The sequence below is a fragment of the Cyrtonyx montezumae genome, unplaced genomic scaffold, assembly GCF_038088225.1.
Source record: "Cyrtonyx montezumae isolate F1298 unplaced genomic scaffold, pur_monq_1.0 scaffold_1, whole genome shotgun sequence".
Taxonomy (NCBI): Eukaryota; Metazoa; Chordata; class Aves; order Galliformes; family Odontophoridae; genus Cyrtonyx; species Cyrtonyx montezumae.
The window spans coordinates 25,065,960-25,272,611 of record NW_027071825.1 but is presented as its reverse complement, the minus strand read 5'-3'; the positions used below and the strand labels follow the sequence as shown (position 1 = coordinate 25,272,611).

The 206,652-nt window shown below is 46.8% G+C and overlaps 2 protein-coding genes and 1 non-coding gene across 6 annotated transcripts; all 3 read right to left on the bottom strand.

Moving 5' to 3' along the window:
* Positions 1-5,925: 5,925 nt before the first annotated feature.
* On the bottom strand, positions 5,926-54,523 carry TNR (tenascin R). The gene is made up of 22 exons (XM_065746826.1): positions 54,179-54,523; positions 31,239-31,794; positions 28,869-29,345; positions 28,207-28,470; positions 27,245-27,360; positions 24,778-24,928; positions 22,314-22,583; positions 20,640-20,825; positions 18,536-18,625; positions 18,143-18,406; positions 17,255-17,521; positions 17,040-17,159; positions 16,417-16,560; positions 15,665-15,784; positions 15,250-15,393; positions 14,416-14,546; positions 13,389-13,521; positions 10,648-10,799; positions 9,479-9,575; positions 8,580-8,741; positions 7,141-7,304; positions 5,926-6,784 (listed from the first exon to the last, which is right to left on the bottom strand). The coding sequence occupies exons 2-22, from the start codon at positions 31,732-31,734 to the stop codon at positions 6,665-6,667; spliced, it is 4,068 nt and encodes a 1,355-aa protein (XP_065602898.1). The 5' UTR covers positions 31,735-31,794; positions 54,179-54,523; the 3' UTR covers positions 5,926-6,664.
* Positions 54,524-63,568: 9,045 nt separating this feature from the next.
* COP1 (COP1 E3 ubiquitin ligase) lies at positions 63,569-186,920 on the bottom strand. 4 transcript variants are annotated; one of them, XM_065745379.1, is made up of 20 exons: positions 186,385-186,918; positions 180,036-180,095; positions 178,530-178,627; positions 177,159-177,235; positions 174,430-174,549; positions 172,877-172,945; positions 163,491-163,550; positions 161,490-161,566; positions 156,482-156,539; positions 152,737-152,851; positions 149,148-149,283; positions 132,446-132,589; positions 123,788-123,896; positions 121,984-122,065; positions 115,425-115,541; positions 97,455-97,572; positions 93,680-93,804; positions 92,490-92,650; positions 65,825-65,869; positions 63,569-63,928 (listed from the first exon to the last, which is right to left on the bottom strand). In XM_065745379.1, the coding sequence occupies exons 1-20, from the start codon at positions 186,723-186,725 to the stop codon at positions 63,911-63,913; spliced, it is 2,130 nt and encodes a 709-aa protein (XP_065601451.1). In that variant the 5' UTR covers positions 186,726-186,918; the 3' UTR covers positions 63,569-63,910. The 4 variants fall into 4 exon arrangements, with proteins under 4 accessions (XP_065601451.1, XP_065601443.1, XP_065601466.1 ...); XM_065745371.1 differs by lacking the exon at positions 63,569-63,928 and having other exon boundaries at positions 63,935-65,869; positions 186,385-186,920; XM_065745394.1 differs by lacking the exon at positions 63,569-63,928 and having other exon boundaries at positions 63,935-65,869; positions 177,171-177,235; positions 186,385-186,467.
* LOC136055365 (small Cajal body-specific RNA 3) lies at positions 79,724-79,856 on the bottom strand. The gene has a single exon (XR_010622847.1). It is a non-coding gene; the product is annotated as a small Cajal body-specific RNA 3 (non-coding RNA).
* Positions 186,921-206,652: the final 19,732 nt, after the last annotated feature.

Genomic DNA, 206,652 nt, shown 5'->3' with positions numbered 1-206,652 from the left:
AGCCCCTGGTATTTATTTGAGCAGCAGCAGTCGCCTTTCCGGCTTTGGAGCAGAACTCAGGAGGAGGATGGGGAGATGCTTGGGGCCAGGTGATGGGCACAGAGCTGCCTTGGGTTTGGGGCTGGAGGGCTTGAGGTCAGGCCTTCCTCCCCCTGGGGCAGTTCTCTAGGGGCAGAATGGGTCCCAGTGCTCTGGGTCTCATCTGGCTGCCAGAGAGCTGTGCTCCCAGAAGTGTCTGTGCCTCCGTTCTGCACCCGCAGCCCTGGGGATGCTGCTCCTGCGCTGCACGGGGCTGCCAGGCTGAGCAACCCCCAGAAAAAAGGAGGAATTGTTTGGGACGCTCCAAACAATTGGTGGTTGCTTTGTGCATGTGAACAGCAGCTCCTTCCTGAGGAAATCCCACGGCGGAGGGAGGTGGGGAGAGAGGAACCGCCCGCGGGAGCTGTGCGGGGAGGGGCCCGGGGACGGGGTGTTGCCCCAGCATGGAGATGGGACAGTGGGGTGCCCCTTCCCCAGCACCAAAATGGGGCTCCCAGCATCCCTCAGGGCTGGGCATCTTGGGGGTGTCAACCATGTGCATGGGACCGAGCGATGCTGGGACATGGGGCTTCCCACCCAAGGGCTGCATCCAACCTGGCAGGGAGCGGAGTCCCAGGGGTTAACGGCTCTGAGCGGAGGTGTGGTCGGGCTGGTTGGATTCTGTTGTGTTGTTGTTTGGTGTGTTTTTAGTCTCATGCTGCTCTGAACACCTGGTTTCTGCTGAGAGCTGCCAAGATTGCTTTTCTCGGGTAAAAATGTCCTTGTAACGGTGGCACATCCCACAGCATTGCACTCTGTCCCTCTGCTGCAGCTGAGCATTGGGCACCCCTTGGTGCCAGCACCCCAAACCCGAGCGCAGCAGAGCAGCAGCAGGGCAGGCCAGTGCCATTCCTATAACAAAAAGCAGGCACCATCTTTAATGCATGTTTTTATTATCCCACATTCAGCACAAAGCTTTGGGGCAAACAGCGTAGGACCTCAGTGCCTGGGGCCCTGATGCCGCCCCACAGCTCTGCTCTTTGGGGACCTTGCAGCTGGGGTAGGGAGGGAAATGAAAGCAAGATGCAAATTGTTGGAGGGGAGAGGGGACAGCCAGCCAGAGGCCTTTCTCCTGTGGGTGTTTCACCTCTCCCTGACCCCCTCGAGGGACAGCAGGTGCCTTTCTTCGGTGTTGCTCAAAGCTTTGCATGGTGCTGTTGGGCAGGCAGGAGGATGCAGCTTCGATATTTCTGCCTCGGTCACCATGGATATCCCCTATATCCTATATCCTTCTGAAATGGGTTGGAAGTGGCACAGTATGTGTATGTGGGAAAGGGAACGGACCATGGGCTGCCCTCACCTCTCTCCCAGTCCCACGGAGTGGATAATGGATCAATGAAATGTAAAAGCTGTGCGTTGGGATATCAAAAGAGATTGGAAGCTGGAAGGCAGAGAAGGGGGATGGCAGTGAGGGTTTGGGATTTGGGGTTAAAGCTGCTGCTTCTTGAGTGCTGGGTTTGGGGCCAGTGCCTGCAGTCTGGCTGAGAATCCTTGTGTGCCCTCCTGATGTTTGCAAGTGGGACAAAGTTCCCAAGCATCACTCATGCAAGAAGGGGACTTTGGTAAGAGGGCTCTGATGAAATATTTGGGTACAAAGTGCAGATAGGGTGGCGGGCAGCACAGCACAGCGCTTGGCTGGAGCTCTGCCCCAGGAGGAGAGGGGCTGCCGTATGCTCCTTGGAGAGGTTGGGTACGAGACACCTCACCACATGTGACCCCATCTGCAATGTGCTGGACTTAGTGTCACCGGTGTGTGCAAGAAGTCCATGCATAGTGCAAAAAAGGTGCTGTGCAGGGGCAGCAGTGGGCTGATGGGCCAGGTAGGCACCAATGGTGGGTGATGGGGTTGGTGTGGTGGGATTCAGGACTGCCCTGGGCTGAAGGAGGAGTGTGGATCATGTGGGAAAGGGCTTTTGGCAGCCTGGCCCCTTCCTCATCCAGTCTGAAACGTGTTGGAGGAGCACTGGCCTCACGTAGGGGTCGTGCATGGCACCCACCAGGTTGGACTGCTGCTTGGCAGGGCAGTGCCACGCAAAGCAGGGGTGGCTTCAGCAGCACAAGTGGTGTGACACCTCTGCATGTCACCCACAGCAGTCACTGCCGTCCCCACTGGATGGGCACCGTGATGGGGACTGAGATGTCCTCCACCTCCTACATCTCCAGAAGACCTTGTGAGCATTGGTACAAACTGGAGCTGGGGTTATTCATTGACACAGGGGTCATTCGGTGCCAATGGCTGAGCTCCAGGCTTTGCTATTTGCTATTAGTGGGGCTGCAGATGGTGCCCTGCGCTCTGCAGTTCCTTTTTTTTCTCTTGAATCAGAGTGAGAAACAGAAGCGTAGAAAGCACCACAAAGCAAATTCCCCTGTTTTTTGTCTCTGCTGAATTAAATTTAGCAAATACCGTCGCAGTCTGGCAGAAGAGCTTCTTTGGGGCTTTCTCATTCTGGCTGGCTGCATGGTGAACATGAAAATTTAAGAGGTGAGATCTAAATAAAGTCTGGAAGGAAGGGAGGCTTCCCATGCTCTCTGAAATTCGCACTTGTCCGAGAGGTTTTGCTAAACCCGTGTTGTGTTTTGTTTTAGCGGGAGCACGTTCTGCCAGGAAGACGCTGGTGGGAGGAAGGGGGCCCCGCAGTGGGGCTTCAGTGGGGTCCTCTGTGCTGAGATCAGGTTCCCACTTAACTCAGGAGCTGGCTTCAGGTGAAGGCTTTGGGGCCTTCAGCTCTGTGACAATGTCAGGGCACTGTGCTTCAATCATAGAACCATTCAGGTGGGAGAAGACCTCCCAGATCCCCAAGTCCAACCCCAGCCCACCCCACCATGCCCACTGCCCATGTCCCTCAGTGCCGCTGTTTTGTACAGCCACAGGGATGATGACCCCGCCATCCCAGGGCAGCCTGTGCCGACGCATTCCCCGATATCCAACCTGAGCCTTCCCTGGAATGACTTAAGGCCATGATCTCTCGCTCCTCCCTTTTTGTTTTCTTCCTGGACAGGCACGCAGCTCACTCGTTTGGTATCTTTTATTAATGTATAGAAAATGCATTAAAAAAAGGAACTATACATAGCCTAAGAGCGGTCAAGACTAAAAATACTAGTTAACAATGGTTAACAAGCGTCGATCCCATTCTCCCAGCTACGTTTTCATTACGGGGTGGGGGGTGGGGGTTGTTTAATATATTATTTATTTATATTATTTCTTTTCTCTCTTTATGCATTTATCGCTTTCCTCTTCCCCTCGTTCGGCGGCACTGGTTCATCAAAACCACTGCAAAGGGTTTCGTTGCCTCTGTTCTTCTGTTGTCTTTCAGTGTTGTTTCGTGTCTAGTTTTCGATGGATTAAACACAATGGCAGTGTAATGGCTGTGCACGAGGTGCTGCTTTTCACTCGGGTGGTTCTGTCCTCGTGTCACCATCCCTCTGGCAAACCTTTGACACCTGCAGAGCGCTGGGCTGGGCAAGGAGATGCCACTCATCGTTGGGGGCTCGGTTGGGTTTGGTGACCCAACTCCGGGGGGTTGGCTGGTGGCAGTGGGGCTGGGCTTGGTCCCAGGGCAGAGCCTTTGGTCGGGGGGAGGGGGTGTAAGCATGGATTAAAGTTTTCTGGGCAGTATCTGACAGGGTGAAGGCTACTGGGTGTTGCTTGGAGGTGTGTGGTCACCCCAGGGCACGGTGTGCTGGGGTCTGGAAAAGCTGCTGGTGTGGAGGCGAGGTGCTGGGTGGGTGCTGGGGCTCCTGCTGCACTTCTGCTGGCTGCCTGAACCTCAGCCTCAGACGAGGTGAATATCGCTTTGGGAAGGAGCTGAGAGCACTTTTGGGCTTGCACTGTGCTGTGTGATGCCCACAGTAAAGCAGCACAAAGAGGAGGAGCAGCGGTGAAGGCTTCTCCTCAGCCTTTGTGTGGCTCTGACACTCTTGCAGCATCCTCCTTCCAAAGCCCAGCTACATTTGGAGAAGCCCCCACTCCATTATTTCTCCATAAATGCTTCCTTAAGGGTCACTTAACTGAATGCAGCTGTTCGTTTCAGGCCTTCTTTTCTTTGGTCATGCATTAAAGCAGCGTGAGGTGGAAAGGTGGAGATCAGGCGGGAGCAGAAACAGTGGGGTAACCGCATAGAGAAAGAAGAGAGAGTCCCTTGGTGTTTCCTTCTGGTATTTGGGGTTTAGAAACAAGACGTGGCCTTGGAAGGCTGTGGAGGTGCTGGGTGCATGTGGTCTTCTGCGGGGTGAAGGACTGACATGCTGCTGGTCCTGTGGGCTTTGGGATGTGACAGCAGCAGTGCCCAGGCAAAGGGGCCCTGACCCATCAGGACGGTGGTGGAAGGAAACGGAGCAGGTGACATTTGAAGGAGAATTGGGAAGAAGCCAGGTTTTCTCACTTGTGACAAACCCTTTTGCTTTCCTGGAAGAACGTGTTTTGTTTCACAGCAACACTGGAAGGTTGAATCTTGTCTCCAGGGGCGTCCTTCAGACTTGATGATGGAGCTGCCCCAACTTCAGGACCATGGTATGACGGATGCGAGCAGAGAGGGGGGGATACGTGTCAGGACATCTACTGGAGAATAATCATCCTCTTTGAGGATCTTCTTTTGAGCGTCCTGGAAAAGCAAGGCAGGATTTGTTTTTCTGTTTGTTTTGTGCTTATGAAAACAGGTTTCTTGCTTTCCCCTTGATAGCCGATGCTGTTACCATTTTTTCACTGCTGTCTCTTTGTTAAACCTGGGTGGAAAAGCAAACAGCCCCATCCTGAACAGGAGATGAATGACCAAATACCAATCTCTGCTCCTAGTTATAACCACCGCACTACAGCACCTCAGTTAGGGCACTTCTTACCCATAAACTCTTGGTGATGGGGGAAATGTTACTGTGCTGGTCTGGCAGGAAACCTCTTCAGTTTTAATCAGTTCTACCTGTTGCTTCTGGGGATCTTTAACTCAGGTGGAGTGAGATCCTGCCATCAGTGACACTGCAGAGATCTCAACACGTGCAGCCTCCTTGCCTGACCTGTGCCTCAGCTGCTGGACTCACGTGGTGCCTGACTTGTGCTGGCTCTGGCAGCAGGCTATGAGGTGCACCCCTGGGTGCTGGACCCCACGTCTACTCCCGACCTCGGGGCCAGCTGAGGTTGTGTGCCTGAGCCCAGCATGGACAAAGGGGCTGGATTCCTGCTTAATGCCCTCCTTCAGCTCCGCAGCGGTGCTGAGTAACGTCATCAAATCAAGAAGCATGACCATGAAGGAGACACTGGCCTGAATTATCAGCTACTGTAAAGATGCCTTTATGTTGCCATCTGGATGATGTTTCCTGAGACAAAGCAGCTTCAGTGTGGTAAAATCAAAAAGCAGTGTTTAGCATTTGTAATTCTGCCCTGGCTGTGCATCCAGCGATGGGCTGCATTGTCCTGGGACATGTGGGTGACAAAGCACAGCATTGAGCAGAGGTTCTGTGGAGCTGTGGGTCCATGGTGATGGCCATTGGGGCTCTGTGCAGGTGGCAGCAATGACAACAGAGCAAAACAAAGGCTACCTGAAGTGTCTGTTCATCTTCCTTAAGATTAAGAGATATTAAGAATGTGAAGAGCGAACACATCTGTTCTTTCTATGGTCTCCAAGCACTCCAAAATTTAATGGGCCAAGTCTTCTTTTGAGGAGGGAAGCAGCTGATTTCCTGTGAGAAAAATGGTGATACCAAGGCACTGAGATTTGTGTCCCCCTTGTGATGGAAGCATGGAGGGATGGTGTAGAGGGAAGGCAATGGGACTTTCTCAGCATGCACTTGTCTTCCCCTGGCTGTGCTGTCATCATCTTCTGTGTGTGGGTCTCCGGACATGGCACAACACTGGCTTCATGCTGAGCTCTGGCTGTGTGATGGCTTTTTGGTTGCCAGTCCTTCTCTGTGGCTCTTTGGTTTGGGACCAGCAGCCTCTGTGAATGACATCATGGTGGCATAAAGAAATAGCAGAGGAAACAGACTCTAACGATGACTTCAAGACTTGAAAGGATTGATCTTTTTTTCTCCTCAGTCTCCTTTCTCTTTTTCTCTCTCTCAAGCTCAGCGTAACCCAAATGGATTGCCATGGGCTTGTAGTGTGACAAATGTTTGCCTGCTGAAGGATGGTATCTATGGGGGCTCGAGGCCTCCCTGCTGAGAAAGGACAGGGATGGGGAAGAGGTCAGGTGTCCCTTGCTGTGACTTGGGGTAGAAATGATGGCACCAAGGTCCCTGCTGGGGACGTTTCTGCCACGAGCCCTGTAACAAAAGTGTCAGACAGGGTTTGCTGGGGATTTCTAGGTCTTTTAACAAAAATATCAAAAAATCTGTCTGTCTCTTTCTCTTTCTTTTCATGTTAAGGGCTAGAGTATGGGGGCAGGGAGACTGGAAATTTGGTATTTCTCTGGGACAGATGCAAAGCAATGAGGTCTTTCCTTCCCCACAGCCTTTGCTTGTGCTGTGGTTCCCTCCAGGACTCGTGAGGGGCAGGTTGCTATCTCAGAGGAAGAGTAATTTTTTTTCCCCTTTTCATATTATAAAATACAAACAAATGACAGAAAAGGTCAGGTGGTGGGAGGGGAGTTCTGCTGGCTCAAAGCTGTAGGGACCGTCGCTTCCTCCCAGAGATGTTACGGTGGTTGTAAGGTCGCATCTTCATTTCCACAAAGGGGATGGAGAACTCGTGGCCTTTCCAATGGTACCAGTTAATTCCCTAGAAGGAGGACGAGGTAAAGGGTAAACGGTTAGGGTTTGGGGTAAAGAAAGACACGCACACACAAAGTGGAAGTGGGAGAGGAAGGAAACAAGCTTGGTTGCATAGAGAAACAAGAGGGAAAAACATGCTACAGAAAGAGCAAGAAACCCTTCTACTGCACTGGCTTGCTTGTTTTGTTTTGTTTATTCCCCCACTGCTCAAAGGCTCCTGGTGATACATTTTGTAGTGTAACCTAAGAGAACTCCATGGCAAATGACAATGTCAGTGACCCCCCGGGCCCCAGTGTGTGCTGTTGGTGTTGGTGACATGTCCAGAAGAAATGCTGCAGGGTCTCAGCCCAGCTCTGCCCTTACCTGACTGTGCCGGGACTCTCCGTACTTGCCATTGAGGTTGGTCCGGTGGCAGTTCTTATACCACCAGGCCCCCTTGTAGGACATGGCACAGTTGGTCACTGCCACGTCGTTGTCCCTGTCCTTGGTGGAGAAGGGGCGGCCCTGGTGATAGGTGAGGGAGTCCCCTGTGGAGAGAGATGCTGTTAAGGGGGATGGACAAATAAGCCTGCTTCTGGCTTGCGTGCCTCAGTGTTCGAGCCATCTGATCTTTCACGAGGAAATTTGGGTATTCTGTCAATCAACAGCTCGAACAGCTGAAGGCTGGTGGGATGGCGTGGGAATAGTGTTAGTTGGGATTACTCATGGTGGATTCATCTGAGGTCCTCTGCTTTGTTTTGGATCAGTGCAGACCATAGGAGATCATAGGGTTTGGAAGATGAAGCAGACCACATGTGTTTGGATCCCAATTTCTGTGTTTTGGAGATGAGTTAAAGCCCTGATTTCTTGGAGCCTGGATCTGCTGTGTACCTTCACGATTTTCGCACCCTCCTTCCCACCTGCTAACCAAAGGGACCTTCCCCTTCTAGGGGGGAAGGTCTAAACATTTTTCCCTTGAACCAAGATGCTTGCCCTTCTTTTTTCCCTCTGGATAAGAGGGAAAACCGGCCTTTCTGACCCCTTTTGGAAGGCATGTGATGTCTTATTCCACCAAACCCATGAGCCTGCTCTCCCCTCCCTACTAAGGGGAGAGAAACTCCCTTTGGAAGAAAGAGGAGTGCTGCATCAGTGCAGCTACGAAAATGGAAGGCAGAGAACTATGAAATTTGGGACTGCTCTTCTTCCCAAAGTGTGTAGTGAATGCTTTAAGCCATTTCAACACTCACAGGGGTGTTCATGGAGGCTTGCAGTCACTGGACTCTTCTATCCCAGCTTGAGGGGCTGTAGCTTTACCCCATCCCCTTCTTGGGTTAGAGACACCCATGTTCTCCTTCCTTCCTTACATGGTGGGCAAAGCTGAACGCTGCTGTGTCACAGGTGTGCCTGTGTCCTTACAAAAGTGGCTACCTTTGGCTCTGTGTGGGACAAAGATCTGCAGAGGATTTCAGATTTTTCCATTGCTGTAGGAGGGTGATAAACACACCCTGCAGCACAGCATCAATGGTGAGCTGCAATGATGTTCACTGAGATGACACCTCTGGTGGTTGACCTGATTATCTGAACACCAATGACTGTGATATTTAGTATATTATCCCTCATGGAAAATTCCCTCAGTCCCTAGTGGAACTTATCAGCCTGATTTACACACTGAACTGCAGGAAGGCAAAAAAAACTACGGGCTTGCATCCTGCCACTCCAGAAATGTAAGCTTTGATATTAGGATTTCCTTTACACCTTCAGACTGACCAGTCCCAGCATTTCCCTACTGCACCCCGAGGTGCCAGCTAGCCCTGAGACTGTACCAGAAGTGCCATTGTAGTCTCCTATCCGGAGCTTGTAGAGGCTTCGGGAGTCGCCGACGGAGAACTTGTCGTAGTAGGCATACGCTGCTTCCTGCCCATCCCTCATGTCTATGCGCAGCTCGTAGCGTCCCTGTGATGTGATCTTGTGGATGTTGTCCAAGCCTGGGGACACAAGCAACAAGACATGCAGTGACATGCAACACCTGGATCCACTACATCAGACAACCAAAAAACTCGGGGCAAGTAAAGTGTTTCTGGGAAATGAAAGCAAGATGAGACAGTAGAGGGCAGCTTCTGGTTAAGCCTTATCTCTGCTGCCACTGGTGGTATCTAAGCTCTCGATCTCCACTCAAGTTTCACATCCCCTGTGGCTCTGAGAGGTGAGTTTGTGTCCCAGACTCATATTCTGAGCACTGCCAAAGCTGGGAATGATCATCTGTGGAGCTCTGGTTCTTCCCATGTAGCGTACCCATCACTGATTTCTGCTGTCAAGCTGTTTAAGAGCCAGAACATCCTTATGCTGCAGGGCTGGCCTCGGTTCTCTCTCAGAGAATGCTCTGTTTCAGAGCTCTGACAGATCTACCTCCACTCCTTTCCTGCTTTGGGCAACTGGCTTACTGGCTACGGCTAGCAGAGGTTCTTGAGAAGTTGTGCTGGTAACTGTATTGTTCACCAACACCTCTAGTCATCCAAAAGAAGGTGCTGACCCATGAAGGTGCCTGGCCTGGGAACAGCAAACTGGGAATCTTCATGACATGCTTTTATGTCACCCAAAAGTGTGACTTCCAAGTGCAAAGTGCAGGGAATGAACAAGGGAAGGAAAACAGCCTGGAGAGATTGCAGAGGAGAGGAGCTCAAGTTTGACTCTTTGGTGCAAGACCAACGGTGAAAGATCTTACCCAGCCAAAACTCGTCCTCCAAATTCCCAAAGCCAACCCTGTAGTCTGCCCATTTTCGGAAGAAATCGGTCAGCCCATTCTGCCGCCTTTGGAAGACCTGCAGGGGGGAAACCAGGGAAAACTGTGAGAGGTGGGATGACCTGGTCAGGCTTTGGGACACGTGGCCTGGAGAATACTCTGCTCTGTCATAGTGCCTTTCAGTGGAGAAAATGGCGATATCCATCTGGTTAATGTTAATTGCAGTTGTGCCACTGATTCACATGCAAATGGATCAGCTGAAGACAAGTTAAAAGAGGTGGGCAGCAATGTTATAATAGACCTAGGAGGAAAGATTCAGCCTTCAGTCTTCATGCTGTACCCAGTGTGTGGTTTCTCTGGTTTTCTAGCATTTCTAGATTTGGTGTTGGCTTGGCTCTTTTGTGATACCCAACGGGACGCTTTGAAGCAGAGTGAGATGGAGGGAAAATTCTTGGCTAAAAAAATAGCCGTGCTAGAACTCAGCATTTAAGAAACCCCTTTTTAATTTTTTTATTTTTTCTTGTTTGGACTATACATCCATTGGGGTTTTATGTAATACATGCAAGTGAGTGTTAGAGACAAAAACAAACATCCAAGTGCCAGAGCACTGCTTCCCTAAGTGGCCAGTCCATCTAAGTAACGACAAGTGGCAGTGGTGCAATTCAATAGCAAAACAGGGATTTGCCTCTAAAATGCTCCAGTGCAGATTCAATCTGGGTGATGCCTGACACCCTCCTATTGCAGACAGTGTGAATCATTCCCTATGAAAGCTAGTAGACATTAATTTCATTTCTACAACAATAAATCAGCTTCAAATTTACTCTCAGATTTTTCTCTCCAAAAGCACTGCAAACATGTCAAATAAATCAAAGGCCATTTCTCCAAGTGTAACTATTATTACTGGAGTGTGAGCCATTCCCTGTGGTGTGGGAAATGAGGCATGCAATATTAAGCTGGTGTGGAGCTTGGCTTTGCTGGCAGGATGGGATGGGGCTCCTCAGTGATGGGGACAGAGTGCAGGGGGTCTACACTAGGTGAGCTGGGCAAGGAGATACATGTCTCAAGGGGCTGCTGTCCCCTTGAGGAGGGTCTCAATACTGTGGGGCTACTCTAGGAGCTTTGTTGGGGCCAGGGGTGTCACAGCAACTCACAATCCAGCCACCGCCATCCGTGCTCATGTCACAGAACACCTGCACCCTCTGGCTGAGCTCCCCATTGATGGAGATGGTGTAGACACCACTCAGCGTGTCTCCGTTCATCAAGTGCTGGGCACAGTCCTGAGGGTTGGCAAAGACACGGCCACCTACAAAAGGAAACAAAAAAAAAATCCAAATTTTGGCAGGCAAACAACTTTTCCATGTGGTTGCCATCTGTATGGGAACTGCTGAATCACAGCCTGAACCACTGATTGGTCACCTGAGGTGAGCACCGAGTCAGCCATGGGGCCACAGGTGAAGGTGATATACCTGTGTGAGTGGAAGGGGTGGAGCCTGGCTCCACCTCTCCCAAACCCCATTTAAGGGCTGACCACCACCAGGGAAGGATCTCTTCTTGGAGATCCTTCCCATGTGGAGTCCCCTGTGAGCCTTGTCATCATAAAGGTGAGCCATCTTCTCTTTTGTATTATCTGTATACTGTTTATATAGAACTACTTAAAATATACCATCCTCTATACTATCTCCTTGTGGAGTACCATCATTGGGAGTTATTTACCTTACACCATCCAACAAGGGTCTAGCTTAGCTCGTGTGTCCTGAGTTTTTCTACAATGCAGCCGTGCCTGTGCATCCATCAGCAGCATCAGAGAATGCAATGAAGTCAATCTGTGTGTGCAGTAATAAATTTCCACACATCCTACACTGGAAAGATGCGTGGTAGTATTGTGGTGAGTGATGAGGAATGTCACGCCTTTGATCTTCTTTCCTCACCATCTCTGAAACCCTGGGGTTTAAGCTGTTACTGGCATATTTGGACAGCTGTGAAAACACCTAAACCTGTTCTCCTCTTTGGACTGCCAACTCTAAAGTAAGTTTTATGACTTTACTGATTCCAGGGGAGTTCTCCTGATAGTTCTCCTGATCCATGTCCTTGTAAATGATGTCAGACTTGTGCTGCAGTGATGGTCGAGCAAATGGAGCAGGAATTGAGTCGCATGAGACGTTGGAGATGGGGCAGTGTGAGGCCTGTGGCCATGCTCCACGTGTCTTACAGTGAAGACACCTCTCATTTGGAGGCTGGAGTTCGAGAGAGCCCCAACTTTGGGGTCTCAGCAGCATGGGGGTTCATTTTCTTTCTCATTTAGCAGAAGGGAGAATAGCACTTTTATTCCCCGTTGCTCAAATGGCTGAATGCAAAGAAGTCCAAGTGCACGTTGGCTTTCAAGAGTGGTTTGAAAGAAGACCTTGAGGGAGTGTGAAGGATGTGCCATGTTCTTCTATCCCAACTGCACAGCCCCATTGGAGAGGCAGGACAGGCAGTTCCAACTGCCTTTGCCAAACCCTTTTGGCCTGAAGACCCAAAGTTGTCAAGTTGTCACTTTTTATAAATACTGAAGCTCCCCTATTTCTTCCTCTCTCCGCAGAGCGTAGCACAAGTTCTGGTGAGACAGTGTTTACATTTTATAGCATTCAACAATGTAAATTACTTCAAAGGCATCCACTCCATGCTCCCCTGGGCTCTGTGGAGATTAGTTGTTTCTTAATTCATATTCATATCTTAAAGAACCAAGCAGACCTTGACAGACATTTCAAACCACTATAAATTATGAATACCGTATCTGTTTCTTCCTTTTGTCCCATCTGTATACAACTCCCTGAGAACCTTATGCAAACATGAAACAAAGAAATGGAGCTATTAATATGTCAGAGGGAGCAGAAGAACCCTGGGATGTGTACTGTGAACATAAAAAAGCAAAACATTTTAAATTAAGCTTGATATATATATTTTTTTCCTTCTTTTTCTTTCTCCTCTTCCTTAGGTGGGATAGGTTGGGAGAAATATTGGTGTAAGTAGTTTCTATTCTTTTTTGAAAGCAGGTGAAGGGATCTTTGCATGTAACCAGGATGGGGAAGCGTATCCTCAGCAAACTGAGAACTCTCTTCATTGAACAGGCAGTGCAGATGGAGTGAATTTCTGTGCCAGGATATGGGCTTCATCTTTGGGACTGTGAGTGCTTCTGAAGCTCGGTGGAAATGGAATTACATTCAGCCCCAAACAAAATGCACGCTGGCCACTAAGTGTGCGGCTCTAATGCGAATGCCTGCCAAGGGTGGGGGCAGTAGGGATGTTTTCATTTTGCAAGCCTAACTCTGGGAGGGTTGCGGTGGCCATGGGCATCTACCAACCACTTGGTTTAGGAATAAAACCATTCTCATTGCCTCAGGAGACTGTGACTCATCTGGAAATAGATGGGGAAGGAATAATGCAGTCCTGCAGGCGTGTTGGCTGTGACTGTGCGGGTGGTTGGGGGGATGCACCCACTTGATTTTTATATGTGAAGTTGGGTCCTGTCTACAATGTGCAGGGCCCAGATGGGTCTTTCTCAGGTCACTCTAAGACTATATCTGTCGGTGCACTTTGTTAGCTTTTGTGTTCTTTCCTCTAATTATCCATTTGTGGGGTGGCAGGTACAAGGCAAAGGGCCTGTTAGAAATGCGAGGCTGTGGGGCCTAGTCTGAAGTTCAAAATCCCTCACCCTGCCCTGGAGATTGGTCAATCAGCAATTACCTTCTTCTAGCAAAGCAGCACCATGGGGCATCCACCTGTAGATCTTGGTGAAATGCTGCCTGAGGAAGAAAGCCCGTAAAAAAGGTGGTCCCTGCCTAGCAGCACAATGTATCCCTTATCACAATAATCCCCTGCCTGGCCTAGCAGATGTGGTATGGGTCCTCACCTGTGGTGAAGGTGGTGGAGATGAAGCCGCTCCGCATGGCGTTTTGGGCAGCCTGCAGGCGCACGGTGTACTCGGTGGTCTCTGAAAGACCCTCCAGGCGGATCCACGTGTCCTCAGCATCCACAATCAGCTCCTGAACATGGGTAGACAACAGATGAGAAAAACAATTGGGAGCCCAAAGAGCAAGCAAGGAGGGAAGGGAAGCCACAAGCTACTGCAGCCCTTGGCTGAGTCAGCATGGTGTCCAGCTTTGGGATGGTGCAGGTGAGAGCTCACTGCTTTGGACGCTGGAGGTTTAAATGCAGTCTGTGTGCTCTATTTACTGACATTGCTGGGATCTGCACGCCTTCAGCATGGGGCATGACGAATATCACGAGCATTGTAAGGAGCAGAGCTGGCCAAGACTGGTTATCAGCCAGCTTTGGCTCCATCAATCCCTGTCATGTTAATTTTTCTGGTCATCAGCTAATGCCACAGAGCATTAAGTGAACACCTCTGCAAAGCTGTTATCCTCTGGCTGCTGCAAGCCATTTGCACCAGGAAATGAGATGATTTGCAGTGACATAGTTCTGATAGTGTTTGTAGCAGTTTCTCCAGACAGACAGGTATGGACACACTGGTTAAATAATCAAATATATTGTATCGCAGGATTAATTAGCTGTCTGGACCTACCTTCCTCTTTGCAAGAAGGGCAAATCACCTTTCTAACATCTCCACTTGCTGGAAAATTTTCTCCTGCCTCGACTTGCGTGTGTGTTTCCCAAGTTGTGAACTTTGTCTGTTCCTTCAGACTTCCCAGATATATTGTCTTTGCCCAGACTTGCATATTTTGCCCTAGACAATCCTTTTCTGCTTTTTCCAATTGTTTAGTTGTGTAAGGCGAGTTTACTCCAGAGTGTAGTATGCCCTTCTGGTCTCCCTGGCCAAATGAGTATCGTTCTATTGGTTTTATGGGTTTCTTCTGCTCATTCCTCCATGGTTGAGTTGTTCCTGGACTCAACGAGCCCCTTTTCCCACGAGGACTCACCTTGCGACTTCCATCAGTTGATCTGTAGTTGAGGACGTAGTTCTCGATGTCTCCCACGGGAGGCACCCAGGAGAGCAGTGCACTCCGTCTGGTGACCTCGCTTGCAGTCAGGTTTGTTGGAGGATCCAAAACTGCAAGGTGGATAGGCACGAGGGAAGGACATGTCCTCACACTCAGCCATCCCACCTGCTCTAAGCTGATCCCTGAATATCTGGACTGGTATCCAACCCCACAGCCCCATGCTGCAGCCCGAAGACCATGCTCATCCCCAGTTTCCAGCCCTGACTTCCCATCTCCAGACTTGGACAGAGCTATGCAGACACTCCAAGTTCTCTGAAATGCATGTGATATGGGGTCTATCATGCTCCTTGCCATCGCAGAATGGTGGAGTTGGAAAGGACCACTGCAGATCACCTAGTTCAACCCTGTGCTAATGCAGTTTCCCTGGAGTAGGTCACACAGGGAAGTGTCTGGGTGGGTTTGAATATCTCCAGAGAAGAAGACTCTACAACCCACCTTGGTGGCCTGACCAGAGCCAGACTACGGCCTTGGGAAAAAAGACCTGGTCAAGGATCTTCTCAGGAAACTGAATCCAAGGGATATCAAGGAAAGATGTTGATAGGTGTTGGAAGAGAGAAAATGATGGTTGATGAGTACAGCAGTGGTAGTCTTGCCCTCATGTTGTGCCTAGCACTGGTATTTGGGTGGCCCTTTTAACACTTGGCCACTTCTATGTGGTCGTGTTTGTTACAAGAGCTTAGCATCAGCCTTTCTGATTTCTCTTCCTGGGGTGGATGACTGGTAAGGAGCAGGTAGGAGTGGGACTGTACGTACGGGTTGTGAAGTTGGTGCTGATGGTCTGGCTGGTGAGGGGCCCGTTGGTGGCATACATGGCGACCGTGTAGGTGGTGCTGGGCAGAAGGTTGCTCAGCTGGTACTCCTGGTTGATTCCATCCACCAGAATTGTTTCTCCTGCAACTGTAAGTCAAAAGAGATGTGTTAGGGTAGATGCCACAAGGCTGGGTAGTGGTACATGCCATGGGGTCTGTGGGATGAACTGGTGCCTGGGGGTGGGGCACAGCTCCGCCACCCACCAGCTACTCTCCTCCCAAGGCATGGGCTCCTCCACTGCTCCTTCCATGAAGGAAAACCAAGATCCCAGGTTTGGGGTGGGGGGGGGAAGATGGAAGTGAGCTTAGGTGGAGCCCTAGCAAATCTTGCTGCAGAAGGCTGTGGGGTTTCAGCACACCTGTGTGGTGGGTGAGGACGACAATGTAGCTCTCCACATCCATCAGCGGCGGGTTCCACTGCAGCAGTGCCTCGGTGGGGGTGATGTTGGTGGCAGTGACACCCAGCGGGGCATCCATAGCTGCACAGGGGACAGATTTGGAGAGTCAGGTGTGTTAAGGGGCTCCGGTCTAGGAGCTGGAAGGTCTTCCTGTGGCCCTGCCTCTCTTCACATTTACCTACAGATGAGATATTGCTGCCATAGCTGGAGAGCAGAGTGTTGTAGCTTGCTCTGCTCTTCTATCTGGGTTTGCTTTCCACCGTATTTCTGATACACAGTCTGGGGAGCTGAAGTTTTTTAGGTTTTGAGGAATCTGGGGATAGCAGAGGGTTTCATTCTTTCAACAGATGCTGTTCGTTTCAGGGCTTTGACACATATTTCCCTAGGGATTATTTTTGGAAGCCTGAACTTCCTTTAGGAAAGGTTGTTATGGTTGCCCTGCATCACATCTCTGCCCTCTCAGTGACTGGTACACAGATTTGTCACTCCCTCCGTGACAAGCCATGCATGTACAGGAAAAAGCTTTGCTTAGGCATACTTTGAAAGTCCCCAGTGGGTCCTTGTGAGTCTCACTCATCGTCTTAAGCTCACATCAGCATGCCATTAGGTTCCGCTTGCTCTTGGCTGCCTGATTGCCAAAAAGAGCAAGGGCTGCCAGCCCTTCCTCTGGACAGGACATGACTCACTGCCTGCCACCAGGAACCCCTTCCCACCTGTGTACGTGGTGATGGAGGCCACCTCACTCTCCTCCCGGCCCCGCACACTCTTCACTCCGATCTCGTACTTGGTGGCAGGCTGCAGAAGGCGGAGGGTGTACTCGGTGGCGTCATTGCCGATGGCCGTGCTGTCTGTCCTCCCTGCAGGGACAGAGCCAAGAGCTTTGGTGGCATGGCTGGCCCTGGCCCTACGTGCAGTGTTTGCCTAGGAGGGGATGGCAGTGCCACAGCTCAGGGCTGACATTGCAAACAAGTGTGTTTTGTGTCCATGAGTTGACACACATGTGCCCATCATTCTACTCGGCCTTTTCAGCATCATAGTCAAAAACTGGGCTCAAGGGTTGGAGAGGAGGGTGCAGGAGAAGAGCAGGTCGAGAGCTTGCTGTGCTGGCTGTGGTTTGGGTCACATTGTGGTGTAGGACTGACCTCTGCCCCCACTCCCCAGCACCAGCAGCTGCTGGTGCACCACATTTTCCCAAAGAGAAAAGAAAAGTAGGAGCAAAATGGGCTGAAGATGCTGGGACACTATTGAAGTCCTCTGCTTAACTTAGGACCAGCCCCATGTGCACCCTGGGGTATAGCATGGCAGGAGAGACTCTCCACAATGTCTAACTCCATACCTTCAGCGGCACGGTAGGATATTCTGTAGTGATCAAAGGCAGCAACAGGAGGGCTCCAGTAGATGACCATGGAGTCCTGGGTGATGTTGCCCACTCTGAGGTCCTTTGGTGCATCCATCCCTGATGGGACGGAGCAGAAAGCACAGCTGTGGGAGGCAGATCCACACGCCCTCCCTCCATCCACCTTCTTGATGGGTTCTCAGCCCAGTGGGTACCTGTGGTGATGGAGCCTGTGACAGGCTCAGAGCTGACTGCACCATGGACAGCCACCAGGGACACCAGGTACTCGGTGGATGGCCGCAGACCCGTCAGGCTGGCATGCCTGCGGGTGCCATCAAGTGCCAGCTGCTGTGCTGCCTCCTCATCCCGGGGGCTGTAGGTGAGGACCAGGCGGTCCGCAGGTGGGGAAGGATCGCTCCACGTGATGTTCACACTTGAGGATGTCAGCTGGGAGAAGTGCAGCTGAGTGATGGGCCGGACTCCTGTAGGCCAGAGAGGGGAGATGCAGCCCCCCACACACAGTCAGAAGCTCACAACCTCTTGCTCGTACCCCACGTTGTGCACTGGTGCTCATATGGGATATAAGGGAGGTGGCAAAGCCCTACATCTGGGTGCTCCAGTGGTCTGAATCTGTGCTGGGGTCAAGAGGCAGAACTGGAAAGGGGAAATGGTGTTTTCCTCAGTTCTAACATCTACAACCCCAGCCCCATGCTGTGGGTGGAGGGGACATTCTGCTACCATTGGGATGAGCTGTCTGCACTTGTCAACCATGATTTTTTTCACCCCAGAGGTACTCCTGAGGCCCCTCAAGGTCTGGATTCTCCTTTCTGCCCACTCAGACCACAGAGGACAGCACGTGCTGGCTTCCCTAACTCCTCCTTACGGGAACCTCCAGCCAAACATGTTCAGTGCCACCATCCAGAGAGTCAGGATTCCCACACTGGTAAGGCCATCATCCTTCACAGGTCCATGGACCTGCTCTGATATGGACGGATTACCCTGGATCTCTCATACCCATCCCTGTCTTGTGAGTTTAGGTACTGGGGAAGCGGTAATGGGGTAGTGTCCTGTGCCTGGCCCCATCTCCACTTTATTTTCTTTACCTGTGAAAGCATCCACGGTGGCCTCCAGGCTCTGCTGACGTCCCCTTTCAGCGATGATGGAGATGGTATACTCTGTCCCTGGCTCCAGCTCAGAGAGGGTGAGCTGCGACTCGTCACGGGGCACTGTCACCTCAGAGGCCATCCCCGAGGCAGGAGTGAAGGTGACACGGTAGTGGTCAATGGGACCCATGGCTTTGGTCCAGGACAGTGAGATGGATGTCTCCGTGGAAGCTGTCACCAGGAGGTCCCGGGGACTATCAAGCTCTGTGGGTTGGGTATTACAGATATTTGTCCCCATGCATGGGTTGACCCATGGAGGCTGTAGGAGCTGGGGGTGGGGGGGCATGGGATGAGGCTGTGTTTGGAGGCCAAATGCAATGGGGCTAGACTCACCAGTCCTGGCATTCATGGTTGCTGGCACGCTCTGCTGGCTGTCCATCACGGCCGAAATCCCAATGCCGTATTCTGTCCCTGGCACCAGATCTGCCAGATGGAGTAAAAGACACAGAGGTTCGTGAGGGTAGCGCCCAGCTTGGTGGTCTTGGAGAACGATCTCACTGCAGCTGGAGGAAGGGACACTCCTGAGTACCTCTAGAATCACCAACCCCCCTGCAGCTCAGCCACTCCACTGGATGCTGTAGAAAGCCTTTTTAAAAGGTCCCCAAATACCTTTGGACAGGGAAATGGGATTACTCTAGCTCAGAAATAACCAATTTTTAAAAGCTGTTACTGAGGCCTGCTGTAATTGCTGGCATCAAGACAGAAATTGTGTGTGAGCGAGAGGAAGCAAAATGAGATGGCAATGATAAAGTAGCTGTATTTGTTTCCGGAATGATTCAGCTTCAACTATTGTCGCAGGGTTGGTGTCTCGAAAAGCAATAAATTATGCAGAGTATATGAAATGGACATTAATTAGTAAATGCACAACCTAGCTGGGAGCTGACTCAAGCACGTTCCTCGAGGAGGATGTGTCCTTTGGTTCCTCCCACCCAGGAAGTGGGAAATGAGCTAATTGAGCTCATTTTGTCTGCACCTATTGCTGGTGGCTGCTCTATCTCTGTGGAGCATCTCCTGGGTCTGTCACTCCTGCTTGGCTTTTGACAACTTCATTTCTCTACTCCTCATGCTCAGTTGATCTTTCCCAATTGGGTCAGAGAAAGCCATAAACCTGAAGCCCAGCCTCTTCTCTCCCATCTTTTGGATAGGGAAAAATCACCAGTATTTCTGACAGCTCTGCAGATTCTCATCTTTGAAAAGAGACCTATGGGGCAGGGCAAGATTTGCTGTCTTTTTAACCTTAAATATTTGATAAGCTCTGCTTAGCACCTTTCCTCAACGCTATTCTTGGAGGCAGATGAAGGCTTTTATGTCATGGACCCCACCAGTTCCTCAGCAGCTGCAAATTTGCCCCAGCAGGCTGCTGGTGATGAAACCCTAGAGGAGAGGGCTACAGTGTGTGTGACAAATATTCAGAGAGGCTGTTTGCAGCAACCATGCCATCAGAAGAGGCTGTCCTCTCATCTGTCCCCTCCATCTCATCCTGAAAGGCAGCGAATTTCCTAGTGGACAGAGGACCAGCACCAGAACCCCTATCTCCTGCTGTCCTCTTCCATCTCCGTTCTATTTCCCCACTCAGGAGTGCAGCAGAAACTAACCCTACTGAATTCTTTCTTGCACAGCACATTTTTCAAGCTAACTGCACTAAATGTTCTCCTGCCCTCCAGCCTTTCTCATGACTCAATGCCTGTAACTTTGCATTAGACTTTCCCTCTGAACATGTTTGTTCCTATAGGCCCATATGGCAGAGTTGTCTGAGCCTGACACAACACGGGAGGACTTGGTGCCGTGCCATACTGAAGATCTAGATAAGTCTCAAGCTCAACGAATGATATCTTTTTGGTATGTAATTGGTTTTTTTTTTGTTTGCTTTTTGGTTTTTTGCCCCCAAAATGCCACCTGAGCTGCAGATCTGGCAGGCAACCAGCTGCAGCTGAAAAAGGAAAATAGATCTTGGATGGCTCCCCGTGGTGCTAATGCAAAGTGTGTTTGGGGACATTCCTGGTGAGGCTGGCAGGGGGGTGTGGTGGTGCTTGCAGAGCACGGTGGCATCCAAGAGCCAGACTGGACCATGCAATGTTGGAGAAACTTGCTTGCTATCCCTGGTTTTGCCTTTGCTTTGTGCTGATGAGGAAAAAGACAAAGAACTTGGGTAGAATACCATGTAGAGTATGAGTGTCCCAACAGGGGGGGAAAAAGTAAAAAGAGAAACAGTGTTTTTCTCTAGATCAACCTGAAGTTTCTTCCTCTCCCCAGTTCTCACTCCACCCCTTGCTAGCTCTGCTTTGGACTCTTGGGACAGCCTCACCAAAGGGCATCACTTGGCTCCCAGCTGAGCATCACCCAGACTCACAGAAGGAAAACCAGGGCAAGCTGGTTTGGGCTTGCAGGAAGAATGAGGATGAGTGTGAGGATAAAGATGAAGGTAGTGCAGACATACCTGAAAGAGTAGCCCGGGTGGTAGGGCCGGCATCCCGTGGCACCAGAACCTCGTGGTAGTGCTCTCCAGCGAGGGTGCTGTAGACCACCCTATAGCTGTGTGCCTCTGCCTCACTGTTGTCCCAGGTGAGCTCGAGGCTGGCGGGTGTCCGCGAGCCCACCCGTAGGTTCTTGGGGGCATCGATCTCTATGCAACACAAGGAAGAGTGGCATGGTCTCTCTGTGGTTGAACTAGATCTCAGAGATTTTAATTTTTGTATGATGCTATGGTCTCACCAGTTGGCTCTGGGAGCTGTGGCATGGCTGAGAGGTGTTGAGGGGACACAGGTGGCACATCCCCATCACTGGGACAACTGCTCTCCCCTCCCTTCTCGGCACAGACCTGGAGGTGCCACTCATTAACTCGACAAGACCAGTGCTATAAAGCCATCAAGCACTGGCCTGAACTTCTCCTAGAAGACTTTGAGCGTCTCTGCAGGCTCATTCATGCTCAGACACTGTCTGGACTGATCAAACATTTTATTAGTGCTGCAGAGGCTGCATGCCAAACCTGCTCAGATCTGCACCATAGCCTCCTGTGAGCAATGGGTTTGAGCAGGGTGGGCTCTGGCTGTGCAGGAGGCGGGCATTAATTCCTGCTCTGAGTTTGGGCTTAGGAGGGATTTTTATGTCATCTTTTAGAAACAGAGCAAGGAAGGCCAACTCAGCGAATAAATTGCAGTGAACATCTCATCCTATATATATATCTGCATAGATAGATACACACAATTCACACGCTGTGGTTATTGTAATAGGAGCCTAGTATCCACCAGTGATGTACATGACAAGTAATTTAGATGGCATAAAACAGCACTGATATACGCTCTCTACCTCCTCCTTTATGGCACGGTAAATTAAACCCGTTAGCTATCTGCAGGCTTAGCATTAATTAAAATTTTACTGACCAGTTAGGCTATTCATATAAGATATAAAATAAGATATCCATGTTTTTAACTGTGCTGCTTGATTGCTGAGTTTTCAGGCTCTCAGTGCTGAGCAGGTATGGGAACACTGCCTTAAACTCAGACCTCCCTGGTGCACACTGGTCTGTGGATGGCATTAAGGGTGAAAATTGCTGTTTTGGGGGTGGAATTGTTTAACCAGGAGAAGAGGAGGCTGAAGGGGGATCCCTTCACTCTCTGCAGCAATCCGACAAGAGATTGGTTGGACAGGGCCCTGGGCATCTGATCTGATGACTGATTTAGTGGTTGGCAACCCTGCCCATGGCAGGGGGCTGGAACTATATGATCTTTGGGTTCCCTTCCAGCCCAAGCCATTCTGCGATTCTATGATTCTGGGACAATTGCAGTGAAGTGGATGTTCATCACGTTTTGTGCTTGCCAAGGAAGAAATGGCCTCATGTTGCACCAGGGAAGGTTTAAGTTGGGCATTAGGAGCAATTTCTTCACAGTGAGGGTAGGCAAGCACTAGAACAGGCTTCCCGGGTCAGTGCAGAAGTCTCCATCCCCAGAGATACTCAAGAGACACATAGACACGGCGCTAAGGAGCACGTGTTAGCATAGGTGACTCGGTAGGTCAGGTTGACGGCTGGACCTGATCCTTCTAGAGGGTCTTTCCCACCCACCCACCACACCACTCTGCCGCATTCAGCCCCCTCGCCGGCTCCTCCAGCTACCTGTGGTGAACTGGGTGAGGGCCGGCTGGCTCTCGTTGGCGCCCCGTAGGGCGCTGACAGCAAGGTGGTAGCGGGCGCCGGGCCGCAGGGCCTGCAGGGAGTACTGGCTGAGGGGGGGCTGCAGGCGGAAGGTGGTCCTCCCGCCCTCCCCATCCGCCAGCCCGTACTTCAGCAGGATGGCGTCCACCCGGGCACGAGGCGGTGTCCACTCCACAAAGGCCACCGTGTCGGAGACGTCCCGCACCAGGATCTGCGTCGGGCCGTCGATGACTGCAGAGGGTGGGGGAAACGAGGGGTGGTTAATTTGGGAGAGTTGGATGGGGGAGGGTAGCAGGTATGGGGACACCAAGCTGCGAGTCAGCCCTCAGAGCAGTGGAAATTAGGAGTGGAGTGGCTGAGAGGCTCAACTCTTCCAACCTAAAGCACTCACAGGTCATGGTGGGTTCCAGTGCCTTATTCCAGACCCTCTACTTTCCTGACATCTGTCTTGAGCAGGGCATTGCGGATACACGCAATTTCTGCCCCTCTCAAGCTGAGTGTTGGTAACAATTCTTCTCTGTCTTATTTAGGAGCTATCTCCTAGAATAAAACTTCCTACATTTCTCTCTGGTCCGTTTTCTTTGCCCCTAGAGAACTCCTCGTACTTGGTGATGCATAGAAAAATGCAGTTTTCCTTTGTGCCCAGCTCTTCAAGCCATTCAAAATGCTTTTATCGATGGTCTCCTTCTTTCCACTCAATTTACTCTTTTCTGAGCCTTTCTATCATTGACAAAATTTATCAGCAATGATACTCTGTCTATTACGGCTCTTGAAAGGTGTTGACAACGTGTTAAATAACACAGGGCCAAGGACTGATCCAACCATCAAGAGCTGAAGAAGTTCTTCAGGCATGTTCCAGCACCAGTGCCAACTCCTGCTTTGTAGCTAAGCTGCAGGATCAGCTCTTGGAGCTGCCAACGTGTTAGCACTGGGGAGGGAGGAGAAAATGCAACTGCTCTGATGAAGCTTCATATCCAGCTGGGAGTGGGGCTATGAAGGCTGTCCACCACCAAACCTTCTCAGATAAAGGGGTTGTAGCTAAAGCATTCATACCAAGCATCTCCTGAGAGGTTGTTTAGGACATTTTTACTCTATTTTGCAGACAATTGGGCTCTCCTTCTCTGCATCCTCCAGTGCTCAGTCAAGGGAAATCACAGGCTCAGCCCAAGTGAGGGATGCTTTGAGTCCAGAGGGACCATCAGCATGGACAGGGGCTCCTGTGCTATGGCACTGCTGATGCACTGGCTGCCTGATTTATCTCTTCTGTGACCAAAAGGTGGTGAAAAAAAACACACTAGTCTTGTAATTTGAGCTGTGCTACTTGTCCTTTACACTACATATACTGGAAATGTCATGATGTAATAAGGATGTGGTGAAGGCTGTGCCCCAGGGTGGGAAATTCTGGGGGCTATGTGCAGGGGTGGGAAGGACGAAGAAGGTTAGAATAGACATGTGGGGGAATTGGGAGTAGTGGGGTGAGGTCTGAGGACAGAAGGGCAACAGAGGAGGAAAGGATTTCTGGGAAGAAGGGTATTTAGGTCGGAGCTGGGTGTCCAGCTTGGCCAAGGCTCATTCAAACCGTGCATCTCATGTTGGTGATGGAGAGAACAGCCCTGCTGAGCTTCCTTGCTAAAGTCAACAGCCTAGTTTGATGTACCAGCCTCTCTTTTTAAACTCTGACTTCCTAGGAAAAGGGAAAGGTTTTCCTTGACCAGGAGATGTCTCTGTTAAGCCGTGTCAAGCTGAGCAGGACTGTACTGAGGAAGCTCAGATCTGCAGCCAGAGAGGGGCTGCCTGGTGGAGGGACCATCCTGGCACCACCCCTTCCTCCCCAAAGCCCCTGATTAGCATCTCCCCGTGCTCTGCCCATTACCACATCCTCTTGGCGAGGAGGGGACTGCGTACTTCTACGCATGCCGAATTTCATCGCGCTGCTTCTGGCTCCCTGCCCCACTGCCTGATTTGCCTGAATGGGTGGGAGGACAGGGTGTTCAGCGGCACAAAAGCAGGTGGGAGCTTTAATGTGGAGGAGGTGAGTAGGCAGTGCACTTTCAGAGCTGTTTCTTGGGCACGTCCAACCTCCCAAATGTGCCTCGGGTGAGATTAACAGAGAAGAGGAATTCATGCAGCGATAGCATACAAACTGATCAGAGCCATGGCTCCCAACCCCATTAAACTCACAGTGCTTTCTGTGCTCGCAGCAGTATGTGAGGGAGAGGGGCAGAGTGTTGCAGGAAAACCCAGTGCACCTGTAGCTTGGGCATTTGGGTTGTGCTAAGCATCAAATAGTGATTGAAGAAAACCACTGTTGTGTATTTGATGCCCCAGCACCTTTCTAGCCCCAGCAGAAGTTGTGTTTGGAGCTGATTTTGCTATGGGGTGCTGAGGTTCTTGGGATGCGCTGCCCGGTGCCGGGCTCACTCACGGGTGGAGATGCTGTCGGAGGCTGGGGGGCTCCTGGCTTGGTCCTTCAGAGCCACCACGGTGACAGTGTACTCCTCACCTGGCTTCAGCCCTGTCTGGTTGAAGGTGGTGACGGTGCTGGGGAGCTGGGCGATCACACCGCCCTCGTTGTTCTGCCAGGGAGGGAGGAGAAAAGGCATCAGGAAGGAGGAATGGATTTAATGAAAAAACATAGAAAAAGCTTTTTTCTGGGGGTGTAGAGGCACTGCTGCATGGAAAAGTAATGACCCAGCCCTGTACCCCCCCATATCCTCGATGCATCATGTCTCATCATGGAGATGCAGGAGCCTGAGGCAAAGTCACCCACCAGATGTGGACTACCTGAGCTGTAGAGCTGGGAAGTGCTCCCGTTCCCTCTCCTGTCTCATACCTTGCTGTATTTTGCCATCTGCATATTTTCCAGAATAGAAAAGATAAAACCAAAGCCTCCTTTTGCCTGCACGGCTGCTACCCAGGTGCCAGGAGCTGTCTGTTTCATGCAGGGGTGAAACCATCATGTCTTTATTTTGGAACCCCCTCCTTTTAAAACATCCTGATTGAATTCATTATGCTTTCTGTTTTGTGCTCTGAAAAACAGGTAAGTCTTTTGAGCAACTGCAAATGTCACCTTCCCTGCCAGTGTTTGGACAATGGATCTTTTCTTGCTGCTGTCTTAACTAATAACGCACTAAACAAATCTGTGCACATAGCTCTCAATCCATATTCATCTCTTTTCCTCATTAAACAGGAAATCTTCCATTTTACCCATAAATTGCCATCTCACCATGCCTAATTTTCTTTTCCATGTCTGCCATCCCTCCAGCCTTTCCCCGATTGCCACGCAGAGCCATGCTCATTGCCCCACATACCCCTGCATTGCTTTCTCTTTCCTTTTTGCCTCTCCCCCAACGTGAGCAGATGTGCAGTAACTCCTGTACCTGGGGAGCAACTTGGGGGGTCAGGGGGCAGCTTGCACAAGAGGGAAGGTGTGCACTCCCCCTGAGGACACGGAGGACAAAATTAGTGTCCCCACACCCAGCTTTTGGAAAGGCTGCTTGACCTCGATTTGCAAGCCCACAGTGCAGGGGTTATTTGCTGTAACACTATATATTTTTTTCATGTCACTTCCTCTTGGGTTTTGCTTTTAATTGGGGTGCAGCAATGGTTTCGTGTCTGTCCGAGTGAGTGCAAGCACGGCTGCCAGGGGGACAGCACCCTCTGTCTTGTTTCAGGGGAAAAGCTGATGACACAGACTTGAGAAAGCCTAATTTCGGCAGCAGGAGCACAACTGCATCTTCACAACGCAAGACCGCTCGCTCGATGGACGGTACAAAAATATGAGCTGCAACTATTCCCATCCCTGAAAGCCTGCCCGAGGAACAGCCTTCCTTTTGTACTTCATCTCTTTGTTTCATTTCCAACATGTTTCTTGCTGGTTTTAAGCTTAAAAAAGGGAAACGGGAGCCAGCAGCTAGCTTCAGTGGGCTGGCTTGAGGAAAACCTATTGCTGATGTCCTTGTGGGAGAGACGCTTACTTCTGTACCACAGATTCCTCACCCCAAAACGTATCTATACCCATTTGTTTGCTTCGGGGTGGGGTTGCTGAGATTGATTCATGAGTATCAGTGAAATGCTTGAATGATGCACTATTTGTTTGCCACTGGACTGAAAGCTCCGGTGGTCTTTTCCTGGCATCTCCCTGTTTAGCAGCATTGTCTGTAATCTGTGTCATCTTTAAAGCCCCTTCCAACCTAAGCCATTCCATGATTCTATTACCCCATTTCATCCTGAAATACCACATTTTTGCATTCCATCCTCATGCCCTTGGTTTTGTAACCGCGGTACCCAAACTTTGTCTTCTGACACAATCTGTGGAGCAAAAATGGCACCAAGAGGCTTCCAGCCTTTTTTGGAAGTGAGTTATCTCAGGCCCCCAGCCCCCTCTTTTGTGCTTTGTCTCATGACACTTTGCCATTGAGAGCTGTTAAAACTCTGGGGCCAACTTCTACAGTTCCTACTGCCCAGAGCTGCCTGACTCCAGCGAGGATTTTGTACAAGGGAAAATGGCATAATTGAGCCCTTAATCAGCATTTCTTTTACTGCTGGGGATTGAAAGCCTCTTGTAAAGAGGCTCCATATACAATTGAAGCTATACTTATGGCTAAATGGTGTAGAAATTATGAATATAGATGAAATACTTGATGTACAATTTTTGTTACCGCATATGGAAAAGATGCGATATTTAGGGCAACACTTCCATCTCTTTCATCTTTTCTGGCACCGGTTCTACCTGTTCATCAATGTGATTAAAATGTCATGGCAGGAACTATCTGAGCACGTGGTTGGGCAAACTGGAGCCCTGACAGCTAATGGCTGGTCATTCGGATCTGGGCTTCTTGGGGTGCCATTGGGTGTACCCCCTGTGATGCCGTGCTGCGAGGTAACGGTACCTTAGGGATGAAGCTGATCTCCCAGCCATCGAAAGGGAAGGAGAAGGGCTCCCACTGCACCTCCACGGTCGTCTCTGTGATGGTCTTGAACTTCAGCCCCTGCGGCGTGGCCAAGTCTAGAAGGGACCAGGAGGTGGTGAGGGCTGGAGTGACCTCCCTGCAGCTATCGTGTTACTGGAGTGATGGAAATGGGGCTCTGCTGCTCTCTGTTATTGCCCTTTTGGGCTGGAGGGAGAGGAAGGGGATGCCCTCTGCTGTAATATCCCACTTCATTGCACCCAGTGACACTGCACCAACAGGGTGAGTGATGGGGTTGCAAGAGGGGTACTGGCATCACTTGTTTTCCTTGTGCTCTCTCCGCCTTTGATTTCCCAAGTGCTCTTTTTGGAGGCTGCTGTCACAGCCTGCTGTTCCCTTTTTCCTCAGGAACCAAGACCCTCATGGTGCACAGCAACATCCACTTGGGGAGCCCATCCAGAAACAGGAGCAGTACGTGTGACTGGTATGATGTATCACCAGAACCTACAATATTTTGGGCCTTGTCCTGGGGGCTTCAAGCAACCACTGAAATTTTCCTTGATTTTCAGCCTTTAAGGTTTCAATTCCAAACAGAGACTTCCTGGAGAGAGTGGAGTGATTTCCAGCTCTCTTTTATCCCCGTACAGATGTACTTATGGGTAAACATATCTCCAGTATTTTTTTCTGAAGGCTCAGTTTTCTGCAGACAGAAGATCTTACAGAAAATGTGAGCTAGCTTCAGAAAGCTGCACGACACTGTGGCAAGACAGTGTGTTATGTCAGGAAAGCCATCATAGGATAGGTCAAATATCAGATGGATGCACCACTACAGACTGCTGTGAATGTTCCTCGTTATTTGGGCCAGTGCTGTCTTCTGCAGCCATCTGAAGAGCCTCACTTCTGGTTATTGGGATGCCAAGCGACAAGTGCAGGCAGATACTTACTGGTTGTCACCTTGGTGGTGACAGGGCTGCTCAAGACATCGCTGATGACTGAGTAGACGCTGACGTTGTAGGCAATGCCTGGCTCCAGCTCTGTGATGGTGATGGTGCTCCAGTCCCCAGGCACTCGCTGCTGGAGCTGGGATCCCCCTGGCCCCGCTGGCTGGTATGATACCACGTACTCAGTGGCTGCTCCGGGGCTGTCCCACGCTAGCTCAATGGAGCCATCACTGATCCCTGTCACACGCAGGTTTTCGGGAGGAGCCACTGATGGGAAGAGAGAGTGAGAGTGTCAGGTTGTGCATTGCTTATCCTCTGGCTGTGGGTGAGGGAGTGTAGATCTGCTGGTAGGACATGGGTAAGGGCTCTTGACTGGGGGCCATGTGCTCACATGTTTTATTCTCCTGGCAAAGGAGGACCTGTTTGTATTGCCATTGTAACAATGGTTCACCACCATAATTTGGACAAAACTCAAGGGCTTTTTGCTTGCCTCCCAAACCTTTATGCATCTCTGGGGGACAGGAACATAGGGGAGGCAGTCAAACTATGGGACTCCACCAGCTATGGGTTCCTCCCAAGCTGTGTGGAGCTCCTGTGAGACTCTGGGGACTTCGTGTCCCTTCCTCATGCAATCAGGTCTGACTCCCCCCACACACCCCTGCTACCTGCAGAGCAGTCCTGCCCTCCGTAGCCATCCTCGCACACACAGAGGCCATCCTGGCAGACACCTCGACCACTGCAGGCGTTGGGACACCGCAGCCACCCGCAGTCCTCTCCGGCGTAGCCCTCCTCGCACACGCAGGTACCATTGTCACAGTGTCCCCTTCCTGAGCAATCACGGGGGCAGCGGGGCTGAGAGCAGTCCTCCCCACCGAAGCCCTCCTCGCAGATGCACTCTCCATCCACGCAGAGCCCACGGGAGCCGCAGCCGTTGGGGCAGCGGAGCTGGGAGCAGTCCTCGCCGCCATAGTCATTGTCGCAGACACACTGACCCTCCAGGCAGACCCCTCGGCTGGAGCAGCCCCGAGGGCAGCGTGGCTCCGAGCAGTTGCTCCCTGCCCAGCCCTCGCTGCAGACGCAGCGGCACGACTCCAGGCTGAAGTTCCCGTGGCCGCTGCACGGTAAGGTGTAATCCAGGCGTCCTGCAAAACGACGTGGGATGGGCGGTCAGAGCCCGGTGTGGGGTCTGTGAATGGAGGGCCAAGTGGGAGGGATGGTCCTCCCTATGGCTGAGCTCTCCTGCCTTGTGGGAGTTGGTGGCTTTGGGGCTGGCTGAGGCACAGTTTCAGTATGGGTCATACTGGGGCTCAGAGTAGGTGCACTCCTGGCTGTGGACCTGCTGGATGCCAGAGCTCCCTTTAGTTTCTCTGTGGTTCCCATGGGAAAAAGCCCTCCTTGGCCAGCCCCTCTGCACTAACCCCAACTCAGTGGGCACTGCTGTCTCCTCTCCACGCATAGTTTCATTGTACAGTTGAGTGATCCCAATATTATGTCCCAGTATTACAGCCAAAGGCATAATATTCATCCCTATCCCGGTGACTCCAGCTGAGATGGGGCCATTGGTTTGCAGATGAGATTGGGCACACTAGGGCTGTGGGAAGGCAGGGAGAAACTGCCACTTCTTGTGATGTCCCCACTTTGCTCAGCAGGGCTCCCCTGGGGTGAGGAGGGGCTCATGGGGATGAGCACACCCATTGCTCTGATGCTGCCAATCCTTCCATATTTTGCCCCATGACATGGACCTGCTGCTTCAGCTTTGGGTTTACACCAGCCTGTCTAATTCTTTCCTTGCTGACTTTGCCTGCTCTTCCTCATAGGAAACAAGGGGGGAGTGGAACACTTCCACAGTGCTGCCTCCAACCCTTAGGAAGCCTCTGCACCAGGAAGACTTTCTTCCCCCCTAACTGAACCTCTCATCCCAGGTGAGTCATCTGGATGATAGATGCTCCTGTAGCAAGGCTTAGTTGCATGCTAAGCCAGACAGACTGGTTTGGGCTCCTTTGCAGGATGCTTCCCCCAGAAACCGCAAGCATTGGGAATGGTGATCGGGTTCTCTTCAGATCTCAGCCTCTAGTTAAGTTATCAAACGAGGAGAGAGGATGCTTGTAGGTGAGCTGTAAAACAGCTCTTTCCTTGGGGAAGTGCCTCAGGCTGTGGGGTAGGGATCCTGCTCTCATTTGAAGTGCACTGAATTGAAAGCATCTTGGGTAAAATGAATGTAATTACTCCAGTTTTACCTCAGCACGCATCTGCGGTCCGAGTGAAGAATCCAACTAGTGATAAATGTTTAATGGGACCAGCTACATATGTTGCAAGCAACCCAAATTGTTCCATCAGTGTTTCAAATGAATTCCTTTAAATCAGGTTTTTCCCACTGCTCTTCCTACTCGATTTTAACCCTTTCCACGCACACAGTCGTGGAAAACAGCCTCTAACCCAAACCTTTCAGAGCCCACATTTTTATCACATTATCTCACTATCATGGAGGGACTGAGCTGTACCTTTACTGGAGAAACCCTGATGGAGGCTCTGAGAACTTCACCAGTGTCTTAGTTTCAGCTGATAAGAACTGTTTTCTTCAGAGTGTCTGCGATGATGCTGTGTTTTGTTTCTGGGAGAATGCTGATAACACACTGATGTTTATAGCTGCTGCTAAGCAGTGCTGTGCGGAGCCGTGGCCATTCTCAGCAAAGGGCCCAAGGAGCTGGGAGGGAACAGAATGGGAAGTTCACCCTGCTCACCCCTTACCAGCCACAGTTTAAATGGGATTTTAGCTCTGCCTGATGGATACACTTCCGTTTATGGGGTTTTCAAAACAAGTGGGCTTTGGGAGCTCAAGTTACTGAATCCCTTCCAGGGAGTTCCCTGCTTCGGAGGCCCTAAGCTGGGCTTTTCTGTAATGGCACAGCTGTGACAGCATGGCTGAACAGAGATTTTCCTCTGTGACTACTCTGAGTGGCATTACCAGCTCTGTATTTATTTCACCTGCTTGAGCCCTGAGTCCCCAACAAGAGCTAACAGCATGGCATTACTACCTGTGGCTGCATTTTCTTGGCAGCAATTGGAGTTGCATTGGTCCCGGAGCATGGAGACCTCCCTCTCCAGCATCTCAATCCTGCTCAGCAGCTCCTGCAGGGACGGGAGGGAGGTGGAGCACTTACAGGCCTGCTTGGGCAAGTTTATCCTGTGGGTGAAGGTGACCTGGCTCTCGCTGTCGGAGGTCTGCTCCGTGTACTCCGCCAGCCTGTCGTCTTCTGAACTCACCTCCTCAGCTGAAGACCTGAGCATGGAGGAGCAGCAGCTGTCCAAGGGGACGTTGATGTTGTAGATGTGGTGGAAGACCATGGGCTGCTCTTTGGTGGGTGGGCTGCAGTTGGCTAGGCCCCCCTCCCCATCCACTGCTGGCCTCTCGGCTGGCTCTGTTGTCACCTCCAGCCGGCACTCGAACGGCTTCAGGACAGCACCCAGCAGCAGCAAGTTGAAGCTGATGAGCACGTTTCTCAGGACAGGGTTTTCACTGTCAGTCCCCATTTTCTTGGGAGAAAGAAGAGCCTTCTAAGCCAACCTTGGTTGGCCAAGTGCAAGGAGGACCTGTGGACAAAGAGGAAACAGAGTCAGTGTTAGACCTGACGCTGCACTCAGGTTAGTGAGGCGAGTTGTCCAGAGAGATGTGGGGCCATCTTGATACATGCACAGTCCCGTTGGCCTCAGTAGAGCCCAAAGCAGCCCCAGGAGGGGACCAGGGCTGGGGCCAGAAGATGGGCCTTCTCCAGAGCATGCTCCAAGCATTCTGTCTCCAGCCATCAAACAATGACAGGAGCAGATTCTCATTCCTATAGTATTTTTAAAGGTTACAGCTGATTTGGTACTAACAAAACCCCACGTGCCTGTGTTTCCAGCAGAAATACCCCATATGGCAACTTCATTCAGTGCAACATCAGCACAGGGCATAGAGCATAAGGGGTTAAAGCATGGGTGCCAGCAATGTGAGGGTGATGACAACGCATGGGTGAAAATGCCACATCCCTACTCTCCTCTGGACACCTCCACAGGCACACATGGTGCCCCAGAGGCTGAGCCTGAGGTTGCTAAGCTTCTTCCAGTAGCTATAGGAACAGCAGCCTCAGCGCAAAACACGGTTAAATTACACCATGCAGGCTTGAGCTCCTTTAGGTTTGTGCTCCAAGCAGACAAATCCCTTGTGATCAAGTGGCTTCACCTCCTACCCATGCTCTGGATTGCAGGTTAAAGTTGCTTTGATCTGAAAATAAATAACTTCTCATTTCTGTATCAATTGCAAGTCCCCAGGTACCAATCTGGACTCCAAGGACACGATTATCTTCAGCCAGAAACCACCAGTGTCAGCTCACTTGTGCTGGGGATGGATTTGATCCCACTCATCTTGCTGGGACTACTGTGTGCTGACCAGTGCTGGAAACCAACTGGTTTCCAATGAGGAGTCACTGCCTGATTGGTGTCAGGATAGAGCCACTGGACAGGCAAGCCTGGGACTGCAATTGCATTGCTCCCATCATTTGGAGGTCAGTGGTCCCCAGTATGGATGGGATCAGCCACTGGGACTCTCATAGTATCTTGTTTGTCCAGGACTGCCCTGGGAGAGGGATGGACAAGATCTGCTCCCACTAGGATGAGACCTGTCTCGAGGAGCCAATGTCCTTGTGCAGGGTCAGTCTGGTCTCCTCCAAGCCAGGGAGTGTGGGTTTTTGGAGACAGGAGAGGATAGTGGTGTGCTGCTCGGCCGTGGTCTGACTGTACTGCTGTCTGCAAGGGCCATCATCTTGAGCTGTTCCCCTCTCTCACTGCTACCACCCCTGCTCTAAAGCTCCTCTTTGAGGGGCAACTGTGCCTCCCCCTCTTCCCCCGCTTCTCAGTGAAAATATTTGTTTACTGGTTTTTCTCTTACAATACCACAGTACTCCAGAAAATACAGCTATTCAGCCGCCTCTCAGTCTTTGCAGGGTTATTATCCCATATTACTGCAGTGTTCTTCCTGCACGTTTCCTCCTGGCTCCGTGCTGCCTGCCTCTCTTGTGAGCAGGCACGTGGAGCTTAGGTAGGCTTTCTCTCTCTCCCTGCCTTTGTGATTTCGGGCAAAGCAGATAAAGTGAAATTGCTCCAAGGTGGAGTGAGAAGGAAGAGACAGAAACTGTCCGATTCCTAACGTTGACTGTGCTGCTACCTGGATGCTCTGCCGCTGGGATGGTGGGACCAGTAGTCTGCTCTTAGTGGGCAGTGAAGCCAAGCAGCTGGGATCTCTTTCTATGGAAAGTGGCATTGACAAAGCAATTGGAAAAGGGACACAGCCTTTCACCCTATGGCAATGGCTCTGGTCAGCTATGAGGGAAAGATATCCTTTTAAAGCATGATATTTCATCCAGGTAAATGGACCACCATGGAGAAAGATATCTTAAGGGAACTAGCTGTGGTAGAAATGATATATGGAATTAACTTGGATGATAGCACCAACCCCCAGGATCCAGATGACATGATATGTGAGCAACCGATATCCCAGGAAGTCCAACAACTTAAAGACAATACATCTTGCTCCTCACCTGTACAAACTAGTATCTGAGCTATTAGAAGTAAGTGTTCCTCTGCTCAAGAGAGGATATAGTGGGTACACACCACGAGCCACCCAGTGGTTTTACCTGCATGCCCTCATGATGACTCTGGCCTCAGTTCTGAGAATCCTCAGAAGACAACAGGAGGAAGCGATGGAGGAGGGATGGGTGCACCTTCAATAGTAATTCAGAGCTAGCTGCCTGAAGCTAACCACAGCTAAGCACAAAGGAGAATATCAAAAGCCAAGTCCTTTGCAGCATTTGAGTGCTTTCACCCTGATGGTGCCCTGTCCTGATGGGGTCCACCCAAGGGTTTCTCCCCCTTTGGTAGCACCAGGCTCAGTGCAACACCCCAAGACCCAGCCTGGCTCAGAGGGGCTGCATGCAGTGCCCATCAGCATCCCCCAGTCTTTGTCCACCCCAAGCTCCTCCGCAGCTCCTTGGTGGCCCTGGCTGACTCCTCTTGTGCCCAGCTGATGGAGAGGCCAGGCACAGGGGGAAGCACGGGGACTAATTAGCACTGCCTGCCTTTGATTGACTCACTGGCGTGCAAGGCTCAGCGCGAGCTCCTTGGCCTCTCTCCCTGCTTCTATTTTTTTGTGCATGTTCAATGAGGAAGGAATCGTGGCTGCAAGCCAGCAGCATGGAGCTGGGCCAGAGCTTCAAAGCAGGATTGTCGCAGAGAAGCATAGGTGGTAGGAATGAAGTAAAGTCCTCCCCTAGATCTCCATGGGGTGCTGCCCAGCACTCATTTCTTGGGCATTGAATGGTGGCATCACCACTCTGCCCACCCCACGCAGTGGCTTTGGGCAGTGCTGATGCTGCAGGAGGGTTGCATCCCCACGGCACAGTGCTAAGGGAGCTCTCTCTTTGTTTTCTTTTGTTATTCTAAACAGGACCACGGGAGCATTTTGGAGTTGCAGGTATGTCTGAAAGCTTGTCTACCAAGGGAGAGAGATGGCATTAACAGCAGGTTTGTGGGTGAATCTGGGGCCTGGCCAGTGTGAATTCAAGTTCAAACTCAAGTTTGGCAGGAACCAAGCGTTTAAACTTCGTGAGATGATCAATCTGCTGCCGTTTACGTGCACGGGGCTCAATAAAAAGGAAACAATCTAAAACTGAGAAAAACACTGGAGAGCTGTTTCCAGAAGCAGCAAAGCTCTCTGCCTCCCAGATGTCCTCCCCTCACCCAGGATTTGTGTCCTGGGGGCCTACAAAGGGAGGAAGTAAAAAGCCAAGATAGGTCCTGCAGTGCATCCACCTGAATTATAGATTTCTGTGTCCCTGAGCAGCATCTGCAGCCCTTTGTTTATTGCTTGTAAATATGGCCTTGACAAGCCCAAACCACGACGTGCGATGGATGTGGGTATGGCACAGCTGCAAAACCACTTGTTTTTGGGGAGCATATTGCTGGAGATGATTTCACGTTTAAAAAACCCAGCAGCATCCCTGCTCAAAAACAGACTGAATGTGTCAGGTGTCCCCAGGACCCACAGGACTGATACAGGTTGGCTCTCGTGACATGGGTACCTGGAGAGCAAGCTCTTTTCCCTCACTGACTAATTGCATGGTTAAGGATGAAATACTCTGCTGCTTTAAACAGCATTCCCTAACTATACTTGGAGGAAGAAATCTATAGTTCCCCAAGCTGCCTGTAAATTCGGCAGGCTTAATAATTCATGTATGCCTTTGTGATCGCAGCCTACATTATATCTTTCTTTCATTACACGCTTCTTTATTGAATTTTTGCAGCATATATCAGTAGCCTCTATACGATCCCATGGGAAAGGTTGAGTGCAAAGTTTTGGGACAAGCTCGTTTCCTTTACACATGGGCAGGCTCAGCGTGGTGGCTTGTAGTGCTGTATGCAGACCCTTTTCCCCCAGAAATGCCCACGTTTACAAAAAAAGGGTTTCTGGGGATCCCACCCTACATGTCACAGCCACCATCCCTGCCTCTCACCACCCTCATGCAGCTCTACTGGCCCCAGAGCTGCACTGGTGATGCTCTGAAGCCATAAAGGAGGAATTAACTGTAATTAACTGTAACTACAGAGCATCGTGGGGCACAAACACCCTCTAAACAAACCCTCTCCAATTATGTGGTAGTACTTAATCTACAAGGAAACTGTAGCTTAAGAGCAAAAATGAATAAGAGGTTATTTTTGCCTTCGGCACGGACACTGGTCATTAATTTTGGAGGGTGATGAATGACCTGCAGGCATAGCATGCTAGGGGCTGTCAGATGGGGCTGTGTCCCACAGGGGTTTGTTGTGAACTGCTGCTAGGCCCAACCATACCAATGGCCTTTCAACCGCTCCCGTACTCAGGCCCGCCCAGTTTGGCTTTTTCTTTGCTCCTCTGCTTTTTTGCCCATCCTAAATGGACTTCAGGTGCAAACGACTGCAAGATTGCTTTCTAATTACTGCTACATTTAGCACCTGCATGGCAGGAGCTCGGTGTGGGGCCGTGGGGACCTGGTGAAACTTCACACAAGCAGGGAGTTTATATCCTTCTCCTTCCCTCTCCATCAACAGTGGCTTTTCCCACCCCCGTTCCTGGCATTTCTCTCTTTGCCCATCCTTGCACAGGACTCACGGATGTAAGGTGCAGCACCACATGGACATCCTCCAGGCAAGGAGAAAATCCATCCTGAGAGCCTGGCTCTCTAGCGAATTCACCCCACCTGAACAGCACTGGCTTGGGTCCCTCTCAGCCACGTGCACAGTTTTTTTTTCCCCTGTTTGCTCTCAGCACACAGCTCCTGAAAAGGCAGCAAAGCCTCGTGCTCATGTATCTGCTGCTTGCTGTCATGTTTCATTAGTGTGTGAGCCGTCCTGCTCCTCCTCGGAGCTGTGTGCATATCTGCGGTGGATGCGAATTACCCAGCACGGGATGCTCTCATCCCAGCTCCTCCACAGCACTGCCAACCACTGCCCCATGGTAACGATGCAAATTCATGTGTGCAACACATCTGTGTGTGCATCCGGAAGCCAAATGCATGTCCAGGAGGCAATGCAAAAAGCAGAGGCATTTCCTACTAAATGCCACTTCTGCTGAGCTCCCCCTATGCATTCAGGGCAGCAGCAGTGCTTGTGCAAGACTTTGCTGCCCCGGGCAGAGCACACAGCCCACTGCAGTGATGCATGTCAGCAGCATGCTGCTCGGACACAACGCGTTCCCTCCACAGAGCCAGGAGAGCAGTGAGATGCTCACTCCCAGCCCCACTGCAGGGTTTCTGCCATTGAGAAGACAACGAGAGCAGGGAAACAAATTGTGGACCTGCTGCAGAGACTTCATTTGATAAATAATGTATATAGAGTTTGCAGTAATAACCACTTTTTTTTTTCCGAGCCAGCCAGCCAGGCTGGCTTTGACACATCCTGGCTGTACTGTCAGATAGGTTAATCTGTTCTATTTATTTATTTTTTTTCCCACCTCAGATGAGCTGTGTGCATGTGTACAGGGAGAAGGTAGCAGCCCTGGCTCGGTGCTGGGACACTCATGGGTGCCCCAGGTCTGGGGTTGCTCCCCTATTCTTTGGCCTGACACAGTCTCCCATCCCTTGCTGTCTGCCCACATGGGCTCTCTGGTTCAGACCTAACACCACACCAAGGGAGGGTGAGAAACCCCACTTTCTACATCACTCTGAAGAAACCAGAAACAATCTCAGTGCTTTGCACTGCAGGGAAAACCAAGATGCTCGGGAAACAGCAGTGCCCCAGCGTGGACTGGCACTGAGGACCTAACCCAGGCTGGGGTTTTATTGCCCTATAATAAGCAAGTACCTCGTTAAGGAGTGGATATAAATGCATAATGTAATTTTGCTGAGCTTGGAGCCAGTGCAGGGCATGGGAGCTTGGAAGCATGCCTGCTGATCTGTCAGGGTTTGTGGGCTACAGCTCGTTCCTGCTCACTTAAATTCTCCCACTAGCACCATGACTGTTGGGTTGGACTGTATACAAGCCAGCACTTAAAATCAATTTTAAGGTTATATTTTTGGCTGAAGAGCTGCGTGGAGACGCAGGACTTGGGCTGAAGAAGACCCTTTGGTCATGTGGCAATGATGTGCCATACTCCTCGTGGTGTGTCACAGCCCATCACTGTGCTGGCTCAGTTCCCTCCCCTCCCTCAGTCCCCCAGCACCCACACACACATATGTGCAGTTGCCCTTTCCTGCTCAGAGAAGGCTGGTTCAGCACCTCTTGTTTCTCTGAATTTGCGTGTCTTATCATTTCCAAACCCAAATTAACCACAGCCATCTGAAGCACGCTTTCTTGCTGCCCTCCTCCCCTTTTGTTCCAGTGGATGGATAAATAGTGGTAAACGATGCGCTGTGGTCTACCACGTAGGCCTTGCTGAAGTGAGCAACGACTTCGCTTGGACAGCAATTACAGCACTGTGGGAAGAGCCAAAAATATGTACAGAGCTGGAGTGCGGCAGTGTGAAAGGCAGGGATTTTTGGTTGCAGGAACTTGGGAGCAAACACCCCTTTTCCTGCAGGAAAACAGGATCTTGGATACGGACGGGACCCAAGGGAGCAGATATGCTCCCATCCCCTATGACCCAGAGCTGCATTTGCAGCCTCCTGGATGCTGGGATGGAGAGGAGATGACCTTGTCCTCCATGGGGCTCAGGGACAGGTTGTGTTTGACAGAGATGCCAAAGAGAGGACCAAACACGTGCACAGCCGTGCACACACGGGCTGAGGGTTGCTCATCCCTCTGCGGGGGCTGAGCACACCTCCTCTGAGCTCAAAGGAGACAGTTTCTGATTTCTGCAAGGTCAGCAATGAATCAGCATGGGGGCAGCAGCATCATGGATGCCTTTGGCAATATCATTCCCAAAGGTGAGAAGTGCACTGGGGCTGACAGCGGCCCGTGCCCAAAGGAGACGTTCAGCTTCCTATTTTTTGAATGGATGCTGATAAGTTTTCCCCACTGCTTATCCACGGCCTGGAACCACGAAAAACCCCTCTGCTGTTTTGCCTGAGAAGCACTGGGCTGAAACACTGGGGTCCAGCCTGAAGCTGGCTTCCCTGACACACCTGGAGCCTCTGAGCTGAGCTGTGGGGCTGCGACACATCCCAGCATTGCTCCAAGCCAAACGACCACAGATGCCCAAGGTGGAGAGTCCGACTCACAGATCCTCGCAAGATTTACACTAAGAAGTTAAAGAAAAAGAAAAAAAACTTTGGGAAAATGTAACTTTGGTTGCATTCCTTCGCTTTTTTTTTTTCCCCCTTGAAAGCAATAAAAAGCTTAATAGAAAATGACTTTTTGTGGATCGCCCGCAATGAAATTGAGAGAGTTATTCACCCTGACATAAAAAAATGTATTGGCTAGTTAAAACTACTCTTAGAAAGAGCATCCCAAGCTGTTAAATCCTACAGGTTTCAGGGCAACGCTGCTAGCTGCATTGCCATTACATCTTGCGAGACCTGCCCACAGGGCACAGTTTCTCACAAAACTTGAAGCATGTTCGCTGGTACTCGGGCACCTACAGGAGCCAAGATAACACCAGCAACATCTCGTGCATACTGGGGATTTGAGGTCCTGCTTGGAATCTCACTGCCCCAGCAGCAGGTCCGCTGAGGTTTTTCTTTTCCTCCAACTTCACTTCTGCTCTTACTTTCCATCCTGGCATTCTGAAAAGGAAATCACAGCCACTCATTTGCAAGTGGGGCTGGTCTTGGTGGAAGACCACAGGCATTTGTCAGTCCACACAACCTTGTCACTGTGCTTAAGGCTTAATTAAGCCACCTCCAAACTGCTGAAAGTGTGCTACATTTAGGGTGCTGGCACAAGGCATGGATCCTTTCAGCCCCATGTCCCCGGTGCCTCCCCAAGCGCTGGCGTGAGTGTTACATCTTTCTCCTTTATTTCTTTTTATTATTCTTCCCCTCCTTCAAGCAGCTCTTTTCCACAACAACCAGCAGACAACCTGAACTCATGCATCTCCAAGGAGCTCTGAGCATCCTGGCCATGCCCATACTGGAGACGTGGGACATCCTAATCCCACTACAAACCTCTCAAGCAGTGGCAGTACCTCAGGTGTGAGAGCTGGGTACTGCAACTCCTCTTGAAGGCACTATTTCCCTCCTTGATTTTTCACTGCATGACACCGCTCACCATTTATCATTATTTATCAGGACTTGAGCCTCTGGTGATGACACCAATGGGAGTTTTTCACCAACTTTTTCCCAGGGCGGCTGCTACCAGTTGGCTATTCAGGGATCTGCACACTAGTTGGTCCTGGAGCCAGACCAACTTTCTCTTCCAATTTCCCCTCCTATTCTTCACCCTCGCTGCCTGTTTTCCCTCTGGGAGACCTGTTACAGTGTATTGCTTCTTCTTCTTTTATTTTTCCTTTTTTTTTTTCTGGTTTTTTTTTCCCCTTTATTTTTGTTACTGTATATAGCAGAGTTTGATCTGGCAACAAGCCAGGGGACCTGCAATTGCTTTGTCCTTTGGTGCGCTTGGTTATTTCGACTTGAAGTTTTTCTATTGAGAAACCGATTAAGACAGAAAAAGAAAACTCACATCTTTAAGTGGAAGCAAACCTTCAGGTTATCTCGGAGGCAATCTCCTTAGCTCTTTTCTTTCTAGCTCTTCACCTTGGCTTTTTTTTTTTTTTATTTGTTAGCTCTTTCATTTGCTTCACAGGTGCTTGAGGCATTTAAAGGATGTTTCTCCCTTGCCCAGGCAGATGCCACCTGGAACCCATCAAATCCTACCTCTAAAAACAGAGGCAGAACTGCAAAGGTTATAGCACTGTGGCCCTTGCTGATGAAGGGAGAAGGTATTGCCCAGAAAATGCCAACAAACAGCAAGGAAAGATGTGACTTTCCTCTTGAAGTTCAGCAAGGAACTGGGAGCAGCTGACTTGGATGTGGGCCACGTTGGTGGACAACATTGGTGGACCAGCACTCATGGGAGTCAGCGTGGGGAGATGGGTGAATGCAAGAGACTCTTCAAACCCCGGGTTTCTCATTACCCAGTGGTAATGGAGCCTTCAACTCCGCCAACACCTCATGGGAAAGTGATACAGGAGGACGGAGTCGTTCTGTTCTTGGGGTGTTAGGGCAACAACTCGTTTCCAATGACAGAAAAAGCTACTGGAGAAGCTGCTACCTGGCTTTGATTTGGGCTAATAGAGTAGAACTGCTTGAAAAAAAAAGTGGGAGGTGATTTCAGGAAATAAATCACAAAATAATGGAGTGCACAGTGCAAAGAGAAAGGGAGCGAGAACAGCAGAATGGGGATAATGGTCTGCAAAAAAAGAAAACAAAAAACAACCTCCAGGAACCTGTAGGTGACATCTCCAGGGAAGATAATCTGAGGGATAAAGAGAGCAGGGAAGCTGGCAATTACCTAAAGTGATTGCATTAGGGGAACCAAAACAAGCCATCTCGATGCGGAGGGATGAGAGGAAGGTGGCTCAGAGGCTTGGAGGACGTGAGACCCTAAAGGAGTTGCAGAGAAAGTGAAATGAAAACAGGGACACAGTGATGAGGAGTGCAGAGCAGATGCACAGAAGCAAGCAGAGCAAGCTCCAACAGGCCATCAGTGTAATGGCTGTGGAAAAACTCTTTTGTAAGTGCAGGGGAAGGAGAATGAGTGCTTAAGAAAGCCCAGGCTTTTCGCCTCTTGAAAAGAGGAGAGCCAGGAGTCACAGTGCAGGAACCCAGTGAGGGCTGCACTTCACCCTCCCTGCCATCCAGCTCATCAGGACAAGATGATCACACCGGGCTCCAATCCAGCCCCGAGGAGTACATCCTCCAGAGCATTTGGGGTCGTGTGTGCTCGTGTCAGCAGGGCATACCCCGAGCTGCCTTCACAGAGCTAACCCAACCTCTGGGGCGTGCAGGGTCTCTTCAAGTTCTGCAGGAGCACAGTGATCTGGGAGCACCGTGGTGGGGCTGCACAAGGAAATCACTTGCAGGAACTCAGAAATGGCCATTAACGGGACTGAAGGAAGGGCTGGGGACCTTGTGCTTCAGGAGGAGGTGAGGAGCAGGCACAAGATGTGTGGGTGAATCAGCTGCTCTCCCTCGTCCCCCACGGCTGTGAGCTGATGAGCTCACTTGTGTGTCTGTCCCAGTCAGTCACTGCCACCCAGGGCAGCCCTCAGGGGCCAACCCTGTCCTGCAGCCGTGCTGCAGCCACCAGCTCGTCCCTGTCACCGTCATCGCCGCTACCGGCGCTCCTCATCTTCATCCACGCCATGGGCATGTCCCTTGGGTTCAGAGAGCTGAAGAAATCCTCAGGGCTTGCTCAGGGCTTGTTTTCCATCTCTTCTACCCTGCTCCTCATGCCGCAGAGCGGCATTCCCGCTGCTCATCACCTCCGAGCTGCGTCCCCGGGGACCACGGTTCTGCCGTGCTCTTTGCATGTCCGCGTTTGTCTTAGTGGTTGACCCCTTCAGTTGATATTAGCCTCCCAGTCACCTCCACCACTGCCTGTCACAGCCAATTAGAAATATAGTCCTCTCTGCATCACGGTCCTCGTTAAACCAACCATCCCTTCCACCTGCCGCAGTCGTCACCTCATTATAACTCCATTACCTTTAACAACAACTCCATTACCATCCATTATCTTTCTTATCATCTCCTTTACAAGGCTGTTATCTGCACCTCCTCCTCTCCAGCTATCCCCTCCTCAATTACGGTGCCATTATCTTTATTACCACCCCATTAGAGTCATAATTATTCCCATTACAATTCCAAGATCCGCGCCTCCATCCAGACACCCCGTTGTCTCCAGCAGCCCCATTACCACCAGCAGCACGGCTCCTCGTTGCCTCCGTTGGGTAGCATGGTAATCACCACCCTCCCTGCATTCCCAATCATCCCCACGCCGACGGCCGTCTTTTAATTATTTTTCATTACAGTTTTATCGTGTTTTGCTGTTATTACTTCCTTTAGCAGCCGTTCTGCTGGAGTGCTGCGATTGGGAATTGGTACCTGTGTGGGAGCTGGTGCTCAGGTGCACGGCGTTACGGTGCCACACTGACTTGCACTGTCCCTCAGTGGGTATCTTCACCCCATCCTCCATCGTAAGTCCAGCATTTCCACCTCTGCTGCAGCCTCGTTGCTGACATTTTCCTTCCACCGTCCTCCTGCTCATCCCCATTGCAGCTCCCACAGCCCCCCTCCTCCTGCCCCAACCCTCTCTTATTTTCCATCCCTACAGCCGGCAATGGCTGCAGGCACGGTTTAATCTCTTCATCAACCCCATTGTTTTAGGGGAAGATGTGCTTTATCTGCAGAAGTACCAACCTTCCCAAACTCACAACTTTCCCAAATTCCCATGGTGCAGCCCTGAGCGCTGCATCCCATTGGTGCTCCTCTCTGTGTGGACACTGTTTTGGGCACTGCCAAAACCACCTGCCTTTGTCCACAGCACCAACACCTTCCCATTTGGGAATGATGTTGGAAGGCTCTTTCATCAGCACGGGGAGGTGGGAGAGTTTCTTGCTCAGCATCAGCACTGCACCTGTGGTTTTTGGGGTCTGGCAGCACTGTTATCTCTGAATCTCATGGGAACTGTTCGGAGTAGAGCAGAGTTTCTTAAGAAGTCTTTATCCAGCGTGATCAGAGCACTGTAACATGGGTCTTACTGCCTCATTGCAGCCCTTACTCAGCACAGGACAGCACCTAAACCTGGCACTGGGGGTTCACCCGGGGAGAAGGGATTAGAGGAAGGAATGTGGGGAGCTGGGCAGGGGCAGGGAGATGGAGCACCGTGCCTGTGGGTGCCTCAGCAAGGGAAGATGAGGAGTCAGAACGGCTGCAGAGAGTCACAAAATCATCAGAGGACGGGGAGGTTGCCTCGCTGGAGAGATGCAGAGAGCTGAGCCTGCTCAGTCTGCCAGAGAGGTGGCTTCATTTGTTCCTGTAAAGGACTGTCAAGGCAGGGAAACACTATGGAAAGCACTGAAGAGCTCCCGAGTGCTGAGAGGAGAGCAGAGCGACGCGGCAGGGAGCGAAGGCAGCAGGGCTGGGGGGTGGATGTGAGGATACCCACCTGCATGTGTGGCCTGCAGACCCACCCCGCTGGGATCGTGGGCGCTGGGAAGGGACGGGGGGTAATTAACGCTGCGGTGTGAGCCGCGATTTCGATCAGGTTGCAATGCCCTGGGGTTATTTCCCACGATCGATGTGCGTCATAAATAATGCATCCTGCGGTGGGGCGGGGGGGGGGGGGGGGAGTGGGATGGGGTGGGGGGAACGCTGCCTTTCGTTATCAGATGCAGAGCTCTGCGTGGATCGGCGGTGCTGGGAGGGAGCACGGCTCAGAGCGAAGGGTGAAAAAGGGGAATAAACACGTCCAAGAGGTTTTGCTAATTCCTGCTCTGCCGAAGCAGACCAAAGGGAGGTGGTGCAGCTCTTATTTCTGGGTTGTGATAGGGTGGATAGAATGGAGGGTGAAAGGGGGTTTAGGAGCCAGACGAAGGATTTAGATGGATGGGGCAGCATCAGGAAGGAGCTCAGCTCCCCAGCTTTCAACTTCCATCCGGAGCCACGGGTCGCCTCTCACCAAGCTTGCCCAAGACTGGCTGCCACCACGGCCACTGCCCTCCCCATCTCAAAATTAAATTCATTATTGCTGTTATCCTAAACAAAAAGCAAGGAAGTGTCAGGAAGCGGGCAGTACGGTGCCAGACGATTTTAAGTTTCAAATAACACAGCCACCAGAGTCTGTGCCACTAGCGCTCATGGGGAGGGAATGCATGGGGGACTTTTAAAATGAAATGAAAACTCTTTGGCCAGACCGGACCATAACTCGAGGTGTGAGCCCACGTTGCTCCATTTTCCATCTCCTGCTGTGAGTTTGCTGCCAACCCATCATCAACACTCCAAGTGCTCTGTGAACTGGGACCCATTGCATCTCAGTGCAGTCGTAGTGCCTTTGTAGTGCCTTTCCCTGTCTTTCTATTTCCAAAACATCAGGAATCTAGAGCTGGCCTGGGGGGGACAGGGCTTTCCAGCCCCCCTGGGCTGCAGCCCAGATGGTCTGTGCAGATTACTGCAGCCTCCAGGGCCACCAATCCCAGGCATTCTGGCAGGACTGAATTCCCTCCAAATGACAAAAATAAATAAAATCTCTCTGCATTAAATGCCGGGAAGACCATGAAAGAGCTGTGTACACAATGAAAACAAATACATGGTTAAATAACCTCTCCAACAGTATTTCTCCAAAATGCCTCTCTAAATAACGCAAAGTGAAGGGCTTGCTCAGCAGTGATTAACTTCAGTTCAGGAAGATGGTCTGTATCAAATCGTTACCGTCAGCTGATTAAAAATGAATTAAACCGAACAGAGAACAATTCCCAAAACGTCATCTCCCCTTTCAAATGCAATTCCCAAGTACAAATAATAGCAGACCCTACGGAAGGAGGCACCTGGAGAGCCCAAGGATGGAGCTGCTGATGGGACCAGGCATAGGGGTTGTGGGGGCAACTCAACCTGGAGACAGCTTTGCCTTGGGGGGGAGGGGGAGGCATTTATTTCCAAGCTGCTGGTTTTGAAAAATAAAATAAATGAAACAAGGGGGAAGGACCACAGCTAATTTAGCATCATTTGTCTGCTTGGCATCTGGTAAAGGTCTGAAGGATCAGGAAGGACAAGCAGGTGGGAGAGACCTGCTCTTGTGCCAGGCTTTGGCATGGTTTCTAATTCCTGCCAATCAAGCGTAGCCAGCTTTTAATTGCCACACTCCATGTGAGTCCACTAAATGGCAATGCTTCAAACATCGCTTCTCACGGCAGATTTCTTTCTCAAGTAGTTCCAGTTTTCTTCGTTTTTTTCATCAGCAATTTCATATTAGTTGTTGGGTCCCATCATCACTCAGTGAGCAAGAGGCATCTCTCTTGTGGGGTCGTGACAGGGGAGGATCAGGTTGGACAGTAGGAAGAACTCCTTCATGGGGTGGGTGGCCAAGCATTGGAACAGGCTGCCCAGGGTGGGCTCCCCATCCCTGGAGGTGTTTACAAGATGTATGGACACAGAACTAGGGGTTAGTGGTGGGACTTGGTAGAGCAGGCTGATGGTTGGACCCTGAAGGTCTTCTCCATCACCTAAGTGAGAGCAAGAAAGGAAAAATGCCTCCACATTCTTTGGGGTGGTGCATTCTCTGCTGTGATCCAGCTGTGATGTCCCTACAGGTCCCCCATGTGAGCTCAGTGGAGGGTCTTGAGGTCGGGCTGGGAGAAATTCTGCTTCTTGGACACTGATCTGCAGTGCTACAAAGCAGAACCTAATTACCAAATCTAATTACAAAGGGGAGTAAATCACCTGGATTTTATTTTTTTCTTTTGTGCTTTTGGAGAGTGCTTTTGGAGAATGCTTTGGGAGGTATCACAAAAAGGGATAATTGACAATCAAAGGGAGCCCATCATTTTGACACATTAATAACAGCCTACTTTAAGCCACCAAGAACACGACTCAGCAGGTTGGGAAGTTGTAAAACCGTCACACAGTGCTCTGCCTCTCTCCCCATTTGTGCCCCCTGACAGCATCAGAAAACCCAAACAGTAGTGCTAACAGCAGCACGTATGTGTGCATATCTATGCACACCCAGATCTTACACGTCTATGCACTGGCACAGGGCTTAGGGTATGCCAACGATGACTTTCTCCTGTGTCACCCCATGGTGCATCCCAGCTGGTACCACTGTTCTTGCCCCACAGAAGCATCCGGGCCATGGGTCTTGCTGCACCCTCTGCTTCTCTTCCCACCAGCAAAGGAAGCACTGCTCTGAGCTTTCAGTGGGGCAGGGCAATGCCATTGCTAGCCCAGCCCAGCCTGCAGAGCCGTTGGGGTGTCATTAAAGGGAGTTGTGCTGTTGTTGGTCCGTGGTGCAGTGAATTAACACCTATGTGTGTCTCGCTCTGTTCCTGATAGCTTCTTCGGCTCGGGCTGTAAAATTAATGTTTGAGCAGATAGCTGTGAAAATAGAAGGCTGTATAAAGTAACTCGGGGCTTAGCAGGGGAATTCTGATGAGCTGTGTTTGGGAGATGCAGCTCTGGTTCTTTCTCTTTCCCCTCTGCCTGCATTCCCCAGCACAGGTTGAGAGAGGTGCCGGTGTTTGGGGACAATGGGGACCCTGTCCCTCTGTCCTCTGCCTCTTTGATCTGCAGTCTTGTCTGCCGCCTCTGTCACACCCAACCCCACATCCCCATCACAGCACACTCCATCAGAGCTGTGCCCATTTCCCCATGCGGCAGAGTGTGGTGGGAGATGAAGGCACAGGACCTCAGCATCCCGAAGGGGATGGGCTGGGGATATCCTGCTTTGCCCAAGTTCCTTTATCCCTGTGCACCAGCAAGCTCAGAATCTTGGCTGGAGCGTTTTTGGGTGCTTGCCCTGGGGCCTGGACCCCTTCCAGCCACACATGGTGAGCACAGACATAAAAAAAACAGGTCTTTTTTTTTTGTTAGAGTGTTACCAACAGACAAGAGGTGCCTGCAAAGGGGACATGGTGCCAGGGAGGATAACAGCAGTAGGAACAGGTCCCACAGTGCTCCCATTCCTCATGTCTGGGATAGGAGCTGAGGCATTTCGGAAAGCAGCTGCAGATGTGACGGGGAAGGGAGAAAGCAAAGCAGAGCTTCCCCAGAGCCTCACCGGGTGCATCATAAGGATGGGAAGAGAAAGCATCATTAGGGACCCGCTGTCTGCAGCAGGGATTTACTCACAGCCACAGGTAGTTAATGGCTTGATTTGTACCACAAAGCCCTGGAGGTGTATCTCTTTTCATTCCCTGGGTGTCCTGTTTAACACAGCCTCGTGAATTATTAATCCTGCCGTTCATGCTCCTTGCTCCGGTGCTGGGGTGTTCCCCAGCATCACGGGGTTAAAATAAATAACACCATGGTCCTGAATGCACGTTGGAGCACTATGAGCATCACCGTCACTCCCGACCCAACCACCCCGTGCATCCCTCTGCCCATCACAGTGGTGGCACCTCGCCTGAAAACTGCTCTGAAATCTGTCTGTCTGACCAGGTGGCCCAGGCTGCCATATGGGACCTACCTCAAAACCGCTGGTGCCAACCTGGGGTGCAGGACAGAGCCATGTGGGAAGAGGAAGCCCACGTGAGCTTGAATCCCTCATTGCTTCCAACCTGGGTCAGCTGTGTTGCTGGACATGAGACCATGAGACCCAGCAGCCAGCATCTAATTAAATCCTCTAATGGAGGCCTCTTTAATACAGTGATCTCGTGCCTGGTGCTAGCTTAAGGGAACAGCTGCCTTCCCATCCCATTCCTCCTCTCTGCACTTCCATCGCTCTCCCATCAGCCCTTCCCCACACAGCCCTCCCCTTCGTTCCCTCTCCTTATCTCAGCCCCTCTCATCTCCCAGTCTTTGTGCTGCTGCCTGTCTCTGCTCCAAACCCTCCTTATCTCCACTTCTCCCTGCTCCAGCTCTGTTTACATCACTAAAACACTTGTCCAGGTCAAACACGTTTTCCTGATAAACACATTTCCATTGATTGCTGGGAAGAAAATCCTCCAGAGCAGCAGATTCTGCACTCTGGGGATCGATAACGAAAATCCCCTTTCCCCTAGCCCTCTCCATCCCACAACCTGGGGACTTGGGACCTGCAGGGAGATTTGGAGGGACCCAAAAGGAGAGGGTGGTGGGGACCTAGCTGCTGTGGGGTCACTCCGGCCACCACCGAGCGGAGGTGATGAGTCCCCCAGCTGAGCCCTGGGGCTCACGAGCAGCCCTTGGTATGGTCAGCTAATGCACTTGTGAGGGGGAAGCTCATGCATTTCCACAGCAAGTGGTTTAGCTGTAAATCCGCAATCGATGAGGAGAAATTTAACAGGATTAAGCCTTCTGCTTCTGCTGCAGAGGAGACACTCCCCACCAGGGTTCCCTCTCCCAGCCCACCGCCGTGGGACGAGACGCAGCCATGGGCACCACTGGGACCCCTGCCACCTCCCAGGGGCCGCAGGGAAAAGCGGGAGCAAAACCACGCAGGTGTAATGCACTGATTGAACCCTTCCTGAGGGCAAACCCATCCCATGGGTGTCCAAGGGACTGGGGGGGCTCCTCTCCGTGCCCCCCACCCGGCTGCACGCCCGTGGGGCTGCCCAACCGGTGCCCTGCTGGGATGGCTTTTTTAATTGGATTGTGACAAACATGTAATGCCTAATAGAGCTCACACTGGCACAGTTAATTAAGGATGTGACTAATCCAATTCACTCGTGGGAGCACGGGAGGAGACGAGAAGGAGTGAGCACATGCATGGGGGGCAGCGGAGGGGAGGGATCCGCGTGGGGTACGATCAGCTCAGCCACGACCGCTGTTCCTTTTACACATTATCAATGATGAAGAGGGGCTTTTCTTTTTTAGTTTCCCCCTTCCTCTTGGGTGGAAGCCGAACACCGTGGACTCTGCGTGAGCATCCCTGCTGCGGGTGGGATGCCGAGACCCCGGAGCATCCCCGCACCCAGGCACGTCGTGCCGGCCCAGCCAGCTGTGCCAACATCTGTATGCCACTCACTCCTTGTGCCCCCGGAGTTTATAAATAAAACAAACAGAGTTATTTTGGCCCCGTGGACAGGGCTGTCTCCCGCAGCACAGAGCTGCTCTTTCTCCAACCCGAGTTCATTGTTATTCCCCAGCTGAGAACAGGACACGGATTGAGAGAGGCCCCCATCTGCAGTGGGCAGCCAGAGAGAGACTCTCTTCATATTAGTGCCTAATGCAATAAATAGCGCTTTTCAATGAAGCTGGGAGGGAAAGAAAAGCCCGGAGTGAGGAAGAGAGCACGGCGAGGCTGGGGAGGGAGAGGGACAGGGCTGGAGCAGGAAGATGGGGATGGATGGAGGATAGAGGATGGAGATGGAGATGGACTGAGGATAGAGGGTGGAGGGGGAGATGGAGGGTGAAGGTTGGGGATGGAAGATGGAGAGGGAAAATGGAGGATGGAGGGGAACAGAGGGCTGTGAAGCTCTATGACCCACTACTGGAAAGCCCTCTCACTCAGTCCAGCTTTTCCATTTGATGGACCAGCCCAGGCTGGATGAATGAGGCAATGCCAATCCTGAGTGGGACACCGGCACCTGTCCCTCCCTCCAGCAGCCTTGCCTTGAGCATCTTCAAAGCCACCTGTTCCTTCACATGAAGCTGGGTTCAGAGGTTGGATCCAGCAAGCACCTGAAGCCCTGCAGAAGGCAGCAGTGAGGGAAAGGCAAGGAGCAGGGCTACAGGGCTACAGTCCTGCACCCTGGGAACTCCTTCAGCATCATCCCACAGTAGGACACAACCCTTGCAGGTAGGACACTGTGGGAACCCACCTCCAGCATTGCCCTGCAGCTGGTGCCACTGCAGCTGGGTGCCGGGGACACCGGCTGTGCCACTTGCATCCAGGAAGCGTGCCATACACTAATCTTTGTTCCCCACCATTAATCTTCATTAACACAAAGCTAACACAGGAAAATAGCACTCGAGCAAAACGATGAATTCACACCCAATTTACTGTCTCTGCCCCCCGTGGGGCCAGGGTGCCGCCATGCACACAGAACCCGTCCCAGCCTCCACTGGTGTGGGGATGCTGCGTCCCCAGGCAGCACCAAAGATGCTGCCCATGGAGGCAATGCCACCAAAACCACACCAGCCATCCTGGTTTAGCTTCTGGGAGGGGTGCTCATCAGTTATTAATGAGGAATTACACAGGGGGCTCATCCCTTCTGTGGTGTCCCCTGAGGCACTCCTGCCCTGTCCCCGTGTAGGAAATAATTACCGATGTTAAAATTATTTACTGAATGAAGCAATTCTTTGAGTTATCTTAGAACTGTTTGTCTGGTTTGCTCTGCTCCTAGTGCTACATAATAGATTAGCTGGGTAATTACAGCTGAGTTGAAGGCTTGTGCTTTGCAATGGGATTTTCTTGGATATCTTGGGGCAAGGGGGTCCCGTTATTGCCAGCTCGAGCTGTTCTCGTGGACACCCCACTGCACCCAAAGGGAAAACAGCCCAATCGATCCCAATCAATCCATGCTTAATTAGCAGCCGGGAGCCCTGGCTGGCTAACTTGAAGGCAGAGAGCCTCTGTTGCTTCTGCTCAGGGTTGCGCTTCAGTAGTCGTGCTTGTTTTCAGATATTTCTGCTGATGATCATGATTTCAACAGGGAAAAAAAAAAAAAAAAAGGGAAGAGGTTCGCTGTGTGGTGTTTCCATTTTGGAATGGGACTGAAATAGGCTGACAAGGATTGCAAGACCCTGGGCGTCCTTGCCCTTCTTGCTTGCTCACCCATTCCCTTCCATCCCCTGCTCCACACACTTGTCCCTCCCCAGATGCACCCCACTGACTCAGCAGATTGCCTCCACCGAAGGACATCTCTTCACTTGGAGGTCCATACATGACACTTTCCAACAGTGGAGGTAATTCTGAGGTCTCCTTTGTCGATGAGCACAGGATCTACGTACGCTCCTAAGAGACAGAAGTCTCAGAGAGCACATACAACCTCTGCTAGCTTTTTTTTGCTGAGAATTCTTGGAGTCTGGGCCCCTTCATGCCCCCCATCTGCCTGTAGAACATGGGGAGTTTGAGAATTCAGGTCCCCCACAGCAGCAAAACCAGAAGCAACCATCCACGGGATATCAAGATGAGCACTGCCAGGCACACACCAGGAGAAAAAGACCAAAACCCAGCTGAAGAGCAAGGATATTTCTGTAAACATCCTTTAAGCAAGAGATGAACAGCATCTCACAGCAGGACCTTGGTTCTGCTCACCACCCAAAGGCAGCAAGCATCACTTGGACCTATCCGTAGTGGGAGACACCCAATCAGGTCCTTTTGGGTCTAATGATAGGGACCCAGCAGAGCCAGGGTAGCTTTGGGATAACTCAAGTGATGGCCCAACCATCCCCCAGAGCAGGGTTGGGTGTCATCCTGGCCGTGCCTCCATCCCCTGCTTGGTTTTGGAAGCAGGGCAGCTCCTGGCTGTGCTCTGGCACCTCCAGCCCTGCCATTTTCAGCTCCCCCTGCATTACTGGAGAGGAGGAACTTCGGTGCTTGTGGAAGTGCAAGGCTTTGACATTGCAAAGTGACAAGCAGCAAAGTGTGTGTGTGGGGGGGAGATCAAACAATTACCTGAGGCTCATCAGGAAGCTGCTGTAAGAGATTGCGAGGGGTAATTATGAAGGTAAAGTGAAGAATTTTGATATCAAGCTCTGAGATGAGCACAAGGAGGCAGGGGGACCTGGAAGGGGCAGGAGAGCAGGGAACGGTACGGCCCGGCACCAGGCTTGGCTCTGCCCTGTCCTCTGCACCCAGGCCAGCACACTCAGGAGCACTTCAGGCTGCTTTTGTGGCCCTTGCCACTAAAGGGCTCCATGTCTCCTGTCCTGGGGAGCCCAACTCCAGATCCAGCAGTGCAGGTATCACCTCAGAAGGGATGGCTCACCCCTCTGTCCTGCTGGCAGCACTAAGGCAGCTCAGGGCACCACCACATTTTTTGCAGCTGGGTCATGTCCATGGTGGTGTTTGCTACAACCACCAGGCTCAGCTCTCTATATGACACCTGGGAAGGCTCAGTCAGAGCTTCCCATGTGCTCCACAGAATCATAGAACCATGGGATCCTTTGAGTTGGAGTGGACCTTAAAGGTCATCTTGTCCAACTCCCCTGCAGTGAACAAAGACAGTGGTGGGGCAGGGACATAGACTGTGGGAAGATGGTGCTGATTTTACAGCTAATGCTTTTGGAATGGCTGAAAGTCCCACTGCCAGAACTCCAGCATGAACCCAGCAGGGCTCTGCCACCAGGATGGGACTCAACGTCCTCATCCTTCAGCTCCACTGCGAGGCTGGGAACTGTGCAGGCAGACACAGCCTCCTCCCCTGTTTTTCCTTTTCCTTTTCTCCCACCCGTGTTTATTCCTTCACATCCCAGCCTGCTGCTCTCTGGGCAGAGGGGTTGGAATAGCTCGTAACAGAGCTGGGGGCACCCGACCCTGCACGGCCCCTGTGCCACACCGGCAGGGACAGCGAGAGGCGGCATCTAATGACATTGACATTTCATGTCTCATTATAGACACAATTAAAAGCAGAGCGGATTATAAGCGGCCGCCACGCCATGTCACCCTGCTGCCAGCTTTATCCCTTCTGCTTGGGCAGCTCCGTCAATGAATCGACTCCTTCCCCCGCCGCGTTGATGGCTCCTTTCTGTTTGTTTATATAACATGCTCAAACGTCCACTTCGCACCCGCGCGCCTGTACTCGCTAATGAGTGTTTGCTCGGCGCCCATCGCATTCGCCACGCACCCCGGGAGGATGCAGGGTGCTTTGGGAACCCAAGGCTCCCCTGCTCCCCCTGCCCACCCTACGTTGCCGCTCCCTGCCTGGCACACCCCTGCACGAGCTGGGGACAGCCACGCCGCTCCCAGGCAGTGCACAGACCCGGCTAAAGGCGCGATGCTCTGCTGGGCAGCATCCCCCGCTGGGCTCAGCATCCTCCTCCTCCCAGGGCAGATGCTTTCAGCCAGGAGCTCTAACAGGTACCCGTTAACGGAGCGTGCCTAATTAATCCGTGCCTCGGCAGCTCCCACACATCGCTCTCCCCGCCGGTTCGGCAGCAGTAACCTCGCCAACAGTGCTCGCTCCCCGCTCCGGTGCCGCTGCTCAGCGCGCATCCCGCAGCTCCCAACCGGCACCCGGCAGCGCACCCGCGGGCAGGAGAAGGGCACCGGGGGGAGGGACACGGAGGAAAAAGCCTTCTGGATCTCTTTTTCCTCTGTTTCGTATTCTCCGGCTCCACGAAGCGTTGGGGTTGCTGTTCAAACCTCCGGTTTTCGCTTTGGAGCGCTACAGGAGCCGCTCCAAACCCGCAGATTTGCCCCCCAAAACCTGACGGGTTGTCGTCGGGGTGTTCCCGAACGAGCAAGAGGGGAGACAAAAATCTCCTTCAAACTTTAAGCAGAACGCGGGGATGCGGGCAGCTCGGCGGGGCGGGCGGCAGCGCTGCGCAGGGGATGCTCTCTGCTCGCCCGGGGACGGCTGCGGCTGGCACGGCCCCGCCGGTACGGGCACGAAGATGCTCGGGGCTGCGCCCGGAGCTGAGGAAAGGGGAAACAGGAGCTGGAATTTTGGAAGGAGCACGAAGCGGAGATGCGGGGATGCAATCCCCTTCCCCTCCCCACACGACGCGGGGGCTAAGAGCCCGGTTTCTTTTAGCCCCACACCACCAACAAAGGGAACTTGGCGGAAAGTGCGGGCACCTTCCATCCCGAAAGCGCAGCCCTTCCCCCGAAAGCGCAGCCCCGCGGACGGGGCCGCCTCCCTCCGCTCCCATCCCCGCGCCCGCCCGCATCGCCCCGCGGTTCGGAGAACCGCAGCGCGGAGCGCGGAGCTGTCCGCGGTGCTGAGCGCACTCACCGGGCCGGGCCGGCTCCTCCTGCCGCCTCCTCCTGCCGTCGGGGTGGAACTGGGGCGTCCCCGCTCCGGGATGGGGCGGGGGGTCCCCGGGCTCGGCCTGGCGCCGGCAGCCCGCTGCCTGCTGTGGCAGAGCGGAGAGACCCCGAGTGTGCCTGGCAGCCGCTCCCTCCTCTGCTTAAATTTCAGTGGCTTGGGTTTTTTTTTTTTTTTTTTTTAATTCTTCTTCTTATTATTTTTATTTCCTGCTCTCCCCTCTTTTCCCCTCTCTCCCCGCTCCGGGCTCTCCCAGCACGCAGCCACCTAGTGGGCAGAAGTGGGAGGAAAATCCCGCCCGAACACCCAGGCGGCACCGCTGCGGCTGCACCGCCTCCCCCCGCCGGCCCTGATGCGAGGAGGCTGCCCCGGGGTGCGGGCAGGGGGGCGTGGAAGGGGCAACAGGGGATGGGGCCAGAAGGGGGAGGGGTTGAACAGAAAAGGAAGAGATGCAAGGAATGATCCCGCTGAGTTCCGCTGGGAACGTGAAGCAGAGGGGCAAACCCGCCCAACAAGGTTTGGGTCTTGCTGCCCCTCCTTAACAGTGGTGGAAGTACTGTTGTTGTGGCTTCCTGCCCTGCAGATCATAGAATCACGGGATGGTTTGGGTTAGGAGAGATCTTAACAGTCATCCAGTTCTAATCGTGCTAGATCCTTCCAACCTGACACCTTCCACTAGACCAGGTTGCCTTGAGCACCTGCAAGGATGGAGCACCCACACCTTTTCTGGACAACCCGTTCCAGTACCTCATCACCCACATAGTGAAGAGTTTTTTCCTAATCTTAGAATCACAGAATATCCCAAGTTGGAAGGGATATTCCAGCTCCCTTTCCAAGCAGGATGGACAAGGTGATGTATCGATACCATGCCCTGCCTCAGACCAGCTGCCAGACCTCAGGGAAGTGGAAGGATACAAGGCCAGGCTGGAACAAGGGATTTTTGCACCCATCCTTGCTTAACAAAGTGAAAAATCCCTGAGTTCAGCAGCCCACACTGCTCCTATAGACACCGTTGCTGGTGTCACCAAGAAAATGAGAAACAAGCTTGCTTCCCCAGTGCCTGCTGCCTCAAACACAACCAGGGGAAAGTTCCAATTGAATTCTCTCTTGTCAGGTTTGGAGCTGTTTGTGTATTCCTGACAAATCCTCCCAATTACCATCACTCAGCCCCCAATACGCAGGAAAGATAAGGAAGAGATTGTGATGCTGTATTTTAACATATTCAGAGCGCTCTGATTCCTTTTGACTTCAGAACTTGGCTGAATATTCCTCGTAATGAGCCTCCCAATGCTTTTTTGCCCAACGAGGAATAGCACTGCTGTGGCTTGATGCTTTTTTTTTATCCCGGTTGAACTGGTGAGCCAAGGTCAAAAAGAGCAAATCGATCTCATTACGTCTACAGCTTTGGACACAGCTTCCACAGATGGGCTCTGTGCTGCCCTCTTGGGTCCAGCCAGATCTTGGCATGGTGCTGAGGTGGCCCTAAAGGTGTCTGTGAGTCCGGAGGTGTGATTTCACTTTCCAGTTTCCTCATGCCACGTTGGGTGGTTGGCTATCTGTTTGCAAGCAGAGTGACTGAGAGCCTTACGGTCCATCAATTGCTGCCCCGTGCCTTCAAATCTAAAACGTTTCCCCGCTGAGCTGAGAGGAACAACATCCCAAAGCACTTTGTTTCATCTTCCCCTGGGGAAGGACGGATCGATTCCAAGAAGCCTCTTTGAAACGTACACCACTGAATGTGGGCTTCAGGCTTATGCATTACAAAGAGGGCAAATTTGAAACGAGGAGTTTCATCTTAAAGGTGTCTCACTTTTTTGTTTAAGAAACTCTCGAGCAAGGCAAAAATGTATATATGTTCCTTGGAACAGTCTAATGGAATAAAAAAAAGGAGCTGAATAAAAGCTGTAGATAGGCACTGCTGGCCAGCTGCACTCAGCATCCCAGGACAGCCCAAAGGGTCACTGGATCCCTCTGGGATCCTGCAATCCTCGCAGCTGGAGCAGTGGAGGCCACCGCTCTCCTTAACAAAACCAGGAGTGAAGCTGAGAAGCAGCACACAAAAGCCCCAACTGTTGTGCAAAATACACCCAAAAAAACCAAAGAACCCCACTTGTGTGGCCAACAGGAGCAGCTTGAGGGCTGCTGGTCACTGTGTGCTGAGGACAGCAAGAGGCAGACAGCAGGAGCAATATTAAAGCAGCTCGACTGCAGTCACGGAAGCAGTAAACCCAAATCTCTAAACCCACATAATGCCCCGTGATCAAATCCCAAGCTCCCGTGGAGCAGCTGCAGAGGCAGAGCCTGGTGGGGAGAAGCAAACTCTGAGACACGAGGAGAGTCTGTCTCCCCTGGACGGCACGTGCAGTGCGTCCCATTGACATAAAAATATGAACACCATTGCCCGGCCTCACGCTGCGGGTTGCAGCCAGCACCGCCGTCTCTGAAACTCTTATTACGAGCAGATAGCTCTCTGAAAACATCCAATAAAGCCGTGTTTATAGATCATAGGCAGCGCACGAGAAACCAAATGGATTTCTCATTTCGTGTTTGAGGGAAACGACCCAGCGCTGCTGCTGACTGCACGGAGACCTGTTGCTCCTTGGGAGAGGTGGCTTTGCAAGGGAAAAGAGAAGTAAAAATAAAAGCCAAAAGGATCCCCAAAGGGTCGGGTTTTGAGAAAAGCCAGTGGGCAGTGCCCCCAGGCACTCTGCTCTGGTCCCTCTCCCTCATCGCTTTCACACTGCCCTGGGTAAACGATGCTGATGTTGGCACTTCATCATCATTAAAGCGGCTGCTACGAGCCCTTGATTTCTCATCTGCCCACACCGAGAGCATCTCCATCGACAGAATAAATGACTCCTAAAAGGGGAGGCTCCGTGATAATGGTCCCGGTCCCAGGGAGGGGCAGGTTGAATGCGGGGTTATCTCTTGCTCAGCCTGGGCAGCCCCACCTGCTGCAGGGCAGCAGCAAGCTTCCCTTCCACACCCGCATTTCCCCACGTCTTTGATTTAAATGAGCCCAAGTGAGTGGGACTACCCGGCCCCGGTGCTCTCGGTGCCTAGATAAACCTGCAGTGATGTAAAGCGAGGGCAGGCGACCTGTTGTTCCCCATGCTGTCCATGGTTGTCTTCCTGGATAATATTCTCTCGCCAATCTTTTTGCTTTCCTGAAGCTCCTTCCTAAGAAACCTTTCCCCCAGCCCCAGCCCACACCCCGGCCCGGCACTGCTGAATCTGACGGCTTTGCATCAGCACAACGAGCGGCTTCGCAGGCTCGCAGACAGACAAATAGCTCTGTAAACAGCTACAGGAAAAATTGGCACCCGGGGGACATTGTTCCAAGGACCGTGCTAAACGCAGGGATTTTAAACCATGATTTTTATGGCAAACGAGCCCGACACGCTTGCAGTGGGAGCACTCGCACGCTGCCTTCTGCATCTCCATCCCCTTCCTCAGGCAGAGGGACGTGCAGGTGGGGGTGCAGCATCCCTGGGATGCTGCAGCGTGCAACAGGTTCCTGGGGTTGTTAAAAATGCAAAATGCCCTTCGGTGCCGCTCTTACCGAGACAATTCATTCCGATGTTACAGCGTGTTAAGGAGTGTATTAAAGCAATTAAGCTCTCGGGTTTAATATCTGGAATCAGAGGAGGCTCTGGCAGCTCTGGGAGCTGTGGGGAGGGCTCCAGCAGTAGCTGGTGGCTCTGGGGAATGAGGTGGCCATAATGGGGCCCACTCGTTGGCCCCTGCCCACCATCGCCTTGTGGACAAGAGGGAGCCTGGAGCAGATGGGTAAAAACGAGTCCTGGAAGGGACATGGGTTGGGATCACCACCCTTGGGTCCTACAGACTCAAGCCCTGTTCATCACTGCACGGCCCTCTGTTGAAGCAGGCAGCACCGAGTGCTGGTGTTTCCATCGCTGGGCTGTGCACAGGTTATTAGGGAAAAAGGATGATAAATAAAGATAAATGGAAGAAAGGGGAGCGTGCTGGCAGTCCTTCTCCATCATCCCTTCCCTTCCTTAAGCAGATCAAATTATGACCTGAAATCACTGAATACATATTTTATTACGTGGATAATTTAAAGGACGAGGGTGAGAGAGAGAATCTGTAAGGCGCTGTGGTGTTAGAAGACAAAGAGTTACCATTAATCTCCGATGGGAGAAAAAAAGAATAGGAGGAAACGAACAGAAGGAGGGAAGAGAGGTGAGCAGTGTCCGTGGTTCACAAGCATTGAGTTGGTGTGTGTGCTGCTCCTGAACAACTCCTGAACCTTGTGGCCCCTGCTCGCCCTTGCCAGGGCTGTGCCCAGGGCGATACCCTTGCGGTCTGCTGGGCTTTGGCTCAACGTAGGAGCAGCTGGAGCGTGATGCTGCCATGAGTTGGAGGGGTTGCCCCTCCTCGTCGCCCCTCTGCCCCTGCAGATCGATAGTGGCTTCGGGATGTTTGTCTGTTGGCTCAGGACCGGGAGGAGATGCTGTTTGTGATCTGATACAAATAACCCACAGGATTGTGTATAGGGCGTGGGAGGCAAGGGCTGGAAAGGAGGGGGCCACAAAGGCCTGATTAAAGAGGGTACCTCCACCCTGGAGGCCCAGGGAAGGTCTGAGAGATGCTGGGATGGTGGGGGCCTGAGCACAATATAGAGGCACTGAAATCTGTCTTCAGCAAGGGACTGCAATTAACATCCCACATTCCCAAGTTGTCTTAAATGGGATTTGGTCTTCACTGCCAGCAAAGACAGCTACCAGGTTGAAGGGAGCTTTTGGGATGATAAACATTTATACAACATGTGTATGTTTCTAGGGGTAGCTGGAATTTGGATTGCTTGTTTCAATGAAGCTGAGTGAGCTTCTCCCTACCCAACCGGCACCTCCCTGGGTGGAAGGACATTGGGATGGGGTCACACCTACAGCCTCCGCTCCCTTCCTCGCTGCTCAAGTGCACAAATACAAACCACTGGGGAAGAGTGGTCCCCGTAAGAAGTAAAGGAGGGGCAATTCTGTAAGAAAACCAACCCCTCAAAGCTTGTTCACCCACGGTGAGGCACCTGCTGGAGGAACAGAAGCATCTTTAGGCACAGGCCTGCTGCAGCACTTGGGTTGAAGTGAGCCCAGCGGCGTCCACCGGCCTCAGGGAACACCAAATTTGCTCCTTCCCTGCACACCTGGATCCCGTGTAGCAACCCTCTGTGAGCCTGTGAGCAAAGCAAAGGTCGGAGGGATGCATAAGCCAGCAGGACTGCGTGCAAGCTGCTAGCTCACGTTCTGCAAACCGCATTACCACTGCAGCAATCCCCACAAAAAAAACATCCCAGGTGCAGCAAACAGGAATAAAAACTCTACCCAAGGCCCCCAGGCTGCATGAGCACATCCAGTTTGGGATTCGCATTCGGCTTGCACCGCTGACTTGATTTCAGCTGTCACATGCTATTACTCACGCCTCCTAAGGATGGCCTGTACGTTCTTTTAATTTCAATGTCTCCAAATAATGTTCCTGGGCTGCCTGAAAGGATTTTAGGGATGAGGTGGCAGGGCCGTCCAGCTGCAGCTGCCAGCAGCCTCCAGCCCCACGGTGGGAGCACGGAGGGATTTCAAGGAGAACGCTGGGGCTGGAGGTGTTTGTGCCCCACAGCTACTTGTGCAAGTCTTCAAGAAGTCACAGCATGCCTTCCTGCTCTTTCCCACTGCTCGATGTTATAGGCTGAGTGCTCATTCTGCCTCTGCTGAGTAGCAATGGTGAATCATCACGCAGACCCAGATTTAAGGGGGTGAAAGTTAAAGTAGGAAGGTATAAAATTCCTGATCTTGGAGCTAAGCTAGAAAGATTAAAAACCACCATTTTTGGAGGAGCTGACTCAACTCAAATGGCTCGTCAGTGTGGAGCAGGGAAGGCAGACTTGCTTTAACCCAACGCAATTTCATTTCACTAACACAGAGTGAAGACACAGAACAAACAGCCCAGCACCGAGCTGAGAGCAGGTTGGGAAGACTCAACACCAGAACACGCTCTCAGAGCAGAACTAAAACAAAGTGATGCTCACCATAAGGCTGCGGGGATGGGCTCTGGTCTTCGTGTCACAGATCCTGCCACACCACGGCTTCAGGTCCTTGGCTTCCTATGTCAAGGCAGGCAATGGGCTGACGGGGTGCATTCTTCCAGCCAAACACTGGGGTTTGGCTGCCACGTTTTGCCCTCTGTCCTCCTCCAACAAGGAGGATGGAAGGATGACTTTTGAGCAGGGAAGGATTTGCTTTGCCTTTCCAATTATCTGCTGGTGTCTTTGCAACCTTCTGGACTTCGACCAAATTAAACAAACGAGGATCCAGCACGAGGGCTGCACGTTGGCATTAGCAGCCCGCCTGCACTTGCCACTGAAGAGCCCTGACATATTGATGTTAATTTAAACTTCCCCTTGACCATCACTTTCGATTCCCTCCAGCGATGAACTTCTTTTAAGCACTGAAGCGTGTTCCTCCCACTCTTCTATTAAATGCTTTAAGATTAATTAAAGAGGCTGGCTTGCTGTGTAGGATTCCAAATTCCCTTTCTCGCAGAAAAAACCCTTCCTCAGCCAACACCTCTCCCAGGGACACAAGCACTGGAGGCAAAACCAGCCACAGGCTTTGCCACCTTGGTCTCCCAAAGGAAGAAACTGCAGACAAGGACTGCATGCACCTACCAACTGCAATTAATTTTCACAATGAGAGCAGTTAAGCACTGGAACAAGTTTCCCAGAGAGGCTTATGAATCTCTCGTCCTTGCTTGGTTGAGCTTTTGAGCATCTCCAAGCCCTGGAGCAACCCTAAACAGCTTTGAAGCTCCGAACTGGGGGTGGAGCAGAGACTTCTAGACATGCCTCATGAACTCATACTCCCCAACTCTAAAAAAGGCTGAAAACCTCAGTGGGGCCACGGGCTGAGGATGGAAAGGAGGCTGTTGAAGGCTAGCACGCTGCTGAAGGCACACAGCAGCACACCAAGTGTGCGAACTGGGAACTCACCAGCCGTCAAACAGCCTGCCTGGGGATGGCTTCTCCTCAGAACAGCAGACAAGCTCCTTCTGCAGGTCTGTGCAAGAGCTGTTCGGAAAGGGAAAAGCACTGCCTCTTCCACAGGCATCTGGACCTGCTCCTTCCACGTGGGTCGTTTGTAGGATCCTCCCTTCTCCAGGCAAACTTGCCACGCACACAGCAAACCAGTGGTGCTTGGATGGAGAGCGGCTCGTACGGGGGACAGGGGAAGACAACTAATTCAAAAGACCCCAACCAAACGCCGTTAGAAGATTACACTAATTATATGCAACTCAATAGACGTCAGCAGCAGAGAGTTACCTGAAGGAAAGAAAATTAAGGGGATTAAAATAAGGAGCATATCACTCGTGACAAAAAAGACAAAGACAAAAAATGCCATCAACCCATGTTTATGAGCTGCTGTGTTTCTAATTAGGGCCAGACTCCAAATTTGCATTTTATCTTGATTGAAGCAGAATGAAAACCTGAAAAATAAAGGAGGCTAATGTTAAGCTGTTTTCACTGCTTAATTCAAGGAGTAACCTTACAACATTCAAAATAGCTGGTTGGGTTTTTTTCCCTTCTGTTTTCAACGTCTCGTCTTCATCAGAGCCATTTCAATTTGAAGTCCAGAGGACACTCAAGTGGGGAGCAGAGGAAGAATGAAGGCAGCTGGCTGCTCACGGCATGGAGCAGGGGGACAAGAGATGTGCCCAAGGGCCCCTGTCACAGCACCAGACAACAGCAGCAGCTTGCAAAACAAATCAATAGGCACCGATAAATGAGGCAGGCTGAGGGAAACCCAGCACTGAAGGCAGGGAGCTTGGCAGGTCTCAGGCACGGGCACCCACCAGCAGCCCCTGGAAATGCAGTGAAAATGGAGACGGGCTGCTCGGCACGAGGCCCATCCTGATTCCTTCTGACACTGCCACCCCGGTGACTCACAGGGCTGAGACCTGCAGCTAGAGCCCTGCAGCAAGACAGTATGATCTCATGCTCTGCTCTTCTCCCTCCCTGCTCTCACACCAGCAACCACGAAGATAGTGCAGTGCACACAGTGGGTTGTCCTGCCCTTGTAGCTCTTGGAGCTGAGCACCCCCAGCTATCCCCCAGCTGGACACAGCTCTCCAGAAGCCAGCAGGGATTTGTGTCCCACTCCCTTCTAGCTGAGAGCTGCAGCACGCCTGTCTGCTGCAGGAAACAAGCACGAGCACTGGGTCAGGACAGGATCCGTCCTCAGCTCTGATGTAAAACATCAGTTCCAGGCATTTCCCACCTCTCACACCCAGCAGGCACAGCTGCATGACTGCAACAAGAGCAAAACCCTGCGCAGCAACACCAAGCCTTGGAGGCACAAGGGAGAATGAATGAACCCCAGGAGGCTCTCTGCTTGTGAACTGAAACGCTGCCTACAGGTATCGCTGTGTGCATCGCACCTTCACCACACGCACTGAGAAGAAGCTGCTCCACCCACCCACTCCACTTCCAGGCTTAACAAGTGCTGGCAGCTCCGTGTCACTGCTGCTCCTGGGGACCATCTGCATCTTCCTCCCCCTGCTCTTCCGACAACAAAGCAACACAGCTCTGAGCATCATGGTTTATTCCCCCTCCGTATGTACAATTAAGTGTATGCACGACCATTAAAAATAAGGCTACTTATATCATGGCTCTGAAAGACATTACAAACCAACTCCATCCCCTCTCTCATTACAGCATTCAGAACACTCAGCTTCCACCGATGGTTTGCAGAGGGGCAAACGTAAGCGGACCACACGGGAGATGAGTGGTGCAGGGCTTTGGTAACTGGATGGAGATACTTCCTCCTCTAGCTGATGTAGTCAAAGGCAGGCAGCTCAGTATCAACGAGGTCACTCTCCACGAGGTCTCAGTGAGGGCAGTCCAGGTCCCAGACAGCTCACATCACTCCTGCACGGTTGGTGGCAGGCAGCAGAGGACCGGGCTCGTGTGGGTGAAAGGCTGACTTCCTCCTCTCCTTTGGAGCAGCCCCTTAGGGCCAGAGCAGGGGCATAAAGGGAAGAAGAAGGGGAAGCTGCCCTTCTCTTCTGGGTAAGCGAAGGACTTGAGTCTCCAGCGGTGTCAACCTGGGTGACATTTCTCAACATTTAGTGCATCTAAAAAATAAAATCAAAGGAACAACTCAACCATATCTGAAAGCGAATTGCTTGCACGTCCAGGTAAGGCTCAGAGACTTTACGCCAACAGGGATGAAGGAATAGTCCAGGTAAAGATGAGTGGAGATGTGCAACTGAGGACAGCCCTGTGTGGTCTGGCAAGCTCCCTTCCCCAGTAAATCTGTTCCCATATGCAACAAGAGAGAATCTTCCCGCTTCAGCTTGTGGCTCAATAAATTTTATTATTCCTTTTTTTTTGTTTGTTTTTTTTATTTAAAAGAATTTGTTTTCCTATCATAAAAATTAGACAACCATACCACCACCAGCAGCAGCAAAGTCTGTGGAGTTAATGTTGATGGCAGACAGTTCACCGGTGCTCCCAGCATCTCAAAACATGTCCTTGAAAGTCCATACATGGGGAAAACAAACAAACAAACAAACATGGTGGTTTTGGGGAGGAACATCAAGGTGGTTTCGGTTTCTTGTCCCACTGAAGATCCCAGATGAACACCGCAGCGTATCAGCAGGACCAAGTACCTCAAGCCTTGAGAAAACCCTTCATACCAGCTCCAGTACCTGATTAATAGGGAAGACAAGGCATACAGAATAGGAATTTATGACATTCATTATCTCCTACATCAGCATATAGATCACTAGGACAGGTCTGACCCTTCTTGTCTCCACCTCTTACCCTTTATTCACCAGCATGCAATAATATCACACAAATGAGGTGAGTGCTATGAGGGCTGTCACCTGCTGTGTGATTTGTACAGTGTGTAACAACCCAGGCTGGTTTTAGTGGGGACAGCTGAGGGCTGCAGCCCGTGAACGTGGGCTGGCACGGTGGAGAGGGGTGGGCACGCAGCGCAACTGCAAATCTTGCCCTTTCTTGGGCACTGCCAGACCATCACACCTTCCCCACTGCCTGCTAACAAAGCTCAAATAGAAATATCAGAATCCAAATAACCTTGGCTGTTTACACGTTTCTCTCTCCACCTTCTCTCATTAACAAGCAAAGTGCATGAGCAGAACCTCTCCTGTTGGTGCTGAATTCACTTAAAGGTATCAGAAGCGTCTGTGTGCTTTGCCCATTTAACTAGGAAGGAAGTGACCAAAGTAATGAACAACCAATTCCAAGGACTGATAAATAAATCACCTGCAAATGAAAGGCTACACTGCACTAACAGGACTAACCAGGCCAATTGTGGCCTAAAAAGGAGGAAAAACACAAACCCAGTCACACAAACACAGATGACTTGGGATTTATTTTTGCTTTTTCAGTGATTTTTTCCAGGTTCGTTCTGGTCTAGCTCCAGAAAACTGCTGTCACATAATGGCACGAGGGAGAAGTGGGGGGGGGAGTTCAGATTCACAAAGGTGACCACACAGCATGGAACTTTGCAGACAGCAAGTAAATTCCTTTATCAGCAGCCACTGAAAGCGTCAGAGCTCTGGGCTACGAGCCTGCAGCTTGAGCACTAAGCCTCCAAAGCACGGTGGAGGTGAATGCTGCTGGGTTCAATCCAGGACAATGCCAGAACTCGGGCTCTCCAGAGGAGCAGCACCTGGGTTTGGGCAATATTTCTGCTTGGCTCTGTGCTTGTGATAGAGACACGGAGTGGGGGCAAAGTCTTCTGCACATTATTTGACATTGTGTGGACAGAATTACGTTGAACTCCGGAAAGGCTTTTATTCAAGTGGTGGAAACCTGGCAAAACATTAGCCCCCGTGTGCATAGGGAGGGCTGTTGTAAACCTCTACGTTGGCAGCTGCTGTCTGTTAAAGTCAGTCCACATGCTCGGAGTAAGCAAAGCGAGGGAGCAGCCCTGCTCATTTCAAGCACCGCTCTAGCTGGCTGCACATCAGGAGCTCAGCTTTCAGCTCTGCTGCACCAGCCAGAAGATGGGGTCTGGCTAATGCCAGCGAGCAAACGCAGAGCCTCCTCTGCTGTCACAGAAATCAACACGAGCGCGTGGAGACGTTTGTGCCAGACAGTGCTTATTGAAAAACCTCTCCATTCAAAGCAACGCCACGCAGCTGCTTTCGAACCAGTGTGGAAACGCAGCGGCTGCTGTGGCAACTGAGACGTGGCACCTATTATCAGTCAGGAAAAATATTGCATACATAACACCCGGTGCCAGGCCTGTGTTTAATTTAAGCAGCACATCACTGCAGAGCATCACGCTCTCTCGATGCAGCCTGGTTTCCCTTCTGCACTGCCGAGAGCCAAGGAGCAGCAGTGGGTGCAGGGCAGTGCTGGCAGCTTTTTGCACCCTGCTCCTACCTCTGTTTCCTTGCTCTTCTTGCTCGCTCCTCCGCGTGCCAGAGGCAAATACATCATTTGAACTTCAAACTTCCACGCCTGGGAAGACCTCCCTTATTGGTTTCTCCTGGCTGTACCACGTTTGTGGCCTTGCTCTTCACTAACGACAGATTCAAACGCTTCAAGAGAAGATGCACAAAATAACTTACCTTAATTGTACCCTGACTGTTAGCAGCAATTAGCACGTTGGACTCCTGGAAAAAAAGAAGAGGCACTGTCACCCACTGCCACTGCTTTTCCTTTTTTTCCCTTTTTTGAAGAAACAGCTGTGAAGTAGTTGCTTTTTTTTTTAACCTTAAACACTGTAAGTATGTCTAACTGCAAAAGGAACTTAACTCTTCCCACCTCCAGGATGCTTTCGAGGCTAGAAGTCTTCATAAAAGTTACATTACCTTAAAGAGTCAGAAAGCAATAATCCCTAGTGCTCGTGCGCAGCTTTAAATCTCAAAAGCAATTTACAAACATGAATTAATCCTCACAGCCCCCATGCGAAGTGAGCAAATAATAACAATCATTTCATCTTTTGGCAGCGTATGGACGAAGGTCTCCGGTGCCCTACCTAACTAAACCAACTCATCAATGTGACAAAAGCTCTCCTGCTCAGCCAAGGGGTTTCCAACCAGCAAAACAAAGAGGGAGAAGAGTAGCTTTGTGTCAGCCCACTGTTAGAAAGCAATGGCAAACACACCAAATTTGGAAGGGAAGGAAGAGAGGACTTCAGCTTTGCTGAGATTCAGAAAGCCACCATCTGCTTACCCTCGTGAACCACTGGAATTTCCTTCGGAGATACTTTGGTTGTCTGCAAATCAACACCTGCCACACGACCAGGCAACCTCAGGCAGACACTGGGTGCCAGCCACGGGCAGGAGGAGCTGTGCCCTGCTGCCTGAATGCCTGATGTGACCAGCAGTGCAAACACACGCTCCCAACCGCAATCAGTCAGGGCAGGGAAATCCCAAATGAAATGATGCGTTGCCAAGAAACGTGAATAAAAACTGAGCACCGAGGTGATGGCAGCAGCACTGGAAACGACCCCTCGGTGTCCTGCATCTGTCCTTTTCCAGCCACGCAGCAGCACTACACACTGCCAAACCACCTGCCACAAACTGTTGTGTCTAACGACAGCCGATATCTTTCCTCCGACATCTTTCCATTACTCTTGCTGCTGCTATCCGTCCTCTGACAAAGTTGCTTTAATTATCCCGTCACTTAACGCATGCATTTTTAACGAAGCCGGTGACTGGAACAGACCTGCTGGTGTTCATGTGGGCTGGAGGTGGCCACGCAGTAGGCACATCGCTCCCTGGGGCACAGGGAGATGGATGGGGCTGCATGCAGGATGGATGGAGCTCTGGGAGCCCGCACAGCCACCAGCTCCGAAGCAAAGGGAGAGAAATCTCTTTGGATGTGAAAGTTCACCCATGAGGTAAGAGCAGCCTTCCGGTGGCCCACTGGGTTAATTGTCAGAAACAGAATTGTTCACCCCCAGTTCTACCCATTAGGGGATTAGTTACTACTCCTGGTATTATCTCAGCAATGATCCTCCAAAGTCAAAGCTCCCGAGAAGAAAATACATCCTGAAAGGAAACATATACTCCAGTTTCCATTCATTTGGAAGCTAGCAGAGTCTAATCCTGTGAGCTCCCCAGCTTCTGGTTAACAACTACAATCCAAAAACTGCAGGAAGGATGCAGATCTAGTGTGATCTGGTGACCAGAACAGGGAGCGGATCGCTCTGGGATGCCCGATAGGATTTTGGGGGAGAGGCACGGGTAGCAACCCACTGAACAGCACCAAAGAGTGAACTCCTGGGTACACATGATCTGGGGCTTGAGTGACTCCTGTCTGCACTGCGAGCGATTGGTAATTCATCCTGTGGCTGCAGTCTGTTGGGGTACCACTGTAAATGAACTGTGGTTCAATGAACAGCTTTACCTTGCTAAATAAAATAAAAACGCCAGAGGGTAATATACTCTCACTCTCCAGTTCTTCAGAAGCCACCGTTTCTTCAGCAGGGCTTGAGCTAATCGCTGCTCCGCCGCTTTCATCCACAACCACAACACACAAATGAGAGCAGACAGCAGCAAAATTAGCACCAGATCTGTCACTGAGCAAACAGGGACTCGTGTGTTAGGCACACCAACACTGCTTCTCAGGGAACACAGCAAGGGAACTCTTTAATCCTCTAGAGGAACAACACTCTTCCTTCTGTGCTGCCTGCAAAACACCAATGCATGCCGTGCACCCCAAGCAAGTCGGGCAGTTGCTCAGACAGCAGCACGAGCCCTGCTGATTTCTAACTCCCAGCAGCCAATCTGCTTGCCAGGGTGGGTAGATCAGAGTTATTTCAAAGGACAACTACCACAACCACCTGAAGTGGCAGACCTATGGCACCACTGCGAGCAGTCAGGCATGAAAAAACAGGCTTCTGCTGCATGTCCTACTCGATCCCTTTGTAACCACGCATGGCAGGACGGATGCAAGGTTGCCCTTCAATCCCTCTTTAATTTACTGCCTGCAGGAGCCCAAAGATCCCAAAGCAGAGGTAGGAGGATGTGGAAGACCCACCGCAACTGAATGCTCGTGCCCTGGAGTAACCAAGCTTCAAACTGACTCTGCAAGGCATGCACCCTGCTGGGTCCTGCTGTGGGTGTCGAGCAGCTGCAGCCCATCCTGCAGCAGAAGCTGGAGGTGCCAGCTGCCTTGGCTAAAAGAAGATTGAAGGGGAAAACAAACAAAAGAAGAACAAACACGATAAAAATCAAGTGAAGGTTTTACTGCCTGGCAAACAGGAGCGTTTTTCCATCCTGCAAGTATTACTGCACCCTGATGAAATGTGGCAACCCCTCCCATGCACATCAAGGCAGATAAGGGCTGAGGGGTGGAGATGTGATGCAGCATGCACACGTACCCTGCCATGAGACAACACAGCATCTCCACAAGCCGGGGACAGCCCCAGAACTGACGAGAGACTGTTGGAAGATTTTTGGTCCCGTTAAATCGACAGAAAAGAGCATGGCTCTGGGCAACATCAGAACTATGCACTTGGAGTTATGCACAGATTACAAATTCATTGACAAATGTAGGTGCACCTCAGGATTTGCATCAAGATGAACACAGGCTGCGGGTCCGCAGCTGCTCCAGGACTGAAACCCTGAGCTGAAACCACTCAAGAAAAGCTTTCCACACATGCTGTCTTTTTCCCTCAGTTGCCCTGATGTAATTACGGCAAGTCTGAAAGACAGGTGCTCGACATTGGCCCACCATCAATCCCTTCCTTCCTACAGACTGGAGGTGCATCTACACAGAGATAGCCACTAATGCAAAACGGATTTGTAGATCAGCCCTGAGAGCAAAAGTTGCCCAGACAGAAGCACCTCTGACCTGAACCCGGCATCCCCATCACCTGGAGCCAGTGCTGGAGGAACGAGACTCGCTCACCTCCAGCAACTGGAAAGCACTCACCCTTGGGATTGGACGGGACTTTCACTGATTGCGCCAGAAGAAGAAATTGCTACAGCGCATTCTTGAAGGGAAAGAAAAACAAAATCAAATCTGGGACCTTCCTGAGTAGATGAGATACCTGCTACATTCATCATTCAAAGGAGTTATTCACCTGGTGACAGCTGGGTTTTGAAGCACTCTGATTTCCTTCCCTCCTAGATGAGCCCTGTGTTTGGATGGCCCTGGGGAGGCAATTTGTACAGGGGAGGGAGGGAGGGGAAGGCAAGCCCGGCTGGCTGCTGGTATTCATGCAAGAGCAGTCAGAGAATCAGAATTGCTCTGGAAGTTTCCTGAAGCTTGAGGTAACTCAGCTGAACAACTGAAGCCCTGAAAACTGACAGAGCTGCTTCAGCACGATACGGAGTAAGGGCTGTAGCTCTGTGCAAGGAAACATCCATGGGGGTGGCTGGATGATGGTCACCCCAGATGGACAGCTGTTAGAACCACAGTGAGGGCACAGCTACTTGGATGGGCACGCACCTGTAACTCAAGCATACAGCTCTACAGTGCAATTGCATAACCTGTCTCTGCCAGCCACCCTTGTTAACAAAGAGGTGAGCAAGAGGACCCCCCTGCGCGCTCACCTGCAGCCTCCACATGTTGTGCATCCCTGATCAGTGGGCTCACGTGAAATCACAGGCAAGTGGCTTCTGGTTTTTCTCTCCTGACACAAAACAGAGGGCCTGTCCCAGAAGGATCTGATATGGGCAAGATGAACATAAATCACTTCTCTTTTTTCCCTTTAATCCTCTCTGTGAGACCACTCACCCACGGTTAACCCTCATACACCAATCCAAACAAACTTGGCCAACTCCTTCTTCCCACGAGGACCGTGCTGAGGAAGGGGTCTGCTCAACAGAGAAGTGAGACAGCGTGGACTAATTTCCTTCTTTTGCAGTCTCCCCTACCTTCTACAAATAGCAGTGAGAATGCAACGGGCTGAAGAAATTGCTTGTTAGGAAGATTAATGTACCGATGGTGGAGCAAGATGTTTCTCCAAATTATACGTGCACGTGTTCACACAACAGACTCAAAATCCTATTTGGGACTTTGGCTGTCTTATAAATAATTACAGAAGATGAACTCGTGCCTCTCTTATCCCTACACTTCTGCATAAATAAACCACGTTCCCTTCAAAACCTCCGGCCCCACAGCCATTGAGGCAAGCATGAGTTTTCTGCATTTTCAGCTAGATTTGTTCTATAGATTCACAGTTAGGATTCTTGAAGAACTTCTAAATTAACAACTTCTCACCTTCCCGCCCCAGCAGACGTTTCTGCTAACAAAAGCCTGGTTTGTCAGCAATTCTCTTTCAAGCAGCTCAACCCCGAACACGTATTCAAAGGAGCTAGAGCCCTAATTAAGAAAAGCTGTTGATACAATAGCAAGATATACTGGGTGAGAAAGCTCGTGCTCGAATGGCCATTGTTTTATGTTATTTATAGGCGGAATTAAAGTGCACAGTTGGACTAAATCTAGTGCAGCTTGCACAGGAAGCCATTTCTTTAACAGCAGAGCTACTTGGTCCTTACAGGAGGAGATGGCTGTTATTCAGGACATGTTCCACTGAAGGTTCTCACACTGACACCACGCACGAAGCCTTTTCATGTATCGAGATGCGCGAAAGTGGTTCCCCAGCAGAACACCGATGCTCGACTGCTCTTCATCTTGTAATTAGCAGATTATAATGGCTCTTCCCTCTAAATCCCCTGAGATTCAGTTATTTTCTTGTTGCACGGCTCGAGTTGGCTTTTGTTTTTGAAAGAAAATTACAAATTCTAACCTGTGATGAGCCTCCAGCGTACAAAATCAAGCGTTTCTCGTAATAAACAAAACAAGCCCAACCAATAAATTACATCTCTCCCCAGCAGGGCAGCACTTCCAACGTGGAGCTTTCTTGTTTCCACTGACACGATCCAGTCGCTCCCAATGAACCAACCTGTTATCTCCCTGTGTTCCAGAGCCTACTCCACGTGCCATCACACCTGCCTGACACTAATCCCTTCGGAACAAATTTAACTGAATACTATCTACACTGGGAACATCAGGCCTGAGCAGAAATTAATTAATTCTTTCAACTGAGCAGGCTTTTTTTTTCTTTTTAAAGGAAGAGGTCTTCCATACAAATGATGTCCAGCACTGTCCAGGTCTCCAGCTTTTCAGCCTGGAACAGAACGTGCGTCCAAACAGCGCTTTTTAATCCTTAGAAACTATTTTTTTTTATCTCGTTCTGAAAGTAATTCCTTTGTACATTGAGATAAAGCCTCCTTAGGCTTATCTGGCAGGGGAAAAAAAAAATGCAACAACTCAATCTAAAAAGGCCTCATCTGTGCCTCTGTCTAGCTCCAGCTGCAGAGAAACCATTTCCCCCCCCCCTCTGTGTTTATGAACGCTGCACGACCACACCCGCAAAGCATAATGAAGGCATTTTCTTAACACGTTAACCTGGGGGTTTACAGATGACAACACTCAGTCCCTCTCTTTAGAAAGGGTTGCCCACAAACATATGCGCGTGCACGCGCTTTCCTCTCACGCAGGAATTTGCGAGTACTCTATAAAGGAGAAAAAGCTTTCAAACAAATTAGTTTTCATCATTCCACCTCATGCAGAGCTTGCAGCTTCTGCACAAGATGAATCTAGCCTCGCTGGGAAATGTGCACAGGTAGAAAGTCAGCATCTTGTTCAATGCCTGCTCTCATTTTTCTGCAATCCCATCCTTTAACCTCTTTACGGCGGATGCTTTTATTAAAAGTTCCCTGACACATCCACCACTGGTATTTTCCAACCACAACTCCCAGTACATGAATACATCCCTCTTTCCTGCCTTACGAAAGCCTCCCTGAAGGAGCGGTCTTCTCATTTATGGATTTTACACTTAATGTATTTTTCTACTTCTGTTCAGACAGAGCTCAGCATAAGAAGATACCGTATAACTGGAGGCTGATTTGCTATCATATAGACAGGTCTCTGTATTCACAGCCCACGGGCGCTTGGAGGCAAGCAGTCCAAGACTTGCTCCAATGACATACTCAAATAAATAGTAAGCCATCTCTCAGCCAAGTGAGAAATCACTTTTTCATAGCGTGACCTTTCTTTTCAGCATGTAGCTCTCAAGAAAACAAGATCAACTCGGCAACTGAAGACCAGGCTCAAAGAAAACAGGCACACATGTACCGAGCAGCACGCAGACGGGGCACCAATTTGCTCCTTCCTACACCGCCTTCTGAATTCAAGATGGAAACAGAGGCCAATGAGGATGATTGAAGAGGGCAAAGCAAGCTGTGCAAAGGCAAGAGTCAGCCAGCAAAGCCCACCCCAGGAGCTGCTGATAGGTTATGGGCAACCGCTTCTGTCATTTAGATGTTTTGGAACAAAACCGTTTTTGACGAGCACCCAATTTATTTAGAATTCAAACTGAGAATAACTTGTCAGAGCCTTATTACTTTGCATCTAATGCAGACTGAACGCCACGTCTCTAACAGCTGTTGCACATTCCCCATCAGGCAAGGTAGACAGACATACGTTAAAAACAAATTATGTTGGTGTTAACATACACACCCAGCCAGTCCTTATTCTTCCCAAAGGGGCAAGTCTTCTCATCCTGTGTGCGTGTGGGACTACTGAGCCCTGGTGCCCATTATATGTGGCAAGATCTCTAAAGCTGCTTGTTTCTATCATCCTATATCCTGGGATTTCAGACACTTGCCATAAACAAACAGCTCAAGGCCTTGAACAAAGCATCAGCAGTACATAAATACAGCTTGCATTAAGCCTACAAAAAATATATACATAAACATGCAACACATTAGCATCAATATTGTAAAACTACAGGAAGCCGTTAGGCATCAGTTTAGGGAAAACAGCTTTTAGCATCTATTCTGCTTGTTCTGAAGCCCCCAAACATTCATTTGGCAATTCTACATATTGCGACGCAGCGCCGCTTCACAACCGCACCGTCCAAGAACCACATCCTCACCGCCCATACATTCTCCTCCTTCCCTCCCTCCCCCTGTTTGTTGTGTTCAGTCATTACCTCACGCTGGAGGTGATGAATTTAATCTCTTCCCCACCAAGGTCATGCTGCCCTGCCCATCAGAGCTGTGTGTGGCAAAGGGAAGCCCCGGGGTGCTGGCGCTTACGATAGCTATCGTGGTACGTTTCTCTCCCAAATGCTCATTTCATCAGAAACAAAATGCGTGATCCCAGAAACGGCCACAAAGTCTGTGTAAGAGTACTCAGAAATGTGATCTAAATCCAGTAGTTTAGATTTTTCATCTTCTGCACACCAACTGCAAGCCATCGGGGATCAGAGGCCGTAAATAGAAGTCAGTAGAACGTGAAAAGCCTTTTCAGATCAAGCTACCCTGAAGTGCACAAGCAGCACACTCTATAAATGCAGCCTACTGTGGGTGCTGAAGGGTCCTGGTGCGTGGCGAAGAGCCCTGCTTCCACCTGGGCTGGGCTGGGGCAAACCCACTAAAGCCATCTTTATCTGCATTTCCCAGCCACTTGGTCCTCCTCCTCCACTTACAACATGCCCCTTGCCCTGCTGCTAAGGGCTAACTGCAATTAGTCTAAGCTCTTCTTTGTGTTTAGTTAGCTCTCATATGCTTCGTTCTTTCACGCTCCTGTGTTCTCCCATCCCTCTCCACGGTCTCTTCTCATTTTCAACAAACCAGGGCTTTCTCTTCCAGCAACTCTACCCAGCACTCCTCAGCTGCTCAGTTCCCTCTTTCAAATCTTCACACACCAGACTGTGCAAGAGCACTTTGATCTCTCCCAGACCATCTGTCCATAGCCTCGGGAAGCTTTATATCTGAGATCATTCTCCCCAGCATGGGATCTCTCAACACACCCCTCCATTCCATGCTCTTTTCTGAAGCTTCAGGTGCCCGTTCGATGCCAGCTTTGTAAATCCTGCCTCCCTTCCTTTCCAACCCTTTTGCCTCCAACATGCAATCTTAGCTCCCACGCCAGCACACACATCTTTGCTCAGGTTCTGAAAGGGAACGGATGCTGGCTAACCCTCCCCTCCAGTCCCTGCATCCCGTTCTTTGACCAAGTGCATCTGCTCCCACCCGCTTTCTCAGCTCTCCATCCTTCGAGGTCCCTGAGCTCACTAGTGCACTCTGACAACATATCTGCGCTCCTCTGGTCCCTGCTCTGGCTTGCAGCCACAGCTCACTCCCACTTTCACCTCAAACATCTGCCCAGATAGGAAAACAGAGAAGACTACATAGAGGCAGAAGCCTTGTGGATAGAGACTGAAACTCCATGCTACTTGGTGGGGAAAATAACTGTTGCTGGGCCAGGAGTGTTCAGCAGGCAGTGATCCGTGTCAGCAGCCTGACAGATACACATTCCCCCAGCTATACTTTCTTTTGTGTTGTTTTTTTTTATTTTCCCTGCTTCACAAAAGCAAATTTTGCATGTCATCTGCTGTGCCAAACTGAAGCTCTCTCTTCTGCACACTGACAAATGGTTTCCAAGTTGGGCCAAGACGACGTGTCATGTTCCCTGCTCTCTGGAGCTCAGCACACTGCTGATGGCATCCCTGGAGCAGGCTCTACAGTGTGGGTCCTGCTGTTAAACCAGTCCCCGTGAAGAGATACCACCAAATAAGACAACAGCTGGTCAAGCTCCTGCTTGACCCCGGTACCAATCTCCTACAATTTCAGTCCCGGGTTTATACCCCTATATAGGTGGATGATACAGGCTTAAAACTGACCCTACCCCCTTGATGTTAACATTTTAAATTATTAAGGCTTAGTTTTTCTAATGCCCATAAATCATTTATATGTGCACATTTAATTAACAATCCAATCAGTAAAAACAACTTAGCATTCACATAGCACGTTTTATCAGAGGAACCGAAGGCATATTACAACATTAATTAAGTGTAACAAATGTCCTGGCGAGGCAGCTAACTATTATCCTACTTTGGCACGTGGGGAAACCGAGGCAACACACCCTCTGGATTTGCCCCAGGTTAATCCTGATGTTCACAACGAGGAACTGAAGACAAAAAGCGGGGAGCAATACACCACTGAGATTTAGCTCTTTTAATAAGCATTCGTTTTCTGAGCTCTGGTATTTACTTATTTGCCAATGAGAAATCTGTTCCACCTGCATTTCCCTCCCCTGCAGTCTAGGGGCACGGATCACTGCTGTCAAGCACACTAACCCACAACAGTCTGCCAGGTGAGGCTGAACACACCGCATCCAACACGCTCTCTACTTGTGGGTTTTGAAGAACGTGTCATGGCCTTCCCTACCCCACAGCTCACACCTATGCACACCTGGGATGCAGGATACTTGCTCTCTAGGACACAGACCTACATCAGTGCCTGCCGCCTCCCGTGCACTTTAACCAGTTCTTCAAGGTATCCCCTCAAAGCAAAAGCAGAACAATTAATGCATTACAAACATAGATGGTGGCAATCAGTGCAGGAGAACGGGTTAACACTAAAAGATGTCAGGAATGATGAAGAGATCCACGCTGAGTCAGGCTGGCTGGGTCAGCAAGAGGAGAACATTTTGGCAAAAAACTCACAGAATGGCTGATGGACTGAGGAAATCAATTTATTTAAAACTGATAACGGATTCATCCTCTGCTTCCGTTCATTTTGTACAGTTTGGCTGTCAAACCTTCAGGGGCAATAGGCTGTCACTTGCTGTCTGTTTGGACAACACCCAGCCAATTGGGTCTCATACCAATCATAGCTTTTTTGCACTGTCCTAATGAAAGTCACCGCCACCTTCGCCTGACGCAGATGGGGAAAAAAAAGCTCACATTAAGACAACCACATTCTGACAGTTAATTTGCAAGCTTTAACTGTAATAACGACCCTTTTGAAGCAAAATCCCACCACCAAACCCTGATGCTACAGCAACAGTGCAGGACCTGAGACAGCGCAAGGCACTGGCCCCATCAGCTTTCTGCTGATTGAACAATGCAATCTGGAGCACCTGAATCCTGCTACGTGGAGGTCTAGGGGCAATGGTGACTCAAAACACACATTTCAGCATCTCACTCCACAGCCAAGACAACTCTGAGGGTTTGGAACGTATCCTGACCTTATGGGTCTTGGAATAGCACTGCACAGGGACCCAAGGGCTCTGGTACCTGTGAAACTCACTAACTAACTGAATGAAGAAATATAATGGTTTCAGCACAGCGATGAAAATCAAAGCCTTCACTTCGTAAGCCAGGAGTAGGGTTTTTAACAGCAACAGGAAAGAAAAACCAATGATGATGCTGTCTGTGGGGGGAAATGAGAGTGTGTCTAAGATGCTATACCTCTGGCTAACACTGCAAGCAGAGAAGATGCAGGTTTAGGCATCTGTGATAAGTAGAAGCTACAGCAAGGGTCGGGAAAGCGAGACACAACAGGAGAACAAAAGCATCTGACCCCCATAGGCTGTTTCCACCCAAAGGGCTGCAGCTGTGTGGTGGTAAGAACAGAAGAGGGAAGGGTACTGCCTGTAAGACAGCTTGACTTGTAGTTGTATATACCACTGTAGGAAATATAAAAACATATACACACAACTGAGTTTTGTTGTTTTTTTTTTAAAGCAGGAGTCTGATCACAAATAACAGTTTTCAGCAGAGTGGAAAGAGATGTGTCAGAAAAAGCTAGGGGACATCTCAGAGAAAGGCACAAGGCCAAAGCCCTGCGAAGCACCCCAGAACATGGCACGGCTTTGGTGTGCCACCAATGAAATCACCAGAGCCTGGTGAGAGAAAAGGAACTAAGTGTTTCTCGCAGAGACAAAGGTAACATTAGCATGCATATAAGCTTCATGAAGTTACCCCTGAACCAATGCTATTTATAACATACACCTATTTGAGGAAGAGGACTTTGATTCAGTGAACACGTTTAATTAAAGTAAAACAATGGTTTCCATTAATCTTGAAACAATTCACAACCTGCTGCTCTCCTTCAACATTCAATCTAGCTAATGGTATAAACAGGATCAAGTGCAGTGCTACATACCTGCAGCCTCCTGCGATGCAGACAAGGCAGTGCAAGTTTTACCATATCACATGGTCCTCTCTAGTCTCCAGAAACAGGAAGCTTTCTCTCCTGAGAACACTGTTTCTTCAAGTGCTTCAGATTGTATGAACACATCAGAAAATTACACAAGAGATAACACGTCGATAAACTTAGGATTGGCAATGAAAATGGCTACAGCCTCTGTTTTATTCTTGTCTTCTGTTCTGGTGCTACAGGGCTACACGGATACCCTACACGGATAGGGCTGGAGCAGCTGTGCAGGGAGTTCTCCCCCAGCCAACAGAGGCATTTCTTTGCTCACTTGTGGCCAAGAGCAGGGCCAGAGCCAGACTAGCTTGGTGTCAGTTTGGTCTCTAAATCCTTATCAGTACGAGCATGTGCAAAGATGGCTCAGCTGGACCCTGAGCTGGGTCACATTAGCAAGGCTGGGAGGCAAGGTGTTATCTTTCACTTGGAAACTAAAAGAAATCTTGGAATTGCTGAAGGAAGGTATGTTGCAGCCCACACAGCATTTCTGCAAGCAAGTTTTCAAAGGCAGGCCATGCTGCAAAATATCAGCGTTGATTACCAAACGGTACTGCCAGTCCTGAAAGACAGCACAGTAAATTGAATTTTAATAAGGAGTAAAGCCCTGACACAAAAGGTGAAGAACTTCATTAAACAAAACCATACGTTGTACAGATGATACAGAGGAGCTTGTTTCTCTAATATCCTTCTGCTGATGCTTTCTCTATTGTATTCATCTGAGGGAGGAGTGAGCAGGAAGAGGTGATGGCTGTGCCTCAGGTATTGAGAATGATGAGAGCTCAGCTTTATAGCTTTAGTGCAGTAAGTGCAAAGCATGACATCTTCCCTACTTAGTCCTGCAGAATGAACTATTCAAAAGGTAATAATGAACTGCACATCATCTAAAGGACTCAATTGCACTCTGCTGCTTGCTTCCCTGATCCCATCCGTCTAAAACGCCCCAGAATCCAGAAGGACAGGTGAAACCAGCAACAGAAATGCACCCGAGAAATCACAAATCACTGGCTCATTCAACCGTAGAAAAGCAGCTCAGATTTAAAAACTACAAGAAGGCAACATTAACAACCTACCAAAAACTGAGATTGAAGTCAGAAGAAAAAAGGCAGGACGTCTTTAGACAAGTTCATTGATTGTGAGAAGAAAAAAAGAAACAACCCAATCTCTACACACAATCCTTACAGCTAGAGAGAAAACTCCCATTCTTTCTTTCAGCTCCCTGTAACTCACTCCCTCACCTCTGGAGGAATACCAGGAGGTGGCCCCTGAATTCTAATTGCATTTGCTATTATACCAATCATGTGGATTTCAATGGGTAAAATCAGTGGGACTCACATACCAGGTATTCTCCACAATACTGGATGAGAAGTCATCCGAAAATCTTGATGCGCTTTTCTTTTTTATTTATTTTTTAACTAAGGCCTTTAAATAATTCAGAGAGGAGTTGTCAAGCTGAATCTGCAAAGCTTCCTTGACTTTGTACTTCCACTATTAGCCTGAATGCCTATTGTTTACAAAGGCAAAAGGGAAAACATTACGGGATCGTACGCCCAGAAAGTGGAGTCAAGGACTACAAGGACAAGGGCTACCAGTAGGGAATCATAAAACCCAGATGGCAAAGCAAAGCATGCAATAGGTGAAACCCAGATGCACCAGCAGAACAGCAAGAGAAAAGTTCCCGCTTCAGTCGTGCTCTAAATAAGCAGTGCTAGCAGTTTCGTGTATAACAACACGTCGTTCCTTAAAAAGGAAGACCCCAAATGCAAATGGTAACTTTAATTAGTCAGCAATTAAAAGCACAACTTTTCAGCTGTACAGCTGCAGCCACCTCTTCCAGATCTGTCTCACTTCTGCGGAGCAGTGACAGGAACCAGGCAGTAGGCCAGCACTTAATAATCATCCGAAACCCCGGAGAGAGCAATTTCATCCTACTCACTTTTCCTTTCAGTCTGTGGGCTCTCTGGGCAGACAAACACGGTGAGCTCTGCTGAAGATTCCCTTGGTCCCATCTAGGGACGCCAGCAATGACTGCAATGGCCCCTGGCATCCCAGGGAACTCTCGTGCTCTCTGAAGTGCCTTTTAGGTATAGATATCCATATATATTTTAAATGATTCTGGGACATGAACAGCTTTGATGGGGTTTTGCACAGTCATTTCCAATCACAACTGAAAGCCTGGCTTGCAGCAAATTACTGCCTCACAAAGCAGCAGGAAGAACTGAAAGGGGAGAGAAGCCCAGGAACCCTGTTCCAGCCCCATGCACCTCTCCAGAGGGAATTTAATCACTCCCACCTAAAAACCTAATTAGGACTTAAAAAAAAAAAAAAGCCATTTTAATACAAAATGCAACAGCTGTGATTATAGTCTTGCTTTAAACTACAGGGCTAGCCTACCTCTAAGCAATCACACACAGCTCTGGGCTGCTCAATGGCCCTCCCCACGCTGTGGGACCACTGCAGCTGGCAGCAGAACAAGCTATCCCGGCACATTTTGGCATCAAACATGTATGGAGGGGAACGATCCAGTTTAGTTGGCTCTCCTAAAGCAGACAGAGACCTCCACTTCACTCTAGGAAGACTGCAACAGAGGACAAAACACTTGTTTTGCCCACGATTGGTCCCAGCTGGTCCCAGCAGCTTCCGGTCCTCCAACATTCTGTGATTAAAACAGACTTTTGTTAGAGTTTTTTATCCCAAGCTTCTGACTGTACCCAATCCTAAATGAAAGGTGAAATAACACATGCAAATAAGCTGTAGGAAAAAGCATTCAAATACTAAAAAGCTACCACAAAGTGGGAAAGTTTAACTCGGAAAATCAAAATCATTCCTGCCACGAGAATGACGCTGCACAAAGCACAGGAATAACAGCACTCAGCAACACCCCAAAGACTCTTTCTCAGTCTTTCTTACTCGCTAGGTGACTGCTAGCTAGGAGGAGTGCCTGAAGCTGCAGTGCCTTTAATAAGCCCCTAAATCTCCTGGCCTTGACTACTCTCCTAAACTACAGGGAGCAGCGTGCCAGCAGCGTGCTGGCTGCCAGCATCCTTACAGCAAGGCCATTAAACAACAAGCTGCTTTTATTTATTTTTTTATGTTGGATGTGGTACATGCATCTGAAATGAGTATTACCAAACGTTGCTGATCACAGACCATTCTCAGATGGGACTCCTGAAATGAAGTGGTGGACTCCTGGAAATGAAGAGCTCGTGTGTTCCTGTGAGAATGAGATGCTTCTCCCCGTTCTTGGTCCTCCAAAAGGGGGAAATAACCTCCCAGAAATCATTACTGTGTTCTGTAACTGGAGATTTAGGGCAACCTACACGCTCTACATGCTTCTTGCTGAAAAAGAGGAGCTTAATTCTTAACAGTTACAACGACTGTAGTCCAAAAACACTCAGGAAACATTTGTCTTTCCCAAGAGCCAGCAAATGAAGCAGCAGTGCCCTTCCTCGTACTGTGCACATCACAGGCAGCTCACAGGCCCGTGATTTCTTAGCACTGCAAGACTGTAAAAGGATTTCGATAAAGTGGGTAATGTTCTACATCACTGTTTAAGGACAATTCAATCACCTTCTGGACTAAGCCTTGCTCCCGATTAATCTCGACAGAGAGCAATGAATAGGAAATCCAGGTCCCAGGAACGAGGAAGATTTTATCTTTAAACCCAATTCACAAGCAAAATCACCTCTTACAATGGATAATTCTACTACTGTTCAAGTTATTTTCACACAGTGGGTATAAAAATTATCTCCAGATATCTCAAATTGAAAGGAGTGATTTTTACGCACTGTCTTTCTGAGCAGACGCACAGATTAACAGAACTGTATCAAAAAGAGGAGCTCAACTATCAAGAAATCCATTAAGCCACCACTGACACTAACAGCAAAAAGGACATTTAAAAAGATTCGAGTATATAAAGAAAAAATGGTGTTACATGCTACTGGAATTATAGGACTGAATGAGCTCCTTGTGCTGAGATGCAGAGTACCTCTGATTTTATATCCTTCAGCAACATAAATGGGGATACACACCTGAGCTATGCTGATGAGGGGAGACAGCAAACACTTCTGGCATCTGATCATTTTTATTTTACTTTTTTAACCTAATCTGCTTCCTCCTCCCTCGATTACTTCCTTTTCAACACTCCTTCTGCAGAGATGCTGCTGTCTGCTCATTCCTCCATGCACATCACAGCTCTGGAGCGGGTACCTGCTGCTTCCTCTGGAGCCCAAGAGCATCTCGGAGCAGGGATGAGAAGAAATATAGGACAAAGTACAGCCAATCTGAAGATAACAACAACTGTTCACTGCCAGGACTAAGCACAACTTATTTCCTGTCACAGCAAACCTACGTGCTCTGCTACATCATCAGCAGAAAGACAGCTCCTGCAAAGAGTTCATGATCATCTACTGCCCTCGCTAAGGCATCCAGGGAGGAAATAAATGATACAGGAAGAAACGGCCTCCAAAAAGCCACATGCAGCACACACACAGGGTAAGGGGAGGCAGAGACAATGTGGCTCAGCGTGCGACAGTTTCATTACTTCATCCCCTTTTATTTACAGTGAGTGGGACTCCAATTCTGCACATGAAACAAATACAGAAGCCCCCACCTGGCTGAGAACACACTTGCCTACATCATAAAACCACTTTCAACCTGCTCAGCAAGGAGAATGGAAGCTTTAAGAGCCTGCCCAAACACTTAGGAGGAGGCAGCCCCTGTCCCACCTGCACGCTCAGCCTGCTCTGCTCCTGGGGAAAGCAAGGAGCATTGTTCTCAGAGCCTCAAAATGACTGCAGAGGTCCATTGCAGGATACTGGCAAAGCTGCTGCCAGCCAACTGCGTCTCCTCGCCCCGTCACCGTACGCCTAACCAAACATTTATCTAAAAGAAATCTTTAAAGCAGTATTTTTCTTATACAAACATCTGAGCAGCGGCAGAGCGATTTTCACAGTGTGACTCTGCTTACACTTGGTAAGGTAAACACATCCCCTCGCATCCTGAAACAAAGCCACCTCGTGCATTCCCACTGCAGGCTGCAGCACCAGAACAAAAGTTCCACAAGCTGCTATCTCCTGCTTTCCCCTTCCCGTTTTCAAAGAGTTTCCAAGAGTTTGAGTTTCTTCTTTTGCACTGTGTCAAGTCAAGCAAGAGCCTAATGAAAACAGAATGCCTACAGAGGGATGAATTCTTCTGTTCTAAGTAAGGACATTTGTATTTCACTTCCAGCTCATTTTCTCTTTCTTTTCTTTTCTTTCTTTTTTTTTTTTTGTCTTTTTCTGCTGGCTCAAGTGCATCCCTTCAAATGCTGGAGCTAACGTGCAAGTTCTAAACCGAGGCACACACAGAAGCACCATTAACCTCCTACTTTAATCAAGGATATTTCGCTCTAAATGATCACGGCTTTCCACGAGCACATACTTCCCAGATGAGACAGGCTTTCCATCATGCCGTGGTCAGGAGAACAAACTTGGCTGCAGGAGCCTGCTTGGGAGAAGATTTTTTTCCTGGAAGAACAGGGGCTCAGACAATCAAATTGATCAACCAGGAAACGAGGAAGAAAAAAGTAATCACGTATGCTGCTTTATGCTGGAGCCCTGGCTAAGGATGTGGAGTCCCCCTTAGTGGGGTAGTGAAAAGGGATGCAGCTTCTCCTCCTCCCACTGCAATTAATTTATAATGCTATCTGCAGATTACAGGTAAAAGGAATTATTTTTATTACTTTTTTTTTTTCTTTAAGTAGATCTGAACCAATCTTTCCTCCTTGTACAAGCAATATTGCTTATCTTCCCTCCAGTATCTCTCATTATTAGAAGTAAGTGGAAAACAATGCAGTTCTGTCTGCCTGCTCCCCAGGCTGCACCTCTTCATATTCATTTCAGAAGTGCTAAATGAATCTAGAAAATCCAATGCTGCAGCAAACAGCTGACTTTTCTACAGCTTTAGCAACTAGATACGGGTTTAGAAGTGATGGTGATGGGCACTAACGTATGAGAGGTACAGCTGTTTGAAGCCCTCCTCCCATGCAGAATTCAGAGTGCCTCGTGTGGGTGAGCACAGCTCTGCTGAGCTGCACAACCCTCACTAACAGCACCACTCCCTTCTACAAGGTACCCATTAACTTACTAAGTGTAATTTTCCAGCTGTACTGGATTCTCTTCCTCAGGCAGGGCTGATTAGTATAATTCTGTACGTACTCCATATAAAATAATTACACGTCCTAATTACACAGCCAGGCAGTTGGATTCTTGGATGGGGGTGATCACTGCACGCAGACAGCTTGCTTGTCTGCCCTTGGTGAGAACCAGGCCGGGACAACAGCAGAAAGAAAAGAAGTCTTATTTCAGTAGGTTAGAAATTAATTCCTTCCTGAGTTGGTAGGAACCCATAAGGATGACTGAGCCCAACTCCTGGCTCCACACCAAAACTCAGACCCTACGTCTGAGAGAGATGCATCAATGCTTTTTGCTGGGGGAAGACCAGCACCACAAAAGCCTTAATTCTTCCTCTACCAGCAGGCAACGCAATCGACGTCGAACTGGTCACAAGTTGCAGGGTTTTTCAATGCTCTGTGTCTTTGATAATGGAAGTGCAGAAAGCATAAGGAAACCTTCAGAACAGTTGTCCCAAAGCCAAGCAGTAAGTGCTACTGTAGAGACCTACATAAAGCAAAGCTTTTTCAGACAAAACCACCTGTGCATAAATGCTTCTACTTCCCTTTCACCCAGAGATTAAATCATCTGATCAAAATCTTGGGCCAGGAAGGAAAAAAAAAAAATCATTTCATATTTTTTCCACTTCATTGAGACTCCGTAAAACATTAAACCCTTGCCAGTGCAAGTGCTTAATTGGGAGCACCAGAGCAAAAGGTTGGTGCAGCTCGTGAACTGCGACAACGGACCGGCGGTGACCTGGCAGAACTCAGCGTCAGCAGGTGTGCCAGAGAATGAAAACAAGAGTACCCTGAGGTTGCTTTGACTGCAGCTGAAGCAGCAGCACTTGTTAAAGGGGATGAGGTTATAAAACCACCTTCAAGCGGCAGTGAGGTTTCGGATGCCCTTGCTGAGGGAATTGTGCTGCTCCAACGAAGCTGGCTTCAAAGGCAGTGGTGAGCCCGGTGCCAACGGCTGCTCACAACCTGCTCTGCTCTTACTGCTCTGAAACCAGGCTCCTCCATTAGTGCTGAGATGGGAGCTTGACCCCTGCAGTTCCTATTGTAAATGGGAGACGCTTCACTAGACACAGACTGACTGCTGCCTAGGCTGCTGAGAATTGGCTAAAGGAGTCGCATCTCACTTTGTGCCAATCAGAGACTTCAAAACAGATGGCACTTCAGTAACAAAAGCCAGATGAACTGAACAGTGGAAAGGGCAGCAGTGGTCACTCGTGTAGTCTTCCTGACAAATCTGGAGATTAGCTTTTGTTGGAGCTTGAGATCAGTTAATACATGCCAGCTCTATCTACACAACTCCTCTGTTTTGTTCCAACAGTGCTATCTGAAGGCTTTGAGTTCAGAAAGCAAGCCTAACAACTCTAAACCCTAGTGCTATAGAGGGTGAAAACCTCACAAGGCTCAGCTCTCCCACAGAGACAAGAAGAACAAGCCTGGCAAAAGAGAAGCTTACAACTCATAAGAAGCAGGTTTCTAGGCACCATCTGACCAACCAACCAAACCAAACCTCCATCAATCATTGGATTTGGTGTCTTTACGGCTCAGCAGGACACCTATCAGAGTTCAGATCAGGGATCCAACAGCAGCACTGCAGATGACTGGTGAAGAAGAAAAGAAGTCATACAAATGTTTGATTTGAAAAGCAAATGCTCTCTGAGTGGGAATCCGCTTTTATTTTCCCTTTGCAGAACACACAAGGGTACCCCCGAGCAATGCTGTTGTATAGGGAATCTTCTATCACGTGGCACTGTTTGGGGTACAGCTTATGTGAAGAGCCACACAAATCCCTACTGCTACATCTCAGCTTGTGCCTTGCAGCAGTGTGGTACAGCAGGGAACTAAGGATGGAGTTGGGAATGAAGTCAAGGTGACAGCTGAACTCCTGACTTTGGCTCATCTGTTATAAAACTCAGACCTGAATAAAGAACTGTTGTTTACAAAAGCAGCAGAGGCCCGACAGGAGAGAAACAGCCACTTACAAGTTTAATGACAGCTGCACAGAGACTCTTTTGCATCCTCAGCTCGCGGTGTGTACCATACCAATGCAATTTCTGATTGCATTGGGATGCTCTTGTTCTTTAAAAACCCAGGAAACAACAAGAGCCTGCTCAGACCTCTGCTCACACCGACAGCGAACTGCAATCCGTTATCCGTGCAGCTGCACCACTGGGATCAGCTCCTGGGCTGTAGTGCCAACAGAGTTACGCTGTGTCATTCACTGCTCTAGGAAACAGATGACTGTAATAAGGAGGACCTCGGTCCCACCCGCATCGTGCTTCTGGTGGAGGAGATGCATAGGTAAGCAAATATCAGCTGCAGACGTTTGAGTGCACGGGCAGCCTTCATTCGGGAAACACGAGCAACTTTGATCTGCCTTCACTTCCAAAAAAAGCCACCATCAGCCCTGTGGCAGCATTCTGTGATTATGCAGGGGAAAAGATGCACGCCTCACCTTGCGGAAGGAGAGGGAAATTGAGTTTGCAAATGTAAACGTAAAGCTAACAAAGGAAAACCAAGCCACCTACACTTCTTGGAGAGGCTATTCTTAAAATAGAAGCTCGAATGATATCAGAGTGCTGCAGTACCACAGGGGACCTGAACTTCCAGGGTTGAACAAAAGCGACAGGCTCATCCCCTCTGCTCACGCTGGCTGTACCAACAGCAGCTCTGCATCTAGAAAAGGAAGAGTTAACATATGCATTCTGCACCTGCTGGCGTGCTGCTCTGAGCCCTGAGACAGCAAAATGAAAGGTGCAACGCATCTTTTTTTTTCCTCCCAAATGCCCCTCACCAGATAACAAGGAGCAGAGCCAAGTGCCTGAAACCCTCCACCCCTGCCCACATCGTGGGGGCAGCCCTGGGGGCATCCCACAGCAAGGGACAGGTAATAAGGGAAAGCACTTCCCAATATTTGGCTTCTTGTACTAAAGATTCCAACTTGAATGCTCTCTCCTGAAGCCTATCATTTACATAATTGCCATGGTCTTTCACACGGAGCGAAGTGTCAAAATACTGCAATTTCAATATAGTGCATGAAACATTAATAACAGAGTACGATGTCTTTCCCCCACGAAGTTCTCTGCGGTTGGACTTCAAGGCTTCAGATAAGGAGTAAAATATTGTTACAGTAGCCTGAGCAGTCTTTTAGGATTGATTCTCTTTAGTCAGACAAAAAACAGAGCCCAAAAATGAGCATTTGAAGCGATGCACGTATGAGAGAATATGAGCACGCCAGCTGAACTTGTGACATTTTTTTGGTCTGCAAGGTTGAAATTATTCTGCACTCAAAAAGAGTTTTCAAGCAGCATGCAAAACAATATATACTGCGTGTGTTGGCATGCATAAGTAATGTGCTAAGGTTTAGAGAAAAAAAAATGAAGCATGCATGATGTACAGTGTTATCTTGCAATATTCCGGGTTCCACTTCTTTTCTTTAATGAAAATCAGAGATTTCCAAGCAAGGAAAGTCACGAAAAAGATAGAAGAGAAATAAAACATGTTTACAATCTAAGCCTGGAAAGCGTGAAGCAGCTAAGTAAAGAAGTCAAAAACTTCTTGTTGAAAGTATTGCCAAAGGCCAGAGAGAAGAAGAGGACATGCAGAGAGGAAGGGGAAGCCATCACGCAGCTCCCAGCTTCACAGCACACATGCTGCAGGGCTTAGGCAAGTTCCACTGATGGAAGGGAAATCTTTGAAGATTTTTTTGGGTGGGGAGGGGAGGGAAAGAAAAAAAAGAAATCTGATCAAAGCCTTATCTCCTTGCTTTTCTTAAAAGCTGATGGTTCTCAGCTTGCCGTAAACTGCTGTGCATTTCAATCACGAGGGAGAACAGGAAGAATGCATCCCCAGGATACTGCATCTCCAGCACACTGCAATGCTACAGCACAGAATGACCTGCCAGAACACCAGTTTGGAGGTGCTGCAAGGCAATGATGGAGGCCAGCTTCTGTGCCCAGGTTTGGGAAAGAAAGGATGAGCCAGAAAACATCCCTCCATGGCCACCCCCACCCAGGCGTGGGGAAGCAGGGACGGTTTGGGTCTGAGCACTTGCGACAGGCATTTTGCCCCTAAGCTTTAGTTGGATTCCTGCTTACATCGTAACTATCACCTGAGCAACAAGATGAGGATGCTGCAAAAAGAAGCAAACCTCAGTGAAAGCATTAGGACAAAACTGTCAGCAATTCTGAGACTTTTAAACTTTTCAAAAAGCAAAGCAGAACAGCAACAACGACGACAAAATGAAGTCTTACTCTTCTCCCCCTCCCAGTAAATCCCACCAAAATTAGTACCCCAAGTTACAAGTGCTGTAGTCGCAGTCAATACAAGTTACTCAAGAATGATACTCAATAAGCTTTGGGTTATTTGGAAATGACAAAGGAGGTTTCACTTCTAATGTTCATAAGTCATCCAAATTAATTAGTGCTTTAAAATGGCAATGAATCACTTCCCAAAATAATTTGTATTGGCTAAATTAAATCCAGTGAAGGGAGCCAATTTGCTGATTGTAAATTATCAGAGGCCCTGACTAGTTTGTGTGTACACTGAGCACTGTTTATTAGGCTACTGGGAAACAAAGGATGGCTACTTTTCATCACTGAACAAGATTACAGCCCTATTAAATGACCAGCTTATTGTGAAATAATTATGGGTTTCTATTTACAGAATTCAAGTCAGACATCATTAGAAACAAAGCTGATCATTGAGAGGAACAAAGGAACAGAGGAGTAACTTGCTTTCTGAAGAGCTGCACCAAAATCCACCTGAAGGGAATATTTCCATCTTCACAGATTAATGAAAAGAAGTTCAGAGATGCAAAACTAATTATGTAAATGCTTCTGTCATATAACAGTGCCTAAAGGCAGCTTGAAGCCCAAAGCCCCTCAGCCTGCTGCTCTGTGTTGCTGCTGGACACTTGCTTCCAACACACACTGCCCTTAAATCCAGATGCCTTCCAAAGAGTGCCAACAAGGTGAGAAGATGCACACCAGCTCCTCCCACGTCATGCAGAGGAGATGGATTCACAGTGCTGCTGTTCTTCCACCTGCTGTGGTGCTCCCAAGCCACCCAGCACACACACACATACATAAGTAAAGCTTTACCTAAGCTAATTTACATGACATTTTCCTGCTCATATCTTTATCTCCTTCTCGGTATCAAAACCTCAACGTTTCTGCTTGAGAAACCTTTCCCCAGCTAACCTGCTTATCAGCAGTAATGAATACTCATGCAAACAGGTACAAAATTAAATGGCTTCTTTACAGTGATTATGATAGATTGAGCCATGCTTAATCTACATAATCAAATTGCTTCTGTGTTCAGCAGTAATACCTTTTTGCTGTCCTGGGAGCAGGTTCAGCACTGGTTTCTCTTCTGACAGCTTCTGAGAAATGCTAACTGCAGATGGGAAAGGGGCTAGCTGAGAAGCAATCGTTTGACACAGATGTGTGAGGCACACCCTGAGCTCTGCAATATAGGAAACCAGGTCCAAATGAAAGGTGCCCCTTTTAGGGAAGGAGAAAACATCACGTCTTTAGTCTGCTTGGATGCTACTGAAATAAAAGAATGTATTTAGCTATTTCAAGACCAGATCTGGGTTTCAAATAAAGTAAGGTGCCAGAAATAAAGGGTATAGTATAAAAAGTAGAAGAGGTTCAGGTTGGATAATAGGAAAGACTACTCCAAAAGAGTGGTGGGGCACTGGCACAGCTGCCCAGGAGGTGTTGGGGTCACTGACCCTGGAGGTGTTACTGAACCATGCAGATGTGGCATTGAAGGACATAGGCAGTGGGCCCTTGGGGGTGGGGGGGGTGGGCTTGGCAATCTTAGAACTCTTTTCAGCCTTTATTATTCTGATTCACCAACACATCATCTGGGACAAGAATTTCCCGAAGCCTTCTCTGTCCTCACCTGGTACTAAAAAATGCCTTAAAAAGGAAAAAAAAACACAAAAACCCACAACAAAACCCATTTACTTATATCGAAAATGCAGCATTAAGAGAAGCATGAAGGCTCCCTTCCTCAAGTACACGCTGAAACATTTGTTCTCTCTGAACAGCCTAACAAAAACATTAGCCTACGAGCTAGTACTCATTTCTAAACATTACCTAAAAGCTGAACAAGTGAATAAGCCTTATGCAAAATGCTAATAAGCACTTACAGAGGACAATTTCTCTAACTCGTTACCGCTTTGACACACGTGGAGAAAACACATTGCTTGGACCTGTGCAGCTGGAGAAGCAACAGCTGTAGCAAACAGACCTCTGCATCATCTGAAGCAAGGGAGGACCAAGGAAGGGGGGAGGAAAACACAAAGATGGGTTCTGGCAAGGGCTGCTGGCACAGCTTGACTCTGGCTCAGGAGGAAAGAGAAGCTCGAGTTACACAAAAATAGATTTAGGAAAGAATCAATGACATTTCATCTGAAAGTTTTAGTTTAAGTTTTAATTAGGATCCAAGATTTTGCACTTAACTGCATGAAGCAAAGGAATACACGTACTGATGCTTCCCGAGATAACTGACAGATCTGAAACTTACTCATCTCATTTCGAAAGGTTAATTAAAGAACAATCCTTGAGAGCAACACCATAGGGAAACAGAAAAGAGCCCGCTCCACCTGGGAGTCCTGGGGAAAAGCTGGCAGGCAGCGCCTGCACCCCCTACCTGCAAGCTCCACTTTGCAGACTGAAATCACTGCACAGTGACCACTGCCACAGAGACCCCAAATGATTTTGAACTGGCTCAGCAAGACATCATGAAGAGCACAGAGCTTGCCCACAGCGCTCGCTACGGCTCCTGGGCAAGCTCTGCAGTCTGGGCTGTGCTCTGTGCTTTAAGTTCCTTAGCAGAGCGATCACCAGCAGCAGCCAAAGGCAGGGGTGGTAACTCTTCTAATTAGGAAACTAAGGCAGAGTGAGTCACCCTAGGATCAAAGCCTGCAATTAACCTAGAAACAGGCAGTAGGTTCCCCAGTGCCCATACGCACTGACTGCGCTGCAAAGCAAAGGACTTGTCTCATCCCAGCATCATTAAGAAACACGACAGCTTTTAGGGAGCCGATATACAAAGCTCATTTGAAAATTTCATGCCAATTTAAGAGGCATTATCAAAAAGGAGAATAAAAGTTTCATCATTTGAAGGAGACTTTGTGGAGGTAAGTGACCTTTGGGCTGTGCAGTAATTTAATTTACTAGGAACAAGAGCAAAGTCTCAATTAGGTCTGAGAGGACCACTGTGCCACTACAAGAGGAAGAGAAGCGTGCGGATGCAGGGCTGGAGAGCACTTCACCTCCTGGGGAGGCTGCAGGGATGGTACAAGGCAGCAGTGAGGCTTTGTGGCCAAAGACAGCACGGTTGCTTGCCTGGCACGTAAAGCACGGCAGCAAGTGCTGCTAACAGAAGCGAAACAGTGAAGCAAAATGCTTAGCCCTCAGACCACAGGCAGTTTTCTGCTGTGTTCTTTGCAAACTGAAGCCAGGTGCTGTGGCTGTCATGGGAGACGTGGAAATTTGGGAGAAGCCCAAGAAAAAGCAGAGGGATGATGGAAAATAAAATCAGGATGGTGACAGATTCTGAAGGCTGCTTAACAAAGGAAAGCTTCAGTGTTGCTTGGTGCAGCCTTTAAGGGCCCAATTTAACTGCTACATTTTAAAATTCTTACATTTTCTCACTTCATTGCACAGAATTTTTCGTCCCTGTTGTGAAGAATTGTTTGATGTCCCTCAGTGACCACTCAGAAGTTTCTCAGTTGTTTAAAGAGAAGGTTTGCCAGAATAAAACACAACACATCAGAGACAGAAAAGGCCGATAAGGATGGACAGCAACAGAAATAATCCAAGAGGTGGGACCACTGTTAGGGTGCTGCCTGCAGGAAAGCTGCACAGCAGGTCAGTGGGCAGAGAAACACTGCAGTAAAGGAAGTCAAGGAAGGGATGTCCACAGACACAGAGGTTTCTGCAGCATGTTTTAATCCAGCAGAAACACAGAACTACGTAACTTCCCACGGTAACTCTTCCTCTGAGACATGACAACTGTGTATACCAAACACCCCTAAACTCCCCAGCCAGAAAAGTGTTAGTGACCCTCCACCATTCAGTCCCATGTCCACTCCTCAAACTGCAGCCCCCCACTTTTCGCTTTTGAACTGAAAGGCAAGCTTTCATTTCGGATACATGTGGTGTTATTTTTCCCCCCCCGTTTTGTTTTTTTGACTTAAAAGCATTCATCTGAAATAAATTTATGCCAGTGACAATTGAATCACGTTTGTGGGGGCAGTTTCTTCACTCTGAAACAAAATTGGTAGATGCTATTCTTCTAAAACGTTATCTTTGTAAATGCAACGTCTAGAGACATCAATTAGGCAACATTCCACTTCAGCTCCTTGATTGACCGCATTTAGGATGAGATCCTTTCCTCCTTCTTCTCCCCAAAAACCAGTTAAGTATCTGATCTGCAAACACTTGCACAGAAGAGATTCACTCAAGTTTTTTTATGCAAGGTTTTCAAGGACACTCAGAATTTAAAAGCAGCATTCTCGGTCTCCAAAGCTTCCCCACACCTAAAAGATGCTCTGAAACACAGATTTGGGGCTGCATGCTGCATTAGTACACACTTTACCTACATGAGTTGCCTGTCACTGACATATTCATTGAAGTAACTGCAGCCAGGGCTCACCTCTTTTACATATTTACACATGGGGCACACATTTCAAACAGCAAGCCACGTATACAGGGTAACACTTAAATCAGAGTCCACAGTGAGTTTCTGTGAGTGCCTACATCAAAGCAATACTTCCTCTAATGCACACACATGCACAAAACCGGATACTTGAAGTACAGTGCTGCTTTCAGGATTTCAGATACAAAAGTTAGACCCATGGGTGGAAAACATCAGGCCACAGCAGCTCCTTGTCCCCCACCATCCCCTCCCTGCAGCTCACAGCGCTTCAGTGATCCTGCAGCTCTTCACTTTCTTACACAGGCCTACAACACCCATGAACAGGGAAATTCTGAGCACAACCAAACCCTCAGCAATGCCACTCGCTGTGAAATCAGGAGGCATCCTTTCAGCACCCTGCTGTGTGAGTGAGCAGAAGCTTACCCCATCTGGTAGTGCCCTCCAGCAGACAGCACTCACAAATTCATTTGTGTCATCTTCCTTCCGGTCCTTGTCCAGGACACTCTTGACTGTATCAAACTTGAATGTCAGAAGTGTCTTTGAGAGGCCCTTATAGTACAGGTAAAGGGAATTATTTTCGCTTCCTAGAAATAAAAAAAAAAATACAGAAGATTACGTTCTGGAAGCAGGCAAAGAAATACAGTTTCTCAGCTCTTTTATTCTTTCGAGAGATGACACTTCCTCCCTGTAGCTGTCATCATGCTTGTGGTGCCCTGGCAACTGGGCATGCCCCACAGCAAACTTTCACAGTGCTTGAAAAAGGCTTTATTACGAAACAACTGCAGCATGCAGTGCACTTGAAAAATAAACTGGATACCAACTTTCCTCCAGAACTTCCTTAGGGTCAAGCCCTTAGAGTACAGCATCCACACTAGCACGTGGAATGCTTGCTCAGTGTCACAGCTGTGAGGCAGGTAGCACTGTCACACATTTGCTTGCAGTAATCGAAGAGGACAGTAGGGTCCGTGGAGGTTTAAGTGAGAGAAACTAGACAGCGAGTAGGCTTTATTTAGAAATCCATCCCAATTTCTGCCTTACAAGCTACAGAGAGATCAGAGAACACATGCTAAGGTCCCTGCAGTGTCTGCCCACTGCCAATGCTTTTCCACCAAGACCTGAGGATTTGCAGAGGTTCAGCAGTCCAAAAGCAGCAAAAAGACAGAAAAGACCCAAGGAGTAATTGCTTAAGGATGAGTTAGTCCTGACAGAAGCTGTTCATGATGAGGGAGTCACAGCTTCACCATGCAGAACGCTGGGCTAAGTGACAGGTCTGTGACCCACCTACGTGGTCTAGCTGCTACCCTTTCCCAAGAAAGATGCAGGAAGATGCATCAGCTGATAAATTTGAAGGGCATACGTCATATCAACACCGACTATGTTAATAAGCAGTTTTTGGTGGCAACAAGTCTCAACTGTCGTACACAAAGACCTCAAATGAAAGGAAACCAAGTATGTAGTCCCTTAGGTCAAGCTGCTTACATTATTCCCATGGAAGCTCAGCACAACCCTTTATTAAGAAGTCCACGCAGCATCATGGCACGTTGCTGGTGTGCTTTGCAAAGGGGAAGGCAGGGAAGTCCTAGAGCACTGTTCAGGGCAGCTGCTCTACTCACCACAGGCGATGTAGTCTCCGTTGGATGCCAGCCCTACAAAATTCTTCTCATTGATGTGGCCCTTGAAGGAGCGCAAGCAGTGAGGTTTCCCTACGTTCCACAGCTTCAGCTGGCTGTCTGTTGACCTGAAAACAACACTTGAAGTTAAGAGTGCTGCCATAAAGCAGGTAATCCTTGCTTGAAACACTGCTCCTGAACACCCTACTTGCAGTGTTAATGTGGGACGTCTTAGTGCGCTTCCGGAGATTTATCCCACTTTCAATCACGTGCAACCCAGCTTGAGCCTGGGAAAATATCTGTTCCTTTAAAAAGCCTGTCAAAATGTTTGAATAAAATATTTCCTCGCAGTGTTACTCTTCCTCTCTCCTATCAGCTGCAGAGTCCTCCACTGAATTGTATGGCCTGTGGGACATCACTGCCTCCTCCAAATCCTCGCCAACTTGGGACATGATTTTTTTTTCAACTTCCACAGCATAGAGGAGGTCTGCTCCTTCCTGCCTGCTCGCTGAAATTCTCACTCATGCCTTGACAGAGTTCAAGGCAGTCTCCTCCCCTCCAGCTGCCCTGAAAGCACGATGTTCTCCTCCTGCCCAATACCAAGCAGCAGCACATAAAAATCTATGGGGGTTCAGAGTTACTGCCTGCATTAATTTCACATGGATTTCTCTTGTGTAATTGAGACTGCCTGGATATACATCTCAAACTTTTGCCGTTCTCACCATGACAGCAAAGCTAAATATTACTTTTCAAAATATACAATTCCGTAGGGATAAAATCAAAATCGATGTTTTGCATTGTTCCCCCATGTGCAAACATACCTGTCTTCAAAATGTTTTTCTATTTACTGAGAGCAAACCTCCCTTTCGGCAAGAACAAGCAGCTGCAGGCAGACTTCTCTGGCTGGCAGAGCTCAACCAAACTAGGAAGATCCCAGATCTCAGGGCTAATTCATTTCCTCAGAGATGAGGGGACTCGAGCCTCTCTCACCTGCCAGGATTTATTCTCTAGCAGTAGCCAGGCTCTGATGTCCCAGCACTCCCTGACTTATGGCTGTGAGCATGTCAACAGCTGCTGATGTGGAAGGGGCTGGAGCTCAGTTAGCCCACCCTCGAGAAAACAGATAGAGCTGTTCCGACCTTAAATCTGAAAGAGAATGGGAGTTGGACCTGTCATCTGACTGAGATGGAAGAGAGGAGAGGCAGGTACAGTCTGTGTCTGCCAAACTTACTGCTTCTCAAATACTGGAAGTTGGAAGGAAAAAAACCCAACACTAACAATATCCATCAAATATTCCCAACGTAACACATTAGTCCAATGTCACATTTGCCTAAAAATATAGCACGAGAGAGATGCACCTCGTGCTGCACTGCAAAAACCTTATCTCAGCCCTCAATGACAGCTGGAATGACAAAGGAGAGATAAGGGAGCTGCAGCAAGATTTGTTAGTCATATATAATAACAGCGTGAGGTCAGATCCCAGTGAGGGTATGAACTTTATCTCTAATACCATGACTTGAGCAGAAGTGCTATCCTAGTCCCAGGTCTTGACCAGGGAGAGCTAAAAGGATGCATTCAGTTTCCCTAGCTACACTGCAGCTCACTCTCTCTTCCATTCTATTCACCATCACAGCAATGCAAAGAAAAGGGAAAAACCTCTCTACTACTGCTGTGGTTTGTTTTTTTGTTTTTGTATGTTTGTTGTGTTTTGGTGTTGTTGTTTGGTTTTGCCTTTTTTTTTTTTTGTTTTGCCCAGAAGCACAAGGACATTGCCTTCTTTGCTATCAGGATAGCAATATTATTTTTAAAATGGTGCTTTTTAAAGCTAGAGAGTTGCCTGGAAACTAAAAATTTCAGAAGGCAGAGTGAAGCAACAGAAGAATAATCCCTGGTCTACAAGCTGTCAGGTTCCTGTGACAGCTTCTGCTATTAGCTAACCCAACAAGATGACCTCATGTATATAGGCACTTAACCTCCCTGTTTTAGTAATGTACATTCTAGATCTCTTCATTAAAGTAAAAACACTGCACATTAAAAGCATTTAATTAGTAATAGCTTAACAATATTCCATCACATTCTAGCCATTTTTTCACTCTCTAGGACAAGTGTGCCATACAAGATGATGGTTACCTGCCACTGTGCCACAAGGATAGGAACAGGCCATTAACCCTTCTGCTGTGACACTTCTCTTCTGGTTTCATACCCTCTCCAAAAAATATCATGGACGTGCTGCTCTGTTAAATCTGCCTCTCTGTAAATCAGCACTGCAATCAATGTGTTGTGCTAAATACCAGGCAGTGCTGAACATTCTCGAGGTCAAAACCTAACTCTACAGGGCACAGTAAATCAATGCAATCTATAAAACAACTTTAGAGAAAAATCTAAACAATCTGAATATACAAATATTCTTTTTTTCTTTAAAGGAATCGGTGCTTGGCTTTTGGGAGTTGCTACTGCTGACTCCCCAGTTCGCAAAATTAAGACATCTATTCTCTCAGATGCTTCCTTTTGTTCACACAGAAAGATAGGTGAACCCTAGAGTTAGCTCCCTTGTCCTGTTATTGCCTGTCCAGTTCTGACAACTCTATTGATATTCCTCTCAGGGCTCAGGGAAAACCACTTTCAATATGGACAGCTCAAGTAGGACAGCATCGTTGCGTCCCACGACATCCTATGTGTGATGCTCCACTTGATCATGGCTGTAAAACATTCTCAGCCTCCTTATGCTTCTAGTAAATGCTTTCTTCTTAGTCAGATCTGGTTCAAAGCATTCAATTTAATATGATCTATGTTCTAGGTATGAATTTGCACCCTTACAAAGAGCTATAATGCTAATGGAAATAAGAAGAGGAGCTGATTAAATATAAACAGCGCTGGAAGTCACTGGGGAATCTTCCATCATGCTGCTCAGATCAGCATAATTCACCAGCAGCCTGAGTACTCAGATGTATGCCTCAAGAAGCTCTGCTTTGGCTCCAGGCAGCTAGAGCAAGCTGTGAGAAAACATGGGAGAGAACTGAGATAGACAGTCACCTACTCAGCTCAAGGAAGCAAGATGGGACTAGATCTAACCCTGTGATTGCCTCCTGCTGCCCTCTATGCCAACCCACTTGTGTACAGCACTTAAGATCCCCCCCCAGCAGCCTGCAGCCCCCAAAAGTTATTTGCCTTTTCCCCATTGTTTAGCAGGAGTTCATCTCTGTTTTATTCACGTACCCACTCCTACAAATCTTTCCACACATCATCTGACAGACACGCTCACCCGTACGTGATTGAAAACGTATCTAGAATGGGGGCAGCCACATTTGGTTTTAAGGTGGTCCCACTTGAATTGCTCTCACGTTGTGGCTAAACACCCTCTTCAGCTGCAGCAATAGCATTTGATCACTTCTGTCACCCACCAGATGCCCTTCTGCTGCAGATTACTATCCTTAAGCTGCCAGCAGCCTTCTCTGCAGCAGGGCTGACACCCTTAGCATATAGGCTCTTCTGAAGAGGACCATCCACTTGCAGCTTCCCTTAGCTGGGGCTTAAGGTCAGAAAATGAATCTGTTCGTCTTCGTGTTCCTCAAGCTTCTTAGCTCCATAAGACAGAGTAGAGCTAAGTAACACGAGGAACGAATTGCTATTTTTGCCTTGGAAAAAGCAAAGATCTGCTTCCTAAAAGCACAGCTAGTGTGTGCATCCACCCACACCGGCCACCTTGCAAAGCACCCGCAATGGCTGCCAGAAACCAAGGGCTACCAAGTTCTTACCCTACATAAAAATAAATACTTACGCAGAGACAATCTCCTCCCCACTCACAAATTTGGCATAGGAGACCGCCTTGCGATGCCCTTTGAACACCATGATGGGTTGCTTAGTGTTGCGAAGATCGTAATAGTGGACACAGTGATCTGTGAACGAGAAAGAAGAGGAAACATTTATCAGCTGGGAAGGATCAACAAGACCTCTCACAGGTAAGTAGCTCACAATGAAAGTGCTGTCTACGCCTTCTACATCTCACTCCATGCCACAACTAGGGTAAATAATCTGCACAGCGGGAAGGGAGTGTTTAAAACAGGTTGCTTCAAACGGCTCCAGAATTCAGTTCTACAAACCCCACTTAGCCCATGTGCGAGGCAGCAGCTAAAAGGACTCTCACTGCTCCTGCCTTCCTTCTTGGCATTGCGCCTGGGCAGCCTAGTTGCAGCTTCCAAGGCACCCCCCCTCTCTCCTTCCTCAATCTGTCCCCTTCTTGGAAAACTGCTGAAGAACCTTAGGCTACAAACTCAGTCTGTCTGCTACTTAAACTGCGCCATGGAAAACACGGACTGAATTTCTCATACTTACCCTGTATGGGTAACCTCTATACTTCTGTTTTTGCTTCTCTCCTTGGGCTTTATTACCAATCAAGAGAGAGAATAAGCATTTCTACTTGTGAAAGAACAGAGACTAAATCTCAGTTCTTTACATTTAATTCTCAGATGCGTTGCAGTGCCGCAACCTCACAAAAAGGATTGCGACAGAATTAGCAATACGTTTTATTTCCTGCACAACTAAATGCCAATTCCCAGGAAAACAGAAAAAGAAAAGCAAGAATGGAAGCCCTCATGAGATCCAAGCCCTAAGGCCACCCAGTGCTCTTCCTAGCCTAATGAGGTTAATCAGCTTCGCCCTCCCTGACCTTCCATTGTCAATGCTGAACTTCATTTAATTATCTCCTGCTGCTCTGGGCACCCTGGGAGGGCAGGCAACACCGTGAGCATGGAAGCAGAGCAGGAAGCCTCCCTTAGAATTACAGAATCATTAAGGTTGGAAAAGACCTAGATAAGAGCATCTAGTCCAATCCTTGACTTATCCCCATCATGACTGCTAAACCGTGTCCCTCAGTGCCACATCTCCACAGTTCTTGAACACCTGCAGGGACAGTGACTCCATCACCATCCTGCACAGCCTATGCCAAAGCCCAGCCACTCTTCTGGAGAAGAAATCGTCCCAAGTGTCCAACCTGAACCTCCCTTGCTGCAACTTGATTCCATCACCTCCTGTCCCATCACTGTTAGCTGGGAGCAGAAACCAACCCCTAGCTCACCACAGCCTCCCTTCAGGCAGTTGGAGAGAGCGATGAGGTCTCCCTAGGCTCTTCTTCTCCACACTGACCCATCCCATTTCCTCATCGCTCCCCATCACACTGTGCTCCAGACCCCACACAGCTCTGTGCCCTCAACCTTCTTACCCAGCAATTCAAAGTACCCAGGCATCACCTACCACTGCTCCGATCTTCCTTCTGCTGAAACAACACATTGCTAGCAGAAGATTATCACCGAGATTAACCAGAAATGAATTTAAATGCCAATAGCTGCAGCCAACTCTGTATTTGCATGGTTTTGAAGCAGGGCTCTCAGACTCACAGTGTCCAGTCTCAGCATCCCAAGTGCTTTGGGAGATAACTGGATTCCCATCGATCAGCCCACCGCAGCTCCTGGAGCAGAAGCAGCTTTTCACTCGTACAAAGGGGCTAATGGCAAGACACAGAGGGTCAGGGCCCTATGAAGGAGCCCCAGTCAGATGTGGCAAGCAGGCAAGTTGTCCCCTCTGCTTTAAGGGCCTCACTTCACCACATATCAATATGGGACTAGTGGCCTTCCTGCTGAGCACTTCTAGCTGTCTCCCTTTCCAACCCCATGCCCTTTACTCAGGGCAGAAGAGGACACTCTGAGTCTCCTCCATTCCTGGCAGAGGGACTCAAGCAGGCAGGACCTAGCCTGCCTGCAGCTCTGCAGCTGCTGCATCCCCTCCTGCTAGCACCAGGACACTGGGAAGTGCCAAGCTCCCAAGCACTCATTCACTTGCTCCTGTTCCTTCTACCTCTAAAACAGGAGCCTCAGAATTGCCAATGCTACAGACCCAAATCCTAGAGCTTTCCAACAATTCAGGTATTTAGAACAGCATGGTGATGTAACACGCATACTCAACAGAGGGGATCATCTTCAAGGAGACATCAGATTAAGCATTAACTTCAGTAAGACCTGAGCACCTTGCTCCCTTCTATCCCCCTGAAAGCTTGCAAACCAGACACATTTGCAAACTCGGCCAGCATACACCTCCTAGAGCTATAAAACAGTTAACTGGCAATTGTTATTTTAATGAGCAGAAATGATTCTAGCAAGGCTTCCCATTAGGAGCCAGTCAGTGGATAAGCCTTTCAAGCCTACATTTGCTCCCAGTTTCAGCCTCCTCTCCAGCTGGCCTGTCATTAGGATGCCTCTGGATCACCACATTTTCTCCTTCAGAGGGTGACAGGGAAAGGGGGATCTGCGGATGGGCTGAATGAGAATGTGTGGAAGCATCTGGACAACGGTCCATTGCAGCGAAGGGACACGGAGTTGCACTTGCCTCCAAAACATAGCAACAAGCAGCTGGAGGTCTGCGGGCACCCGACGCGACGTGCCTCCCCATGGCAGCAGGGCAATCAATCACTGTCTGCTCTCATCACTGCAGGGCCGGGGGAAAAGCAAGGCCAGTGGGCTCTAAAATTAGCCACTTAATTATTAATTGATTATTTCAGCGGCCCAAGTGTTGGCGCGCAATTGAGGGTTTTTTATTCAACTGAAGCAGCTATTTTTAAAGTAGTTATGTGAAGACGAACGCATGCTGCATTCATTAAAACCAGAACAGGTGGTCATGTTTTACAATTAAAGAGATACTCTCTCTTTTAGGCCATATGGACTTTCCGCAAACAAGATAAAAACGCCATCTGCTGAGGAAGAGCAGAGCCTGAAAATGAAGCTAAATGAGAGGAATCCAGCTCCCAGGTAGCCCAGTAGGAGCCCCACCGGGTGGACTGGGATGAGGCCATGGCAGCATTGAGCACTGTGCAGCTCAGCAATAAGAGGTCCTGGGAGCCAGCTGGTGGGCAGGAGAGTGCAGTGGGCATTGAGGGGATGCAGCCCCTAAGCTCTGCAATTGTCCTCGAACCTTTTAAGCAGCCTGCAAATTCCTAGAAGCCACAAGTGTGTTTGTTTCATCGCCAGCCATGAATAGTATATTTCCTTGTTTTGTTGAGGGTTAAAATAATCATTGAGCAAGTTTTATTTCTTAAGCTCTACAGTTTCCACCCTTGACCCAAAAAAGCTCACTTAAAACAATTTCACCTTCCAAATGATGCTTCCACCAGTTAAAAGCCTCACACCTAACCCTCGGGCAGCAGCAGCTCCCTGCTTCACTTCTGCTTCTGTGTTCTGGCTTAATTGAAATATATATGAGATAATGGAAAGGAGTACGTATACACACCATAACAAATTAAACACTCCGAAGCACTTCTCATCTAATTCAATGTCACTGCAGACACTGAGCATGACAGAATTCTGTTGCTGCTCCTCCTGAATTCAGATTTTCTCTGTCAGGTCCTGTTATATCTGTTTTTTCTTTGATTTCTTTAAATAAAATGGTCTCAGAAGGCCAAAAGGGCAGCTCAGCTCTGTGACCACTGCCGGGAGGTCGCAGACCACAGGGCTGAGTTTTTAAATAGAGCTTCCAGAAGTGCTTGCTTCCCAAATGAAGATGTGCTTTCACCTCCGAGCCGTGCAGTGACAACTCATCAGGAATTCAGACTTTCTACTGACAAGTTCAGCAACACTTCCCAGAGATGTCCCACCCTCCCCCCCCCCAGAAAATACAGCCCGTGCCAGTAGAGGCTGCCATCACTCACTGGTTGGCTCATAAATTAGCAGGGCAAGCAGGAGGGCTGGAGCAGGTTGAGGAGATGAGCATCTCCATCTCAGCTTGGTCACTGAGGAGTGGGTGCGGGGAACAAACTGATGATGTGGTTATAGGAGAGCAGGGAATCAGGTGAAATACTTCCGAAGAGAGAGCTGGGAATTGCTAATGGAGCAGGCAGCAGCTCCGATAATTTTACAAGCATTCAAAAAAAGGATGTAATTGCTCTTGGATTTTTGGTGGTTTAAACAATAAAAAAGAGCAAAGTCTGTGCTTTTTTGCCAAGAGTGCTTTTCCTTACACGTAGGGAGATTTGCTGCTAAAGTTCACCAAACAGCAGCTACTAGCAGGCTCTAAATTCACATCACCTATCGGAAAGCTCCTAAAATATACTGAGGAGCAGCAACTCTGGATCAAGGTTAGGAAAGAGCATCGCAGGGCAGTGGATTTCTTCTTCCCCTAATGTTTCACTGAGTAGCTGTGCACTGGGGCAGTGATGCACACAGACCAATTCAATTCTCCAGGTAGCAGCAGTTCCAAGCCACATCCATCTTCCACGTCACGTCCTTCACCAGGAGCATTAACTACCCTACAGCTCGAGGTACCTCACAGCCCTCCAAGGCTTTTTTTCTGACCGAGAACAACTTCCTAGAAGGAATATCAAGCCAAGGACAGCAAAACAACGATTTACCTGCAATGCAACAGCTTTGCATTCAATGGATGTAATGACTAGAAAGCCCCAAGAGCTGCACGAAAGGTTCTGTAGCTCTCCTCTGGAAAACTGAATTGCTGACAAACTGGCGACCATTTTTCTTGCTTCATTCAGAAATGCATATTTCTCAACTGTTCAATATTTATGCTATCGATCGACCACAAATATAAGCAATTTAAGTTGTTCTCATTTTTCAAGGGCTTATATGCCACAGAATGCCAGCGGTGCTGGCTGCTGCACATCAGATGGATTTTCTAGCCAGGAAGATGCCAGTAACCAAAACTGAAGTAGGAAAGCAGCAAATCAGATGCTACTTAAGGTCTGTTAGAAGCCTTTAGTAATCCAAGCACATTTGAAATTATTATTTTTTTTCTTTTTTTTTCAATAAACAAAAGGTCAAGCTCATTTTCTGTGTCAGTGCTCCAGCCCACAGTCCAGCATGCCTTGTGCTGCATCTTTTCCACTGCAACAGAGGCCCAGGCTACAGCACAGCCCTCAAATGTATTTCTCTTGTGTTTCTTTGATCACAACAGCCTTATCTGTTTATCTAGTACCTCATGTCAGTGGTTGCTAATTCCCCCCGATTTGTCCATTTCTTTTTTTGTCTGTAATATTCAAGTTTGGATCAAAGCTGCTGGTCATTGCCACGGTGAAAATCTGTACAATAGGCACTTAATTATAAAGATATTTATATAAATCCGATTGAGGAGTGGAAGAGAGTATTTATATGACTTGCCCAGTAATGTTCAATCTGAATCCAGGAGAAACTGGTGCAAGATACTCCCGCTCTCCTCCATTTAGGTTATCCAGAAGAAAGCAATACAAAAAAACAAAGAAACAAAAGGGCACAAAAAAGACCAAAAAAAGCACAAAAAAGTGAAAGAATAGAGGCATGATTTTGGGGAGAATGAAGCCTTCAAAGCTACCCAGAATTATACTTCGGCAACGTGCTCACAAAGAAAAGAGTTAAGCACACAGTCATACCCCAATGCCTTCCGTGGGTTCGAGCCCAGAGGTTCAAATGAAAGCTTGTATTTCAAGTGGCTGGATGAACAGAAAGAGCACGTGTTATCACTCCCACGAGTGCTATGCCATAAAGGGAAGGGCAAGCCACCCTAATGAATTTTTCCTCACTATACACAAACAAGCAACAGAAAAAACAGAACTCTGCCATCAAGATGAGTTAACCAAAAGTTTCTTTTTCTGTCAGGCTCAGTACAGCTCCGTCCTACGAAAAGGAAGCTTCCATCCTTAAAGGCCCTGTCTAGGCTAAAAGTGGAAACAGAATCAGGAGGCTTAAGTACAACCTCAGCCTTCCCTGATGAAAACTCTTCTTCTGTTAGCGCAGAGAAAGAAGGAGATGAAAAGGGACAACATCCTGATTTTAAAATAAGCTCACATCAACTGTGGTACACTGTCATATGACATAGCATATTGCATTACACTGAAGATGACTTTGCATGTGAAGTGCCCTGGTCCTTACAGAAAGCTGAGTAAGGGCCAGATAAACAAGTGTAGCTCTTTCTCAGACATCCGAGATAAGAGAGAGAGCTGCTATCAGAGCTCAAGCCTTGAAAATGAAAGACTTTAAAATAGATTTCCTTTAATTTGAGAGGATTCTTACAAAAGCCTCAGTGCTTCCACTTGACCTCAAAGCCATCAAACAAACTTCACACAGAGGAACTTGAAAGCTATTATGAAGAAAGTAGAACCTCCTCAGCAGATCTTCTACCTGCCTCCACACCAGGGACAGAGCATCCCCAAAAGGCAGGGACTTCTCCAAAGGCTGGTCAAAAAACAATACAGGATTTAATTATGAGGAAGTCAAAACTAAACCTTAATCCTTATGCAGAGTGCAATTTCTGTTTAAACCTGTTAATTTTTTTTTGCACAAGCGCCCTTAAAGTCACAGAACAATGTAGAATGCATTTCAGAGGTTTCTTCCAATTCACTGTAGTTGTTGCTTGGAGAACCACCTGCAAAGCCAGCTTCAGGCCAGGTCCCATAGTTGTGCCAAGTGTCCTACTCAGTTCAGCTCTGGGCATCTCCAAACATGGAGAATCTGCAAACACTTCCCCATCATCTTCGTTGCCTTGAGAAGAACTCTTATGTCAAAGGATAAGGGTGAATTCTTCTTTAAATCCAATTTTGCTTAAACTATTTGTTGTTATTATTCCGGCTTCTCAGATCTTTCACATTTTGTCTACTTCCTCCCACATACTGGAGGAGGCACGAGGTGCTGCCATGCAACCTTTGTTATCACGTAATTAACTTTATTCTTACTAGTTAGAAGAGGAAAATGAAGAACGATGGAACTTTAACTTCTGCAGAGTCTGTAATACAAACAACAGCACTTTGAGGTCTTCAAGGCAGTGAGGTGGCTTTGCTCAGAAAAAGCATTAGGATGGAAAGTTAGCTTCCCCTACAACAGAGAGGTAGACTGGAGTTTGAGCATCCATACGTGGGTCTTACTCTGGAGACGTAGGAGGGTTGAGTGCTCCAGCTTTGGGAATAAGTCAGTGCACTAGGGCATGTGAAGACTGGTCTTTTCCAGGGTAGAAGGGAGAGCATGGGGGGAACAGAAAAAAAAAGCAATATAAAGGAGCTATGTCAGCTGTCATTTGAGCTTTGAAGAAAGAACAATAAGGAAGCCTTCCAGCCAAAGAAGCTCTAGAGAAGATTCATTTCACTCTATAGAATAAGACTGGAATGGGGTAGGATCAGCACAGACTTTGGTTTATCACAGGCCATCGCAAGGAGAGAAGACAACATGAGAGTTTCCACTACATAAAGGAAATAGATGCTTTGGGAAAAACAGAGAAGACAGCAATGCATTAAGCACGGGAAAGAAAGTGGACCTGAATTCAAGAAAACAAAGCCCTACAACAAAAATTAACACAATTTTCTGAAGAAATTAGATAATATCAACAGCAGTGAGTTGACACCGGCGCCCTCTTTACGAACGATTTCCTTTACTGTAAGCGAAGAGATTAAATACGAGTTAGATGCAGTTTGAAGCAGAGCCTTTGGCAGACTAAACAACCCAGAGCATTTTGCTGAAGAATGCAGCGTTCTGCACTTGCAGCATGACAAATCGCACGGCAAGGAGAGAACAGAGATAAAACCATTTCATCCCAGCGTTTCCTTGCTAGAAGATCATCACAGCACAGGCTGTGATAACTGATATTTATTTTTCCTGTCCGTAGCTTCCCTTCAAAAGAGCTCACAAAGAAAATTCTATCGCAGTACAGTCAGCGTTACGGGCGCAATTACAATGTTTGCTGGGTATAGCTTTATATTCACAATGTTCTGTTGCAGAAGTTAAACGTACTCTGTTTATGCAACTAAAACCAAATTACCCATTGGATGCGTTTGCTATACCTCTTCTTTTTACGTGTACCCTTTGCAGGAGAACTGTTTTCCTGAATACCCATTTTCTTTGAACCTGGGGGGAACCTCAGCAACGTGTTCAAGGAACGGTGCCCTGCTCTGCAGCAAACTGGAACCACGTCCTCATTTTGTATTTCATGTGTGCACCCGACGTGATTTGGGATGCAGTGCTTCATTCATATTTGCTCTCCGAGTTCTGTCTAGACAAGTGGTCTCAAACACCTCCGTACAGCACTCCCAGGGAGCTCATACACATCACAAGCATTTAACAGCCACCCACCAAGGGCCCAAGGTTGGAAAAGCATTCAATAGATTTTTCCCTGTGGGTTGAAGCCCCCTGACGTTCTCTTCCCTTACATCCTGCTCTGAAGACTATGCAGCAGTAAGCAAGGTCTGTGTGAATTATTTTGCTGGTGGCAAAATCTGAAATGTATCTGTTAAGTAAGCCACGTAGCCAGTGATGCTAGTAGGGCTACTAATGTGGAGTTTCTCAAGCAGGGGAAGGCATGCAGGTATTTGGGGATGAATCTCATTTTTTCACGCTGCAATAAAGATGATTGTTGGAGGCAACTGCCCATCGTATTCAAAGGATGCAACGCAAATCCAGTCCTGATCTCCATGTCAACAAAGGCAGAATGCAGCTCTGAGAAGGAAATGCCTGACAGTGTTGTGTTTGGCAGACTGGATGACGCAGAAAGCAATACGGGAAAGGCTCACCCCATGCAAACTGAATTCAAGGGAGCTGCAGTTGTACTGAGCACAACTGGTAGCCTCAGCTTTTATCTCTGGCAAAACCAGCAGCTCAATAAGCACTATTCCAAGGAAAGGCTCAGGGAGGTGACAGCAGCAGGGCTACAGGTTAGCATCTGATATATTCTGACAGAGCTCTGCAGGGAAGACGATACCCTGCTTCAGCCAGTGACTGTAATCTCTAACACCAAATTCCCTTTTTTTTTTTTAATGTATATCAACACTAGCATTTCACTGAAGATCTATATCTCCCTCTGCTGAACAGAAGAAGGGAACAGCAGCCTTGATGGGATCTGCCAACAGGGTTTTTAACCTTTGCATTCAACGGATTTCCCCATGGCTTGAAGTTACAGATGACATTTGCCAGGGTGTGGATAATGGTCTATATGCACTGGGGACATTTTTTTATTGACTTGTCTGAAGCTTCTGACACGGCAGCCCATAAAGCCTCCACTAAGTAACTCGTCTCACATTAAGAAGAGGAGGAGGAGACATAAAGCATTAGAGATCTTAATCTGTTGAGAAAAAGAGCTGGGATGGGAAGGGGAGCAAAACAGATTTCTCTTGAACTCCTTTGTAACTTTGACCTTTATATGGCTTTAAAGAACTGCAGAGATTTCTCATAGGAATAAGGGATAGATGGTCTGAGTGCGATTCAAAGTTTTTCATCTATCAGACTGCTGGAAAAAAAAACCCCAAATATTCAGTACAGATAAGGCAGATGTACCAATGTTACAAAACTAGTGAAGACAATAGCATTAAAAACCTGCAGAAAAGCCACTGTTCAGACTCCTGATCCAACTCCCCTTCTTGACAATGAAGATGTATGAGTATACTTGCTAATGCATATACTTCAATGCTCATAAATGACTTTTATGACACCCAGAATATGTGAAGTCATTTAAGGTGCCCCAATCCACACTATCTAAATGGACTACATGTCCAAAGATCTGAACCTTCTCATGAGCACCAGAAGTCATATTTGTACAAAGACTGCTGGCTACATAAATCAGAGCCATCAGTACCACCTCATTCGCTGAGCAGATCGCTCCTGTTTCAAGATACTTGCTGCACACAACATTTGATCTTAGTGCAAACCAAAGGTCATGCATCAAAACACTGCAGATCATGGAGCTGTGATGGAGGGAAAGGGTAGTAGGTAGGCTCCCAGAGACCACAGATTCCAAGTTCATGCAGGTAAGGACCTGAGACATTAAGAGAGAGATACTTCAAGGAACATCCTCCCTAAGATTTTATGAGTTGCTTCAGAGCACCCAAACTGGTCTAGGAAAAGCACAGTCTGCTGCAGTAGGCATTACAATGAGCAACTGAGGACACAGGTTTGACAGTTCTCAGTCAAACCTGATGTGGGCCCTGGCACTATACTGTGCCTGATTAGCCTGAGGAGATTCAATCCTCCTCACACTAGGTTTGGGAGGTGGTGATCTGACCCATCACCTAAATGCCCATCAAAGTAGATGCTACTGTTGTTAGAGGAGACGATGAACGTTAAAGATATTACCACTATCACTAACACTCAAGCTTCAGATAAGAGTGTTTCAATTAAAACCCTGAAGATATGGTAGATAATGCAGATGAGAAAATAAGTATGGAAAAAATACACGATGATAAATAGGTATCCAATGTGGAAAAGAGGAAACCTACTATTAAGCTAGGCAATGAAATGGCCCATGAGAAGGATAACTAGATTTGTGCATACATTGACAGCCTCTCTTTCTGCCACCAGCTTGAGATGCAAGTGGCTAACCATTCCTCTTTAGACAAACTCCTCTCACAGAATTGTAGGGGTTGGAAGGGGGAGACCATAGAGTCCAACCCCCAGCCTCTCAATCTAGCCCAAGCATTTAGAAACTCTCTTCTTAAAAAGCATGTGCAACCTTCAGATGCTCAGATACTATGAAATGAAGCCTTCTACAAAACAGATCACACTGCATTTGTAGATAGCAGATTTTTTTCCTGAGCAACGAGACAATTTTCACCAGTTTGTATGGAAAAAGTACTCGATGTTGTCTAAGTCTAAATGCACACGGTACCCAAATAAAAGCCCATAAGCAGTTTGAGAAAGGAGACAAAAGAGTAAGGCACTAGAGAAATGTCATGCTAATGAGTAATTCCTTTAAACTGAGCTATCAGAAAAACTGCAGCTTTGAAAACTCTGAAGTTGAAGTGGATTCAACTCATAGGAACACAGCAAAAAGTCCTACAAGAGCAATTTGGCATATGGAGGAAAAGATGAAACTCGGCGTTGCTTATTCTGCTCCTAAATTTCAAGGCTTCTTTCAATTTTAATTTGAATTTTGTAGTGTTGACTAAATGACTTCTGCACCAGTTACAAGACAAAATGGTGAGGAAAAGAATATTTAAGCAAACAATTAAGAGTGCTCATTTCTGCTAACATCAGATTTATTCTCTTCTTCAGAGAATCAAATGGAGCTTTTCAAATTCATTTTATTCGTTCACTCGTCACTGAAGTGTGACAATCTCTTGGATAGTTTGGTACCTCCTGATAGCAGGTAGCAGGTACACTACAACAGGTCTCACAGACAGGGGTCCAGCCAGGCCTTGAGTATCTCCGTAGCTAAAGACTCCACAACCTCTCTGGGCAATCCGTTCCAGTGCTCCGTCACCCTGACTGAGACCCCTATCTTTTTTGAACTGGGGAGCCCAGAACTGGACACAGTAGTCTAAACGTGATCTCTCCAAGGCAGAGTAGAGGTGGATGATCACCTCCCTCAACCTGCTGGCTATATTCTTAATGCACCCTAGGATCCCATTGCCCTTCTTGGCCACCAGGGCACACTGCTCATGGCTAACCTGTCATCCACCAGGACATCCAGGTCCCTCTCCTCAGAGCTCCTCTCCAGCAGCTCATCCCCTATCGTGCACTGATGCATGTGGTTATTCCTCCCCAGGTGCAAGAGTCTACACTTGCTCTTGTTAAACCTCCCTGCCCAACAGTCCAGCCTGTCCAAGTCTCGTTGAATGGCAGCACAGCCTTCAGATGTGACAGCCAAACCTCTCTTCTAGCTTTGTATTGTCAGCAAACCGGCTGAGGGTAGACTCTACCCCTTCAATCCAACTTGCTATCCAATCATCTATCCCACATTTTCTGTTTCATAACAAGGATGCTGTGGGAGATGGTGTCAAACACAGATTCCTTCTTTCAAATGACCCTTAGCAGACTGAAGAAGGGCTGTAACATTTCCCTGGGTTGTGAAATGAAACACATGCCTTGGTTACTGGAATTAGTTTAAGCCATACGAGGTCAAGCATGTGCTTCCAAAGCACGGCCTTGTGCCCATCTTTCCCTGCCAACAGCCTCAGAGACTATGGACTAGAGGAAACTCACTGAATACCCTACAGGTCCAGCCCAACAGAATTGACAGGCAAGTCCTGGACTGCTGCATGCTGCACCAGTTCCACAGAGGCCGAATTGTGAGTGCTGCTGTGAACTTTATCCACATGCTTCAAGGAAATGCTTAACCTCTGCCTATGCCTTTGAACATGGGGCTCGATTCACAAGCTAGAGGCAATCTTGCAGCTTAAGCTCAAAGAAGTTGCCTAACCCCACCCTAAACATATCACATTTTCACACAGATAGATCCTTTCTGAGTCACTGCTGGTTTTCAATAGAGTGAAGTACTTACCCAAGAGAATCTATTAAGGTAAGACCTTGCTTTCAGCTGGAAAACATTAATTCTCTTCCAAAAAGGCACGCTGCCTTCTCGCTCATTAATATCACATCACTCCTCTGAGATGAGTGACAAGGTAGGCAAGTCACCTAGATCCCAGGCAGCATGAAAGGCTGGCTCTACAGAAAGATATCTGGAAGAGAGAAATCACTCCTCCAGTTACCACAGCAAGAAAATCACTATTTCACTGGACAAAGATGGCCTTCGATGCTGTCCTGCTTGGGCACCAGGTACATTAACAAAATTGAATGATGCTGACTAAAAAGCCACACATGACCTTGAACTCTAAGTGCATCAGGGCTGTGCAGAGAATTTAAGGGGTGGGGATACAGTTGAAAAATCAAAACAAAGCTGTTGACATAGCAACAGAAGTCCTTTTTCAAGTTGTACACTGTGAATCAGAATCATTTGTTTTGTGGCCTTTCAGCAAGGAACGAAAGGCTATGGCATTCAAAGCCAAAGCATGATGCCATCCGGTAATGCTGAAGACTATGCAAGGACAAGATTTATACGTAGCATGCAAAAGCTGCTGGATGCGGGCAATGTCATCTGGAAAGGACAAGCAGTTTCTTGGGAAGTGCTCTCGCTCAGCAGCACTGTACAAGTGGAGAAGGGAATAAAGAAAAAAGAATGGGCAAGGAATGCATGGACAGGAGCAAGTGGAGAAGCCTCAGCATGAGGGAGAGACTCCCCCAGTGTAGGCAACGTGGACCTCTGAGGATATAGGTTTATGTAAGCATCAATGCCAACGCAACGAGTGCTGCCCTATGCTTTTCTGGGTCAGCTCACCTGAATCCACACTGTCAACAGTTTGTGCCGACACAGTGAGATCTGACCGAGGTTGAAACCAACCCACCAAAATGCGAAGCTCGAAACATGATGTAGCTGTCCTGCTGCACTTCTCTGTCTATGTGCACTCATCAGCTGCTTCCACGTGTTTGTACAATGCCTGGGAAGCAGGTAGTTGGTCTTGGAGCTGGGCAGCACTAAGGAACTCTTCTCACTCCCATCTCAACCTGCCACACTTATGGGCCCAGCATGGAGAAAAACCACGTGAAAGAAGGTGATGAATCTAGTGCAAGAACTCAGGAATTTGAAGTTTTGATGATGTGATCTTCGTATAATATATGGGAAATTAAAGGTCAACAGTAGCTGCTGACGGTGTTACAGCGTGCTGGGAATAAAGCACTGCTGCTATCAATAGCTATGCTTAGCTCACTGGAGGTAGGAGACAATCTGATCTCACCCAGACTGCACAACTTGGACTTTCAAGCTGCCAACTGCATGCATTTGCAGTCCACATTTTTTTTTCCCCCTCTGAAAGCAGGGAAAGAGGACTGTTAGAAAATATATAGGTGCTATTGCTGAAGTAGAACGATAACAACTTAGGCCATGATTTATATAGCTAATTTCAGGATAAAGACCCATCTATTTTTAAAAAGACGAAAGACCACAAAATTACCTGATTTTGTATTTGTCAGTGATTACAATTTATACTGCACAATGTTTCAACTCAGTAAGCATGCAAATAGAATATTTTATTAAAGTAACAGACAAGAGGGATCTTTTCTTCTTTATGTGTCCTCTCCACTGCAATGGACTTTATCAGGTTGCAATCTGATGTGATGGCTTCTTCTCACCTGAAATGCCTGTAGGGTTTTAAGACAATTATTTCCTAAAACAAACACCTGCTTCTCTGTTTTAGGCCCTACTTCTAGTTTATTGCTTGCTTGTTTCATTTTAAGCCACAAAAATGATCTTTTGGTCATCTGAAAGCTTTTGGAGTCAAGAGCTCAGGAAAGAAACATCTATCACCTATTTAAGATGGGAATCCTGGGATTTGCTTCTGCAATAGCAACTAAAGCAGTTTTCTGCAGCATCTACTTGTAGCCAAGCCAGTACTTCACCCTAAAAGAGGATGCTTAATATGGAGATAAACATGAGCACGGCTACACCTAACCAAAACATCACAGCTACTGCTTGCACTGCCACTATTCCCATTTACCTGTGGGTATACTGAAGCACAGGAAAAATCCACAGATATAATAAATCTCAATCCTAGCCCTTCTCAGATGATGCTGTTCAAGGCTGAAGCAACTTCTCCTGCCACCAATAAAGGGCAGGGACCTGCTGAGGAACTCAGCATGGGGAAATGGATGACAATGTCCACAGGCTGCTGCCTCGGCTCACATCATTTGTACCACAAAAAAATAGCAAGCATTCAGAAATGTTAGAGAAACAGGAAGGGAGATGCTTCCACTATTGGAGAAAGTCTGCAATTACAAAGCAAATCTCTCTCTGAACGTTTTACCCAAGAGCAATAATATAGCATTGCAGATAGAGGTAAGCAAAGAGTCAACATTTTACTAACAAGTGAGAAGGGATACATAAATTGGAGATAAGGCAGAGAGGATCTTAAGACAACTATTCTGCTTTTGTGAAGAACACAAAGTGGGGACCAGCACTAAGATTCAAGGAGATGCAAATTTATCTGAAGTACCTGATGAGGAAAAACAGCTTCAAAGAGGCATTCTGAATAGATGGATGCAAGCAGACATGATGCTTTTGACAAAGGCAGAAGAAAACATTTCATTAATCAAGATGCAGAAGAACAAGGCCTTACGAAAAAGGATTTCAGCTGCAGGGAGGGTTGGAGATTGACCCTCAAGAGAAAATAAAGGGAAATAATAATTGGAAAAAGAAAATTTGTGACAGCCTAAAGACTAACACTGAAGCCCTAGACTTGCAGTCAAAACTGCATTACTAAAGCAAGGCTACCAATTCGCAACCTATCCCATGTACAGAGAAAGGTGGACTGGAAGATGTATATTTACTAATTTAATACTAGCATAATTAAATCAATCTACAACACCCTTCTATATCTCAAATATTACATACTTTCCTCACCAAACGTTTCATCGATTGCTCCTCTTCATGTTTTAAGCTGTAAGGATACATACATACACATGAACACCATTGGATAAATCACTGGAGAAGTAGTTGACATGAAGTCCCACAGCTGAAACTCCACTAAGAACAAGCAGACACAGAGACAAGCCCACTTCCTAAAATCTCCCATTACACTGCTTCATGAATTAGTGTTTTGTACTACTCATCTTTATTCCTATGACAGCAAACAGGAACCTCCACATCCCCACGCCTTTTCTTTTTAAATACCATTTAAAGAAACCAACTTTCCTCTTCCTTTATTAATTTTACAGCCCATGTGACAAACACACTATTCACAAGTTATGCTGGTTTTTTTTTCTGCCATGTACTCAATGAAATTAGTAAACAAGATCAGTTGAAAGTGACGGAGAAGAAACAGACTTTGTCATAACACATTAAACAGGAGAGTGCCTACTTTCATACTCACTATGGAGTAAAATAAACTAATTTCTTTGCTCTGAATTTTTAACTTGAGAAATAAAACCAGCTTTTAAGATCCCTCTTTTTTGGTTAATTTCACACGGCATTTTTTCGCTCATATTTACTGCTGAAAGATCAATTAAAATTCCTTTGTGGGAAATCATTCCCATCAGTACAATTAGTCCACATAATTGCTCCAGCAACCACGGTTAAACATCCGTTTTGCTTTTTATTTAGACTTAATTACCAAGCACCAAGAAGATGCCTTCCTCCTATGTATTCTTCCCTATCACGAATACTCGTTTACCCTCAGCTATCTCAAGCTCAAAGATGCACACAGAATCACAGAACCACTCAGGTTGGAAAAGACCTTAAAGATCACTGAGTCCAACCACGATCCAAACACACTGCCCTAACAACCCTCTGCTAAATCACGTCCCTGAGCACCACATCCAAACAGTTTTTAAACACATTAAGGGATGGTGACTCCACCACCTCCCTGGGAGCCTATTCCAGCGCTTAACAACCTTTTCTGTAAAGAAGTGTTTCCTGATATCTAACCTAAACTTACCCTGGTGCAACTGAAGGCCATTTCCCCTCGTCCTGCCGCTGTCACCAGTGAGAAGAGACCAAACTTGCTCTCGCTGTAAGCACCTTTTAGACATTGGAAGAGGGCAATAAGGTCTCCCCCCTCAGCCCCAGTTCCTTCAGTCTCTCCTCGTAGGGCACATTCTCCAAGCCCTTCACAGCCTTGTTGCCCTTCTTAGGGCATGTAGTCACCTGAAGCTTCCAGTCAACTCCCAGTGTCCACTAATGCCTCTTTCCCCAACTAACTTACTGAAGACAAGATTAACTGTGGTTCATTAGGCATAAGCGTGGCCTGATGGACACAGACACACAATTTGCTTTCATCCTCTGTGTCCTACAGCTCCGAAAACCTTCACAGATTTATCTGTGTCTTATCTGCTCCCGTCTTTCAGGTGGAAAAGAATCCCACTCACTGATTTATCAGGAAGAATTCTGCTTCATGGTGCTGTTACGTATCTATTTTAATCAGCAGCTGATCCATTTGGAGCTAGCGCTCTCATCGTTCCCTAGAGCCTTTCACAGATAGCCCCTTTCATTCAAATGCTGCTAGTAGGTATTGTAATTCAATTCTATTCTTGCATGTAATTCACTAACCTTCAGCAAGATGCCTGTCAAGCAAGTCAATATTTTACACTCCAACTTGAATCCATTTTTTGCAGTGTATCAAAATGCAAATGTATTTTTTCCTCCTATGAGTCAATCTAAGTAGAACCACTCTGGGAATTGGAGCACCTCAAGAAAATGGCAAACTAGCTGTTGCAAGAATGCGATCAACATATCTCCCAAAATCCAGAGATAACAAGTCTCATCAGAACATCTAGTTACAAGCACATTAAAACTCCCTGAGGAGAGAGGAAATGCAGAGTTGGTTAAACATTTACAGGTACCTCTAAGTTTCAATTGCTGCATGCATAGCACAATTGAGTTTCCTCCTGAAGTGATACCCACTCTGCTTTCCAGTCTTCGTACAAACACCAAAACCTATTTAACCTAAGAAAATAGAAGTCTCACTGTGCCTTTCCCAGTGACATCAATAAATCCACAACCATTAACAGACATGCTTTATTCAACCTAGGAAAACACCAGCCCATGCACAGGGATCGTAGCTGCAGCTAGGGGAAACACACACGGCCACTGTTTTACAGCATGCCTCGGGTAAAACCAGTTAAAACTCCCAGTATGGCTTTCTACTATTTATAAGCAATGCTGTAAACTGGAAAGAACAACTATCACCACGTTAACCTTCCTTCAAGACTTGCAAAGCTGAGATTTGCTTGGTTGCCTCAGCTATCTCAATAAACACGTCGCTATACACGCACAAATTAAAAAGTCAGGCTGCAGGAAGGAGTTGACACTCGGGTATCATGGTGCCTTCTGGGTGAATGCACACTTGAAAAGCCTTATCAGGGGCATTTTATAACAGCAAAGACACTATACTTTTAAGAACAGCAGGCAACCTCAAGAAATAAGAAGCTTGAAGGAAGAAAGAAACAATATCTCTTTGCCCAAAGATCCTTTCACCTACCTGCACAGCCAAAAGCTAGGTGATACCTAGAGGAGGGGCTGAATTTGACACAACACACGTTCGCCTTGGCTTCAATGCTTGCTACGGAGTTGTCCAAATTGGTAGACCACAGCTTCACTAGGGAAACAGAAAAAGAAGTTAGTAAGCAAAAACACCCAACTGAATCTGAAAAGAATAGAATCTCATTTATAATTAAGATTATGAACAAGCTCCTTTACTAAGATGTGTTAACAGTTAGAAATGGTCAGACTGTAACCAATGGCTAGTGAGCCCGACGACTTTCCCAGGCACATCAACGCTCCACTCATCCCTATATACTCAGGAGATGCTGAAGGTCCACATCCCACACAGGTGATGGGTGTGGATCAGACGACTCCCTGTATGTTATAATCTCAGCATTTAAGATCACACGACTGCAGATCCATATAACCATGAGCAGGAAGGTTTCTATCCCTTTTGTTCTTTGTTCCCTCGCTGAGAAGTACAGAACTCCATGCTCCAAGGCAGAATTGCTTTGCACTTAATAAATGCACCTAATTGTATGCTTAAACACAAGCGAGTAAGAACAACTTGTTTTATTCTCAAGAAACTGGCACAGACAGAAAAGAAATCAGTATGCTAGCTTCCTACGATGATATATTTCCTTGGTACAAAGAACTCTACTGTTTCTCAACACTGCTGTGTGAACACTGATTAAACTATGTTGTACAGAACAAGCTCTTCCCCGAAAGTATGACAGTGCTTCACAGGAAGATCAACAGAAAACACCAGTGGCTTTTCAAAATTTAGCTTTCCCCACTCTCCACAAAAACATCAAGCATTAACCTTAAAGAAGAAGTGTTAGGTGCTCCCCACGTCATCACTCTTAGTCTTAAAAAACAGAATTGCAGAACAGCTTGAGTTTGGAGGGATCTTAAAGATCTTTTAGTTGCAATGCCCCTGTAGGGCTGCCACCCATCAGATTTGGGTTGCCCAGCACCCCATCTGTCCCTGCCTTGAGCACCATCAGGGATGGGACACCCACAGCTTCTCTGGGCAGCCTATGCCAGCACCCTACCATCATCCTGTGAAAGTATTTCTTCCTTGTATCTAACCGAAACCCACCCTTTTTTAGCTTAAAGCCCATTTAAAGCCCCACTGCCTTGTTCCTACATGCCCTCACAAAAGGTCCCTCCCTAGACTTCCCATGGGCCCCCCTTTACATACTGGAAGGTCACAATGAGGTATCCCTGGAGCACTCTTCTGGTCTTGCTCCAACAGCTCTGCATCCTTGTGCTGGGGGCCCTAGACACGGACGCAGTACTCCAGATGGAATACCACAAGGGCAAAGCAAAAGGGAACGGTCACCTCCCTCACACTGACTGATGACCACACTGCATTTGGTGGAGTTGAAGATGCAGTTGGCAAATGTACACCACTGGCAAAGGTACAGATGCTCTTGGTGAAGCATACCAGCGTCAGCAAGGTTCAGACTTGAATGTTCTCCCTTTCCCCTTCTCTTGAGCAAGTTGGGCTGTACTTAAGCATCACAAACAGTGTCCTAAGGCAGAGCAAGCTAAAGCCAAGAGCTGAGCACGCAGGAGCCATGCAAAGGCTTAATCTCTTTAACAGCTTCAAGAGCTGGTTTGGCTTCTTCAGATCTGTGGCCATCTCTGCCATCTTTTAACAGAAAGCTTGCTTTGGAGGTGAAGGAGCGAGTAAAAATGGCAAAGAATAGGAATCTTGTTTCCCATTACAGACAATAAATTAATGAAATAGTCTTGTGGTATGTCCCTCCCACCTGCACATCACTCCTCTTTACTTTCCCCTGGTCATTCATTCCCTGGAGCTCTGAAGGAAAAGCAAGGTTGCTGTGTGAATTATCCTAAGGAGTCAAGGAAAAGAAGGACTCCTGGCAGGTCCTTTTCAGTGCAGTACCTACTTTTTAATAGTACTGCTATTAATGAAAAGCTGATCATACCTCGGAGAACGGCTTCTGGAATAGAGGAAATACATGACTGCTCAGAGCACATCAACAAATCATTTCCAAATACAGCACTATGCTGGCATCTGACAGCTGCCTGGAACCATTACAAGGCAGTGTGAAGACACCAAAAACACAAACACTGATGCATACTGAATTTACGTAAAGCCATTACATTAAATTCAATGAAAACAGCACCCACACTGTTGTTGGTTTTCAGAAATAAAATCTATCCTTCTTTACCTCAGTTATAATCTTCACCTTAAACATTTAACCACATTTACAAATAAGGCAAACAGCCTTCCAAGCACGACTTAAGATGCTCCTTTATCCCCAAAATCAGACTGGAAGATATACCTCCTCCACTGTGTTTCATACTGGCTGGACAGAAGAGAAGGACAAGCTAGGAAAGATAATTTTGCACTGTAATATAACACTAGTATTTTGCTTTAATTAGCAGACATCAAGATATATACACTCGAAGTTGCAGTGGCAGTAGAGGACTCCACATTTATGAATGTGACAGTATAGGAAGCAAATGCTGCAATTATAGACAACACTGATGGCAGGCAACACTGCTTAAACTTGAGGGATGCAGGGAAGTTAAACGTGCTCGCAAATTAGAGTAATGTTCTTCCCAAACCTAGGAGTAAAAGCAAACAGACTCATCTTGAAGCCTTCCAGCTGCGTACTGACATTTACAGCAGCATCCAAAGTGGCCAAGTCCCTTCTGGAAACCACCTCTACCAAATGGCCACTTGGTCTCAGCTGTGATGCAGAAGTGATGTGGGGGCTATGTTTCAGCTTTGGTTTTTTTTCATTCAAGTCTTCAGGTCACATTGCACAGCCATTTATCTAGTGTAGAGTCAACCTGTGTGTTCAAAGCCATCGTAAGATTCGTTACAGCTGACAGATGCAGATTAGAGTCTGCAGCAATTTCTGTGATCTGGCTGCCGTGGGATATACTAGGCTCCAATTATATCTTAGTCAGTGCCATAAAAAAGGATATACGCAACGTGTAGCAACACATAATGAAAGTTGTCAAGTTCTACCTGGAACTGTCCATTATTTTTTCATAAGGAACTGACAGTTTAATAAAGCGTAATTCGTAAGGGTTTATTTACTGCAGCTTTCAGCACTGGGGTCGAGGCAGTAATTATACAATACACAGATGTCTTTATCACTTAGAAATGTGCAGATGAGGCAAACAACCATCTGAGATTGACTTTCTACAACGTGTGTTCTCAAAGCACGTTTCCTAGTAGTGCTGCTACTGCCAGCCAAGTGGCCACTCCTTACCACACAAGAAAGAAGATGCCTCTGAAGCAGCCTTATTCGTTTAAGATGGTTACATCTTTTTAGGACCCAAATGTGTCAGTTTATAAATTAATCTTCTGTAGACCAAACACTAACTAATAAAGGAGGTGGAAGCCTGTACTGCAATAGCTGAAGGGGCTGATGGGCTGATGTATGCAATCAGCACACTGATGGTAAGGTCAGGAACATGATATCAACTCCTGTCTGTTACCAGGCAATGACTGTGAGGTATTCCTCCTTGAGCACAGAAAGTTTAAGACTGTCAGTCAGGTATTTGGGTTGCCACTTTAACTATCAGCATCATCTTGACCTTTTGAGGCACTCCCAGTTGAATACAATGGCCCTCAAAGCTCCAGGAAGTTATTGAACTGCTATTAGCCAGGAAAGCGAACAAGCTGAAAGTTCAACCTGATATTTTAAGAGCTGTAAACACCTAAAATTCCTGTGAGAGTCAGTAGAAGCTGAAGGAGCTAAGTATCATTAAAATTGAAGCACCAAACCAGCCTCTGATATCCTCACCACACTGGGAACACACGCTGACCTGCAGTTCTCAGTCCCCTTCCACTAGGACAACTCAGTGCATCTATGCTGTCCATAACTGGTCACTACCTCAGTGAAGACTTAAGTTCTACCTACATGGCACCAGGCAATATTTTGCACTCACTACCTCATTTTGCTGACTTCACTCTGGCCATTAAGCTACATTCCCAGCCCAGAACTGACAGCAATAGTGGGTTAAGGAAGAGATGCAAGTCTGCACTAGCTTCAGCATTACCCAGTACTTCAATATCAACTGTATGCTGTCACAAAATTAAATGATCTCTGCTCAAAGAGCAGAACTTCACCCTTCCCTACTTACGTGAGAATCATCGCTCCTGCCATTATTATGCACATAAAAGAGCTGAAATTAGGACTATGCAATTTCCCTAGGCTGCTTGTACCACAAGTAAACACCAATTTTGCTGACTGCCATCTAGGTGGCATGCACCTTTGGGTCTCTATAGACATACTCAACTACCTTTGCCCCTTTAAAAGGGAAGTGCATGACAGTCATAGACAAAACGAGGCTTTCATGCACACGGCAGCTATTTCAAGTACGTTAATGCTTTTATGCTCTCATTACCTACTATTAAAGCACAAAGATCATCCACAAACAAGCATCCTGGATTATGTTCATCTAATGAAGAGGCTGATGCAGGACCCAAGACCTGAAGATGTTGTTTCTTATTGTATCAGAAGCATTTTATCCTTAGTGACACTTCATTCATTAGCATCCTCTTCGCTGCATCCGAGCCCTGGCAGAGACGGTTGTGAAACACCGACAACAAGATTATGAATCTAAAATCTCCTTTCCCAATACATACCTGCTGAGGATACAGAGTGCCTTAAAAATCAGCCTCTAACTTGAAAAGACTGAGAAGAGACAGGCAGATACACAGGCAAGCAGAAAGAACTGGCTAAACTGTCACTTTATTGCTAGCTTGTCCTGAACGCTTGACAGAAAAATTTTACACCCATGCTTTCTGGAGAAAAATGGAGAGATTAGTTCCAATTGTTCTGGTCACACCAATATCTATCAACATTGAAATTTCTGGTTAGAAAGCCCAGTGTGGCCTCACTCAAGCGGACAAGTAAAAGAGAAAAGGAAGGGTATGCAGCTCCTGTATATCCCACCAGGAAACTGCACCTGGCCACCTTAACGCATACCCAGAGCTGGCCAGAACAACATTAAGCACTCATTAAGGTAAGCAGAAAGACAACAACAGAAGTTATGCAGATTTATGGCTGAAGACAACTCCCAGGTGTTACCTTGTCCTCAAATTTAACCCTTTTTATGTGAAATGGAAGTTGGACACCGATGACAGTTTAATCTGGATGTTTGCTACTATTGCTTTGTAGCTTAAAGACCTCACCAGTATACCTTCAAAAGACCTTTACGGATTGAAATGCAATTTTTTGTGGATCTGCAGACTTCATTACAATAATTTCTAAGTAAACACCACTCTTAAAGATTACTACTGAAAAAGTGAACTGTCAAGTTAGAGATGAGAGCTCTGCCTGCAGCTGGCCTTCCACAACTGGACAACTTGTTAGCATGCTAATAAATGTCTGTCTACCTGGTAGATAAGCTTCTTCGAATGCATAGCAAGAGTGGGGAGCAGAGTGATGGAAAGGCAGGTAATTCACAGGGTGAATGTTCACACTGCACTCAGGCAGACACAAAACACTCCTGACTTTCAACCAAAAGGGGCAAGTATAAAAAAAATATTAAAAACCACCTTAAATGTAAAATAATCATGATAGCTACATTTTCTAAATGAAATTGCCGATGACATGAACAGCATCAAATGCATTTATACACTAATATAGCTTTCGTTCAAAACAGTATTTAAAAGCGTTTTAGAGGTTTTCCATGTTTAATGGCTGTGTAAAATTTATCATTTCAAAGCAAACCATGAAGAGCCCTGACCAGGGCTCTGTTAGCTCATCCAGCAGAGTTCATCCCCATCCTACAAAAGTGACTCCAAAGCTCTTTTTGCTTGATAAACAGTTTGATATTGTAAACACATTACAGATAAAATCTTTCTCATTAGGGATGAGGAATGTTACAAATGCTACACACACCTCAGTGCTATCTTCTTTAGATGCTTCCTGTATCTTCTCAGAAGAGGAACATTTACCTAGCATGTAAGGCTGGGAAAGAGTTGCCTTTAGGGCTCTCCAAAAACTGTTTGACAAATGGACCTTTGAGTGCAGAAAGTTGAGAGTTGCTCCCAACACTCCCATTGAGTCTGCTGCCCGACTCCATTAAGCTCTGAAAAACACCCTGCACATTGCAAAGGAGAGACACTTCTTGTTGCACAGGACATTTAATGTTGAGAACTATAGGTAAAAATGCTGCTGTTCAACATCAGCTTTTTGCCTGACAATCTAATTCTTGGAACATAAATACATGCTGTTTCTTTGAAAGGCCCCCATGGCTTTAACTCAACAAGCTTAACTGATGTTAAAACACATTTAGTTTTGTTTAGTGCTCTGGAAGATGGTAGCTAGAGAGTATGTTACCCCAGAACTGAATGTCACACTAAGAAATCTTAATTCCAGCAAAGGCTCTCACTCTAAGGTCTGAACAGTTTGGTGGTATCTTGACATGTTAACACATCAACAATTCTGAAGGCAGCTGAGGAACAGGTACTTGAAATATCACATTTCTGTTCCTCAAAGGGAATACAGAAAGTGCAGGTCTTCTGCACAGAGACAGAGGAAAAAAAATAATACCTTTTGCATCATCAGAGCCTGAAGCTAATAGCTTTGGGTCCATCAAGTTAAAGTCAACACTCCAGCACCTTTTCTCATGCTCCTGTTTAGAGAAAAAAAAGAAATATTTCGAGGCAGTGAGCTGTAATCTGATCAAACAGTGAAAGAAAAACGCATGCTGTTTGGTATAAATTGTCAGGATATTCCTGGCCCTTCTGGCGGTTTCTCAAACTTTTCTCTCAGTCAGACCAACGTTTATAGTACTCTAGACATGGCTTGAAAGAAGTCAATAGCAGAACAGCAATTTTAAGAACTAAAATTGATTCTTTTTTTTTCCAATTTGATTTTTAAATTTGAATCAATTACGATTTCAAGAAACATATGTTAAAGATCTATTTTCCCAATGCGTGCTGTTAATTATTCTGGCAGAATACAGCTTTGTCTCCCAGTACTGATTAAGATGTCTGTCCAAAGCTGCTTTGAACATCTCCTATCAGAAAGTCCTGGTAGCCCTCATCTTCATACTGAATTATTAAACAGAACTTCTGGTGTCTAATCCTGTGTTTTTCCACTCCAACATATGCTTTCAAGCCCACATACAAAACACAGAAGAGCTATATTTGTTATACTGACATATCGTGTGTGGAATCAAAAGCAATGCACTGAATGAAACCTGAAATTCGGTCAAACCCTTTGTTTAAAGCCTTTAAACAAGCTAGCAAGAAGACAACATGAAAAGCTCGCCAGGATGAAGTCACTAAAGGATTTCTAACACACGTGAGGCAGATGTCAGTGTGCATGCCTTTATCTCTGTAAATCTACATCAGAAATGCAAGTGATCTGATAGGAAGCAAAATTAGTTTGTTTTAACACAAGCAACAGCTGGGTCCTCTCCAGGCTCATTACTCAGTCTCGAAGAAAAGCAAAATGTATTTGTGAGGAAAACAGACAGGATTTATTTTGTCCAGTATTGTTTCTTTTTAACTGATGTACGTACAGGATTAATGAAAACAAACACTGAAAAATGATTAAAACACAATGGGAAAGTAAGGAAAGCCTGAAGCAGAAGTTAAAACTTAGGTTGAACTGCCAAGAAAGAAAAACTGAAGGCAGTTCATTCATTGTCACAGAGCAGTTTCAATGCAGTATTCTACCTACACACCACGCTGCAGCACTTCCAACCTCTCACCAAACAGGTCACCTTTACTTTCAACCTCTTTGTTCTGACTGCGAGGCTCTCAGATCCATTAAATGAAAACACAGTGCTCAAATTGCATGCAAAGAGAAAATACCAGAAAGTTATCACAAAATAGGTCTCACTGTTGAGCTCAGTCCACATATGCACATGCTGCTCTGCTGAATACAGGACTGCATTGGGAAGCCTTCTGCCTACAATTCCATTCTCCTACGCTTAACACATCTTCATTTTGCTCTTCTGCTTTACAAACACCTGTAACAGTAATCACTGCAGGATTTTACAAAAGGCCTTTGACAAAGACAGACGTGGAATAGGTATGGAGAGAGCCAGACAAAGGTTTCCAAAGAAGAGTGAAACAAATACATTCCAGGAACTCGTTTCCCCATGTGCAGACTTCCTACCTAGAAGCAGCAGCAACACTAGTGGCAAGAAAACATCATCTGCCACATGACTGTGACAAGAAGACAGAGCTGCCTAGCTCAGAGGACTACAGCTCAATAGCACTGCACGGATAAGACATCTGTCAAACAGAAGCAGTACCTATTTCACCTAGTGCTGGACTTCAAGCAGCATCTCAGCCTGAACACCGTCCCCCCCGAGGAGCGTTGCTTGCTGATTCCACCTTACCTGGTAGACCTTGGATCTTTGTCCTGTGAAGCCATCCCACAGGATGACCGTGCCTTCATAGTCGCTGCTGGCTAGCAGGTTCTTGTGGTAACTACTCCAGCTGATACAGCTTTAAAAAAAAATAAAAAATAAAAAGCCAGGTCAGTTTTACATTCAGTCATACCTTGCAATAAGACAGGTGATTGGGCTTTAAAATCATGCAGCACTTGATGATCCTGAAGGTCTTTTCCAACCTAGATGACTCTGTGTTTCAGTCACGCCACTGAAACACACTCGAGAAAGGACAAAACCAAAAGCCACCAGAAACAACAAACCTTCCTCCACAAGCTAAGAGGCAAGCTTCATATAGGAGTGAGTGACAGCGTGATATCACTTAAGCAGAGTGCTGGGATTTGAGTTATTTATTTTCTGGATATATTCACCTCTAATGTTGCTTTAAAACCTCAAAAACTCCCAGAGTTCAGTGTTTGATGACCTAACCTCCTGCCAATAGCTACTACTTCATTACTGCTACAAAGGTAACCTCTTACCTAAGGGAAGCTATACATGAAAAGCACAGGGCTGGACAGAAGGGAAAACGCCCTCACTCCCTGCCACATATGCATTTCTGTATGCATGCACCTATGCACATAAGCCTGTGACTTCTGGAAAAGTATTTCCAATATCAGCAAAAGCCCACTTCCTATCCAGAAGAAAACAGCAGTTTGTTTGCTACAGGCCGTTTAGGAGATGCTGCTGACTGGGAAGTGCACTGCATGGGTTTATATTTTAACTGAATCAATTAGGCATCAAAGCTAAATGACAATTCCACTGACAAACTAACCAGGAGCAGACAAAACAAGACCAACAATACTGCCAAGTCACACTCACGTCGCTCTGGCACCATGCCTCCGCTCTGCCTCCTGAAAATGTGACAGAGGTAAGCAAATTTGTAATACTTGTTCACCAATTTTTGGACCATCTGGCACAAAAGCACGCCAGTTGGTATCAACTGCGACGCATGTAGCAGAAACTGAACTGACAGAGCCAACTCGCACAGGTCATCAAACTGCTCTGACACAGTTAACTAGATTAGGGCAGCCTTGGGACTAAGCTTTAACCAACAACACAGCTAGAAGGCCAGGATTCCATAGCTTTTTAGTCACCCTTTGATTAGTGCAGCTGCACTTTGAAATACAATGCAGGCACACGGAATCGCTCGGGAGTATTTTACCTTGGCCAATTCTTGGTTCTGCTGTGCACTTGTATCCTGTTTTCTTCAGGCACTTGAATAGGGGAAAATCATTTTCCTTTGATAAGGCAGTTTAGAAATATAAACATCATTGTTCTTTGATTAGCAAGCAGCTCTGGTGTCTACTCTTGACCACGTTGGGATTTACTGGGGGTGTCAATTTTAAAACTACAAGGGGACCACGAGTATCAACCACTAATCTCAGCTGACTATTTAACTGTAGCACCAACAAGTTTATTTGAGTAACGTGAAGCAAGAAACCCAGCTGGTTTCTAAGACAAACTGAAACAAATACATGAAAGAAATAGCATGCTGTCAGTGCTTGCATCAACAGGAAACCTCACTGGGCAACCCAAGCCTTCTAGCTCCGACTTGCTCTTCCGTACACATTAATTTAACTTAAAATGAGACCAAACCATCCAACAGCACCAGTTTTCAACACATTTCTCAGGTATGCTCAGAGAAAGCTTTCAGGACTCTCCTTCCCCAGCACATTACTGGCAGCTTCCTTTAGCATGGCTGCACTCCTTTAGAAAAAGCCTTTTCTCACCCTTGCACATTTATTTCTTGCAACTGCCACCTACTGTTTGCAAAACTTCACGTTCAGAAATGTGAAAGTCTCCCTTACTCAATATGAATTATTACCTTGTACCACCAGGTGCTAAGAGTAGGGTTGAGGCGATACAGCTTAGGCAATGCTTTTCCTGAATAAGTCATTAATTAGAAAGCGTGTCTTCTGCCCTTGTAGGTACAGTCCCCAAATGTATCATTAAGGAGACATCATTATGTCGATGCTACCACCCCTGGGTGCCCACAGAAAGGCAAGTCTTGAGTTGATGATTTACCTGAAGAGGATGACGTGGCTCCCTGTGGACTAAATGCAGCTGGCAGCACCAAGGACTGCAGCAGTCCAGAGAAAACTGTGTCTGACATCTGGAGTCCTGCTACCAGGTGACCACTGATGGAAGCAGCAGCAGCTCCCAGCCCTACAGCACAAGGCCCCGGGCTGGGAGCAGCCTCCAAGCACTGGCAGGGGGCAGACACTGCGCCAGACAGTATCTGTTTAAACCCATTCCTCCCATCATCTTATCACCATTCAAGGCAGTGCTGCAAGGAGACACCTTAAGAATAACATATCTAAGTTTAGCCATCATAGAAGAGGAGAAAGAATACAGCACAGGGCCAAATCTCTGAAAATGCACTCTTCCATCCAGACAGCTTTGAGAGCACATCAGACAGGCAGCATCAGCAGGAGGAGAGAAAGGCACACGGGCTGGTGCCAGCCTGGCTGGTTAGAAATGAACTATGAAGGGGGTAACTGTATAACTGCATCTTGCAAATAATAAAAATAATAATAAAACTCATCCCTAACGATGAAAGTTTGTAATCAGTGAATAGGTAGAAAAACATAAAGGTCAGTTTAGCAGGGCTGTCTGAGATATGCTAGCCCTAAGAATGCCTAACGACATAAGGAATGTCAGGCTTGTAAGGAGAAGTAATACATTATCAGAGCAATCAATATAAACCGAATAAAACGAAGGGTTTCTGCGCCCCAAAGCATGTCCATTAGGTCTGGCACTGCAAAGACCAAACTAACTGTTCTGCATCACTTATCCTGCTGGCGTTAACAAGGGGTTAACGCTCACTTGGAAACCATTTGTAGATAGACTGAGAGGGAAAACAGGCACTGACAGGTGAAAAATGTTTTGGGATTTGCAGCGACTAAGTGGTTCAATTAACACCTTTTAAGTCACACACACCATAAATCTTTCATTTTTAACGAATGTGATTAAAGGATCATAATAAGACAAAGACAATCGTGTTCCACCTCTCTGCTTTAATTCTCCCCCCCCCCCCCCCACCCAACTCTCTTTACAAAGTCTGAAATCAGAGCATTCTCCTTGACATTGTAGTACTCCAGCTCCTTTGTAATTTAAAGCCTTAAAGTAACTTTTTTAGAGCACAATTCAGGGTTGGAACAGATAGAGGACAGCTTCTTCAGGTAAAGGACACGTTTTACCTAATTGCTCCTTGTATTAAAATAAAGGCTGCAAAGAGATGAAGAACAAGCTGTTCTGAGCACACCTACAGCTCTCCCCTCCACGTGGCTTCTCTGGGATCTACAAAGGGTTGGGATGGTACTGGAGATGGTACTGGGGAAGGGCCGATCCTTTTCCCATACCCAATGCAGGCAGTTTTGTTCAAACTTCAACGACCTTTTATCTTCTTGGGATCCTGTAAGATGTTATCATAGGTAACAAACCGAGTAAGACTCAGAAATGCACGGGTGAGCAAGATGGAGACTGGGAAAGGAAAGGACAAAGGGGAGATGGAACAAAAATGCAGCTTACTCAGTCCTCAGGTGAGTTAAGCACAAAAACCCCAAGAGTATATAGAAATGACCTTTTCTAGACAACCTCTGGATGGCCTGCAGCCATGTACAGGAGAAAAACTGAAACGCAGAGGCTATGACGTATGATACAAAAGATAGACACCTAGGGCTGAGATAATGCATAATTAATAGGGGGGTTGTGAAGGTCATCTTTTATTTTAAATACTAGTGGCCACACTTGTCAGTTTTCCCTTTGTTCTTTTGACCACAAACAGTGCAACGGTTGCACCCGAGGTTTACTTTGCTGTAATTTATGACAGCTTTCTTTCCAAGAGATTAGCTAGGAGAAACTTGCTGAGAAGGTCTCACTGAAAGCTAATTATCCCCTGCTGAAGCACTCTCCTAACCTTGGCATCTGGTCCGGACACACAGAAATCCTGACCCTGTGGAGATTTATGCTCACTTTGTTCAGTGACACGAGTGGGCAGCTCAGTGAGCGCTGTCAGTTGTGCTGATGTTTCTTTCATGAGCCAATGTTTTTATAGCTCAAATGTCTCAAATCCACAATGAAGTTACCAGGTGTCAACTGGTCCTCTGGCGGTGAGTGAAACGGAGCTGAAGCTTTTAATAAGGCACAAACTACTTGTGGGCTGACTTGCTTTTGAGTGCCAAACATATCAGATCCAGTCTAGTGCCACGAGTGAACTAATGCCCAGTAATTAACCTCCCGGAGGGGTTGTGGATGTCCCATTCCCTGAAGGCATTCAAGGTAAAGCTGGATGTGGCTTTAGGCAGCCTGCTATAGTGGTTGCTGACCCTGCCCACAACAGGGGGGGGTTGAAACTCTGATCTTTGAGGTCCTTTTCAACCCAGGCCGGTCTATGACTCCATTCTGTGACTCTATTTTAGGACAGAAATGCTTTTAAAGGAATGATCTGCTGCTGCAAGGACCATCTCTGTGAGCAACAACACTACTCAAATACTTCAGAGACATAAGAGAATTAGAGGATCATAGCAAATATTAAAACCGGATTTTTTTTCTTCTAATCAATCCAAAGAAAATCCCTCGAGGGGTTAAGAGAAAAATACATTTAATGAAAAACACCCCTTCATCTTACTGCAAAATAAGGCAGTTACCCTTAAAGCTGGAATTAATGGAAGCTGGATGTGTATTTTCTTGTAATTTGTTTCCTGCAGCAGAAATATAGATGCCCAACAACCATTCTCGAAGTTTTTCCAGCATAAACAAAGATCACACCTCTCCAAAGAGCCTACTAAGCTGAAAAAACACCACACTGAGTTTTTTTGCTTAATTTAAGCTTAATGGTGGGGAATGAACGCCACTTTAAAAACTGACAGTAATATGCCTGCAAACTGCTATTAGGCCAGAGCAGCCGTGCATTTGATTTATTGACACCCAAAAAATGGGAACAATAAAACACTAGCAGCCTGCTAAAGAAAAAAAAAGCCAACAAACCAATGACCAAGCTTTTACTGCAGTTGACTAAATAGATGCAGCCGACTTGGACGGCTTGTGGTAGCATCTATCACCCAAGTACAGATGCTGCAAACACACAGTGGTGAGCATGCAGAATATTAAACATGCATTTCAGAGGCGTGTTTACCTAGCCACGCACGCACATCACCTACTATGGATTAATGAGGCCTAAAGCCAATTTCTTTTATCCACTAGCCTTCTTCCTGCTGCAAACTATGGCAAAGCAACCATTCTGCCTGCTGGATGAATCACATGGGAGCTGTGCTTTCTGCTCGACCCACTCTGGTCCTCTCCCACCTCCACTGCTCGGAGGGAGCTACAGATTACCACCTGCCATAGCTGGGACACAGCAAATCATAATTAGCTCACACAGTGCTGTTTATAGCTCCTGCACAATGCCAGGATTTGTTTCTTGTGCTGAAGCTATGAATCTGTAAATGGGATTTTTATGAGGATTTATGTGTCATCTTGTGTTTTTCCTGGAAGCTTCTGCCTCTGCCGTTCCCGGGGGATGCGACGTGCATTTACCAGAAAACTGACACACCAACTTCCTTCCCCATTCTTAAAAATAAAGATCAGAAAAAGCTCAGCAGACGATGAAAAAGGAACACATTAAAGAAGCAGGTGGGTGTAAAAGAAAGGGTTGGAAAAGAGGAAGAGAGGCTCGGGTGCAGTCGGTGCCAGGGCTCTGCTCCAAGCAGGCCTACGATCCATCACCGCTCAGTGGGCACCCAAGCGGGCAGCGCTGGTTCCAGCTTCAACCAGGGCTGCTCTTCTCCTCCCTTCCCACTTTCCTTCACCTTCCCCTCTGCAGCTGCTCCAGGACAGCAGGCCTGGCCCCAGGCCAAGCTAGGCCTTGCCCCTGCTGTCACTTGTCAGCTCAATGAAAGCCTGCCTGAGCCGCTGCTCCCCCAGAGCTGAGTCACCGGTGTCACGCTAATGATTTATGTCCCAGCATCATCGCCTCCAACAAGGTTAACCAGGATCGATTTAGGGTGAGCTTCCCATGACGTGGATTTGGAGAGAGAAACCGCCTGCAGACAGCCCTGGTACAGCTCATGGAGGGAAAGGACGATACGAGCTGTGCAGCTGCCTGCAAGATCACCATTATACCAGTGGCTTTTTTTTGTTGGTTTTTTTACATGGCCTGCTAAAACCAGCTGGGTCACAAAGCTTCCCAACAAAGCAGCCCGACAGCAAATGGATTTTGCAATGGCACCCCAAATCCATCCAAGAGAGGTGCCACCCACACAGTGCTGCAGAGATACGTTTGTCCCTGGTAACAGAAAGGCATTAGTGAGGAGCTAGAATAAGCCTTTGGATGATGCTGTATTTCCACCCAAATTAAGATAAAACAGCCTTAAGCCAAGGCTTTTTTTTTTTTTTTTTTTAACTATAATGCAGGCACAATTTCAGCATACTGCAATATTCTGTAATGAGATTACAGTCTTCCTTCCTATATAACTTCTCCCTCAAGCTACATCACTTCGGAATAGCAAATTATTATACTGTTTTACACTGTGACAGAGAGCCCCCGGACCAGTGACTGGCAGCACAGCTAATGGATATAGCAAGGATGCATGTGACTGACAGCCTAACTTTATTTGTCAAAACCAAAAGCACCCACATGCTGAAGGAAGGTTGATATAATGTGAAGGTGCCAATGGAAAAAGAAAAGAAAAAGAAAAGAACATTTCTTGGGAGGAATGAGAGAAACTAGGGCAGGCAAATGAATGAAGAGGACCTTGCCCATCTCTGCTGAGGCAGTGTCAGAGGACAATACATTTGCAGTGCCACATTATATATATGTATGTATGTGTACATGCATAAGATTGGAGAAAGAGAAGAAACACTGAATGCAAGTAGTGTCTTGTCTGGAGCACAGAGCTGACAAGAGCAACATCAGTGAATGTGCTAATGCAGCTCTCCTCACCAGTGGCTGCCAGGGAAGGGAGAACAAACAATTACCTAATGCCTGGCAGGATTGTCGGGGCAGATTCCTAACAAACATGAGGCAGTAAGTTGGGAAGTAGACTTGGACAGCACTACTTTCCCTCTTCTAATTAAGGCAAGGGGTATTAATCAGCTGCTAGATTGTTCCCCTATTATTCTACTCTTCAGAATAATGAAGCTGAACAGCATGAACTCTGCTATGACTCAGTCAAAAAAGCTGAGCGTTTCACAAGTCCAGCAAAACACAAGCTCCATCAGTATGGTTTATCAATACAGGTTCCTCTCACACTGTTTGCATCTAGCTCCTCACAGGCGATAAATCAGAGTGGAAAGGAAAAAAAAAGACAGTTGAATGATACTGATATAAATATCAATGCTGTGAAAAGGAGAGGTAAGAGAAGGTGAGAAGAATGAAGGTAAGAGAATGAGGAAGAAATCCAATAGCTGATTATGAAGGGATCATTCTAAACAGGTGCATTTACATAAACAAGCATCATACAAACACACAGCTGCACAGGGAGAGTGCCCATTCTATTTGTATGCTGCCTAGCCCACAATGAGCACATTCACCCAACAACACTCATGTTAGAAAGTCTGGAAAGCTCTAGCCCCTGAGCTGTTGCATTTACATCTCCTCCTGAGAACAGTAACACGTACACAATAATCACCATAAGTGACACAGCACTGATTGATCCATTTCACAAAAGGTATTAACCACAAAGCCACCGCTTTTTGCTAGACCTGCTAACGCTATTATTTCTGTCAAACAGCATTTTGCTGGAGTAGGAACTGGACTGTTATCTAAAACAAATCTGTTGCTCACACTTCTGTAAGGTGCTTCACCGTTTTCAAAACGTAGAGCACTGAATCAAAACAAATGAGTTCAATAGACGCTGAAGACTTCTATTAAGGTACTGAATTGATTTGATTGCCTCCATTATTTACTTTTGAACTTCAATTGAATTTCTGAATTAGGATTTTTCTAAGTTACATTGGATGGATTCTTTTGATAGAAGTTGTGGGATAGTCTATACTACCTTTGGCTTATAGAAATTAAAAAATAAATACTGACAGTAACAACAGAAGGACAAAAATCAAGCAAGATCTTTTCCCAAGAGGTCAATATTATGAGGCCCATCAAAATAGCACTTCAGACACATATAAATTCATAGGCAGAAGGTACAAACGAGGCACGTTTCCTGAGGACCAGTAACCTCCTGTTGCAACAGAGAGGATCTCATCAATGAAGTGAAGAATGCAAATGAATTAGTGGCTGTTACAAGGAACTGGGGACAAAAGTTACCTATATAAGCTCTGACATCACTTGTAGATTCACAGCTCAGGTTTTACTCTCCTCTAACCCAAGTGCACATCCAACAGCAATTGCAAGGAACATGAAGGCTCTTCACCACCATAAGCTACTTTCTCTGAATACCTGGGCCTGGCATAGCTGGGCAGGAGTGCTTTGTGCCACGTGGTCTCACTCAGAACACAAAGCAAGCTCTCTACCAGCTCCTGCTTTCCACCCTTCCCCTCTCAGCCAAGTATTACCCACGATGGATAAAGAAAGCAAAACAACAAAAAACAACACAAGTAGGCTAATGGAAAAGGCAGCCTGAGTGTAAATGCAAAGTCAGGGCGTACCTGATTTTGGAATTACAGGTCATTTCATTCTCAGGGTAGTGAATATCCACTGCATCCTGAATGACTGTACCATATTCATAGACTTTAATCTTCTTCGTCACCCCGGCGATGGCAAAGTAGTCACAGTCCCGGTCAAACTCAATACTAGGAAAGAAAAGCACAGATTGAGAACTATGCAGCACAACACATGTTCAGATGATACAATGCCTCACTGGGAAGTACATTTCAGAACAGCAGAGCAGGTAATAATCCTTCTGAAGACTGCAGTTAGCAAATACCCTGCACAGAGCACCACATAAGGTCTGGCACCAACCACAGAGTTCTCGCTCCCAGGCACCATTTTCTAATCACCCTCTCCAAGCACATCCACTTTTCAATTTACAAAATGAACTTCTGCTCAGAAGCTCTAAAGGTTTTTCAGTGCAGCTACACCTATACACAGTTACATTAGAAGGCACCCAAGCATCAGAGCTGATGGCTCACCCAGGAAACTTGCTTTACTTTCAGCTGCACCGTCTACAAACAAGATGCTGCAGGTTGCCTGCCCATTGATTTCTTTTGGGTGCATTGCTCCATCCTTCAGCCTCTTCTACGCAGCAGCTTGGTGAACTCAAAGTGCTAATGCAGAGCAAATCAGTACTTCTGGAAAAGGCCCTCTAAATTCCTTAAGCAACAACAGAGGGTTGAGACATATATCATCAACACTGTAACACACACACGTGCTATGACTTTCACTTAGGGCTGCTCTTGGAAACAGAGGCACTTATTTTCTTGAACCACAGGGCAAGTTTGTAACAGACATCAACAAAGCAGCAAGTAAAAGCAGTCACCTTATTACAAAGGTAAGCTGCTAATGAGAAAAGCCCGCAGTTGTACATGACAGACATCTGAGAGAAAGGCAGGCAACAGGGCATACACAGCTCAATTCATTGCTATTTGCACAGTTTGGAAGGGCTTGAGAGAAATGTACACAACATCTAGTAGCCAGAGAAGTAAATTTCCTTTCTAGAAGTAGCTCCTTACCAGCCTGTAGCCCACGTCACGTGAGGTGTGGCAGGACGGATGCGTGCAGACACCCACCTGGTTTCAGGAACATCACTGTCAGTGAGACTGAAGTTCAGTGGTACTCCCAGAAAGAAGCTGGAGGCAGCATCTGCCCTCAGTCCCCATGTTGCTACGGCGAGTCACCAGCTCTCCTCGAGTCTCCTGCCTGAGCAATCTGCTATCGCTTCCCATTCAGTAATTAATTTCAATCTCTGCTGTCCTTATCAGGATCTCTCAAGAAGCATTTGTGAACCAGACAGCACATTCTCACTGACAGCAGAGAACACCTAGTTTAAGCTGACTGGATTTCACACTCATATAGTTTGAAAAATCCCGAGCAGAGCTACTTATGGTACCTTTCTACAGTCAGAAAGTGACAAAGCAATTATGAGAGAAGAGGGCTCTTCAGGCAGCACTCACAGCTGCCACAGCTCGCGTTTCTTACCCCTCACCATAGTGAGCAGTTGAAGACACTGCACTACCTTCAAGGGAAGAGAAATTCAAATGCCAACAGAGTTTTCAAATCCTCGTAGAGGAGAGATATCATCAAGATATTTTTAAACTATGGAGACGAAGGACTTTTGATACGCTGCCTGACGATATGAAGTAATTCAATGAAGCAGCTTGTAACTTGACCTTTTAACTCAGGAGCCTAAAATTCCCCAAAGCCCTGCAGGAGACGATTCCTGCACGACAGTTTGCATGCTAGAAAAGAGATGAGTGAGTCAGGCCGAGCCTGCCAAATCGCAGTCCCAAAAAAAGGCAAAGAAAAGGAACGTGTTTCTGATTGGGGAATAAGGGAATAAAGTGGACACGCATCTATCTATTTATATAAAATGGAAGAGGGAGAGCAAGTAGTAAAGCAGCCAGGCTGCTTCCCTCCTCCCCAGACCCCCTTGAGCCTCATCCCCCTCCTATACAGCCAGGACAAAAGCACTTGCTCTGGACTTCTTGTCAGCTCGCTCTGCTCGATGCGAGAATTTTATAATCGAAATCGCATGTAACAAAAGAACAGATTTACTTGTACCACCATCTTAATTGAAGCACAGCCTCAGCTCCTGCTGGCTGCCCCGTGGATTCGGGTACAGCACCACTAAACTGATGGCAGCAATTCATCTGCTTGGACTCAATTTATACCTTCAGCCTTCTGCTACTGCAGAAAAAATAATTTATTACGTCTGGTAAAAAGCCAAGTTACTGGAACAGAACGCTGCCTCACCTGGGGTAGGTTGCCTTCTTTAGCATTAATTCAGTTTTGGTTTTTTTTTCTATTAAAAATATATATAAAAGACATAAGAAATGAGCATCTCAATGTGTCTGCAAAAGTTAGCATGCCACTAAAAAAATTAATAAAAAGCATCAACCAACGAAACAGACTGTCAGACCTGCGACCTTCAAACAACATCAAAGACACTGCAGGGAGAAAACCAATGCAGAAAGGAAGCACCACCTGCACAGATGTTTGGTGGCTGGGAGGAAGGCAGGCAAAGCCGACGTGGCAAAGCTAACAGTGTCACACCTCGCCCTCTGCAAGCCTACATGCCGTGCTGTCAGAAAAAGCCTTCTAGCTTTCTGACAATCAGCTTTTAGTAAGCGACTCACAAAGAAAAATATCAACAATCTGGGTAACTAATGGAGCAGATTATTCACTGTGCAAAATTATTGCTAATATTTGCAGAGCTCTGCTTCCCCTCCCGCGCTCATCAGGATTAGGACAAACAGCCCCATTTGCACAGTAGCAGTCATTCCCACACTTTTTCCTCCAAGTCTTCTAAACATGTTTAGTATTAAGCAAGGCTCATTTGCACTTAACTAGCTCGCTGGTATTCCTGTCACTTACTGTCTGAAGCCGTTTGGTTTCAGCATAAGCTCTGCCTTACACGCATGTTTATCTTTATGAAAATTCACAAGAGAACTCAGTTTCACATATTGCCAAAAGACACAATGGGGCTAGCCCTGAAAAACAACAGCCTGCTTTTCAGGTGACACATTTCTATAGCCAAATTTACATAAATAAATCAAGTTCTAGCCATTAGCACAACAATAACATGCAATCGGGTAATAGGAAATAACCATCATTTTTGTCAAAGAAGGCCATCACTCAGCAAAGCAAGCAGCCAGAGCACAGCACATGCAGCAGTTAGCATCTGCTTCATGTGCAGCCAGAGGCCACCAGCGAGCCAACACAAGGCAGGAAATGCTCGTGTGCTGGATGCTAATGTCCTTCTGAAAGAAGAGCCATGTGTTTTGACAGCACCGTTTCAGCAGCCCTAACCTGGGACCTACAATGAACCATTTCAGTGGAGTGCTGAGGGAACAGTAGCGTTGGGGCTACAAACCTACCTTAACCTAGCTGGAAGCAACCAGAGATGGGAGACTGTCCTCTAGACTGACAGCACCAGAAGCAGTGGCTACTCTCTGCTCTGAATGAGCACGCTTAATCTAATGTACAGGAAAGGAAGCATGAGATGTCACAGCACAGGTAATGAAAAAAGATTATTTTCAATATTTAAGGAAGGAGCAGTGGAGGTAAGCCGTATTTAGAGCACCCCAAAGGGAGACACATCCAGTGAAGTCTCCTTTTGGACAGCCAGTGATCCTCACTGCTCACATCCGTGCACATTAGGAACCATTAACCATTGTCTTTTCTCCCTCGTTTAAAAGAGCACTTCTAAAACTCCTTATTTCCAACAAATGACAACTACCTGCACTTTTGCAAAGAAGCATTTGGGGATGCAAGGACTCCAGGGTTTTTAAAAAAAAAACATTTATCAGCGTGCAACAGAATTTACTTATAAAAAAAATCACATTCAAAGTAAGTGATTGCTTTCTTCTAGGGAAAACAGAAGAGACGTCTCCAAATCCCAAATCACTGCTTTCTTTTTCCTACAAAGTTAAGTGACCGGCATCCTCTGGAAATTCCACTAACAGTCAGTAGAAGGCAAATGCATTCTCAAGAGTTCTGGTTTCTCTGCTGCTTTTCTTCATTCTCAATCTCTGAGATTATATATTTCAACTTTTCCATTTTAATTCTAAAGCTAACGACCTTGGAGAGCACTTGCAGCTAACAAATGGAATTATGAAATAAATTGCTTCTGAAACACGTCTTGGACCTTGGCTTAGTATTGAGGGTAGACCTACGGGGAAAACAGTGAAGAATGAGTATTCCCCATTTTTACCACTGCATAAAGCCTTGGAACATTTGCATCCTGATGGTGCATGCAGTTGTGTTTGCCACATCCCTGGATGATGCACCAGAGCTAGAGAACGCATACAGATGGGCAATTGGAGAGATACAAGAGATGAAGCAACTCCCTTACAGGAGAGCACCAGAAAGGCTGAACCCTTCATTTTGGGAACAGAAGGATGAGGGAGGGGACAAGCAGGGTTTACAAAGCCACAGTGTTCACGAACAAAGTGACAGCAAAAGTGGTGGTTTACCACTTCATATAAGACGTGGAAAGCACTTTGCCAGAAGACTGATTTGGAATAGATGAAGGTTTATTTTTAGTTCCCACACCCCATGCTTTAAAACACACACAATACCTGATCCTTGCTGCTGCTGCATGGCGTGATGGTGGCAGAGGGAACCTGATGCTGGCAATCCCTGAACACTGTACATACACACACTCTACAATCGTAAGTACTGACTCAGTCACAGAATCTGACACTCCAGGAGTTGCCATTTCCAGGCAATATATAGCTCAGTCCCTCCCCATGGGACTATGTATGTTTTCTGACTGAATATACCAAATCTTTTCAAACCTATTTCTACCTAATCCAGTGCTGTTTCTATTTCTACACCTCCAGTCCCACACTGAACAGTACTCTCCATAATTACTCTCCATTTTGTTAACAGGTGGGAGGGAGGGAGGAAGGAGCAGCAGTATTTGCTTTCAGTCTTTCTCACTTTGAGCCTCCACTCCCCATTCTCTGAGGGATATCCCATCCAAAATCCTCTTGCTTGTAGCCTCTTTGCCTATTTCCAACATGCTTTGAAACACTGAAGTCAAAAGATTAGAAATTTAGGTTGCAACCCAACATCACGAGCAGCCCTGCAGACTGTTTGGCACCTGGGACCAATACAGAAATTGGTATTAATATCACACTCCTCAGGGACTGTTTTTGCAGCAGACTTCTATTTTAAAGCAGTGTAATTAGTGTCAGTAAGTGTGCACTAGCATACTAATTTGTACTTTTTAAGAACAAAGCTACGTTCAGGCAGCGCTCCTATTTCGCACTCCATCACCTCAAGGATGAAATCTTGTCACGTACAAAAACAAAGATTACTGAGACAAAGCAATCAAGTTGCAGTATCAAAAAAAACATTACACTAAAGCTGTGCATAAGTAAAATTATTTGTTGTTTTTTAATTATGAAGCAACAGTTACATTAGTGACTCCTTGCTGTCCCTAAATCCTCATCCTGTGCCGCAGGAGCGCACACAGACCGCCCTCAGTTGAACACTGTGCCCTACTCCAACTGCTGCACTGCAAAAGGTGTTTTCCAAATATAAAGTGAGCAAGAACAGTGCAACCTCAGGTTACTGCAGCCCCTAAATCTCAGGAAGGGTCTCTTAAAAAAACAAAACCTTTCAATTCTATAGTCTGTTACACAGACAGACAAGTTGACGACATAAATGAGACTCTGCTTAATGGATTCTGTCGTCAGAAAGCAAACATCTTCATCCCTAAGAACTGCATCAACCTGGGTCAGACACGACCCTAGGTTATCAGAATGTTAGCTCGATTAGAGGACAAATCTGACAGAGAAGTCTCAGCTACCACAATTAAGGCTTCTTAATGGATCCAATTCGAGTCTCACAGAGGTCTGATGAAAAGCTAATTTTGGTGGATGAGACATCCCAGAAGACAACCTGTAGGGCACAAAGCTCTAAATATAGTAGTAGAACAGAGCCATTTAGCCATCTGCAGAGATTAGATTTACTACCTGTACATTCATTTGCTCCAAGTGGTGACTTGCATGCATCTTCCTCACCTAATGCCATCATGTTGGGATAGTGCATTCTGCAGGCTGCCTGATCTGTTCTTTGCTAGGGTATAGAGGAACCCAAGTAGAAGATAATAAAGGAGCATCCACCCCAAAACAGGTCCAAGCAGACAACGAGGACACAAAGATGTTTAAACAGGTGTATGAGCATCAAGTACAAAGTGAGGTCATCATTCAACAGCACCTGCTGCTTTCAGAGAGAGAATCATAAAGGCTGGAAAAGACCTCTAAGACCACCAAGCCCAACCCCAACTCATCCCCTCCATGCCAACTGACCACATCCCTCAATGCCACCTCTCCAAAGTTTCAACTGATCTCACTTAGAAAAGAAGAATGGGTAAGCTGTATGGAACATTCAAGTCAAAGTTGAAAGCAGAAGGATCATTTCAGAAATATCAGCTACGTGTCTGACCCAGCAGAAAGGAAACTTCAGTGGACAGAAAAAATGGGAAGAGAGCACACAGCCCGGCTAATTAAACAAGAGTCCATCAGCCCACGCCAGCCTGTGGTCCCAACAGCCCAAAGGATGAAATTACAAAATGAATGAGCCAGTAACTTGAGAAAGCCTTCCTATTCCCTGGATCATAACTGTAGTTATCATTTACTTCCCACCCCCAAGATCTCTATCACTCAAATCAGAGCTGAAGCTCACTTGGTGCCTGGAGTTATTACTATTCTGCTCACAGCAAACCTGCCAGGAAAACTGGCAGAAATGCTGGACTTTGGGATCCCTTTGATACTGTGCATCCTAATTTTCAGGGAAAAAAAAAAGAAAGCTGAACATCTGTTGTAACTGTTGCACACAGATCTCCATTTTAACCTATGCCTCCTCCAGCAAAGGCAATCTGCTTCACAAAGCAAGCATTCCTGTCCAAAATTAAGTATATCACTTTCCACAGAGAAATACCTTCAGATGTTTCACTCTGTCCATAAACAGAATAGTACCAAGAACCACGTTCAGAAATGCCTGGAAGCTGCAGAAGAGCAGGAACAGCCTGGGAAAGTCTCACTCGGTGGAGAGCATGAGGATCACGAGCTGCATGCTAGAGGGCTCACAGGTTTTGTTTTTTACTGTTTGACTCCAGCAGTTGCAGACAACTTGCCAAAACAGTATACAAGGTAGATCTGAATCTAAACAAAGGCCACGGATAGAGGAGAATACAGCAAGGCTTCAGTTCCATCTCTACTGGACTTGCTGAGTTGAGAGACAATCTCTTCACGTGCACCTCCAGTGAGGGGCAAAGCAGCAGATCCAGGAGAAGCCCCCTGACACCCTAAGATCAGTACCCACCAGGGCTCAGCAGTCCTGTTAGAGTGACATCACTCCTTGCTACTGTAGGAGTATGAGAAGGGATGATGTTGACCAAAAGCCCTAACTACTGAGCTGTTGGTTATAGCACATTTTCTCATCAAAAGCAGAGAAGGATCCCAAAATCTGGGTTTGCTCTCACCTCTTGTGGTTCTTTGGTATACCCTGGCTGCTGTCTGAACACATCTCAGCTAACCTCCCCTGCCACTGCTTCTCCACCACACCTCTTTTCAAGTAGAGCTCTACTTTGGAGGAGTCCATTTGCAACACAGAAATAAGGCACTGGAGTGTCACTTCACGTGTTGATTATCTACTTTTCCCTGTAACTTTTCCCACGAGCTAGGAAACAAACAGGGAAGGACATCACTGTTTACTGAAGTCTGCACTGCACAGAGAAGGCGAGTCCTCAGCTCTGGGCTCTTGTGCAGACGTAGCACCAACCATGCTGCGGTCACACTCTCAGTATCCTTCTCATAGCCACAGCAGTCTGGAGCTTTCTTCTGCTCTGTTTTGAAGAAAGGTATAAAAAGGTACCAAGTTGACTAAGCAATATCATTAGACCTCGTTTTGGGCCTGTTTTGTGCTTACAAAAATCCTTTTGTGCATAATGAAATGCCATCAGTTCTAATAGAGGCCGCTTTGGTAACGCTCTCAATTCATAGTAAATTGAAATTGAGGAGGTTTGCTAGGTTTAGTTCCATCTCTCAGTTCCAAAATCAAAACCAAAAGGGCTACTTTTATGCCTTTTCATCGCCAGATAAAATGGAATTATTCCTTTTTAAAACCCAACAGGAGAATATGCTACACTATGAGACAGAGCTTCCTGCAGCAGCTTAACTTCCAAAATCAAGATCCCCACTGTTTTGAGGGGAAGCAACCTTGAACGTAATGCCCACTAAATACAACCCCAAAATCTCTTCTAACATTGTCTGTAAGACCATGCAGCTAAAAGCATTCTATTCTACTAAATAAGTTTTATTCATACATGTATTCAAGGGAACCTAGCTTAATTAGCACTAATGATGAGAGAACCTATAGGGAACTACTGAATTTTGCAAGCAACTGAACGTAAAGCGTACTGATAAAAAGCCACTTTATTGCTAGCGATGCTCTTCTGCATGCTGAAGAGATGACAACAGTCCCAGGGTTTATATGCCAGATAGACAGAAGCACAATGAGCCAAAGCAACTGCAAACAACTACCACGCAAGTTAATGAGGATGAGATTCAGTTTTTCCAAAGCCACCATTTTTGAATAAGCTAGGGTAGGCTAGCGTTAACTAAAAAGTGCCAACAGTTAAGTACAGAATGTTACTGATGACACTAAAATGGACACCAAAGCATCAGGCTGCCTGCTGCAATATTTCAGGTGGCCTGAATCCTCAATTTTAGCCAGGTTTGCTGGTACACAGCAGTGGTGGTAGCACTGCACAGCCTCAGCATGCCAAAACATCACGGTGGAGGAGGTTTTAGGCCTCCAAACGTACTCACTGTTCCCCTTTCAAGCTTGGGAAACGTTTTCAGAAGGAAGCTCACAGCCTCTTTCCCAAGCTGTGTATGATGGAGCAGGTCTGAGGGAGGACACCATACCCTACCCCACAGCCTAACTCAGGCTGTTGGAAGGCTGACTGTACATCCTACCAGGATGATGCCACGAATTAGGAATAAACTCAATCACTTCTGATAAAGATCAAAATGCCCTCTAAATATAGGGCTATCAAAAGCCTGCAAGCTTCCTTTCAAACCACCACGTTTATTGCCGTGCCAACAAAATTTCTGTTTCTTCAAAACAGAGCATCACAGCTGCAACAGATCAACAAACGCATCCGAAAAGAGCTCAGCGCAGGAAGCATCCATCAGTACCAGGACTGTAATCAACGCGGCCCATCTACAGGCTCCAATTCCCCATTTCTCCATCACGCTGAAGGCATTACTGCCTCCAGCTGACCACATTGCCAGATTCCCCATTTCTCTGATGAGGAGCTCAGATCAAACGGGCGCCCAGCCCACGCCAGCCACACACAGCCTGCCAAACTATTAACCAGAGCTTCCGAATTCATCAGACTCCATTAGCTCTTCTGCCAGACGCCCTGCAGCAGAGCATCGGGAGGGACAGCTGGAGACAGTAACCTTTTCAGACACCTCGGCTGAGTCCAACAGGCAGCACAAGGCAGGGCACCAGCCTTCATAAATATCGTGTCCGCACGCCGCAGATGAGCTGTGTCGAGGAGCCAAAGAACAGGCTGGGACAATTAATTCTGATGGCCCTGCTGCCTGGTGATGATGGAACGAGGTTAAAACGCCATTTGAAACATTTTCAGTCCACCTGCCAAATCTGTTTCAGGAAATTGCTTTGATAGCATTCCGAATCCTTTTGGTTTTTTTTTTTTTTTGGTCACTGTTTTGCATGCTACTTCTTTAAGGAAAGGTTCTGAGGGATATTCCTTGTTTCAGTTCCACATGGAGAAACCTGACCTGACTCCCGCTGTCATTTACATCAGTGTAAGTACACAAACATCAGCATCACTTCACAATATATTCCACAGAACACCTCGGCACCATACAGGTCCAAAGCATCTCTGTCTTACCTTGTAGTTGTTAGTACAGCCAACATTAATAATCATTAGCTCAAACCCCTTCTCCGAGCTGAGCTGCTGGGGAGTATTCTTTTTTTCCTTTTCTCCCTTGGAACTATTCAAGCCCACACCACACATCTCTGCATGCCAGCCCATCATTTAACAACCTCAGTCCCCTAAGCAAGCAAGGAAGAAAAACAAAAAATCCAGAGGCACACTAATTCTTTTCAGATAATGACCTGCTACCAAAGCGAGGCATTTCCAACAAATCGAGCTAGAAAATTAAAGAGACCACTAATAAACTACTGAAATTCATGCTCTGTTAATGACAGACTTTGTTTCCTCAAGCAGTCAACTATGAAACTCATTGCATCAAAACTCGGAAATTAAAGAAAGCTGTAAAATTGGGAACAGGGGAGGCAAGCTCGTTGAACTGCCTTTCACCAGTGCCATCCCCATTTAAGTTCTGCACATAAAACACTGTGAAACCACAGGGTTTGTAAGTCCAGTGTCTGAGGCCAAAGCCCCACACTACAGTCTGATGGCTATTATGTGAGTGGGAGGAGAAACAGAAGCATCACAGGAGAGCCTTCGGTGCTGATCAATAAAGCAAGGGTGAAGGCAGGGATGCGACGTGACTTCCACAAGCTGCTGGCTGCCCCTCCCAGATATTCACCTCAGAGGATGTTCTTGACCCTACTGCTTTCATTTTCAGTTCCTGCAGTCCTATAGTTTTGCTTTGAGAAGTCCGGTCTCATTAGGGTAAGTGCTCGTGTTGAAATTAACACCTGAATACATAGGAAGTGAATTTCAGTTTGCACGGCAGGCAGAGCCACACGAGGACACTGCTTCTTCTTGAAGCATAAGGCCAGAGGAAGATGCTCAGCAGGAAGCTGGAAGCAGAACCTGACGTGCATTCAGCACAAGCACACAGTCCACAGACCTGGAAAAAGGGGGATTTGAAAACCTCGTTAAATGGCATCTGGCTCCAAGAGCTGCCTTACCTAATGTTAGAACAAAGTAATTCAGGTTGGAAGGGAGCTTGGGAGGCCTTCAGCACAACACCCCACCCAAAGCAGGGTCAGCTCTTTTGCTAGGGCTTCCAAGTAAGGAGGGAAGCCTGCTCTGATGCGTGCTGCCCCACGCTGCAGCCAGGGAACACTACACTAAATTTTCCAGAAATTGTTCTCATCAGCTGCATGAAATTTCTCCAAATTATTAAAAAGACTGTGAAGTGCAACCGTTCTGTATAATAATTTGGTTTAAAAGCTGATTCCCAAATTGATCAAGGACTCTTCAATACTTTTCACCCACTATTTATAAAAATTCATAAAATTTGATTTAAATTACAAAAACTCATCTAATTATCTGCAGTTGTAGACAGTTCTGAAGTACTAAAAGCTGAATGGGAAAAAGATCTTCTTACTGCCAGATAATCTGAAATCACCAGAGGAAAAAAGAAAAATAATGTCCCACTGGTGGCTATGAAACTTTCATTCATTAACTTCCCAATTCCAGATTAAGTACATTTTATCCCTAAAAGCAAATTCGCATGCAGATTCAAGAACGTAGTGCTGCAATGCCAACACAGCCACCTGAAGGTCTGTATTTCTGGTCAGGGCTGGAGAGGTTTTCACAGATCCTTTTGTCCTACTGCTCTGTCCTCAGGACTGGGAGGGTTACAGTACTGAGCCGAGGTGGCCTCAAATTCAAAGTTGCACGCTGACATCTGTATAACCCTTCTGCTGGTTACACATCATAGTGAGCTTCTGCTCCAGGGATCCAGACCACAGTTATGTACTAAGAAATGCATTAGTTCTGTGCTCTAGAGAAAAAGTAATGGAAAGGCTCAATATTTTGCCCAGCTCTAAGCAAACAAAATTCCATTTCAGCCCCAGACAAGCTCTGGTGTGTAGGCCAAAACCTCATGTGAATCAAGGCAACAGAGCCAGAGGAGAAGCACAAACTCTGCAGTGGTTCAGGGCTTTACACTTCAAGCACTGTCTGCTATTCTGAAGTTGAAGTGACTTTACCCAAGCACTACTCGTCCATCCAGTTACGGAGAACAATCCACGGAAGACAGATCCATCCACAGTTTAGAACTGCCACCTTTAAATAAGGGTCCCTTTTAAAAATGATCACTTTAAGAAGAGGCTATAAGAAAAACTCAGCCCTCCTCATTTCTCACCTTCTCAAGCAGCAGCATCCATTGCGCTCTGAAACATAATCCTGAGAAGGATAAACCCACTCACACGTTTCTTTCATTCATCTTTACCACCAAGACAGAAGCATCACTGGTCAACAGCTTAATAAAACGCCTCATCTACTCCACTCCACTCCAGGGGGGGCAAAAAAAGAGACTTGTGCTAGACAGAACTAAAAGGCATCTTACTAAGCACAGAACTCAATGTATACGCACAAGCAATTGAGGGGCAAAGTAAAAAAATGGAACAGAAAAATAAAATGGTTCAGTGAATCGATGGAAAACGTGCTCCTAATGGATTGTTTTTTTTCTTTCTAATCTCACCTTTGAGGAAAGAATTTCAGGTCACGTTACTGAAAGGGTCAACTCAAACAAAAGCACAACTTGGAAACAGTGCCTTAATTGTACTGCGTGAGTGCAAGGAAAGCTTCTTCATACCACAGTCACAGAACTGCAGAGGTGAAAGGGACCTCCAGAGATCATCGAGTCCAACCCCCTGCCAAAGCAGCTCCCAGCCCAGGTTGCACAGGTAGGTGTCCAGGTGGGTCTGGAACGTCTCCAGAGGAGACTCCACCAGCTCTCTGTGCAGCTGTGCCAGTGCTCTGTCACTGCTCCAGAAGTTCCCACACACATTTGTGCAGAGCTTCCTATGCTTCAGTTCGTGACCATTTCTCCTTGTCCCATTGCCACACACTGCTGAGAAGAGTCCAGCCTCGTCCCACTCCTCAGATATTTATAGAGGTGGATCAGATCACCTCTGACTCTTCTTTACTCAAGACCGAACAGCCCCAGGTCTCAGCCTCAACTCGTAAGGGAGGTGTTAAACGGCCTTTACCATCTTTGTAGCCCTCTGCTAAACCTCATCCTATTCCCCCTGCCCAACTGCGCAGCCAGTCCAGGCCTCGTTGAATCAAGCTTTGACTATCCAAACCTCCTCGGACATCATTTCAAGAGGACTGGTAAACTAACCCAGAAGAATTTGCAGTCTGAGCCAATTAGAAAAACCCACGCAGCATTTGCCCAAAACAAACCTCGAGGGCTTCTGGGACAGAAGTGCCTGTGTTTGCACCTGATCTGGGGACTCCCAGCAGGGAGAAGCAGCGTGCAGATAACCCGACCTCAGACTGCAGCAGGATGTCTGCCTTTCTTGTAGTTTTCTGTTCAGTTTTTTGAAATATGAAAGACTGCCACATTCCACTCTGAAGGCCTCTGACAGCGCTAAAGCAATTTTCTACATAAATCATTGTAATGCTAACGCTGCAGTTTACAGTCTCATCTTTAAAAGAAAGCCTTCTGCTATTTACTGCCTCAGTAAGTGGAGAGAAGAAAAGTTGAGCTCTGACGACTCTTCTGTCTGGTGGCATAATGAATGGAAAATTTATTCCTTGGCCCAATTCTAGCAAAACTTAATATACTTGTGAAAGCCATGTAAATACTTTGTCCTCGGAGAACCGAGTGTATGAAAATACATTTAGCATACTGAGCTACACGTATGCTCCAATTGCAAAGCGTGCATGTCCAAAGTCCCCCGAATGCTGAAGCAACCACCTGAACAACCGGTCAGTGCAAATCCTGCTCAGCTTTCACCTCGAAGCAAATAAGGGGAAAAAAGGAGCACCCGCTGTAATCTTCATGCACCAGCACCGCTTCTCAGCGAAGCGAGGGAGATCGCCCAGGCTGGGCTCACCATCCCGCTGCGTGCAGCTTATTAAATCACAGTGTTAACGAGTGCTGGACGATGCAGCCAAGGGAGCACAGCCCCTGCCCACCTCCCAGCACCGCAACCGGCGGCTGCCACCGTGTGGATGCTGCCCGGGGACAGCAGCACCGCAGAGCCAGGTGCAAGCGTTCCCAGGGTACAGCTGGGAGAGCTGCACCAGAGAGCAGAGCTCGTGGTGTCCTGGAAGGCAGCAGCAGCATCATGCTTCACCAACACGCTTCTGGGTAATGCAACGTGCCCGCGGTTGTTTACGAGCACTTATTGGCCCTCAAGAAGTCCAGGCATTCATAAACATGCTTGTGGCAAATGGCTCAGGAGACTGCTGCTCAGCTTTGGGGGTTTTCAGTCAGCTTATATACAGCCTTTAATTACACTTTTCATCCCATTCCCATAAATCCTGTTTTACTTCCTTTCTAAACAAACAAACAAGAGGATGCTGATAAGGAACACGTTGCCATCAACCTCCTTTGCACACAGAGCTAATACATCTTAACGCCGCTCCGTTCAAGAGAGCAGAGTTCTCCAAGTCCAACAGATCAACTGCTATGGGGTTAAAGCAACGCAAAGCAGGCAACCCTTGCGTTCTGTCTGTCCATAACATCACGGAGGGGGGGTTGGGTGAACCGATGAGGATTGCTTACTAATAAATCATGCTTGCTTTGTATTTAAACATATTTGTGTCAGCTAAGAAGAAAGACTTCTCTCTTTGTCCTTTATGTCACTGATGTTTCTGACAGCATATCCAGAAACATGTTTAGGAATCAGTACAACAGAGGCCCAGATAAACAGTAAAACCTTTCGCAGCACTTCATTAGGCAACCTTCTTATAGCACCCTGCTAATTAATTTGGCCCTACAAGTTCTTATCATCCTATGGCTCTCCCCAAGACAGACAGCTCAGTTACTAGTTTCACAGTCTCTGAACTTGAGCCTACTCATTTGGCCAAAGAGCAGTGGTGAGCAACTGATGGTGCTGAGCAGCAAACACTGCAAATAAACTCTCCATCAACCAGTTCAAACTGTGAAGGCACTGTTTGGATAGCCAGAAGCTCACTGGAGTTTCAGTGGCAGCACTGCTTTACCAAGGCATTTAAGGACACACTCAGACATGAACTGTCTTAAACTCAGCCCACACGCTAAAACCCCTAAACATTTCTTAAATGCTTAAATAAATAAAAGGCAAAAGGCAAGGGAGAAACATGAAGCTGGAAGCCAAACTTCCTGGGGGTTTAACGCGTTGCAAATTAAATAACTACAGCGCTAGCTTGGAGGGAGGCCCTGCACTATCTTCATTTTTAACAGTAAAACACTATTCAAACGTATATTTCACCCAAGAATTATAATACCTTCAAAACCCGAGTGAGATTTACTGCCCTTCCAGTATTTTCTAACCAAATACCACAAAAATGCTGTTCTTGCAGAATGTCAAGGAGAAGAAAGGGCAAAGGAGAAAAATCCAATCCGTGCTGAAGTTGGTAGCTGAGGAAGTTTGTCTAGGTTGCAGTGAGATTCCCATCTGCATTTCATTGCAGCTAGCATGAACCCAATCAGTGCAGGTTAAATACACGTCAGATCAGTGATTATTGTGTTCTGACCTCTGTGAACAAGCTGGACATTATACATTCCTGCTACATATTGCAGTAGTTAAGGGATCAATGCTGGTTTAAAAAAATATCTATTTTACACTACACACGCCCTGATTTCTTCACCTAACGCATATTTCTTGTAGTCTTTCAAGAAATCCTCAAGCTGCTGTCACTGTCTGGATGGCCCTGCTGTACAGCACTAGGCCAAGGCTCCAAGTCCAAGTTCAATTCATCACGCCATTGTAGCATTTCTTTCAAGACCCCAGGTATGGCCACTTTGAAACTCACGCTCCCCAGCTGTAAATTAGAGATGATGCTACTTCTACAGATGCATTTAAATTTGTGAAACGTGCCTGTAAGAGGCTTGTGGGTTTTGCATGGATGCCACACAGAAAGAAAATTCCCAATTAACATGTTGCATCATCTTTTCCAATGCCAACAGCTCTAACCGAGCTACCACAGACTAATTAAATCCCCCAGGGTATGCTTCCACAGCTGCTGAAATCAGTTTAAAGGAAGGCCTGCTGGAAGGTCCCAGCTCCTCCCTATCCCATGTGCTTTCTCAGGCTTGATCCTTAAGGGAGCTGGTTCATGAGATTAAACTAGAAGAAACTGATTCTGTTGAGAGACACTTCCCCAGCTTACGTGTCTAAACAGGTCCACTGCAGGCTCAGACCTTAGTGGTGCAGAAGAAATGACCATTCCACATGGCAGAGGGTGCAGAGTTGTTGCTGGCACTAAGAGAATTATCGTGTCGACTTGACCACAGCCACCCCCTCACTAGTTGAAGCACGGCAAAAACCAGTTTCCAACACTTAGCAGAGGTCAAGCAACTGCAGTCAGAAACAACTCAGCTATTTAAAATTTGTCATTACAGCTGGCTCCACAAACAAGATTTAATAACACCACAGATTCCTAAAGTTACCAACACAGGGAAAAATGGCTTGAAAAAACTAGATCTCCATGATTTTTAATGCTACTGTACCATGAAGGGGACTGAGCCTACAGCAGCCGTCACGTCTTACCACAAAGGCTTCCCAAAGACTCTGCACTTGGTTTTCATCTATATCAACTGGAAGAAAAGGTACTACTGTGATACTCAAGCTCCTACAGATCAACGATAACCGCACACTCATCCCAAAATTATTCTGGTGAGGCTAAAGTGTTAACACACGTACAGACCATAACTTGTTTAATACAAACGATCAACTCTGCACCATCAGGAAACGTACTGCTAGAGCCACTGTACTTCTTACCTGGAGACTATGCTGGAGCCATTGTAGAGGTCACTAGCATAGGACAGTGTTGCCAGGGGTCGGACAGAATTGTAGCGCGTGAACTTGGATAGACACTCCTGAAACTCATCCAGCTGGCTCGTGGTTCTGCTGTCATCTAGGGAGAGGTGGGAGAGTTGAAGTAGGGTGAAAAAGGAATAAACACAACGGAAAACACGATGCACATCTCGTGATACCACCTCTGCTTGTTATTTGGGGAAGATTCTCGGTCAGAAATAGGTTCTCTCTTTCATCTTTTTGGCATTCCCTCAAGGCAGCAGGATTGTCAGAGCATAAATTAAGTCCTTCCAATGAACCCACTGCTGCACTGAGAATCTGCCTAGAGATCATAAATATGCTGTCCTGATAGATGAGCTCACTTTTGTCAAATTCAAAGCCTACGGGCCATAAGGATTATTAACAGAAAAGCCTTAAGCATATCAAAATGCACAGTAAAGAACCTCTAGCATTCTGTGCAAGTAAAAATATATTCCTTTTCCCCAGAATTGTACTTCAGGTACAATATGCCTACATTTGGTGTCAATTACATTCAAAATACTTGTAGCAAGAAGCATTTCTCTTGTTACTCCAAAAGCAACAGAGCTAAGGGAGAGCTGTTTCACGGCTAGAGAAAGGAGACAAGCATGAAACCAGAAGACTCCATGCGCTGTAAGTTTTGTGAAATTATGACCTTCAGCAGACAAGATGAAATTGAGCCAGCGTGAATAATAATGATAAATATTCTGTGGAAAATGGAACAGTTCACTACAAATGTTAAAACTAAATTGCAGTATAGATGGCTAAAAATTATTCCCCGAAACCTCACAAGTCTTAACTTTCTGCAGTACAAATGGAATTTTACTTCAACCACCTCAAAATTTAGAATTTCCTATATAAGGAAGAATTCCTAACTTACAGCCACGTCTCACAGACAAGCCAGCTTTCCTAATATGATCAAACGACTGCACTCAAACATCAGACAGAGCATTCAGGCTTTGTAACAACCCCCAGAATTTGCAGCAATTCCCCCCTGCCTTACTTGCTTTGTCTTTTTGCTCCAATACGGCAGAAAAGAATGAGCTCAGAGTGACAGCTCTAACACACAGCAAGCACCTCGGCTTACAGGTAGTCCAGTATGCAAGTCACATTACTGCACACCTTTCCTTTTGTTAGAGCACAGCATCCACTGTAGCAGCAGAAAGGTACACATTACTTGCCTGTGCAGCTGAGGGCACAAATTTATGCTACAGTTAAGCCTGCCTTATCAAGAGCATGAGGAAGGGATACATCTCAACTTACTGGAAGTCCTTGGAAACACTGAGGTGAGAAAAGTTGCAGCAGTTATTTCTAAAATTTCTGCACCCTGGTTATTCCTTGCCATCAGAAATGATCTTGCTCTGTAACTGTAAGGCATTTTGAAGTGCCCCCTACAAGCTGTCTCATGTTAGATTGCATAAAGAAGTAGTGAAGTTCAGTAATGAGCCTGTTTTAAAGGTACAGCTATTGGTGCATTACCCACGTCAGACAGATCAAAATGAACAAAGCACTGCTTTAAATTAAGCCCTCAGCACCTGACCACTACAGGAAACAGCTCGAGAAGCAGTATGTAAACATCAGTGAGTATTTTTCAAAGACTGATTCCTCCTTTGACATTTTAATAGGAGCAAATAGCTGCTACTCTTCCATTTCCCTCATTTAGAGATCAAGAGCACGGTCCTCCTGTAATTTATTCTGCATCTATGCCTGGAAAACAGAATGTTATTTCTCAAGACATTTTCCTCATCAAAGTAGGAGACCATTTCATAACTCTGGTTGTATTACTTCTCCGCTCCTTACTAGAAGGTTTTCAGGCATCTCTTGCAAAAACCTTTATATCCATATTAAATCCTATTTAAAATGTGTCAAAAAGCAGCAATGACTTTGAAGAGAAGAAAAATCTAATTAAGCATTGCAGGTTATCCCTTATTCAGGGCAAAACTGCAGTAGCAAATCCTCTGCTTTTGGTGCAGCTGACACACACATAAACAAAACAGTTTCGCCGCATTCATATTTATAGATCCAATTATGAAGAAAGATGTCTTCAACAAGGGAATGCTGGGAAAAGTCCAATTTGTTATCCTTAGTTAATAAAGGTGTTATTTTAACATAACCACAGCCCCCTATCACCAAGATAACACTGTGTGGAAATGTCTCTGCGTGATCTGTGAAGTACTGCAGTCTGCAGAACATTGCAAGCACCTCACAGGAGTGAGGTGGTCGTACACAACTGCCTTCTCCCATCTTCCAGCTACTGAAGCATTCCTCCCAATGTGCCATGGTTTGTTAAGACAGTGCTGCTGTGCTTGGTGGGCCCTGAGTCAGCCCTATTCTGACACAGACATGCCTGCATCTTTCACCTGAGAGTGAGCTTGGCAGCCTTTAAACTAAAAAAGGCTGAGTGTTTTTTTGTTGTTTATCAATAATAATTTTTAAAAGCTTGATAATGTTTAAGTGGCTAAACCTCAAACTACATTCACAGAGGATTCCTGGAGCAGGGATGTGTGCCCCAGCTTGCTCACAGTTCAGTGTCCTGGCAGGTCAGTCCTTGCCTTCCAAGGCTACCATTAAAGATGCGTTCCTGCAGCAACCTCTGCCTGCATTCCTTTCGTGCTTCTGAGGTTTCTCTCAACCCCAGTGGCTCCCTGCTCTTCACAGCAGTCTCTCCCCTCTTTGTGTAAGCTGCTGCTTACAGCTTGGTGCTGCAGATCTCATGCCTGCCACAGCTCATTGCACAAAACTTTTTTCCCCAAAGCCTGCTTCTTCTCCAGGGGAGCCAGAGAGCGACCTTCCTCTCCCTTCAGAGGCATTTATTTGACCTCCTCGCTTCCGAAGAGAATCCTGTTATATAATTAAGAACCATCCATCCACCATGTAACAATTACTCCAGCTGCTGTCACACTGTTACTCAATTATGAATGAGGTAATCTACACAATTGTGAAAACAGCTTCTAATTCTACAAAACAAGTCTTAAATCTAAGGTGTGCCCCACGGGATAACGACACTGCTGCACACTCAGCTTCTATACTTCAAGCCATTCCTTAACCAAGACTCACAATCTGGATTTTGTTATCTAGATAACCTCCAAGTGTTGTATTGCACATTAAATATGGGAACATCTATCAATTTGTTTTCACCTCTTAGGTATTTTGATTAGTGTTTTAATGACTATGCTTACTCCATGTCTAGTAGAAAGACCACCCAGTCACTGCTTTCAAATGTTTGCAGCTTCAAAACAAAGATCAGTGAAAAATTATTGAGTGAGGGTTACAACCTTCATAGTACAGCATTACAGAGCAACAAAAGTGCCCCTCTGAAACAACAGTATTACATTTTATAAGCTTAAAAACCTCAACGATTGGTCAAGAAAAATCTACGTGGGATGACTTGAAGTAACACATGCCTTTGTATAGCACCATTTCCAGGCAGGGAAAAAGCAAAGGCTGCTCTCTTAGAAGGGAAGCTTCCCTGAGGAGTGGGACTGTGAAAGGTAAAACGATGCCAGAAGTTGGATCCCAAGCAGGGGGAACTCACCTGAGACACGTGTCATCCTTGTGGAAAAATAGCACTGCTCTAGGTCTTCAAAGTGAGCTGTGAGCCGCTTCCGGCGCGAGGCGAGCGTGCTGTTATACCATGGCTGCTTCTTGGCCTGAACAGAGAGGAGAATATGCTTCTTGAGAGAGGTAAAGCCAAGCCTGAGTCTATTTCAATAGATCCTAAGAAACTGAAATACAATCTACCCATTGTATCTGGTGAGTCAGAACTTGAACAGTAACAATGAAGAATAACTCGTTACTGTCACGTCACGACCAGGGTCTTGTGTGAGCCTTCTTCTCAGTTAGAAGAGATGCCTTCAGACAGTGGTCTTCTGAATCTGTGCAAGTTTCACTTCACCCAAAGGACAGATGGCAGCAGCCTATGGGAGCTGTGTATCGCATTTGTGCAGGTAGACAGCAGAGGCCCAACTTACGGCCTTTCAGCTTCTCAAATCAAACAGACTGTACAAAAATCACTTCCTAGATCTTCAGCAAACCACTCAAAAAGAGTGGGAGCTGTTTATTTTAAGGACTTAGTTACTGAAGTACTTCTTTTGAAGTAACTCGGTAACTATAAAAGACCACAAATAAAGACAGAAGCAGGAATACACTAAGAGACTAAGTTCAAAGGTTAATTCAAAAGAAGTCCATGAAACAACAACAAAAAAAAACAGAAAAAAAAAACCCACCACTTCCCAACCTACACAAGCATCAATACTGAGAGGGAGAAGGATTGAAACTGCATAAGCAATCTCTCCCTTTGAAAACAAATGGAAAGCAAAGTACTTCTTGTTTCAATCACTAGTGAAAGGAACAAATTCCTCTGTTGCTCAAGGAGCACAAAGACCATCCTGCTTTTGTTTATGTTTCAAAAGTCTCACACATCAGAGATAATGGGGGAATTTTAAAAGAACCAACAGGCTCTGTAACAAATATTTCTTAAGGCACAATATCCCTGAACACACACAAGGTGTACAGTGCCTCTCAAGCACTAACAAAACCCATTCAGCAAGCACCATGAAGAACAGTGGTTCGATTGCCCCTCAAACCGTGAGGCAGAACGGGGCTGCTCTCATCACAACCTTCAAGAAGCCAACAAGATAAAACAAAGTTTAGAGCCTACTTTGAGATTCTGCTTATAACTGTACAAACAGTAACCTAATGCTCAAGGGAAGAAACACAGCCCAAGCAATGAAACTTCCAGATGCCACTTCCCGTGCAAGGCCCCTGGCTATGTGCTGACACCGTGACTCATGGCTCGACAGCTTGTTTCATCTTGAAAGCAGCTCCAATCTCAAAACACATCTCTCCAGCACTGGAAAGCACTCCTACCTCAACACCTTTTAAATATAATTTTCTAAAGCTTCGCAGCTTTGAGAGAGACTTAACGGAGTACTTTACAGCGCTGCTCCCCTAATTCTGCACCCCAGCTTGCACGGGCTCCAGCCTCTCTCCACACATCAGAAATGATTAGGGCTTCAAGATGACTGGAGCAGCAAGGAGCAATCAGCCCAGTCTCAATAAGACAAACAAGCCTGTGACACGATGAGGGATATAAGCCATGCCTGGCTCTGATCTGCTGGATGTGTCCAGTCCACGTGGAGGCAGCATCAGTGATTTGAAGTAGTTTGCCTGCTGGGCAGTACATCAGCAGGAGAAAATTCCCTCGGAGCAGTGTCAGACTGGCACGTGGTGACCCAGCTGTGCTGGGAATCGGACTGCATCTTGAGCTGAGCCTCAGCAGCAAGGGGTTTAAAGCTGCTCAGGTTTTTATCAAAACATTTATTGAGCTTCTAAGCAAAGAAGACTGCTCGATGGCTAGTTGCTAAGCAATGCTAGGACACACAAGTGAAAACATAAGGCAAAAGGAGCGAAAACACAACCAAGTGCTTTTTATTCACCTGATTGCTATACTATGAAAACCAAGAAAGACATCACCGTTGTTCCAGTTGAGAATGGTCGTTAGGGTTACTCTTATCAAGAGTTATTTTTCTGTCTGAGCTCCAGTAAGGAGCTCTGAAGAGTCCTCTCAAACAACCGTGGCCTCAGAGCTGTCCACAAGTTCCTTATTTCCAGCAGAAAAGCCAGGTACTGCAACTAAATACCACCTGCACAACTCCCCAGTGCCTATGTAACCTGTCCACTGTTTTCTCCTGAAGCTCAGCCACTGCAGGAAAATTGTCCTGCAGCTCTGTCACACAAATTCTTCCTTAAGAACACGTTTGCAAGCAATGCAAAAAGTAATTGTACTGTGAAAGCAACCTATGCTGTCCCTTTTGAGCTTAGTTACACACTGTCACAGCTGTAAAAAACAAAGATTTTTGTTGTGACTGACAATTTAAAGTGTACAATTGAATCCAATTCCTCAGAAATGTTCTTACTGTAGGAAAACTTTTTGCTGTGAAGTCGTGTTGAAATGAACTACCTTTGAGTGAAGTGTTTAAGAGTTCTCTCTCAACTCTCCACCCAAACATACATTAAAGTTTGATTAGTGAATTTGCACTCGAGAGTAGATCTTGCACTGTCAAGGACAAAGAAATTGGAGTTGAGGACAAAAAAATAATCTCCAACAAATACGACTGTCATACAGAATGACTAGAAAATCTGGGTTGTTTGTTCTGTGCAGTACAGCTATGGTATTTTTTTTCCATTTCAAAGGAAAAATTAAAGTACTGAGACAAGTAGTGTCAGTAGGGAACAAACACTATACCATATCAGTCCTGAACATAAAGTCCCCACCAATATTTCACGTGCCCTTTACAGCAAGGTACAGCTGCAACATTTTGCTTAAGCAAAAACCCCACAGACCACAACAGCAGAAGGAACAATACACTTTCTTACACTGACTGAGAAAAATTTCTCATTACTAATTAGTCATACAGCTGCAAACAAATCTGCATATGCACTCAAGCTCAAAATTCGTGTGCTTTTCCTTGATATCAGTTACTTGGTCAAATAAAATCCAGCAGCACTTCTACCTGTTAATACGTCAGTTCCTGAGTATTTCTGGTAGTACACAACAGCACCTAAGAGAAGTTAACATGTACAACAGCCTACCTAGATAAAAACTCACCTCTATCATCAAAACCTCTTTGACTCAGTGAGCTGGATACCAGTGTCATCTTTGTAGCCCAGACAAACCACTCTGAGCTGCAAGACCACAGCAGTGCTGTTTGTCACTCAGGAAGCCGTGTGGGTCAGACTGAGTTTGGAGGCTGCCTGCCAAATGGCTTCACAGCACGCTGAACCTTTTGCCCTCTACAGTATGAATTCTTACTACAGTTTGTGAGGCCCTAACAATGATAAACTACAAGGCAACTGTATATTTGGAGAATGAATGTGCTTGTTTTAGAAGTCAGACTTGATCCAAAGCTATGTAATTCAAAGCAGAGTGTCAAGGATTTACCTCTCTTCCAAAATGCTGCTGACTTGGGAGAAGAGATGAAAAGCAGAAATTATCCTCTCTGCCCTGGAAGAGTCAGCTTTGGGAATTAAGTCACACATCTAATAAGTTACACTACTTTTTTTTTTTTTTCTTTTTCTTGCATCACTATGAATATTCACAACTGTGCACAGTCATTCCTACCGCCATAGTCTCAGCTCCAGTTTGATCCCATAACCAGTTAAAGCAAGAGGCCAGATGACTGGCACCACGGAGACTGTTTGTGCTGTACTTCATCTCTCCCCAGTCTCCACATCCACTGTTCCCTTCCCCTCATGCACAGACGCATGCATTACCTTACCTGAGAACTGCCACTGAAGCCTGGAGGCTGGCTGTACTCCGTGGAGTCAATAATACTACTGCAAAAACAGAAGAAAGTCTGCTTAAATCACTGTACAACCATCCTTCATCGTTTCCAACCTCTTCTACTCTCCCCCACCCCTTTACATCCTGTAGCACACTTAAATTTGAAATCCATTTTACAGACAGGGAACACAATGCTGTTTTTTATTTGAGGATTTGGGAGTGATATGGGGTTTTTTTTTGTTCTGTTTTTAAATACACAATGTCTAGAACAGAATGATGATCATCTCTGTACGTACAATAAATTTGTTTACTGTCACACACGATTTAGTGTAGTACAGTCTAATAATTTCTAATTAGAATGCAAATGCATATCTCTTGCATGAAATATGCAGGCGAAGACGTTCTGAAAAATAACATGCTACCCCTGGTTTTCAGTTCCTTTAAATAATAATAATTAAAAAAAAGAGAAGTTAAAATCTGTAGCATTTGAAACAGCAACATCTAAAAGATCTAAAGAAACAGCTAAAGGAACCAGCTAAAGAAAGACACAAGTGTTCCACACATCTCTAAATAAACTCAGGACACCAGCTAAGAAATACAGAACTAAACTCAAACACCGACGGCCAAGAGTATTATTACTAGAAACTGCTAAGCTACGCCCAGCTCCATAGTTAGTACTTATAATGACACAGCACGTCTGAATCACTGCTTTCAAAACGTTTACATGCCAGCTCCAAATGTTTCAGTTTTAAAAATGCAAAGGTGTTTGACAGAGCCAGAAAGGTGGTGGTAAGTATCCTCTCATTTGTGGGCAAAACATTTAGCCATCACTATCAAATCAAGCACTGGAGTCAGCTTAAAGCATGCCTATTCAAACATTTTAAATGCACAATGGCTTTGCGTTAATTACAGAGAACTCATTACAAGTATCATCACGATTTGTTTCTGAAAAATCTTTCCCTAGCACTTCTGCTGTGTCATTTCATTTGATTTGGACAGAAGCAATGCTCGTTATTCTCAGCTTTACTTATAAGTTAACCCTGGATTTAAGCACCGCCTGGGAGGAGCTGAACATTTCTTTAAGAGCTGCCAGAACATTTTCTATAGGTCCTGGTTTTGGAAGACGTGGTTCCACCTACTGATGTTTAGGTAATGGCTGCCAGAACAGACGTGCAGACGTGACGATCTTGGTCACAGATCAAGTGGTCTGGCTGAAACACCAGTCAGGGTACCTGCAAGTCTAGGAGGATGAAACAGTGGTACTAGTGCTTAAATATTTCTCTGAATGTTTTAAAGCCCTCCTGGAAGTGAAGGAAGTAGAAACAGATGAGAGATGATTTTAAAGTATCGCTAGTGGCTAACTTGTGAGATGAGATTGATTGGAGTTCTGTTACAAGCAAGACAAAAGCTGCAAACAAAGAAAATCTAGGGGATAAAAATCATTATTTGCTGCTAGCTATTGCAAAGGAGAAAATAGCAGAGCTGTTTCAAGCATGGTCAGGGACAATGAACTTTAAATTAGGACGTGGACGCATGAAATAATGAAACACATACAGCAGATCCTGCCAGGAACAGCACGAATAAGGCACTCGGCTGGAAAGCAATGAAAGAGTACTCCACTCTGAGACAGGTATAGCAGCAATTAACAGCAAAACACACAGACTTAGAGTGTCTAGCCTCGTTCTGCTGCAGGTTGTCTGGTGATGTAAAGCCTTCGAGAGCGTGGACATCATCTCCCTAACCAGAATACAGATTCAAAGCTGCTCCTGCGTGGTGCCTGAAGCAGAGTTAAGCCAGTGTATGTTTGCATGTTTTCCATTTAAAAAACAGGAAGGAAATGATCAGAGAAATTCAAGTTTCCTCTGAACTCCTTACAAGAAGCTGCAGCAGCAGGTTCAATTAGGAAATGACATATTTAAAAACCTGCAGTAAGAACAACAACACAGCAACCTGTGCTCTGTAAATCGCATTGGTTACATTCTTATGAAGTGGTAAGAGCAAATGAAGGCAAAGGAGATCAGGATTTTGGTAACCGAGGTTACCAGGCAACTAAATTTCTTTTTATTAACATCAGAATCTCTCCCCAAAAACACCTATTAGAGTGATGGCTTGTTATTGCTATAAGTGCCTGAATACCTAGCCACAGAGAAGCTGCTGCTTCTATCTCCTGTTTGCACCATGTCCCCATAGCAAAAATAGCACACACGCCTGCTCTGACAAACCCTCCCCAGAACTACTTGTTCTTTTCCCTCTTCTTCCATCTTGTTCTCTGTTAGTATACAAACACAGCACTCTGCAGTCCTGTAAACAAGTGGCATGCTATTACTCAATTGAATATTTCCTCACGCCCTGTACAAGCATAAAAGAAAAAAAAACACACTTGTTTCTTGAAACAGAGAGCATATTGAACATGATAGTTGTATTTGTTTTCTTGCTAAGGGACTTAGGAAGATAGGGGGGAGGGGGTGGGGATGCACAGTAATTCCACATTTGGAAGATGCTGAGGATGCATGAAAAAAACAAGAAACAATGAAAAAAATTAATGAAGCAAGGCTGTAATTTAGAGCAAGTAACTGAATAAGGGCAAGTCACTGGAGACCAGATAAAACTTTGAATTCCAGATAACTATATTCCTGAACTTTACATTCTGGGGCTATAGAGACATATTTTTTTTAATCTCAGCAGGGATCTATAATAGCCTTGTACTATTTATGAGTCACAGTAGTAAGTTTCTATGATTGCATTTCATTATCAAGGTGTTTAGCATGTTACCAAGTTATATTCCAATTTAACATACCATTTTAATTCAGGGAAAGTGTAAAAAGTCTCTGCAAGTTTAACACCTTTTAATGTAAAAGTGAAACCATCTCAAAAATATTTGTATTTCATCCTTTCTGATCCACAGCATCAATAAAATGCACTTTGAAGATTAAATATACGTGCAGCTACCACAGAACTGGAAAAATCTGCAGGTTTTAAACCTCCTATGAGTTGTGCTGTACCACTCTTCCTAAGCAGGAATCACAGCTAATTCGTGAGATACTCCACAAAACTTAATGTCAGGAAAAAGAAAAAAGAATTTCAAGTGATAGAAGTTTCTGGAATCAGAGTTCATGTAATTTAAGCCAATTCAATTACTTGTATTAGATAAAATCACATCTTCTGTCAGAATCAGAGAGGGACAGAAGCCACAGGAGCCAGCTAACATGCAATGCCTGTTCAAGCACCACCAGTTGGACCACTCATGACTACCTCTTAATGCAGCAACGTCATTAAGAAACAGAAACATAGTCAGCAATCCTAAATACTACAGAAAGAAACCAATACTGTGGTATACATCACGGTCCTGGTATTATGCTGTACAAGAGGGGAAGGAAAAATGGTTCAGACACAGCCAAGATAGAACTGAACAAGCGTTAAGAAGGGCCTAGCTTGAAAACAATCCCATGGTCCCAGCACTTGCCATGGTCTAACCTACCACCATCTCCCAGCAGATCCAAGTTGAAACTCCCTGACCTATCTTGGACACTCTATTATACCTTTGAAAGAAAGGACATAGAATAATTGCCCCTGGAACGTGAAATAAGGAGGCATAAGAAATAGTAAGAAATTCTCAGTAGACTGAAACCAGCGTAGGTCACACTCAGCAGATTCTTAAAGCCCCACACAAAAACTCTTGGGCTTAAAATGTTGAGATTGCATCAGATAAAGTTTTCTGGGAGCTTGCTTGTTAACTGGCCCCAAGTAACAAAGACACATTTCGACTCATAAATACAATCTCAGAAAAAAAGGTTTCTAAGCCTGAAGGCGCTCAACATGTGAGGAACAGATTCAGGCCAGCCCTTGCTGAAGTTATCCCCAAGCAGCAGTAACACGAAACAAACCACAGACAATCTGTTTAATAGCCAATAACCAGAAAACTAGCACAACCTGACAAAAACCTCATCAGCTTCATAAAGCTGCTGCTTAGCAGAGTAGCAATAACCCACACAGAAAACATACCCACACCCTAAACTTGGGCAAGCAGCAAAGGACAAAGCAACAAACACTGCTCCCTTCCATCTTTGCTATATTCCTGTCCTTGCCACCAGAGCCAACCAGAACTTCCTAGAAATACTAGTGACTCTTTTCTCTGGGTCCAAAAATAGCAACTTAGTAAAAAAATTCCCAGCCACTAGTGCTGCACTCCATACCAACGCGCTGTTCCTACATCTCTCCAGGAGAGGAAATCTGATCATTTCTGTCTAGCTTGCTTCTTGGACTACCAGGTTTAGAGCTGCTCGTTGCAGGAAAGGTACCAATAAAATTCCGTAACAGAAATCAACCACTCACAGAACTCTTCCCATTAGAAAAATACAATTGGGAGAGGTAGGAGAGATGATCGTTTAATAATGTAATTTGGCCCTGTGAAATCAGAGCTTTCTTCCAACTGAAAAAAAAAATGGCTATAAAGAAATAGAGCACTTCAAACCCTGGCACATTCAACTTGGATGTAAGAAGCATCTGCAATTTTGTCATCAAGAAACCAGACTATGCAATATTCCAGACTAAAATCCACACTGAAAGTATGTTATTAGAAAGGCATTCCATTAAATCAAAGCAGACAGCAGATAAACTGAATCAACACTACCACTCAGTCCAGAGGACACTGGCACCTCGCAAAATTACGTTTTCCTATGTCAAAAAACTGCATCATGTTCAACATATATTTAATAGCAGTGTTTCACACCACAGCAAAGCTGATAACTCAACTAACCCATGCTACACCTAAAACCACCAGCTTTCCACACTGTCTGAGCTGGAGAAGACTTCTCATCCAACTGTAGGCACAGATGGCAGTTTTGTCGCTGCTTTGTTCATGTCAGTTTGTATCAGTAAAATCAGAACAGGTGAATACTGTGTGGTTCTCAAGTTCTGCTTGTGTTTTGTGCATGGGGAGGACTAACAGGTACAGCACAGTGTGCACAGCTGAAGATCCAAGTTCTGAGTTGCAAGCTCCATACCTGTGTGAAGGTGAGGGAGCTTCAAACTGCGGCACCGTGCTGTCCTCACTGACCGGAGAGTACAAGCCACTCATTTCCTGTAACAGAAAGACAGAAAGCCAAATTACAGCAAAGCATGAATAGCAGGCACATTTTAATATATGGTGTTCACACAGCCTTCTTTGGATTCTTTTTTTCTAAGGAAATAACGAATGTTATCTGCAATTCTTCAGTTCCCTCCTGGAAGTTTTGGTAACACGTGAAGAAACCTTGATTTTTTTCTCTTATTTTTTTTTCCCCTTCTTTTTTCAGGTGTCACTCCTGACAAACCCAGGTATCAAATGGGTTTATGAAACCAGTGATTTTTTGCCCCACAGAAGGCAGTTGTAAAGTTTACACTCAAACACTGGTGGATTTAGTTAACATCCAAGAATCTCTAACCCAGCACCTCCCCTAAGCACAGCAGAACAAGCAAACTCTAAGCACATTTTTGAGACAAATGCTAACTTTTATCTAGCAGCCTTTGCAGCTATAAAGTAACATCAGATGTAGGTCAAGGCAAGAACAGCCACAAGACAACGGTGCAAAGGTGGTACTGTGCCCCAGACTTAAAAGAGGATCTATCAGTTGACAGCAGGGCAAGTATACAACAGAAGCTTTGCACATGAACCTGGCTCTGTGCCTTCCAGACTAAGTCACTGCAGTGCACCCAGTACAAAATGGTATCTTTAACCCATTTCAGAAACTGAAGCTATGCAGGATGCTGCAAGCTCTTTAGTCAGGGAGGTAAAGTGTTCCAGGACGTTACTGGTACTTTTCAAATTCCCACTAGGTGCCCATTAGTTGTTAGGTAGAAAGTGAGATATCTGTGACAAGAGAGACCCCAGGCTCCAAGGGTCAGCACCAAGGTCACTGCCACACACTGGATGCATACCCCAGCTGCAGCCTGCTGAACTGCCTGATTAAAGAGCAGAAAAGCAGGTAGCTCGCTATCCTCCACGGGACCCACAAGCTTTGAGAATAGCTTCTCCTAAATTTGAAGGCCTATTTTACCACTCCAACAAGCTAAGGTATATTTATTTCCCAAAAGCTGAGAAAGATCCAGGGAAGCCAGCCTGAAACACAGTGTTATCTGCTGAATGACAATTTGCATAGTTATAAGCTGAAGGGAAGTTCCTGCAGCTGTCGCTTCCATTTATACTTCAATAATTCATCAGCACGTGTATAAATTCAACGTAAATGAAGAAATCTAAGAAGCTTTTGGGCAGTGGATGGAAGATGGGACTGACTGCTTGAGGCAAGCAAGAAGAACAGCAGCCATGCAAACTGATTCCCAAGAAGCTCTAAGGGAAATCTATTTTGAGAGACGGCTGAATCTGATGCATTCCTAAAACAGTTTCCTACCTCACAATCAAAACACTAGAATGACTGGAGGAAAGGATCAAGCAGAGACCTAAAGGACTGAATAAGGATAGCAGGATTGAGCTGATGGGTTTAGAAATACTTCGAGAATAATTTAAAAAAAATAATATCTCAGGAGGATCCTGAGGGCCAGGAAGTAGCAAATAGTTTTGAAATGCAGCAGGACCTGATTCTGCTTCTACCCTGCCTCGGCTTTACAGCTCTCTCATGCACCCCTGACACACCTCCATTTCAAGAGTGGCACATTGCTAAGATTTAAACAGCCTGTACAGACAGCCAGAATAGGGCAACACAAAAATCATAAATCACGATCAATAAATTGGCTGTTGATTTCTAGCAATCATTCTAAAAGACTACTCACATAAAGAAATTGAAAAGATATGATTATATAAGAGCTAGGTTTCCATAAAGCCCCCCTCTCACTAACCTGCAGTCTGTGCACATCAACTGTATGAACTAATTAAAGAAAGAGCATCATCTGCTCATTTCCCCATTACTGAAGCAAACGCCATAAATTTAACACATCAGCCCCACAGCAAGGCAGACAGCTTGATGGAAAAGAAAAACTGCCAGAGTCAGAACAACGTCTGGGCACCTCACCTCTACTCGTTTAATATCTTCTTCCAGAACACTCAGCTCCTTCTGGATCTGCTCCAGTTGCTGTGGATGAGAGAACAGGAGAAACCTAAATCAATCTGCACAGCACCACCACCAAGATAAATTAAGATCTTTTCAGAGAGAAACCTTAACTATTGCAACTGTAAATGACTCAAAAGTCACTAGGCAGACAGATGTTCATATGTACACATTAACACAAGTGGGTACAAATTACTTTTAAGACAAAGTTGTTATCGTGAAATGGTACAAAACAAGAGCATGATCCACTTTGATTTTACACACAAAGACCCACATCACTCAAAGTTACACTTCTACAATCCCCCAGATCCTTCCATGCAAGATATTTATAACTTGTTTAAAAGCATCGAACATGATCAGGCAAAGGCACCATGAACAAAACCACAATCACTTCATCCTTCAAGAAAATACAAAATACTTAGCCAAAAAGTACTACGAGCACTTCTCTTTCTAGCAGTTAACCTACTAATGGACAAAGTTTCTGATTTTCAGGTTGACAAAAACACCCACTGTGACCAGGGAGAGATTTGCTCCTGATACCAAGCAAGTATGGCACTGCTTTAAAAGGTGCAAAGCCTTGGATTACACACAGACCCTGGCCAACCTAACTGAGGCCTGTCTGTGAAAGGCTCAGAAGGGAGCTTCTTCCAAACTCAGTAGCCACCATTTCCTTTCCCTTTTAGGGATCACACTCAGACATTGCCTTGGTTTCACTCATCTCACACACACAGGCCACAGACTTGGTGTGTACCACTTACTCCTAAGCAAGAGCATCACCTGCTCGCGAGCTCTAATTCCCACTCCTCATTCAGTAGACACCTCCCACCTAGATGCCCACACAGCCTGTGCCCAGCCTTTCAAGACAAACACAGGCACTGCACAAGGTGAGAGCTCTAAACAGATTAACCCCAGGTCCTGTACAAGCCCAACTCACCAATGTGCTCAGCCCTAACAAACAAACTGATAACTGGAAGTCCACCTGACTTACCTCACCTTGCCATAAAGGTCTACAGACAGCTAGCACGGTGGCATCTGACCAGTTGGCAAGTCCAAAGAAAGCACATTAAGCACAACATTCTTGGAAGGCCAGACAAATTTTTGTCTTTCTCTGTTTATAAGGGAATATCAAATTGACCAAAACCAAAATTATTGGTATTGCATTACATAATACTCTTAGCATGACATATTCCCAAGAACGTTTGGCAAACTGCTTCTGAAGATGCACTCCCTCAAGGAGCCTGCTCCTTAAAATCTTTTGCTCACACCAAAGCCCACCACTAAATTCCCACTATTGATCAGCACTGCAAAGACTTGCATCAGAAAATCCATTCTTTTAATCTCCCTTTTGACACGAAGAATGCTTCTGTGCCTAAAGACAGGACAGGACTGCTGGGTTCACACCTATTCCTAAGATGGCTGCGTCCTCCTTGGAACGAGATGATGCTGTACCTACATACTGGCCTCTCTACTCTGAAGACTTCAGTGGACAATTTTAGTCACAGATAGCACGAGTTTAAACCTAGACTGCTGCAGATAATTTACAAACCACTACACATAACAGATAATTCCATTTTCACTTGCAAAACCTACAGCAAGAATAGCAGGTGGTGCTATAGCTCCAAGATTAGTGGTAAAGCTAAGTGACACTTGCACAGCATGGGCCCTGCCTGTGCTCAGCTCTAGCAGTCAAATACCATTAGTCCCCTACTTCCATAAATTTATTTAAAAACAAGTTACAAAGCCTCACTTAGAAGTTCCAAAATTACAGCAAGGAAATCAGCTATTCTACAATGTACAGGCTCACAGACAAACTGGAAGACTGAAAAATAACTGATGGCTGTTGTCATCACGTAACCAGGAGACTTTTTTTATGGGCACCAAAGCAGAGACACTTCATTGGCCAGCCCTTGGTCACTACTGCACAGTTCCAGAAGTACTCAATCTGAGACTTCATTTGCTGTTGCTAATTCTTCCTTGCAGTTACATTTAGCAAGCAATCACATTTATCAGGCAGCAGCAAGTCTTAAAATGAGGTAAACACATTGCATGTTCACCTCAGGAAGAGTCTTCTGACTCCGTAAGCATTAAATGAGTTACCAGTACTTGCACTGAGACCTTCTTTTTTGGTAGGTCAAATGTCTTATGCTTTAGTCTATCACAGACCTTAAACAGGTCCACGTTCATTCCAATTCAACTCTGAAAAATGAGACTGCCGAATTATAATTGGCAGCCACTGCAAAATGTTTAAGGAAAGCTAAATGAATTGTAGTCCTCATAGTATGCCCAGATTTATAGGCCCTTTGTTTGATTTTCAGTCTCGTTGGGCACAAAAAGCAAGCCAAGCCTTGTCTCACTGATGGACGGAATCATTTCCATCAAGCTTTTGATTAAGTTGGCATAATGCTTAGAATGAATGCTTAAATAAATGCAAAAAGAAAAGCACACATGCTATAAACTCTCAGACATGGATGCCTTCCCTGAACTGAAAGGACCACTGTAAATAAGCAGAAGTCTTCAGTTCACCAGTTGTAGCAAACTTAGTCATTTCAACTCCACTGTGAATACATTACAAGAGGTTTATAATGTTCTGATCCCAGGTCACATAAATGCATAGGTACAACAGGAGAAGGATGACCTCAAAATAGCCTGTGCTTTTTACAATCTCCGGAAAGAGTTTCAGAACACGCAAGAATGGACTGGAAAAAATAGGATATCATAGAGCTGCACGGCAATTAAGAACAACAGGTTAATGGCACAACTCAGAGCTAGTGTCAGCTAAGCAAAACTTTCAAAGACAGACAAGCTTACACACTGAACACAGTATTCTAGGAAGAGTGCACAACTTGACTCCCTCCCCAGAAGAACAACCTCTTTCAAGTTCAGTCATTTCAGAGGCTGCTGAAGAACTAAAATACAAAAGGAATGACTACTGGCAATCTTGTTCAAATGAACAGACTGGCAGCAATAGGTTAAAATAGCAAATAAAAGTAATGGCCGAGGAAGAAGACATTACAGAACCAAAGAGGTTAGAATGGACCTCAGGAGATTCTCCAGTCCAACTCTGCTGCTAAAGAAGGTCCCCTACAGTAGGTTACACAGGAAAGCATCCAGGTGGGTTTTCAGTATCTCCAGAGAAGGTGACTACACTACCTCTCTAGCCAGCCTGTTTCAGTGCTCTGTCATCCTCACAAGAAGCTTTTCCTCACGTTAGTATGAATCTTCTCTGTTTGTGTCCACTGCCCCTGCATCTGCTGCTGGGTACCACTGTAAAGAGCCTGGCCTCATCCACTTGACTCCTTCCCATTAGATATTTGCACTCCACACCACAGTTGGTAACGTAGGGTCTCAGAGCCTTCTTCTTAACACAGTCTTGCAGATCAAATCCCTTTCAGATCCCCAAGCAGTTCTCAAAAACCCGCTCGTTTGAGTAAGAAACTCTCTAGATACAAAAGTACTCTATCAACTCTCAGTTCCAGACTAACTGTACAAAAGGACATCCTCCAGTTACAGCTAGGCAGAGATAACTGTACCACCAGCACCAAAACGCTCCTGACTTTCCATACAAGAATCTAGGTGAGGAATATTAATTGCAGCTCATGCAGCATTGAACACCAAGACACGGTCAGAACTCCATGTCAGTTGGCTATCTAGCAGCAAATGCAGTTGGGCACAGTGAGGAATTTTCATCCTCATGCCCCCTGTTTTTCCTGGATCGAGAATTCACAGGAACATCACGCTCTGTGTTTGTGCAGCACAGGCAAAAAGCAGTCCTGACTGTGGCTCCTGGTGCCAGTTTGAAGTGCTTCCAAAAAAAAATAAAAGCTGTGAATTGCACTAGAGTTGTCTGTGGTGAACCTGGCATTCTTCTTAACTTTCTTCACACACTCTGGTGAATTCTAGGTGCTACCATCTAGGTCAGGGCTCAGCAGAATTTCTCAGTGCCACAGAGACAGCCTGGAAAGAAACAGCTGAGAAAAACCCATGAGGCAAAGCCATTTACTCTCTGCCAACTGGCTTTCCAATTCTAGAAAAAGGACAAGAAAGAAATAGAAGTTATTTTCTAAAGAAATGCTGAGAAATCCCTAATGCAACTCCCACTGAACAGCTTAAGCAGAACTTTTGGATTCACACTTTTGGAAACAAGTCATTTTGTGTCAGCTACACGCCTACATTACTCTGATCCAAAAGCATTCATCACTCTGTATACAATAAAGACAAAACACTCCATACAACATCCTTTTACTACATCTTGTTCTTCTAACAACTGGTCCACTAGCAAATCTGAATATAAACTCAGTATATCCATAGCTGAACCTTGATTTAGATATCCAGTACGATAAGTTTCTTCCCATACAACTCGAATATCCCAACTACAGCTCTACAGAGAAATACATCAGTTTTCCCTGGAAACCAGTGGCAAGTCTCATGCCTCAGTGTTTTCCTTCCATTGCTACTTCTGATAGAGCCTGTTACATAGACCAAGTAGACAAGGAAGTAACCTTCAGAGTTGAAAGAGATTTCAGGCCTTTGAACTGCAAGTTTTGACATCAAATTCCACTTGCTGACAACTGTACTAAGTCTTCGCATGAGGAGAGAACAATACAAGGTTTCTTTTGGGGCAGTCTTCTTTGTACAAGCCTTTGCATACTATTTCCATTGTTTAATTGTGGGATACAAGCCTTTAAGATATACGAGCAGGTCATCAACAACAGACGCGTCTGCATGGGATATTTCTTCCCTGAAGTCAATGCTTCCTCCAAACAGCACATATTGCCTCTTAGTGGAGGAAGAGCTAACAATGGTTTGAAGATTACACCCTAGTTAACACACAATTCCTGCAGGATAGAGATGTCTGGCTAGCCAAATGTGCTATTTCTCCCAAGCCATCCTAAATAAATCCTCCAGTTCAGGTTGTAGGGACAACGCTTTGAATGCTTGCTGACACAGTCAGGTAGAAGTCCATCACAAGAGGAAGATCGTTGAGGCAGGGAACGAAAAGGGAACAAAAGTGTCTGTACATTTAGATCAATTCAGTTTAATGAATTTGTGTGCAACGTCACTTAGCTCCTAAGCTTTAGGTTGCACTCTCTTTCTTTAGGGAGATCTCCCCCACTTCAGTCAGCTCTTACGCACTGATATTTCTACAGTAATCCCTAGCTGTCTGCTCATACCCTGACTGCATCCTTGGATTATCACTACAGTCAGAGCTCACATCTCTAATTGAGCAGCTTAGAAATGCAAATAGATTTAAAATACCTGTTATTTAAGTGCAGTGCATAGGAGAGAGTAGTATAGCTATAAATTTATCTCAGGAGTCCTGGAATGTAATCAAGACTATATGACAACATAAGAGCATGACTGATTCCTAGTTCTGTCACCTCCTCTTGCTTATTCATTAGTTCATCCATGTGTGTATGCACAGAACAATAAAAGCTGACAGGTGAAGTGATTAACACAGGCTAATGACATCCCTGGAGAATTCATGCTTTTAATTCCCGGCAATTATCCCACAATTACTAATAACTCCTCTTATTTTTAGTATTTAACATGCTCACAGGATGGAGTAAGCAGAGACAGTCGGATAGATGCGTATCTGAGGCTGAAAAGGGTGATGATGATTCTGAAATGCTGAGCAAGCATTCAGCACAGACAACCTGAGAACAACTCAGGCCCATGATGTTTAAGAGAGGAAAACAGTCCCCCTGCATTGGGTGACATTAAAAAGGCCGTGTTTGTAAGTATGAGAGACTTACCGTGACAGTATTAGAAATAAAAAGCCCATAAACATGAAGTAGTGACAACAGCCGTGAGAAGCATGAATGCACCTAGATGTATCACCTACATGTTGCACAACTTGATTTGTGCCATCATTGGTTAAACTAGGGATCCACGTTGGCTAAGCAAGTGCCCTACTTCACAGAACCACGTAACAGACTTTCCATCCAGTAGCTATGCTAGAAGTGTTTTAGGACAAATTACATATAGCCACAAAATGTACAGCTACACTAGTGGTGCCTGGCTTCGTGTGGTAGCATTCAAAACATGATAAGAGTTAAAGTCTCCTTACACTGATGAATAGAGCTGAGTAGAGCTTTGTTAGCAAGAGAGCTGATAATATCAGTTAAGTGTTCGAGAGGAACAAACAATCAGTTAAAAATAAACAAAGCTGAACTTAAATAAAGTATTTATGCAACACAGCTAATGTAATGGCATTAAATTACAGATTTTAAAAGTCACAGGTTGATGTATTTGGTTTCCCTTGAAAACAGTAATAAAACACAAAGCCGAGTTCTTCGTTATTAAACTTGACCTTCTAGACCCCTTGGATCTTTGATGGAAGAGCCTGATGGATGAAAAAATGGGAAGTGTGCATTCAATTAACTCTGCACACGTATGGAAAGGCACACAGCCACGTTACGTTTGCCTTTGAGAAAACCAACTATTGATCATCTACAATACACCCCTACCCTATAAAACTACAGGTTAATTTAATTTAGAAAGTATTTTCAAGCTTTAGCCATTTGTTTTCAGTCTTTTTCCAAGTCAGACTTTTTTCTTTCCTGCTAGTATTGCCAAGGATTTGGGTTTTTTTGCCCTATTGACATAGGTCAGAAAGAAAACAAAACATAACCTTAAAAGAAAAACAACTTGCAAATACCTTTGTGCAAAATACATGCTGTAAATTTGATCTCAAAAGATCAATGTTCTGGAAAGTTATGAACACATCAAAACAGAATTTCTAATGGAAACTTCTGCAGGTGCTGAACATCACATTTATCTTCTAGAGAATGATGAAAGTGTAAGAAAGAGGCATTTGTCAAAAGATTTGACTTCAGCAATATTCTGAATTCCTAAGTATGAGTTTTCTTCTAGATATAACCCCCCTTCAATAAGTGAAGTTCCGTGAAGGTGGGAGGACAAAACTTTAATGAGTGAAAGAAGCAGAGCTACAGGTAGTTCATTACATGCTCTGAACATGTTGTAATGAAATATTGCACAAGTACACTAACTCTAGGGCAAGATCTATATTAACTAACAAAGTTGCCAGTCCTGAAGAAATTGCAGTCTGTAATTAATAAAAGCTGTTAATAAAATCATGAAATAAATAATATTCAAAGAGGCACGCTAGGAAACAAAGTTACTGGGCAATTTTCTATTTCTTTGAAGATTTAAGGCAAAAACGTGACAGATACTCCATCATACACAAAAGAAGCTGTAACCTACTGAGTGAAGTTGCAATTGCTCACTCAGCAGTCACATTTACTAGAAGCAGGTTTGAATTAGTAAAAACAAAACGGAAGAGTAGTGTTCCTTCAGATTCTCCCCACAAAAATCAAGCCTGCTCACGCGACTCACAGCTCTGTCAAACACATTCAATGTTCCACAGTCTTTGCATGCTGAGTTCCATCTTTGTTTCTTAAGGTCACCTATTAAAGCACCAAAAGAAACTTGAAATTTGTTAAAAGATCTGCTAACCTTTCCTGAGCTTTACTGCTTTATTAAGATAGCCATCTAAACCTCTCTTTCAAGTAGTACTTTAGGCTTTCTCCAGACATCTCCATCCAGGTTAAGACTGGATGCATTTTCACCATAGGCACAGAGCACATCCTTCCCCAAACAGCAGCTCCTCTGGAAGAAATCATTTGGAAGATAGAGCATTTGTAACAAACTCTGCTGCCTACAGGGAAGATCCTGGGATTTACTACAGATGAAGAACCAAATGGATTAATCTAGTGTCTTGGTAGAGCTAGAGCCTTGACTGCTGAAAATAGTTTTTCTAAAATCTTCCTTCTGACTAATCTGTATTTTCCACTCTTCTGCCCATTGTTTCTTATCTTGCTTATCAAGTGGAAAGAAAGATTGCTACTGCAAGTCTGACAAGGCTTCATTCCCTATGAGATGAATGGTAAGGCCAGATGCTAACCACTGTGGCAAGCTCAGAACCGACAGGCTTGCACAAGTCTTTTGAGATGTGACAGTCTGCATTTGATGTTACAATACAAAGGGGGGGGGTTGTTAAGAAATAATATCAGAAGTAGTCATGGCAACAGAGGGAACACACAAGCAGGGACAGAAAGAACCTGAAGCAGATCCCCTGTCCCAACAGGCTTCAGGATGCTCCCAAGGCCACATTCTCAGCCTTAAGAAGTGATTCTGTCCCTGTCCATTACAACTGAAGCTAAGGGCAAATACAGATATGGGAAAGGTTTCCCAGGTGCTGAATATTATACTCAGTAGAGGAACACTGCACATGTTAAAAAGAAAAAGAACACAAACTATGCATCCCAACCAACAAATGTAAACTAAAGCAGGCACTAATGGCACCTCCTTCTGTGAGAGTTGTTGCAACTCTTTCAGTTGCAGTAGTGTGAAGTAGAGCCATTACTTTTTTCAAGGCACTGACCTAAACATCACATATCTGAACCATCCCAGGATTACTCGATTAAAGAACACCCCCAGCAAGTTCTGTATCAGTCTCCCAGACAGAGTCACTGTAAAGCTTGGGCAACCTCTCAGTCCCTCAAGCTGCATCACATCTACACAGAAAGTACTTAGTGCAAGAGGATGTCTACTTGTGGACAGGTTCAGGATCCTTTAGGATGACTGAAAACAAATCCTCACACCACTCTGAACGAGGCTGCTCACGTGCATCACCCTTAGATGGTTTAAGTTTGCAGTAAGCTGCATTCCCACTGTTGGGTCTTTGATTTTTTTCATATCTTTCATCAAAAAACAGTGACTGTAGAAAGCTCATTCTTTTGTGGTTTTCACCATCATTTCTATAGGTTTCTGGGAAATTTCTGCTACCAGAGTTTATACTATTGTACGACAGTTATAAGCAACTGCTTCCAAACCACGAAAGACAATGCATCTGATATGGAAACATCTTTCACTCCTTGAGAAACTCATTTTGAGGCAAATAAGAAAAGAGCACAGACTATTCATTCTTTTTTGACACAGCATTAGTCATGGCATTTGATACACAACATCAAATTGAGACAGACCACAATTTTACTACTCCTCAGCCTTCCAACTTTTCCACCACAAAAAAAATATATATATATCTTGTTTGAAGAGCTGGGTGAAGCATGTTGGAGGAAGGCAACTTGAGGATAAAAATTCTACATTAAATTTACATCAGCATGAGACCAAAAGGCGAAAAATTTAAGTTAAAAAATGAAGCTGTCACGTGGAAAATAGATTGCACAGAAAACTGCATGTCCCCTGCATGAGGACTCCCCAAATACACCTTGCTTTATTTGCTAAGATAACGCACCTCACTGAAATAGAAATGAAGCAACAGAAAGCAGCAGACACCACCTCACACACTGAAAAGCCAAGCACGTTACCTCTCGTTTGTTTCTTCTGGCAACTTTGAGAAATTCCATAAGGATCTGCAGCTGGGCAGCATGGGACTCCTGCATAACAAAACATAAAGGTGTGTAACTTTTTCACTGAGAGTAAGAGAGACCAAGAATTCATACATACACTTAGCAAACAAACAGCTTTCATTCAGAGATGAGGACAAGAAAATGAGTTATTAAGGGAGTTTTAAGAACAGTAGTTTTACTTGCCTCACAGGTTTTAAAGGTTTTGTTTGGTTCATGACAAGTTTTTACATGAAAGAAGAAACCCTTGTAACAGTTCTTGTTTGTGTGTTTCTGAAGGCTTACTACAAAAAGGAAGTGGGTTGTTTTTCCCCCCTCTGCTATGCCTGAAATTGCTTTTGCAATACGCATTCTTTGCACACTTGTTGTCTATCCTGAATAGCATACTGAAGTATGAAATACTAATGCAAAAACATCTCCTCTCAAAACTAACACTTGAGATTAAGTAAAAAGAGGTGATGTCTGCTGAAGACTTTTTCTGAATGGAAGACAAAGTCACTGATGAAACTAAAGCATGCTTCGTCCAGTCTTTCCATAACAGGTTTTCTCCTTCAAACATCAGCTTAATAATTACACCCAAATTTGCTACAAACTTAAGAGCACGAGAAGAGGAAATAAAAACATTTCAGAATATAGTCCTACTGTTGTATTCCAATATTCTGAAGTTTATTTTCACAGTCTACAGAGACATTTGTCACTAAATGACTGTGAACATTCTCTCAAAAAGGTTCAGGACAGAAGCACACACAGCCCATTAATGGCAGTGGGGACACACAAAGTAAGGAGAGTAAGATGCAAGGAAACAATTTTCTCCCCTGTAATTTTCTTACTCTCTCCCCACCTCTGTGATTGTAGTTAAAGCAAGTAAACTCAAGAAAAAAGTTCTCAAGCATTCTTCAAGTGCAAGATATGGTTTTTACTTTTTTCTTTTGAAAGCTAAGCATCCTCACAAGATTTTCTTGCTCAGAAGTACTTATAAACTCAATCTTGTTTCCTTGTTTCACATTTGTCACAAGTGACAAATAGGCTTGAGAATAAAGGGGTTTTACTTTGAAGTTGGAAACTATACTCCCACCCTATCATCCCTGAATGACAATGGAAGAGTTATGTACAAGCCCTCCCCCTCCATGCCCCAAGAGAGGGGCATAATCTCACTCAAGTCAATAAATATTTTTGTGTTACTCCCCCTCTATCAGAGGTGCAGACTGAGTAAATACTGATTCCGCAGGAATAAGATGCACAATTTCCATTGCAACTTTTCCTCACTGCTTAAATCCTACCCAGAGGTCCCTCAGCCAAAGTTTGTAACCCAGTTTAATTTAAAAGGTCTGGCTCTTGTAACTGAAAATGGTCATCTGAGACCAACAGCGTGGAAAGGCTGAACATCTAACTTTCCCAAACCAGCAACATCACAGATCAATCACAAGCACAGGCAGCTTCACTCTGCACAGATCTTCAAACTGACTTAATAAACACAGCACACAAAAAACCCAAAAACAAACAAACAAACTTACTGCTTCTAACTGCTTCTTCTTTTGCACCAGCAGCTCCAGCATCAGGTTGACATTAGCCAAGTCAAGATTGTCCTGATCAGTTCCCAACAAATCTTGAATTATCTGCCACCTGTGGCCATTCTAGAAAGAAGATGAGAGACATTGGACAGAAGGCTCAAGAAATTCAGGGCTATATCCAGCAACAAGCATCAAAACTGCACTATGTCATCCCTTTGTAAAAGAAAAAATAAAAATCTCAAAGCAGTTTCTGGAAATCAAAATCCCCAACTCTCCCACATGTACAGGAAATAGCTCTTCTGTCCCACTGCTCTGTGTAACTGCTTATCTCGTTTGGAAGGTATTTTGAGAATCTGTGCTTTATGAGAACACAGCTACTGCTAGGAAAAGATTATTACACAGCCACAATTTTATTTGATTTGTGCCCTAGTTTTTGAGAACATATTTCTATGGGGAGGAAAAGCAAGCATGTTTATGGAAACCCAGTTGAAAAGTATCTACCTGAAATAACTGTTGAGTGGCAATACCTTTCAATTTTTTTAAACCAAGGAATAGGTAAAGCCTTTATGCTAAATCCAAATGGAAGAGAGTAGCATCAGTACATTTCTTTTATTCACCTCCTATCCACACCAATTCCTCTTAAGAGTATTTTCATGGGAAACACAAGAGCAGGAAAGAAGATGGAGCTCAGCAGGCCAAATCTTTTCATCCAACTTGTTAGAGCTGAAAAGGACTCCTTGGAGAGCAAGCACACTACCGTGCAGCCCAAGCTCCCTTACCTAAAAGTTGTTCGTTCTTCTATTTCTGAGTATAGCTAGGCAAAAAAAGGACCTTTCAGAAGAAGAAAGGAAGAATAATAGGTTAACGCTAGCATAGCTTTACATTAGGAAGATTCAGGATGCAGCTGAATGGCCTCTGAGCCTTCTAAAACCCAAAGCTGGATCGAAAATCTTGTCCTCAAAAGCTATGTCACTAAATCAAGATATTTAGGTTTGCAAAAACTTGAAATGCCTTCCAATCTAAAGCAGACATTTTCTAAGAAGCTATAGTGTATTTGTATTGGCTACGTTAGGACAAATAATGTAACATCCATATAGAACATTACTCCTTTTTACATAACACTTAAAACCTGTGGGAACTGCACAGACAAAAACCTCAATTCCAACCTGGAACAACTAGAAATAAAAAATATGCATTGCTCCAAATCAAGTCAATATGCTATCAGAGAAATTTTAAATATTACAACCTGGAATAAATTTCAGGGTGTGCTTTTTACTCTTCTAAGAATGGAAAGAAAGAATAAGCATCAGACGTATGAAAAGTTAACAGTGAACTTGTTCAACTCTTGAAGATCTTTATTTAATATTTTAAAAGGACAATAATGAAAGAGACAAAATATTAACCTGAAAATTACTAATCTGGAAATAAATTCCTTCCAGAAACAGAAAGTAATTGCAACACTGTTCAAAGGTTTGTCAGGCTCATTAGGCAAGGCTGAGGAGAAAGAGATGTTTGAATAAAATGAGATGTACAGAGAAAGACTCATATCTGCAGATATCAGATTCTAGAACTGCACTTTCAGTATGGACAAGAACACTGCAGATTTGTTAATTCTATATGCAGCATGAATCTTGCTTTCACCATCACTGAAGGGACCAGAAAACAATCTCGACGTAAGTGCTATTATTTAACAGATTCTACTACATGATTTAGAAAGCTTCAGAGATCCCTTAATGTGGTTACTTCAATTAATGAGACAAATCCATTGCCAAGGAATGGTGCTCAGCACAGGATTCATGTCTCAAATAACTTCTCTTATTACTTTTGATGTTAAGAGAACAGGCACATTAAGGAACTCATAAGCAACGAGGTTTCTTGTTTTAGGAGATGTAGTACTATCTGGTTTTGCCAGCAAATAAAAATAGTGTTTTTGGAGTAAGGTCATAACAGATTTTCCACTTACTGACAGTTATTTAACATAGAGGTAACCTCAGGTACAGCTCTAAAGGTGCGATGTGAAAAGCAGAAGTGATTTCCAAAAAACTATATTATTTATGAGTTACAGAAGCCAAGGAAGGAAACCAGAAGTTGTAAGATTTGTCTTACTTGACTTGCAAGTTTTCTGAATAATATCATATACCATTTTGATCTTAAATGTACAAAAGCATCCACTGCTACAGCACAGGGATTTTCTCCAGAGAACACCACTCAGCCTAAGCTGCACTCTGAATCCACAACGTGAACCAAGTCTAGAAGAGAACCAGGCAGTTGCATCTGGGATCAGAGCCAGTACAGCAATACTCCAAACACATCTTTCTCCCTCTTGTGGTTAGTATTATCCTTCCTTCAGTTTCTCTGTAGAACATAACTTCTCCCACACAGACGCACAAGCCTGTACTGCTTATTGGTCTTAATGCAGCCATCATTTCCAATACTGAATAAAGATTATTACCTTTAACTAAGTGTGCTTCCACAGGTAGTTTCTCAGGTTACATTCAGTACATCGCATGACATTTAGTTATGCTAAGTAACAAACAATTTGCTTCTATCTGTGATTGCTGGCAGGAAGAACTGGAGTGAACAAGGTTGTGAGACACGGTGCCACCAATATTGGTTGTATTCCCCCATGAAGTATATTGAAGCACCAGCTTGACAATGTAATTTCTTCTAAATTAAGCCACATAACGACAATTACCAAACAGTAAATATGAAGTAAGAAAGTTTGAACATACGGTGCTACTCACTGAATGGTCCAGTTTGAATCTTTTCTCCTCAGATCTTTGTTTTTGTTTAAGAATAAGTTCATTGACTGAAAAAAGAACAAAAACAACAACCAGGTATCAGAAGACAGATTTAAGAGCTCTCAAATAAAATATGGGAAAAAATTCACCTCAATTTTTCTTTTCAATTGCCCAGATAGTTCACTAGCAACTAAAACAGTACGAAGTTACTGTCATTTTTCGCTACTCAGTTTACTATCCGGACAATTGTTTGTTAAGGGTATACAGGTATTTAAGTCATCAGCAAATATAATGCCTATGCATTAACAAAGTTGCTTCAGTTCATTTTTCTAAGCACCAGAGTTTTACAGCTCCAAGTCAGAAATATGTCACAGAAGAGTTTGAAGGAAATAAAACATCAGCAGATTGGCTGCCCCAGTTCTTGGCCCATAGTAAAACAAAAACTCTCCCCTTATTGCACCGTGTTCATTACTTAAGATATTTTATTTCACACCAGTGGCATAAAGAAATAGAAGTAAGCTGATTCCTCCCCACATATACACCTCTTTTTCTCCCAAAACATACCTCTTAAATCAACAGCTGTAAGTGTACAGAAACCATGTTCTTCAGCTTAACATACCCTCCACAACTTGCCTTAGCAAAACCTTCAGCATAGCATGTTCAGGGCTAAGTCAGGGTGCCTGTTTCTGAACCATTTGTTGGCTACTGCGGCTCTGAGGCTATTATTAAGTGGATATCCCAACTATGAAATCTAAATGTAGTTCAGTTTTGGTATTTCATACTCCAACGTGTTTCACTTTGATCTTTTCTCCCTGTAACACAGTATTTAACTATTTCCCTTCTTTGTTTATGCAGTGACTAATTAGTATGGTGTACATGTACAAATATTTTCTGTATGTAATTTACACACAAAGATGCATCACAAGAGCCACACTGTGGCAGTCAAAGCAGTACCACATGCAACTCAGCCTCCCCACACCAGCATCTGTACTTTGGAAACAGAGCAAGGTCTTGGTTATTAAACAAGTGACAGCACAAGAAATCAGAAGCAATTATAGAGATTCAAATCTCTAGTCACCATAAAACATCTCCATTTTGCTGCTGTTTGCATGCCATAAAAAGCAAGTCACAGTCTTGCTGCTGTAACTCAACATACAGAACCACTGGAGGCAGTGGAGTATTAAATGTGGTTACTAGTAATTATAGAATTGTTATTTATTTCAAATCACAGCTGACCAAAGGGCTGATGCTTGGAGTTCACTTTCAGTACCTGTAAGTAGGTTATTGATAAGGATGAATTTACAAGTGCATGTCACCCATCACAACTAAGAGGTTACTTATGCAAACAAACCCAGGGCTCACCTAAGAAGTTGGGATAAAGATGATCTATGTTGTCCACAACATAATTACACTTAGGACATCTGTTATTGTCCTCCAAGCTCTGGTGAATGCATTTGTAGCTATTAAAAAGAAAAAAGAAAACCACAAATAAGATACAAGTGAATAAACAGAAAAGGATACATAAGCACAAAGGAAATAGTATTAACCTTAGATAATGTGTCATTTGGATTGCTTGTTAACAGCTGTACTGCCAAGATGCTACAGTGGAGTCAAAGTGTTCCAATATTGACTAATGCTACAGCAAAAACTGAAGCTTTTGGCAAGGATTACAAAACTGTACTTAATTGCTTCACTCATTTATTTCAATAAGGATTGTGACAACGTGGCTGCTTCAGTCATGTTTGCATCTTGAATTCATGCTCCTTTTCCACAGGTAGAGCCAGCAGATGGACTGCATTATTCAGAAGCAACTTTTTTTTGGTTTTACATCAGCCAAATACTTTGCAAGTAACACTGAAAACTACTGCACATTCAGATAACAGTGCACAGACTTGTATAAGAGTCTCACATTTCAACCCCCCCAACCTCCTAGTAGATGTTCTTAACACAAGGCACTCCAGAGGTGCCCTGATAAGCTAGTTAGCTACTTAAGGGATGGAAAACCTACAAGATGCACTTCAGCACTGAGCTGAAAAACCTCAATTCCTACCTAGCTTTAAGAAAGAAACGTCCAATGATGTATCACTGCTCTATTCTACCTGAATAAATGCCTCCCATCTTGGACTTTTCTACTTAACAGGCATGCTAAGAGTATAGTACACACCAGACATTAAAACCTCACAGGTCAATGCTTACTTCAAACCCTAGCTGAAACCAGGGAAGCAGGTAACTCCACACCTACACCTACAGGGTTCCTGTCCTTCTCCACAAAAGATTTCCTCCTCGTGAGGGTCAGAGAAAACATACTGAGAAATGTGAACCTCAAGCCAATTTGATCTAACAGTTTCCTAGCAAACATTCCGCAAAGAGAAAAACATCAAGGAGTGAAGAAAGAAGCAAGCCTGAAGCATGCCCTCTCAAGTTTAATAGAATTGCAATAGATAACTGTGGAAGCCACTTCAAATTGCATATGGTCTTGCACAAAAGCACGGAGGACCTGCCAACACCAACACTGGCTCCCACGACCTTTATAACAGCAGCACCCACTGCTTCAGATGGCAATAGAAAAAAAACAGCTTCCATTTCCAGTAGAAACAGCCCTGACCCCAGATATGGAGTGCTACTAACAGTTCACAACCAGTTGTTTTTTTTTCGTTCCAGAGAAATACAGTAACACAAAATTTTATTTTAAATACAATGGAGACTTCTTTATTTTTAGTCTAACTGGTGGCAACCATCTTTTAAAATTCTATTTCAATCTCAGGGCCAGAAAACAGAAGTAGCAACTCAGAAGTAAAGCAATCCATGGCAGTGTTAGGTCTGAAGCACCATATGAGATGGATGATCTGTGCAACACAACAATCTTACCAGAAGCTGTGTCCACATTTTGTCATGTAGGCTTCTTCAATCATATCAAAACAGATGGGACTGGAAGAAAAAAAAAAAGTTAAATTTTTGGCTTAAAAAGCATTATTAATCTGAAGCAGCCATTCAAATAAATGTAATCTTTAATGTTTATAAAATAGGAAAGGACAGTAAAAAGTGCACCAGCGACTAGGCAGTATAAAGATCAAAAGGGCAATCAACAGTTCTTTGAACTCTGAGTGATACTGCAGTTTGCTCCAACTGAGAACCAGGTACGTGTTCACTCTTGAAGCTTTCAACAGCTGCAAAACACTCAAAGCCAGAGCACCACTGACAAGCAGAGAACCTTCTGGCCAGCTCAAGCTGATCCTAAACTGTTTTTAACATAATGAGGTATGTCTAGGTGACACCAAAATCAGTTTATTCTCCCATTTTTTTTCAGCCAATAGCTATGCACAATTAAAAGAAATGACTCAGTAGTGTTGTCATGAGAATCAGATCTAACAAGTTTGAGGCACAGGTGCCAGTGAGGGCTGTGCCCTGCAGAGCACACCAGGTACAGTGCAACAAGTGGGAACCAACAGCCACAGGAGAACAGAGAAGAGAGGACCCAAATCAGGAAGACAGGAGAATGCAGCTGGACACCAAGACTTCAGCTTTTTCCAGAACCAACACAAGCACAGCACTCTGAGCAAGACTAACAAGAGGAGAATGTGCAGCCAGGCAGTATTCCACAGAGCCCAGAGCAGGCAGGAGGTGAAGGGATGGCAGTACAGGAGGTCTGCCTCCTCGACAAGTGGCCCCAATGGATTTGAAAGGGAAATGGAAGGCAAAACGAAAGCAGAAGAGCTGCACTTGACTTCCAGTGACTGCTACAGTTGCTATTCCCAAGGGCTGGTATCACATACACACCTACAGAATTTGACCAGCTACCTAGCAAGGTGATGTGGACAACGGTATCATAATTATCTATGTAACACAAGCAAAAGCTGTACCACAAGCTTCACCCTGCTTTTAGGCCCAGACACTCCAACACCGTCCTCACACTCTGCTGGACCGCACAGATCTCCACTCAGAGAGGAGTTAGCCAGCAGCTGCTGTCTTCAGAAGCAGCCTCCCCTCAGGAGGTGCATTCTCATAGAATAATCTGTTAAAAAACCACTAACAGTCATTGCAAGGCACAAAACTTTCCTGAATTTAAGATGAAAACATTTGATGTTAGACCAAAACAGGCGATGTCGAGCTAAGCAGGCTCTATTTCACCACTATTTCTCCCCCACAGCCTGAAAAAGTCATCACAGGAGTCATTCTCCACATCCCATCACTCTTTTCAGAGGTTACTAATGTCTGGGACGCACTGAGCATTTAAAAGGAGAAGGAAACAACTCTTAAAACATCTTTTAAGCCCATAGAGTGGAAGCTGTGGCCACTGCAAACTAAATCCCCCTCAAAGTGACCAAATTGGGAAGGATGGATGCCTTTAAGTTTGTTCAACCTGATACACAACCAGGTTGTCTTAAATATCCTGGAAAATCAGCTACATAAACACAACTGTGAGCAAACCAAGGAACATTATACTTTGCACCGTTTCTGGTCCTCAAACTGAGCCACTGAAGTAATTAACAAGCACCTCTTGTGCCCCAGCAGACCTTTTACTGTGAATCATTTGTCCTAAGTGACACCAACATAATGTGTTAAAAGTCACTGTATCTACAACAGAAGTAACTTAGTTTCAAGGCACTTTTTAGTTAGAATGAGTTCTCAACAAACTTGGCCAACAAGGATGTATGAACAAGGGGAAAATCAAGCATCCCTTAAAGGCCTGCTAACAGAACACAAAGAAAGTAGAAAATCTGTGGTTATATGAGTCCCTGAGGCTGGTCTCTCCCCACTGGTGCCTCCAAGCCATGCCTATAACATGGCATTGTTTGGAGATGGGCTGAAAATTGCTCTTTTCTGTAGGATCAATGTGTTTTCTCTGGTACACTGCTTGCAATAAGTGCAGGAAACAACAAGGCTGCAAGGCTCTTCTGTCTGCAGCAAGACATCACAAATTAGAGCTGAAGAAGGAATACACCTCCTGACACAACAGCTATCCAAAACCATTGTTTCCCAACTTAATCTTCTTCATGCCAGTTTGACTGGAGAAGTGACAGAGTCAAAACAGCTGAGAAAAAGCAATCAGAGCCTGCAAAAATAGCCACTCAGCACCAGGGTCATTCCCAACAGAGCCTGAAGTTTCCACTAAGAGCCATTCCCATCCCCAGTACTCAATGATTTACAAGGGGAAACAAGATGAATGTCTTTCAATGCTTATCAAAGCCTATGCATTACAGCCAGCTTGAAGTTGCTATGCACCAGCTGTTTTATGTTAGTCCAGCAGAGGGAAAGTTAAGAAATGAACAGAGGCGTGAGACAGGAACTTGAGACACACTGGAGCTACCAGCATGCACTGAAACACAGGCATGGTGTAACCAAGGTTCCTCTACACGAGGTAGCTTTTATTCTGTTTGATGGTCTCAAGAAGCAGAGCCGTGTAAAAAAGTGCAGATTACTTCAGCAAGCCACCAGGTCTTCACCAGGTACAGATACCTTATTGGCTAAACAGTTACCTGCCCTACACTTTTCTAAACTACAAAGGCTTGCTGGGTATTTTCTTTCCAGGTGGTTGAGACAATCAGGGCACATGTCAAAACATTTTTAGTAGTTCTAACCAAGTTCATGCCTCTGTTTTGTCAGCTGTTTTCACAGCACCTCAAGAGTACTACTGCCACCCCACCTGTCTCTGTACATCTGGTTGAAGCAGTCACTATAAATTCAAGCACATTTCATATTTCCCTCTGTTCCACAGCAAAGCAGCCCTGTTAAGAGTTTCTCCCTCCTATTCTATTCTTCTGAGATCTAATAGAGTAGGATTGGCTACAGGCTCTGAATGGTCACGCTGACTAAACAACTGCCATCAACTATCTGCTTTATACAAAGCTAAATATAACAGTAGATCACCAAAATACAAACTATACATGTCATCATCAAGAGGGAAACATCTACAGAAAGAACTGGTTTTCAACATCTACAAGTCCACCTTTAAAAGTAGCAAGCAGAGTTTCCCATGCCCAAGTTAGCTGGGTGTACTTCTGTGTGCAATATACTCTCTTCCATATGCTCTTATTTATGTCAGAGCACTGAAATGAAATGGCTATTGAAGAGCAAGCCTGCAGTTCAGATTCCCCAACCCCATTTGGAAGAAAAACAATTGGCAACTGATTTTAGAAAGTTATAGTCAACCATTAATTGGGAGGGTTAAGGTAAGGCCTGGGAAAACCATAGGCAATTACACTGCTGGAGAGGAGGAAATCCTCCAATTAGAGGATTCCCTTTCAGACACTCCTGAGGCAACTGGAAAGAGTTACGTGAGTTGGCTGTAGCAGTACAAAGTCTGTCTTTAAATTCTACATCCTACACCAAGAGGAACAAAAAGTTTCCCCTATCACCGTGAAACTGCCTAGTAAATCACACACATGTGCTTTCCTGCTCTGGCATAATGCATTTCCAGGCAGAAGCTGAAAGTACTACAAACAGTACCAATTCACAAACACCTGAGCATACACTTGCTCAAGATTTCACAACTCAGACTAGCAGTGCATTTGCATTAAAGCCTCAGCCTCACTTTTCTGAGAGCAAGTTTTAGAAGACAGATGGAGAGGCTGTGCACACTAACACCATGAGTCGTGTGCATGAAGGCCCTTCCTCCCCCACCTTTAGCTTGGTATAGGCAGAATCCAATGCCAAGTTTCTGTCTGCATCTAACATTAACTCACAGTCCACACACAGGAAGACCACTGAAAGTCCCCTGCATCTGGCAGCATCTTGAAAGCATCTTTGGAAAAGTTGCATGCAGAAAGCTTCCTCTTCTCAGATTAAAATAGCCAAAGCTTGTTTAAAATCAATTCTTCAAACCTGCACAGACACCTGTCTTGCTGGACGTTACTCAAAGGTATGAAGTTGCCAGTTGAGTTTTCACTTCTGTATTGCATAACTGTACTGCTACTTAAAAAAAAAAAAAAAAAAGATGAGTGCTATAATTCAAACCTATTGTTAATAGCAGGTGCTTCAGCCCACTGAAATACATGGCAACGGAGAACCCAGGTAAACTAACTATAATTATTACCTGCTCTTAAAGCTTCTGACTTGTAGTTATGTAGGCCCAGTGTGGCTCTCATTTAAAGTACAAAAGGACAGGAGAAGGCATTTTACCCTGATTACTGCTCAGCTGTTTTTGTTTTTTTTTTCTTCTCACTTATTCAGCCAGCAGCACTCCTGAATGAGGAGAAAACAACTAATTACACACACTCCCTGCAGCACTTACCTGCAGGAGAAAAAAACAGCATGAAACTCTGCTTTTTGAATGGACTCAAAGTATTCTGATGATCCTACAAACTTAATGGCATGGACTTAACGTCCCTTCCTTTCAGCAAGCTTATTTCTATGACCACAACAAAGCGTGGAGCAAAAACTGACTGGACAGGGATGGGAAGCAATGGCTGCAGACCAGAGCGTAATGATGAGACAAGGGCTTTCACCACCACATTACTTACCACAAGCAGAAAACCCATGAGCAAAGCAGCCACCTCCCCAAACAAGCTCCCTTAAACCCATTAAGGTGGTCCAGTGTTCAGACAGAGCACACCAACGGACTACAGCTGTGTGCTCACCCCAAACTCTCCTGAACAAACCAACAGCAACAGATGACCATCAAAAATTACACCTATTACAAGCAAGAAGCGGTTGTCATTCTTCCTGCCACCAACTTTATTATAGTAGCCTCACTTGAGTAACAAGGCTACTTCCCATCTACTCTGACAGAACACTTGATGGAGCTTTAGGATCAAGTCCATGCCGTTTTGTTACGATATGTGTCCTGTAGAGATGCAACACCTGACCCTCTCCTCTAAGTCAGCACAGTTGGACAGGGCCACCTTGGTGGCTGCAGTCTACTTCTTCTCCTCTTGCACTTCCAGCTGACTTTCCTATAGCTCACACTTGTTTCCAATCTCCTATCACCACAGCTCACCTCTCAGCTGAGAGCACTTACCCCACCTTTCTGTTCTCACGTTTTAGTACATCCATCGAGCCATAAACACCAAACCTCCTCCTGATGTTTGAAGATTTGAAGCCCGTTACCAGCAGGCTGTCTTTAAACTGAGAATTACCACCAGCTCCCACAGCAGACACAGTGCTGGCCTTGGTCTTCCACATCTGCTGGATGGGTACTTTCACATACAAGCAGCAGCCCTGGCTGAACATCAGAAGGATGACATGTGGGGAGGTTTAAGGAATAAAGCTTTGCTCATCGCTGCAGAAGTTCTGAACATTAGAAGGATGACATATGTAGAGGATTACGGAAGAAAATGTTTTTCATCATTGCAGAAGTTCCCTACTTTTCTGCATTCAGGTGTTAGACTGACACAAGTGCTGTTATCTCCACCTAAACGAGGAAGGCCCCTGCCAGCTTTGCTGGATTTATGGTGATCGAATTCCAAAAATGGAAAAAAAAAAAAAAGAAGTAACCAGCAAGGAAAGACAGAATCATAGAAGTTGGTTGGAAGGGTCTTCTGGTGATCCCCTGCTAAAGCTGATTCCCTACAGTAGGTCACACAGAAAAGTGTTAAAGTGTTCAGTGGCCTTGAATACGTCCAGAGAAGGGGACTACCCTCTAGTCTACCGCACTGCCACCCCTACAGTAGAAGGCCACTGAGTTGTAGGGGCTGGACCTAGATATCTGGTCCAACCCCCTGCCAAAGTAGGCTCCCTACAGCAGGTCACACAGGTATTCAATACCTGTCTGAATGTCTGTCTCCAGAGAAAAGAGACTCCACGACCCCCTGGGCAGTCTGTTCCACTGCTGTGTCACCAGCACTGCGAAAAAGTTCTTAGCTCATTTGAGAGGAACTTCCTATGCTCCAGTTTGTAGCCATTTCCCCTTGCCCTGTCATCACACACTGCTGAAAAGAGCCTGGCCTATGACCCTTTGCGTACTGCACCTTCAGAACCGCAAATAACTTCTTTCTTGTCTTAGCACGAAACTTCTTAGCTTCCAACTTGTGCCTGCTGTCCCTTGTTCAGTTGCTGGGCATCAGCAAGAGAGCCCGGCCCCATGGCACACGCAACCATAAGCTCCCTCCTCAGCCTCTCCTCATAAGTGAGATGCTCCAGGCCCTCACGCAGCTACCAAAGAGCTCCGGCACTGCACACACAGGACCGGCTCCAGGACCCCCCCCCCCCCGAAGGCCCGGAGCGGTCAGAGCACCACCTCGAGAGGCCTCGCCCTCCGCACCCCTCAACCCTCACTCACCACACGAAGTCGTTGCTCTTATCCTCGTAAGAGTTGAGCAGCCCGTTGCAGAGCGGGGTGAGCAGCGGCCTCTTCCTGCCCCCTCCTCCCGCCCCGCCGCCTCCCGACGAGCCGCCGCCGGGCCGCGCCGCCGCCGCCAGCCGGGCCAACCCAGCGCCCGCCGCCGCGCCCGAGCCCGACACGGCGGCCGCCACCAGCACGGGCCGCGCCGCCGCGCCGCCCGAGGAGGACGAGCCGGGCGCCATGGCCGCGGAGGAGGAGGAGGAGGAGGAGGAAGAAGAGGAGGAGGCCGGGGCGGCGGGCGGCGCGGCGGGGTGAGGCGGCGGGCGGCTGCCCGACATGCCGAGGCCGGGCGGAGCGGGAGCCGAGCGCGGCGGTCTCAGCGCATGGCGCGCGCGCGGCGCCGCCGGAACAATAAAGTTTGTTCGAAGAGAAGAAGGAGAGAGATTAAAAACAAAACAAAACAAAAAAAAAACCAAAAACGCCCAACGAAACGCGCCCTCCCGCGCGCCCCCGGCCCGGCGCTTGTTCAATCTTTATTGACAGGCGGACACGCCGCCGCGCATGCGCCGCCCCTCCCCGCAGGGCGGGGTGGAGGAGTGAGGCCTGAGGCGGCGGGGCCCGTGCGGGTGTCCCAAGCGGGTTGGGGGGCTCGGCTTAGAGGTTCAGAAGTCCGGCTGTGAGCCTCGGCTTCCACTTGCGCCTCTCCCTTCGCTCACGCTGATGGCGGCCGGCCGTACGCACCGCAGCCCTTGGGGACGTGCTGGTTAAACTACTGGGAGCCCCTGGTGTGAGGGCACGCTGCTTCCTGGGAAAGTTTATTCATGAGGTAATAAGTGAATGATGCCCTGGTGTCACGTTCTTCCTACGCATAGGGTGTTGTGAGACGTGCTGAGGGCTTCAGCAGTCAGCTGTTGTCCATTTCTGGGCATAAAATCGTAGAACTGTTTGAGTTGGACCCTTGAAGACCACTTGGTGCAACTCACTGAACAAGGACACCCACAGCTCCATCAGTAGTCAGGGCCACTCCCAGCCTGAGTTTGAGGGTCTGCAGGGGTAGGGCACCACTACCTCTGTGGGCAACCTGTGCCCATACTTCACCGCCTTCGATTCTAAACAACTTTTTCATGTCTAATCTAAATCTCCTCTCCTTTAGCTCTGAAACCATTTCTCCATGTCCCATCACAACAGCCCCTGCTGAAGAGTCTGTCCCCTTCCTTCTTACAGCCCTCCTCCACATAATACACCAACAGGCCACTCTCAGGTCTCCCCAGTGCTTTCTCTTTCCTATGCTGAACTGACGCAGTTCTCAGCCTGTCCTCACAGGAGAGGTATTCCATCCCTTAGGTCATTTATGTGGCCCTCCTCTGGGCCCTTTCCAACAGGTCCATGTCTCTCCTGTACTGAGGAATCCACATCTAGACACGGCACTCCAGGAGAAGCCTCACCAGCACAGAGGTGCAGGATCACCTCCCTCACCCTGCTGGCCACTCTTCTTTTGATGCAGCCCAGGATACAGTTGGATTCCTGCGCTGTTAAGAAGTTGATCAGAAGCACAGCAGGAAGATGTTCTCACATAGCCCTGCTTTGCATGGAGTAACTGTATTGCCTGCCATTCGCTCTACCTGTCTAGGGTTAAAAAGATCTCAAGGCAGCTGGTGAAACTCCAGGGCATTCCCTAAGTACAGTAATTCTAAACCCAGGTATGGGGAAATGCCCATAGAGCTGAGTTCTGCATCACTCCTCCCAGCACAGTGAACCTTCAGTGAGCTGGAAAACCAGTATGACAGCAGGTAAAACTGGTCTGGGAGAAAGTGTTGGCTGTGAGTAGGCACCGTTGGTCAGCTATCTGGTGTTTGCCAGGGATGGCCAGATCCTGCATCTCCCCAGAGGAGTGCAAATACAGCTCTGATTATGCTCCAGGGTTCCTGATGCACAAGGACAGCTGTTGCTGACCTCTAGAATACAGTTGGGCATTTCCCTTCATATTTACTGCTAATGTTGATTAAAAAAAGCAGTCTGACAAACCTGAGCCAAGGAAATCAAAGCCACCTCTCTTCATGATCTAGGCCAGCAGTCTCACCCTCTCAAGCTGACATTTGCCATTACAGTCACTCCCATGAGTTAACTCTTTGAAAAGTTTCCTTTCTTAGGGATTTTGAGGGCTCTTGTTTTGAGCCAAAGATACTGTACCCTACTATAACAAGAAGTCTTCTGGTTGGCAAGTGGCAGGACTAACTCCACAAAGACACCCAGACACTCCAGTTCCCACTGATTTCAGTGGGAGCCAAAGAGGAGTGATGAAATGTCTTCCTTTGAGCCTGGCTGTTGATGGCTGTGTGCATCACACTTCCTCTTGCTCAAAAAAAAAAAAAAGAAAGCAACACTTCCTTGTCTTCCAGAGCAACCAGAAGCTACAGAGATGAGTGTCTGCTGTGAACTATCATGTTATTCAGGGAAAAAAAACAGTCATAGTAAGCAATAATAAAGGCAATAGTATGTCTGAATGCTTCATGCATACAAAAATACAGTCTGGACCTTGAAAAGCCATTCAATTCTTGGTACTGTTGGCAGCTGTGCCCCAGGGAGGAAAACATGGCATGGGTAAAAGGTGTTGGAGGTGAGCTGTTTTCCCCTCAATGTAACTGTCTTTCACAACACTGCTTACATGCACGGGCTGGAGCTGAGCACCAGTACCTGCAGTGCTGGAAGGCCAATTCTACGATACCGAGCTTCAGGAAATCATTATGAGTTCCTGGAGGCTCTGGAAGCAAAGACATTCTCTGCATTTTCCTGATGAATATTGAACAGCCTATGGCTTCTGCTAACCACCAGAGACCTTTCTTTCCCTGGGTTACCTTGCATTACCAGTTCCAATATCAATGCATGCAGCCTAAGGGAAGATTTGAAGCTACTACTTAGAGATACCTGTGCATTGTACTGGGATAAAGGACACTGATTTAAAGCTCATCACAGAATCATGGAATGTTTTGAGTTGGAAGGGACTTCAAAGATAATCCAGTCCCAATCCTCTTGCTGGCAACCACTAAGTCGGTCACTAGATCAGGCCACCCAGGGTCTCGTCCAACCTGTCCTTGAGCACCTACAGGGATGGGGCACCCACAGCTCTGGTCAGCCTATGCCAGGGCCTCATTGCACTCTCAGTGAAAAGTCTCCCCTAACATCTAATCTAGTTTAAAACCATTCTCCCTTGCCCTACCACATAAGCTTTGGAGAACTGTTCATAAGAACCTGTTCTTCTTTTACCATATTCTCCACCCTTTGAAGATGATAACTGGCCATGTCCTGTACTGCACGGTGTTACCTGAAGCACAAACCTGACTCTAAAGGAAGGAGTATACAAGTAGCATCTATAGATGAGTGACCCTTAATAGCAGTATAGGTTCTGCTCTTCTAGTGACATAAATTTTGCATTGAATTCATGCCTTTTATTCCCGCAGCTTCATTTACCTGTGCATCTGAAAGCTGTGACGCCTGCTGCTAGCACAGCCACATGACCCAGGGAGACACCATCTCCTTCCATGGGAGGCAAAGTGGACCAGGTATTTTGGGGGGGGGGGGGGGGGGGGGGGGGGGGAGCCACAGCCCTATCATTAGGAAAATTACTCCTCCTTCCATTGTAGGGCCTGTTGGTCTGCTCAGCAGCACTGCAGCCACTGCTAGGAGCAACCCCCGTGCTGGGGAATTGCTGCTGCAGAGGTCATTAGAGAGCCTTATTAATAATCATTGCATTAACCTCCCAGCTAGCCAGTGACAGAAATGCCATTTCTTCTCATTTTCTAGCTGAGAAAAATGAAGCACAGACAGATTCATCAACTAGTTATGGAGTCAATGGGAACTTTAATGCTCCATAAATCTGAAAATTAGGCTGTCAGCAACTTCTCCTAAAGCAAACCTGCAGCACAGCTATCTGGGAGACCCTGTTCCTACCCATTAGGCACACTCCTACCTCTGCTTTGAGAGAAGGCACATCTCCAAACTTTAATTCCTGAAATCAGATGCAGAGATGTGGGGATCCGTGAGGCACGGTGGATGGGCAGCTGTATAGTTAACAGAATAAAGAGTTCAAATAGTGAGATAGTCAAGATGCATAATAAGAAAGAGCATCACAGTAAAAGGGAATAACCAGAAAGAGATGGAATGCTCACCCATGCCACAGGTTCACAGTAAAAAAACTCCAAAGGGAGTGACCACTAGAAAGAGACCCTTCCCCAGTGCTGGTCAGACCTTAAATGGGGTCTGGGAGAGGTGGACTCAGACTCCACCCCCTCTGCTCACACAGTGCATTGCCTTCACCCGTGCTCCTGCAGCTGACTCAGTGCTCACTTCAGGTGATCCATCAGTGGTTCTGGCCGTGATCCAACAGTTTCCATGCAGCAGCTCAGTGGTTTTCTTCTTTTCCTTTTCACTTTTCTAGTTCAAAGTGCAGAATCAAGTATTGCTGGGAGAGAGGATGCTCAGTGACCTCTGATAGAGTGTTATTAAAAAAATAAATAAATAAAGGAATTTCAGTGCTTTATAGCAACACCTTTGCCTCTCCCAGAGGAAATTCTGTCCATTAGCCACAACGTAACTCCAAGCTAGCATAGAGATTTTGAGCAAAAGTGGTTCAAGCACTTCAATTTTCAGAGACGAAGAATCAGCAAAATAAAATATTAACACTTACTGCTGTGTTTAAACATCTCTTATCCCTTAAAGTGAAAAGTTATGTGGGGTTGTGTCATCTCTGCACTGCCAACTGCATCATTTGGATCTTCTGAAGAGGTGTTTGGTTTGACTGAACTAACACGAGGTTGAAATCACTTTGGTGGTGCTCCTGTAGTACTGGAATATTTTCTCCAGTTTTCCTTCAATGTGTGCATGCTGAGGTGGAGCTGCAGGGGAGCCTGGCTTCATTCTGACCCACCCAAGCAGAAGCACCTGCTTTGCTGCTCTCAGAATAACAAAATCTCTTCCAAAAGGGGAAACAGACAGACAAACCAAAAACAGATCTTACTGCTGAAGGGGCAGGGGGAAGGTTGCCTTATAGCTCAAACATTTGCTGTGAGTCTTTGACTTTCTATTCGAAGAGTTGGCAATGTGGGCAGTGAATGAAACGGGGATGGATCACCTGTGTGATGTGATGCTGCCTTGTGGCTCACGAGCAAGGTACAATGTGGATGTTCCATGATTAAAACAGACATCACTTTGTCGCTGCTCTCATCCCTCCCTGAAGTTGTGGCCAGAGAAATACAGTACGATACTGACACAGGCTGCCCAGAGAAGCTGTGGGTGCCTCACCCCTGAAAATGCTCAAAGCCAGGAGGGATGGGGCTCTGGGCAGCCTGTGCTGGTGGGGGGCAGACAGCCCATGGCGAGGGTTGGAATTTGATGATCTTTAAGGTCCCTTCCAACCCAAACCATTCTATGATTCTGTGATAACCCGGACTGGAAGTTAGGACTATGCACAGAATACAGCACCTAACAGTCCTCACTGCCTTTGGACCTCAGCCATGCATCCTCTGCCTGGGAGAAGTATTTAATCTCCGTTCTGGGCTTCTCCCCCTAATCTGGGCTTTTTCCATCCCTTGGTCCGCCTTCTCCGGACGTGCTTCCACTCAGGAGCCGAGGATGCCTGCATGGTAGCAGTGCCCTGAAATGCTTCAGTAGCATCAGAGCTGGGCAGAGAACGGGCTTTGCAGAACCGGCGTGTTCTCACTACCGGAGTTTGCCATCAGAGGGCAAGCTCAGCCCAAGCGAGAGCTGCTACCGCCTGCTGCCAGGCTCCTGCTGCTGGGTAATGGCAAAGGCAAGCCGGGCCGATCTCTGCCTGTCCCGCAGGAGGCTGGGAAGCCGAGCCCATCCCTGCAAATATTTATCTCCCTGTTTCACTGAGGGCAAATCCCGTTCTGCAAGATTACCACCAACCAGCGGTGAGGAGGATGCTGTAAGGCTCCTGGAGATCCAAGTTTAATACAGGAGAGGTTTCCAGGGACCTTCTCCAGCCTCTTTTCCTCTGATAAAAATCGTACTGACATCTGATGATGGGCTTTGAGATGGAAAAAGGCAGTGCTGGGTGGGGCTGCTCCCCTTTGCTGTCAGTGTGGCTGCACAACCCCGACAAAACTACTGCTGCTCTGGGGATGTGCATTGACTGTAGGTGACTGGGAGAAGTCCCGCACTGGGAGCAATCTTGAAATACCAACCATGCTTGATATAAAAGGGAGAATATTCTCTGTTCCCCGTATTCGACCAGCGCACATGAGGGCGTCCTCCAGGAGATCAGTGCCCCTGAGCCCTCCAGGTTGAGGCACAAGGAGAAAGGCTTTGAGCTACAGCCGGAGCCTGGCACGTGGTCCCTTCTGCCAGCCCCATCTGAGACCCTCCTGGGGCATTTGGCAAGGGTTTGCATCTTGCCAGCCCCACTGCCCTGCTCCCACTCCCTGCCTCTGCCAATGCATCTCGGCCTTAATCCACACCCCCTCCTCGCCCCGGCTCTTCCTTCAAAAAGCCTGAGGCTGGAGAGCTTTTCAGAAGGGAATAATGAACCAGACGCTTTCCCGGTGTCACTCTTTGTTGTTTTCCAGCCGTGGGTCTCCCCTGAGGACAGAAGGCCCTTTGTGCTCGGTGGGGTCCCCTTACAAAAGGAGGCTTGTGTATAGAGCATCCTCCTGTTTGGGTACCACATCAAACTGAGCTTTTTCCACCGTTGAGCCAATAGCTTCAACCTTGGTGGTGCATGGTACATGCCTTTAGGATGGCTCGCTGCTACCCTGCTGCCCTCTCGCCTTCCAGCTGGATGGAGAGCAAAGGGTTAACCTGGCTGTCATCATCTCCCCTGCCCATTTGGCATTTGGATTGGAGCCACATTTTGTTCTCTAGATGGCTGATAATTGAATAAACTCTGCATCTCGTGTGAATTCAAAACCAGGGAATGAGCTCTCCCCACCAGAAGTTGATGATATTTCCCTTGAAGGGTTTTTTGATAGGAGCTGGAGCATCAGGACCTCTTTTGGTGGACACCACGGTGGCTTTAACTTTATGTCTGTATATGCTTAAGGGAGATCCCTGCTTGCTCCCTGCTAGGAGTGAGCAGCCTCAGAGTGGACTCAAAGCAGTTTAGACATAAGGAACATGCTGGTGACTTGGTGATGTCCTCGATCCTTGTCCAAATCATTCAGTGGCTCTGTGATCCTAAGAGCACTGGGAGAGAAAGGCAGAGGCTTCACATGCTGCTAAAGGGGATCTCGGTGTGGCTGGAAGAACAGGATACAACATAGCTGATTAACATCACGCTAATTAAATATCGGGCACTTCTCATGTGCCCTTGCCATAAGCCACTCTTAGCTTCAGGTGGCAAATTCCCACTGTAACTTTGCATGTGGGCATGTGGCGAGCCCAAAGAAAGCTGCCTTCTGAAAACTCAAGGCTGATGATTTATTGAGCTACTTAAAATATATCTGCCTCGGTCCTTCTTTGTATTCCCTTTTCACAGATATTCACACAAATGCCTTTGAGTCTGGGAACCAGCAGCTTTTTGGCATGCGTTCATTTTGCAAACAGGGGCATTCACACCAGAAATGCAGTTCTAGGCTTTCAGATCCGCGCGGTCGGCAGGCGGAGATGCACCATGCAATCTGCCCTAGCAGAAATACCTGGCACGGCTCGTGCTTCCAACTTCACCCAGCAAAATAATTGCACGGAGCTGTTTACTGTCAATCTGCCGACTGCACGTTATTAATAGGAGAGATGGATTGAATAATTAGGACTAATGATTAAATTAGAGAAAGTTGTCATCTATTTGTGAGTGGTTTGGGGAGAGAGGCAGAGTTTGACGATTAAACCCACAGGCAAAAATGATTCACTCCGCTTTGCAAACATGCTCTGCGTTATGGCAATACACAGCCACCCACCCCAAGCTCAGCCCTCAGAGCAGAGATGGAGGGGAGCGAGCAAAATAGGCTTCAAACACACTCAAAACCACCAGGCAGGTATTAAACCATCCCTTGAGGAAAAGGCAAAGAGAGACTGTACTTAACTACAGCAAAAGGTGGGCCTTGTTTTGGTAGTCCCTATTTCTGGTGAAACCAAGAGGATCCAACCTCTTGGAGATGGAAGGGGAGGTGCTGAACGAGGCAGGGAAGAAGGTCACTGCGCTGGCTCTTCTGTCTCCATGGCTTTTGTCCTGTCTTAGTAGTGACCTTGGAGGGAAACACGGGCACATGTGCCTGCAGACAGGGATGTGCAGGCAGCGGGGAGCTGCAAACAGGCACTAAAGGGCGAGATTGGCTTTCGCCGTGTCAGCCATCCAAAAGCTGGTTGCGGCAGCAAAAGCTGCTGTCTGGGATCCCTCAGTGGCCAAAGAATGGCACGAGCAGCTGTTGGAGAATGAAGTCATCTAAACCAGTTGCCTCAGATACCTGGGGTACACCAGCCCCTTGCTCATCCCTTCAGTGACCAGAGAGAGGGCCCGGATGACTCAGTTCATTCATACAACTCGCTTTCTGAACATCAAATGTGAGGTGAGATGAATTCATCCCGAGCGTTGCAGGGATTTTCCATGGAGTTATCCAAAGAAGGTGAGACACCCAAGGGTCTGTTGAATGGATGAAAGCCGTTCCTAGACCACCCTGTGCTGAGCAGTGTCCATATGCCAGCCCTGGAGCACACTGCTCAGCCAACCTCTGCCCACAAACCCATTTTTGTTGACATTGGTGTTCACCAAAGCTGGGAAAGTGCTGAAAAAGGTCATCCCACGAAAGTTCAAGTGTTGAAATTCATTTGTTTCCAGGCGGGAGCTGTGCTTGGGGTGGTTGCTATCCCAAGAGCTGTCGAGCCAACTCATTTTCTGGTAGGAAAGGTGCCAGCACGTTGAAGGCTGAGGGAATTTTGTGGAACACGTTCAGAAAGCAAATGATTGATTCACAATCATCTGTGGTGGAAAGCTGATTCCAGGAATTATGTGCATGCCAAGCTGAAGTCCGTTGAAGCCAGGGAAAAGACATCTTTGAATTCAGGTCATCAGTCAGCAATGGGAAATGTCCTGAGGCCCCGACGCAGGAAAGCTTCCAGCTTGTGCTTAAGTTTAACTAACCTCCGCTAACGTCAACGGTGATAAAATTAAACATGAGGTCAAGATTTTGGATAAGAGTGCTTTATGGCCTGGAGGCTTACGTGGCTGGGGAGGTCGGGCCAAAGAGCGGGCCGTTCGATATTGAGGAATCTAATCAAGGAGCTCCTGCGTAAGCTGCCGCGTGAATCAGTGAATAATTCGACATAACAGACACATCTGAGTAATTCTTGACCTACTGGCAGACAATTCACGCAGTGTCCATTAGTGATGTTATTCCTCGCAGAGGGCTTCTTTGGAGGGACTGCAGCCAGCCCCACTGGGTGGCCCATGGAAGGAGGAGCCTGGGGACATGGAGCTGGTCTTTCACCCATCGCTGGCCTGTTGGGACAACAGGACTTTGGGCAAAGAGAGACATTCTGGTGTTTCGAGATGTCAAAGAATTGGCTCAAAGCAAGGTTCGTATGTAATAAAGATCACCACAAGTGCAGAATAAGCCTTGGTTGGAGCTAAAGCAAGGGAATTGAGGACTGAAAAAGCTGGAGAAAACCAATTGATTCTGTGAATCTAATAATTATCTGTCCCCAGTGAGACATTGCATCTGGATAAAATACCTACTGACTTACAAAGTATAAAATAGGCTTAGGTACCCCAAGAGGTGTAGATGCTGCAGTAGAGTAGCTGTATTTAGGGCAGGGTCATGGTTGTCCATGCTGTGGGGTTGTATGGGAACTGTTGAATCATGGCCTGAACCACTGATGGATTACCTGAGGTGAGCACTGAGTCAGCCATGGGAGCACAGGTGAAGGCGATGCACTGTGTGAGCAGAAGAGGTGGAGTCTGACTGCACCTCTCCCAGACCCCATTTATGTGCTGACCACCACTGGGGAAGGATCTCTTGTTGGAGATCACTCCTTTGTGGAGTTTCCCTTGCAAGCCTCAATCCTCAGAGACAAGTGAGCATTTCCCTTTATACTGATTGTTTTTTTGCCATCTTGATAATCTTTCAAAATTACACCATCCATAAAATATCTTGGTTAACAACACCATTTGATATTATTCATTTTGTTACCTTCACCTCTTACAACATGGTAAACCCCTGTATCAGAGAAATCAGGCTTTCCAGTAAGATGCTGCTGTAGAGAGCACATTGTGTTTAGGGAGACCTGTAGATTGTAAGTTGTGGTACCGAAACTGAGATGTTTGGGAGAGAACAAGAGTACTGGAAAAACAGGGCAAAGGAAGCAGTGACCACCAAAAATTCCTTGGGCTTCCTTACGGTGCCCCATGCCTCCTCTTGTCTCCATGAACCTGGGAACTCCAGGGTGTACCAGGCATCCCCATGCCATGGAGATGTGGCCTTTGCCTTGGGGCAAGTCCATCCAAGCTTCACTGAGCCCCCTATCCTCCCATTTTACCAACCTTTTGTACACCCTGGTGTTGCTGTGCTGTAGTCTCCGCGTACTGCCCCTGCCAGCTGGCACCTGTGTACATGGCAGACAGCCACTGAGACATGCCACTTAACTCCACGAGTGGCTGTAGAGAGAGCCTGACAAGATCAAATGCTAATAGAGAGGTTTTCTGAAGGTCGAAACTGATCTTCTCGGGGGCATTCGTGGCAGGGAGATGCCAGAAGAAACCAAATAACCAGTGCATCGTGGAGTGAATCATTTAATTTTAAATGTTCTCTGGGCAGGATTTTATAAAGAAAGAAAAACCCATTAAGTGCTTGGAAAGCTGTGCTGTCCTAAATCCCCCCCTTTGCTGCAACTCCCATAGAGCTTTGCAGCCCAGAGCTACAGGTGACAGCTGTGTCGCTGCTTTGCGCAGCCCTGCTAGTGGTCAGCTTTGGCTTATCCTCCCATTTTGTCCCACGAATCTGCCTCTGACCACAGCAGGCAGTCAGACAGGAGCAGCATCCCCTTTCCTACCAAGGGGATTCTCCCAGACTCCAACAGCACGTGGCTCAGGGCTCTCCAGGCACTCCACCATTGTGTTGATATCCCCTGGAGGACTTTCCTTGTTAAGCCTTCCCCAGAACAGGTTTGGGTCGAGCCCCCAGAACAGGTGATTTTGGGAAGGGCTAGTTCAGACTGCCCGCCAACCATCACTCAGGGACCCAGCACCCCACGTGTGCTCCCCATCCTCACACTTCCACTCCTTCTGCCCCCGTTTCTCCTCCCCACCGTTCTCTGCTAATGGATCCGGTGCATAAAAGTGAGGTTTTCGAAAAGATCTCCCAACCCAAAGAGACAGCCGGGAGATGGTGAGAGAAAGAGGCTTTTTGAATATTGAATTAAGGCTGTCTCCAGTATTATTGAATTCCCATAAGAAGGCAGCCAGTGAGCCCACTGCTTTAGTGTCCTATGAATATTTCATTGCTTGACTTCAGCTCTGTGAAAACAGTTTCACGGCACAAAAGCACCTTTTTGGCTGGAGGGCTCTTCTCTGAGCTCGTGGTGAGTGCCCCACGCTCGCACCGGCTGTGAAGTCACTGCGGCTTGTGGACGGAGATATCTCACACTAAATAAAGCTAAATTTATCAAACCCGGATGGTCTTTTTTGCATGAGCCAGCCAGGAATTTCCAGAAGACAACAGATTAGGGCTCAAAATGAGTCAAGAAGGGGAAATAAAAGGGGATCAGAAGTGATAAAGAATGGGGTTTAAACTGGGATGCAGTGACAGCTGTGTTGGCTGCCCCATTCCTGGTGGTGATGGTACCCATTCTCTATCCAGCAGGGAAATAGTACTCATGTCCTCATCCATCAGGAATTTGATGGTACTCATGTCCCTGTCCATCATGGAGATAGATGATGGTTCCCGTATCTCCATCCATTAGGCAGCAGAACTGAGGATGCACCCTGCTACCTGATGTAGGCATAAGAACTGAGGATGCACCTTGCTACCTGATGTAGGCACCACTCTTGAGGCCCTGGCTCTGTGGGATTCCTCAAAATTCAGCCACCTCCATGGATCTGCCCTGGATTATTGAAGCCTCATGAGTTCCTCACCCTGGAGATCATGCAAAAGCAGGCTTTGGCATGAAAAGTACATTACTCCTTCTTTCAGACCGGGAGCAAACTCCATTTGCCAGTGCTATAGAGAATGCCAATGCAGGAGCGTTGCTTGCCCACGTTATATGGATTTAAGTGCTGCTGCAGGTGCTGCGAGCATTTCACACATCTGCAGATGCATCTGAAGTGATTTGAGTTTCGAGGGGACTGGCTAATTCCATTGCTTCCTTTTCACCTTTTTTCTTTCAGGCTGGGAATGATCTTCCAAGGAAAAGAGGGCAATTAAATGAGAGTTAATTATTTTATTGTAGGCAGGGTAGATAACGTTACTTGCTGCTGAGGTTACCCAATACTTCCCACTATAAGGCTGGTTCCCATTTCTTAGAACAGTGCCCAAACTGCGACCATTTAGGCAGAAATCATCTGCCAAAGGTTTGCCTCAGCTTAGATTCCAGAAAATTTCAGCCAGATCGGGTCAGCTGTTTCCAGGAAAAAGGGTAGGGGAATGACATTTGGTTTGTCTGAGCCCAAGCATCCTTCCCAGACCTCTTGGAACTACTGTAACATCTTGTGCTTCACCAGGGAATGGGGAATTCTGGTGAGAGTGTCACCCAGAGCAGAAACACTATGGAAAAGCCCCTTGAGGGGTCCATGCTTGTGCCCTCTTCCAGCTGCAAACCACTGCCAGGTTACTTGAATGAGCACAATGCCCTTCAGTAGCTGATTTGAGCTGGCAGACTTGATCTTCTTAGCTGGACTTGCCAACCGTGGGGCAGTGAGCCTGCCTGCCCACCCTGAGCCATGTTCTGTGGACTGGAGAACTCCATGCCACCGTGCAACTGAGTATCAGTGCTGTCCCATCCATGGCCGTGGTCCTCACCTGTTCCATAGAGCCAGGGAGGTCATAGGGACCCCTTATCTTCCACTGGGTGCTCACCTGCTGCAGGCAAAGGGCTGGCAGGCATCCTCAGCCCGCCTCAGCCACTTGTCCCCAGTGGAAGAGGAGAGAGGTGGCAAGGTGTTTCCTGACACCTTTCCTTCCTCTTGTCGGGGGTGAGCAGGAGTGAGGAGCTGCCTCTCCTGGGTGCTTTGCAACACCAGAGCAGCGTGTTCTTTCAATAATGGATGAGAACACGCCGCTCCGGCACCACGCTGCTTTTGCAATTCAATTAGGAGAAACACGAAGCCCAGGTTCGTGGACCAGCACAGCTTCCCTGCACACGTGTACTCCTCGTGCGTGTGTAGTGTCCGCGTGGGAGGGTTTCTCCCAGGCGCCCATTGTGCAGCATCACCAGCCCCTGGCCAAAGCCGGTCCCAATTATGGCTGCAGATGGCTTCAAGCCCCAATCATCCTAATTGTCCAGGAGGGTGCTGGTGAGCAGCTCGGGCTGACGTCAGTGCTGCACAAAGCCAGGCCCACGCCGCCTGCCCCACGCATTGCATGGCGTATTGTGGAGTGGTTGGGCATGCATTAGGGTGGGCGAGATGGATTGCTTGGCTGGTAACTAGGACAGAGAGATAAGCGTAATGGATGGATGGTCAGAGAGCAAGCGTGCTTCAGACGGGTGAATAAATCACTTTGATTGCTCGTACGTAAACAGGAGGTGCCTGCAGGACTCAGCTCTCCAACTGGGGAGCATCCAAATGAAGCCCTCCGATGGCTTGTGAGGATCTGAAAGGCGTTTGAAATATGCCCTTCATTCATTGAGGAACCCCCTGGCCATGAACCTGCCGCACAGCTGGGGTTACCTGGCACCTGGCCCAGAGCCCGCGTCCCTCCGGTCCCTTGCGAACCATGCCACCCACCGTGCTCCTAGCCCAGAGCACGTGGACGTATTCCCCTGCTCACAGTGCTGGTGATGAAATGGTTTTGGAGCAGGACAGGTGTCTGTCCCATGGGGTGTGTGGCCATGGTGAGCTTCCAGCCCGCAGTGTCCCAGTTAGCTCCATGTTTCACACCCCGTGATGAGCACACAAGAGTTGGCAGTTAGGCTCCGTCTCAATTAGCCTCTATCTCAATTAGACTCTATCTTGATTAGACTCTATCTCAATTAGACTTTCATTCACACCACAGCTGCTGGTTTGTCCTCTGAAGCCCGGCTCCGGAGATGCTTCTCGCCTTCCCCCTGGGCCATGCAAACCCTACAGGACTCCAGGAGCAGTCTGACAGGGTCTGCATCTCCATCAGCCCCACAACTTCCCCCCGCTTCAGCCTCTCGCAGCTGAGCCAAGGCCCGGGATGCAGTCCCTCTCCCCTTCCATCCATCCCACCAGCCTCCTCCTCCTTCTGTCTGCTCGTTGCCTTAATCACCCTCTGATCAATCTCAGGAGGAACCAGCAACGCGGGAATGGCAGATGGGGAACAGAGCATGAATATTAATTAGCACCGAATTCCAAACAGAGGACTTTAATTACATTAAAAGCGCAGGCTCAGAGGCAGTGACTTACTTCCTGCTGTAAATCTGTTGGCAGGTCATTTGCCTCCATGGTGTCAGCACTCCCTAATGAATGAATATATACATTTGGAGTGCTCATGCATGTAGGGAAAATAGGTTCTTGTTTCCAAATATGCAAAAGTGAGCGGGTGCATCATCTAGAGGGTTTCACTCACTGGGAGGATTCGGAGAAATAATTATTAGTATAATTACTTGGTAACAACGTGCCTGTTCTGGGAGCTCTGCTTCATGGACCAGAAACCTCTGGTGCTTGGGAACAACCTGCTGCTTTGTTATCTGTGGTCTGGTCACTGGGGGGAGACCAAGAACCACGGTGTTTTCATGGGGTTCAGGCATGTGGTCGCTGCCAAACCACGATGATGCACTTGGGAACATCATCATCTTCCATCACGATGAGTTTGGGAACATCATCATCCTCTTTGATCATCATCCTCCGCTGTGATATGCGTGGAAGCATCATCATCCTTTATCATGATGTGCTTGGAAATACGATCCTCCATTGTAATGAGCTTAGGAGCATCATCTTCCATCATGACATGTTTGGGAGCATCCTCTTCTCTGTCATCCATGGGAAAATCATCTGGAGTGACCTGTCCAAAGCTCAAAGGTGATGATGTCTATGCAAACTCAAGAGGAGGAAAGAGGGTCTACAGGGGACTGGGAGGCCTACTTGTTCTGTGGTGGTGACCCAGTAGATTTTAGGGGAGCACTGGCAGCCTGGCAGGAGCACCCAATGGTACAAGCATGCAGAGGGCTACAGCACCCAGGAAGGCACTTGTTTGGAAAGCATGGTCCTTGTCAGCAAGATCTTTGTGAAGGAAACCCCTATCCCTGGATGCAGAGGGTGGTACATGTGGATTTGTGATGCACTTGGCCAAAAGGAGTCAGTGCGACGGTGTGTTTTGGAGCAGCAATCAGGATGCACCTCTAATTCCTATCACCAATGAGTGACAAATATAAATACGTACATAACTCCAGGAAGCAGAGAGAAAGCTGTCCGGATGTGGCAGGTTTGTGCAAGTGATTGCACTGACACTCTGGCAAGGAAAGTCATGCTAACCTGGAGAAGAGATGCTATTGTGTAAGCAGCACATCCGAGGGGGACCGGCAAGCAGATGTCAGTGTTGGCAGAGGGACACTGGAAATGCAGCAAGGACATGTCATTATTCCACCTGGACTCACCTGCTGTGAGCGCGGTGCTCTCCTGGAGCTCCTGCCAGAGCCCGGAGTTTGGTGGAAGCCAGCTCCAGCCCATGCTGTGTTTGTACCAAGATGCTCCTCGTGCAGGTGGACTGCACAGCATCCTCCTCCTCCTGCCTTTCCCCTTCAGCAGATGCTTCCCGTCTTGCTGGGACATGGAAATACAATTGAAAATCCTGAGTTAATGGGGCTGAAACTCCTGACCAACAGCAGCAGGATGCAAGTGAGCAGAGCAGCGGGACAGCGTCTCTCCTCGCTTTTCTATGTGCTCTCCTCCATGGCTGCTGGAGGAGCAGAGTTACGTAAAGGCAGCCGGTTCTGTGCCCTTTGAGAGCTGTCAGAATCACTTTCAATATCTGAGACACCCCATCTGGCAGAGGTCGTGCTCTGTTCTCTCGATGGTCTTAATTTAGCGCCTGTGAGTTCTCGGCGATGTGCTGGGGTGTGGGCAGCTTCCCTGCATCAAGGTGTGAGAGTCTGCAGCATCCTCACCTCCTGCCTGCAAGCCAATGGTGTGTACTGGGGGCTCACTCAGGCACTGGTGAGTGCTCAGCCCATGGTTCCCCCCCCCAGCATCAGCACACAGAAGCTGCAGGGTGATGGAGATGCATCCTGCTGGCTCTCTCCTCATTATTTAAAGCTCAGTCTGAGGTTCTATGCTCAAAGGAGCTGGGGCCGTGTGCATCACTTTTCAAACTCTGGTATTAAACAAATTCAGAAGAGAGGCTTGGAAAAAACACTGTCATAAGGCAGTGAGTGGCATGGGGAGGGCTGCAGGGAGCTCTGCCTTCCTCCCTGCCTTCGGAGAACCACACAGAGAACCTGCAGGAAGGAGCCACCACTTCCTTTTTGCCTTTACGAGATGTGCCATCCCAGCTCAAGGCACACAGCAGAAGGGGACCTGGAAGTTTCATGCCTGAATTTTCAGCCAGGCTGCTCACCAGTGCTGAGCTGCAGAGCAGTTGGAGGCAGGAAACCCAGTGTGTTCCCAAGCCAACCTCGAGCGTGCGGGGCCAGGGTCTCTGACCTCAGGGGTCCCAGCTGTCTGAACGCGCTCCTAATCTGCTTGGGAAAAGATGCCACAGCTGGGATGGAGGGAGGGGGGAACCAGGCTGTGCCCTGAGCTGCTTTGATTGATCAGGCTTGCTGCTGCAAGCCCTCAGGATTTAGCTGCCCGTCCGTGAACAAAAAGCTGCCTTCTCCCCATGCCTTTATTCCCATGTCGGGCTCTCCAGTGGTTCGCCTATGGAGGAGCAGAGGGTGAGGAAGGCTTTTGCTGATGGCTCTTGACAAGCGTGGGGAGAGGCAGAGCTCAGCCTCAGCTCCAACAAGAATGCTGCTGCTCACCTCCCGTGGAGCAGGCTGCCCCAGCAGTGTCACTTTGGGGAGCACATGGGCCTTGGAGGGATCAAGGAGTGCACAGTGGGGACCTACAGACTGTTGTCCTCCTACACTGGGCTCTGTGGGGCAAGGATCACCATCCAGGCATTGTGTGCTGGGATGCCAACGGAATGCTGGGGTGCCTGCACAGTGCAGGGACACCCATGGGATGCTGAGGTACCCACAGGATGAAGGGGTGTTCATGGGACACCCACAGGATATGGGGATGAACATGAGATGTGGAGATGCCTCCAAGGAGGCAGGGGTGCCTCTGGGATGCAGGGATGCCAAAGGAAGCAAAGCTGCCAATGGGATGCAGGAAAGCCCACAGGTGCAGGGATGCTATTAGGGAATTGAGTGTACCCTCAGTAAGTTTGCAGATGACACAAAGCTGGGAGGATGTGTCAAACTGCCTGAGGGTAGGGAGGCCCTTCAGAGGGATTTGGATAGGCTGAACAGCTGGGCTGAGCAAAATGGGATGAGGTTCAATAAGACCAAGTGCCGGGTCCTGCACTTTGGCCACAATAACCCCATGCAATGCTATAGGCTTGGGGCAGAATGGCTTGAAGAATGTAGAGAGGAAAAGGACCTGGGGGTGTTGGTTGATGCTCGGCTCAACATGAGCCGGCAGTGTGCCCAGGTGGCCAAGAAGGCCAACAGCATCCTGGCCTGCATTAGAAATAGTGTAGCCAGCAGGAGCAGGGAGGTGATCATCCCCCTGTACTCAGCTCTGGTGCGGCCGCACCTCGAGTACTGTGTTCAGTTTTGGGCCCCTCACTACAAGAAGGACATTGAGGCCCTGGAGCGTGTTCAGAGAAGGGCAACAAAACTGGTGAGGGGCCTGGAGCACAAGTCTTATGAGGAGCGGCTGAGGGAGCTGGGATTGTTTAGTCTGGAGAAGAGGAGGCTCAGAGGAGACCTTATAGCACTCTACCACTTCCTGAAGGGGGGTTGTGGTGAGGAGGGGGTAGGCCTCTTCTCCCTGATAAGTAATGACAGGACGAGAGGGAATGGCCACAAGTTGCGCCAGGGAAGATTTAGATTAGACCTCAGGAAGCATTTCTTTTCTGAAAGAGTGGTCAGGCACTGGAATGGCCTGCCTAGGGAGGTGGTTGAGGCACCATCCCTAGCGCTGTTCAAGAAGCGTTTAGATGAGGTGCTTAAGGACTTAATTTAGTAGTTGGGTAGAGATAGTGATAGGAGGATGGTTGGACTAGATGATCTTATAGGTCCTTTCCAACCTTATGAACTTATGAACTTATGAACTTATGAACTTATGCTGCATTCCCAGCCGAAACATCCTGGCTCCACACTGGGACCTCCAGTACTGATCCAACCCTTGCACATCTTGGATGGATGCTGCGGAGTTGCATGTGGCACTACAGAGCAGCTGGAGGAGGAGCTGGAGCACCTGCTGCCACCTGAAAGCACTGGTGGAAAAAAAAATTGGTGACATTATCTGATGGCAAGGAGCAATGGGGATGGCTCATCCAGGCTGCCCACGGAGGTGGTGGGGTCACTGCCCCTGGAGGTGTTCAAGAACTGTGGAGGTGTGGTACCGAGGGACACAGTCAGTGGGCATGGTGGGGACGCATTGCAGGTGGGCCTGGGGATTTAGTGATCATTTCCAACCTCAGTGACTCCATGATTCCCCATATTTCCTGTCACCCTGGGGAGGTTTTGCCCAGAAAATCCCTTCGTGCTAGCGTTCATGGTGACTGGCAGGTTGGCAAAGTGCTTGCTGTTCCTATTCCCTTACCTTTGCCTACTCCTCCTGCCATTGCCTTGCAGCAGTGAAACCATCACACGGGAGCACTGATCAGGGGGTGAAAAGTGGGCCTTCTTTGGAAGCTTTTGTTGTTTCAGCGCCAGATCCAGCCCAGAGGAGCTGTCCTCGTGGGAGTGGCACACGTGTTTTGGGACTGCTGGGGTGCGGGCTCCTGGTGCGACGTCTGGCTGGCACGGCGGGGCACGTGGCAAGATGATGAATAACTGCTTAAAATAAAGTCACCACCACTGAAAATAAGCCATCCCTTGGGACCCGCTCTTATCAGCCCCTGGTAGACGGGGCTATCAGGAGCTCGGCTCGTTCCTAAACTCACACGCACTGTGAGCAGGGACCGCTGGCGTGTGCCCTAGCACAACACTGCGGTGGGGCCAAGTGCTGGGTAGCGGTGCCTCTGACCCATGCCAGCAGCGGGTGGGACCCCTGAGCTGGAGGGTGGGGGGCTGCCATCCACCCCACATCCCTGAGCAGCATATTCCATCCTCGGGAACCGTGGAGCTCTCTTCCATGTACTCTCCCTGTCCTCATGTGCCCCGCGCACAACCTCTCCTCCTCTCCTCGCACCCCTGTGCCCTGGTGATGCTCTGTGCCGCCCCTCCTGTGTTCCCAGTGCTATTTTTAATGCCCAAAGCACCAGCCCCACACCTCCTTGGGAAGCAAACAAGCCCCGTGCGTGCAGCTCCCGCTGCTCATGCTTCAATCCCTTCCCTCCTGCCTGGCTGCTTTGCAAGCCGGTACCCTGGAAGGGGCCTCCCAGCTCTCGCTGGCAGCCCTGCTTCAGACTGACCGCCACAGATAGTGCTTCGAAGTGAAATATATATATATATTAATAATAAAAGGAAAAAAATAAAAAAAAAACCCGCTCCTTGCTGTGGTTTTTAGATGTACCCAACTCTCCCAAGGGTTTCTAAGGGAGGTTTGGCAGCGTGGTGCTCGGAGAGGCTGAGGATGGAGGAGGGCTGTGCCAAGGTGGGTCCTGGGGGATTGTGTTTCAGCCCCCCCCCCCCCCAGCCTGGGCAGAGTGCCTCCAGCCCACCTTTCTGCATGTGTCAAGCAGATGGGATCATTGCACAGGGAGGAGAATAAAGGGAAAAATTGAAAGAGTGGAGATTGCTGGTTGAGGGGCACTATGGGGCTCTCCGTTGTGTGGATTGAGTGCGCCGAGCTCTCGGTGGGGAGGGCTGGGGATGGCCCCCTCCTCTCAGGTGAGGGATGGGATGGAGGATGGTGCTGCGACCGGAGCGAATCATGGGCTCGGCTCACCTGTGAAAGAATAAAACAAATAGAGAAAGTAAAAAGAAGAAAGAAAGAAGGAAAGAAACAGAGAAAGAAAGAAACAGAGAGAGGAAAAGGAAAAAAGC

Coding starts and splice junctions, on each gene's coding strand:
- TNR (XM_065746826.1), bottom strand. CDS start 31,734: ATGGGGACTGACAGTGAAAACCCTGTCCTGAGAAACGTGCTCATCAGC. Junction 8,742..9,478: donor GGAGGACGAGTTTTGGCTGG/GTAAGATCTTTC, acceptor TTGTGTCCCCAG/GCTTGGACAACATCCACAAG. Junction 7,305..8,579: donor AGACTACAATGGCACTTCTG/GTACAGTCTCAG, acceptor CTCTCTCCACAG/GGGACTCCCTCACCTATCAC.
- COP1 (XM_065745371.1), bottom strand. CDS start 186,725: ATGTCGGGCAGCCGCCCGCCGCCTCACCCCGCCGCGCCGCCCGCCGCC. Junction 174,550..177,158: donor ACCATTCAGTGAGTAGCACC/GTATGTTCAAAC, acceptor TCTTCTTTCTAG/AATGGCCACAGGTGGCAGAT. Junction 123,897..132,445: donor ACCTGTAATTCCAAAATCAG/GTACGCCCTGAC, acceptor TTTTTTTTAAAG/CTGTATCAGCTGGAGTAGTT.